Source organism: Indicator indicator, chromosome 22 (assembly GCF_027791375.1).
Source record: "Indicator indicator isolate 239-I01 chromosome 22, UM_Iind_1.1, whole genome shotgun sequence".
NCBI lineage: Eukaryota > Metazoa > Chordata > Aves > Piciformes > Indicatoridae > Indicator > Indicator indicator.
In genome coordinates, this window is record NC_072031.1 from 18197959 (window position 1) to 18474027 (window position 276069).

Consider the following 276069-nt stretch of genomic DNA (forward strand, 5'->3'; position numbering starts at 1 on the left):
CTCACGCCCCGGCGGCTGGCTGCGAGCCTGGGGGGGGTGGTCGGTTGGGGGGAGGGGTACCCAGGGCGGGCGGCTGGCACGGCGCCTCCCCGCCGCTCCCCGCGGGAGGTTGCGTTGCACGGAGCAGATGTTCCACATCACTTCGCGTCCCGCCGCCCGCCGCGATGCGCCGCGCCACGGCACGACGGCAGCCGCCGGGCCCCACCGGGGTGGGCACGGCCGTCCAGGGGGGTGGATGGATGGATGGATGGATGGATGGATGGATGGATGATGGATGGATGGATGGATGGATGGATGGACGGACGGATGGCACCGAGATGGCTCTGGCTGCTGCGCCCCCCAGGCGGGAAAGGTGCTGCGGAAGGTGGAAGAGGAGCGGGTAGGTGTCTGCTCCCCGCAGCAGCTGCTGTGCAGGTCCAACGTGCTGGTCCCAGCCTGCCTGCTGACCCTCATCCCTGCCCTGCACAACTGCCTCCCTCCTCTGCCTCTTCGGGAGCTGCTCTAACTCCTGCAGAAAGGAGCTGGGAGATGATTTTCCTTTCAGTGCAGTCCCTGAGCAGGACTAAGCTGGTGTGATGGGCTGGGTGCAGGTCCCAGAGCCCATGGGGAGCTGCAGAGGAGCAAGAACATGAAGTGCAGGCTGCTTCCCCATGGCCACGCTCACCTCTCCTGGCCTTCTGTGGGCACCAGAATCTCCTCTCCCTGGTACTTGCAGGAGCTCCACAGCCTCAGCACCCAGCTGCTGTGTGGGTCCAACACTCTCGTCCCAGACTGCCTTCTGACCCTCATCCCTGCTGTGAAAAACTCTGCCTCCTTCCTCTTCTTCCTCCACCTCCACAGCTGCCCCAAGCTCGCTGCACTTTGTCTTTGCTATTCTTGGCTCCTGCAGCCTACAGCCAATTGTGGCCTGCAGCATCTTGCTGCTGAAGGAGGAGGGTGTCCAATGCTCCTCTGCTTTGCACCCAAGCAGACTCCTTTCCTGGCCAGCCCTCCTCTGCAGGGAGCAGGTACTTTGCAGAGCCAGCACTGGGCTCACCCTCAACACGATGACCCCTCAAGAGGGCTCAGACATGAGCCTGCTCTCAGGAGCTGCTCTGTCACCTGGAGAAAGGAGCTGGGAGATGATTTTCCTTTCAATGCAGTCCCTGAGCAGGACTAAGCTGGTGGGATGGAGTGGGTGCAGGTCCCACAGCCCAAGGGGAGATGCACAGGAGCAAGGACATGAAGTGTAGGTTGCTTCCCTATGTCCATGCTCACCCCTCCTGACCTTCTGTGGGCAGCAGAACCTCCCATGCCTGGTGCCTGTAGGAGCTCTGCAGCCTCACCAGGCAGCTCATCCATTTTTAAAGAGCACTCCTGATGAATACTTTGTGAAGCACATTCCAGCCGACGTGCTGCTCTGATTGGGCTTTTTCTTCCCCTACCTGCTTGGAAGGGTTGCTGGCTCTCCCAGCTCTCTCTGCTCTGCAGCTCTTGCTCCATACCTTCTACAGGCTTGCTACTTTGAAGTTCCCAGAGCTCTGCCTTCAGCACTCCAGGTGAGCTGTGTGGTGCTGCATGCTGTCCCCCAAGGAGGGGCACAGGGAAGGGTGGCAGCTCTCCCTGTCACAGAGTCATGGAATCATCAACTGGGTTGGGTTGGAAGGGACCTGAAAGATCATCCAGTTCCACCCCCTGCCATGGGCAGGGACACCTCCCACCAGCACAGGCTGCTCAGGGCCTCATCCAGCCTGGCCTTCAACACCTCCAGGGAGGGCACAGCCACAGCCTCCCTGGGCAACCTGTGCCAGTCTCTCCCCACCTTCACTCCAAACAATTTCTTCCTCCTCTCCACTCTCACTCTCCCCTCTCCCAGCTCAAAGCCATTGTCCCTCATCCTGCCACTCCCAGCCCTTCTCCAAAGTCCCTTCCCAGCTCTCCTGGAGCTGCTTCAGGTACTAGAAGGTTGCTCTGAGGTCTCCCTGCAGCCTTCCCTTCTCCAGGCTGAACAGCCCCAACTCTCCCACTCCCTGTCCCAGCCTGTCTGATCATCTTGGTGGCCTCTTCTGGCCCCTCTCCAGCAGCTCCAGGTCCTTCTTGTGCTGGGGGCTCCAGACCTTGACTCCAGTTGAGGTCTCACCAGAGCAGAGCAGGGGGACATAATCACCTCACTCATACTGCTGGTCACTCCCAGCACATTTCCCAGCACCCTGCAGGCACCATCAGGGCCTCCACCATCCACATGGAGCACTGAGAGCAGCACAGGTGAGGGGTTGTGAGCTCCTGTAGACTCCTCACCTTTCTGTTCCCATGGGTCCTCCTTGCCTGCTGTCCTTCTTGCAGTGCTAGGAGGGCAGGACTTGCCTTCTTCCCTCACCACTGCTCCCACATCTTCACATTTCCCTCCAACTTTGCCATTTCTCAGTTGATTTCCATCTTCACCTTAAAAAGCAGGTAAGTGACGGAGGAGGAGAAGATGACAACCCAGACACAACCTGCCAGAGCTGACTCCCTGCTTGGGAGACCTTCTCCAGTCAAGGTCTGGCTTGTCCAACGTGCAGCAGGTGATCCTCAGCTTTCCCTCTTCTCTGAAGCAATATCTTGCACACTACTAGAACAGGCACTTCCAAAGCAGCTTCCCACAGAGCTATTCCTCATCTCCAAAGGGGTGGCAGATGGGCTGGAGGAAGCCTCTTCTCCTCAGATCATGTCCATTGACAGGGACTGTCCTCTAATTCCCTGTTCCATGGCTCCAGCAACCCTTGACTTCCCCAGGTGCTGATGTCTGATGTGCAACCAGGCAGCTCCTGACAGTTCATCTCCATTCCCAGTTCCTGCTGGTCCCTCTTCCAGTTTAAATGTAGTTTTAATGTGGTTTTGTCTTGCTGCCAGAAAGGAGCAAGGCTCATGGGGTCAGGCTGGCCTTCAGCTCCCCAAGTGCTTGGTTTTGGTTCAACTAAATCAGACAAAATAGTTCAAAAATCTCAAAGTGGCAAGAAGCTCTCTGAAGCTTCTTAGAATCACAGAACTGTTAGGGCTGGAAGGGACCTCAAGGCTCAGCCAGCTCCAACCCCCCTGCCATGGCCAGGGACACCTCACACCACAGCAGGTTGCTCACAGCCACATCCAGCCTGGCTGCAAAACCCTCCAGGGATGAGGCTTCCACCACCTCCCTGGGCAACCTGTGCCAGTCTCTCACCACCCTCATGGGGAACAACTTCCTAACATCCAATCTCAATCTCCCCACTTCTAGTTATGCTCCATTCCCCCAGTCCTTTCACTCCCTGACACCCTCAAAAGTCCCTCCCCAGCTTTCTTGTAGCCCCCTGCAGATCCTGGAAGGCCACAAGAAGGTCTTCTTGGACCCAGGTGCAGGACCTTGGCTTTCTCCAAGAGAAAGACCCAAGGTGGTGCCCCATATTTGCCAAGAGGTCCTGCCCTGTGAAGCCACCACTGTCCTCTGCATGCAGATACGCTTGTGAGGGATGTGGTTCAGCAGTGATCTGGCAGAGCTGGGTCAAAAGTTGGACTTGATGATCTTAAAAGCCTCTTCCAAATATAACTATTTTAATTGTAGGCATCCTACTTTGTGCAATGCCAGCCAAGCAGCACCAGTGCCCCAGGATGCTGCCTCATAGAACCATGGAATTGTTTGGGATGCAAAACCCTCCCAGAGCATCCAGTCCAACACCAACCCAACCCCACCATGGACACCAAACCCTGGCCCCAAGGGCCATGGCCACAGGGTTCTGGAACACCTCCAGGGATGGGGACTCCACCACCTCCCTGGGCAGCCTCTTCCAATCCCTGACCACTCTTGCAGCAAAGTCATTTTTCCTCCTCTCCAACCTAACCTCCCCTGGCACAATTTCAGGCCATTGCCTCTCCTTCTATCCCCTGAGCCTAGGGAGCAGAGCCCAAGCCCCAGCTGGCTCCAGCCTCCTCTCAGGGAGCTGCAGAGAGCAATGAGGTCTCCCTCAGCCTCCTCTTCTCCAGGCTCAACACCCCCAGCTCCCTCAGCTGCTCCTCCCCAGCACTCTTCTCCAGACCCTTCCCCAGCTCTGTTGCTCTCGTAGCAGAGGATATAGCAGTGACCAGGGATGGGGAAAGTCCTGATGAGAGCTGAGGATGGTGACATGAATGAGGCTGGAGGACAACAATGTGTGCTGGGGGAGAGAGGCAAAGGTAAGGTGGGAAGAGAATGGGAAGTGAAGCCACAGCATGGCATTTTCTCTCCTTTGTAGCCACTTTCAGTGGCCTCTGAGCCTGGTTTCTTTTTCTCCTTCTTCTCACCTGGGTGATGAAACCATCCCAGACAGGCTGTGGGGGTTACTGCCACATTTCTGTGTCTGGTGAAGAGGAGGCTGAGGAGGGTCTTGTGAATGCTTACAAATATCGAAGAGGTGGGTGTCAGGAGACTGGGACTAGACTCATCTCAGTGATGCCCAGGGACAGGACAAGAGGCAGTGAGCACAAACTCAAGCAGAGGAAGTTCCATCTAAACATGAGGAGCAACTTCTGCACTGTGAGGGTGGCAGAGCCCTGGAGCAGGCTTCCCAGAGAGGTTGTGGAGTCTCCTCCTATGGAGGCTTCCAAGCCCACCTGGCTGTGTTCCTGTATGCCCTGCCCTGGGTGCCCTGCTCTGGCAGGGGGGTTGGGCTGGCTGCCCTCCAGGGCTCCCTTCCAACCCCTACCACTCACTGATTTGTTTTTTTTTTGGTGGGGGTTGTTCTTATTTCTCATCTGTTGGACTCTCACTTGTGTGTAACTGCCAGGGAGGACTTTCCCAGGGCTGAAAGGGGCAGGCTCAGAGCCTTCAGCAGTGGCTTTCTGCCTGCCTGGGTGTTAATGGCTGCTGAAGGCAGCCCAGGTCCGTCAGGCGGCGCAGGGGGAGCTGCGCATCGAGCGGACACCGCGGCCCCGGGGCCGCTGCTGCTGTCACTGCCGTGCACGCAGGGCTCTGTCCTGCTCACCCAGCCTGCCCCTGGCAGCAGGGACCCTGGGGAGGATGGGGGCTGAGCTGGGGGCACAGGACTTCAGCTTCGTTGCTGCCTTGCTGTTGGCCACCCTCCTGGACTGGTGTGACCAGGGATTGTCCTCCTGTGCTGGGCAGGGTGAGGCTTCACCTCGAGGGCTGGGGTCAGTTTTGGGTCATTCACTCCAAGAAGGGCATTGAGGAACTGGGGCAGGTCCAGAGAAGGGTAACCAAGCTGGGGAAGGGTCTGGAGAAGAGGGCTGGGGAGGAGCAGCTGAGGGAGCTGGGGGTGTTGAGCCTGGAGAAGAGGAGACTGAGGGAGACCTCATTGCTCTCTGCAGCTCCCTGAGAGGAGGCTGGAGCCAGCTGGGGGTCATCTCTTCTCACATGCAACAAGTGACAGGACAAGGAAATGGCCCCAGGGGAGGTTCAGATGGGAGAGGAGGAAAAAATTTCTTAGCTGCAAGAGTGGTCAGGGACTGGAAGAGGCTGCCCAGGGAGGTGGTGGAGTCCCCATCCCTGGAGGTGTTCCAGAACCCTGTGGCCATGGCACTTGGGCCCATGGTTTGGTGCCCATGGTGGGGTTGGGTTGAGTTGGACTGGATGGGCTTGGAGGTCTCTCCCAACCCAGACTCTTCTGTGGTCCCATGATCTGCTGTGCCTTTGATTGATTTTTGGGTGGAGATGCTGCCTCAGATGAGCTGGACAACCCCAGAGAACTGGACAGGAGCAAGGGGCACACACTTGAAGCTGCAGCTGAGAGGAGATGTTGCAGAGCTTCCTCACTAGGCTGAGAGGAAGAGGCTCTGGAAGGGGATGCAGAAGTGCAAGCCCTCATTCTGCTCCTCTTGTGGCTTTGGGGTCGACAAGAAGGGGCTGAAAATGAGCTCATGCAGCAGGTCCCTGCAGCTTTAGGATCCTGCCAGGGATCTCCTTAAGGAAGGACATCTCCTTGCAAGGCAGGGAGGTGAGAGCTCAGCTTAGTCCCCTGTCAGAAAACCAAGATGTGTGAGATCCGTGCTCTGGGAGGGGGAGGGCAGGGTGCAGGAGGCTGTGTCCATGCTGTTTAGAAAGGCATCTGAGTATTCCTGGGCTACTGCAAAACACCTTCCCAAAGAGCAGGGCTGGCAAGATGCAGAGGACAGGGTGCTGCTGCCAAGCTTCAAGGGGAGTGGTTGGCACCATCCCAGCAGGCAGAGTCCTGTAAACTGCTGGCTCCATCTCTCCCAGTTGCCAACAATAACAACAACAAATGCCCAGGCCACCAAACACAGCCCAAGGCTCAGTGCCAGGAGAGCTTTGAGGAGAAAGGAAGAGCAAGCAGTTAACAGAGCTGCCAAGAGGAGGCTTATTGGTATGCAAGTCACAGGGCCCCAGGAAACTGCCAACCAGAGACCTGTGGCAAGCAGGACATCTGTGAAATGAAACAGGACATCAGATGGGCAAAAATGCTTCAGATCTCTCTGTCTCCACCTCATCCTTCTGAAGGCATGGGACAGGTGATGATGCAAGCAGGTGAGCTGAACTGGAAAGGAGCAGACTGGAGCTTGTGCAGAGCCTCTCACAGCTCCTGTGCTCCTGGAGGGGTTTGAAGAGACCAAGTCCTGAACAGAAAAGCAAAGCCAACTGCTCATCTCAACACATCACTGAGCACATCTGCACCTCTGCTGTTCATGCACTCTCTGGGCAAGGCTGTGCTCTCTGCTGGCCTTGAGTGCCCAGGTTTCATCACGAACCATCTCTGGAGGCATTTGATTCAAGGACAGAATGGGGCAGTTTCATGCAAGGCTTTGGACACCATCCCCCACAGAGGCCAGCTCAGGCAGTGTGGGGCAGATCAGTGGCCTCTGGGGTGGGTTGGGAACCAGCTGAAGGACAGAGCTCAGAGGGTTGTGGTCAGTGGGGCAGAGTCTAGTTGTGGGCCCATAACAAGTGGTGTTCCCCAAGGGTCAGCACTGGGTCCAGTCTTCTTCAACATCTTCATCAATGACCTGGATGAAGGCCCAGAGGAGAACCTCAGGCAGTGTGCTGATGGCACAGCACTGGGAGGGGTGGCTGACACCCCCTCAGTGAGACCTGGACAGGCTGAGAGTTGGGCAGAGGGAACATCATGAAGCTCAACAAGGGCAGGTTTAGGGTCCTGCACCTGGGGAGGAACAACCTCCTGCAGCAGCACAGGTGAGGGGGGACCTGCTGGGAAGCAGCTCTGTAGAGAAGGAGCTGGGAATGCTGGGGGACCACAGGATGACCATAAGCCAGAAATGAGTCCCTGTGGCCCCCCCAGTGGTGTTCTGGGGGGCATCAAGAAGAGTGTGGCCAGCAGGGCAAGGGAAGTTCTTCTTCCCCTCTACTCTGCCCTACTGAGGCCATATCTGAAGTCCTGGGTGCAGTTCTGGGCTCCCCAGTTCAAGAGGGACTGGGAACTGCTGGAGAGGGTCCAGCAAAGGGCTATGAAGATGCTGAGGGGAGGGGAACAGCTCTGATATGGGGAAAGGCTGAGGGGCTTGAGGCTGTTGAACCTTGAGAAGAGCAGCCTGAGGGGGGATCTGCTCAAAGCCTATCAAAGCTTCAAGGTATCAGGAGGCTTCAAGGTGTCAGGAGGCTTCAAGGTGTCAGGAGGCTTCAAGGTGTCAGGAGGCTGGGCCCAGGCTCTTTTCAGTGGTGCCCAGGGACAGGACAAGAGGCAATGAGCACAGACTTGACCATAGGAAGTTCCATCTGAACATGAGGAGGAACTTCTCTGCTGTGAGGGTGGCAGAGCCCTGGTGGATTCCAGACCCTCCTGGATGCTGTCCTGTGCAACCTGTTGTAGGTGCCCCTGCTTTAGCAGGGGGGGTGGATTGGATGATCTCCAGTGGTCTTTTCCAACCCCTGCTGGAATTCTGTGATTTTGTGAGTCTCAGAGTCACAGAATGCACCCTCTGTGAATCCCAGAATCCCAGCAGGGTGGGGTTGGAAGGAACCTCTGGAGCTCCCCCTCCCCCAGTCCAAGCCCTGCTCCAGCAGGACACCCACAGCAGCTTGCCCAGGAGCACAATGCCCAGGGGGGGTTGGAAGCTCTCCACACAAGGACACTCCACAACCTCTCTGGCCAGCCTGCTCCAGCCCTCCAACACCCTTACACCAAACAACTTTCTCCTCCTTCAACCTCCTGGGTGCCAGCTACTTTCCATCAGGCCAGCCCCTATCCCCTACTGCTGCAAGGAAGACCTCAGCTTTCAGTTTCTCCCTGCTCAGATGTTCAGCTGTTGCCACCTCTGCTCAGTTTGGAGTCTCAGACAGCCCTGATTAGTTTAATAAAGTAAGAAGTTCTCTAATGGTGTCCTTCCTGCTTGAATGCTCCTACACTGTCCTCATCCTTCCCTGGAGAGCTTCCAGCCCCAGCTGAGCATTGTGCTCCTGGGAAGGCTGCTGTGGGTGCCCTGCTTTAGCAAGGAGAGGTTGGACTGGATGGTCTCCAGAGGTTCCTTCCAACCCCTACTAATGCTCTTCCAATCCCCAAATCAAGACACCAGTGGCTGCTGTTTGGGAAGTCCCCCAAAGGTCTGCAGTTCTGTTCTTTGCACCACCTTTGAGGAGCAAACACCTTCAGAGAGTCACTGAGTGTTAGGGGTTGGAAGGGACCTCTGGAGCTCATCCAGTCCAACCCCCTGCCAGAGCAGGAGCACCCAGGGCAGGTCACACAGGAACACATCCAGGAGGGTCTTGAATGTCTCCAGTCAAGGAAACTCCACAACCTCTCTCAGGAGCCTGCTCCAGGGCTCTGCCACCCTCACAGTGACAAAGTTTCCCCTTCTGTTCCCCTGGCACCTCCTCTGCCCCAGCTTGCCCCCAGTGCCCCTTGGCCTGTCCCTGGACATCCTTGGTCAATGAAATATTCTATAAGCAGCTGGAGGCTGTCTCAGGATCATCAGACCTTGTCCTTGTGGGGGCTTTGACCTGCCAGACATCTGCTGGGAACTTACCTCAGCAGAGAGGAGGCAGTGCAGAAGGTTCTTGGAGTGTGTGGAGGACAGCTTCTTGACACAGCTGTTATGTGATCCTGCCAGGGGTGAGGCCCTGCTTGATCTGCTGTTCTCAGAGAAGGGCTGGTGGGAGATGTGATGGTAGGAGGCTGTCTAGGGTGCAGTGACCGTGAGGCAGTGGAGTTCTCAATACGCAGGGAAGTAAGGAGGTGCAATAACAGAATTCTTATGTTGGACTTCTGGAGGGCAAACTCCACCTTATTTGAGCAACTAATTCAGAGAGTACCTTGGGGAGCAGCCCTTAAGAACAAAGGGTCCAGGACTGTTGGATATGCTTCAAAGAGGAACTCTTGAAGGCACAGGAAGAGGCTGTGCCCAGTGCTGAAAGATGAGCCCAAGGGGGAGGCAACCAGTCTGGATGGGCAAGAATCCTCTGAAGGAATTAAGGAAAAAAAGAGAGGGGATATCACCTCTGGAAATGGGGGGAGGTATCTCCAGATATGGTTAAGGATGTTGTTAGATCATCTAGGAGAAAAATTGGAGAGGCAAAAGCCCAGTGAGAACTCAAAGTGACCACTGCTGTGAAAGAGAATAAAAAGCATTTTTATAAATATAAGAATGCTAAAAAGAGGGGCAAGAAGAACCTCCACTCTTGATTGGACTTGGAAGGGAATGTTGTAACCAAAGATGAGGAAAAGGCTGAGGTCCTAAATAGCTTTTTTGCCTCCATTTTCAACAGCAAGGCAGGAGGCCTTCAGGATAACTGGCCTCCTGAACTGGTTGATGGGGTCAGGGAGCAGTACAGTCCCCCTGAAATCCGGGAGGAAGTAGTTAGGGATTTGCTGAGCCACTTGGATCCTCACAAGTCCATAGGACCGGATGGGATCCATCCAATGGTGCTGAGAGAGCTGGCAGAGGAGCTGGCAGATGAGCTGGCCAAGCCTCTCTCCATCATTTTCCACCAGTCCTGGCTCACCAGAGAGGTCCCAGATGACTGGAAACTGACCAAGGTGATGCCCATCCACAAGAAGGGCCAGATGGAAGATCTTGGAAACTCCAGGCCTGTCAGCCTGACCTCAGTGCCCTGCAAGGTTATGGAGCAGATCATCTTGGGGGCAATTACAGCACACCTGCAGGATGCCAAGGGATCAGGCCCAGCCAACAGGGATTTAGGAAGGGCAGGTCCTGCCTCACCAACCTGATCTCCTTCTATGATCAGATGACTACCTGGTGGATGTGGATGAAGTCTGTCTGGACTTCAGCAAAGCCTTTGACACCATCCCCCACAGCAAACTCCTGGCCAAGCTGGCAGCCTGTGGCTTGGACAGGAGCACTCTGTGCTGGGTTAGCAACTGGCTGGAGGGCAGAGCCCAGAGAGTGGTGGTGAATGCTGCCCAGAGAGTGGTGGTGAATGCTGCCCAGAGAGTGGTGGTGAATGGTGCCACTGCCAGCTGGAGGCCAGGCACTAGTGGTGTCCCCCAGGGTCAGTGCTGGGCCCCATCCTGTTCAATATCTTTATTGATGATCTGGATGAGGGGATTGAGTCCATCATCAGTAAATTTGCAGACAACACCAAGGTGGGAGCAGGTGTTGATCTGTTAGAGGGTAGAAGGGCTCTGCAGGGGGACCTTGACAGGCTGGACAGATGGGCAGAGTCCAACAGGATGGCATTCAACAAGTCCAAATGCTGGGTGCTGCACTTTGGCCACAACAACCCCATGCAGAGCTACAGGCTGGGGTCGGAGTGTCTGGAGAGCTGCCAGGCAGAGAGGGACCTGGGGGAACTGGTGGACAGCAGCTGAACAGGAGCCAGCAGTGTGCCCAGGTGGCCAAGAAGGCCAAGGGCATCCTGACCTGGATCAGGAACAGTGTGGCCAGCAGGAGCAGGGAACTCATCCTGCCCTGTGCTCAGCACTGGTGAGGCCACAGCTTGAGTGCTGTGTCCAGTTCTGGGCTCCTCAGTTGAAGAAGGACATTGAGAGACTTGAACATGTCCAGAGAAGGGCAATGAGGCTGGGGAGGGGTCTGGAGCACAGCACTGTGAGGAGAGGCTGAGGGAGCTGGGGGTGTTCAGCCTGGAGAAGAGGAGGCTCAGGGCAGACCTCATTGCTGTCTACAACTACCTGCAGGGAGGTTGTAGCCAGGTGGGGGTTGGGCTCTTCTGCCAGGCAAGCAGCACCAGAACAAGAGGACACAGTCTCAAGCTGTGCAGGGGGAAGTTTAGGCTGGAGGTGAGGAGAAAGTTCTTCATGGAAAGAGTAATTGGCCATGGAATGTGCTGCTCAGGGAGGTGGTGGAGTCACCATCCCTGGAGGTTTTCAGAAAAGAATTGGATGTGTCCCTTGGAGCCATGGTTCAGTTAGTCATGAGGTGCTGAGTGAGAGGTTGGACTTGATGATCTCTGAGGCCTTTTCCAACCTGGTTGGTTCTATGATTCTATGATCCCTGAGCACAGCCTGGCTCCAGCCCTGCACATCTTTATCCCCAGCACTGAGGGCAGCCCTCAGGCTCCTCTGCTCCCAGCTCCCTCAGCCTGGCCTCCCAGGAGATGTTCCACTGCCTGCAGCAGCTCTGTGCCTCTGGGATGGACTCTCTCAAGCAGTTCCCTGAGGTCCTTCTTGGCCTGAGGGGCCCAGAACTGGACACAATATTCCAGAGGTGTCCTCAGCAGTGCAGAGTGGAGTGGGAGGTGAACCTCTCTGACCTACTCACCACAGCCCTTCTGATGTTCTGGTGCACTGCAGGAGTCTTGCCACTGATCCCACCCAGCCTGGCTCTCCTCTGGTTTGTCCCCAAAACAATCAGTGCTCCACATGAGAGCAGAGTGTGGTCTGGATGGCAATCAGAGGCAATCAGAATGAGGCAATCAGAGAAGCTGCAGCTTTAATGACAAGGAAGAAGTTCCTTGTTTAGAGTCTGATCCATGATGCCCTATTACCTCTGACAGCTGATGCTGGGACTAGATTTGCTTCTGCTCTCACCCTCCCATCTCTCCTTGCACAATTGGTGTTCCACAGCTTGCTTTAAGTCACTTGCCCTGATTTCCAGCTGCCCTGTGTTTGCTGAGAAGTGCAGGATTAACCCTTTGGCTTTTTCACAGAGTCACAGAGCTGCCCACATTGGAAAAGACCTTTAAGGTCATGGAGTCCAATCATTCACCCCACACTGCCAAGTCCTCACCTAAGCCACGTTCCTCAACACCACTTCTACACAACTCTTAAACACCTCCAGGAGTGGGGACTCCACCACCTCCCTGGGCAGCCTGGGACAGTCCTGAGAACCCTTTCAGTGAAAAAAACATCTTCCTAATGTCCAACCTGAAGTTCCCTTGGCACAACTTGAGGCCACGTCCTCTTGTCCTGTCACTTGTTACTTGAGACACTGGCACAGGTTGCCCAGGGAGGCTGTGGATGTCCCCTCCATGGAGGTGTTCAGGGCCAGGCTGGATGAGGCCTTGAGCAAACTGGGCTGGTGGGAGGTGTCCCTGCCCATGGCAGGGGGTTGGGACTGGATGATCTTGAAGGCTGGGGAAGGCAAACCTGCCCCTGCATGACAGCTCTGAAGGTGCTGAGAACCAGCCAAGCCTCCAGCTCTCTGATCTGCACAGTCCTGGAGGACAGCAGCAAGGGTGTTTGTTACAGGGACCTCACTGGGGGGGGTACTGGGAGGCTGAAAGAGTCACTGCTGTGTTTTGGGGGGAACTGCAGGTTTGGATAGAGCAGAGCTCCATCTGGTTTTGTATGGACCTCTTGCCCTGTCACTTGTTACTGGAAACACTGGCACAGGCTGCCCAGGGAGGCTGTGGCTGCTTTCTCCCTGGGGGTGTCCAAGGCCAGGCTGGATGAGGCCTTGAGCTGTCTGGGCTGGTGGGAGGTGTTCCTGCCTATGGTTGGAACTGGATGATCTTGAAGGTCTCTTCCAACCAAAGCATGAATCCATGTTTGAACAGACCAACCTCCACCTCTCTCCATCCTCCTTCCCATGCTCTTGTCCCTTCCATTCTTCAGTGGAGCCTCAGCTGTGCCAGTCAGATGTGAGTTTTGGGAGCTCATCCCCGAACTTACTGAGTTATAGAATTCTAGAAGGAAGGGACCTTAAAGATCATCCAGTTCCAACCTCCCCACCATGTGCAGGGACACCTCCCACTAGCAGGTTGTAAGAGAGAGGCAGGAGCTGCAATGCACTGAAGCAGCAAACCATCATCCCTGCAACCATCCCAACCCAGGAGCAGGAGCCTGCTATAGGATCATGCTCTCGGTTGGGTTATCCTCATCTGCAACCCTCCCTCCAACCACCCCTGGGAGCTGGAAACCACCTGATTGTCCTGCCAGGATTTCCCCATGGGAACAGCTCCCACCAGCTTTGCCTTCTGGCAGCTTCTCCCCTCCTAGGCAGGTGGCTGGAGCTATGCTCAGGGGGTGGCTTGGTGTCAGGCAAACACTGCTGGAGGGGTTTGTGCTCAGCCCCAGCCAGAGGAGGGGCAGGCTGCTTGTTCTGGCATTTAAGCTGAACCATGAGGAGCTGCAATTAGCCTCTAATTGCCTTCAGATTGCAGCAGCTTCTGTGACTTCACATCCAGCCTTGGGATCATTGCTTTTCACCCTGCTGCTGCCTTTTCCCAGCTGCTGGGCTCCTGTCCCTGGGCAGCCCAACACCCTCCTCCCTGCCACCAGCACTCCCAGCCCACTGCACAGGGCTGCCAACATGCAAATGTCACTGCCTGTGCTGTGGGGGCTCCCTGGCCAGTGCCAGAGCGTGGGGGAGATGTCCAGCTCAGCCTGCCTGGTGCCAGGCAGTCCACGCCTCTTCTGCTGGAAACTTTGCCTTGAAACTCCACTGAATGCAGGGGAAAAGGCAGCTTAGGGGGGATGCAAGGCCCAGCTTGTGAGGATGACCCTCTGAAAGGGCTGCAGGTGGAAGAGATGGGCACTGCTGGGCCTTCCCAACAGAGCTGAGCTCTTCTTTTCTTTTCCCCTCCAGGCCTCCAGCACCCTCACACCAAACAACTTTCTCCTCCTGCTCACATCCAACCTCCTGCCTGCCACTTTGTGCCCCTTGCCCCTTGTGCTGGCCCTGGGCACCACTGAGCAGAGTCTTGCCCCCCACAGCTCCTTTAGCTCTTGCTGAGCATTGCTCAGCTGCCCTCTGGGGCTGCTCTTCTGCAGGCTCTCAGCCTCAGGGCTCTCAGCCTTTTCTGCTCACAGTGCTGCTCCAGGCCTCTCAGCATCTTCAGAGCTTAAATATTTCCTTGAGTCTCTTTAACCCAGAACTGGACAAAGTTGATGTCCTCTGCACCCATCTTCAAATGCTTCCTCCTACCTTCATCATAAAGACAGAATTCTTCTGTCCCCCTCCACCCAGTCCTGAAGCTGCCCAAGATTTGTCCCAGATGAAGTCAAAGCTGCACTTAAGGCTGAACTGGTGGTAACACAAATGTCTCTGCCAGGGTAGCTCAGGCTGGTGGCCTGGGGTTTCCAATTCCCTGACTGCTGGGATTAGAAAGGGAATACTCTAAGGAGCTTTCCATTAGGAAGACTCTGGTTCATGCATAACTTAGTAGACAGCTCCTCAAAGTTGGGTTGTTTCGTGCCCATGGTCAGTTTGCAAGGGAGTTTCTCACAAGGCATGGTTGGGAAAGCACCAAAAGTTCTGCCAAGTGAGGGCAGCTGATGTTCTTGGTATCATCTAGAGGATGACGAAGTGGTCTGCAAGCAGCAGGCTTCTTCCAGCCCAGGAAATCACTCCTGCAAGCACAAAGCATACAATCAGAGAATGCTTGGGTTGGAAAAGCCCTCCCAGAGCATCCAGTCCAACTCTACCCAACCCCACCATGGGCACCAAACCATGGGCCCAAGTGCCATGGCCACAGGGTTCTGGAACACCTCCAGGGATGGGGACTCCACCACCTCCCTGGGCAGCCTGGGCCAGTCCCTGACCACTCTTGCAGCAAAGGAATTGTTCCTCATCTCTATCAATGTCAGAGGGGGGGGGTGTCAGATGAAGGTGCCAGGCTCTTCTCAGTGGTGCCCAGTGATAGGAGAAGGAACAATGGGTGCAAGACAGACACAGGCAGCTCCACCTCAACATGAGGAGACTCTTCTGTGCCACGAGGGTGCTGGAGCCCTGGAGCAGGCTGCCAGAGAAGTTGTGGAGTCTCCTTCTCTGGAGAGCTTCCAAGGTCAGCTGGGTATTGTGATCCAACAGCAAGCTGCCGTGGGTGCCCTGCAACTGACCAGGGAAAATGATCCTGGGTGGGAGCACAGGAACAATTTAATTGCCAACCTCGTGTTTTCCAGCATTCCATGGACACCAACACCAGGCCATGGGTTGTGTAATGACAAACACAGCAGGGTCCTACCCCAGGCCCAAAATCTGGGCCAGACATCTGGGGGATTTCCTTGCTCGGAGCCCTGTCCCAATGACTACAAAGCACCTTATCTCCTTCCCTGGAGACTTTCAACCCTGCTTGGATGTGTTCCTGCATGACCTGCCCTGGGTGATCCTGCTTTGGCAGTGGGGTTGGACTGGATGATCTCTGGAGGTCCCTTCCTACCCCTACCAATCTGTGATGCTGTGAGTCCAACCCCTGCCAGAGCAGGACCACAGAACCCAGCGAGGGGCACAGAGGTCTTACCCCTGTTGCTGCTTCTTTGCCACCACCCCCCCCCAACACAGACACACTCCCCCTTGCTGTCTGCTGCTGCTCTGGCAGCTCCGTGGCAGTTTCCTGGGGAGTGCTCAGCTAGCTGACACATTTGCCACAGCTGGATGGCGCGCAGGGAGACAGCTGTCACTCCCGATTTGCGGCGGGCTGCCTGACAGCAGGACTGATGCCTTCTGAAAGGCCGCCTCGCACAGCACATGCACTCTGACATTCTTGGAGATGAGCCCTACAGACACCTCTCAGTGGACCTCGGGAGAAGCTGGTGAGCCAAGCCCGCCCCCCCGCCCCCTCCCCGCGACAGCCTGCGGGCTGGCAGAACGCAGCCAGGCTGCAGCGCAGGGATGCGGCCGCCCGGCGAGTTCCGTGCCGCTGCCGCTCTGCACCGGTCCCAGCCCGGCTGTTGGCTCCTGATGCTGGTGTCTGAAGTGAGCAGGGTTGAGATTTGCAGGAGGGAAAGGTCGCCAGAGGAGCTGCACTTTCCCCCCTCCTCCTTCCTAATTGCAGCAGGGAGGGAGGTGGGCAGGGGCTGCACTCTGTCAGAGCAGCTGTCTGCTGAGTTCCTGGGCCACAGCAGGAGCTGGGAGGCTTTGCAGCTACAGCCCTGGCAGGCTTCTGTCTTCTCCATGACTTAGAGAATCATGGAATTGTTTGGGTTGGAAGAGCCCTCTAAGGCCATCCAAGCAAACCAGCAACCCAACCCCACCATGGACACCAAACCCTGGCCCCAAGTGCCATGGCCACAGGGTCCTGGAACACCTCCAGGGATGGGGACTCCACCACCTCCCTGGGCAGCCTCTTCCAGGCCCTGACCACTCTTACACCAAAGAAACTTTTCCCAATCTCCAACCTAACCCTCCCCTGGCACAATTTCAGGCCATTGCCTCTCCTTCTAGCACCTAAGAGTCCAACCCCCACCTCCCTCAGCCTCCTCTTCTCCATGCTGAACACCCCCAGGTCCCCCAGTGAGCTGCTCCTCCCCAGCCCTGTTTTCCAGACCCTTCCCCACCTTTGTTGCCCTTCTCTGGACCTGCCCCAGCCCTCAATGTCTGTCTTGGATCGAGGGGCACAAAACTGAAGTCAGCACTCAAGCTGTGGTCTCCCCAGTGCCCAGTACCAGGGGGCAATCATTTCCCTACTCCTGCCGTGGCCTCTGTCACTGCTGATGGTTTCCATCATCTGACTTCCAGCAGTATGGAAATTCCTCCTCTTGGCACAGGGGTTCCCCAGCCACTCTTACCCACCCAGCACACCCTGCAGTGGGGGCAGGCTGCTCTAACAGGACTTTGCCAGGCCCTAGGGAGGTTCCAGTCACCAGCTTGTCACCAGCTGCAAAGGTAAGGTGGAGTGTGGCAAGGCTGGCTCCTTAGAGGGCAAAACCCTCTGGTCTTATCCAGGCTGAGGCTCCTCACTTCAGGTCCTAACTACCCACATCTGCCCCACACACATCTGTGAGTGTCTGCAACTCAGCTCTGAGGCCTTCAACAAAACCCTTCTGGTGGGACTTCCAATTGGACACACAAAGAAAAACAGAGGACAGAGTCTTAGGCATCAGCATTTTCCACATGCTGGAACCCAAGGGAATGGGAACTGGTTCTGCCTTTGGTCCTCAGAGAAAAAACTTCTTTCCAAGAACTGGATAATGCACAGCTATTGATTGTCCACCTGGTTTCTGGAAGGCTGTGGTCAAAGGAATAATTCTTGCCAAAAGAGAAAAAGAAATGCTGAAGCAGATCTAGAGGACAGTATCTGGATCCCTCTGGAGCTCAGCTGAGCCTCCCATGTCTTGTTCAGTGTCTGAGCCTTACTCCAGGGCTCAGCACTAGGTCCAGGTCTCTTTGATGTCTGCAGCAATGCTCTGGGTGGGGGCATGGAGGCAGCCTCAGGCAGGTTGCAGATGGCACCAAATTGGGTGGCAGAGTTGATCTGCTGCAGGGCAGGAGGCTCTGCAGAGGGCCCTGACCAGGCTGGATCCATGGCTGAGGGCAATGGGATGAGGTTCAACAAGGCCAAGGGCTGGGTCCTGCCCTGGGGTCACAACAACCCCAGGAAGGCTCCAGGCTGGGGGCAGAGTGGCTGCAAAGTGCCCAGCAGAGAAGGGCCTGGGGGTGCTGGGTTTTGGGTCATTCACTCCAAGAAGGGCATTGAGGAACTGGGGCAGGTCCAGAGAAGGGTAACCAAGCTGGGGAAGGGTCTGGAGAAGAGGGCTGGGGAGGAGCAGCTGAGGGAGCTGGAGGTGTTGAGCCTGGAGAAGAGGAGGCTGAGGGAGACCTCATTGCTCTCTGCAGCTCCCTGAGAGGAGGCTGGAGCCAGCTGGGGCTTGGGCTCTGCTCCCTAGGCTCAGGTGATAGGAGAGGCAATGGCCTGAAATTGTGTCAAGGGAGGGCTAGGTTGGAGATTTGGAAAAGTTTCTTTGCTGCAAGAGTGGTCAGGGACTGGAAGAGGCTGCCCAGGGAGGTGGTGGAGTCCCCATCCCTGGAGGTGTTGCAGAACCCTGTGGCCATGGCCCTTGGGGCCAGGGTTTGATGTACATGGTGGGGTTGGGTTGCTAATTGGTCTGGATGACCTTGGAGGCCTTTTCCAGTCCAACCAATTCTCTGATTCTCTGTTACACAAGAACCTGGTGGCTGCACAAAGTCATGACTAAAGTCCTTCTGTTAAGGTCTCTGGGTGGTGGCCACCAGAGTCTGCCCAGAGGAGAGGCCAAAAGCAGAGCAAACCTACATGAGGCTTCTCTTGGATACTCTCCAAGTTTTCCAGCAGTCTGATGAGCCAGCCATGATTCCTTGGTGTTCAGACACACCTGGTGCAATTCCCACCACAGCAGTGCTAGCTCTGCTCACCCACCTCCTTCCAAAGCCCTACACCAGGAAGGTTATGGAAGATTTCTTCCATGAACCAGGAGCATTTGCAAGACCTCAGGGACATTCCTTAACCCACATGCTCCCAACCCCTTGGAGCAGGCTGAGTCTCGTGGGTAGGAGCCTGCTGAACAAGACAGAGAGGAAGGTTGAGTTTGCACCAGGACTCAGCTTTCCTGGGTCCTTCAAAGCAAAACTGCTGTCCCCCATCAAGCCAGGCATGAAGGCTGTGTGGAGGTTGAAGGTGGTCAGCAGGTGACAGGCACAGAGCAGTCATGCTGCAGGTGTGCTGCCTTTCAGCTTGAAGGCTGCCTGCAGCTCTGGTGCCTGGGCAAGGACAACTCCAAGCTGTCATCAGCATGAGGTGGAGGTTTGTGCTCAGATGGGATGGTCCTGAGAGAGACAAAGGGGCACTTACCCAATGGGAAAGGTGGCAAAGCATCTCCATCCTCTGGGCTCCCCAGGCCAAGAGGATCAGGGAACTGATGCAGGGGTTCAGGAAAGGGCTACAAACCTGCTGAGGGTCCTGGAGCAGCTCTGGGAGGAGCCAAGGCTGAGAGCCCTGGGGCTGAGAGCCTGCAGAAGAGCAGCCCCAGAGGGCAGCTGAGCAATGCTCAGCAAGAGCTAAAGGAGCTGTGGGTAGGGGGCAAGAGGCTGGGGCCAGACTCTGCTCAGTGGTGCCCAGGGCCAGCACAAGGGGCAAGGGGCACAAAGTGGCAGGCAGGAGGTTGGATGTGAGCAGGAGGAGAAAGTTGTTTGGTGTGAGGGTGCTGGAGGGCTGGAGCAGGCTGGCCAGAGAGGTTGTGGAGTGTCCTTGTGTGGAGAGCTTCCAACCCCCCCTGGGCATTGTGCTCCTGGGCATTGTGCTGTGGGTGCTCTGCTGGGGCAGGGCTTGGGCTGGGGGAGCTCCAGAGGTCCCTTCTGATTCCCACCCTGCTTGGACTCTGGGATGTGTGCCCAAACTTTAAGAAAGGGATAGATCCTGCAGCAAACTCCATCATCAGAACTGCACATTCAGGATTGCTGGAAGAGTCACTGAAAGGCTTTAGAAGAGGCTGAAGAGGACCCAAGGGCAGTTGTAACCAAGGAGGAAGGATCAGTGCCATTTCCCTTTGTAGGAGAACTCCCCAGGTGAAGTTATGGCAGCTCCATCCCTGGAAGTGTTCAAGGCCAGGGTGGGTGAGGATTTGAGCAACCTGATCTAGTGGGAGGTGTCCCTGCTCATGGCAGGGGGTTGGAACTGGATGATCTTGAAGGTCCCTTCCAACCCAAACCAATCTGGGATTCTGTGAAAGGCAAAGGTTTCCTCTGCCTCTGGGATGATTCACCTGTGCCTTTCCACCAAGCCATCTCCAACAACCCCTGTTGTTGGAGATCACAGACTCACAGAATTACTGAGGCTGCAACAGACCTCTGAGATCATCAAGCCCAGCCTATGACCTCACACCACCACAACAACCAGCCCATGGCACTGAGTGCCACATCCAGGCTTGCCTTAAACACCTCCAGGGACAGCGACTCCACCACTTTCCTGGGCAGCCCATTCCTGTCTCTGATTCCCCGCTCCAGCAGGAAGTGCTTCCTAACATCCAACCTAGAGCTCCCCTGGCACAGCTTCAGGCCATGCCCTCTCCTGGGCCATAAGCAGTGGCCAGGAGAGAGGCTCCTGAGAGGGCTTGGTGCTCCTTTGCTGCAGAGAAGGAACTATAGGCTCTGACAGGATCCCAGGAGGTGCTGGTCTCTGCTGGTACCTCCAGCCATGTCTGCCACACAGCAGCCTGGTGGTCCAGGGTCACAAGCTTTAGTCCAGCAGAGCTATTTGAAATGAGCTTGGGAAGATCAGGTGGGTTGGTGTCCCCAGGGCCCCTCTGCAGTGGCACTGCAAGGCTGCAGAACACGCAGGGACTTGAGAAGCAATCACAGAGTGAGCAGGAGGCTCTCTGGGGAAGTCAAGGTCCACCTGCATGAAGCATGAGAGCAGCCAAGGCCTCTCCAGGGCAGAAAGATGGCAACTGCTGAGGCTGGACTGCAGGGGAACCCTAGAGTGGCTTAGTTTCGAAGGAACCTCAGAGGTCATCCACTCCAACTCCTCCAAATTTTCCCTTGGTGCCACTGCCACCATCCCACCAGCTCCCCATGGCACCAGTCCTGCTTCTCTGCTCACTTTCTGAGCATCACAGCTGTGATCCAAGGGGAGCACATCTGGTTTGGGTAGAGTATTCCCAGCTGGAGCAGGAGCTTGCATGGACAAGGAGCTTCCAGCACAGCATGCCCCAAGTGATGTCCATGGGTCACTGAGCTGAGGATGTGCTTCCCAAACTCAGAGTCTTCCTGGAAGACCTTCCAACTGCCATGGGCAGGGACACCTCCCACCAGCCCAAGCTGCTCAAGGCCTCATCCAACCTGGGCTTGAACACCTCCAGGGAGAAGGCAGCCACAGCCTCCCTGGGCAGCCTGTGCCAGACTCTCACCACCCTCACACTCAACAACTTCTTCCTCAGCTCCACTCTAACCCTGCTCTGCCTCAGCTCCAAACCATTCCCCCTTGGCCTGGCTCCAGACCCCCTCAGCAAAAGTCTCTCTGCAGCCTTCCTGCAGGATCCCTTCAGGTCCTGGCAGGCAGCTCTGAGGTGCCCCTGGAGCCTTCTCCTCTGCAGGCTGCACACCCCCCAGCTCCCTCAGCCTGTGCTCACAGCAGAGCTGCTCCAGCCCTTGCAGCATCTTTGTGGCCTCCTCTGGCCTCACTCCACAGCTCTGAGTCCTTCTCCTGCTGGGGACAGCAGAGCTGGAGGCAGGATTGGAGGTGAGCTGTGAGCAGAGCAGAGCCAAGGGGCAGAATCCCCTCTCTTGACCACACTCCTCTTGATGCAGCACAGGATATGGGGTGGATGGGTGAGCTCCAAGACACGAGACCTCTACTCAGTCCATCTCTGATGAGCTGAAGGCAGCAGACACAACCCCTGCTAGATGCCCTCTGCCCTGGGAAAGACCTGCCCTAAGGAAAGACCTCACTGCGCAGGCACATTCCCAACCTGCCCCTAGGCCCTTCAGCTCCTAAGATTAGGTTATAAGGAAGTCTTTGCTCCTGACTTCAGGAGGCTCAGTTCCAGACAGTGTCATAAGATGGTCCTGTCAGGTGCCACCTCCAAGTCCTGTTCCCCATGCTGTGCCAGCTGGAGCTGGAGGGTCCCTGTCCCACACTGAGCTGTGAGCATATCCAAGGTTCTAGAATGGGGTTTGATAGCACAACAAGAGTTTTTCTCTTCCCAAATACTTCTGGAGGAGGTGGAAATGGAGGTCAGAAGATAAAAGTTTGCAAGCAGTGTCTTGTACATTGCCCAACTGATTCAGGTTGAGCTGTTTTAGGGAGGGATCAAACCAAGTTTAACCCCAAATTCCTGAGTTTTTGAACGTTAACAAAATAGAAATGAAAATATTGGGGGGAAAGAAAGAAAGGGAAAGGGAAAGGGAAAGGGAAAGGGAAAGGGAAAGGGAAAGGGAAAGGGAAAGGGAAAGGGAAGGGGAAGGGGAAAGGGAAAGGGAAAGGGAAAGGGAAAGGGAAAGGGAAAGGGAAAGGGAAAGGGAAAGGGAAAGGGAAAGGGAAAGGGAAGGGGAAAGGGAAAGGGAAAGGGAAGGGGAAGGGAAAGGGAAAGGGAAAGGGAAAGGGAAAGGGAAGGGGAAAGGGAAAGGGAAAGGGAAAGGGAAAGGGAAAGGGAAAGGGAAAGGGAAAGGGAAAGGGAAAGGGAAAAGGAAAGGAAAGGAAAGGAAAGGAAAGGAAAGGAAAGGAAAGGAAAGGAAAGGAAAGGAAAGGAAAGGAAAGGAAAGGAAAGGAAAGGAAAGGAAAGGAAAGGAAAGGAAAGGAAAGGAAAGGAAAGGAAAGGAAAGGAAAGGAAAGGAAAGGAAAGGAAAGGAAAGGAAAGAGAAAAGAAAAAAGAGAAAAGAAAAAAGAGAAAAGAAAAAAGAAAAAGAAAAAGAAAAAAGAAGAACAGAAAAGAAAAGAAAAGAAAAGAAAAGAAAAGAAAAGAAAAGAAAAGAATAGAAAAGAAAAGAAAATAAACGAAAAGAAAAGAAAAGAAAAGAAAAGAAAAGAAAAGAAAAGAAAAGAGAAAAGAAAAGCAAAGCAAAGAAAAGCAAAGCAAAGCAAAGCAAAGAAAAGCAAAGAAAAGAAAAGCAAAGAAAAGAAAAGAAAAGAAAAGAAAAGAAAAGCAAAGAAAAGAAAAGAAGAAAAGAAAAGAAAAGAAAAGAAAAGAAAAGAAAAGAAAAGAAAAGAAAAGAAAAGAAAAGAAAAGAAAAGAAAAGAAAAGAAAAGAAAAGAAAAGAAAAGAAAAGAAAAGAAAAGAAAAGAAAAGAAAAGAAAAAAGAAAAGAAAAGAAAAAAGGGAAAACCATGAACCCATTCTTGTGGAGAGAGAAACAATTCACCTGTGCTCTGCAGGACCAGGCCCACCATAAGACTCTGGCACAGGTTGCCCAGGGAGGCTGTGGCTGCCTTCTCCCTGGAGGTGTTCAAGCCCAGGTTGGATGAGGCCTTGAGCAGCTTGGGCTGGTGGGAGGTGTCCCTGCCCATGGCAGTTGGAAGGTCTTCCAGGAAGACTCTGAGTTTGGGAAGCACATCCTCAGCTCAGTGCCCCCTTTCTGAGGACAGACTTGCTGGGCATGGAGGCCAAGTCACCCCCATGGCTGCTGGGAGCACCAAGCCATGGTGCAGGGGTGACAGTCCCTCTGCTGACCCATGGACATCACTTGGGGCATGCTGTGCTGGAAGCTCCTTGTCCATGCAAGCTCCTGCTCCAGCTGGGAATACTCTACCCAAACCAGATGTGCTCCCCTTGGATCACAGCTGTGATGCTCAGAAGGTGAGCAGAGAAGCAGGACTGGTGCCATGGGGAGCTGGTGGGATGGTGGCAGTGGCACCAAGGGCTGAGAAGCCACCAGGGAAAATTTGGAAGAGAAATGAGGCTGAAATGAGGATTTCTGCCCCAAATCTGCAGCTCCTGTTCCCCACAACCACGTGGACACATGGGGAGTCTTTAGATGGAGAAAAGGGAGGAAACCTCTCTGGTCCTGCTGGAGAAATGTCCTCAAACCACTGGGGACATCCTTGGAGGTGTCTAAGGCCAGGCTGGATGAGGCTTTGGGCAACCTGAGCTGGTGGGAGGTGTCCCTGCCCATGGCAGGGGTGTGGAACTGGATGATCTTGAAGGTCCCTTCCAACCCAAACCAGTCTGTGGTTCTATTAAATCTGGCAGGTCATGAGGAGCATCACCCTCCTGCTTGTGCTTATTGTCCTCAGGTGTCTTTATTGTGTCAGCCTCCTGCCTGTCCTTATTGTCCCCACCATGGTGGTGGCACACACCTGACTATGTGCCAGCAGCACCCCACCAACACCCACCCCCCCCCCGGATGGGTGAAAGGGCTTCCCCAGCACCAAGCACCACACAGAGCTCCTCCTGGCCCTCACCCCCACTCCAGGAGCTGCCCTCTCAGCAGCTTTGCACCAGCTTGGTGGCCCTGATGCCCCAGCATCAAGGGCTTTGGGCATGTCCAGGGAAGGATGGTGGAAATCCCTGGGAGGTCTCCATCCCTGCCCACTCCTGGGGAGGGATAAATGTTGTGCAGCAGGAGAGCTGCAGCTGGCTGGGGGCTTTTGGGAACCCTTCACCTGCTCAGCGGTGAGGCAGGAGTGGGATCAAGGCAAAGGAGCCTTCACATCTCACTTGGCCTTGAACAGCAGATGAAAGGGGGCCAGTGGGAGGCAGGGATAACAAAAGGAGAGCAGGGAAAGTTGAGGGGCAGGCAGGGATTTCTGGCTGGTGGGTTTTCCACTGAGAAATTCTCTGGCTGCCTCTTTCATGAGGATGAAAACCTTTTTAATTTTTCTTCTTTTTTTCTTTTTGTTTCTTTTCTGTTGTTGTTGTTGCTTCCCCCTTTCTCCTCTCCTTCTTCTTTTTCCCCCTTCCACCAGGCTGATCGCTGGGAGCCGTGGAGCATGTGATGCATCTTCCATATAGGGGCAGGAGCAAAGCAAGACCAACTGATGGACGCCCTAGGGCCAGACTTGCAGACAATATATAACCTACTGCAGGATCTCAAACGCTTCCCACTTCCCACACAGCAAACATCAGGCAGAGCCGAGCCGCCAGGAGGCCAGAGGAGTCCTGCCTGCAGGTAAGTCCTGGGCATCTCCTGCCCAGGAGGCTGTCCTGGGGAGGGGGAAGGCATTGAGGGAGCTGGCGAGCAGCACTGCCTGGATCTTGTGGGGCAGTTGTTAGAGGTGTTGGTGGGGATTTTTTTAGCCCTTTTTTTTGGTGCCTGTGTGGGTTGGGGTTGCAGGTGGGTGTGGGGGAGATTGGGTCAGGCAGAGCCCAGCCTCAGCCCCGTTCCTTGTGGACACTGACGGTATGAGCTGGAGAGCATCCCAAACCCAGCCGCGCATTCCTCTGCTCCTGTTTCTTGCTCTCGACGGCTGCCTGTGCTGTGCACGGCTGCTCCGAGACCGGGGATCTATCCCATCCCAGCTCACCTCGAAGCTCCTCTCCCCTTTCACAAGGGAGCACGAACAATTCCCCAACAACTTTCAAAGGCACGTTGGCTGCCGCTTGCCGCTGCCCTGTGCTGCCGGCACCTGCCTGTGCCGGAATCTGCCTCGCAGCGGAGCTGCTCCCAGCCGGGCTGAGCAGGGACAGGCTTGGGGACATCGCGGCGGCGACGTGCGACACAAAGCCCGTGGGGTGACTCTGTCCGTGTGTGTGTGTGTCAGGGGGTGTCTGGGGGGGAGTCTGGAGGTGGTCTGTACAGTCCACCCTGTGCCATGGAGCCGTGGGGGCGGTCGGGGCAGGGGCTTGGTGCCCCTGGACAGTTTGTGTCCTGCTGCACGGAAAAGAATCCCAGCGATAGCCCCGTGGTCTCCGCGGAGTTTGGGGGGGGGGGGGGGGAGGGAGGTTGGGGGAGGTTGTTTTGTGTTTTTTTCGTTGGGGTAGCGACTGTGCCTGATGGGGAGGTGGGGACTGAGGAGCCCCAGCTGTGCGTTGGGGTTGGGAATCGCTGGGAATTGCCAGACTTGAGCAAGCCTCCCCCTCCCCCCCCAGCCTGACTGCTGTAGTTGTGAGCGTAACGAACCTGTGCCTGGGAATGGGTTAAAGAGGGAGAAAAATCGGGAAAAAGAATCTTTGGGGGCACTTCTACTTGTACCCCCGCAGCTGCTAACGCTGCTGTGTGTGTGCCAGGGGGAGCCCAGGCTTGTTCCCTTCTCCAGCGCCTCAGTTTCCTCTTCTGTGTCCTTCCCCCTTCCCTGCCCCGGCAGCCCCAAGCAGTGGCAGCGGTCGCTGCTGTCCCAACCCAGCCCCGTCGCAGGGTCAGCCCAGGGGAGCAGCTTTTCATGGGGGCAGCAGAATCCAGCCACAGATCGTAATTAAGATTGTAATTAGATGAGGGAGAACCTGCAACGCTCAGTCCGAGGCACCTCTGCCAGCAGAGCCAGTTCTGCAGGGTGCTGCAGGGGGCACAGGGACACACCCGACTGGGACAGACCCTGGCAGCACCCTTCCCCCTGCCCAGGGGTGCCAGGGGGTCCAGGCACGGCTGCAGCTGCCCATTCTGAAGGCAATTCCTTGTGACCAAGTTGGGTTCCAGCCCGCAAGGTCTGGACATGCAGGGTCAGAGATGTGCCCAGGGGTGGGGTTGGCAGCGGTGGGCAGGGTGCCAGGGGTCTGTGCTGGGTGTCCTGCCATGCAGTCAGTGATTTGGGCCAAAGTGTCTCTCTGCTGCCATGAGCTTTTCCCGGGTGGGGGACTGCTCCCAACAGCTCAGTGTCAGTGCAGGAAGAGCTGGCAGGGGCTCAGGGGGTCCTCTGACCATGGCTTGGACCACAGCCCTGGGAGAGGAGAGAGGAGGACAGCAGCCAGCAGGTGCTGGTGGCTGTGTCCCTTCAGTTCTGGGACAGGGACAGCTGATGGACCTTGGCAAACCTTTGCTGGTGGCAAATGGTCTGAGCTTTGCCCTAGTGAAATGAGGGCATTGCAAACCCCCCCCATGCCCCCTTCCCCCAGCCAGCTTTTTGGAGGCCTCTTCCCCACCATGATGGTTGTGCTCAGCCTCCCACTGCAAAATCCCAACCAGGAGCAGTAAGCTATGCCCCCAGGCCTGGGGTGGGGGTTGGGAGGGGGTGGACGTGTCTCAGGAGCACAGCAAAATCAAGGTGGCAAAGCAGGTACAGCAGGGTGCCCCCATCCCAGTGCCCACTGGTGAAGCTGGAGGTGTCCAGCCAGAGCAAGCAGCACAAAACAAACATCAGGGATTTTTTTTTCCCCCTCATGAGACCAGACCCTCCCCAGCTCCCACTGCTGCTCTCCTCACTGCTTCTCTCCTCTCCTTCTCTTCCCACATTTCAAATTTGGGGCAAATTTCAGGGCATTTTCAGCCAAGATGAAGCTTAGAGCCAGCCCTGCCCTTCTGCCAGGCTGGTTTCAGCTGGCAGTGTTGGTTTGGATGGTGGAGACCCCAACAGCACAAAGCTTCCACTCCAGCACCATCCCTTGCTGTTCCCACTTTTGATGAGCACCATCTGGAGAAGCTTTTGCCCCTGCAATGCTTTGCCCAGCTCCAGGAATCATACCCAGGGTTTCCTGGTGGCACTCAGCTCTTCAGGGACCACAGCTGGGAATTGGGACCTGTGTCCTTGGTATCCTGCCAGCACCAGCACTCGCTGGACCCAGAGGTGCCCTCAGCTTGCTCTTCTCGTGCTGGGATGTGGGTCTGGTTGCCCACCTTGGTGCCTGGGCTGGTGTCTGTGTTTGCCTCGGGCTTGGGCTCATTATTATTAGCAATTGGCAGCAGCATTTCTGACCTGCAGAGCAGAGCAGCGCAGAGGTGTGGGGCTGGCAGGTGGGTTGATGGGCACAGAGGGCATGAGGACCTTTGCTCTGTAGGTCCTCACCATGGTCCTGCAGAGCCTGGGAGAAGCATCCCTTCAGATCTGGGGTGAGGAGGGATCGTCCCCATTCCCGACGTGCCGTGTGGCACGGAGCCGGCTGCCAGCCTGGCCTGAGGGAGCCGCAGGCAGGGCAGGGCTTCATCAGAGAATCATGGAATCAAGGAGCCAGGGAATCACAGAACCACACAGTCATGGAATCATGGAATTGTAGAATCATGGAATCAGGGGGCCAGGGAATCACAGAACCACAGAGTCATAAAAGCAAGGAATCACAGAATCATGGAATCAGGGAGCCAGGGAATCACAGAACCACAGAATCATAAAAGCAAGGAATCACAGAATCATGGAATAACAGAATCATGTAATTATAGACTCATGGAGTCATAGAAGTCATAGAATCGTGGGACTGTAGAATCATGGAATTAGAGAATCATGGAGTCAGAGAATTATGGAATTATAGAACCATGGAATCATAGAATCATGAAATTATAGAAGCATGGGATTATAGAAGCATAGAATCATAGAATTATGGAGTCATAGAATCATGGAATTAATAGAATCATGGAATTAGAGAAGCATGGAATCATAGAATCATGGAATTATAGAAGCATGGAATTGTAGAAGCATGGAATCATAGAATGGAATTATAGAAGCATGGAATTATAGAAGCATGGAATCAGAGAAGCATGGAATCAGAGAAGCGTGGAATCATAGAATTATGGAGTCATAGAATCATGGAGTCAGAATCATGGAATCATAGAATCATGGAATTAATAGAAGCATGGAGTTATAGAATCACAGAGACATAGAATTATGGAATTATGGAATTAGGAATCATGGACTCATGCAGTCACAGGATGATGGAATGGCAGGATGGTAGGGGTTGGAAGGGACCCCTGCCAGAGCAGGATCACTTAGAGCAGCTCACACAGGACCGCATCCAGATGGCTCTTGAAAGTCTCCAGCCTCGATGAGCTTCAGAGTCTTTTCCAGCCAACCCCATCCTGTGATTCCATGGATCACAGAGGCATCTGATCATTCCTCCTCTCCAGGATGCTCTGCAGTTTCCTGCAGGCACAGAGGCTCAGCCACCCCAGCCCAAAACCTGAGTGGGCACCGAGCCTGGCACTGGGGGCGCTGGGACAGGCTGGCAGAGGCGGGGAGGGGGGGGGGAGCTGGCACAGCTGTGTGGCTTTGAGAGATGCTTGATCGATAGCTTCTTCCTCCCACTCCCCCACTCCCCCATTCCCCCAATCCCCACATGCATTTTTCATGCTCACCCCTCCTGGGCAAAGGCTGTCTGTGCAGGAAGAGAAAAAGGGGAAGGGGAAGGGGGGGAGCAGGGAAACAACCAACAACCAAACACAACAAACCACAACCCAAACCTACTTCTGTTTCTCTGCTTCCCCAGAGGTTGTTTTAGTTTAAGGCCAATCTATAGATCCAGGGCTGGGAATATCTTTGCTCAGCAAACAAAAGAGGCATGAAAAAAAAGCTCCCCGGGGCTTTTCTGAAGCCTCTTCAGGTTGGCCCAGAGCTGGAAGAGGCTGGGCTCCGCACAGAGAGGATGGGGCTGATGCTACAGCACTGGTTGAGTGAGCTGGGAAGGCTGGAGATGGGAGCTAGGCTCCTCTGCGGCTCTTCTGGGGTTCACAACCCTCCCAAGATGTGCTGGGGGGGGGGGGGGGGAGGTGGCAATGGGGGTCCCCAGCTGCCGTCCCCGGGGTTTGAAGGATCTCTGGGGCTCCTCCTATGGTCACAAGTTGATCTCTGTGAGCAGAGCTGAGTCCTGGGTGAGCCCAGGGTGCTGCAGATCCCTGGGCTGATCCCTCCTGCCCCCCAGGAGGACAGAGCTCAGGTGAAGGTTTGGATATTGCTCAGAATTAGGAACAAAGCTGCAGGGGTTGGGCAAAGGGCAAGTTTCAGGATGAGTCTCCTTTTTCTGTCTCCTGTGGTCTGGGGGGGTGGGGGGAGTCTCTTTTTGTTCCCTGGCTTTGTAAGGGAGGAGTAAGTAAGACCCAGGAGCATCCCCGAGCCTGTGCTTCAGCAGTGGTCCCACCACTGCCTCAACACCAGTTTTAGCCCAGCCTGTGCTAGGATGCTGGCAGCCCCTGGCAGCTGCCTGCCAGTGTGTGTGTGCCAAAGCACTGATCCCCTGGGTGAGGGCTCAGCACTTCCCTCCAGACCCATGCTCCCCACTGCACCCCTGGCACCCATGACCAGCATGGCACCAGCTGCCTCAGTCCCATTATCCTGGCATCACATCTGTGCCAGTGACACCTCGAGTCAGACCCCCCCACCCATGGGGGTCCCAGCCAGGAGACTCCAGCAGTGAGGAGACTCCACTGAGGAGAATCCAGCAGTGAGGAGACTCCAGCAGGGAGGAGACTCCAGCAGCAAGGAGACTCCAGCAGCAAGGAGACTCCAGTGAGGAGAATCCAGCAGGGAGGAGACTCCAGCATCAAGGAGACTCCAGGAGCGAGGAGACTCCAGTGAGGAGACTCCAACAGCAAGAAGACTCCAGCAGTGAGAAGACTCCAGCAGTGAGCAGACTCCAGCAGCAAGGAGACTCCAGCAGTGAGGAGACTCCAGCAGTGAGGAGACTCCAGCAGTGAGGAGACTCCAGTGAGGAGACTCCAGCAGCACCACTTGCCTTGCCTGCATCCCAAAATTCCCATCCTTTCCCCGTGCCAGGCTGGAGCTGACAGCAGCTCTGATGGCCCCACGGCAGCTGTCCTGGTCCCTGCCGAGCCCGGGTGGTGTGGGCAGGATGAGCAGAACTTCCTCCCCATGCCCCTGCCACATGTGTCCAGGGCTGTGGTGGCAGGGTGGTCGTGGTGGCAGGGCTGTGGTGGCAGGGCCGTGGGGGCAGGGCCGTGGGGGCACGGAGATGGCATGTCCGGGGTCCAGCGGCTGGAAGTGCTTCCCCGCTGCGACGGAGAAAGGGCATGGGCCAGAAATAGCAGGAGGAGGAGGAGGACACTGTGACCTTTCCAGCAGCTGGTGACAAATAAAACTTTCCAGCTACCTGTAGGAAGGCACAGGGCCAGGCTCTGTCATTGCCTCATCAAAGGACAATGTCCCCATGAGCAGGACAGCCACAGCCACGGCGCCCAGAGGGCTTCCTGCAGGAGCCTGCTGGTGCCCGGCTCCGGATGTTCCACACAGTGGGATCTGGCCACAGCTGAGGGGGCTTCAGGATTGCCTCCTCCCTGGAGGTGTTCAAGGCCAGGCTGGATAAGGCCTTGAGCAACCTGGGCTGGTGGGAGGTGTCCCTGCTCTTGGCAGGGGGTTGGAACTGGGTGACCTTTAAGGTCCCTTCCAAACCATTCCAGGATTCCATGAGCAGGGAGGGAGGAGGAGATGGCCACCAACAGAAGCAGGAGGGCAGATCAGAGCCACCTCCAGCTCAGTTTGGGCTGCGCCCCTCAGGACATCACTGGGGTGCTCAGCCCTGGAGCTGGATTTCTGCATCCTAGAGGCCCCCAAAGTCACAACTCATCAAAAGAGGATGGAGACCCCCATGCTCAGCCATGTGCACAGTACTGGGGGGGGGGGGGGAGGGGGGCGTGTGTCTGGATGCAAGAGACCCCAAAAACACAGCTTGTCTTGGACCCATCACTGCTCCTGTGCACAAGGAACATGCAGGGGCAGCAAGAGAGGATGGGACCCCCTCCATGGGGCCCCTGCCATAATGCACAGTGTTGGGGGTTCCAGATCCAAGATACCCCCAAAGACACACTTTGGGTGGGGCTCATCTGTGCTCCTGTGCACAAAGGGACAACCAGGGACAGCTGGAGGGGGTGAGAGCCCTCCCTCCCCATCCTGTGCTCAGCTATGTGCAAAGCCAAGGGGGGTCTGAATCTGAGACCCCCAAAGACACACCACGGCTCCCATGCACAAGGGAACATCCAGGGGCAGTGGGGAGCAGGGCACTGCAGCCATCTGGGGGGACCTTGGTGCAACCTGTCCCCACCTGGGCACAGAAGCCCCCCAGCTCCCTGCCAGGACGAACTCGAGTGGGGGCTGTCGCCATCCCCTCCCCTTCCTCCTGGCGGGCGCGGGTGGCAGTGCCAACACCCTGGGATGGAACGAGTCAGCCGTGCCCCCCCGCGGCCGTCCCCCTGCTCGCTGACCCGGGCTAGGGGGGGGGAGACAGCAGGCGGCTCCCCCTGGCCTCCCCCACGCAGATGGCACAGGCAGCCAGCACAGGTGGCCCTGCGCCACGGCAGATTGGGGCCGGCTGCCTGCAACGTGCCCGAGAAGGGCTGCGCGGCCCTGGCACCGCTCGGGGACAGGAGCCAAGGCACTGCCCCCCCACCATGGCGCGGGGGAAGGGGAGGGGACAGGTAGGGAGGGGACATACACCAGAGATGGGTCTTGGGGTCTCTGTGCTGTTGTGCCCAGTGCTGGAGCTGGGGCTCTGGCCCTGGCACCAGAGCCCTGTATCAGTATCTTGGCTCTTCAGTGTCTTGCTAAAGCCAGGGTGCGACCAGGGGACACTGGTGGGGGGTCGAGGGTGAGGGGACACACAGGATGCCCTTGCCTGGTCCCCAGAGAGAGGAGCCAGGCCGTCAGGCAGTCTGGGGAGGGTCCCATTTTAAGGAACGACATCAAACAATGCACCATGGGATCAGCCTGGGCCGGATCCAGCATCTTCCTGCAAGGAGCTTCTCAGGCTAGAGCTGTCCCTGGTCCTTCCAGCCAGAGCCCACACCTGGGAGGGTGGATACCAGCCACCGAAACTGGGTGGCCTGAGGGTCGCTGTTGCAGGAGAAAGGGATCTGCAGGAGGACAAAGGGGCACCCAAGGTCTGAATCACCCCCGAGGAGGCTCTTGTCTCTCCATGGGTGATGATGCTCTGCCCCACACAGGGATTCCACAGCACGAGCTCTGGGGTGAGGATGATGGCATGAGCTCCAGGGTGGGCACAGGGTGAGGATGATGGCATAAAATCGAGGGTGGGCAGGTGTGAGGATGATGGCATGAGCTCTGGGGTGGGCACAGGGTGAGGATGATGGCATGAAATCCAGGGTGGGCACAGAGTGAGGATGATGGCATGAGCTCTAAAGTGGGCACAGGGTGAGGATGATGGCATAAGCTCTGGGGTGGGCACAGGGTGAGGATGATGGCATGAAATCCAGAGTGGGCACAGAGTGAGGATGATGGCATGAGCTCCTGGGTGGGCACAGGGTGAGGATGATGGCATGAAATCCAGGGTGGGCACAGGGTGAGGATAATGGCATGAGCTCCTGGGTGGGCACAGGGTGAGGATGATGGCATGAAATCCAGAGTGGGCACAGAGTGAGGATGATGGCATGAGCTCCTGGGTGGGCACAGGGTGAGGATGATGGCATGAAATCCAGGGTGGGCACAGAGTGAGGATAATGGCATGAGCTCTGGGGTGGGCACGATGGCATGAAATCCAGGGTGGGCATGGGGTGATGATGATGGCATGAGCTCTGGGCAGGGCATAGGGTGAGGATGATGGCATGAAATCCAGGGTGGGCATAGGGTGAGGATGATGGCATGAGCTCTGTGGTGGACATGGGGCGAGGATGGTGGCAATGAGCTCCTGGGTGGGCATGGGGTGAGGATGGTGGCACGAGCTCCAGGATGGCATGAACTCCAGGATGGTGGTGTGGCTGTGCCAGCTCAAGAGGAGCCATCAAGTCATACGAATAGGGACACCTTGCACTGGAGGTGTGATGCAGAAGCTGTCAGGGCAAGGGTGGTGACTGAAGCAGGTAAATGATTAATGCTGGAGAAAACCAGGCTGGCGCCGTGCCCATCACTCACCAACAGGACGAGTTGGTGCTGGGAGGAGAATTTTCACGTCTAACCTTCCCCTCCTGCCTCTGCCTCCCCCCGCGGCGGCAGGGGGCTGGAGCAAGGAGCCAGCCCCGAGCCAGGCACGCAGCACCCAGCCCCAGAGCAGCCTGGCGCCGAGCACGTTCTCCTCCAGCCCAGCTGGTTTTGCTCCCAGCCTGCTCCGTCTGTGCACATTAAAGCCTTTGCTGGGTCTGAACCGCTTTTGGCAAGCCAGGCTCCTGTTGGCCTATCCCTCTCCCCACCACCCTCCCCATGGCTGGCTCCCCCCGATCCGCTCCCCGCCTGGCTCCCGCTCCCCCTCCCCGGTCGAAGCCCTGCCAGGGACACGGCAAATCAGCGAGAAGCCTGCGGGGCAGATCGGTACAAATGAGACCAACCAAGAGGGTGGGGAGGGACAGCGAGGCGGGGGGGTGGGGGAGAACGACTCCTGGGTTGGTGCTTCTGTTCCGAGTTTGATGTTTCCTGCAAACAACCCTGCAAATGCTCAGGAGCAGCTCTGGAAGTCACCTGCCCTCTGCCTCGGCGAGGTTTGGGTGCCAGCTGGGGGGGACAGCCCTTGCCCCCCTCCCCCAGGCTCCCTGCAGGGACAGGAAAGGGACCGAGCTGTAAGTTCTGACATTTCAATCTGCTTGGGGGCTGGATGGGGTGGGTAAGGGGTGGGTGGTGCTGGGGGCGGCCGAGGGTCTCTCTGCAGCTCCAGGCTGAGGAACAAAAAGCCTCCAAGGGAACCTTCCCCCTGCTAAATGCTGCCTTCTCCTGGCACTTCTGCACTCTCCCCCACAAAAAAGTCCTCTTGTGCCTGGTGCTGTGCCACAGGCAGGTGCTCAGCTGGGGGACAGCAGCTGGGACCCAGGCAGGGGATGTGCAAACTGGGGGAAGTGGCAGCAAAGCTGCTGGGTGCAGGCTTGTGGAATGATTTGGGTTGGAAAAGCCCCTCCAGGATCATCCAGTCCCACCAGCAACCCAACCCCACCATGGCCACTAAACCATGGGCCCAGGTGCCATGGCCACAGCTTTCTGCAACAGCTCCAAGGGTGGGAACTCCACCACCTCCCTGGGCAGCCTATTTAGAATCATAGAATGGTCAGGGCTGGAAGGGACCTCAAGGCTCAGCCAGTTCCAACCCCCCTGCCATGGGCAGGGACACCTCACACTAGTGCAGGTTGCTCACAGCCACACCCAGCCTGGCTGCAAAAACCTTCAGGGATAGGGAAAGGAAAAATGGAAGCATTAAGGCAACATTATCCATATGAGGTTTTTTTTCTTTCCTCCCCTCTAAATCCTTCTTCATGGAAGTATAAACCCAGCTGAGCTGCTGGATTGTTGGATGAGGTTATTTACTTAATGGCCTTGATGAGGAACAGAGGATGTGTGTCCCAGGAATTTGGGCAAATCATTCAAGAGGTGATGGGACAAGGAACTGTTCAGAGCAGGCAGAGCTGCCTTCAAATCAAAGGGCAAGGAGAGCTGGTCAGCAAGACCCAGATGTCTCTCATGGTGCTGGCAAATCCTGGGACTGGGATGGGAGAGGTTTGCAGCACAGGTCAGGTGCTGCATGGGGTGGTCTCACTCTCATCCCATCCTCACCATACTCCTCAGAGAGGATTTGGGTTCCCCTCTGTGGAAATCCAGGATGGGAGGTTGTGGATATTTGTCCTCCTATCCCTTTGGGTCTCCTCACCCTTCCCTGGACCACCCCTAGACATTTCAGAGCCCTGCCTGACCCTGAGGCGGTTTAGGAAGGACCCAGGTTTGATGTGGGGGAGGCAGAAAGTGACCCCCTTCACTGTGCAAGCAGCTGAGGGACTTCCACAGTAGCCTGGAAGCCTCAGGTGGTGCCAGTGCCAGGCAGCCCAGGGCCAGCAGCAGGGTGGCTGTGCAGTCATTTGGCCTGGCCCATGGCACAGCAGGGGTTAAGGAGCTGCATTCCTGCTGCACCAGCTCATAACATCTCCCTGTGGGGAGTCCCCAGTGGCTTTGCCTCAGGCCCTTATTCCTCCTCCTGGTCATTCCTTGGCCAGTAGAGCCCTCCCTGGCTGATCTGCTGGCCCAGTGCTACCTGCCCACTCTGCATCTCACCTCTGCCTTCAGGCACCAGCTCCTGTCCCTCTGCTGCACAGAAGCAGAGAATCACCTGGTTGGAAAAGACCTTAAGATGCTCCCTCCCTGGAGGTGTCCAAGGCCAGGCTGGATGAGGCCTTGAGCAAGCTGTGCTGGTGGGAGGTGTCCCTGCCCATGGCAGGGGGTTGGCACTGGATGGTTGAAGCTTGAAGGTGCCTTCCAACCCAATCCATTCTATGATTCTATCATTCTATGATCAAGTCCAACCATAACCTAACATCTCCCTGTCCCTGGCAGCCCACATGCTGCCCACAGAGTGGGGCCAGGGCCTGAGCTGCTCTGCCTTTGGTTTTGGGGGAGAAGGAGCTGCAAAGACAGAGTGAGACCACCAGGGAGCATCAGCCTGGGAGCTGCTTTGATCTCCATCAAACCCCAAGCAAACAAACCTTACCCAGGAGCAGTTAGGATGCAGCCAGGTGAGTCCAGAGCCTCACAATGCTCCTGCCCACAACTAATTAGGAGAGGAAATGGCCTCAAGTTGCACCAGAAGAGGTTTAGGTAGGACATTAGGAAAGATTTCTTCCTTGGAAGGGTCATCAGGCACTGGAACAGGCTGCCCAGGGAAGTGGTGGAGTCACCATCCCGGGAGGTGGATGAGGTGCTGAGGGATGTGGTCTAACAGCTGTGTACAGGGAGATCATAGAACCATGGAATTGTTTGGGGTGCAAAAACCCTCCCAGAGCATCCAGTCCAACACCAACCCAACCCCACCATGGGCACCAAACCCTGGCCCCAAGTGCCATGGCCACAGGGTTCTGGAACACCTCCAGGGGTGGTGACTCCACCACCTCCCTGGGCAGCCTCTTCCAGTCCCTGACCACTCTTGCAGCAAAGACATTTTTCCTCCTCTCCAACCTAACCCTCCCCTGGCACAATTTCAGGCCATTGCCTCTTGTCCTGTCCCTTGTTCCCTGGAGCAGAGCCCAAGCCCCAGCTGGCTCCAGCCTCCTCTCAGGGAGCTGCAGAGAGCAATGAGGTCTCCCTCAGCCTCCTCTTCTCCAGGCTCAACACCCCCAGCTCCCTCAGCTGCTCCTCCCCAGCCCTCTTCTGCAGACCCTTCCCCAGCTCTCTTGCCGTTCTCTGGCCCTGCTGCATCTCCTCAGTGTCTCTTGGTAGGTTGTGGTTGCACTCAATGTTCTTTTGGTCTTTTCCATCAGGCAGTTCTAAATACACTTGGGGGAGGAGTGAAGTCTGCCTGCAGAGCAGCTGCAAAGAGCAGTGCTGGAGGTCCCTGTCCCCAGTCTCCTCCCAGGGCCTTGCCCCTCCTGCTTCCCTTCTCTTTGCTGGGATTATTATCCCCCTGGAAAAATCAGTTTCCCCCTGCAGACTCTGTGGGTCTTGCTGCCTGCTGGCCTCAAGTCAGGATGGTTTCTGCTTCAGCTCCTGCCCCTGATGGATCCCAGCCTTCACTCCCACTCTGCAGTGTCCTCACTGCTCCCAGCCTCTGCCAACCAGCAGCAAACCAGCTCCCAGTTTGTTATTTGTTCAGCAGCTGAACAAAACCTGAGACTAAATCTGTGTCCTGGGGTGGGGTTGGGGGAATCTGCCTGCAAAGTGGCTGCAAAGAGGAGTGCTTGGGATCCCCAGCAGCCTGCCTCCTCCTGGGGCAGTGCTGGAGCTCACCTAAGGGATGGTCTCAGCCTTAAGAGATGGTCTTAGCCTTAAGAGATCCCTCAGGGAATCCTCCTCCCAGGTAGTGCTCACTGAAGGGGAAGGAGAAGCAGGGGAGATTGCTAAGAGATCCCTCAGGAGAGGTTCTTAAGAGATCTCCTGGGCATCTAAGATGGTCTCATCCTTAAGAGATTATTTTATGCTTAAGAGATCCCTTAGGAGAGGTTCCTAGGAGATCCCTTTGGGACTAAGATGATCTCATCCTTAAGAGATGATCCCATCCTTAAGAGATCCCTTAGCAGAGGCTCCTAAGAGATCTCTTAGGGATGTAAGATTATCCAGTCTTTAAGAGATCCCCAAGAGATCCCTCAGGGAGGCCTCCTCCCAGGGGGTTGCCTGTGCTCACCTAAGAACATGCAGGGAGAAGCAGGGGAGATTCCTGGCTCTCTGGGACATGCTTTGGTGGCCATGGTGGTGCTGGGTTGATGCCTGGACCCAGCAGTCTTAGAGGTCTCCATGACTCTAACTGGGGCCATGTTGAAGTGGGTTTTATGAAGGGCCATGGTCACCAAAGTGCTGCCCACCCCACTGCTGGATCTCCCTGCCAAGCCCCATGCCAGCTCAGTTTGACCTTAACTATAGCCAGTGCCATGCAGGTGGCAGTTCCTTGGTGGCTGCTTAGACCTCATCATGATTTAAACATCTCCCTCATGGCTGCATCCTGGTTGCCAGCACTGGGAGCTGGCAGGTGGCAGCAGGGAGGTGCCCACCTTCTCCTGGCTGTGGGCACAGGGGGGTTGGAATCACTGCCCCATCTTGGCCAGCTTTGGGCTACAAAGAGCCCTGTGCTCTAAGCTAGGGCAGGGGGAGCTTTGGGGGGCTTGCCCTGGCAGATCCAAGATCCCAGAGAAGATGCAGGAAGGCTGTACCCTGTCTGTGCCAAGGGGTCCCCTCTCCTGCCTTCCCCTGCCCACCTGGGGAGGCAGGAAGGTGCAGCAGGAGGGAGGGAGTGGGTGGTTGTGTTTGATCACAGGTCCATGTCCCAAGGAGGCACTGAGGAAGGCTCTTTGGCTGCCTGGGGTGATCCCAGATGAGGGAGGAGTGGCTGCCACCCACAGGGCTCTGCCTGGGAATCCCCCAGGAACGCTGACCCACCTCAGAAATGTCCCAAGGGGGTCAGCTGTGGGACAGGCAAGCAACCCCCTGGGCACTACTCACTGCATCCCATGCTCTGCTAAGAAGAGCAGAGGTCCCTCTGGGGATGTGGTGGCCCCTGGCTCGAGGTGCTGTGTGTCTCAGAGCCAGCAGGGAGCACCCAGGCTGAAGCAAGTCCTCCTTAAGGTCCTATCCAGCCTCCTGAACGGCAAGAAGGTGCCAAGGTAAATTTTCCAAGGGCAAATTGTGCCCCTGGGTAAGGGGACAGAAGGGGATGTTTTTTATGTGAGCCTAGCAGGGCCCTTGACATGGTCTCCTGCAGTATCTTCATGGCCAAACTGGAAACACAAGGACAAGGTGGGTCAGAACCTGGCTGGAGCGCCAAGCTTGAGGGGTTGTGCTCCTCAGGGAAAGAGCAGCTCCTGGCTGCAGAAATGGGGTGGCAGAGACCTGATGGCACTCAGGGGGGGGAAGTCCTGTGCCTGGGATGGAGTAACCCTTGAAGCAGGACATGTCAGGAGCCAACTGGCAAAAGGGCAGCTGTGCAGGAAAGGAGTCACATCCACCACAGTAGCAGAGCCAGAAGGCTGTCTGCCAGGAGCTGGAGCAAGGATGGGAAAGACCCTGAGGAAGGCAGAAAGCACTGAGTGGGGACATGCAGTCCCCACTGGGGTGATGGGGAAGGTTGAGACAAGTGCTTGCGGTGTCCATCTGTGGGGATCCTCTCCTGTAGCAAAGGTAAGTGAGGATATAGCAATGGACACATAAAATCTTGGAGTTATTTGGGTGGGAAAAGGCCTCCAGGATCACCCAGTCCCACCAGCAACCCAACCCCACCATGGCCACTAGGTGCCATGGCCACAGGGTTCTGGAACACCTCCAGGCATGGGGACTCCCCCACCTCCCTGGGCAGCCTCTTCCAACCCCTGACCACTCCTGCAGCAAAGACATTTTGCCTCCTCTCCAACCTAACCTCCCCTGCTCCTGCAGAGTTGGGCTGCAAGGGTGGTGTGGGCAGGCAGAGGAGCAGTGCAGGCTCTGTGCTCCTGTCTCCAAAGGGAACTGGGGTGGATTTGCCTTGGAATAAGGGAGATTTTCTGCCTGCAAGATGGAGATCAATTTGGTGGAGCAGGACACCTGCAGAGGTGGTACAAGCAGAGCAGGCACATTGTGCACAGAGCTCAGCATGTGGGAAAGGTTGCATCCAGACAGGGACCTTGGGTCAGCTTTGGTGTCTCAGGAGACGTGACAAGAGCTGGGCTCTAGGCCAGCAAAAACAAAGCAGAGATCCATCCTTCCTTCCTTCCTTCCTTCCTTCCCTCCTTCCTTCCTCCTTCCTTCCTCCTTCCTTCCTTCCTTCCTTCCTTCCTCCTTCCTTCCTTCCTCCTTCCTTCCTTCCTTCCTTCCTTCCTCCTTCCTTCCTCCTTCCTTCCTTCCTTCCGTCCCTCCTTCCTTCCTTCCTTCCTTCCTTCCTTCCTTCCTTCCCTCCCTCCTTCCTTCCTTCCTTCCTTCCTTCCTTCCTTCCTTCCTTCCGTCCCTCCTTCCTTCCTTCCCTCCTTCCCTCCTTCCCTCCTTCCTTCCCTCCTTCCTTCCTTCCCTCCTTCCCTCCTTCCCTCCTTCCCTCCTTCCCTCCTTCCCTCCTTCCCTCCTTCCCTCCTTCCCTCCTTCCCTCCTTCCCTCCTTCCTTCCTTCCTTCCTTCCTTCCTTCCTTCCTTCCTTCCTTCCTTCCTTCCTTCCTTCCTCCTTCCTTCCTTCCTCCCTCCTTTCCTCCCTCCCTCCTTTCCTCCCTCCCTCCCTCCCTTCCTCCCTCCCTTCCTTCCTCCCTCCCTCCCTCCCTTCTTCTCTCCTTCCCTCCCTTCTTCCCTCCTTCCTTTCTTTCCTTCTCTCTGTCCAAGGATAAATGGAAAGTGGAAAGAATGGGAATGTTCCTAAGTGTTGGGACTGAGGAACTTGCCTGCAGAGGCTTGGGAAGGTCACAGAGCCTTCTGATGGGCCAAGGGGTAACCAAATGCTCTTGGTGTGTGACAGAGCAGGGCAGGTGGCAGGATATGTTGTGTCCATAGCCAGCCTGGGCACCTGTGCTCGTGCTGGGGCAGCAGAGGTGACCTGATGTCTGTGTCCACAGCAAGGACTTTCACAGAATCACAGAATCAACCAGGTTGGAAGAGACCTCCAAGATCAAAGCCTTTCACAAGGCTTGTTCTGTGGTGGTAGGAAGAGGTGGATTTGGGGAACCATCACAGAGCTGAGCCCCACACTGCCCTGCTGCCTAGGTGCTGCAGCACATCGGAGGGGACAGGCCCAGGTGAGCAGGAGCAAGAGGCTCCTGAGGGTCAGAGGATCACAGAATGGTTGGGGTTGGAAAGGACCTCTGGAGATCATCATCCAAACCCCCCTGCCAAAGCAGGGTCACCTAGGGCAGCTCACACAGTAACACATCCAGGCAGGTTTTGAAATGCTCCAGAGGAGACTCCACAACCTCTCTGGGCAGCCTGCTCCAGGCCTCCCAAGTTTCTCCTCCTGTTGAGGTGGAACCTCCTGGGTTCCAGTTTGTGTCCATTGCCCCTTGTCCTATCACAGGGCACCATTGGAAGGAGATTATCACCATCCCCAGAGGTCTGCCAGGCTGAGAGGGCATCTCCCAGGGCAGTGGTCACAGGCAGTGAAATGCCATCCAAGAAGAAGAGAAAGTTTTAAGTGGGGAAAGAAACCTCAGGGGTGACAGGAGCTGGGAGAAGTTCTGGACACGTCCCCTGTGCAGCATTTCATGTCCAGCACAAGGGTAGCTGCCTCAAGCACCCTTCCAGCTCCTGGCCAAAGGAAAGAGAAGACTGTGGACCTCCAGGAGTCCTGCACACCACAGGTGTGACACAGAGCACGGAGGAGAGCTGGGCCATGCCTCCCCATTCCAGCTGCATGCACTTCTTAAGCCCCTCCCCAGTTCTCTCCAGATGTTCACCCCCTTCCCCTGCTCACCATGCCAGCCTTGGACACCTGTCTCCAGACACCTCTGAGTGCCAGCCATGCTGCTGACCCTCCTGGCTTGCACACAGCCACTTTCTCCTGTAGCCAGCTGCCCGTTCTCACTCGGAGACTGACATTGTCTTCACAGATTTGGAGCTCTGTTTGTCATTGAGCCACCGACTCCACAGCTGGCAGCCTCTAGTCTCCCGGGGCTCCATTAGCAGGTTTCTACCACTTCTGTGGAGGTGGAGGAAGACAGAGGAATCTCCTGTGGTGGGACCTGGGCACAAGCTTGTGCAGGTGGTTGATATAATGTGGAGAGACAGACTTACATCTCCTGCCCAGGACCTGCCTCTTCCCCTGCAGGGCTTGCAGCAGGAAAGGCTGTGGGAGGAAAGCCTTTTGCGGTGGAGGACCTTCACGTCTCTGCAGAGTAGCCTGGAGGCTGTGGTGGCCTGATCTCATCTCTCAAGGAGCCTGTGAGCTGTGCTGTGTGTGTCAGAGGCAGAAGACAACGACTCCAACCCATTGCCACTCGGTTGAACGCTCGCCACCCTGCGTGTTTTTCATAGGATGCTGAGGCTTGCCCTGGGGAGGCTTCAGGCTAACCAAGATTCAGGGGCAGACAGCTGCTGCTTGGGGTGGAGGCTGGAGGCAGGGGAGCTCAGGAGAGGTGAGAGACACAGAAACACCTCTTGAACAAGTGCAGGAGGGAGGGCATTTTGAGCCCAAATTAGTGGTGAGCTGTATGTGTGAAGGTGGTGTGGCTGCAGCACAGCAGGCAGCACATTCACTGGCTGGCCTGAAGGACACTCCAAGGCTGGGCCGGAGGTCCCTGGCAGCCTGCACTCTGAACTGTGGGAGCAGAGCCAGCTCATCTCTGCTGTTTGGGAAGAGCTACAGACTGGCTTCTGCAGGTGACCTTCCCCAAATGCTGCCTGAGAAGGCAGTGGGAGTTTTCCCAGTCAGGAACTCCAGAGCCCTCCAAAGGCTGGAAAGACAAAAATTAAGAATTCAGATGCTCTCAGATTTGGCTGGACCATGACTCTGATTTTGGTTTCCCCCCAAGATGTGAAGCACAGAGTTTGGTGACCTCATGTGTGGAGATGTGCAACCAAGTGATGAAGAACCCTCTGAGCATCAGAGCCACGCTGAGCTACAGGATGTGGGTCACAGCCTCTGGGCCTCATACACAAAGCTGTGGTGGGTGGGCAGACATGGAAGGATTGGCAGTTTGGGGCAGATGGGAAACCCCAGGCCTTTCTGAAGACATTCTCTGGCTCTGGGGAGAGATTTTGGTGGAACAATTGAGACCAAGCCAGAAGAAAGAACAGCTTGAGTTGGGAACAGTTTCAAAGCCACAGAGTCCAATTCTGGGCTCCCAGCTCAAGAAGGACAAAGAAGTGCTGGGGAAAGTCCAGCACAGGGCCACTGAGATACTGAGGGCACTGCAACAGCTCTGAGGAGAGGCTGAGGGAGCTGGGGCTGGGCAGCCTGGAGAAGAGGAGGCTGAGGAGGGTCTTGTGAATGCTTACAAATATCTAAGGAGTGTCAGGAGATTGGGGCCAGACTCTTTTCAGTGCTCCCCAGGGACAGGACAAGACGCAATGAGCACAAACCTGCCCATAGGAAGTTCCATCTAAACATGAGGAACTTCTGTTCTGTGAGGGTGGCAGAGCCCTGGAGCAGGCTGCTCAGAGAGGTTGTGGAGTCTCCTTCTCTGGAGACTTTCAAGGCTCACCTGTGTGACCTGCTTTAGGTGCCCCTGCTCTGGCAGGGGCTTGGACTCAGTGACCTCCAGAGGTACTTCCAAGCTCTACCATTCTGTGCTCACAGAATCACAGGATGCTTCGGGTTGGAAGGGAGCCTCCAAGCTCATCTTGTCCAAGTCTTCTGCAGTCAGCAGGGACACCTCCAACCAGAGCAGGCTGCTCAGGACCACACCGAGTTTGACCTTGAATGTCTGCAGGGATGGAGCCTCAGCCACACCTCTGGGCAACCTGATGTAGGTACTCCCAAAGGCGAAGGGGCAGGATGGCTTCAAAGCCCCTCTGCAGGAGCAGCTCAGCCTGCAGCCGCCGTGTGGGGTGAGGCTCAGGAGGTGCAGAGCTGCCGGTGCCCACCAGTCAGGCTCCCCTCCCCCCGCCGTGTGCCTGCTGCTTTGCCATGGCCAATTGCCTTCGCCCGGCCTCCGATAAACGCTTTTAAAGCTCAAACCGCACAACCCCGGGCTACGAAAACGCGAAGGGCTCCGATCTCCGCTAATAGCCACCGGCCCCTGCGGCAGAGCACGCACGGAGGGCAGCGGCTTGCATCGATCGGTGGCTCCCCGCTGCCAGCCGCTCCCTCCCCTGCGCCAGCCCCGGCCGCGCATAAAACCCGACGGGAAGTACCGGAATGGGAGAGTAAGGATGACGGCAGGGAGGGGATGGTTTGTGTGAGACCCCACGGCAAAGCCATCCTCTGTCTGCTCCCCACTGCACCATTCCGGCCAGCAGGGTCCCTGGGGTTTACAGATTGCATTGAGTTGGAAGGGAGCCTCCAAGGGCATCTTGTCCAACCCCCCTGCAGGCAGCAGGGACATCTCCAACCAGAGCAGGGACTGCCCAGGGACACATCCAGTCTGACCTTGAATGTCTCCAGGGATGGAGCCTCAACCACCTCCCAGGGCAGCCTGTCCCAGTGTCTCCTCACACTCACTGTGCAGAACTTCCTCCAGATGTCCAACCTAACTCTGCCCTGCTCCAGTTTCAATCCATTGCCTCTATCACCACAGGCCCTTCTGAAGAGCCTCTCCCCAGCCTTCCTGTAGGTCCTCTTCAGGTGGCAACTTCTGCCAACAAGCATTAATGCTGGGACCGCTAGTGTGGTCTGCTGGGACCAGACTGGTGTGATGCCAAGCCCCAGGAGTGAGAGTGACCTGGGCAGCCCAGCAGGAAGCATCTGGGTGGATGTGGGTGCAGGGAAGGGTTGTCCCTGCAGTTGGTGCTGGGTGTGCACAGGACCACAAATGAATTCTCATGCATGCAGGGTAGGACCAGCTCATAAGAGACCACAGGAGCCTGCAGCTGCAGGGTGAGGTGTGAGGCAGGAGGCTCAAACTAGCATCACTGAGTAGAGAACTTCAACACCTTTCTTGCCTCTTCCTCCATGCCACCTGGCAACAGCTGAGCTGGGAGCAGCCAATTTCCATGGAAGCAGCTCCCTAGCAGCCTACACAGAGTGTTGGAGAACTCAAAGAGTGGCAAGGAAGAGAGGGCATCAGTTTGGGAGATGGGGTCTTTGTTCCAGGTGGAAAAGCTCTTGGCGTTCAGCAAAAGGAGACAGGACAAGGTCACAGGGGCACAGCTTCTCCTGTGGGGACACTGCAGCAGAACTGTCTCTGAACCAAGCTGCTGCACTGGAGCAGTTGTTTTGTTTCTCCTCTCCGTGCATGGTGGGTGAGGATATGCTGACACATGGCTGGAGAGGGCTGCACTACTGGTCTGGACTGGTGCAGGAAATGCACCAGAGCCAGCCTTTTCCTCTCTGGAGATAGTCAAAACCTGCCTGGATGTGTTCCTATGTGACCTGCTCTAGGTGACCCTGCTCTGGCAGGGGGGTTGGACTCGATGAGTTTTTGAGTTCCCTTCCAGCCCCTAACATTCTGTGATTCTGTGAAACAGTTATCACAGACCAGGAGGAGACTCTGGGAAGGGGAGGAGGTCTGGAAGGGTTTGGTCCAGCTTCAGCCTTGGGAAGGAGACAGTGAAGCAGTGGTGTGATGGTGGACAGGGACCATGGTTGCTGCTTCCTCCAGCCAAAGAATTTGGAGCATCAGATGAAACTTGTGGGGATCAACAAAGTTGGGAAGCTGAAGGGTGAAACTGTGCATGGTGTTCTGGGAACTCCTTGATGTGGGATGCTTCCAGAACTTCAGATTGCCAGTGGGGAGGATCACTACTCTGTGCTGCAGGCAGTGGCACCCAGGCTGCTGCAGGGATGTGCTGTGGTGGCTAAGGGGTGGGCAAATGGGAGTGACACCAGAGATGTTCACCACACATTCTGGGCATCTGTTTTTGGCTGTTAATGGAGACTGGAGCTAGATGGAGTTTTGAGGTCACAGAATGATAGAGCCATAGAACTGTTGTGGTTGGAAGAGACCTTGGAGCTCATCCGGTCCAAGCACTCACCCAGAGCTCACAAACCCAGCACTGCTGCTGAGCCACTGCCACCAACCCACCTCCCCCAGCACCACAGCCAGGAGGCTTTAAACACCTCCAAGGATGGAGACTCCACCACCTCCCTGGGCAGCGTGGGACAGGGCCTGAGAACCCTTGCTGGGAAGAAATAGTTCCTCAGGTCCAACCTTAGCCTCCCCTGGCACAACTTGAGATGCTGCAGCTCAGCTGCCCTGATGGCTGCACTCAATTCCCTGCATCCCTGTGTCCAGAGCTCAGGCTGGAGCTGGGATATTCAGCAGAGCACCAGGGACCGCAGATCTCCTTCCTGGGCATCTCTCCTTCCTTCCTTCCCTTTGTCTCTCCCTCTTCTCTCCTTGCTGCTTGGCTCCCTCCGTCTGAGCGGTGCCCTCCCTGCGGCGCTGCCGGCGAGGGGAGCAGGGATGCTGCAATTCCCAGGCACAGGTGCTGGGTCCCCACCGCGCACTGCCCCCAGGCACGGCCTCCACCGCCGCAGCTGACAGCCCACTGGAAATAATGAGTTGTGGCAGGGAGAGGCTCAGCAGACCACAAAGATCTGCTGGTGCGGGAACTGCTCAGCAACCAGGAGCCCAGCGCCTGGCTCCCGGCTCCGCGGGGCCCCAGCCGGCTCTGGGGACGCCTCCGCTCCGCTCCGCCCGAGCTGGCCTGCTCCACAGCCAGGCACTGCTCCACAGCCAGGCACTGCTCCACCTTCTCACTGAATCACAGACCTGTATGGGGTGGAAAAGCTCTCCCAGAGCATCCAACCCAACCACCAACCCAATCTCACCATGGACACTAAACCATGGCCCCAAGGGCCATGGCCACAGGGTTCTGGAACACCTCCAGGCATGGGCACTCCACCACCTCCCTGGGCAGCCTCTTCCAGTCCCTGACCACTCTTGCAGCAAAGACATTTTTCTTCCTTTCCAACTTAACCCTCCCATGGCACAATTTCAGGCCGTTGCCTCTCCTTCTGTCACCTTAGACTTAGCAAAGCCCAAGCCCCAGCTGGCTCCAGCCTCCTCTCAGGGAGCTGCAGAGAGCAATGAGGTCTCCCTCAGCCTCCTCTTCTCCAGGCTCAACACCCCCAGCTCCCTCAGCTGCTCCTCCCCAGCCCTCTTCTCCAGACCCTTCCCCAGCTCTCTTGCCCTTCTCTGGACCTGCTCCAGCCTCTCAATGTCCCTCTTGGAGTGAGAGGCCCAGAACTGAACCCAGCACTCAAGCTGTGGCCTCCCCAGTGCCCATCCCATGGGCACAATCCCTGCCCTGCTCCTGCTGCCCACCCCATTGCTGCTCCAGGCCAGGCTGCTGGTGGCCTTTGTGGCCATCTGAGCACACCACAGGCTCATCTTCAGAGAGCTGTCTACCAGCACCCCCAGGTCTTTTTCTGCTGGGCAGCTTCTCCCCTTCTTCTTCCTTACTCTTGCCTCTTCTCCTCCCTTGCAGCACTAAGGAGGTGGCAGCAGCCAAGCTGCCTGTCCTCATGTGGGATGTCTTCCTGCTGTCCTCTGCACTACTGGGCACAGGAGGGGAACGAAGGGCCTTGGTTGGAGGAGGAGGATCAGGTGTGCAGGAGTGGAACAACCAGTTCTAGTCTCCCAGCAAAGATTTAATCTGCCTCTGGCATATAAACAGCAAATGTTTGTTCAGCTGACCTGGGAGTGCATCACAGCGGGGCTGAAGCGCCTGGCTCCCTGCTCCTGCATTCTTGCCCTCTGGCAGGATGGGTGCAGGGGGAGATGGGGCAGGACCAGGTCACAGCCACATCCAGGATGCTGAGGGCAGGCCAGGCTTGGTGTCTGGAGCCAGGGAGTGCTGCTTGGAGGGATCCCATCCTGCAGAGCTGCTGCTGGAGCCAGGCAGTGCTGCTTGGAGGGATCCCATCCTGCAGAGCTGCTGCTGGAGCCAGGCAGTGCTGCTTGGAGGGATCCCATCCTGCAGAGAGGCTGCTGGAGCCAAGGAGCAATGCATGGAGGGATCCCATCCTGCAGAGCTGCTGCTGGAGCCAGGGAGCAATGCATGGATGGATCCCATCCTGCAGAGCTGCTGCTGGAGCCAGGCAGTGCTGCTTGGAGGGATCCCATCCTGCAGAGAGGCTGCTGGAGCCAAGGAGCAATGCATGGAGGGATCCCATCCTGCAGAGCTGCTGCTGGAGCCAGGGAGCAATGCATGGATGGATCCCATCCTGCAGAGCTGCTGCTGGAGCCAGGGAGCAATGCTTGGAGGGATCCCATCCTGCAGAGCTGCTGCTGGAGCCAAGGAGCAATGCTTGGAGGGATCCCATCCTGCAGAGCTGCTGCTGGAGCCAGGGAGCAATGCATGGATGGATCCCATCCTGCAGAGCTGCTGCTGGAGCCAAGGAGCAATGCTTGGAGGGATCCCATCCTGCAGAGCTGCTGCTGGAGCCAGGGAGCAATGCATGGATGGATCCCATCCTGCAGAGCTGCTGCTGGAGCCAAGGAGCAATGCATGGATGGATCTCATCCTGCAGAGCTGCTGCAGCTGCATCCCTTGTGCTGCCCGCAGCACCATGGTGGGTGGCAGAGCTCCGGCATTCATGATGCAGTCAGAGGGCTCAAGGACAAGGGCAGGTGTCCCTCTGGGCAGGTGGTCAGGCTGCTGCTTGCTGTGGTGAGCCTGCATGCAGGAGGCTCCAGGCTCTGCCTAAGCATCCCTCCCTCTGTTGGGAGAAATCTACCTTGGCTGCTGGAGGTCAGGTCTGCACCCCTGGAGCTCTTCTCAGACCCTTGGGGGACATGGCCTCCTTAGACTCATAGAATCATAGAAGGGGAGGGGTTGGCAGTGACCTCTGGAGATCATCATCCAAACCCCCCTGCCAGAGCAGGGTCACCCAGGGCAGGTCACCCAGGAACACAATCAAGTCTCCACAGGTGGAGACTCCACAGCCTCTCTGGGCAGCCTGCTCCAGGCCTCCAGCCCCCTCACACCAAACAACTTGCTCCTCCCATGCAGATGGAACCTCCTGAGTTCCACTTTGTGCCCCTTGCTCCTTGTCCTATCACAGGGCACCACTGAAAGGAGTCTGACCCCTTCTTGACACAAGGGACTCTCCTGTTTGATGACAAGTTTCAGGAAGAAAGTGGAAAGGGTCCTAGGCAGAGCATGGAGCACCCTCCAGCCTGACACAGCCACCACCTGTGCAGGGGGCTGGTGGGGCTGTCCCCAGGGCCAGCACACCTGCAGGGCACATGGCATTGCAGAGCAGTGACTTGCACCTGTAGCAGGATGCTCAGGGAAGGGAGCAGGGGGCAGTGGTGCTGTTGGGGGAGCCACATGGGCTCACTGAGGGGACCTCTCTGCAGCCCAGGAAGGAGAGGAGCATCATGAGGCCACATGGTGACACCTTCCTGGCTCCTAGGTGAGCCTCTTCCTTCCCTGCCCATCCCAGCCTGATCCCAGCTCTTTGGCCTTGCTGTGCCTGTCCATACTGGAAGCTGCAGCTCTCACCCCTAGCCCCAAGGAGAAGCTCCCTCAGGCCGTGTGCAAAAGGCTGTGGGCTGTGGCTGTGGGCTGGGCTGGACAGGCACTGGTCCCAGTGCAGGAGCTGTCAGCTCCTTGAAGCCACCACCTGGACCTGCCTCTGGGCAGCTCCTGGTGCTGGCTGCCCAAGCCCCTGTGGACAGGGACATGCTCTTTCCCTTCCCATCCTGCACAGCTCATCTCCTGCTCCCCAAAAGCCAGGGAGCAGATTGTTTCCCTGAGTGGCTCCAGCTGCCACATAGGTGACAATCTGGAGATGCTGCTGTCCCCTTCTCCAGGCTGAGCATCCCCACACCAGCCCAGCTGCAGGGGCTGCCTGGGGGCAAGAATTTGCTCCTGACAAATGATCCCCAGCTTTACAGATGAGCCCTCCAGTCTGCTGCCCTCCCAGGGCACACAGGGTTTGTTCTGATGGGGAAGAAGCCAAGAAGAGCCTTCTGGGACCAGTGGTGTCCAGAGGAGTGACACAGGTGTGAGTGCTGGGTGCCCTGCACTGCAGCAGTCACTGCTTGGCCACCTGTGAAGGACACCAGTCTGGAGAGCATGGAGACTGCATGGATCCAGCTCCTCTAGGAGGTGAGGAGTCAAGCTGCTGTGCCCCCCTTGCCTGCTCTCTGGGCCCAACAGGGTGACAGGCTGCTGTCCCCAGGCAAGCTGTGGTGGGAAACACCCAAGACCAGTGTCAGGAGGCTGAAGGGACATTTAGATCTTGGGAAAGACACCTAGAAGTGGAGAGATGTAGTTTAGCCCAAACTGGGTTTCCTGGCTGGATTATCCCCTGGCTATCACAGGACAGGGTCAGCCCCATGCCACCAGGGAGGCAGGACCCCTCCAGTAGCATTGCCAGGGTAAGGGCAGCCAGCCCCCAGCCTCTGCCCACCCAGCCTGGCCACAGGTTCCTAGAACAGTTTGGGTTGGAAGGACCTTCAAGATCATCCAGTGCCAACCCCCTGCCATGGGCAGGGACACCTCCCACCAGCCCAGGCTGCTCAAAACCTCATCCAGCCTGGCCTTCAACACCTCCATCCACAGCCTCCCTGGGCAACCTGTGCCAGTGTCTCCCCTCCCTCACTGCAAACAATTTCTTCCTCCTCTCCACTCTCACTCTCCCCTCTCCCAGCTCAAAGCCATTGTCCCTCAGCCTGGCACTCCCAGCCCTTCTCCAAAGTCCCTCCCCAGCTCTCCTGGAGCCCCTTCAGGTACTGGAAGGCTGCTCTGAAGTCTCCCTGCAGCCTTCTCTTCTCCAGGCTGCACAGCCCCAACTCTCCCAGCTTGGCCCCACAGGGGAGCTTCTCCAGCCTCTGATCATCTTGGTGGCCTCCTTGCACCATGAGCAGGGCTGCAGGTGCCTGCCTTCAGCCCAGCTCTGCATCAGCTCTGGTGCACAAGCTTTGGAACATCTTGGTTGGCTCCAGCACTGTGGCACCCCAGGAGATGACAGCAAAGCTCACAGCTCCATGCCCAGCACAGCACTGGGGGGCTGCTGACAGGTTTTGCTTTGCTTCCCTGCCCTCAGCAGGGAAATCATCCCCAGGCTGGGGCTGGGGCTGGGGCTGGGGCTGGGGCTGCTCCAGAGAGGTTCTGGTTGCTTGAACACTTCCATGTCAGCTTGAAGTGGTTTAGTATCCAATGTATTTCAGTGTGCTCATTTTCCTCTGGGATCTGACAGAAGAGGGTTAGTACTGGGACCAGCCTGTATGGGCACACCAGAAGGGTTTGGGCAAAAATTCCATCCCTGGTCTTGGTTTAAATCTCAAACACAGGAGCTCCAGATCAAGGTCCCAGCAATCCTGCTCCCTGGGGCCAGGAGGTGCTCACAGGTAGAGTCATGTGCAGTGACAGTGGTGTCCCTCAGGGGTCTGTGCTGGGACCTGTGCTGGGTAATATTTGCATCAATGACACAGACAGTGAGATTGAGGCACCAGCAGCAGGGTGCAGATGGCACCAAGCTGGGTGGTGCTGTGGACACACCAGAGGGACAGGATGGCACCCAGAGGGACCTGGACAGGCTGAGAGGTGGTGCCCAGGTGAAGCTCAGGAGGTTCCACAAGAGCAAGGGCAGGTCCTGCCCCTGGGCTGGAACAATCCTCACTGTCAATACAGACTGGGGGAGGAGGGGATGGAAACAGCCCTGGGGAAAAGGACTTGGGGGTGCTGGTGGGGGAGAAGCTGGACAGGAGCAGGCAGGGGGAGCTTGCAGCACTGAAGGCCAAGGGCAGCCTGGGCTGCATCCACAGCAGCACTGCCAGGGATCCAGAGAGGTGATTCTGACACTTTGCTCTGCTGAGACCTCACCTGCAGTGCTGTGAGCAGCGCTGCAGCCCTCAACACAGGAAGGACATGGACCTGATGGAGAGGGTCCAGAGGAGGCCATGGAAATGCTCAGGGGGTTGGAGCAGCTCTGCTCTGAGGAGAGGCTGAGGGAGCTGGGGGTGTTCAGCCTGGAGAAGAGGAGGCTCTGGGGAGACCTAATAGCAGCCTGCCAGGACCTGAAGGGGGCCTAAGGAAGGATGGAGAGAGACTTTGCAAAGGCCTGCAGGGACAGGCCCAGGGGCAATGGCTTCAAACTAGAGCAGAGCAGATTGAGATTGGATGTGAGGAACAAGTTCTGCACCAGGAGGCTGCTGGAACACTGGAACAGGTTGCCCATGGAGGTGGTTGAGGCTCCATCCCTGGAGATATTCAAGGCTAGCCTTGATAAGGCCCCAGGCAACCTGATCTAGCTGGGGGATGTCCCTGCTGACTGCAGGGGGGTTGGACTGGATGAGCTTTGGAGGTCCCTTCCAGCCTGGACCATTCTATGATTCTCTATATCCCCAGGGAGCTGCAGGCACAGCTCACCAGCTCCATGTTGTCCTTCTTCCAGGGCAAACAGTGGCTCCTGGAGGAGGGTGGGAAGATCACCGTGCCGTGCCCCTCTGTTCCCACAAGGAGCCCCCTCCAGGCCCCCACCACCATGTCCAAGGAGGATGTGGGCTGCAAGCTGGCCTCTGTCTACAAGCACAAGGAGAGGAAGCCGAAAAAGCCTCACTACATCCCGAGGCCGTGGGGCAAGCCGTACAACTACAAATGCTTCCAGTGCCCCTTCACCTGCATGGAGAAGTCTCACCTCTACAACCACATGAAGTACAGCCTCTGCAAGAACTCCCTCTCCCTCCTGATCGAGTCAGACTGGCCCTACAAGAAGGGGAACCTGCTGCCCCCAGAGCTGCGGCTGCTGCAGGCCAGTGAGGGCGCGCGGCTGCGCGGGAGGCGCGACCAGCACGACGCCTGTGACTCCAGCAATGCCCTGGCAGGCCTGGGGAGGGCCAAGCAGCCCCCCAGCAGGGACAGCCAGGAGGAGAAGGCCGGGTCAGGGGGGGAGATCCTGCCTGCCGAAGGGGCTGGAGAAGAAGCTGCCCCGTTCCAAGAAGAGGAGGAGGATGTCGCTGGCTTGTTGAGGGAGATGGACACAGGGGAGAAGAAAGAGAAGAGCGAAGAGGCAGGGTGCCAAGGTGACCCTGCTGAAGCAGAGCTGAACACTCTGGTCTTTGGCTTCAAGAACAAGAGGGACAAGCCTTGCAAGGAAGTGGAGCCCGACTTCATCATCACGGATGTCTTCTCCCTCAAGAACCACATCATGAAAAGCAGGGAAACGGCCTCCTCGGATCTGGATGCCAAGACAAAGCATTGCAAAGTGCCAAAGAAATGCCTGGCCAGCAGCGGGATCCTGATGGAGCAGTGGAAGCTGGTGGCAAACGGGCAAAGAAGGAACACACCTGAGGTCTCCCCTCCCTGCACCGACGGCAACATCATCCCGTGCTACCCTCCTCCAGCCTACAGCGACTACCATGAACCTCAGGGCCTCAACCTCTCACTCCTGGGTATTAACTACCCATTGAACCCCAGCCTCTTCTCCTACCTGAGCCCCAGCATAGCCAACAGCACCACCACACACCCACACCTGTCTCAGCTGCCCTTCCTGGCCTCCACGGCCCAGCTGATGCACCCCCATGCCCCCCACTTCCAGCCTCTGCAGAGCCCTGAGCACTCAGCCTTCCTTCCCCGCTTCTACTACCCCTTGCTCTTCGAGCACACCTTCAGCTCCACTGAGAGCAAGATGTCCTCCAGCAAGTCAGAAGCCCAGCAGCTGTTGGGCTCTGTCATGCCCACTCTGCCCCAAGCCAAACCTCCCAGTGAGCCCAGCAAGCCAGGGCTGCTGAAGGTCCCAGTGCTGAAGACAGGATTTCCTTGGTCCAAAGGCGTCAGAGAGGAGCCAACCTCCGAGCTCAGCCACCCTGCCATGGTGGGGCAAGAGGAAGAGGAGAAGTGGCTGTCCCAGGAGAAGGACAGCAACCCAGCTTTGGGCCTCAACAGCCTACGCAAAAAGCCAGCCAGTGACATCTACCAGCCCATGGTGGGGATGAAGGATGGAGCTTTTGCCCCTGGCAGCGTCCGGAAGGCAGAGCTACCGGTGGTCACCTGCCTGGAGAGCAGCAGCCCTCCAGGCAGCTCCCTGAAGAGGAAGCTGACAGCCAATGGGTTGGATTTGATAGGACCAGAAAGGCTGCTGCCTGGAAAACTCAGCTACCAGGGCAGGTAAGGTGCCTGTCAGCTCTGCCTCCCCTTCACATCTGGTTGACCCTAAACATCATCTTCTTACCCCAAAGTATTACTGATCCCCCCCCCACTCCCAGTGCCTCTAAACTATGAGATGAGTCTCCAAGGGCTGAGCATGCTCCAGCTTGAGGGTCCATGCCAATGCCCACCAGGAATAGAGTACCTGAATAGCCTTCAGGTGCATCTAAACACCTGGGCTATGCCACCACTTGCTGTCCCCTGTTTTATACAGAGGCAGAAGTGATGTGGGGTGGCCCTGCACTCTCCAGGCACCAGGAGATCTCCTGGTGGGTCCCCAGCCACCCCAGGGCTGCTGGAACAATCAGTGCCTATTTTTAAACAGACACATTTGCATTCCTTGGATTTGCCTTCTGGTTCCAAAGCCCAGAGGGAGGGTCACGTTGCCAAACATTTCCTTTTACCTGGGGCTAGAAATGTGCACAGCTCCTTGGAAGGAAATTTCAGTTCCTCCCCTGCTCCTGCAAGTCCAGCTGTGGCTGCAGGAAAAAATGTCACTGTAAATCCCACTGCTTTTTGGCACCTGAAGGAGCTATCTCAGGAGAAGCTCTCCATGGTTTGCTGTTTCCACCTGCCTCTTCCCTGCTTTCAGGCTGGCTGGAGAGGTCCTCTCTAACTGAGCCTTCAGGGCTGTGGGATTCATAGAATCATCAAAAGGGTTGGGAGGGACCTTAAAGATCATCCAGTCCTAACCCCCCTGCCATGAGCAGTGACACCTCCCACCAGCCCAGGTTGCTCAAGGCCTCAGCCAACCTGACCTTGAACACTTCCAAGGAGGGGGCATCCATGACCTCATTGGACAACCTGGATGGTCATTCAGCACTGGTCAGGCCACACCTTGAGTACTGTGTACAGTTCTGGGCCCCTCAATTCAAGAGAGATGTTGAGGTACTGGAACATGTCCAGAGAAGGGCAACGAAGCTGGGGAGGGGTCTGGAGCACAGCCCTGTGAGGAGAGGCTGAGGGAGCTGGGGGTGTTCAGCCTGGAGCAGAGGAGGCTCAGGGGAGACCTCATTGCTGTCTACCACTACCTGAAGGGAGGTTGTAGCCAGGTGGGGGTTGGTCTCTTCTCCCAGGCAACCAGCAGCAGAACAAAGCAGATTACAGACTCAAGCTGTGCCAGAGGAGCTATAGGCTGGGGGTTAGGAGGAAGTTCTTCACAGAGAGAGAGATTTGCCCATTGGAATGTGCTGCCCAGGGAGGTGGTGGAGTCACTGTCCCTGGAGATGTTCAAGAGAAGCTTGGATGAGGCACTTGGTGCCATGGTCTGGTTGATTGGATAGGGCTGGGTGATAGGTTGGACTGGATGGTCTTGGAGGTCTCTTCCAACCTGGTTGATTCATTGATTCTGTGATTCGATGATCAATGTTCTCCTGTGCTTCAATGAGAAGAAGGAGAACCCAGGTTTGGCTAGCTGAGGTGGGGTCACTCCTCAGCACCATCTTCCCAGCCTGGTCTCTCTCTTTGTTGGTAGGTGTCAGGAAATAGCCTGTGCCAGGCTCCATCCACCTCCTGGGAGATCGGTGCCAGGAGCAGGTCCAGCCAGGGCTCTGCGTGCCCAGACCAAGGCCCTTCCTGGAAAGGTCTGCCATTGGCAGCTGCCAGTGGAGGAACCCTGGCTGAATCTAGACATGCATCCAAGGATTTTCTCTTTTCTTACTGAGGGTATCCTACTGATTGTATCCACTTCTCTGCAGTGGCTCAAGGACCAACCCTGGCCACACCCCCAAGGCCCTGGACCACTGGCACACAGAGGTCCTCCCAGGCCAGCCCGAGGAACCCGAGAGGGGCAGTGACACCGACGCCCGTGCCTCTGTGGGTGCTGGCCTGGACTACGGCCTCTGCAAGCAGAGCAAAGCCCAAGAGACTTCTGCCACCACGGCAGACCCCGAGGCCACCACCCTGCTTATTGGGGACCTGTCCAAAACCTTGGAGGAGTATCAGGAGGTGGAGAAGAAACTGTCTGATCTGGCAAAGGATGACACCCCCGGGCAAAAGGAGCTGAGGGACCAGCTGGTCAAAATCCGAAGGGAGCTCTACCACATCCACCAGGCGCTGGAGAAAGCCAGCAAAGCCCACGAGGGGCCCCTGGACCTCTCGGTCAAGAGATCCTCCGAAGGGGCGGAGAAGGTCCAGCAGGCCAAGAAGGAGCCCTGCGGCGTCAGCCTGGGAAGCCAAAAGCTGCACAGCAAAGACCAAGGGGCCGCCAGCAAATGCGGGGCGGCCGCGGCAGGGGAGGCCGGGGCCGGCGAGGGGCTGCCCAGCTGCCTGCTGGAGGCCGAGCACAAGAGCTTCGACCTGCTGATGCAGATGAGCCGCTCCGAGAGCCTGCGGCCGGAGAGCCTGCGGCCGGCCTCCTGCCAGGCACAGCTGGGCGCGGCGCTCCTCAAGGCCGAGGGGCTGCCGCTCGCCGTGCCCCCGGAGCTGCGGCACGCCATGGAGCCCTACTACAGCCGCACCACCAAGTGCGAGGCGGACTCCAGCGTCCTGCTCTGCTCCGACGGCCGCTCCAGCGCCGGCCAGGCCCCGCCGCTGCCGCTGGGCGCCGAGGAGGGGCCGCGGGGCTGCCGCTCTCTGCAGCGCTCCCTGCCCTGCGGCCCGCCCGGAGACGCGGACGGCGCCGGCGCCCACAGCCCCCTGCATGCAGACCCCTAAGCCTGAGCCCTCCTCGCCCCAGAGCTCCTGGCTCTCACCGCTCTCACCTCATGTCTCCCCCTCCTCGCGTCCCCCACTGCTCCTCTCCCGCAATTCCCCCACGGATGGAAGCTTAGCCACTGCCTGCCCGGGGACCACGTCGCGGGGGGTCCCGGTCGGCTCTCCCGGCTGGCTGCACAAGGTGTGAACAACCAGACCCTGCCCTGCCCCCGTCCTTGCGGGGTGCTCCTGGGCTCTGCGTGCTCCACAGCCTCAGCTCCCTGCTCCCGCAGCTGCCTTCCGAAGGGAAGCACAAAGCTGAAGGCAGCAAGCTGCCAGCAGAAGGCTCACCCAGCCCTCTCCTCGGAGACACTCAGGGACTTCTGCCACCCGGCTCCCACCAGCTGTGCACAGGAGAGGGACCACTTACAGGGTATCTGCAAGGTCAAGCCTCAGCCCAGCTGTGGTGGTGCTCAAACAGGCTGTGGCTGTTACCTCGTATAGAGCAAAGACACAGTGGCTTCTCCCCACGGTGGCCTGAGGGTTGCAGCAGGGAACTGGACTGACCCAGAGGCCAAGTGCTTGCTGCTCTGGAGACGAGCATCCTCCCAGCCACAGTGACAAGATGACACAGGAGCTCACCTTGCCACATCTTCACACCTGGATCCTGAGCTCTCCTGCCACGTGTGGGAACTGCTGGGCTGTGCTGACTCGTTCCTGCCCCAACAGTCCTCCAAGTTCCTGGCTCCTTTACACTAAAAGGACTTCTGCCCCTCTGCCCTGATGGCCTCTCCCCATGCAGATGTGATGCACATTCCTCACCAAGGCCACAGTCCTGCAGAGTACAGCTCCCACGAGCTGCTGCCCACTAGTTCTAGCCCCCAAAATGAGGACACATGGGACAACAAAACAGTGAGAGGATGCTGTCACCAACCCCACTGCTCAAGGGGCAAAGACCCTCAAAACAGCTGTGAAGGGACAAAGTTAGCTGGAACAACACTGGGTGGCCACTCCTCAACCAGAGCACTGGAAACCCAACCACTCAAGTCTGCTTCTTGTGCCCACAAGGCCACCTTCTCCCCATGCTCTTGCCTCTGCTGGGCAGGCTGGCATCCACCACAGGGCAGTCACAGCTCCCTGTCCTCTGCCACCCTGCTTAGCATCATCTGCTGTGGCTCAGGATGTCCCCATGCCTGGGCCAGGATTTCTGGGACTCCCTGCTGCTGTGGCAGGTACAATGTGCTCTGCTCAGCCTGGAAAAGCCAGGCAAGCTTTCCTCTCCCATCCACCCTCCCTGCTCAGGAGGTGCTGGGGTCTCCTCTTAGCACTCAGGGCTGCCACTGATCTGACCTGAGAGGAGCTGGGAAGGGGGACAGGAAGGCAGGACAAAGACAACAATGAGCAAAGCTACTAACAGGGGACCTAGACAGCACAGCAAGGGAGCTTTAGATGCTGGCACTTCCCTGGGCACAACGTGGACATTCCCGCTGTGGGACCTGGGATTCCCAAGGACTTTGCTGGACACAGACAAGAGGAAGAGTTGACTCTTCTCAGGTGATTGCTCTCTGAACAAAGCTCCCACCTCAAGAGAGAGGTTTATTTCTCACTCCAGGCACACAGGCCTGTGGAGTCATTGGTCTCTTCTGTGTGGAGAAAGGTGTGGAATGGGGTGGGGAGGGGCATTCAGGAGAGAAGCTTAAGCTAACCACCGTTGCCCTTTTGAGCCAGCTCCAGACCTTCCTGATGGGCCAACTCCTGCTGCTTCCCAGCATGGCCTTGGCCCCATGAGGTCAAATTGAAGGTCTTGAGACTCCCATCAGAACAGACACCAGAGCCTGGGTGCAGGATCCTCAGTCCCAGAGCCCAGGAGAAGTGGTGCTGGGCTGCTCCAGCTGGGTTTGGATAGAGCTGTCACCTTTGGATGTCATAGCGCCAGAGATGTTGCCATAACCCCACCTCAGCAGCTCTGTCCACACCGAGCACTTTGCTCACATCACCCACTCCCCACAGCCCACCAGTCTCTCTCCAGCTTCTCCTGGCACCCTGTGTCCTCTTGCACCCACCCCTTCCCAGCTCCCTGTCTCACACAGCCCTGGCAACCACTGCTCCCCACACCAGCAGCTCCTCACTCCCATTTCTCAGGGCTCCCTACAGCAGCTTCTCTGTGCACCTTTCATGGCAGGACCCTCCCCTGGCACACAGCAGAACACCCACAGGCACAGCCAAGAACCTGGAGCTCCTTTTCCCTGTGACATCCATCCCTGCCCACCCAGCCTTTGCCTCCTCTGAGGAGCAAGATGTGTAGATCCTTCCACCCACCCACCTCCACCTCCACCCAGCCCTAAGCTGCTTTGCTTAGCAGAACTTGGCCACCTGGGAGGACCAAGACAGCAGCTGGGTAGCTGAGCTCTGTGACCTGGGCTTCAGCAGGAGATCCATGCCCAGCCCAGCAGGCAGTGCTGCCTTCCAACCCTTCCCAGCTGAGCCATTGCCTGCACACAAGTCACCTCTCCCTCCCCAGCCCCCCACTCCATCCGGCCACCCCCAGCTGGGCTGCTGCCCTGCCCTGGGGTGCTCCCTGCGTGGAGCTGGTGCCACCAGCCACCCTCAGCACGTTGCCCACGGTGCCCCTCCCCTCTGCAGACAGCCATGGGGGGAGGCAGGAGGTGGGGACCCATCACAGTGTTTATTGTTCACAGTTCGACGAATGTACAAAACAAAAACCAAACCATTAAAGGGGAAACCTCAGAGTGGGAGTTGCTGATGTCCACTTTGTTCTCCTCCCCTTGGAGCCCTGCCTGCTCTGGCTGAATCCTGCAGCAGCTCCATGCCTTGGCTCTCCATCACAGAGCTCCACACACCCAGGTGTTGGAGGCTCAGGGTTAGCCCGCAGCAGGGTGTGAGCAGATGTGGATGCTGGCTGCATGTGGTCAATTTGTCAGGGTGGGGTCTGGAATCATAGAATCACAGAATGAGTTATGATGGAAAAGACCTTCAAGGTCATACAGGCCAACCATTCCCCAACTCTGCCCAGGCTGGGGTTCAGCCATGGCCCTCAGCACCACAGCTCTGCCTCTTGGAAACACCTCCAGGGGTGGGGATTCAGTCACCTCCCTGGGCAGCCTGGGACAGGCTTTGAGAACCCTTTCAGGGAAGAAGTTTCTTCTCATGTCCAACCTAAACCTCCCCTGGAGCAGCTTGAGGCCATTGCCCCTTGTCCTGTTCTTTGTTCCTAGGGAGCAGAGCCCAAGCCCCAGCTGGCTCCAGCCTCCTCTCAGGGAGCTGCAGAGAGCAATGAGGTCTCCCTCAGCCTCCTCTTCTCCAGGCTCAACACCCCCAGCTCCCTCAGCTGCTCCTCCCCAACACTGTTCCCCAGACCCTTCCCCATCTTGGTTGCCCTCCTCTGGCCCTGCTCCATCACCTCAGTAGTCCCCTGCCTGCGAGCCACCTGGGTGGGACCTTCAGGAGGTGACTGAGCTGCTGGTCCCATGTTGAAAAGATGCAAGCATTTCCTTTTGCACTGCAAGAAGGGATGGGAGTTGACCTCCCAGGGGTGGCTTATCCAGTCTGCAATCTGCACCCCCAGGGCCCCCAGCCCACTCCAGCACTGGGCCCATTACACAGCTATTTGGTCACCCTAAAGGCATCTGATAGGGAGCCATTACCTGCCCTTTGCAGCAGGCCCACCTGATAGCCATCTTGCTTGGTCATGGTTGACCAAAGTCCCCCTTCTTGCATGTCCCCTCCACTTCTCTGCCAAGACAAACCCAACCCCAATCAGCAGCTGGAGGACACAGCCAAAGGCCTCCCCTGCCCTTCTCCCAAAGCTGGGGGATGGGGGGTGGGGGACATGGGGTCACAGCAGGTCCCCAGAACAGAGCCCAGCAGCTCTCCTGGTCAATGGAGCCTGCACAGCTTTTATGGGTTTCTAACCCCAGGTGGGAACAGCTGCTCCTGCTCAAGTATTCCTTCTCCTGTGGGTTCAAGGGCCCAGGGATGGGGAGGAGGGGGAAGTTTCCTACTAACCAAAGCCTCGGGGGAGGCTTATCTCAGGCAAGGCAGTGGCAGGAACCAGAGTTCAATGTGCCTTGGAAAAGAGAAGGCTGCTGCTCTCCCCTTCCCATCTGCACAAGGACGTGGCCCCAGGGAAGCTGAGAGCAGAGGACACCCAGGGTGAGTTTGCTGCATCCCCAAGCAGTTTTCCAGCCCTGCTGGCAGGGCTGTGAACTCCAGCTCCAAGCACTGAGGAGGTCAACAGCAATGGGAGACAGCACAGGGGCAACCCAGGTACCCCAGGACATAGGGATGGGGCCACAGGGTGTGGGAATGGGTGCTCCTTGACGTGGGAACATCCCACAGATCATGGGAGGATGCCATGGCCCCTGATTTCCCTTGCCTGGTGGCAAAGTTGGGGGAAGGATCCTGTGCTGGAATAGGACAGTCACTGCAGAGCCATGCTCCATGGGCATGGAGGGTGGCAGGGGCTGTGCTGGGCATCACCTCCTGAGGCTGGCAAGAGAAACCATGGTCCCAGGCACGGAGGGAGCTGCAAACACACTTGGGTTTGCATAGCCATCTTTCCTGGTCATGCTTGACCAAAGTCACCCTACTGCCACCTGCTCCCCACTTTCCTGCCTAGCCAAGCCCAGCCCCAATCTGGAGGCCCAGCCTGATCCAGGGTGTCTGCAGTAAAAGATGAGGTAGACCCAACTCCATGGTCAGGAGAAGAAGGTGCTGCCATTCACTGGCAAGGTGCTTGCTGTGGCACCAAGATCATAGAATCATAGAACCATAGAATTATTTGGGCTAGAAAAGGCCTCCAAGGTCATCCAGACCAACCATCAACCCAACCCCACCATGGACACCAAACCATGGCCCAAGGGCCACGGCCACAGGGTTCTGGAACACCTCCAGGGATGGGGACTCCACCACCTCCCTGGTCAGCCTCTTCCAGTCCCTGACCACTCTTGCAGCAAAGAAACTTTTCCAAATCTCCAACCTAACCCTCCCCTGGCACACTTTCAGGCCATTGCCTCTCCTTCTATCCCCTGAGCCTAGGGAGCAGAGCCCAAGCCCCAGCTGGCTCCAGCCTCCTCTCAGGGAGCTGCAGAGAGCAATGAGGTCTCCCTCAGCCTCCTCTTCTCCAGGCTCCACACCCCCAGCCCTGTTCTCCAGACCCTTCCCCAGCTTTGTTGCCCTTCTCTGACCTGCTCCAGCCCCCAGGGTCCAGAACTGACCCCAGTAGTGAAGGTGTGACCTCCCCAGAGCTCAGTACAGGGACACAAGCACTTCCCTGGTCCTGCTGACCACATTCTTACAGACTCACAGACTGCTGGGGGTTGGAAGGGACACCCCCAGCTCCCTGGGAACATCAGGGAGAGTTAACCCTTTACACACAGCATTGGCAGCTGGCTGGGGGATATCCAAGTGAGCTGGGACCAGGGAATCTGGAGGCTGAAACAGGAGGGGGGTGGCAGGTGGTGGAGGTGCCCTGCCTGCTGTGCCTTACCTGTGCCAGGCCAGTGCACCCCAGAGCCCAGCTGGGACAGGGCTGGGGAGCTGGGCACTCACTCGTGACAGTGGGCTCCCAGGTGGAACCAGCTGGGGACGAGAAGTGGTTCCTGCCCAGCACAACCAGTTCTCTCTTACCCCAGCATGGGCAGGCCAGAGCTGGAAGCAGTGGAAAGTTACCAAACGTGGACTTAAAGAAGGGCCAAGGTCAGCCAGGAGATTCCTGAGCAGACCTGTGAGGTGGCAAAGACAACCTGGAGCAAGATCTCCCTGTGTCAGGAAGGAGGGAGGGAAGGAACTGGCACAGCAGCAGCACTGAGGGCAGTGCTCTGGAACTGGGAGCCAAGGGCAGGTGGAGATGCCAGGCTGGGAGGACTCTGGAGATTCATAGCTTCAGAGAATGCTTTGGGTTAGAAGGGACCTCAAAGCTCATCCAGTTCCAACCCTCTGCTGTGGGCAGAGATACCTCCCACCAGCCCAGGCTGCTGAAGGCTTCATCCAGCCTGGAAGAAAAATGGCAAATTGGCCCCAAAGGCTTCCCATCATCCCAGGGAGCCTGCCCAGCCCCCCTTGCTCTCCCCACCCAGGGAAAGGCATCCAAGGTTTTCTCTCTGCCAGGTGACGGCATGCTGTGGGGAGTTTCAGGGAGGTGGTGGAGTCCCCATCCCTGGAGGTGTTCCAGAAATGTGTGGCCATGGCACCTGGGGCCATGGTTTGATGGCCATGGTGGTGTTTCTGGTTGGACTGGATGCTCTGGGAGGGGTTTTCCAGGCAAATCAATTCTGTCATTCTGTGACCTGAAGTAAGGAGTGATGGAGTCCTCAGAAGCAAAGTGTCCTAGAAGCTACAAGTGGTGCCAGGAGCAACACTGTTCTCTTGCTCTCTTCCTCAGTCCTGTTCTCAGCCTTGTCCCTCCCTTTGTTTGGAATCATCAGCATACTGGGAGCAATCAGGGGGGATGCTGAAGCCCCCATGAGGCAGAGCTGTCACCCCCCAGAGCTGGTGACACACCAGGGAACAGCACAGATGTGCTGCCCCCCGGCAGGGGACTGATCTGCAGGGGCACTGCAGCTGTGTGGAAGGACAGCCCAGGCTGGGACACCACCTGCTGGCACCCAGACTGCAGCTTCTCTGCAGGACCCACGTGTCCTCCTCAGCCTCCTGGGATCCTCTCTGTGGGAGGCAGAGAAGCAGAGCTCAGGCAGCCCAGAAGGCATCTCCCCACATGTCATAGAAGCATGGAATGGTAGGGGCTGGAAGGGACCTCTGGAGACCATCCAGTCCAACCCCCTGCCAGAGCAGGAGCACCCAGGGCAGGTCACAGAGGATCTTCTGCTCCTAGGTGTCTGTGGCAGCGCCACTGCTGCTCCACATTGCTTTCACCATCACAACCAGCTGGTGGCATCACCACCTCCCAGCCCTGGTGACTGTCCCGTGATCTGCCAGCACACTGCTGCAGTGTTTTCAGTCCCCCACCCACACTTGAAGCCACAGCATCCATGAACCCTGCTGGTCCTGGGGGAGCAGTTAATGCTTGGACTTGATGGTCCTAGAGGTCCCTTCCAACCAAAACGATTTTGTGATGCCATGATTCTGGGACTGCAGCTCCAGAGTTGCAGTCCATGGTGGCATCTCCACCCCCCTCCCTGCCATGGTGTGCAGCAAGCATGGAGCTGCAGATATCTCATGTCCTGCAGCATGGAGCAGCAGCTTTCCCATCCCATCTCCTCAGCATGGAGCAACATCTCTCCCATCCCATGTGCTCTACATGGAGCAGCATCTCTCCCATTCCATCTCCTCTGCATGGAGCAGCAGCTCTCCCATTCCATCTCCTCTGCATGGAGCAGCATCTCTCCCATCCCATCTCCTCTGCATGGAGCAGCAGCTCTCCCATTCCATCTCCTCTGCATGGAGCAGCAGCTCTCCCATCCCATCTCCTCTGCATGGAGCAGCAGCTCTCCCATCCCATCTCCTCAGCATGGAGCAGCAGCTCTCCCAGCCAAGCCCAGCCTGTCAGCTCAGCATGGAGCAGTAGCTCTGTCATCCCATCTGTTCAGCATGGAGCTGCAGCTATCCCATCCCCATCTCCTTTAGCATGGAGCAGCAGCTATCCCATCCCATCCCATCCCATCCCATCCCATCCCATCCCATCCCATCCCATCCCATCCCATCCCATCCCATCCCATCCCATCCCATCCCATCCATCTCCTCAACACGGAGCAGCAGCTCTCCCATCCCCTCTCCTCAGTTCTAAAGAGGAAAGGGAGAGCCAGCAGCCCCCGAACCTCTCCGCTGTGCTCCCCCCCTGCCGGTCTCCTCCTGCAATCGGAGGTTTCCGTTTCCGCTGCCGGATGCCTCCGCAGGGATCCGCTCCCTGAGTGTTTGCCCACGGCAGATCTGCTCTGGCTTTGGAGGTGGATCAAAGGCCCACCGAGGGAAGCACTCAGGGTTTAAGTGCTTTAGAAGAGCTGGGGCAGGGAGAGCAGAGCTCTGGCTCGCAGCAGAGCTGATGCTCCCTGAAGGCAGCCGAGTGGAGCAGGGAGAGGGCTTCCCTCAGGCACTGAAGGCTCAGGCTGGGTGAGATCCTGGCTGCTGATGTTTGATCCACTCCTGCCTTCCCTGCCTGCTCTCCTGCCTGCAGGGTCCATGCAAGAGGGGTCACGATTGCAGGGACTGAGACAGTGATGGAGATTTTGAGTAGTGCTGAGGCATCAGAGCTGGATGCTCCCCACTGCTGTGCTCTTGGGGAGTGGGGGAAGATCATAGAATCATAGAACTGTTTGGGTTGGAAGGGGCCTCTAAGATCATCAGCTCCAACCATCAACCCAACCCCACCATGGACACCAGACCATGGCCCCAGGTGCCATGGTCACATAGTTCTTGAACACCTCCAGGGATGGGGACTCCCTGGGCAGCCTCTTCCAGTCCCTGACCACTCTTGCAGAAAAGGAATTCTTCCTCCTCTCCAACCTAACCCTCCCCTGGCATAATTTCAGGCCATTGCCTCTCCTTCTGTCACCTGCTGCTAGGGACCAACACCACTTTCTGTCTACATCCTAAAACTGGGGAGGAGATAGCAGTGGCTGGGCAGGTTTTGGCCTCCTACAGCCCCCATCCAGGAAGATGATGTAGGGGTTTTGGCTTTGCAGTGACCTCTGCCTGGGCAGGGGGAGCCAGGGCTACCCAGGCACCACACCTGGCAAGGAAGGTTCTCCTGGGGCTTTAGGCACCTTCTACCTTGCAAGAAGCTTTCCACCTTCCCTCTCAACCCTTCAACACTGGAAACAGAAGGAGAGGCCACCCATGTCCTCCTAACCCTCTGCCCACCCATGGAGGTGTGCTCTGGACTGGGGAATGTTCTCAAGGGATAGGTCTGGGTTGTTTTTTTTCCACAAGCCTGTCACTAGGTAGCAATGACATCAGCATGTCCCATGGGATCTCCTTCTACTTCCCCACACTCACCCACAGGGCCAGGCAGGTGCTCTGCCTTTCTCCCTGGGCACAGGCACTGGCACAGATTGGCACGTTCCTTGTGGACCCTCAAGCAAGAGCTGCTGCCCTTGGGCCAGGGGAGGAAAAGCTGCCAGGGGAGGAAAAGCTGCCAGGGGAGAAGTTCACCACTGATGCCCGCAAGTGAAGTGCTCCAAGAAAGCCTAAACTGGCCCAAACTCTCTTGCCCTTGGTCCAGCAGCAGCACCAGCAGCCTGACCATGCCCTTGCCCTTGACCCCTGCAGCTCCTGGCAGCGGCGTGGGCATGGGCTGTCCTGCCCTGACACAGCCAGCTCCTGGGGTCCGGGGGTGGCTTTCAAACAGGTTGTGACAGAGGCACGGTCCTGGAAAGGTGAACGGGAGCCCCAGGGCCAGGCTGTGTTTGTTTATCCTGGTGATGGAGCACACAAGAGCGAAACAAAAGGTCAGCTCCTGTTGCCCTGGGAGATGGTTTTTGAAGCTGCCTCCCGCCCTGCTGGGCGCGGTGCGGTGGCCCTGCCGCTTGTCACGTCAAGTTATTGTGGTCATTCGGGCCGGTGGTAGGGCTGAAGAAGCCCTCCACATGCATCCACTTCTGGAGCCTCTGTTGCAGGAAGGATCTGGAGGTGCTGGAAGGTGTCCAGAGAAGGGCCACAAGGATGAGCAGAGGGCTGGAGCTGCTCTGCTGTGAGGACAGACTGAGAGAGTTGGGGTTGTGCAGTCTGGAGAGGAGAAGGCTCTGAGGAGACCTTCTTGTGGCCTTCCAGGATCTGCAGGGGGCTACAAGAAAGCTGGGGAGGGACTTTTTAGGGTGTGAGGGAGTGATAGGACTGGGGGGAATGGAGCAAAAGTAGAAGTGGGGAGATTCAGATTGGATGTTAGGAAGAAGTTGTTCCCCAGGAGGGTGGTGAGAGACTGCAACAGGTTGCCCAGGGAGGTGGTGGAAGCCTCATCCCTGGAGGCTTTTGCAGCCAGGCTGGATGTGTCTGTGAGCAACCTGCTGTGGTGTGAGGTGTCCCTGGCCATGGCAGGGGGGTTGGAGCTGGCTGAGCCTTGAGGTCCCTTCCAACCCTGACAGTTCTGTGATTCTTTGTTGTGAGCTTCAGAGTTACAGTGACACAGGACCAGAAGGGCCCTAAACACAACCAACAGCATCCAGTCCTGGGGCTTCAGGGGTAGAGCTTCATCCTGCACCTCCTGCAGCCAGCCAGACCCCAACGCACTGCCCTGGTGCAAAGGGCCAGGCAGACACAGTCCTGCCACACAGCCCAGGGCTGGGGGGAGCCTGAGCCAAGCTTTACTTCTCATTTCTTAGTTTTCATTTCCATTTTCACTTTTATTTTTCATTCTGGTGCCCCCAGCACAAAAAGGACATGGAACTGTTGGAGAGGGGCCAGAGGAAGCCACAAAGATGATCAGAGGCTGGAGAAGCTCCCCTGTGGGAACAGGCTGGGAGAGTTGGGGCTGTGCAGCCTGGAGAAGAGAAGGCTCCAGGCAGACCTTAGAGCAGCCTTCCAGTACCTGAAGGGGCTCCAGGAGAGCTGGGGAGGGACTTGGGACAAGGGCTGGGAGTGCCAGGATGAGGGACAATGGCTTTGAGCTGGGAGAGGGGAGAGTGAGAGTGGAGAGGAGGAAGAAATTGTTTGGAGTGAGGGTGGGGAGACACTGGCACAGGTTGCCCAGGGAGGCTGTGGCTGTGCCCTCCCTGGAGGTGTTGAAGGCCAGGCTGCATGAGGCCTTGAGCAGCCTGTGCTGGTGGGAGGTGTCCCTGCCCATGGCAGGGGGTTAGCACTGGATGGTCTTGAATCATAGAATCAGAGAATTGTTAGGGTTGGAAGGACCTCAAGGCTCATCCAGTTCCAACCCCCCTGCCATGGCCAGGGACACCTCACACTACAGCAGGTTGCTCATAGCCACATCCAGCCTGGTCTTAAAATCCTCCAGGGATGAGGTTTCTACCATCTCCCCAGGCAACCCCTTCCAGTGTCTCACCACTCTTATGGTGAAAAACTTCTTCCTAACATCCAATCTGATTCTTCCCATTTCTAGTTTTGCTCCACCCCCCCCAGTCCTATCACTGCCTGACACCCTAAAAAGTCCCTCCCCAGCTTTCTTGTAGCCCCCTTCAGATCCTGGAAGGCCACAAGAAGGTCTCCTCAGAGCCTTCTCTTTTCCAGACTGCACAACCCCAACTCTCTCAGTCTGTCCTCCCAGGAGAGGTGTTCCAGCCCTCTGCTCATCCTCATCCCTTCCAACCTTAAGCATTCCAGGATTCTATGATTCATTTACCTTTGGCCCATCTGAGTAATGAACTGACACAAACTTCATACCTTGGCCAGGTTGAGCTCACTGAGGGCAAGGGTGGACTGAGCACTGCCAGCACCACCAGGCAGGGAAGGCAGGCACCAACCAGCCCCTTGCTGCCTGCTCCCAGCTCACTCTGCTTTTACCCCTGACCCTCATGCAGCTGAACTGATAAATGTCCCTGTCAACTCCAAACATGTCCTGCTCAGCTGAGGACTGAGCAGCATGGAGATAGAGAGAGGGACTGAGACCAGGAGCCACAGAATCACAGAATGCCAGGGTGGAAGGGACCCCAAGGACCTCCTGCTCCAAGCTCTCTAGGTCCCAGTGCAGCTGAAATGAGCAGGGCCAGCACCCTGCCAAGCTGAGCCTTCAAAGTGCCCACTGCAGGGCACTCCCCTGCTGCCCTTGGGAGATGATTCCAGTGTCTGACTGTGCCCGTGGGGAAAGATTTCCTTCTGGAGCCCAATGGGAATCTCCCCAGCAGTAACCTGAACCCATCAGCCCTTGGCTTTGCCATGGGACTCCTTGGACAAAGGCAGGCTCCATCCTCCTGGGAGTCACCCTTGATGTCCTGGTCCATGGTAATAAGATCCCCCTGAGCCTCCTCCAGTCTGAGCAACCCCAGCTCTCCCAGCCTCTCCTTAACTGGCAGGGATGCCAGCCCTCTGAGCATTTTCCTGGACCTTCTCTGGACACTTTCCAGCCTGAGAGTGTCCAGACTGATCTGCCTCTTCCTAGACCTTCTCCATGGCTGGATCTCAAAGCCTGACATGGCAAAAATCCTCAGGCTGCTTTTTGCAAGTGGGGAGCCTGAGGCACACAACCACCCAGGCTGGGGGCAGTGAAGAAGCAGTGAGACAAGGCAGGAGCCCTGACCCATGTTGTCAAAGTGTCCCTGTCCCACACCAGCAGCTGCATCTCACTCTAAGGGTGAGGCACTGCAGATCAGCCCTTTGCCTCTACATGAAAGCTCCAAATTGTCCCTGCAGCTGGGCAGCTCAGGAGATACAGACTAGAGGTTAGGAAGAGAGTTGGGGCTGTTCAGCCTGGAGAAGAGAAGGCTGCAGGGAGACCTTAAAACAGCGTTCCAGTAGCTGAAGGGGCTGCAGGAGAGCTGGGGAGGGACTTTGGACAAGGGCTGGGAGTGGCAGGATGAGGGACAATGGCTTTGAGCTGGGAGAGGGGAGAGTGAGAGTGGAGAGGAGGAAGAAATTGTTTGCAGTGAGGGTGGGGAGACACTGGCACAGGTTGCCCAGGGAGGCTGTGGCTGTGCCCTCCCTGGAGGTGTTGCAGGCCAGGCTGGATGTGGCTCTGGGCACCCTGCTCTGGTGTGAGGTGTCTCTGCCCATGGCAGGGGGTTGGCACTGGATGAGCCTTGAGGTCCCTTCCAAGCCTGGCAGTTCTGTAGTTCTGTGCTGAGAGCCCAGACAACCTGCCTGCATCTGCTCCCTCCAGAGCAGAGGCAGTGAGCACTGCAGCCAGGGCCCACACAGCTCTGGGTCTGCCAGAACTGAAATCAGTCAAACCAAGGAGGTTCTGCCTTCTGTGAGGTTGGCTTGGCAGTGGCAGCATCAGCCAGGTCAGTAAGGTTAAAATAAGGGCAAGGTGGCACTCCCTGACTCCTCTGTGATTCTCCTTCCTCCAGCAGGAGCAGGTAGTGGGACACAGAGAGATCCTGGAGCAAAGGCACCTTCTGTGTGGGCAGGAGGGCAGCAGGGAGTGCAAACGGCACCTGTCAGCCCTCGGCTCGCTGCTTCTGGTTGTCAGCAGCAGGAGGCTTGGTGTTGCCCTGCCCCCGAGGACAGCCGCCCGTCACTAACAACACAGCCTGCCCTGCACCCACCCGTGGAGCAGGACGGCGCCGGCGGGAGGGCAGAGCTGCCAGGGCAGCACAGGCAGCCCCCAGGACCTCAGGACACAGGTACAAGATCTGTTTGCTGAGCTGGACTCGTGGTCACACGTGGGGCTTGGCTGGGGACAGCACCAGGACACTCTTGCTGGGTTAGAGCCATGAGCAGTTCAGGGTTGGCTCAGGACACATCACCAAGGGGCTGATGGCAGCTCTGGGTGCCCAGCGCCGGGAAAGGGAAGGGGCACTGCTGGTACTGGGGATGTGAGGGGTATAGAATCAGAGAGTCATAGAATCATAGAGACATAGAATCACAGAATCATGGAGTCATAGAGTCATAGAATCATAGAGACATAGAATCACAGACTCATAGAATCATAGAGACATAGAATCACAGAATCATAGAATCATAGAGACATAGAATCACAGAATCATGGAGTCATAGAGATATAGAATCATAGAATCATAGAGACGTAGAATCACAGAATCATAGAATCATAGAGTCATAGAATCACAGAATCATAGAGTCATAGAGACATAGAATCACAGAATCATAGAGTCATAGAGTCATAGAGACATAGAATCACAGAATCATAGAGTCATAGAATCACAGAGACATAGAATCACAGAATCATAGAGTCATAGAGTCATAGAATCATAGAGACATAGAATCACAGAATCATAGAATCACAGAGTCATAGAATCATAGAGACGTAGAATCACAGAATCATAGAATCATAGAGTCATAGAATCATAGAGACATAGAATCACAGAATCATAGAATCACAGAGTCATAGAATCATAGAGACATAGAATCACAGAATCATAGAATCACAGAGTCATAGAATCATAGAGACATAGAATCACAGAATCATAGAATCACAGAGTCATAGAATCATAGAGACATAGAATCACAGAATCATAGAATCATAGAGTCATAGAATCATAGAGACATAGAATCACAGAATCATAGAATCACAGAGTCATAGAATCATAGAGACGTAGAATCACAGAATCATAGAATCATAGAGTCATAGAATCATAGAGACATGGAATCACAGAATCATAGAATCATAGAGTCATAGAATCACAGAATCATAGAATCATAGAGACATAGAATCACAGAATCATAGAATCACAGAGTCATAGAATCATAGAGACGTAGAATCACAGAATCATAGAATCACAGAGTCTTAGAATCATAGAGACATAGAATCACAGAATCATAGAATCATAGAGTCATAGAATCATAGAGACATAGAATCACAGAATCATAGAATCACAGAGTCATAGAATCATAGAGACATAGAATCACAGAATCATAGAATCACAGTCATAGAATCATAGAGACATAGAATCACAGAATCATAGAATCACAGAGTCATAGAATCATAGAGACATAGAATCACAGAATCATAGAATCACAGAGTCATAGAATCATAGAGACATAGAATCACAGAATCATAGAGTCATAGAGTCATAGAATCATAGAGACATAGAATCACAGAATCATAGAATCACAGAGTCATAGAATCATAGAGGCATAGAATCACAGAATCATAGAATCATAGAGTCATAGAATCATAGAGACATGGAATCACAGAATCATAGAATCACAGAGTCATAGAATCATAGAATCATAGCGATAGAATCACAGAATCAGAGTCATAGAATCATAGAATTATAGAATTACAGAATCATAGAATGACAGAACCAGACTCACAGAATTATAGAATCATAGGTTCACAGAATTATAGAATCAGAGAATCACAGAATTATAGAATCACAGAATCACATAATTAAAGAATCACAGAATCGTAGAATCGGAATCACAGAATCATAGAATCACAGAGTCATAGAATCATAGAGTCATGGAGATAGAATCACAGAATCAGAGTCATAGAGTCATAGGATCAGAGTCATAGAATCATAGAATTATAGAATCACAGAATCATAGAATGATAGAACCAGACTAACAGAATTATAGAATCATAGCTTCATAGAATTATAGAATCAGAGAATCATAGAATTAAAGAATCACAGAATCATAGAATCAGAATCACAGAATTATAGAATCACAGAATCATAGAATCACAGAATCATAGAATCAGAATCACAGAATCATAGAATCACAGAATTATAGAATCACAGAATCACAGGATCATAGACTGGTTTGGGCTGGAGGGGACCTTCAAGATCATCACCATGGGCAGGGACACCTCCCACTAGCCCAGGTTGCTTAAGGTCCCATCTAGTCTGGCCTTGAACAACTCCAGGCTTGAAGCCTCCACAATTTCTCTGGGCAACCTGTTCCAGGGCCTCACCACTCTCACAGGGAGGATGTCTAATGAGCATCTCATCTAATCCAGCTTCTTCCAGTTTGAAGCCATCACCCATCATCCTGTTACTCCCTTCCCTTTGTCCAAAGTCCCTCCCCAGCTCTCCTGGAGCCCCTTCAGGTACTGGAAGGTTGCTCTAAGGTCTCCCTGGAGCCTTCTCTTCTCCAGGCTGAACAGCCCCAACTCTCCCAGCCTGTCCCCACAGCAGAGGTGCTCCAGGCCTCTGATCATCTTCATTAGGAGGAGTCACAGAACAGAGCCCCTCTGGCCTAGCCATGTGTGTAGCTCCCTGGTGGTGACAATTTCCCTGATTGTTTCCCCACTTGTTCTTGGATTTTGAACTCTGTCCAGCTCTGAAGGAGGATCCCAAAAAGTAGTCATGGGTGGTGGGCATGGAGGACTTACTTCCCTTGAGCAGGATCTCTGCTGCTGCAGACACAAAGCACTTTGGGGAAGGAAGCAAAGCTGTCCCCAGGCCCCAAACCGAGCAGAAATTGGACTCCCTGGGTGTCCAGACTCATCCCTACCTCACGTGATTGTGTTTGAGAGCTCTGCAAGCATTCAGGGGATGGCTTTGGGCAGTGGTGACATTGGCACAGGAGATGGATGTCCCAGATGCCTTCAGCTCTGCTTGGGGGAAGCATCACAAGAGCAGGTAGCATGGAGCACCAGATCCCAGGCAGCAATGGGACGATAAAGGTGGAGCAGTGGCTTGCAGACAGCTCAGAGCAGCCAGGTGTGTCCATTGCAGTGTTGGTTACAAACAATTACAGTTCCCTTCTGCCTCTCCAGGAAGCTTCAATGAGCTCACACTTCAGTATCCACAGAGAAGGACCTGGGAGCCAGCAGTGTGCTGCTGTGGTAAAGAAGGCCAATGGTTTCCTGGGGGGCATGAAGACTGTGGTCAGCAGGGCAAGAGAGGTTCTCCTCCTGCTCTACTATACCCTAGGGGGGTCATATCTGGAGTCCTGGGTCCAGTTCTGGGCTCCCTAGTTCAGGAGAGACAGAGAAATGCTGGAGACAGTCCAGGGCAGGCTGCAGAGCTGCTGAGGGGCTTGGAGCAGCTCTGTGAGGAGCAAAGGCTGAGAGCCCTGGGGCTGAGAGCCTGCAGAAGAGCAGCCCCAGAGGGCAGCTGAGCAATGCTCAGCAAGAGCTAAAGGAGCTGTGGGGGGCAAGAGGCTGGGGCCAGATTCTGCTCAGTGGTGCCCAGGGCCAGCACAAGGGGCAAGGGGCACAAAGTGGCAGGCAGGAGGTTGGATGTGAGCAGGAGGAGAAAGTTGTTTGGTGTGAGGGTGCTGGAGGGCTGGAGCAGGCTGGCCAGAGAGGTTGTGGAGTGTCCTTGTGTGGAGAGCTTCCAACCCCCCCTGGGCATTGTGCTCCTGGGCATTGTGCTGTGGGTGCCCTGCTGGAGCAGGGGTTGGACTGGGTGAGCTCCAGAGGTCCCTTCCCACCCCACCCTTGGAGTCTGTAATCCTGTGATTTAACATTCCTATCCCCCTCTCCTGCTCCAGCCAGTTCCTGGAGAGCACAGAGCAGAGCTGGGCTGACACTGCTGCCTTTTGGGGTCTCCTACCTTTACGTTTTGAAAGTGGAAGAACAGTGGCAAAAGAGAAGCTGTGGTTTTAATAGAATCACAGAATTGTCAGGGTCGGAAGGGACCTCAAGGCTCATCCAGTTCCAACCCCACTGCCATGGGCAGGGACACCTCACACTACAGCAGGTTGCTCACAGCCACATCCAGCCTGGCTGCAAAAACCTCCAGGGATGAGGCTTCCACCACCTCCCTGGGCAACCTGTGCCAGTCTCTCACCACCCTCCTGGGGAACAACTTCTTCCTGACATCCAATCTGAATCTCCCCACTTCTACTTTTGCTCCATTCCCCCAGTCCTATCCCTACCCCACACCCTAAAAAGTCCCTCCCCAGCTTTCTTGTAGCCCCCTGCAGATATTGCAAGGCCTCAAGAAGGTCTCCCTGCAGCCTTCTCCTCTCCAGACTGCACAACCCCAACTCTCTCAGTCTGTCTCCATAGCAGAGCAGCTCCAGCCTTCTGCTCATCCTCATGGCCCTTCTCTGGACACCTTCCAGCACGTCCATGGTGGCTCTCACATGTGAAATACCTTTGCAGGTTGAGAGTGTCCTTCAGAGCAGCACCTCCCCTCCACTTCCAGACTGGTTGTTGGCTGTTTCAGGAAGAATTCCTTTATTTGGGTGGGGAAGGAGCTGTCCTTACCAAAGGCATGTGCTGGCCAAGTGTCACATCTGACCCACCACAGAGTGGAGAAACTGTCAGGCTCAGTGTCTCAGGTGTTTGCATGGACTGAGCACAGCTTGGAGAGAAGAGGCTTAAGGAAAACAGGGTTAAGAAGTGTAAAAATCCTGAGAGAAGCCTCTAACCTCGTGGACTGGAGGGCTGAAAATCCCATTCCATGTGCTCACACATGAGATCGCATAATGTTAAGGGTTGGGAGGGACCTCTGAAGATCACCCAGTCCAACCCCTCTGCCAGTACAGGATTACCTGAAGCAGCTCACACAGGAACACATCCAGGTAGGCCTTGAAAGTCTCCAGAGATGGAGACTCCAAAGATTTGAAGGTCTTCAGAGGCAGGGGTCTGCTTTACACAGAAAGCTTCAGGCAAGGTGTGGTGGAAGCTGCTTCCTCCAGCCTGCTTGCTGTCACTCATTTTTGTGTCATGGTCCCTGTTTGTCTTTACCTCCTGTGCATGTAATTAGCTGGCAGGGCTGTGAGCTGGTCCCTGTCACACCAGAGCCAATCCAGATTAGCACCAACACCGTGACCCTGGGTAGAAACAATCAGCTGAGCTCAGAGCATGTCCCCAGAGATGGCAGCAGGCAGGGACAGTAACGCTCTTCCTGGTTCCCCCTAACAGGGACAAGAGGTTAGTCATGGACTACACTCTGGAGAGCAGCCAGCAAAAGGAGAAGCTCCTGAAGACCATCTACACCCTCCAGCTGAAGTCAACGGCCACGCTCCAGACAGCCAGCCCACTGCTGAGCAGCCAGCATGGCATGGGCATGGTGACACAGCACCACGTCCACCAGCTGGCAGACAAGGCCAGAAGTTTGTGTGGAGATCTGGATAACATTCAGAACCTCCTCCACTACTGCCAGGACAACCTGGTGCAGCAGATCCCCAACCCCACTGGCAGCCGCTACGGAGGGGTGAGTGGCATCCACTGCTCCCTGGATGGCTCCCTCTGCGTGACAGCTGAGAGTGCTCCCTGGGTCCATGTCCTCAGCAGCACGGGGAAAGCGCTGCGGGCACTGCCCTGCCAGCCAGCCGGGAGGCCAAGTGCCACCTTCTTACCAGAAGATGTGACTGTGACTCGGGCAGGGCTGGTGGCTGTAGCTGACATGATGCACGGAGCCATCTGGGTCTTCAAGCCTCACACCAGCCTGCCCAAGGGGGAATGGATACAGATCAAAAGGGTTGGCTCCCCCAGGGGAATCGCAGCAGACTCCATGGGCAAGATCTTGGTGGCAGACTATGCACGGGGCCAGGTCCACAGCTTTGCTCTGGACCACACCTTGAAGACACTCAACATCCACTCAGTCCCCAACCTGCAGGGACCTCGCTATGTGGGCTCAGCACCCCAGGGGGGCTTTGTGGTGAGCGAGGAGTGTGGAGATGTCAAGGTCTTCACGAGCAGCCGTCAGGTCCTCTGCTCCCTCAGCAGCAGGCACGGACACCGCTTTGGCAACCCAGCTGGGGTCTGCGTGGACGTGGACGGCAGCATCCTGGTGGCAGACGAGCAGCTCCGCACGGTCCACTTGTTCCCAGAGCGAGGGGCTCCTGTCTGCTTGGTGTCCTCAGGGCTGCAGAGGCCTGCTGGCCTGGCCTGCTCCTCCTTTGGGCAGCTCTTCGTGGCAGATGCAGGGGACAACTGTGTCAAAGTCTTTAAGTACTGCGTGAGGTCCCCCTTCAGCCCTGCCAAGCCTAGAGCACCAGGTGGTGACCCCAGCCTAGCACTCAAGTGGGGAGCAGGGTTACTTCCACAGCAACCCCACTGAGCTTTGGATCTGCTGGTGGGCTGTGAGCCCCCCTGCTCCCTTATCACAGAATCATAGAATCAGCCAGGTTAGAAGAGACCTCCAAGATCATCAAGCCCAACCAATCACCCAACCCTAACTCATCAACCAGACCATGGCACTGAGTGCCTCATCCAGGCTCTTCTTAAATACCTCCAGGGACACTGACCCCACCCCCTCCCTGGGCAGCACATCCCAAGGCCAATCTCTCTTTCTGGGAAGAACTTCTCTCTAAACTCAAGCCTAAACTTCCCCCTGCACAACTTGAGACCGTGTCCTCTTGTTCTGCTGCTGGTTGCCTGGGAGAAGAGACCAACCCCCACCTGGCTACAACCTCCCTTCAGGGAGTTGTAAACAGCAATGAGGTCTGCCCTGAGCCTCCTCTGCTCCAGGCTAAACACCCCCAGCTCCCTCAGCCTCTCCTCACAGGGCTGTGCGCCAGACCCCTCCTCAGCTTAGCTGGTCAGTGTCCCCATGCTTGACTGCCTTATTGCCTTCCAACTTCTCCAGAGGGCAGAAGCAAGGCTTAGAGCAGCTCTGACTTTCTTGGACTCCCCAGAGGAGCTAAAGGAGGACCCAGCTACTCAGCACTGGCCACGCATTGCTGGCACCTTGACAAACTTAGCACCAGCCCTGAATTCTTTCTGTGTTTTTGCCAAGATTATATAAATATTTCTCTTCCCCATTCACCCTTTTTTATGTGGTCATGGTTCCACCTCCCTGACTCCAGAGTAGGACTGGAGGGGTAAGGCCAGGATGGAGCTGGCAGCCAAGGTCAGGGTTTGCAGCAGAGCTCAGAACAGCAGAAGGAAGGTGACTCAATTCTGTGCTGCATTCCTGACCTCTGCAGGGAAACAACCAATATTGCATGGAGAACCTTGGATGGGGGCTTTTGGAATTCACCACCCAGCTCACACCAACCCAGGTCCTGCGGGCTGAGCCTGCTGAGCCTGCCCTTCTGTCCTGTTCACCCCATGGAGAGGACTCAGATCTGTTCTTCCCATGGAGAGGAGGACTGAGATCCATTCTCCCCATGGAGAGGACTCAGATCTCTTCTTCCCATGGAGAGGAGGACTGAAATCTGTTCTCCCCATGGAGAGGACTCAGGCCTGCTCTCATCACAGAGAGGAGGACTCAGACATGTTCTCCATCTGGAGAGCAGGACTCAGTTGGGGCTTTATCAGCAGAGGCCAGGGGAAGCTGGGCCGGGTGTGGTGGCAGAGGCAAGGGCGTTCTCCTCTCCCCACACCAGACATCAGTGCTACACAACAGCTGAGATCCTCATCAGCCCAGTCACCACCTCTCACCCCAAACAAACCCCAGAGAGGATCCTCTCTCCATCCTGGCCCCAGAGCAAGGGCTCAAGATGATGGACACCCTGTGGTGCCCTTCCAGAGCCCCTCTCCCCAGAGAGCAAGGCCACCTTGGGAGCAAGTCCAACAGCAGGGAGGGACTCTGTTGTTTGCAGAACAGGGACAAACCTTTCCCATCCCCTCCTGTCATGGTTGGACTTGATGATCTTAGAGGTCCTCTCCAACCTTAATGATTCCATGATTCTACTCATGTGAACACCCAAACCCCAACCTTCCCTCACCTCATTCCCAAGTTGGTGGCACTCAGCAATAAAACCTAAACCTTTCTCTACCTCACCCCCATGGGACCTGTGTCCCCCAGCTCCCTGTCCATGCAGGATACCTCAATTTGCTCACCATCTTCCTGAGCTTCTGACACCCTCCTGTCCGCAGCCCACTGCTGGGTCACAAGAGGGAAGATCCTGAGCACCAACATCTGCACCCATGGACCCCTGCCAGGCCAGGGGGCTGAGGTGGCAGGGATGGGGGATAATGGAGTTCCAGGAAGAAAGGCACATTCCTGGCCTTTGGGGATGGGGGTAAATGGGGTCCTATGAGGATATGGTAGCCCCTGGCCTTTGGGGAAATGAGGTCCATGAGGAGCATCAAGCCACTGGTGTTTGGGGATGGAGACAACAGGGTCCTGTGAGACAAGGCAAGCCCCTGGCCTTAGGGGATGGGGGACAACAGTGTCCATGAGGAAAGAGGAACCTCTGGCCTTAGGGGATGGGGAACAACAGTGTCCACGAGGAAAGAGGAACCTCTGGCCTTTGGGGATGGGGACAGTGGGGTCCTGTGAGACAAGCTGAGTTCCTGGACGTTGGGCATGGGGGTAACTGGGGTCCCAGGAGGAAGTAGGAGTCCCTGGCTTTTGGGGATGGGGGCAAGGGGGTCTGTGAGGAACAGCAAGCCTTTGGACTTTGAGGATGGGGGAGAAGGGGGTCTGTGAGGAACAGCAAGCCTCTGGCCTTTGGGGATGGGGGACAAGGGGTCCCTGAGGAAGGCACGCTCCTGGCTTTGTCCACGCCCGGGCAGGTCTGAGGGCTGGGCGAGCTGTGGCTCTTATCACCCTGCTCAGCAGGGCGCCGCCGCTCCCCTCGCCCCGCGCAAGCCGTTGTGTCGAGCCTGCGGCGAGCAGCGCTGCCGGTAAGCTGGGGCAGAGCCCCCCGCGGCGGTTCCGGGCCACCTCCAGCCCCCCGCGGCGTTCAAAACCGAGGTGAAAGCGGAGCGCGGAGGGCGGGAGAGCGGCGCCGGCGGCCCCGCAGCGCGGGCGGAACGCGGGAGCGCAGTTACCGGCGCCGGCCGGTTCCGCCGCGGTGCACAGCCCGGCGGCAGCGGCGGCTCGCGGCAGCGGCGCCCGGAAGCGGTGGCGGCGGCGGAGCGGGCGGTAGGCGGTAGCGGGTCGGGCCGGAGCGGAGCGGGGCGGCGGTAGTGGGAGCGGGGCGTGCAGGCCTGCCCGGCCCCGCAGCTGCTGCTCGGCCCCGGGAGGGCTTCCGCGCCGCGGCCTGGCCGGGATAGGCTGGGCACGGGCGGCAGCGCAGGGTCCCGCTGGGCAGCCCGAGGCCCGCGGGGGGTGGTTGAATGTGCCCCGAGCTTGAGCCGCGGTGTTGGGGGCAGGCACTGCACTGCTGGTATCGCCCAGCCCGCCCCTGCCCACGGATCCCACTGGAAAAGCACAGAAACCCTGAAAGAGACATGGCCGGAAAAACTGTTTTGAGTCCAACCCTGCTCTAACTCCACCAGGGCTGGGGCTCAGCCATGGCCCTCAGCACCACAGCTCTGCCTCTCGGAAACACCTCCAGGGATGGGGATTCAGCCACCCCCTTGGGCAGCGTGGGACAGTCCTTTCAGGGAAAAAGTTTCTTCTCGTGTCCAACCTAAACCTGCCCTGCTGCAACTTGAGGGCATCTCTTCTCATCCTGTCACTTGTTGCTCGGGAGAGGAGATCAGCCCAGCACTACATCTTCACAGCTCTGAAACCCCTCCAGGGCTGGGGACTCCATCACCTCCCTGGGCAGCCTGGGCCAGGCCCTGACCCCTCTTGCAGCAAAGAAATTTTGACTTATCTCCAACCTAACCCTCCCCTGGTACAATTTCAGGCCATTGCCTCTCCTTCTAGCACCTGAGCCTAGGCAGCAGAGCCCAAGCCCCAGCTGGCTCCAGCCTCCTCTCAGGGAGCTGCAGAGAGCAATGAGGTCTCCCTCAGCCTCCTCTCATCCAGGCTCAACACCCCCAGCTCCCTCAGCTGCTCCTCCCCAGCCCTCTTCTCCAGACCCTTCCCTGGCTTGCTTGCCCTTCTCTGGGCATGGTTTAGGTTGGAAGGGACCCTAAAGATCATCCACTTCCAACCCCCTGCAGTGGCCATGGACATCTTGCATTAGACCAGGTTGCTCAAAGCCTTATCCAGCCTGGTCTTAAATGCTTCCAGGGATCACCTGTCCACAACTTTTTTGGGCAACCCTGAATTTCACTTAAGGTTCCTGATACACAGAAGAAAGACTCTTAGATTGGATCTGTGTCTTCTGATGTCTTCATGGTATCCCAGAAAAAAACAAAACAAAACACAACCAAAAACCCCACTAGAAGTGAAAAATCATCCTGACTCCTTGTTTTTTTGGTCCAGTTGAGTCTACTAGTCATTGACTTTTATGAAAGTGAAATCTGGAGTCCCGGGTCCGGTTCTGGGCTCCCCAGTTCAGGGGATACAGAGAACTGCTGGAGAGAGTCCAGGGGAGGCTGCAAAGCTGCTGAGGAGCCTGGAGCAGCTCTGTGAGGAGCAAAGGCTGAGAGCCTGCAGAAGAGCAGCCCCAGAGGGCAGCTGAGCAATGCTCAGCAAGAGCTAAAGGAGCTGTGGGTAGGGGGCAAGAGGCTGGGGCCAGACTCTGCTCAGTGGTGCCCAGGGACAGCACAAGGGGCAAGGGGCACAAAGTGTCAGGCAGGAGGTTGGATGTGAGCAGGAGGAGAAAGTTGTTTGGTGTGAGGGTGCTGGAGGGCTGGAGCAGGCTGGCCAGAGAGGTTGTGGAGTGTCCTTGTGTGGAGAGCTTCCAACCCCCCCTGGGCATTGTGCTCCTGGGCATTGTGCTGTGGGTGCCCTGCTGGAGCAGGGGCTTAGACTGGGTGATCTGCAGAGGTCCCTTCCAACCCCTACCCTGCTGGGGTTCTGTGGTTCTGTGACATTTTTCAGTTGTACTGCATGTCTGTGGTCTTCCCCATACCTGCTGTCCTGCTCCGTCACAGCCTCAGGCTGTCACAGCTCCTATTTTTCTCCCCTTCTTTTGACACATCTTTCCCCTTCCCCTTCTGCTGGAGCTTTGCAAGCCTTTGGACAAACACACACTGTTTGAGTTTCTCTGAGGTCCTGCTTCCTCACAGACTCCATGTCTCCAAAGTTACCCTCTGCTCAAGGAGGGAGAGGTAGAGCCACTCTATGGCCTCCCCATCTTGCTGTGGGCTGCAAGGTCCATGGGGCAGCAAAGGATGCTGCTCGATGCCCTCCAGCAGCACACTGAGAACAAAGCCCTCAGGAGCCTCTTTGAGGGGGAAGTCTTGGGGTCTGCTTTGTGGTTTTGTAGTCAAAGGGAGAATGAATTCCCAGCAAACAAAAAGCCTTTACTCCTTGCAAAGACAGCAGCTGGGATGTTTTTCCCATTGGAGGAGAAGGGAGACTTCACCTCGCTGCCTCGAGGGGCTGCCACTCATCCATGAGCTGCCATGTCCTGCCGGTGGCCTTGGCAGGGCTGTGGGGCTGGGAGCTGAGCTGCCATGTCCTGCCGGTGGCCTTGGCAGGGCTGTGGGGCTGGGAGGAGGTCCCTCCCTCGCCCTGGCTCCGTCCCCAGCTCCTCCTCCTTGCCGTGAGCCACCAGGTGCTGAGATGCGCTCCAGCAATCGTCCTGCCTTACACAGAAGAGGAGCAAAGCCACCGGGGACCTCTCGCCACGTTTCAGAGCAGCTCCCTGCTCCTCTTTCCGACTGACTGGGTCCTCGCAGAGGAGGCAGCCTCGGGGGCCTGCCGAGTTTCACATCCCTGACAAAGCTCTGAAGGACAGGAAAGGACAAGGGGCGCCGGGTGCCGACTGTTCTGCGCCAGCGCCCTCCTTACTGCAATTACAGCCCTGTTAAGAGCCTCCACCTTATTTAAAGAGACATTGTCACCTGCCTCACAGCTCCTGCGGCTAATGTCCTGCAATGCCACTCGGAGGGCTTCTTAGTGGCACGCAGAAAAACCTTGGCAATAAAGAGCACTGATGAAGCAGAGGTGCTGCTTTTATTTAGGGGCTTGTAGCTAACGAAGGCAAGGTGCTGAGGGGCCTGAGGCTGCTCTCTTGTCATGGAAACAGAATTGGTTGGGTTGGAAGAGACCTTCAAGGTCACTGAGTCCAACCTTCAATTTAGGAGAAAGGCACTCAATACAAAATGGTTCTGAGGGATGGATCCTGGGGTGCAGCAAGAAGAGTCGAGGCCAGGAGGTTGAGGGAGGTTCTTCACCGTCTCTGCTCTGCCTTGGTGAGGTCACATAGGGAATACTGTGTCCAAATACTGTATGCAGTTCTGGGGTTCCCAGCTCAAGAAGGGCAGGGACTTGCTGGAGAGGGTCCAGCAAAGGACTATGAAGACAATTTGGGGACTGGAATATCTCTGATGGGGAGAGGCTGAGAGCATTGGGGCTGTTTAGCCTAGAGAGGAAGAGCAGCCTGAGAGGGGATCTCATCAATGCTGATCAACACTTCAAGGGTGGGTGTCAGAAGGAAGGCACCAGACTTTTGTCAGTGGTGCCCAGTGACAGGACAAGGGGTAAAGGGCACAAACTTGAACATAGGAAGTTCCATGAAACATGAGGAGGAGCTGCTTCAATTGAATGGTGCTGGACCCTGAAGCAGGTTGCCAAAAGTGTTGTCTCTGTTTACCATGAGAGGAAGGAGGCAAGAGGAGAGGAGTGAGCTGACCAAGGTTGTGCAGTGAGTTTGTTGCAGGACACAGTTGGGGGTTGGTGGCTGATAAAGGAGGCTCTGAAATGATCTGGCTGTGTAGCATAAAGCACTGTTTGATGGTTGGTAATGGGAGCAAATTTTGCCTAGAGGCATCACAGTGTGCTACGAGGCACTCCCTTCTCTAGCAAGTGCTCAAACACATCCACTGTCAGATCCAAGAGCTGAGGCTGGATGGATCCTTCAGCTTGGCCAGTGCCTCTCCTGAAACACTGCCCCAGGACTGGGAGAAGGGCTTGGCTGAGGAACTACAGGCTCAGCATCCCTCTTTACTTGGAGGCTGCTGGAACACTGGAACAGGTTGCCCAGGGAGGTGATTGAGGCACCATCCCTGGAGGTATTCAAGGTGAGGCTCAACAGGGCTCTGGGCAACCTAATCTAGTGGAGGTCCCTGCTGACTGCAGGGAGGTTGGACTGGATGAGCTTTGGAGGTCCCTTCCAACCCAAGCCATTCTATGATTCAAAGGCTGCAGATTGTCAGGAGCCTCTTTGAAGTATTTCTACTATTTCTAAATCATATTTAGAAGTGTTTAGATACTTCTCTGATGGGTGTCTGTCTGTTGGCCATCACCAAGGTCATTGTGCAACTGGTTGGACTTAGTGTTTTAGACTTGACTGGGGGCTTTGCTGAGCTCAGGTTCTCCTTGCATCTCTTCTCCATCCTCAGGTTCCATCTCTGTTTCTTGGCAGGTGCCCTGCTCCTCCAGGATCGCTGCCATGGTGCTGAAGGTCTTCTTCCCATCGTGCTGCTCTTCAGCAGACAGTGGCATTTTGATTGGCCACTGGATCTCCCAGCAGAGCTCTGCTGTTGTCCTGGCTGTGCTCCACTTCCCTTTTATCCCTGTCCAGGTGAGGAAGTACCTCAGTGAAGTCCAACGAGCAACTCAGGTCAGCGTTTCTGTGCTCGGCTCATGGACCAACAGCAAACAGGAGAAGGAGGAGAGCCTCAGTCAGTTCCTAGAAGACCTTGGGACGTTATTCTCCCACGAGCTGTGGATCCAGATAAGCAAAGAGGGAGACAGCAAATTCTGGAGCTGTTCTGCCCTTCAGAAACACTGCAGCCAGCCTAAGGAGGAGGAAATCATCTTGGTATACTACGAGCAGCGCCAAGTGATGCTGTGCCACCTGCATCCCCCTCTGCACACAGCTGCCTCTGCTGAGCAAGGGACAGCTGATGCCTCAAAGCTGGCTGCTATCTTTGACACAGTTGCAAAGAGCAAGGTGCTGTTCATGACAGACAGGTATGATGAGGGCCCCATCAAGCTGACCCACTGGCAGTCGGATGGGGTGGAAGCCAGCATCATCGTGGAGCTGCTGAAGCAGGCCTCTGTGCCTGCCTGCATGCTGCTCACCTTCCTGCTCTCCCTTGTCTCCTGGATCTGCAGGAGCAGGTAGGTTGCTGCAGCATCAGCCAGCTTGTGTGTTTTGGGTGCAGATCTACCTCTTGCAAGGTTCCTGCTCAGCCCCAGGGAGAAATGCACTCAGTACAAAATGGTTCTGGTGGATATATCAAGAAGAGTGTGGCCAGCAGGTCGAGGGAGGTTCTCCACCCTCTCTGCTCTGCCCTTGTGAGAACACATATGGAACACTGTGTCCAAATACTCTATTCAGTTCTGGGCTCCCCAGCTCAAGAAGGGCAGGGACTTGCTGGAGAGGGTAGAGAAAAGGGCTATGAAGATGCTGAGGGGACTGGAACTGCTCTGGTGAGACCTCACCTGGAGTGCTGTTTCTAGCACTCCCAACACAAGAGACACCTGGACCTGCTGGAGCAAGTCCAGAGGAGGCCATGAAGATGATCAGAGGGCTGTAGCACCTCCCCTATGGAGACAGTCTTAGAGCATTTCAGTATCTGAAGGGGATCTACAGGAGAGCTGGGGAGGGACTGTTTAGAAGGGCCTGTGGGGATAGGATGAGAGGCAATGGTTTGAAACTGGAGCAGGTGAGATTTAGGTTGGACATCACGAGGATGTCCACAATGAGGGTGGTGAGGCATTGGGATGGGTTTATGAGACATTCAAGGGGAAACTTGATGGGGTCCTGAGCAACCTGCTCTAGGTACTGAATCACAGAATGTTAGGGGTTGGAAGGGACCTCTGGAGATCATCCAGTCCAACGCCCCTGCCAGAGCAGGGGCACCTATAGCAGATCACCCGGGAACACATCCAGGTGAGTTTTGAATATCCCCGGAGAAGGAGACTCCACAACCCCCCTGGGCAAGCCTGCTCCAGGGCTCCAGCACCGTCCCAGTGAAAAACTTCCTCATGTTTCCATGGAACTTCCTATGCCTCAAGTTACACCCACTGCCCTTTGTCTTTCTGGGGTTTTTGTGGTCTCATACAATTATGGACTGTTTTGGGTTGGAAGCCAACCAACCTCCCAGCACTGAGCAGGGACATGTGCTACCAGAGCAGGCTGTTCACAGCCCCAACCAACCTGCCCTGCACTGCTGCCAGCCATGGGGCAGCTCCCACCTCTCTGGGCAGCCTGGGCCAGGCTCTCCCCACCCTCACTGCCAAACATTTCTCCCTTCTCTCCACTCTCAATCTCCCTCTTTCACTTCCAACCATCCCCCCTTGGCCTGTCCCAACAGGCCCTGAGAAAAACTCTGTCCCCAGCTTTCTTCTGTCCCCTTGAAGCACTGCAAGGCCACCAGAAGGTCTCCCTGGAGCCTTCTCTCCAGGCTGCACAACCCCAACTCTCCCAGCCTGGCCTCCCAGCAGAGGGCTTTCACCCTGCCAGCACTGCTGTGGCCTCCTCTGGCCCTGCTCCCACAGGTCCCTGTCTGTACTGAGGACTCCAGAGCTGCCCCAGCACTGCAGGGGGAGTCTCGGCAGGCACAGCAGAGGGGCAGAATCCCCTCCCTGCCCCTGCTGCCCACACTGCTGGAGATGAGCCCAGGACAGGCTGGGGCTGGGTTTGATGTTTAGGGACAGTCAGCTATGAAAAGCTAAAGGAAGAGCCGAGTGGTGTCCCGTGAGAGCTGCGTGGGAGCTGTGTGTGAGCGCCGCGGACGCAGCCCAGCAGCGGTAGGGACCGCGGGCAGTGAGCGCAGAGCTGCAGCCAAGCTCCGCCTGGCGCTCAGGTCCTGACCGTCTCGGCTCCAGGGCGTTCTGCAGCGCCACCTTGTGGTACAGCTCCGCCACTGCAGGGCGCTCTCCGTAGGGACTTGGCCGCAGCGTTTCCCTTTGCGCCGAAGGACCATGGGGGGCTGCTGGAGACATCAGGATGGTTTAATTGTGAGCTCCCATTAATAATGGTCTGTTTGCAAGAACCGTGGTCCCTGAGGATGATGAAGGGACCTTGACAGGCTGCAGAGCTGGGCACAAGCCAGCCTCAGGAGGGTTCAACAAGACCAAGGGCAAGGTCGTGCAGCTGGGTCAGGGCAATCCCAAGCACTGATACAGGTTGGGCAGGGACTGGCTGGAGAGGAGCCCTGAAGAAAGGGACTTGGGGGTGCTGGTGGAGGAGAAGCTCCCCAGGAGCCAGCAGTGAGCACTTGAAGCCCAGAGAGCCAAGCAGAGCCTGGGCTGCAGCAGAAGTGTGGCCAGCAGGGCCAGGGAGGGGATTCTGCCCCTCTGCTCCACTCTGCTGAGACCACACCTGGAGTACTGCATCCAGTCTGGAGCCTCTATTACAAGAGGGCTATGGACATGCTGGAAGGTGTCCAGAGAAGGGCCACAAGGATGAGCAGAGGGCTGGAACTGCTCTGCTCTGAGGAGAGACTGAGAGAGTTGGGGCTGTTCAGTCTGGAGAGGAGAAGGCTCTGAGGTGACCTTGTTGTGGCCTTTAAGTATCTGCAGGGCACTACAAGAAAGCTGTTTAAGGCCAGGCTGGATGAGGCTCTGGCCAGCCTGATCCAGTGTGAGGTGTCCCTGCCCATGGCAGGGGAGTTGGAACTGGATGATCCTTGTGGTCCCTTCCAACCCTGACTGATTCTATAATTCTAACATCTCTCCTGTAAAGAAAGGCTGAGAGACCTGGGGCTGTTTAGGCTGGAGGAAAGAAGGCTGAGAGGTAACTTATCAACATCTCTAAATATCTGAGGGGTGGGGGGCAAGAAGAAGGGGCCAGGCCCTTCTTTGTGGTGCCCAGTAATAGGACAAGGAACAACGAGTATGAGCTGGGCACCACGAGGTCTCACCTCAACAGGAGGAGAAAGTTGTTTGTTGTGAGGGTGCTGGAGGGCTGGAGCAGGCTGCCCAGAGTGGTTGTGGAGTGTCCTTGTGTGGAGAGCTTCCAAACCCCCTGGGATGTGTTCCTGTGTGACCTGCCCCGGGTGCCCTGCTTTAGCAGGGACCCTGGACTGGATGATATGCAGAGGTCCCTTCCAACCCCTCCCATTCTGTGATTCCCTTGCTGGGTGAGGATGGGGAGATCAGCAGCACAGTAAGTGTTGAGCACAGGGCTCCAGAAGCCAACAGTTCTTCTCCTCAGTTCTGCTTGAACTGAGGTGTTCTGGCAGCTGCTGCTTCCACCAGGAATTTGTCACCTTCAGCCATCTGCACAGAAGGACACAGGTGGAGCCTATCTCCACCCTCCCCCCTCTGCCTTTCAAGTGCAATTCTCTGCTCTAGCACAAGGTTGCCACAATATAACTCTGTAAGCACTGGGCTGGGCTGTAATTGGAAGAGAAAAGTCATCTGCACTTGTGCCTGGGTGAAGCTGGGGAACCAGGACAGCTCTGCCATGGGGACCCAGCCTGGCCACCCCCATGCCCCCCTCCCCTGCACACAGCTCTTCCCTCTGCCACTTTGGATCTCACCTGCTGACAAGTCAGCTGAGGAACAGGCTGTGCATTGGTCTCCAAGGTGGGAGGCTGTAACCAAGAGCTGAGTGACTAACTGGGAGGCCTGCAGTGAAGGATGATTCACAGAGCACTGCCTGGGCTTCAAACCCAGTGGCAGTGGGGAGGGGACGATGCCAGCACCCTGGATTTAACCAGACAAAGCTGGCATCAGGGGTGGTTGAGAGGGCTGAGGAGGGTGGGGGAAGGATGGGCACAGCAACCACACAGAGAAGGACTTGGAACAAGCATTCCTTAGAGGGCTGGAGACAGGCTGGGACAGGCTGAGGTTGTTCAGCCTGGAGAAGAGAAGGCTCCAGGGAGACCTTAGAGCAGCCTTCCAGTACCTGAAGGGGCTCCAGGAGAGCTGGGGAGGGACTTTGGAGAAGGGCTGGGAGTGGCAGGATGAGGGACAATGGCTTGGAGCTGGGAGAGGGGAGAGGGAGAGTGGAGAGGAGGAAGAAATTGCTTGGAGTGAGGGTGGGCAGAGACTGGCACAGGTTGCCCAGGGAGGCTGTGGCTGTGCCCTCCCTGGAGGTGTTGCAGGCCAGGCTGGATGAGGCCCTGAGCAGCCTGGGCTGGTGGGAGGTGTCCCTGCCCATGGAAGGGCTTGGAACTGGATGAGCTTTCAGGTACCTCACACACAACCCATTCTGGGCTCTCTGAGAGGATGCCCACAGCAGGATTTGTTGCCCACAGCAGCAGTGCTGCTTGGTGTTGCTGTGCATTCTCTGAGCAGCCTGCGTCCCTCTGTGTCCCTTGAGACCACAGCAGTCACTGCTGTGCCTTTCTTTGGAGCTGGGGTGGTGATGCAAGTAAGTCCCCAGAATAACTGAGCATCATTTAGTACTTTTCCTCTGAGTCACAGAGAACAAACTGTGTGAATATTTCCTCCCCTACAAGCCTAATGTGACTTTGGAGAGCTGGTTAACTGCTGAGTGTGCCCCAGGTGATGCTGAGCACCCTTGGCAGGGCAGAAGGTAGTGGTGAAGACCTTGAGAAAGGAATTTGGAAGTAATAAAGAGTCATGGAATTGTTTGGGTTGGCAAAACCCTCCCAGAGCATCCAGTCCAACATCAACCCAACCCCACCATGGCCACCAAACCCTGGCCCCAAGGGCCATGGCCACAGGGTTCTGGAACACCTCCAGGCATGGGGACTCCACCACCTCCCTGGGCAGCCTCTTCCAGTCCCTGACCACTCTTTCAGCAAAAACATTTTTCCTCCTCTCCAACCTAACCCTCCCCTGGCACACTTTCAGGCCATTGCCTCTCTTTCTGTCCCCTGAGCCTAGGGAGCAGAGCCCAAGCCCCAGCTGGCTCCAGCCTCCTCTCAGGGAGCTGCAGAGAGCAATGAGGTCTCCCTCAGCCTTCTCTTAAGAAAGAGGGAGAACAGGGACAGGAACTGCAGGAAGATGTCTCTCACAAACTCCCAGTAGATTCTAGTCTCCAACTGGTGGTACTGGGACCTGTGAACACAGCTGTGTTGCTGTGCTGAGCACACTGGTGTCTTGAGTCCAGTCTCCTGGAGACTCAGCACAGGATGCAATCCCAAAGCTTTGGGTGCAGTCAGGACCAGTTGGAATCAGGACCAGCTGGAATCAGGACCAGGAGAAATCAGGACCAGGAGGAATCATGACCAGCTGGAATCAGGACCAGGTGGAATAAAGACCAGTTGGAATCAGGACCAGGTGGAATAAAGACCAGTTGGAATCAGGACCAGGTGGAATTAAGACCAGGTGGAATCAGGACCAGGAGGAAACAGGACTAGGAGGAATCAGGACCAGCTGGAATCAGGATTGCCTTCTACCTCCCTTGGAAAATCAAGGCTGGTGGTTGTGTGGAATGCAAATGGGAGGTTGGGTTGTCTGCTTTGGATGGCTTGGTCTGAAAGGCTGTCTTAGATCTGCTCACCTGTGAGGGAGGTCTTTGGTGGTCCCATCTCAACACCATCTCTGCTTGCACAGCCTTGACTGTACACAGGATGCTCTGCATGCATGGCAGAAGGAGAAAGGGACATAGCCATGCTGCTGCCCATGGAGAAGGACTTGGGGGTGCTGGGGATGTGCAAAGCTGAACATTCCCCAGCACTGAGCACTGCCAGTCCAGCCCCAGCCTGTCCTGGGCTGAGCCCCAGCAGTGTGGGCAGCAGGGGCAGGGAGGGGATTCTGCCCCTCTGCTGTGCCTGCTGAGACCTCCCCTGCAGTGCTGGGGCAGCTCTGGAGTCCTCAGCACAGACAGGGAGCTGTGGGAGCAGGGCCAGAGGAGGCCACAGCAGTGCTGGCAGGGTGGAAGCCCTCTGCTGGGAGGCCAGGCTGGGAGAGTTGGGGTTGTTCAGCCTGGAGAGGAGAAGGCTCCAGGGAGACCTTCTGGTGGCCTTGCAGTGCTTCAAGGGGACAGAAGGAAGCTGGGGACAGACTTCGGAGCAGGGTTTGTTGTGACAGGCCAAGGGGGGATGGCTGGAAGTGAAAGAGGGAGATTGAGAGTGGAGAGAAGGAGAAATGTTTGGCAGTGAGGGTGGGGAGAGCCTGGCCCAGGCTGCCCAGAGAGGTGGGAGCTGCCCCATGGCTGGCAGCAGTGCAGGGCAGGTTGGTTGGGGCTGGGAGCAACCTGCTCTGGCTGCAGCTGTCCCTGCTCAGTGCAGGAGGCTCGACCTGGATGAGGTTCAGAGGTCCTTTCTGACCCAAAGCCTTCTCTGATTCTGTGCTTTCTGCAGGGTGCTGAAGTTTTGGCCTTTGTGTTTCTTCTGGAGCAAGCTCTCAACCTGTGAGCAGCTGGGACATCGCCTGCAGCACCTCCAGGTCATCAGCAGCAACAAGAAGGCTCAAAACCAGCCTCAGCTAATGAGGTATGAAGTGCAGACAGGGTCACACACAGCTTTACTCCTGCCCTGTCTCCTCTGAGCAACCCAAACCATGGTATGAGGACAGGCTGAGAGCATTTGGGCTCTTTAGCCTGGAGAAGAGACCCAGGGGGATCTCATTAATGCTGATCTATACTCCAAGGGTGGGTGACAGGAGGAGGGGACCAGGCTTTGTTCAGTGGTGCCCAGTGGCAGGACAAAGGGTAATGGGCACAGCCTTGGAACATAGGAGGTTCCATCTGAACATAAGGAGGAACTTCTGTAACTGAAGGTTGATGGAGCCCTGGAGCAGGCTGCCCAGAGAGGTGGTGGAGTCTCCATCTCTGGAGGCCTTCAAAACCTGCCTGGACACATTCCTGTGTACCTTCTCTAGGTGAAGCTGCCTTGGCAGAGGGGTTGGACTGGATGACCTCCAGAGGTCCCTTCCAACCCCTGCCATTCTGTGGTTCTGTGCTCCTGTGTCTGCACAGCACCACAGGCTCCTCCACAGCCCCATGCCCTCTTGTCTTCCTTGCTCTGCTGCCTGCTTGTTTGCAGATCTTTGCACTCTTCATATTCTTACATTCACAAAATAGTGTGGGTTGGAAGGGACCATCAAGACCACCCAGTTCCAGCCCCAGTAGCACTTCACCCTGCTTCACGGGTGACTTGAAGGGCTGTCCTGAGGCTGGGCCTTGCCAGGTCATTCATAGATTCATAGGATGGTTTGAGTTGGAAGGGACCTGCAAGATCATCCAATTCCAGCCCCAGCAGGACTTCACCCTGCTCCACAGGTGACTTGGGAAGTGCTGTCTTGAGGCTGGGCCTTGCCAGGTCATTCATAGATTCAAAGGATGGTTTGAGTTGGAAGGGACCCTCAAGATCATCCAGCTCCAACCCCCTGCCATGGGCAGGGACACCTCCCACCAGCCCAGGCTGCCCAAGGCCTCATCCAGCCTGGCCTTCAACACCTCCAGGGAGAGGCAAACACCACAAGTATCCTGGGGGAAGGCTGTTACAGAACTGCCCAACTGGGATGAAGAAACAAAATATTCTATAGACACCTGAGAGAGGTCTCAGGTTTGATGGCCCTTGTTGTTATGTGTGACTTCAGTGGCCTTGGTGTGTGCTGGAAATGCAACACAGGAGAAAGGGAGCAGTCCTGGAGGTTCCTAAGGTGTGTGGTTCCCATGGTGTGGGATGCCTGTGTGGCACAGCTGGTGAAGGAGCCAACTAGGGAAGAAGCCCTGTTGTTTGTGAACAGAGAAGGACTTGTGGGTGATGTAAGGCTTGGGGGTCATCTTGGGCACAATGATCAGGGAATTCCAGAATGCTTGATTGTTGGAGAAGTGCAAAGGGAGGTCAGCAGAACTGCTGCTTTCAACTTCCAGTGGGCAGTCTTCAACCTGTTTCAGAGACTGATTGAGAGGATCCTCTGAGATGTGGAATCATAGAACCATAGAATCAGTCAGGGTTGGAAGGGACCACAAGGAACATCCAGTTCCAACCCCCCTGCCATGGGCAGGGACACCTCACACTACAGCAGGCTGGCCACAGCCTCACCCAGCCTGGCCTTAAACACCTCCAGGGATGGGACCTCAACCACCTCCCTGGGCAACCCATTCCAGGCTCTCACCACTCTCATGGGGAAGAACTTCTTCCTCATGTCCAGTCTGAATCTCCCCACTTCCAGCTTTGTTCTATTCCCCCTAGAACTATCACCACCTGACACCCAAAAAGTCCCTCCCCAGCTTTCTTGTGAGCCAAGGAGTTCCTGAAGGCTGGACACTGTTCAAGAAGGAAGCCCTAAAGGTGCAGGAACAGGTAGTCCCTATGTGCTGAAAGAAGAATTGGTGGGGAAGAAGTCCAGCCTGGATGAAACCCCCAGGTTTGGGTTCAACTCAGGTTAAACAGAGTTTATGATACTTGAAAGAAGGGGCAGGGCACTCAGGACTGTAAAGTTGTGAGGCTGTGCAGGGAGAAAATCAGAAGGACCAAAGGCCATCTAGAAATTAATCTGGCTTCAGTTGTTAAAGACAATAGAAAAAATGCTTCTACAAATACTTTAGCAACAAAAGGAAGACTCAGGAGAGTCTCCATCTTTCATTGGATGCAGGGGGGAACATAGTGGTCAACAATGAGGAGAAGGCTGAGGTACTCAATACTTTCTTTTCCTCAGTCTTTAGTAGTAGAACTATTTGTTCACGGGATACCCAGCCCTCTAAGCTGGAAGGTGGAGGTGGGGGAACAGCCTCCCTGGGCAACCTGTGCCAGTGTCTCAGCATTATAATGCCTCTTTCCATAGCCTGGCAAGGGTGAGAGGAATATCCCCTGGGGCTTGGAACTGGATGGTCTTTAAGGTCCCTTCCAACCCAACCCATCCTGTGATTCTTCATTGCCCCCAGAAAGGTTGTGCTGCAGCCATGGCTGCCTTGCTTTGCTCTCACTGCTCCCTCAAGCTCATTGCTTTCGTGTCTGCTGCTGTTAACCAGAAGCTGCCATCAGTGCTCAGTGGCACTCTCACACAATCCCAGGATCCCAGCATGGGAGGGGTGGGAAGGGACCTCCAGACATCACCCAGTCCAACCCCCCTGCTAAAGCAGGGCACCCAGGGCAGGACACATCCAGGTGGGGTTGGAAGGTCTCCAGAGAAGGAGACTCCACAACCTCTCTGGGCAGCCTGCTCCAGGGCTCTGCCACCCTCACAGCACAGAAGTTCCTCCTCATGTTTAGATGGAACTTCCTAGGGTCAGGTTTGTACTCACTGCCTCCTGTCCTGTCCCTGGGGAGCACTGAGAAGAGTCTGGCCCCAGCCTGCTGACACCCCTGAGATATTTGTAAGCATTGATCAGACCCTCCTCAGCCTCCTCTTCTCCAGGCTGCCCAGCCCCAGCTCCCTCAGCCTCTCCTCAGATGAGAGACTGGTGTGGAATTTTTGATGAATTTAACCTTTTAATCAGAACTTAAATGGGATAAAATGTTGGGAGGCCTCCAGCACCCTCACACCAAAGACGTCTCTCCTCCTGTTGAGGTGGAGCCTCCTGGGTGCCAGTTTGTGCCCATAGCTACCAGTCTTATCAGAGGGTACCACTGGAAAGAGAAGGGAACAAAGCAGAAGGAAACAAAGCCAGGCTTGAGGGGGTTCTAGAGGTGGTGCTTGGGTGCTGTTCAAGAGAAGTGTGCAAGAACTTGGAGGACGTTCTCCTGATGAAATAAAAGTAGACCTGGAGAGTCTCAGAAGCCTTTTCCTCCCACTTCCATGCAAGGCAGAGTCACCTGGAGAGAGACAAACTGAACTCTGGGGCAGGTTTCTCCTGTTTCCTCTCAGGGAATTTTTATAGAATGGGGGTGGAAAGGGAGATCTGAAGGTCCAGGCCAGGTTAGATCAGGCCTTGAGCAATCTGGGCTGGTGAGAGATGTCCCATCCCATGGCAGGGGGTTGGCACTGGATGAACTTTAAGGTCCCTTCCAACCTAAACCATTCTAGGCTCCTGGGATCATCTAGCCCAACCCCCTGCTAGAGCAGTATCACCTAGGACCTTCCAGCAGAGCAGAAGGGTTTAGATGTTCTCCTCTTTCACCCACTCTTCTCTCCTGCAGTACCAGACACTCCAGCAGCAGTCCCAAAGGCAGTGTAGGAGGAAAAGCAAACCTGCAGAACAGGGAGAAGAAGAGATCTGAGACAGATACTGAATGCCCGACAGCCACTGCACCAGCAGGCCTGGGCTCTGGGGTTCTCTGATCAGGAGCAGTCTGTCAGGAACACTTCAAACAGGAGCAGATCTGAAGGCCTAAAGTCCCTGTGGCTCTTTAATCTCATTTCCCACACAACTCACCTCATAGAGTTTCATTCATGAACTCTGGCAGCAAGGGGGAACTTCATCAGGCTTCTGGGTGGAGAATCACAGAATGGTTTGGGTTGGCAAAGCCCTCCCAGAGCATCCAGCCCAGCCACCAACCCAACCCCACCACTGCCACCAAGGGCCATGGCCACAGGGTTCTGGAACACCTCCAGGCATGGGGACTCCACCACCTCCCTGGGCAGCCTCTTCCAGTCCCTGACCACTCTTGCAGCAAAGACATTTTGCCTCCTCTCCAACCTAACCCTCCCCTGGCACACTTTCAGGCCATTGCCTCTCCTTCTATCCCCTGAGCCTAGGGAGCAGAGCCCAAGCCCCAGCTGGCTCCAGCCTCCTCTCAGGGAGCTGCAGAGAGCAATGAGGTCTCCCTCAGCCTCCTCTTCTCCAGGCTCAACACCCCCAGCTCCCTCAGCTGCTCCTCCCCAGCCCTCTTCTCCAGACCCTTCCCCAGCTCTCTTGCCCTTCTCTGGACCTGCTCCAGCCCTCAATGTCCTTCTTGGAGTGAGGGGCCCAGGACTGACCCCAGAATTCAAGGTGTGGCCTCCCCAGTGCTGACTACAGGAGGACAACCCCTGCCCTGCTCCTGCTGCCACCCCATTGCTGCTCCAGGCCAGGCTGCTGCTGCCCTTCTTGCCCACCTGGGCACTCCCTGGCTTCTGTTCTCTCTGTGTGTGTGTGCAGCCAGACTGACTGCTGGCTTTACCTAATGTCCATGAAGCATCTCTCTCTCTTGGAAAGCCTTTTTCTGATCTCCATGTAGGTACTCTGAGTGCTGGTGGCTTTGGCAAATTCTCCCCTGTGTCCATACAGACTTGCCTGCCATTCCTCTTTGGAGCTTCAATCCCAGTCTTGGCTCCTTTACTGAAAAAAGCTTTTGTGGTGTGGGAGGCTCAGAGTGGCTCCAGGTCTGGCCACAGGAGGAGCAGCACACCAGGGGCAGTCACAAGATCTGCACACCCTGAGCCCTGCAGCAGTGTCCTGGTGTCCCTGGGATGTGGTGTGAGACCCCCACCTGCAGCACTGCCTCCAGCTCTGGGTCCCCCAGCACAAGAAGGACCTGGAGCTGCTGGAGAGGGACAGAGGAGGTCATGAAGATGATCAGAGGCTGGAGAAGCTCCCCTGTGGGGACAGGCTGGGAGAGTTGGGGCTGTGCAGCCTGGAGAAGAGAAGGCTGCAGGGAGACCTCAGAGCAACCTTCCAGTACCTGAAGAGGCTCCAGGAGAGCTGGGGAGGGACTTTGGAGAAGGGCTGGGAGTGGCAGGATGAGGGACAATGGCTTTGAGCTGGGAGAGGGGAGAGGGAGAGTGGAGAGGAGGAAGAAATTGCTTGGAGTGAGGGTGGGGAGAGACTGGCACAGGTTGCCCAGGGAGGCTGTGGCTGTGCCCTCCCTGGAGGTGTTGAAGGCCAGGCTGGATGAGGCCCTGAGCAGCCTGGGCTGGTGGGAGGTGTCCCTGCCCATGGCAGGGGTTGGCACTGGATGATCCAACCCAAACCATTCTCTCTCATGCCAGTGAAGCTGATGGTGGTCACTGAGGCCCTGTCACTGCCCTTCCTTGTCCTCTAACCCTACTTCTCTTTGTGCTGCATGCAGGAAAGCCAACATCTTTGTGTCCCTGCTGCTGGATGTGGCTCTGGGGCTGCTGCTGATGTCCTGGCTCTACAGAAAGAACAGAATTGGGCACCTTGCTGACACCCTCATCCCTATGGCTGATGTAAGTCTGCTCCAGGCTGCTCCCCTTCCACCTGCTGTGGCTGCTGAGCAGCCCTTGGTGTGGGGGTAGCTGTAAGGAGGCAATGCCTTCCACACAGTGGGTTCAGGGGGAGTCCTGTCTGCAGATGAGGTCTGCTCAAGAACAGGCAAATCTTCCAAGCAAGCCTGCAGGGGCTGCTCAAGAGGAGCAGAGCTCTGCTTTGCAGGTGCAGTGAATAGCAGTTAGATGTTTACCAGAGGGCTGCTTCAGCTCCTGAGTTTACAGTTATGGCTTGGCCAGGGCTCTGCAGAGGCAGGTGGAGTGGTCACCAAGCCAGAATACTTCTATTCTGGAGTGAATTCTTCCCCTCACTCCAAGAAGGACATTGAGGGCTGGAGCAGGTCCAGAGAAGGGCAAGAGAGCTGGGGAAGGGTCTGGAGAAGAGGGCTGGGGAGGAGCAGCTGAGGGAGCTGGGGGTGTTGAGCCTGGAGAAGAGGAGGCTGAGGGAGACCTCATTGCTCTCTGCAGCTCCCTGAGAGGAGGCTGGAGCCAGCTGGGGCTTGGGCTCTGCTCCCAAGGAGCAAACAACAGGACAAGTGGAAACAGCCTCGAGTTGCCCCCAGGGGAGGTTCAGGTTGGGCATGAGGAAAAATTTCTTCCCCAAAATGGTTGTCAAGGCCTGGCCCAGGCTGCCCAGGGAGGTGGTGGAGTCCCCATCCCTGGGGGGGTTTCAGAGCTGTGTAGCCATGGCTCAGTTGTGCCCTGGTAATGCTGGGGTAAGGGCTGGACTCAATGACCTTCAAGGCTTTTCCAGCCTTAAATGATTCCATGATTCTCTGAGAGGAAGTGTCCTCAAATTGCTGCTGTGTGGGATGTGGGAGACAGGAAAAAAAACCATCTGTCAGCTGGGTTGGATCTGATCAAGAGCTGCCAAGTCAAAGAGTCTGATAAGGTGCTGCACAGTCCAGTGTGATAAGCAGAACAGCTGTGCTTGTGAAAAAGCCTTTGAGGGGGGAAAAACAAGGGTGGCAGGACACAAAGCCCTGAAAGCCTGCCTCAGAGCTCTGCTGTGCAGGAAAATTATGCTGTGCCCGGTGGTTTGCTCCAGCAGAGCTCCCCTGGCTCACTCAGATCCCTCCCCATCAGCACACATGCAGTAAGAACCAGGCTGGCTCACTTCACCCTGCTTCTTGGGTGGTTCCTTTGAGGTGCACTGCTCCCCACTGGTGTCTGTTTGGTGCTGGAAAGGAGGTCAGAGGCTGCAGAGCAGGCACTGACCTGAAGTCAGCTCTGTTTTGGGAGTGCTGAGTGCTGGCCTGCAGCTGCACAGCCTCATCCTTTCTCTGCCCACTTGCCTTTCATTGCTGGGACAGGAGCTGGATCTTTCCTTGAGTTCCTTCCCCTTTGCTCTTCCTCCAGCTTCTTGGGTGGGAGGGGGTTTTATTCTGATCAGAGAATTCCATCAGCAGTTTTAGTTTTCCAGCTTCTGCTGTCTGGCTTGGCAAGAGCTCACATTTCCCTTGCTCTGTCTCTAATCATAGGACCATGGGATCATGGAATTGTTTCAGCTGGAAAACACATCCAAGATCATCTCTGCTATGAGGACAGGCTGAGGGAGCTGGGGGTGTTCAGCCTGGAGAAGGGAAGGCTCCAGGGAGACCTTAGAGCAGCCTTCCAGTATCTGAGGGGGGCTAAAAGAAGGTTGCAGAGGGACTGTTCCCAAAGGCCTGCAGGGACAGGATGAGAGGCAATAGTTTGGAATGAGAGCAGAGCAGATTTGGGTTGGATGTGAGGAACAAGTTCTGCACCAGGAGGCTGCTGGAACACTGCAACAGGTTGCCCAGGGGAGATAGTTGAGGCCCCATCCCTTGTGCCCCATCAAGGTGAGGCTCACCAAGGTTCTGAGCAACCTGATCTAGGGGAGGATGTCCCTGCTGACTGCAGGTGGTTGGACTGGATGACCTTTGGAGGTCCCTTCCAAACATTTCTATGATCATTGAGTCCAAGCATCAACCTGAGACCACCATAACAGAGTGCAGTTGTGGGCAGGAGGAAGAGCAGGATGGTGAACAGCAAGGTGCCAATAAATAACTGGGGGAAGAGAAACACAAAAGAATCCTCCTGGTTAGCAGAGCAATGGCAGAGCAAAATCACAGCAAAAGGAAAGAGCAAACTGGGACAAACCCAAACTTTCCAAGGCTCCATCCTGTGGTTTTTTGCTCCTGGTGCTGCCACCTCCAATGTTTTGAGTCTTTCTTCCCTCCCTGGGCCTTTAGCAGGCTCCCTGTGGCAGGAGTGTGTCTGGAAGGAGAACTGACTGGCACCTGACAGCATTTTTCCTCTGCAGGCAATCCTCAAAGTTTCCTCCTCCAGACCAGAGTGCTCTGGAAGCAGCTCACAGCTGCTGCTGCTGCTGCTTGTGCACTCCCTGCCCAGCTAAGGCTCAGAGCCATGGCTCATATTTTGCCAGCAAAGCACAGGATCAGAGAATGGTTTGGGCTGGAAGAGACTTCCAATGTCATTGAGTCCAACATTAACCCAACCCCACCATGGCCACCAAACCCTGGCCCCAAGTGCCATGGCCACAGGGTTCTGGAACACCTCCAGGGATGGGGACTCCACCACCTCCCTGGGCAGCCTCTTCCAGTCCCTGACCACTCTTGCAGCACAGAAATTTTTCCTCCTCTCCAACCTAACCCTCCCCATTTCAGGCCATTACCTCTCCTTCTGTCCCCTGAGCCAACCCATTCTGTGAATCCCTGAGTCCCTTCAGCCAGGTGCATTCCCCAGCTGTGTGCTGCAGGCTGCCACTCTCAGCCACCTCAGCTCACAGCCTGCTCCATGGACTTGGTGGCTGGTTCCAGTTTGGGTGAGCAGCTCCCATCTGAACTACCAAGCAGCAAAGCCTGCACTCCACCCTCTGCCCTGAGACTGCAAGGGACACCTCTGGCAGAGGAGTGCAGAGAGAAAAGCAGTAAGTAACATCAGCCTGGGATGGAATCAGAGGGTCAGAGAATGGCCTGAGGTGGAAGGCACCACCACCTCCCTGGGCAGCCTGTGCCCATGCTTGAGAACCCTTTCACTGAAGAAGTTTCTTCTCATGTCCAACCTAAACCTGCCCTGGGGCAACCTGAGGCCATTTCCTCTTCTTCTGTCCCTTTGTCCTTGGGAGCAGAGCCCAAGCCCCAGCTGGCTCCAGCCTCCTCTCAGGGAGCTGCAGAGAGCAATGAGGTCTCCCTCAGCCTCCTCTTCTCCAGGCTCAACACCCCCAGCTCCCTCAGCTGCTCCTCCCCAGCCCTCTTCTCCAGACCCTTCCCCAGCTTTGTTGCCCTTCTCTGGACCAGCTCTAGCCCTCAATGTCCTTCTTACCCTGTGGTGCCCAAAACTGACCCCAGGATTTGAGCTCTGGCCTTCCCAGTGCCCATTCCAGGGGCACAATCCCTGCCCTGCTCCTGCTGCACCATTGTTGCTCCAGGCCAGGCTGCTGGTGCCCTTCTTGCCCACCTGGGCATCCCCTGGCTGCTCTTCTCTGTGTGTGGGTATCTGTGCACCCAGAAACACTCTTGATTTACACTGACTGCTGGCTTCACCTAATGTCCATGAAGCATCTCTTGGAAAGCCTTCTTCTGACCCCCATGTAGGTACTCACTGCAACCTCTACTCCACCACCTCCCTGGGCAGCCTATTCCAATCCCTGGGCACTCTTGCAGGACAAGAAATGATCTTTACCTTGTTCCAAGCCCCAGGTCTGTGATCATTCTGTCCCTGCTGTGCTTTCAGAAGGTGTCATGCAGTGTCCAGCATGGCTCTGGATCGTGGTCATTGCCATTTTTGTTCTCTTTCCCTGTGTCAGGGTTGCAGGTTTTGAGGCTTGCTGCAGGCAGCACTCAGGAGAAGGCAGCAGCAGTCCTTGCCACAGCCTTGCTCTTGTCTGTGAGCCATGCACCCCAAGCACTTCCCTGTCTTAGTTCTGAGCCTTTTTCCTTCAGAGGTACTTCAGCTGGAGGAGCTGCAGCTCTCCAGTGCCCTCCCTGTGGCACTGTTCTAAGTGTCCAGCTCTCAGCACTCTGATTTCTTAACGAGTCTGCAGGGAAGTGGCTTTTGGCTGAGTTGCTGTTTGCACAGGTGGCTCTGGGAGGGCTTCCATCTGCCCAGTGTCTTTGGCAGATGGACACTCTCTGTGCTCAAGGTGTGGCTGAGCCTTGTCAGAGTCCCTTCCTCCTTCAGCAGCTCAGCTCAGCCCCTCTCTCTCTCACTCAGCTCACACATGCTGGGGGCAGGTCTTTGCAGCATGTCCCCTCACCTGCTGGCTTCCTGACCCTGCTCTCTCCAGGAGCTGCTGGCTGGCTTTCCTGGAAGTGCTCAGTGACGTGGGTGGCCTGGAGCTCAGGCAGTACCTGGGGCTCTGCCTCTCCAAGCTTATCAGTTCAGGCCACCAGCAGCCTACAGAGTCCTAGAATCCTGGAATCATGGAGGTTGGAAATGGCCTCCAAGCACATCCAGTCCAGCCACCAACCCAACCCCACCATGTCCCCGAGTGCCATGGCCACACATATCTTGAACACTTCCAGGGATAGGGACTCCACCTCCTCCCTGGGCAGCCTCTTCCAACCCCTGACCACTCTTGCAGCACTTTTGCCTCATCTCCAACCTAACCCTCCCCTGCACAGCTTGAGGGCATTACCTCTTGTCCTGTTGTTAGTTATTTGGGAGGAGAGCCCAGCACCAGCCTCACTCCAACCTCCTTCCAGGTCGCTGTAGGGAGCAATGAGGTCTCCCCTCAGCCTCCTCTTCTTCAGGCTAAAGAACCTCAGGTCCCTCAGCCTCTCACAGAATCACGGTAGGGGCTGGAAGGGACCTCTGGAGGTGCCAGGGCAGGGGCACCCAGGGCAGGTCACACAGAAACACATCCAGGGGGATTTGGAAAGTCTCCACAGGAGACTCCACAACCTCTCTGGGCAGCCTGCTCCAGGCCTCCAGCACCCTCACAGGGACAAAGTTTTCCCTTCTGTTTCCCTGGCACCTCCTCTGCTCCAGCTTACCCCCAGTGTCCCTTGGCCTGTCCCTGGACATCCCTGAGCAGAGCCTGGCTCCAGCCCTGCACATCTTTATCCCCAGCACTGAGGGCAGCCCTCAGGCTCCTCTGCTCCCAGCTCCCTCAGCCTGGCCTCCCAGGAGATGTTCCACTGCCTGCAGCAGCTCTGTGCCTCTGGGATGGACTCTCTCAAGCAGTTCCCTGAGGTCCTTCTTGACCTGAGGGGCCCAGAACTGGACACAATATTCCAGAGGTGTCCTCAGCAGTACAGAGTGGAGTGGGAGGTGAACCTCTTTGACCTACTCACCACAGCCCTTCTCATCCACCCCAGGTTGCCCTTGGCCTTCTTGGCCACCAGGGCACACTGCTGGCTCAAGGGCACCCTTCTGGCCACCAGGACCCCAGGTTCCTCTCTTCTGTGCTGCTCTCCAAACCCCTCCCCAGCTTCACTGCCCTGCAACTTCCCAGCCTTACTTTTCTCTTTCAAGCCTATTCAGTTGTGGCTATAAAACCTTTGGGAGGCCTTTGGCTGCCTTCAGTGGCTGTTGGTTTCTGTGCAGGCCTTAAAGCCCTACAGATCTAAGTGATCCCAAAAATCCCCCAGTGATGAGCTCAGCATGTGGCCTGGAAGCCAGCCCCACTTCTGCTGCAGGATGACAGCAAAATCTCCCTGCAGCCATTCAGCAGGAGGGTTCCTGCTGGCTGCTGAGTGTCCATCTGGTACACATTGTTCCCACCACTTGGGCTCTCTTCCATGCTGGGGAGCTGCCAAGCTAACCAGAGCAAACTTTCCCATGTGCAGGATGAGTGACTTTGCCTTCCCTGGTGCTGAAGTAGATCTAGAGGACAGCATCTGGACCCCTCTGGAGCTGAGCTGAGCCTCTCATATCTTGTTCAGTGTCTGAGCCTTACCCCAGGGCTCAGTGCTGGGGCCAGGTCTCTTTGATGTCTGCAGCAATGCTCTGGGTGGGGGCATGGAGGCAGCCTCAGGCAGGTTGCAGATGGCACTAAATTGGGTGGCAGAGTTGATCTGCTGCAGGGCAGGAGGCTCTGCAGAGGGCCCTGACCAGGCTGGATCCATGGCTGAGGCCAATGGGATGAGGTTCAACAAGGCCAAGGGCTGGGTCCTGCCCTGGGGTCACAACAACCCCAGGAAGGCTCCAGGCTGGGGGCAGAGTGGCTGCAAAGTGCCCAGCAGAGAAGGGCCTGGGGGTGCTGGGTGCCAGCAGCTGAAGAGGAGCCAGGGAGTGCCACCTTGCCCTTATTTTAACCTTACTGACCTGGCTGATGCTGCCACTGCCAAGCCAACCTCACAGAAGGCAGAACCTCCTTGGTTTGACTGATTTCAGTTCTGGCAGACCCAGAGCTGTGTGGGCCCTGGCTGCAGTGCTCACTGCCTCTGCTCTGGAGGGAGCAGATGCAGGCAGGTTGTCTGGGCTCTCAGCACAGAACTACAGAACTGCCAGGCTTGGAAGGGACCTCAAGGCTCATCCAGTGCCAACCCCCTGCCATGGGCAGAGACACCTCACACCAGAGCAGGGTGCTCACAGCCACATCCAGCCTGGCCTTAAAAACTTACAGGGATGAGGCTTCCACCACCTCCCTGGGCAACCTGTGCCAGTGTCTCACCACCCTCATGGGGAACAACTTCTTCCTGATGTCTACTCTAAATCTGCCCTCCTCTAGCTTGGATCCATTCCCCCCAGTCCTATCCCTACCCCACACCCTCAAAAGTCCCTCCCCAGCTTTCTTGTAGCCCCCTGCAGATACTGGAAGGCCACAAGAAGGTCTCCTGGGAGCCTTCTCCTCTCCAGACTGCACAACCCCAACTCTATCAGCCCCCAGGGTCAGCAGCTCAGCTCCTGAGCTCCCTGTGCTCCTGAGCCTTCATTCTTCATCCCCTGGCAGAATGGCTCTGAAATGAGCACTTAGCTGGCAGTCCTTGGTGATCCCCAAGACATCAGCTCCCACCCTCCCAGCTCCATGGGCTGGCCCCCACAGCACATTGCTTGTGTCACTCAGTGAGGCAGATGTGATTCAGAGGCACCTGGGGAGGGAGTGCTGAGCTGTGGGCTGTGTGCAGCAGGGGGTTTTGGGGCAGGCTTTCAGATCCAAGAATGGAAAAGGTGAATAATCTTCTCTCTGTGGGTGCCCTCACAACCCTCCTCCTTCCTCTGGCTCCCACCAGGCTTCCCAATGGTGGTCCTTGGGTTTGCCTTCTGTCAAAAATAGCTGCTTCAAAGGGCTGCAGTTACCTGTTTCAAAGAGCACAGCTGGTTCTAAACTACCTTCTCTTTCTGAGCCCTCAGCTCTGCCAGCCTTGCTGATGGCTCTCTCTCTTCAGCTCTAATCTCTTGGAAACAGTTAAATATTTCTCTCAGATCTTGCCTGCAAAGTGTTCCTGGGACTGAGAGATACTGGGATGGAAGTTCCTCTGGAGTTGTGTTCTCCTAGGCCAGGAACCCAACAAGGAGAGAGGAGGCTCTGGAAATATCCTGAGATGTTGGTTTGAGAAAGAAGGTAACTGAGAGCCCAGCATCTGCAGCAGCCCTGGGGCAGCTGAGCCTGCAGAAGAGCAGCCCCAGAGTGCAGCTGAACAAGAGCTAAAGGAGCTGTGGGGGGCAAGAGGCTGGGGCCAGACTCTGCTCAGTGGTGCCCAGGGCCAGCACAAGGGGCAAGGGGCACAAAGTGGCAGGCAGGAGGTTGGATGTGAGCAGGAGGAGAAAGTTGTTTGGTGTGAGGGTGCTGGAGGGCTGGAGCAGGCTGGCCAGAGAGGTTGTGGAGTGTCCTTGTGTGGAGAGCTTCCAACCCCCCCTGGGCATTGTGCTCCTGGGCATTGTGCTGTGGGTGCCCTGCTGGGGCAGGGCTTGGGCTGGGGGAGCTCCAGAGGTCCCTTCCCACCCCACCCTGCTGGGGTTCTGGGATTCTGTGTCTGGCAGGGAATGCTTAGGCTCTGCCTGCTCTGACTTGTACTAGATGCTTCCCAGTGCCCACCTGCAGGGTGCTTGCTGTGTGTCCTGTGCCACTGATGTCACCTCACTGTCAGCCCCTCAGCACATGGTGACTGGAGGGAAGAGCAGGACCATAAAGAAAATATTTCCCTAGTGCTCACCTGAACTGCAGCCTTTCAGCACTTACAGGGAGAGGCTGAGCAGCAAGCTGGGGACAGGCTTTTGAGCAGGGCCTTTTGGGACAGGCTAAGGGGGGATGGTTTGAACTGAAAGAAGTAGATTCAGAGTAGAGAAAAGGGAGAAATGTTTGGCAGTGAGGGTGGGGAGAGCCTGGCCCAGGCTGCCCAGAGAGGTGGGAGCTGCCCCATGGCTGGCAGCAGTGCAGGGCAGGTTGGTTGGGGCTGGGAGCAACCTGCTCTGGCTGCAGCTGTCCCTGCTGGCTGCAGGGGATTGGACTGGATGAGCTTGAAAGGTCCTTTCCAGCCCAGCCCAGTCCATGATTTTATGATTCCATGATCTCATCTAAGCCATGTTTGACTGAGTCTCCAGCTTGGTCCCTTCCCCCGTTATGAAACCCTCCCAGCTCCCAGTGTCTCATCTACTCACTCAGCCCACACTCAGGCTTCCTGACTGCAGCAGGAGAGCTGCACACAGCCACCTTTTCTGGGTCTGCTTTTGCTTTTGAGCAGCCCTAAAAACATCTGCCTGGGAAACAACTTGAAAGCTTCTGCCTTTGGACTGTGTTTGCCCAGCTAAATAACAGCAAGAGAGGAGGGCACCTGCCAGAGCTGCCTGCCCCTGCCAGAACCCAGCAGCACCTCTGGGACTGGCAGCCTCCTCAAGTGCTGCCCTGCTGAAGAACTGCTTGCAAGCATTTCAATATTTTATTCCAACCTCCAAATCACCAATCCAGCACTTTAAATATTAACCACAGGCTATTTATAACCTGGCTGCTGCTGCTGCTGCTGCTCAGCCCAGGCTTCAAATCAGTCCTGGCTTGCAGGGAGACAGAGGAGAAATGAGTGAAATCAAAAGGCAAAGCCTTTGTTTGGATGAGTTGAAGCTGGAGCCCTTGATTTTGCCATGACACTAGGAGTCAAGTGGTTCCACACTCACTTGACAAGGATCCTGTTGGTTCCTAGGTAAGATGGAATCATTCCTTGGAAGTCAGTTTGCAGATGGCACCAAATTGGGTGGCAGAGTTGATCTGCTGCAGGGCAGGAGGCTCTGCAGAGGGCCCTGGCCAGGCTGGATCCATGGCTGAGGCCAATGGGATGAGGTTCAACAAGGCCAAGGGCTGGGTCCTGCCCTGGGGTCACAACAACCCCAGGAAGGCTCCAGGCTGGGGGCAGAGTGGCTGCAAAGTGCCCAGCAGAGAAGGCCCTGGGGGTGCTGGGTGCCAGCAGCTGAAGAGGAGCCAGGGAGTGCCCAGGTGGGCAAGAAGGGCAGCAGCAGCCTGGCCTGGAGCAGCAATGGGGTGGCAGCAGGAGCAGGGCAGGGATTGTGCCTCTGGGCTGGGCACTGGGGAGGCCACACTTGGAAGATTTGGTACAGTTTTGGCCCCCCAGGGAAATTATCCCTGTAAATGACAGAGAGAGAAGGGTACAGTGCACAAGCCTGAGGTGGAGTGTCCGGAATCTTCTCCAGGTGCTGCATTTGCAGAGCTCTTCTCTTGCATGGGCTGGCCTGGACGTGAGGCTGTCGCTGCCTCTCTGTGGCACAGTGTCAGAGGTCTTCCCAGTGAGGGTGGGGAGACACTGGCACAGGTTGCCCAGGGAGGCTGTGGCTGCCTCCTGCCTGGAGGTGTTGCAGGCCAGGCTGGATGAGGCCTTGAGCAAGCTGTGCTGGTGGGAGGTGTCCCTTCCCGTGGCAGGGGTTGGCACTGGATGATCCTGAAGGTCCCTTCCAACCCAACCCATTCTGTGAATCCCTGAGTCCCTTCAGCCAGGTGCATTCCCCAGCTGTGTGCTGCAGGCTGCCACTCTCAGCCACCTCAGCTCACAGCCTGCTCCATGGACTTGGTGGCTGGTTCCAGTTTGGGTGAGCAGCTCCCATCTGAACTACCAAGCAGCAAAGCCTGCACTCCACCCTCTGCCCTGAGACTGCAAGGGACACCTCTGGCAGAGGAGTGCAGAGAGAAAAGCAGTAAGTAACATCAGCCTGGGATGGAATCAGAGGGTCAGAGAATGGCCTGAGGTGGAAGGGACCCTAAAGATCATCCAGTCCCAACCCCTGCCATGGGCTTGGACACCTCCCACCAGCCCAGGCTGCTCAAGGCCTCATCCAGCCTGGCCTTCAACACCTCCAGGGAGGAGGCAGCCACAGCCTCCCTGGGCAACCTGTGCCAGTGTCTCTGGGTAGCCTGGGTCGGGGCTTGAGAACCCTTTCAGAAAAGAAGTTTCTTCTAATGTCCAACCTGCCCTGGGGCAACTTGAGGCCATTTCCTCTCATCCTATCACTTTTTTCCTTGGGAGCAGAGCCCAAGCTCCAGCTGGCTCCAGCCTCCTCTCAGGGAGCTGCAGAGAGCAATGAGGTCTCCCTCAGCCTCCTCTTCTCCAGGCTCAACACCCCCAGCTCCCTCAGCTGCTCCTCCCCAGCCCTCTTCTCCAGACCCTTCCCCAGCTCTCTTGCCCTTCTCTGGACCTGCTCCAGCCTCTCAATGTCCTTCTTGGAGTGAGGGCTCCAAACTTGCCCCCAGTACTCAAGGTGTGGCCTCCCCAGTGCCCAGTTGAGCGGGACAATCCCTTCCCTGGCCCCCTCCAGAGTTGGATCTCTTGCTGACTTTTCAGGTGACCAATTTACTCTTTACACCAAGAAGCCTCTCTGGGCAGCTCTTGGGTAGCCATTCACAAACCCTGAGTTCACCTTCCCAGCCCTGAGACCTTTTTTTAACAGCTGAACTTCCTCTGTGCTGCTGTGTTTGGCTTCAGCAGAGTCAACAAAGGTGGATTTCTGATTTCACTGCCTGGCCACAAGGCAGTCCCTGGGGTTTCTTCTCCCTTGGTGGGAAGGGTGTGGTGAGAGCTCTTGGTTGGGGGCAATTTGGACCACGAGATGGATAAAGAACTGGCATGATGGCCATACCCAAAGAGTGGCTGTCAATGGCTCCATGTCCCAGTGGAGGCCAGGGACAAGTGGAGTCCCTCAGGGCTCAGTCCTGGGACCAGGCTTGTTCAGTATCTTTGTTGGTGCCATGGACAGAGGCATTGAGTGCACCCTCAGCAAGTTTGCTGATGGCACCAAGCTGTGTGGTGCAGCAGACAGGCTGGAGGGAAGGGATCCATCCAGAGGGACCTGGACAGGCTGCAGAGGTGGCCACAAGACAACCTCATGTGGTTCAACAAGACCAAGGGCAAGGTCCTGCAGCTGGGTCAGGGCAATCCCAAGCACTGATACAGGCTGGGCAGGGACTGGCTGGAGAGCAGCCCTGAGGAGAGGAACTTGGGGGTGCTGGGGGATGAGAAGCTCCCCAGGAGCCAGCAGTGAGCACTTGCAGCCCAGAGAGCCAAGCAGAGCCTGGGCTGCAGCAGGAGAACTGTGGCCAGCAGGGCCAGGGAGGGGATTCTCCCCCTCTGCTCCACTCTGCTGAGACCACAGCTGGAGCTCTGGGTCCAGTTCTGGAGCCTCTGTTACAAGAGGGCTATGGACATGCTGGAAGGTGTCCAGAGAAGGACCACGAGGATGAGCAGAGGGCTGGAGCTGCTCTGCTGTGAGGACAGACTGAGAGAGTTGGGGTTGTGCAGTCTGGGGAGGAGAAGGCTCCCAGGAGACCTTCTTGTGGCCTTCCAGGATCTGCAGGGGGCTACAAGAAAGCTGGGGAGGGACTTTTTAGGATCTCAGGGAGTGACAGGACTGGGGGGTGATGGAACAAAGCTGAAGTGGGGAGATTCAGGCTGGATGTGAGGAAGAAGTTCTTCCCCATGAGAGTGGTGAGAGCCTGGAACGGGTTGTGCAGGGAGGTGGTTGAGGCCCCATCCCTGGAGGTGTTTAAGGCCAGGCTGGATAAGGCTCTGGCCAGCCTGCTGTAGTGTGAGGTGTCCCTGCCCATGGCAGGGGGGTTGGAACTGGGTGATCCTTGTGGTCCCTTCCAACCCTGACTGATTCTATGGTTCTGTGATTCTAACGTGTGCACTGGAGCTGATCCTTGCTTCTTGTGCTTGCAGCACGTAGCTGAAGAGCTGCAGGAGCTGCTGCAGTGGCTGATGGGGGCCCCAGCTGGACTCAAAATGAACCGAGCCTTGGATCAGGTGCTGGGACGCTTCTTCCTCTACCACATCCACCTCTGGATCAGTAAGTGCTGCTGACAGACTGCCCAGCCTCCCCTGGCACCTCTTGGTGCTTGCCTTCAGGCAGGTGATGAATCAGAGAGCACTGCTGCAAGTGCAGGCTGGTCTGAGAGCCTTCCTGCTGTGGGAACTCGAGCCAGAGCTGCATTCCCACACGAGGACATCAAACAAAGTGCTGATGGGGATGCTCCTGAGGAGTGCACAGCACTGCAGAGCTTCCTCACTCCTGCCAGTGGTGCTGAGAGGCCAAGGGAAGGCTTTAGGTCTTTGCCATATGAGGCAGCTGGTAAAATGTTAGAAGGGCTGTGGTGAGTAGGTCAGAGAGGTTCACCTCCCACTCCACTCTGCACTGCTGAGGACACCTCTGGAATATTGTGTCCAGTTCTGGGCCCCTCAGGTCAAGAAGGACCTCAGGGAACTGCTTGAGAGAGTCCATCCCAGAGGCACAGAGCTGCTGCAGGCAGTGGAACATCTCCTGGGAGGCCAGGCTGAGGGAGCTGGGAGCAGAGGAGCCTGAGGGCTGCCCTCAGTGCTGGGGATAAAGATGTGCAGGGCTGGAGCCAGGCTCTGCTCAGGGATGGCCAAGGGGCACTGGGGACAGAGTGGGAACAGAAGGCAAAACTTTGTCCCTGTGAGGGTGCTGGAGGCCTGGAGCAGGCTGCCCAGAGAGGTTGTGGAGTCTCCTGTGGAGACTTTCCAAATCCCCCTGGATGTGTTTCTGTGTGACCTGCCCTGGGTGCCCCTGCCCTGGCAGGGAGGTTGGACTCCATGATCTGGAACTGTTTGACTTCCATGTTCTCATGGCTATGATTTCTGGAGCAATGTTCTGGGGCAGGGGGGAAGTCTTTTGAGAATGTCTCAGTCAAATCTTGACCCTCTGCAATGTCGTGTAGGCTACATCCACCTGCTGTCCCCCTTCATTGAGATGATCCTGTGGTACGTGGCTCTGTCAGCCTGCCTGGGCCTGACTGTAGCTCTCTGCATCCTCTCCGACATCATCGCCCTCCTCACCTTCCACATCTACTGCTTCTATGTCTATGGAGCCAGGTAAGTTGGTGGCTCTGGGCTGTGTCTTGGCTGTCATACACTCAGAGACTTATAAAATGGGTTGGGTTGGAAGGGACCTTCAAGATTATCCAGTTCCAACCCCCTGCCATGGTCAGGGACACCTCCCACCAGCCCAGGCTGCTCAGGGCCTCATCCAGCCTGGCCTTCAACACCTCCAGGGAGGGCACAGCCACAGCCTCCCTGGGCAACCTGTGCCAGTCTCTCCCCACCCTCACTGCAAACAATTTCTTCCTCCTCTCCACTCTCACTCTCCCCTCTCCCAGCTCCAAGCCATTGTCCCTCATCCTGCCACTCCCAGCCCTTGTAGAAAGTCCTTCTCCAGCTCTCCTGGAGCCTTTCAGGTACTGCAAGGCTGCTCTGAGGTCTGCCTGCAGCCTTCTCTTCTCCAGGCTGAGCAGCTCCAACTCTCTCAGCCTGTGCCCACAGGGGAGGTTCTCCAGCCCTCTGATCGTGGTGGCCTCCTCTGGACAGCAAGTTTGGGGTTACAACATAGCTGTGACATCATCCTGGTATAATTTTCTGGCTTCCTGGAGGACCCCATGGCCTGGGAGCTGGGCAGAGTCTCTGAGGGGGTGAGGGAGTGCAGGGAGCTCTGAGGCATGGCTGGGGCATGTCAGGGTTACCATGCAAGTGATGCCCACCAGTGTGGTCTGGTGCTGCCCTCCCTTAACACATCCTGCTGCCCACACAGGCCTCTGGAGAAGAGCTGCCCTTGCTGAGGAGGTGAGGGACACTGTCCCAAGTAAAGGCTTAGGAAGTACAGAGTGGGCATGGTGCCTCCCCAGGCTGGGAGCAGAGGGCTCTACACTGCAGATGACAGAAGAATTAGCAGTTTAGGGAATGGCTGGGAAGTCTGACACGTGAGAAGGAATCAGGTGTGGGCTGAGCTCACCCCCAGCAGCAGACAGGGGCAGCCTCTACCCAGGACCTCTCGTGACTGGAGCTCCTGTCCTGATCTTGCTCCTCCTCATTGTGAAGGGAGTGGAAAGAGGAATAATATCTCCTCAGCTTGTTGCTTCTCCCTGGAGAGCTGCAGGGAGCCAGTCCACCCACCTGTGGGGCAGAGGGAGCTACACCTGACCTACACTGGCACCAAACTGCCCCTGTTGTGCCAGGTGCAGAGTCAGGAGGGGGCATCAGGAGACGTGTGGCCAGCAGGGCCAGGGAGGGGATTCTCTCCCTCTGTTCCACTCTGCTGAGACCCCACCTGGAGTACTGCATCCAGTTCTGGGGCCTCTGTTACAAGGCTATGGACATGCTGGAAGGTGTCCAGAGAAGGGCCACCAGGATGAGCAGAGGGCTGGAGCTGCTCTACTGTTGAGGAGAGACTGAGAGAGTTGGGGTTGTGCAGTCTGGAGAAGAGAAGGCTCCCAGGTGACCTTCTTGTGGCCTTTCAGAATCTGCAGGGGGCTACAAGAAAGCTGGGGAGGGACTTTTTAGGATATCAGGGAGTGATAGGACTGAGGGGAATGGAACAAAGCTGGAAGTGGGGAGATTCAGACTGGATGCGAGGAAGAAGTTCTTCACCACAAGAGTGGTGAGAGCCTGGAATGGGTTGTCCAGGGAGGTGTTTGAGGCTCCATCCCTGGAGGTGTTTAAGGCCAGGCTGGATGAGGCTCTGGCCAGCCTGATCCAGTGTGAGGTGTCCCTTCCCATGGCAGGGGGGTTGGAACTGGGTGATCCTTGTGGTCCCTTCCAACCCTGACTGATTCTATGACTCTATGACAGCAGACACCCAACAGCAGCACAGCTACCATCACCCCTTGTGTTCCTGCAGCTGGCAGGAGACTTGCTGGCTGAGGTGCTAGAGAAGCCTGAGATCCCCTTCTGCAACAAGGGAACAAGAATGGACATGTGTGTGCAGGCAGGCAGGGGAGGTGGGGCAGGTGCTGCAGCTTGGTGCCACCCAGGGGGTGTGGGCCTTAGCCAGAGCCACAGGGCAGGTGTGTCCCAGCAACCTCCAGCAGTTTTTCTGGGCAGGATTAGTGCACTGAGCTGAGCCTGCCAGTCTGGTGGCACCCTGCCAGTTCCTGGAAGCAGTTGGTGTTCCTCAGAGCAGACTCCTCTCCTTGCCTCTGCTCTCACAACGCTGCCTTGGAACCTGAGCAGCCTCCATACCTTCCCTAGCCTGGCCTTTAGCTCATGCTTCCTCAGGCTGGGTCTCCTCCCTCTACATCCCTCTGTGTTGGATGTTGCTTCCCAGGGCTCTTTGTGCCTCCTCCCCATCTCTTTCTTCCTCAGTGCCATTCTGTAGGGCTGTTTCCCAGCCCTGACCATCCCAAGCTTCCCTCACTGTTGCTGAGCTTCCAAGAGGGAAGCTTGAGGAGGAGAAGCTGAGACTGGAGATGAGGAAGAAATTGTTTGCAGTGAGGGTGGGGAGGCACTGGCACAGGTTGCCCAGGGAGGCTGTGGATGACTCCTCCCTGGAGGTGTTGAAGGCCAGGCTGGATGAGGCCTTGAGCAACCTGGGCTGGTGGGAGGTGTCCAGTTGGAACTGGATGAACCAACCCAAACCATTCTCTGATTCTATAAAGCATCTTCAAATGTGGCAGAACCAAGTGATGAAAGCCAAATGCAAGGGTGTGGGAGGGGCCAGCAGCCATCCAGCTGAACATTCCAGCTGTCCAGGGTGTTAGAAGCTGTGGCTGATGCAGGAGGTGCAGGGGCTCCACTCCCTTGCCTCTCTGTGCTGCCAAGGCAAAACTGATTTGCACTGACTCAAGTGTGAGGGGTAAGACCTTGGCCAGGGCTCCATGGAAGGGGTGTCAAGGAAGGGGAGCAGGGCAGATGTGAACTGGTGAGGCAGCAGTGAGCTCAGGGGAACAAACCTGCTGCTGGTGCAGGGCAGGTGGTGGCATGGGGCTGGCCCTTGCTGCTGTGCCTAGGGGCCACCCCCCAGCAGCGCTTGGCACTTCCCAGACCCCAGCCTCTGCCTCAGCAGGGACAGAAAGCAGGAGCCTGGACAGAGCCCTGGGGTATGGCATGGCCTTTGCCCTCCAGAGGCCCAGAGCTGGCTGCAGCAGGCTGTGCTGCCCATGCCAGGGGCTGGCCCTGCTCTGGTTCGATCTGCGTCGCTCTGTCTGCTGGCGTCCCCTGGGTTTCCTTGGGTTCTGTGGCGGTGCTGAGGGAGAGGGCACAGAGCTGTGGTGCTGGCAGCTGGTCTGTGGTGCAGCTGAGGAGCTCTGATGCTCAGCCTCTTCTCTTTGCCCAGGCTCTACTGCCTGAAGATCTATGGCCTGGCGTCTCTGTGGCGCCTGTTCCGCGGCAAGAAGTGGAACGTGCTGCGGCAGCGCGTCGACTCCTGCTCCTACGACCTGGACCAGGTACTGCTGAGCTGCCAGGGGCTCAGGCACTGCTCTTCTCCCCCAGGTTTGGGGGCCATTGGGTGATGAATGAAGGCATGATCCCTGTTGGCATATAGCAATGAGATTCCAGAATTGCAGAGAGCAGAGAGTCGGAGACTCATCGAATAGTCAGGGCTGGAAGGGAGCTCAAGGCTCAGCCAGTTCCAACCCCCCTGCCATGGGCAGGGACACCTCACACCACAGCAGGTTGCTCACAGCCACCTCCAGCCTGGCTGCAAAAACCTCCAGGGGTGAGGCTTCCACCACCTCCCTGGGCAACCTGTGCCAGTCTCTCACCACCCTCCTGGGGAACAACTTCTTCCTAACATCCAATCTGAATCTCCCCACTTCTAATTTTGCTCCATTCCCCCCAGTCCTATCACTCCCTGACACCCAAAATAGTCCCTCCCCAGCTTTCTTGTAGCCCTCTGCAGATCCTGGAAGGCCACAAGAAGGTCTCCTGGGAGCCTTCTCCTCTCCAGACTGCACAACCCCTACTCTCTCAGTCTCTCCTCAGAGCAGAGCAGCTCCAGCCCTCTGCTCATCCTCGTGGCCCTTCTCTGGACACCTTCCAGCACCTCCAGATCCTTCCTGGAACAGAGGCTCCAGAACTGGACCCAGAGCTCCAGGTGTGGTCTCAGCAGAGTGGAGCAGAGGGGGAGAATCCCCTCCCTGGCCCTGCTGGCCACACTTCTCTTGCTGCAGCCCAGGCTCTGCTTGGCTCTCTGGGCTGCAAGTGCTCACTGCTGGCTCCTGGGGAGCTTCTCATCCACCAGTACCCCTAAGGATCCACCTCAGAAGTCCTCCCAGATGTCCTTTATTGCTGTGTTGTAGAATCCCCAGCATTACAGATTCTCAGAATTCCACTTACAGCAGAAGTCCTGGAAGCTCTTAACAGAGGAAGCAGCTGGCAGAAGTCCTGAGCACATCCCTAGCAGCATCGCTACACTGAAGCCCTAGTCAGAAGTAGCTAAGTAACAGAAGCAGAAGTCCCTAGCAGCCCTAATCCCCCCAAACTGTTCCTAACCTAATTCCCTAACCACAGTGACTATTGCTTAGTGTGGCTGTGTTTTATACTTTTTGTTATCCATCCCCTAACCAATCAAACTCAGAGAAGCTAACATCTGTTCCCAGTGAGAGGTGCCAGCATGCCAAGGAGGTAGCCTCTGCAGCATGGTCCAATCCAAGGGTGCCAAGGTGAGGATGTTGCTCTTGGAATGTGATTGCTTTGCTCTGGGCAGTGTGATAAGGAGTTGGTCAGCTAAGGAATCCTGCACTCTGCATGCATCCAGCAGCTGCCCTCACAACAGTGGCTGCAATGCTGCAGGATGCTGCCTGTGATCCCATCCTGCTTCAGCTAATCATGGAATCATGGAGTCATAGAATGGGAGAGGCTGGAAGGCACCTCCAGAGATCATCCAGTCCAACCCCCCTGCCAGAGCAGGGTCACCCAGGGCAGGTCACACAGAAACACATCCAGGAGGGGCTTGCAAGTCTCCACACAAGGAGACTCCACAACCTCTCTGGGCAGCCTGCTCCAGGGCTCTGCCACCCTCTCACCAAAGTTTCTCCTCATGCTGAGGTGGAAATTCCTGGGCTTCAGTTTGTGCCCATTGCCTCTTGTCCTGTCCCAGGGCACCACTGACAAGAGCCTGGCTCCTGCTTCTTGCTCCCCACCCCTCAGATATTGATAGACATTGCTCAGATCCCCTCTCAGCCTTCTCCTCTCCAGCCTAACCAGCCCCAGGGCTCTCCGCCTCCCCTCCTCACACAGATGTTGCTGTCCCTTCAGCACCCTCACAGCCTTCATTATACACTTTCTAGAACCTCCCTGCCCCTCTTAAACTGAGGAGGCCCAGAACTGGACCCAGGACTCCGGATGTGCTCTCACCAGGGCAGAGTAGATAGGCAAGAGAACCTCCCTTGACCTGCTGGCCACACTGTTCCTGATGCTCCCCAGAGTATTGAGACAGAAGCCACAGGATGCTTCCTAGAATCCCAGAGTGGTCTGGGTTGGAAGAAACCTTTAAAGTTCATCCAGTCCAAGCTCCCTGCAGTCAGCAGGAACATCCTCCACTAGGTGAGGTTGCTGAGAGCCCCAAACAACCTGACCTCGACCATTTCCACTTTCCTTGCTAGAAGTCCTCATGATTTCACCACAATGTTCTCCTCCTCTGAGCACTTGGAGCTGGATGCACTTTGCTCTTGGCAGTGCATCATGATCCACAGTGCTCCTAGCTCAGCAGTGCCAGCAGCCCTTCCCTCCTCCTGCCCACACAGCTGAGGCTGCAGTACTCTCTGGGGCACGGATTGAGCACACAGCAACATAAGAGCCACTGTGAAGAAATCAAACTCCATCCCAGCCAGACCCAGCACATCTTCATAGGGTCATGGAGATGGTTGGGCTGGAAAAGCCCTCCCAGAGCATCCAGTCCAACCAGCAACCCAACCCCACCATGGCCACCAGTTCTGGAACACCTCCAGGGATGGGGACTCCACCACCTCCCTGGGCAACTTCTTCCAATGCCTTCATAAACATCTCCCCAATTCCTCATGAGTTTCTAATTCCTCATGAGTTTCTGTTGCACATCGACTTCCAGTTCCTTTTTGATGCCTTTGTGTGCACTGGCACTCTGCATCTATGGCTCTTCAACCAAATCCTTTGGTTGCAATCAGAACTGCAGCAAGAGAACAGCAACTGTGCTGCCCTGCAGCACCCCTGCGTGTAATGCTAGAATGGTTTGGGTTGGAAGGGACCTTCAAGATCATCCAGCTCCAGCCCCCTGCCATGGGATACCTCCCACCAGCCCAGGCTGCTCAAGGCCTCATCCAGCCTGGCCTTCAACACCTCCAGGCAGGAGGCAGCCACAGCCTCCCTGGGCAACCTGTGCCAGTGTCTCCCCTCCCTCACTGCAAACAATTTCTTCCTCCTCTCCACTCTCACTCTCCCCTCTCCCAGCTCCAAGCCATTGTCCCTCATCCTGCCACTCCCAGCCCTTCTCCAAAGTCCCTCCCCAGCTCTCCTGGAGCCCCTTCAGCTACTGGAAGGCTGCTCTGAGGTCTCCCTGCAGCCTTCTCTTCTCCAGACACTACATGTTCTTCTAGGCCTAATTCTGGCTGGTGCTGAGTGCCTGCAAAGCCCCCTGGGTGAGCTGTAGTGGGTGCTGCAGATGCTGGCAGTTCTTGGAGCATAGGAGAAGGTCTGGGGGAGGGAGGTGGGCTGGGAAGTGATGCCCAGCAGTGTTGCCACAGTAACAGCCCTGCTGGAGCTGCTATTAAAAGGCTCTGCTTCATTCCCACTGTGCTGGAGCCTGGCCCACTCCTTCTCCTCCAGAAGCAGAGACAGCTTTTTGTCAAACCCTTTGAGTTCTCCTTGAGTTCCTGAAATGCCATGGAAAAGGTCCACAGAGCCTGAGCTGCTCCACCAGCGCCTTCCAGGGCCCAGAGCCTCTCCCTCCAGTGCAGCTCCTGCCCCACAGCCCAGCAGCTGTTTGCCTTCCTCACTGCTGACTGAAAGCCTCTGTGCCAGGGAGACAGTTGGCATCAGGGCTCCCTCCCTGTGTGCTTGGAGGAGAATTGGTTTGGCACTTCAGGCCTCATCCTGCTGCTCTGGAGATCGGTGGGAATTATGTCATTGGCCTGGGGGGGAGGAGACTTCCAAAGCAGACCTTAAAAGACTTCTGGAGATGTGATAGAAGCATAGAATCAGTCATTGTCTGAGCTCCTTCAGTCCAACCCTGCTCTAACTCCACCAAGGCTGGGGCTGAACCATGGCCCTCAGCACCACCTCTCTGCCTCCTTGAAACCCCTCCAGGGATGGGGATTCAACCACCTCCCTGGGCAGCCTGGGCCAGGCTTTCAGAACCCTTCCAGTGAAGAAGTTTCTTCTAATACCCAACCCAAACCTCCCCTGGTGCAACTTGAGGTCATTTCTTCTTAGCCTGTCACTTGTTCCCTCGGAGAAGAGCCCAACCCCCACCTGGCTCCAACCTCCTTTCAGCAATGAGGTCTCCCTTCAGCCTCCTCTTCTCCAGGCTCAACACCCCCGGGTCCCTCAGCTGCTCTTCCCCAGCCCTCTTCTCCAGACCCTTCTCTGGAGCTGCTCCAGAGCAGGGGAGAAGCAGCTGCTGTGGGGAGAAGAGGTTGGGTTGTGATCTGCTTCTGGCCGTGCTGTGGAGCTGGGCTGTTGATCCTCTGCTGTGGCTGCTGGGTTGTTCTCTGTCATAACAGAGCCCAGCTGGGACCTCTCTGTGCAGAAATGGCAGTGCCCTGTGGCCTCTGCCTTCTGGAAGTGGTGACTGAAAACTGAAGAGTCAGACCTCTATGTGCCAGAAATCTGCATCCTCCCAGCTGGAATTAGTTAGACTGGAGGCAACTGGGCTGGCCCCAGAAGCAGAATCCCTTTGCCTGTGAGCAGAGGAGCTGATGACTCCGGCTTTCCTATGGATGTTTCTCCAACATCCCTTCAGTGTTGCTTCCCCCACCCCAGTACCTCCTGCTTCCTTCTGCCTCCCACTTCCCCACGGAGCAAGAGGCAGAAGTCCTGTGGCTGGACTGCCCAGCCAGCTGCTGCTGCTGGGACTGTTCCTCAACCAGACTTTGTCAGCTTCTCCCCACCTGCCCCTTCTGCTGGAACAGGGGGGAGCAAAACCACTTTCCAGCTCTCTACAAAATCCCCTCCCAAATTTCCACATCTTGGTGCCCTTCCACCTTCTGCTGCAGTGTGTCTGGAGAAGGGCAAGAGAGCTGGGGAAGGGTCTGGAGAAGAGGGCTGGGGAGGAGCAGCTGAGGGAGCTGGGGGTGTTGAGCCTGGAGAAGAGGAGGCTGAGGGAGACCTCATTGCTCTCTGCAGCTCCCTGAGAGGAGGCTGGAGCCAGCTGGGGCTTGGGCTCTGCTCCCAAGGACAAAGGGACAGAAGAAGAGGAAATGGCCTCAGGTTGCCCCAGGGCAGGTTTAGGTTGGACATGAGAAGAAACTTCTTCAGTGAAAGGGTTCTCAAGCATGGGCACAGGCTGCCCAGGGAGGTGGTGGTGCCTTCCACCTCAGGCCATTCTCTGACCCTCTGATTCCATCCCAGGCTGATGTTACTTACTGCTTTTCTCTCTGCACTCCTCTGCCAGAGGTGTCCCTTGCAGTCTCAGGGCAGAGGGTGGAGTGCAGGCTTTGCTGCTTGGTAGTTCAGATGGGAGCTGCTCACCCAAACTGGAACCAGCCACCAAGTCCATGGAGCAGGCTGTGAGCTGAGGTGGCTGAGAGTGGCAGCCTGCAGCACACAGCTGGGGAATGCACCTGGCTGAAGGGACTCAGGGATTCACAGAATGGGTTGGCTCAGGGGACAGAAGGAGAGGTAATGGCCTGAAATGGGGAGGGTTAGGTTGGAGAGGAGGAAAAATTTCTGTGCTGCAAGAGTGGTCAGGGACTGGAAGAGGCTGCCCAGGGAGGTGGTGGAGTCCCCATCCCTGGAGGTGTTCCAGAACCCTGTGGCCATGGCACTTGGGGCCAGGGTTTGGTGTCCATGGTGGGGTTGGGTTAATGTTGGACTCAATGACATTGGAAGTCTCTTCCAGCCCAAACCATTCTCTGATCCTGTGCTTTGCTGGCAAAATCTGAGCCATGGCTCTGAGCCTTAGCTGGGCAGGGAGTGCACAAGCAGCAGCAGCAGCAGCTGTGAGCTGCTTCCAGAGCACTCTGGTCTGGAGGAGGAAACTTTGAGGATTGCCTGCAGAGGAAAAATGCTGTCAGGTGCCAGTCAGTTCTCCTTCCAGACACACTCCTGCCACAGGGAGCCTGCTAAAGGCCCAGGGAGGGAAGAAAGACTCAAAACATTGGAGGTGGCAGCACCAGGAGCAAAAAACCACAGGATGGAGCCTTGGAAAGTTTGGGTTTGTCCCAGTTTGCTCTTTCCTTTTGCTGTGATTTTGCTCTGCCATTGCTCTGCTAACCAGGAGGATTCTTTTGTGTTTCTCTTCCCCCAGTTATTTATTGGCACCTTGCTGTTCACCATCCTGCTCTTCCTCCTGCCCACAACTGCACTCTATTACTTGGTGTTCACCCTGGTAAGTTATATAACCCCTGAAGGTGGTCATGTGCTGGCTTCTGAGACATTCAGTGGAGGTGTCCTGGTCCTTTCCTGCCATCCACAAAGGAAACAGCTCTTTGGGTGTCCCAGGAAAGGTCTCACACAGCCTATGTAGGCCAGGCAGGAAGAGTTCAAGTGATTCATTCATAGACTCATAGACTGGGTTGGGTTGGAAGGGACCTGAAAGGTCATCCAGCCCCAGCCCCCTGCCATGTGCAGGGACACCTCCCACCAGCCCAGGCTGCTCAGGGCCTCATCCAGCCTGGCCTTCAGCACCTCCAGGGAGGGCACAGCCACAGCCTCCCTGGGCAACCTGTGCCAGTGTCTCCCCTCCCTCACTCCAAACAATTTCTTCCTCCTCTCCACTCTCACTCTCCCCTCTCCCAGCTCAAAGCCATTGTCCCTCATCCTGGCACTCCCAGCCCTTGTCCAAAGTCCCTCCCCAGCTCTCCTGGAGCCCCTTCAGCTACTGTAAGGTTGCTCTGAGGTCTCCCTGCAGCCTTCTCTTCTCCAGGCTGCACAGCCCCAACTCTCCCAGCCTGTCCCCACAAGGGAGCTTCTCCAGCCTCTGATCATCTTCATGGCCTCCTCTGTCCCTCTCCAGCAGCTCCAGGTCCTTCCTGTGCTGGGGGCCCCAGAGCTGGAGGCAGTGCTGCAGGAGGGGTCTGAGCAGAGCAGAGCAGAGGGGCAGAATCCCCTCCCTGTGCTGCTGCTCTCCTGCTCTGGCTGCAGCTCAGCACACAGCTGGCTCTGGGCTGCCAGGGACCATTGCTGGCTCCTGGGGACTTTGTCACCAACTGACACCCTCGAGGCCTTCTCCTCAGGGCTGCTCTCAGCCACTCCTCACCCAGCCTGGATCTGTGCTTGGGATTGCCCTGACCCAGCTGCAGGACCTTGCCCTTGGCCTTGTTGTACTTCATGAGGCTGCCTTGTGCCCAGCTCTGCAGCCTGTCCAGGTCCCCATGGATGGATCCCTTCCCTCCAGCTGCCAGCTGAGCCACACAGCTTGGTGCCATCTGCAGACCTGCTGAGGGTGCCCCAATCCCAGTGCCCATGTGGCTGACAAAGATGTTGAAGAGCACTGGTCCCAGTACTGACCCCTGAGGGACTCCTATGTACAGCAGAGTGAGGGAGGGAGCCTGGATTTGTGCTTGGGATTGCCCTGAGCCAGCTGCTGGACCTTGCCCTTGGCTTTGTTGTACTTGATGAGGTTGGCTTGGGCCCCCTCCTCCTGCCTGTCCAGCTCCCTCTGGATGGATTCATTCTCTCCAGCTGCCAGCAGGGTCACACAGCTTGGTGATGGAAACCACTGGGAATGGAAAGCTGAATCCTCCCTCCCAGACTGTGACTGCTGAAAGCAGAGGATCTCTGGTGGCCTCCCTTGCAGGGCACAGCTTCTGCCACCACAGAGGCTTCATTTCATCCACAGCCTCAAGCTGCTGTTGTCCCAGAAAGTCAGGCAGGCTCTGGACTCCCAAGCACTTGGTAGACATCCACCCAGCTTGGGGGAGGCTTTAGCCTGGGAGATGAGCTGAGGCCTTTGCTGTGCTGTTTGTGCCCTGCTGTGTGTCTGCAGCTGCGTTTGCTGGTGGTGATTGTGCAAGGCCTGCTGCACCTGCTGGTGGATCTGATCAACTCCCTGCCCCTCTACTCACTCCTCCTTCGGCTCTGCAGGTCCTACAGGCTCGCAGGTAGGTCCTTCAGCACTGCCCCTCCACAACTCCCAAGCTTCTCTTTCTCTTCTGTGAAGAAAAGGCTGAGAGCCCTGGGGGTGGTTAGGCTGGAGAGGAGAAGGCTGAGAGGGGATCTAAGCAATGCCTATCAATATCTGAGGGGTGGGGGGCAGGATGAAGGGGCCAGGCTGATGGCTGTGGTGTCCTGTGATAGGAAAAGGAAGAAGCTGGAACCCAGGAGGTTCCACCTCAGCATGAGGAGAAACTCCTTTGGTGTGGGGGTGGCAGAGCCCTGGAGCAGGCTGCCCGGAGAGGTTGTGGAGTCTCCTGCTCTGGAGACTTACAAAACCCACATGGATGTGTTCCTGTGTGACCTGCCCTGGGCTTGGATTGCATGACCTCCAGAGGTCCCTTCCAACCCAACCCATTCTGTGACCACAGGATCACAGAACAGCTTAGATTGGAAGGGACCTCAGAGATCATCTGCTCCAACCTCCTGCCATGGGCAGGGACACCTCCCACCAGCACAGGCTGCCCAAGGCCTCATCCAGCCTGGCCTTCAACACCTCCAGGCAGGAGGCAGCCACAGCCTCCCTGGGCAGCCTGTGCCAGACTCTCACCTCCCTCACACTCAACAACTTCTTCCTCAGCTCCACTCTAACCCTGCTCTGCCTCAGCTCCAAACCATTCCCCCTTGGCCTGGCTCCAGACCCCCTCAGCAAAAGTCTCTCTGCAGCCTTCCTGCAGGATCCCTTCAGGTCCTGGCAGGCAGCTCTGAGGTGCCCCTGGAGCCTTCTCCTCTGCAGGCTGCACACCCCCAGCTCCCTCAGCCTGTGCTCCCAGCCCTTGGAGCAACTTTGTGGCCTCCTTTGGCCTTGCTCCAGCAGTTCCATGTCTTGCTGGACACCAGAATGCTTTTGCATTATGCATTTGATATTGATGCAGTGGGGAGACAGGAAAGGAACTACAGCCTGAGCTGTTAACTGATTCCTGCAAGGAAAGAAATCTGATGCTGAAGCAACCCCAAGAACACCTCTAGAAGGCCTGTGGAAACTAATAGTGCCACCCAAAGCAGCAGCACAGAAATGAATTCAGCTTTTGATTGTGGCTGAGGAGCACTGGCTCAGGTGAAACTGCTGATGGTTAAGCAAGTTGTTAGCCTTGGGGGTGAGCTCTGATCCAAGGCAGCCTACAAAGGAAGGTGGAAAAATCTGCAGCCTCCAAGAGCAGGATCTGCACTGGCTGTGGGTTGATGACACTGCTTCAGCTCTGGGCTGAGCTGGCTGAACGAGGTCCTCAGCTGAGGTGTTTTAGCCTGCAGAAGAGCAGCCCCAGAGGGCAGCTGAGCAATGCTCAGCAAGAGCTAAAGGAGCTGTGGGTAGGGGGCAAGAGGCTGGGGCCAGACTCTGCTCAGTGGTGCCCAGGGCCAGCACAAGGGGCAAGGGGCACAAAGTGGCAGGCAGGAGGTTGGATGTGAGCAGGAGGAGAAAGTTGTTTGGTGTGAGGGTGCTGGAGGGCTGGAGCAGGCTGGCCAGAGAGGTTGTGGAGTGTCCTTGTGTGGAGAGCTTCCAACCCCCCCTGGGCATTGTGCTCCTGGGCATTGTGCTGTGGGTGCCCTGCTGGAGCAGGGCTTGGGCTGGGGGAGCTCCAGAGGTCCCTTCCAACCCCACCCTGCTGGGGCTCTGTGAGTTTGTTTCCTGACTTTGTCTCTTTGTTGGTTGTTTGCTTGCTCCTCTTCAACCTTTTAAGACAGAGAACAGGGCAGTGCCCTGCTGCCTGCCCAGGGAAGAGGCACCTTGAGGAGGTTCTGCAGCCTGTTGTGTTCCTGCCCCAGCACAAATCATGGCCCTGCTGTGGTGACAGATGGAGCACTTGAATCAAAGTCAAACGACTTGGATTGGAAGGGACCTCAAAGATCATCCAGCTCCAAGCCCTGCCATGGGCAGGGACACCTCCCACCAGCCCAGGCTGCTCAAGGCCTCATCCAGCCTGGCCCTGAACACCTCCAGGGAGGGCACAGCCACAGCCTCCCTGGGCAACCTATGCCAGTCTCTCCCCACCCTCACTGCAAAGAATTTCTTCCTCCTCTCCACTCTCACTCTCCCCTCTCCCAGCTCAAAGCCATTGTCCCTCATCCTGCCACTCCCAGCCCTTGTCCAAAGTCCCTCCCCAGCTCTCAGAGCAGCCTCTTCAGGTGCTTCACCCCAGCTCTCTTCCCACGGGGCAAGCCCAGGTTTCAATATAGCTCAGCAAAATGCAGAGAAATCCTTCCCAGCCCCTCCAGAAAAGGCTTCCTGAGTGGGGAGAGAGTTGAAAGTAGAGCTCTCTGCTAGACCACAGCTTTCTCTCCCAGGAGCAAACTCTGTGATTTAAATTAATTCACAGCTTGAGGAAAAGAGAAAACGGTTTGGTTTTTAAACCTGCAAGAGTCCTAACAAGTGATAGAAGGAGAGGAAATGGCCTCAAGTTGCTCCAGGTGAGGTTTAGGTTGTACATGAGAAGAAACTTCTTCACTGGAAGGGTTCTCAAGCCCTGGCCCAGGCTGCCCAGGGAGGTGACTGAATCCCCACCCCTGGAGGTGTTTTAAAGGGGCTGAGTTGTGGTGCTGAGGGCCATGGCTCAGCCCCAGCCTGGGCAGAGTTAGAGAAGGGTTGGACTGGAGGAGCTGGAAGGGCTTTCAGCCAAAGTGTTTCTGTGGTTCTAGGAGTCACACAGATCCTCTAGCCATGGTGCTGGCACCAAGGCAGAGCTTTATTTCTGTTTGTCCTCCCGAGTCACTGTTTGATCTGTGGCAGGTCCCTTCTTTACTTTTGCTTCATCTGCTTATGGAATCATAAAATTGTTTGGGTTGGAAAAGACCTCTAAGATCATCCAGTCCAACATCAACCCAGCCCCACCATGGACACCAAACCCTGGCCCCAAAGGCCATGGCCACACGGTTCTGGAACACCTCCAGGGATGGGGACTCCACCACCTCCCTGGGCAACCTGTTCCAGTCCCTGACCACACTTGTAGCAAAGACATTTTTCATCTCCAGTCTAACCCTCCCCTGGTCCAATTTCAGGCCATTGCCTCTCCAGAGAAGGAGACTCCACAACCTCTCTGAGCAGCCTGCTCCAGGGCTCTGCCACCCTCACAGCACAGAAGTTCCTCCTCATGTTTAGATGGAACTTCCTAGGGTCAGGTTTGTGCTCACTGCCTCCTGTCCTGTCCCTGGGGAGCACTGAGAAGAGTCTGGCCCCAGCCTGCTGACACCCCTGAGATATTTGTAAGCATTGATCAGACCCTCCTCAGCCTCCTCTTCCCAGGCTGCCCAGCCCCAGCTCCCTTCAGCCTCTCCCCAGAGCTGTTGCAGTGCCCTCAGCATCTCAGTGACCCTGTGCTGGACTCTCCCCAGTAGTTCTTTGTCCTTCTTGAGCTGGGAGCCCAGAACTGGGCACAATTCTCCAGGTGAGGCATGGAGAGGGGGAGGAAGAACCTCCCTTGACCTCCCGGACCTGCTGGAGCTAAAAGAAACAAATCACTTCTCACTACACTTAAAACCTGCTGAAAAGGTAGAAGGGTTCACAAGTGAAGAAAGGTTGCAGGCTCCACCTCCAGGCCTTCAGAGCTGAGCAGCACATCCTGGGCTTTTCTCCATGCATGGATTTAGTTCCTTTGGTTTGTTCCTTTTCAGCTGGTGTGAAGTTCAGAGTCCTGGAGCAGCAGGATGGAAAACCTCTCCGACTGCTCATGCAGGTAAGCCACTTGTGCCCCCATGGCATAGAACAGAACCATAGAGTGGTCCAGGCTGGAAGGCAGCTCCAAAGCTCCTCCATTCCAAGCCCCTGCACTCAGCAGGGACATCCTCCACCAGATCAGCTTGCCCAGAGCCCTGTCCAGCCTCACCTTGAATATCTCCAGGGATGGAGCCTCAACCACCTCCCTGGGCAACCTGTTCCAGTGTTCCAGCAGCCTCCTGGTGCAGAACTTGTTCCTCACATCCAATCTCAATCTGCTCTGCTCTGGTTTGAAGCCATTGCCCCTGGGCCTGTCCCTGCAGGCCTTTGCAAACAGTCTCTCTCCATCCTTCCTTAGGCCCCCTTCAGGTCCTGGCAGGCTGCTATTAGGTCTCCCCAGAGCCTCCTCTTCTCCAGGCTGAACACCCCCAGCTCCCTCAGCCTCTCCTCAGAGCAGAGCTGCTCCAACCCCCTGAGCATTTCCATGGCCTCCTCTGGACCCTCTCCATCAGGTCCATGTCCTTCCTGTGTTGAGGGCTCCAGAGCTGCTCACAGCACTGCAGGTGAGGTCTCAGCAGAGCAAAGTGTCAGAATCACCTCTCTGGATCCCTGGCAGTGCTGCTGTGGATGCAGCCCAGGCTGCCCTTGGCCTTCAGTGCTGCAAGCTCCCCCTGCCTGCTCCTGTCCAGCTTCTCCCCCACCAGCACCCCCAAGTCCTTTTCCCCAGGGCTGTTTCCATCCCCTCCTCCCCCAGTCTGTATTGACAGTGAGGATTGTTCCAGCCCAGGGGCAGGACCTGCCCTTGCTCTTGTGGAACCTCCTGAGCTTCACCTGGGCACCACCTCTCAGCCTGTCCAGGTCCCTCTGGGTGCCATCCTGTCCCTCTGGTGTGTCCACAGCACCACTCAGCGTGGTGCCATCTGCACCCTGCTGCTGGTGGACTAGATTCTATTGCCTATAGCACTGATAGAAATATTACCCAGCACAGGTCCCAGCCCAGACTCCTGAGGGACACCTCTTGTTCTGCTGCAGGCTTCCCCTCTGCCTGGCCCCAAGCTCTCTGTCTCAGCTGCAGCTGTTCTGAAACTGGTCCCACTGACAGGCTCCACTTGAAAACTGGCAGCTGTCAGATGCTGAAACAGGGCAAATCCATTTCACATCAGCATCACGGAGCTGTGAAATCATTAAGGCTGGAAAAGGCCTCCAGGGTCATCAAGACCAACTGCCAGCCCAGCACTGCTAGGTCACCACTACACCATGCTGCTCAGCACCACATCCCCATGGATTTGAACACCTCCAGCCATGGGGACTCCATCACCTCCCTGGGAAGCCTCTTCCAATCCCTGACCACTCTTGCAGCAAAGACATTTTTCCTCCTCTCCAACCTAACCCTCCCCTGGCACAATTTCAGGCCATTGCCTCTCCTAGGGAGCAGAGCCTCACCTCCATCTGGCTCCTGCCTCCTCTCAGGGAGCTGGAGAGAGCAATGAGGTCTCCCCTCAGTATTTTCTGCCAGGGAAGGAGGTGATGGCAGCAGGGAAATCCTGCTCACACTTGCAGGAGGGAAACTGAAATCATTCCCTGCCTTTGCAGCAGCACTGCCACATCCCTGAGTTGCTTTTGTGCTCTTTGCATCCTAGGAAGAAAGTCTGCAAGTAGCCTTTAGAGCTTCCAAAGGACACCTGGGCTCAGGGGGCTGTGTGGGAAGGGATTCAGGGCAGCTCCTCAGGGCTTTTGATGTCTCCATCCCCAGTCCAGCCCTGCTTCAGCAGAGGTCAGGTTAACACAGAACTAGCACAGGAGCCAGCAGCAATCCAGAGGGAATGCCTTCAACAGATGTGTTCTGGAGCAAAGCTGCACTGCCTGAGCACAGCCTGCTCTGGCCAGCAGGGTCAGGGGAGTGGTGCTGAGGCCACACCTCGAATACTGGGATCTGGTTTGGGCTCCTCACTCCCAGAAGGACATTGAGGGGTTGGAGCGGGTCCAGAGAAGGGCAACAAAGCTGGGGAAGGGTCTGGAGAAGAGGGCTGGGGAGGAGCAGCTGAGGGAGCTGGGGGTGTTGAGCCTGGAGAAGAGGAGGCTGAGGGAGACCTCATTGCTCTCTGCAGCTCCCTGAGAGGAGGCTGGAGCCAGCTGGGGCTTGGGCTCTGCTCCCACGGAACAAGGGACAGGATGAGAGGAAATGGCCTCAAGTTGCCTCAGGGGAGGTTCAGGTTGGCCATGAGGAACAATTTCTTCCCCTTGAGGGTTGTCAAGGCCTGGCCCAGGCTGCCCAGGGTAGTGGTGGAGTCCCCATCCCTGGAGGGGTTTCAGAGCTGTGGAGATGTGGTGCTGAGGGCCATGGCTCAGTGGTGCCCTGGCAGTGCTGGTTAATGGCTCTTGCCCTCCCCAGCTTCCTGTGGTTCTTCCTACAACACATCTTGCTGCTGTCACAGCTCACAAGATGTCAGGGGTTGGAAGGGACCTCTGGAGATCTTCCAGTCCAACCCCCTGCCAGAGCAGGAGCATGGAATCCAGCACAGGTCACACAGGAACACATCCAGACAGGGCTGGGAAGGCTCCAGAGAAGGAGACTCCACAACCTCTCTGGGCAGCCTGCTCCAGGGCTCTGGGACCCTCCCTGTGCAGAAGTTCCTCCTCATGTTGAGCTGGAACCTCCTGTGCTGTGGTTTCCATCCATTGCCCCTTGGCCTATCCCAGGGCACAGTGAGCAGAGCCTGGCCCTGTCCCTTCCTTCCTGACCCCCAGCCCTCAGCTATTGACAGACATTGATCAGATCCCTCTCAGCCTTCTCCTCTCCAGACTGAACACTCCCAGGGCTCTCAGCCTCTCCTCCCCAGGCAGTGCTCCAGGCCCTTCAGCATCCTTGCAGCCCTCCCTTGGACTCTCTCCAGCAGATCCCTGTCCCTCCTGACCTGGGCAGCCCACAACTGGATGCAATATTCCAGGGGAGGTCTCAGCAGGGCAGAGCAGAGGGGGAGGAGAACCTCCCTGGCTCTGCTGGCCACACTCTGCTGAATGCCCCCCAGGACCCCCTTGGCCTTCTTGCCCCCCAGGGCACATTGCTGTCCCCTGCAGAACTTGCTGCCCACCAGCACCCCCAGCTCCTTCTCCTTGGTGCTGCCCTCCCAACCTGTCCCTCTGTGTCCTCACAGATCAATCCTCTGTCATATGGCAGCGTGGTACAGACCTACAGGCTGCCAACCTACAGCTGCTACCCTAAGGACTCCTGGGCATCCCTCTGCAAGAAGCTGTTCCTTGGGGAGCTGATCTACCCTTGGAAGCACAAAGGAGAGAAGCAGGACTGAAGGCAGCAGTGAAGCTTGGTCAGCAAACCATGTTGGATCCTCCTGCCTTTGGACCAAAGCCTCACCTGAGCCCTGATGCCTGCCCTTAGGGGCTGGGCAGGAGGTGGGGCAGTTTTTTGAGGCAAGTGTTTTTCAATATGATTTTCCAACTCTCCTCTTCCCCTCACACTCTGTCTGTGGACTATGCTGGGAAGGCTTCTTGAAGCCAAAGCTGAAACCCTTCAGTGCCTCCTGAGAGCAGCGTTTGGTGTGGGTGAGGAAGTACCTCCTGAATGGATGGATGATGATGATGGTGATGGTGATGATGATCTCCTTCCATGTGAGCACCCAGGGCTGTGTTAAATCAGCCCTTAGGGAGCTGCAAAGCCACAACACTGAGGTGCCAAAGGGTATCTTGGACCTTTTCTGCTTCAGCCTTCAAGCTGGATGATGAAAGCCAGGCTGGAGGCTCAGCTGGTTGAGTCCTGCACTGGGTTGTCTGTCCTCAGGGGGGGGGTTTATGCTTCTCTTCGTGGCTGAGATGGGGTTCAGCCCCACAGCACACCCCAGCAGTGGGGCTGGAGGCCCAGAACTCAGCCTGCTCTACCTTGGTGCACTTGGGGGGGTCAGCTACCTGTGCTGGAAAGCAGAGTCCTTTGTGGGGGCTGAGCCCTGAGCTGACACCAGAACTGATGTGCTGAGCATAGGGCTCAGCCCCCAGGCTGCTCAGCTCTGCAGCCAGAGCTCTGCCAGGGCTCTGGGCTCCTTCCCTTGGTGCCAGTGCCAGGCAAACAGGGCCAGCCCTGGCTGGAGGGGCTTGGCTCTGCCAGAGGAGAGCAGCAGCTCAGCTCTTGGACAGCTTCCCCAGCCCAGGGAGTGTGTGCTGTGTCATCACAGTGCCACTGCACCCTCCTCTTGCTCAGGGCCCAGCTGAGAGCCTGCCCATGTGGTGCCTCAGCTTTTGCACCTTGTGACAGTGGAGGGGTCTGGAAGTCATCTCAGAGGTGGGGCATTGAAAGCCACTGCAGCTGCAGCCAGGTTTTCCTTGGCAGAGAATTCCTGCTTGGGATGCTACCCCCTCCATGGGGTTTGGTGTCCTGCACTCACTGTGCTCTCACTTTGGTGTGAGTCTTCCATCCCCTGTCTTGGGGAGGATGCTTCTGAGCACAGCACTGTGATGTCCCACTGGGTACTTTGTGGTGTGACACAAGAAGGACCTGGAGCTGCTGGAGAGGGGCCAGAGGAGACCATGAAGATGATCAGAGGGCTGGAGAAGCTCCCCTGTGGGGACAGGCTGGGAGAGTTGGGGCTGTGCAGCCTGGAGAAGAGAAGGCTCCAGGCAGACCTCAGAGCAGCCTTCCAGGACCTGAAAGGCTCCAGGAGAGCTGGGGAGGGACTTGGGACAAGGACTGGGAGTGGCAGGATGAGGGACAATGGCTTTGAGCTGGGAGAGGGGAGAGTGAGAGTGGAGAGGAGGAAGAAATTCTTTGCAGTGAGGGTGGGGAGACACTGGCACAGGTTGCCCAGGGAGGCTGTGGCTGTGCCCTCCCTGGAGGTGTTGAAGGCCAGGCTGGATGAGGCCTTGAGCAGCCTGGGCTGGTGGGAGGTGTCCCTGCCCATGACAGAGGGTTGGAGCTGGATGATCTTGAAGGTCCCTTCAAACCAACCCATTCTGGGATTCTAAGTGTTTCTCTCCACTCCAGGCATGAACAACTCCAGGTTGTGACAGCCTGAAAGGTGTTTTCCACTGCAGCTTTATTCAGAATCCTGGGGACCCATCCTGAGTGACACTCAGCAGAGCAGATCCACACCTCCTGTCCCTCTCATGTTTCCAGTGCAGCTACTAAATGACATCAGTCTGCTGCTTCCTCCCACGCCTGCACCCTTTGCTTTGCTGCCTGCTGCCAGAACCTGGATTATTTTTGGTCTTGTGAAAATAATGCTCCTAATATCCTGGCTCTGAGATCTTACTGGGAGCCCAGACAGACAGCACGCCAGGGTCCTAACTGTGGCTGTCCTTTAGGATCAAGTGACCCAAAAGCCCCAGGGACAGCACAGAGCCATGCAAACCAGCAAGCCTGCTCTGCCTGTTGGGAACCTGCCAGGCATATTGGGTGCTCCAGTGCTGGGTCCCTGTGTGAGAGGCTGATACTGCCTGGGGGATGGTAAAATCACAGCATGGCAGGGGATGGAAGGGACCTCTGGAGAGCATCCAGTCCAACCCCCCTGCCAGGCAGGGCACCCAGGGCAGGGCACACAGGAACACATCCAGGTGGAGTTGGAAGCCTCCACAGAAGGAGACTCCACAACCTCTCTGAGCAGCCTGCTCCAGGGCTCTGCCACCCTCACAGTGCAGAAATTCTTCCTCATGTTTAGATGGAACTTCCTAGGGTCAGGTTTGTGCTCATTGCTTGAGCTCTTGTCCTGTCCCTGGGGAGCACTGAGAAGAGTCTGGCCCCAGCCTGCTGACACCCCTGAGATATTTGTAAGCATTCACCAGACCCCCCCTGAGCCTCCTCTTCTCCAGCTCCCTCACCTGTCCTCACATGAGAGCTGTTGCAGTGCCCTCAGCAGCTCAGTTGATTCCAGCCCTGCTTTGGACTTCTCCTCACACTGCCACCAGCTCAGCCTGGATGTTCTGCACCAGAGCACTGGAGCTGGGACCTGACAGCCCAGCTGGGAAGTGACCAACCCTTGTGGGTACAGTTCTGTGCCATGCAGAGCTGCTGCCTGAGCTCTCTTGCTGTTCCTCACCCTCAGCATTCTCCTTCCCACCTTGGTGTCTGAGCCTAGGAGTCTGTCCTGCTGGCTGCCTGCCATGGCTCTCCTCTTCCTCTCCAGTCTCTGCTGAGCAAGACTCTGCCCCCACCCTTTTCCGACTGCACAGGGACAGGACAACAACTGAGCAGACATCCTGAGCTGGGGGCTTGGACCTGAGCTCACCTCTCTCATTAGGAGCTGGGGTCAGCAGCATCTTCACAGCAGCACAGACTGGCCCAGTGCTGCCATTTCCTCAGGGAAGAAGCTGCAGGGGGGGTCAGGGTCTCATTTATTTACTGGGGTCAGTTCTGGGCTCCTCACTCCCAGAAGGACATTGAGGAGCTGGAGCAGGTCCAGAGAAGGGGAACAGAGCTAGGGAAGGGTCTGGAGAAGAGGGCTGGGGAGGAGCAGCTGAGGGAGCTGGGGGTGTTGAGCCTGGAGAAGAGGAGGCTGAGGGAGACCTCATTGCTCTCTGCAGCTCCCTGAGAGGAGGCTGGAGCCAGCTGGGGCTTGGGCTCTGCTCCCTAGGCTCAGGGGATAGAAGAATAAGAAATGGCCTGAAAGTGTGCCAGGGGAGGTTAGGTTGGAGAGGAGGAGAAATGTCTTTGCTGCAAGAGTGGTCAGGGACTGGAAGAGGCTGCCCAGGGAGGTGGTGGAGTCCCCATCCCTGGAGGTGTTCCAGAACCCTGTGGCCATGGCACTTGGGGCCAGGGTTTGGTGTCCATGGTGGGGTTGGGCTGATGTTGATGAGCTTGGAGAGCTTTTCCAACCCAAACTATGCTGTGATGCTATCCTCAGGTCCAGATTATCAGTCCTTGGATGAGAAGTAGTTAAAGATTTCAGGTCTTCTGGCTCCCAGCACATATCCCTCCCAGCAGCCCAAGCAGTCTTTGCCAACCATCATCCAAAGGCTGTAATTGTGCAGATTTCTTGTGGTACTTCATTTCCTTATGATTATTTCTTCCACTTTGTGTTTCCCAGTGCTGGCCCCAGGCTCTTGCCCCCCACAGCTCCTTTAGCTCTTGCTGAGCATTGCTCAGTCCCCTCTGGGGCTGCTCTTCTGCAGGCTCTCAGCCCCAGGGCTCTCAGCCTTTGCTCCTCACAGAGCTGCTCCAGGCCCCTCAGCAGCTCTGCAGTCTCCCCTGGACTCTCTCCAGCAGTTCTCTGTCTCTCCTGAACTGGGGAGCCCAGAACTGGGCCCAGGACTCCAGATGTGGTCTTGCTAGGGCAGAGTAGAGGTGGAGGACAACTTCCCTTGCCCTGCTGACCACACTCTTCTGAATGCACCCCAGGACCTGGTTGTACACCACAACAGAATCACAAACAGGTGGAGCCTGGAAGGAGCCTCTCAAGATCATCTGGTCCAATCCCCTTACTCCAGCAGGGCCACCCAAAGCCTGCTGCCTAGGATCATGCCCAGTGGCTTTTGGCTGTCTCCAAGGGTGGAGATTCCAGCACCTCCCTGGACAAGCTGTGCCAGTGCTTGGTCACCCTGACAGGAAAGAGGTGTAGAGGTGTTCCCTGCTGCTCAGACAGGGTTTGGGGTGTCTCAGTTCCTGCCCCTTGCCTCTGGTCCTGTCCTGGTGTTACACTGAGCTAGGAGTCCCCACAGCTCACAGCTCTGCGTCAAGGTGGAGATCTGCAGCCCAGTGTTGTCCCTCTCCTGAGCAGCCCCACTCAGGGACTTTGCTGCCTCTTTGCCTTTTGGGGGGTATCTAAGCCCCAGATAGGGTGGGGGGTGGTATCATGGACTCAGGTACCTGACCTCCTACCCAAACCTTGGATCTGAATTGGATGAGGCTGTGAGCAATCTGCTGTGGTTGCAGCTGTCCCTGCTGACTGCAGGGGGGTTGGACTGGATGAGCTTGGAAGGTTCTTTCCCACCCAATCCAGTCTGGGATTCTTGTGTGGTCTCCTGATCTGCCTTCCTGCTTCAGAAGTGTGCTCTGCATCTGGGTCACCAAGGGGAACAGTTTGCTGCTTCCAAGGGTCTGTCCCCTTTGCCTGGGCAGCCTCACCTCCTGTCCTCATCCACCTCTGGGCCTGGACCTCAACCCAGAAACACTCCAACTCCTCCTGCACTGTGTCAGTAAGCTACAGGAGGAGGTTACAGGACATGGTGAATGCTGCAAGAGACAGAACCTAACCTCTTCAGTTCCACTTGGGGGATGGAGCCCAGGAGCAGGTGGAAGGGCTGGTGGCTGCTTGGTGGGGAAGCATCACAGAATTATTGAGGCTGGAATAGAGCTCTGAGATCATCAAGTACAGCTTATCACCTACCACCACCAGGGCAAGCAGACCAGGGCACTAATGGTCTGTGTTGGAAGGGACCTCCAAAGCTCCTCCAGCCCAACCTCCTGCACTCAGCAGGGACATCCTCCACTAGATTAGGTTGCCCAGAGCCCTGTCCAGCCTCACCCTGGAATACCTCCAGGGATGGGGCCTCAACCACCTCCCTGGACAACCTGTTCCAGTGTTCCAGCAGCCTCCTGGTGCAGAACTTGTTCCAGAGCCAGGTCCTGCTGTACACTCACTGTGCATGGAGGGGCCCTGTGTGTGTCTCCCCTCCTGAGTGTGCTTTGAGCATCTGGCTCAGGGGAAATCACAGAATCCCAGCAGGGTGAGGTTGGAAGGGAGCTCTGGAGCTCCCCCAGCCCAAGCCCTGCTCCAGCAGGGCACCCACAGCAGCTTGCCCAGGAGCACAATGCCCAGGGGGGGTTGGAAGCTCTCCACACAAGGACACTCCACAACCTCTCTGGCCAGCCTGCTCCAGCCCTCCAGCACCCTCACACCAAACAACTTTCTCCTCCTGCTCACATCCAACCTCCTGCCTGCCACTTTGTGCCCCTTGCCCCTTGTGCTGGCCCTGGGCACCACTGAGCAGAGTCTGGCCCCAGCCTCTTGCCCCTCCAGCTCACAACTGTTGCAGCTGATCCTTCTCCTGAGAGTGTTTCCTGGTTTTAAATAAAGGATTTTGCAAGAAACATTGCGAGCTGAGTTGCAGGTCTGTGTGTGTGCAGCTGGCAGTGCTGGGGCTCAAGCAGCTCATTTTCTCTTTGCCTTCACATGAACTACCAAGTGCTGAGCAGCACCAAGGCCCTGTTAGGTTTCAAATGTGCCCATCTGAAGGTGACTCCCCTCCCAGCACAGCACTCCAGCTTCCAAAGTCCAGGAACAAGCTCTGGCCCTGTCACCAGCTCTGTGCTCACCATGGCACCATTTCTGTAGCCAGAAGGACTGGGCAGAGCTGTTCTGGGTGCCAGCAGGGCTGTGCCAGCAGGTCCACACAGCTGGGACCAGAAAGAGTCTGCATGTACTGGTTGGAAGTGCTTGTGTGAGGGAGCTTTGGGATGGAGAACCTCTGAAGATTGAGTCCAACCCCGCTGCCAGAGCAGGGCACATCCAGGTGGGGTTGGAAGGTCTCCACAGAAGGAGACTCCACAACCTCTCTGGGCAGCCTGCTCCAGGGCTCTGCCACCCTCACAGCACAGAAGTTCCTCCTCATGTTTAGATGGAACTTCCTATGGTCAGGTTTGTGCTCATTGCCTCTTGTCCTGTCCCTGGGGAGCACTGAGAAGAGTCTGGCCCCAGCCTGCTGACACCCCTGAGATATTTGTAAGCATTCATAAAGCCTCCCCTCAGCCTCCTCTTCTCCAGACTGCCCAGCCCCAGCTCCCTTCAGCCTCTCCTCAGATGAGAGACTGGTGTGGAATTTTTGATGAATTCAACCTTTTAATCAGGACTTAAATGAAATAAAATGTTGGGAGGCAAATGCAGCTCTTCTAGAGTCACCACCCAGCACCCTTGTGGCTGCCTCAGCAGTGTTAGCTGTCAAAGTCCTGACTAGAGGCTCGGCTGGTCCAAGCAGGCTCAGCCACAGTCCTGAGGCCTTGGGGGGATAGTTAGCAGATCTCTGCTGTCCACACACAGAAGGTGAAGAGTGCTGGAGCATGATGGGCCTGTACCCCCATCACTGCTTTCACCCTGCACTGGCCCATGGGCATGGAGCTGAGCAGGTCACTGGCATCTGTGAGGTCCCTGCACCCCCTGACCATGTCCTTGCTTGTCCACTGTCACCAAAACTGGGGTGGACCCAGCACCCCACGGCAAGACACAGCCCTTTCCAGCCCTCCCAGGACCTCCTATGCTCCAGTGGAGATGTTTTCAGGGTGGTTTGGCAGTGATGGGCAGTGAGGTTAACAGGAAAAGGATCTCACCCTGCACCCATCCCTCTAACTGGACCATAGAATCATAAGAATCATTCATTAATTTGGGCTGGGAAGGATCTTTCCAGCTCATCCAGCCCAACCCCTGCAGCCAGCAGGGACAGCTGCAGCCAGAGCAGGCTGCTCCCAGCCCCACCCAACCTGCCCTGCACTGCTGCCAACCATGGGGCAGCTCCCACCTCTCTGGGCAGCCTGGGCCAGGCTCTCCCCACCCTCACTGCCAAACATTTCTCCCTTCTCTCCACTCTCAGTCTCCCTCTTTCACTTCCAACCATCCCCCCTTGGCCTGTCCCAACAGGCCCTGAGAAAAACTCTGTCCCCAGCTTCCTTCTGGCTTCTTGAAGCACTGCAAGGCCACCAGAAGGTCTCCCTGGAGCCTTCTCCTCTCCAGGCTGAACAACCCCAACTCTCCCAGCCTGGCCTCCCAGCAGAGGGCTTCCACCCTGCCAGCACTGCTGTGGCCTCCTCTGGCCCTGCTTCCACAGCTCCCTGTCTGTGCTGAGGACTCCAGAGCTGCCCCAGCACTGCAGGGGAGGCCTCAGCAGGCACAGCAGAGGGGCAGAATCCCCTCCCTGCTGCCCACACTGCTGGGGACCAGCCCAGGTCCCTCTGGCTGGATCCCATCGCTCAGGTGTTTCACCTGCAAACTGCTGCGGGTGCCTCAATCCCACTGCGCAGGTCATTGATGAAGACACAGGAGACAGCTGGTCCCAGTAGGGACCCAAGGGACACCACTGGTTTCGACCTCCACCCGGCAGTGTTCAGAGGGCAGAGGGATCTATGGCCGTGCCGCAGCCCTCCGAGGCCGCAGCGCTGTCCTGCCGCCGGTGTCCCGAAGCACGGCTCCCGCCACGGCCTCGCTCTCCCATCCTGCTCCGCGCCGCAGGGCACGCCGCGACCCACGCTCCGCCCGCTCCGGCCGCACCGGGCGTGGCCACCTTTGATCGACGTCTATCGGAGCCTATGGAAACAACTCAGCCGTGCTGGGGCGTGGCCAGCTTTGACAGACGCAACTCTGAGCCTATGGAAGGGGCTCAGCTGCGCCGGGGCGTGGCCAGATTTGACAGACGAGACTCTGAACCAATGAGAGCTGCGGCAGCCGGGCGGGGGGTTGGTCTCTGCCACCGCCTCTCCTCGGCCCCTGCGGGCGCTGCGCGAAGGCTGCGGCCCTGGAGGGGCTACGCGGCGCGGCCCGGCCCGGCCCCGGTGGTCCCGGCCCTCAGGTGGGTGAGCGGGCGCGGGCGGTGCTGAGCTCTGGCTCGACGGGTTCGGGCCGCGGGGCTTTGGTGGGGCGGCGGCGCTTTGTGGGGGCGGGCGCGGGGGCTTTGTCAGCGGCGGGGGGCGCTGAGGAGCCGGTGGGGCCAGGCACCTTCTCCTCCCCTCCTCCTCCGCCCCATCTCCTCCTCCTCCCGCCGCAGGTCCCCAGCGCGTCCCTGGGCGGAAGATGCGAGGCGAGGCGGAGGGCCGGCTGTGAGCTGCGGCGGGGGCAGAGGCCCGGCGGTGTCCCCAGAGCGGGGCCGGAGCCCGCGCTCAGGCCGGCGGCCGGAGGATGCGGATCGAGCCTCCCCGCCGATGAGAGGGAGGATGGGAACCCAGGGCAGCCCGGTGAAGAGCTACGATTACCTCCTCAAGTTCCTGCTGGTGGGGGACAGCGACGTGGGCAAGGGGGAGATCCTGGAGAGCCTGCAGGACGGGGCCTCCGAGTCCCCCTACGCCTACAGCAACGGTAAGGGAGCTGGGGGGCAGGATCCCACCCACCCGCGGCCTCACGGGGGGCCCCGGGCCGGAGCGGAGCTGCAGCACCGGTGACTGGCAGCAACAGGGACCCGTGCGACGGGTTAGTGCCCGCGGGGGGGTGCAGCGGTGGGGCGGGAGGGCTTGTTTTGCTTTTTTCTTTGTTTATTTTCGCTCCCTGGGAGCGCAGCGTGGTTTCCCAGGGGCTGTGCCATGGGGAAGGCCGTGGCTGTGCTTTAAAATCGTCAACCTTTGCAGGAGGATTTGGCCGGTGAGGCAGCGGTGGGGTCGTGCCCGGTGTAATCGCTGGGATGCCCGCATCCCGCAGGGCAGCCGGACCCTTCCCGGGCAGAGCTGTGCCCAGACGCCCTGCTGCCAGCCCCGCGCTGTGCCGGAGGAAGCGAGGTCTGTAAAACAAAAGAACTGAAGCCTGCTGTCCAGGCCTGAGCGGCTCTCGCTCGGTAGCTGCCTATCGCGGTCCGCCTCCCGCAAACATCGAGGTTTCTAATGGAGCCCATGACAGACCATTAACTACGGTGTCACAAGACCGTAATTAAGAGCCAAGGAGTGGCGCTGTGCTATTTCCTGCGTCCCCTCGCCGCGGCTAAAGCATGACATAGCCTGGCAGGGTGCAGGTCCTGGGCTGGTTTTCAATCTGTCATCCTTCCTGCCCCCCCCCAGCCTCCATGCGAAATAAGGTCCCCAAGGGCCTCGACAGAGGCCATCCCGTTCAGCCCCTGCATCATCGCTGGAGCAGGTGGTGCTTAGCGTTGCCTGTAAGCAGGAGGCTGAGCCACATGGGCTGCTTGTCAGTGCTCTGCCTGGGAGCTGGCTGGATTCAGAGCGTGGCTTGGTTCCTCACCCTGTGCTCACTCCTCACAGCTACTCCCAGCTCTGGAGGAGCTGATGCAAGCAGGCACCTGCTCTGCAGAGATTTACAGGGAGGTGGTGACTCAGAAGCCAGGCTGCTTGTGAAATGAGAGCAGCAAATCTGGGAATGAGGAGGTTGTGGCAGCACTCATCCCCTTGGGTGTCTGGCTGGGCCGGTGTGGTTTGCCTTCGAGGAGGTGCTTGGCGCTTCTGAGCTTCCCTGAAGAGAGCTGGGGACTCCGCTGCCTCATCTGGGAGCTGTGGAGCTGCTTTTTGGGGTTCAGGTTGGCTAAGCAGAGAGGGGTGAACAGTGTGGTGGATGGAAGTGAGGTGTTAAAGCTGGAGCTGGCTGCTGGTGGCAGTGGCTGTGAGCGCTGTGCTGAAGTGGCTGATGCAGGAGTGAGCGATGAGTGCGACTGCAGAGGGAGTTGGTGGTGGCCTCTTGAATACCTTCATAAAGCTTTGTCTCTGTACCAGCTGTTCTATAACACTATACCCTCAGCTTTCCTCTGGAGATGGAAGTCTCAGTGAACTCATTTTCAGAAGCTTCTGTGGGCAGCTGAACCCATTGCTGACCAGAGGAGGAGGTCACAGCCTGTTCCCAGTAGTGCATGCCCTGGCGGTCTCTGATTCTGGTGTTCCTGCAAAGCCTTTGGGATAAGCAGAGGGAGTGGCTATGAGATCTGACTGCATTTGACACTGCTGATGGTCCTGGCAGCCTTGGCAAGCAAACTCCCTCCATCCCTGGCACAGCTGGGATGTGTGCAGTGATAGGGCACAGGTCTCTGCCAGCCTGCTTTCAGCCAGCCTGGGCAGGGACCATCCCCTGATGGGAAGGACACTTAGATGTTGTCAGCAGCCTGTGTCTGGCTTCCTTTTTGACACATGCCTGAAGCTGTCCCAAAACTGCCATGAGGGAATGTTACCCAGAGCCTCTTTTACTGCTTGTGGCAAGGGGGGCAGTGGTCTCCTGGGTTGCATTAAGAAGAGTCTGGCCAGCAGGTCAAAGAGGGCTCTCCTCCCCCTCTACTCTGCCCTGGAGAGACCACATCTGGAGTATTGTGTCCAGTTTTGGGTTCCCCAATTCAAGAGGGGCAGGGAACTGCTGGAGAGAGTCCAGTGGAGGCTACAAGAATGATGAAGGGACTGCAACATCTGTGTGAGGAGGAAAGGCTGAGAGCCCCAGGGCTGGTTAGGCTGATAAAGAGCAGCCTGAGAGGGGATCTGATTAATGTCTATCAGTATCTGAGGGGTGGGAGACAAAAGGAAGGGGCCAGGCTCTTTTTAATGGTGCCCTGTGACTGGACAAGGAGCAGTGGATACAAACTGGCACCCAGGAGGTTCCACCTCAACACGAGGAGAAAATTCTTTGGTGTGATGGTGCTGGAGGCCTGGAGCAGGCTGCCCAGAGAGGTTGTGGAGTCTCCTTGTCTGGAGAGATTCAAGCTCCATCTGGATGTGTTCTGGGTGACCCTGCTCTGGCAGAAGGGTTGGGATCAATCTTCAGAGGTCCCTCCCAACCCCTACCATTCTATAACTCTTAAGTGTATCCTCATCCCCTCCCAGACCTCACATCCCAGAGTGAAATAACTTTTCTATCATCATCTACTACATGTTTGATCTGTCCACCTTGTTCTAGCTTGATCCTGTGGTTGGGACAGCACTTGTCAAGCAGAGATCCCTGCTGGGGAGGGGTGAAGCTGTTGTTCCCTCCCTGTCTCCTTGGGGTCTGCTGCTGTGACTGTGGCCAGTTCCAGCTGTTGTCACACAGGGCTTTGAAGTGACATCTGACAAGGGTTGTCCTTCCAGCTCTCTAAGAGTGATGCTCTGTAAATGAAGCTCTGCAGTTTTGCTGCTGGACGCTTGGCCTCTAGAAAAGAGTTTGAGGTCTCCTCTCTGTGGGCATCTGGGTGCTGGAGCAGTGGGCACAGAGGATGAGGCAGCCCTTGTCCTGCCAGCACTGCTTCTGCCAGCTGTCAGCAGGCAGCCTCTGCTTGCTTGAGTCCAGGACAGAATCAGTCAGGGTTGGAAGGGACCACAAGGATCATCTAGTTCCAACCCCACTGCCATGGGCAGGGACACCTGGATCTGAAAGCTTTGGGTACAGCAGGAGCTGTTTCACTCTGCAAGCCTCATAGATGCTTCTGTCCAACCTTTTTCAAGATCCCTGAGCAGAAGCACCCAGCCCAGCCCAGCGCCTCCTGCTAAATCAGGCACCTCTCAAATTAGACACCCTGGTTCCTGCTGGCTGCAGCAGGACCTCAGCAATGTCCTTTATTTAAATCAGTGTTAGAAATTCAGCTGCTCCAGAGGAGCAGTTGCTTGTGTGGCCAAGAAGGGCAATGGTGTCCTGGGGTGCATGAAAAGGAGTGTGGCCAACAGGTCAAGGGAGGTTCTCCCTATCTGCTCTGCCCTAGGGAGGCCACAGCTGGAGCACTGGGTCTAGTTTTAGGCTCCCCAGTTCAGGAGAGACAGAGAACTGCTGGAGAGAGTCCAGGGGAGGCTGCAGAGCTGCTGAGGGGCCTGGAGCAGCTCTGTGAGCAGCAAAGGCTGAGAGCCCTGGGGCTGAGAGCCTGCAGAAGAGCAGCCCCAGAGGGCAGCTGAGCAATGCTCAGCAAGAGCTAAAGGAGCTGTGGGGGGCAAGAGGCTGGGGCCAGACTCTGCTCAGTGGTGCCCAGGGCCAGCACAAGGGGCGAGGGGCACAAAGTGGCAGGCAGGAGGTTGGATGTGAGCAGGAGGAGAAAGTTGTTTGGTGTGAGGGTGCTGGAGGGCTGGAGCAGGCTGGCCAGAGAGGTTGTGGAGTGTCCTTGTGTGGAGAGCTTCCAACCCCCCCTGGGCATTGTGCTCCTGGGCAAGCTGCTGTGGGTGCCCTGCTGGAGCAGGGCTTGGGCTGGGGGAGCTCCAGAGGTCCCTTCCAGCCCCACCCTGCTGGGGTTCTGGGGTATGAGTCAAGGTTGCTGTTGGCCTTTGCAGTACAGGGCATGAGTGATGTCCCTGCCCATCGCTGAGGCTGAGCTGCAAATCCCTGGGTGCCAACCTTCTGCTGACATGGGAACAGCATTTTGAGGAGGCAGTTGAGGTCCAGCTGTCACCTTTGTGGTTTTTACTAGGCTCATGCTGAAGTTTCTGAGGAGCATGAGGCCTGCAGAGAGCTTATGCCCTGTGCCTGGATGTTGTCACCTCCCAGCCAGGAGGGTTTGTGACTGAGCTGTGCTTACTTTTTTGCTTTCCCTTAGCAATCCACAAAGGCCCTGAATTAAGCCTTAGTGGTGGTGTGGTAGACGTGGGCTTTTGGGAGAACATCCATGTTCTGGGTTCCCGCTGGTGTTCCCCTGCCCAGCTTTCAGTTCCCTGGCATTCCACATGCACAGTGGTGGCTGCAGGCTGCCACCCGTGGAGCCCCACAGCTGCTCTGAACCCCTCGAGGACCTCATCTGGGAGCTGCAGGTCCTGCCTGTGCCCCCAATGCCCTCTTCTCTCAGCACACACTCCTGCTCCTGGGGTGCAGGGGGGGCTGCCCTGGCCCCTCTGCTGTGAGCTGTGGTGTCAGGGCTGACTCAGGGCACAGGTGCTTGCCCTCCCCATGGCTGTGAGTCAGAACACTGAGCACTTGTCACTTCCATGCTTAAACTGCTACCTGGACTCTGTCCTTACCCATCCCCAAGTGCTAAAGCAGGACAGAAACATAGAATCAGAGAATGGTTTGGGTTGGAAGGGACCTTAAAGATCCCATGGGCAGGGACACCTCCCACCAGCCCAGCTTGCTCAAGGTCTCATCCAGCCTGGCTGCAAACACCTCCAGGGATGAGGCTTCCACCACCTCCCTGGGCAACCTGTGCCAGTCTCTCACCACCCTCACTGCAAAGAATTCCTTCCTCTTCTCCACTCTTAATCTCCCCTCTCCCAGCATAAATCTGTCTCTGGTTGCAGGGAGGTTTTGGACAGGGAGGTGTGGTGGAGCTGTGTGTGAGAGCAGGGAGGTGTCCATGCCCTGCAGGAGGAGGATGAAGCTGTCCCTCACCTGAAGGCCCTGTGGCTTTGTCACTGCTGTGTCTCACATCCCCAGTCCTTCATGTGCCTGTGCTGAAATGATCCTGCCCAGCTGGTTTGTTGGCTTGGCTGAGAGCTGCATGCAGAGGGGGTGAGTCAGGAGAGGACTCCCTCATGGGAAGCAGGCAGGAGTGCCAGCACTGCTCCAGCAGGCAGTGCCCAGAAATAGGGCCAAGGGCTGCTGCCACCACACAGTGGTGAGGGTGCTGGGCTCCAGCCTCACGTGATGGGAGCCTTCCCCCTCACCTGCTGCTGCTCCCACAGGAGAGGAGCAGTGTGTGCCAGGGGGAGAGGAGAGCATGGGTCTGAGCAGATGGCTTGGACTGGAAGGGGGATGGGATTTTCCCCCCCCTCCCTCCCTCAGCTTATACTGAGAAAGTGATGAGGACCAAGCCTTATGGCCCCACTCTGATCTCCTGAAGATAAAGCCAAAAGGAAAGCCTTGCCCTGCCCTGCTGCTGAGAGCCCCAGTGCCTTCTCTCCACCCCATCCCTTAGCAGGGCTTAGTGCCTTTGTCACAGAATCACAGAACATGAGGGGCTGGAAGGGACCTCTGGAGCTCATCCAGTCCAACCCCCTGCCAGAGCAGGGGACCCAGGGCAGGGCACATAGGGACACAGCCAGGAGAGTCTTGAATGTCTCCACACAAGGAGACTCCACAACCTCTCTCGGCAGCCTGCTCCAGGCCTCCAGCACCCTCACAAGGACAAAGTTTTCCCTTCTGTTCCCAGCTTGCCCCCAGTGTCCCTTGGCCTGTCCCTTGACATCCCTGAGCAGAGCCTGGCTCCAGCCCTGCACATCTTTATCCCCAGCACTGAGGGCAGCCCTCAGGCTCCTCTGCTCCCAGCTCCCTCAGCCTGGCCTCCCAGGAGATGTTCCACTGCCTGCAGCAGCTCTGTGCCTCTGGGATGGACTCTCTTGAGCAGTTCCCTGAGGTCCTTCTTGGCCTGAGGGACCCAGAACTGGACACAATATTCCAGAGGTGTCCTCAGCAGGGCAGAGCAGAGGGGCAGGAGAACCTCTCTGACCTACTCAGCACACATTTATTCAGGCACCATCCTTAGAGCCTCTGCTACCCCACTGCTATCCACATCCCAAGGAAACGTTGGGCTGAAGGCTGTGGAAGTGTTTGGTTGCAGATAGCTGCCAGCAGGTCTTGTAGCTCAGATCAACACTGGATCTTTCCCATGAGCTCTGTGCCCACAGCAGCAGTGAAAGGAGTTCTGCTTTTGGGTGCTGAGCCCTATGTGTGCAGGGAGCAAGGGCTGGGGCAGGGCAGCTTCCTGCCCTCTCCCTGGCCAGGAGAGCAGGGGCAGAGAGTGTTAATGAAGGGCAGCTCAGTCCTTGGAGCTGGTCAGGACCCTCCTCACCACTGCTGTTTCATCACCAGTTTGTCTGTTTCAGTGACCCACATCCTTGGATGTCTTTTCCCTGGGGTTGTTTTTGTGCAGCTGTCTAAATCTGGAGCTCCCTCAGCTGTCCCTTTAGAGGTTTCTTTGCTATCACTCTCTCCTTACCTCCTGTGACCCCCACCACAGTCACCAGGGTGCAGCCAGAAACATCACCTGGAGGGCTGCTCTGCTCTGCTCTGCTCTGCTCTGTGGCAGTCTTCAGGTTAGTTATTTGCCAGCCAGGAGATCATCTGTGCCACAGCCAGCAGGGGAGGAGGAGAGGGGTGGCCTGGTCTTGTCTCCTTGGTGCCACAGAGAGATGAGTGCACCCTCAGCAGGTTTGCTGATGGCACCAAGCTGTGTGGGGCAGCAGACAGGCTGGAGGGAAGGGATCCATCCAGAGGGACTTGGACAGGCTGCAGAGGTGGCCACAAGACAACCTCATGAGGTTCAACAAGACCAAGGGCAAGGTCCTGCAGCTGGGTCAGGGCAATCCCAAGCACTGATACAGGCTGGGCAGGGACTGGCTGGAGAGCAGCCCTGAGGAGAGGGACTTGGGGGTGCTGGGGGATGAGAAGCTCCCCAGGAGCCAGCAGTGAGCACTTGCAGCCCAGAGAGCCAAGCAGAGCCTGGGCTGCAGCAAGAGAAGTGTGGCCAGCAGGGCCAGGGAGGGGATTCTGCCCCTCTGCTCCACTCTGCTGAGACCACACCTGGAGCTCTGTGTCCAGTTCTGGAGCCTCTGTTCCAGGAAGGATCTGGAGGTGCTGGAAGGTGTCCAGAGAAGGGCCACGAGGATGAGCAGAGGGCTGGAGCTGCTCTGCTGTGAGGAGAGGCTGAGAGAGTTGGGGTTGTGCAGTCTGGAGAGGAGAAGGCTCTGAGGAGACCTTCTTGTGGCCTTCCAGGATCTGCAGGGGGCTACAGGAAAGCTGGGGAGGGACTCTTTAGGGTGTGGGGTAGGGATAGGACTGGGGGGAATGGAGCAAAAGTAGAAGTGGGGAGATTCAGATTGGATGTTAGGAAGAAGTTGTTCCCCATGAGGGTGGTGAGAGACTGGCACAGGTTGCCCAGGGAGGTGGTGGAAGCCTCATCCCTGGAGGTTTTTGCAGCCAGGCTGGATGTGGCTGTGAGCAACCTGCTGTGGTGTGAGGTGTCCCTGGCCATGGCAGGGGGGTTGGAACTGGCTGAGCCTTGAGGTCCCTTCCAGCCCTGCCAGATCTATGATTCTGTGTGGGGAGGTGCTGCTTCTGCTCCCTGCCTGCCCAGCTTCCTGGAATGACCAAGGAGATGGGCTCCTGCTTCTCACCCACAGCCTCTGTGTTTGCACAGTGGAGGTCCTGCCACACTGCTGCAGAGTTTCCAGCACTGATCTGATTTTCCTTACTGCCCTGGAATACTGCATCCAGTTCTGGGCTCTCCATGAGGGCCAGGGATCTACTGGAGAGAGTCCAGTGGAGGCTATGGACATGAAGAGAGTGGAACATCTGATGAGGAAAGGCTGAGAGCCTTGGGGCTGGTTAGTCTGGAGAAGAGAAGGCTGGGAGGGGACTTATCAATGTCTATAAATATCTGAGGGGTGGGGAGCAGGATGAAGGTGCCAGGCTCTTGTCAGTGGTGCCCAGTGATAGGATAAGGAACAAGGTGGAACCCAGGAGGTTCTTCCTAAACATGAGGAGAAAGTTGTTTGGTGTGAGGGTGCTGGAGGCCTGGAGCAGGCTGCCCAGAGAGGTTGTGGAGGCTCCTTGGGAGAGATTCAAGCCCCATCTGGATGTGTTCCTGTGTGACCTGCCCTGGGTGACTCTCCTTGGCAGGGGGCTTGGACTGGATAAGCTCCAGAGGTCTCTTCCAACCCCTGCCATGCTGTGATTCTCCCAAGCCCTAATGAAGGGTGGGCTGAGCAATTCTACTGTAACCTCCTGCAGCTCCTCTAAGGACAGGACCTTCCTCAGTTCCTGACAGCATCCAACCTTCCTTTCTTGAGCATGCAAGGAGCCATTGCTGGGTGGAGCTGAGTGCTCTGAAACCTCAGGTGGGGCCAGCACTGGTGTGGTGTGGTGTGGTGGCACCTTCTGGGCATGGGCAAGAGAGCTGCAGATGTTGAACATGAGCTTGAGATGGCAGCTGAGTGCTCATCCCAGCACTCCTGCAGTGTGGCAGGGCTCTCTGTGGCTTCAGTGGGGAGGGGAAGCTGATCTTGGAAGTGGGGGGAAGCATCAGTCCTGGTGTTGCTTTGCTGCCTCCTCCTCCTCCTTCCCTGGCCACTTGCCCCCAGGGTGTTTCAGGCAGAGTTCCACCTGTGTTGTCTGCCAGAGCAGTGCTGTCCCTGTCAGTGCAGACAGGAGCTGGGCCTGTCCTGCTGTTTCAGATGCTGCAGGCCACTGGAGAGTGCTGCTTGTTTCCTGGCATGTCTGGATGGCTTGGAAGCAGCTTGTAGTTGGAGCTTTTTAGCTCTCTGATGCAAGGAGAACTGAGGCCAAAACCTCCTTGAGGTTGCCACCAGGTCCCTGCAGTGCCATGGAATGGATCTGTGGGGAATGCCTCAGCTGGACCACACTGGTGGTGCTGCTGGAAATCTCTGCCAGTGGCTCAGGGAGTGCAGAGTGGCTGTTGCAGCAATTCCCTGCCTCTGCCAGCACTTCCATCAGTGTCCTTCAGGGATCTTTGGTTCCAGTTGTCAGCAGGGATGCAGAGCTGAGCTCAGCAGCACAGACTTTGGCTCAGCAGCACCTCAGCATCTCTTCTTTCTCCATTGTTTACTACTTGGGCTGTGCCTGAAAAGTCTTTCCAAACCCACAGCACTCAGCCTCCTCCTCTGCTTGATGTGGGACTGAATTAAAATGAGACAAACCCCAAAGCAAACAACCAACCAAACAAAAACTCCATCAAACCAAACCCCAGCCCCCAAAGTGGGTGCCTGGCAGGTCTGGATGTCTTCTGCTCTCTCTCAAAGCAGGATTAGGGATGCACAGCGCTGGAGGCTGTTGGGCTTGCAGCATTCCTCAGGAGGGTAAAGCCATCCAGAGGGATCTTGACAGGCTGGAGAAGTTGGCCAGTGCCAGCTGTGTGAGGTGCAACAAGTCCCAGTGCAAGGTCCTGCAGCTGGGTCAGGCCAACCCCAGGCACAAATCCAGGCTGGGTGCAGAGTAGGTTGAGAGCAGCCCTGAAGAAAGAGCCTTGGGGGTGCTGGGTGCTGAGCAGCTCCCCAGGAGCCAGCAGTGCCCTCCTGCAGCCCAGCAGGCAGCTGTGTGCTGGGCTGCAGCCAGAGGAGTGTGGGCAGAGGGCAGGAGAGGGGATTCTGCCCCTTGGCTCTGCTCTGCCCACACCTCACCTCCAATCCTGCCTCCAGCTCTGCTGTCCCCAGCAGCAGAAGGACACAGAGCTGTGGAGTGAGGCCAGAGGAGGCCACAAAGATGCTGCAAGGGCTGGAGCAGCTCTGCTGTGAGCACAGGCTGAGGGAGCTGGGGGTGTGCAGCCTGCAGAGGAGAAGGCTCCAGGGGCACCTCAGAGCTGCCTGCCAGGACCTGAAGGGATCCTGCAGGAAGGCTGCAGAGAGACTTTTGCTGAGGGGGTCTGGAGCCAGGCCAAGGGGAATGGTTTGGAGCTGAGGCAGAGCAGGGTTAGAGTGGAGCTGAGGAAGAAGTTGTTGAGTGTGAGGGAGGTGAGAGCCTGGCACAGGCTGCCCAGGGAGGCTGTGGCTGCCTCCTGCCTGGGGGTGTTGAAGGCCAGGCTGGATGAGGCCTTGAGCAACCTGGGCTGGTGGGAGGTGTCCCTGCCCAGGGCTGGGGTTTGAAGTAGATGCTCTCTGAGGTTCCTTCCAACCTGAGCCATTTGATGGTTTTGTGGTGGTTTTCTCAAGCTGGGGACCTGTTCTCCAGAGTTCTGGAGTGCCCTGGGTGGTTCTCACCACCTCTAATGCCCTGTGTGCAAGCTCTGCATGTGCAGGGCTGGGAATGTGTTGGTGATCCCCAGAGGTGATGTGAGCTGAGCAGGCTTGGGCTGGAATGGGTGGAAGGATCTGCTGTGAACTGGGTTTGGAAGTTTTGCTGTGGTTTTGATTTTCACAAAGCAAGAAGGCTTTGCTCTCTCCACACCCCACCATGGTACTGTCCACTCCTCTTCATGTGGGAAGTGTCTTGCTTGGTTGGTAGCTCTAAGCCACATAGGAAAACCCATGGAAAAGGTCTCCTCCACCTCCAATTTGTCTCCTTCAGTTTTTGTTTCCAGCTGTTCTTGGTGTTTTTTCCTATGGTGGCCTCCATCTCTTCAGTCACAGAGTGGTAGGGCCTGGAAGGAAGCTCTGGAGGTCATCTAACCCCCCCACACTGCTCCAGCAGGACACCCACAGCAGCTTGCCCAGGAGCACAATGCCCGGGGGGGTTGGAAGCTCTCCACACAAGGACACTCCACAACCTCTCTGGCCAGCCTGCTCCAGCCCTCCAGCACCCTCACACCAAACAACTTTCTCCTCCTGCTCACATCCAACCTCAATTTGGGCTGAGATTGGAGGGTTTGCAAACCTGATTTCAGGCTGCTGGGCTTCTGTGAGGTGTGTGGAGGGCTGTTTGCTCTGCCAGGTGGTCCTCTGAGGGCAGGGAGGGACTGCTGGGTGCATGGAGCAGTGTCTTGTAGGTCTCTGAGACTACAAGAAACACCACACCAAAATGTGAGATCATTGGCAGCAGCTGCCCTGCTGCTTCCAGCATGGAGCAGTCCCTTTCTGTCATAGAAACAGGGAATGGGTTGGGTTGGAAGGGACCTTAGAAGTCATCAACTCCAACTGGAGCTGGAGTTTGGAGTATATGATTGTGTCGGTGTGAGCTGAAATTCCCCCCCCACTGACAATAACCAGGCTAGCCCAGTCTGGAAGCAAATGAAAAGCTGTATTTACAAGCAGATGAAATGCAATGAATATGTACAAATATACAAAATTCACAACATTTACAAATATATACAATCAACAGAAAAAGCACAACCAATCTCCCTTTGCTTCCCCCCAAGGGGACCCTCCCAAAGGGGCCTCTCTCTCTCCCAGGAGCTTCCCCCCAGACCCCCCTGGACAGAGAAGCAGAGTTAGTTAAGCAGAAAGTTGTTAACTTAGCTGCCAAGGTCAGTGTGTTATCTTCAGCCAGAAGAGAAGAAGAAACAGCAGCCAGACAGCCCAGCAACTGCCCCCACTGCTGAACACAGAATGAGCAGAGTGCCTACTTTGTTTTGGGTAATAGTTCTTAAACATTTCTATCTATCCAATGGAAGTGTTTAGAACAATCAGTATTTTGCTTTCTTACACCCAATAGTGACTTATTTACATTCTTTCACTTTCTCTGTTCTGAACTTTGCAAGGAAAAATTAAAAAGACAGTTTCAAACCATCACAATGATCTCTTAGGTCCCTTGAGATCAGGGGCAGGGACACCTCCCACCAGCCCAGGCTGCTCCAGGCCTTCAACACCTCCAGGGAGGGAACATCCAACCCTCCCTGGGCACCCTGTGCCAGTCTCTCCCCACCCTCATAACGGAAAACTTCTTCCTGGCACTCATGGCTGGTGCAGAGAGACCACAACATTCAAATCCATGGTGGGTGCTCTCCATAGCTGCTCCAGGAGCTCCTCAGGTGCCCCCACATGGTCCTTAACCCACCTCTGCCCAGCTGAGATGCTGGAGCCTTCCTCCTGGCTGTGCAGCCTCTAGCCTGGAGGTGGCTGCATCACTTCTGGCTGCCTCTGGTGCCTCTGTGTTGCAGTGTGACAAACCCTGGAGGTGCCAACCAGTGCTGGGCAGGGGGGTGTGGATGCAGGAGGGGCTGTGGGTGTGTGTCCCACTGCTTGGCACCTGCAGCCTGCTCTGTCTGGATCCCTGTGCAGGAGCCAGGAGCAGGAGTGCAGCCCAACTTCTCAGCATAGAACCATGGAACTGTTTGGGTGGGAAAAGCCCTCCCAGAGCACCCAGTCCAACACCAACCCAACCCCACCCCACCATGGGCACCAAACCACAGCCCCAAGGGCCATGGCCACAGGGTTCTGGAACACCTCCAGGGATGGGGGGGACTCTACCACCTCCCTGGGCAGCCTCTTCCAGTCCCTGACCACTCTTACAGCAAAGACATTTTGCCTCCTCTCCAACCTAACCCTCCCCTGGCACACTTTCAGGCCATTGCCTCTTCTTCTGTCCCTTTGTCCTTGGGAGCAGAGCCCAAGCCCCAGCTGGCTCCAGCCTCCTCTCAGGGAGCTGCAGAGAGCAATGAGGTCTCCCTCAGCCTCCTCTTCTCCAGGCTCAACACCCCCAGCTCCCTCAGCTGCTCCTCCCCAGCCCTCTTCTCCAGACCCTTCCCCAACTCTCTTGCCCTTCTCTGGACCTGCTCCAGCCCTCAATGTCCTTCTTGGGGTGTGGGACACATCAGGCTGGTGGTGTTGCCAGAGGCCTGGTGCTGTGGAGCAGCTTTTCTGCCTTGATGGCACTGAGTGGTGTAAGGGTGGAAGGTGAAGCTCTTCCATACCCTGCTGCTGAAGGTACTTTGGAGAGGGATTTTTGGAGTGTTGTGGGTTGGGGTTTTTTTTGTCCCCAAGCCTGTCTGGGTGTTTGCATGGTGGAGCCAGCCACAGGGCAGATTGTTATGGTGGCCTCTGCTTCTCCTCACAGGCTTCTCTTTGTTGCTGCCTGCAGCTGTATGGTTTTGATGGAGCTCTGGGCTGCAGAGCATGAAGCAAACCCTTTGTTGGGTGTCACTTCTGTGCATCAAATCATTCTTGATTCTCTCCACAAGCACCATCCCCACTCAGCAGCCCCACAGCTCTTGGCTGTGGCCCTGGCCTCCCGGGTGGCCACTGAGATGCTCCCAGGGTTAGGAACAGATTTGCTGCTGGCTCCAAATGCCATTCTCAGCTGCAGCTGTCATCCTTAACTGAGTCCAGAACAGAGTTCCTCTGTGCAAGGACCACCTAGCTGCTGAAAATGCTGGAATGTGGAGCAGGCAAGGTGGAAGTGAAGCCTTCTGCAATTCTGGGCTTCCTAGAGGTCTCCAAATGGTGGTGTTCCTGTTGGCTGCTTGCAAAGCCAAACAAGCAATTACCTGTCCATCACCCTCCCCTGCAGTCCCTGAGCTCTAGATGAAAGTCATAGAAACATTAGAGTGGTTGGGACTGGAAAGGGACCTTAAAGGTCATCCAGTGCCAACCCCCTGCCATGGGCAGGGACACCTCCCACCAGCCCAGGCTGATCAATGCCTCATCCAGCCTGGCCTTCAACACCTCCAGGGAGGGCACAGCCACAGCCTCCCTGGGCAACCTGTGCCAGTGTCTCCCCACTCTCACTGCAAACAATTTCTTCCTCCTCTCCACTCTCACTCTCCCCTCTCCCAGCTCAAAGCCATTGTCCCTCATCCTGGCACTCCCAGCCCTTCTCCAAAGTCCCTCCCCAGCTCTCCTGGAGCCCCTTCAGGTACTGGAAGGCTGCTCTGAGGTCTCCCTGCAGCCTTCTCTTCTCCAGGCTGCACAGCCCCAACTCTCCCAGCCTGTCCCCACAGGGGAGCTTCTCCAGCCTCTGATCATCTTCATGGCCACCTCTGGCCCCTCTCCAGCAGCTCCAGGTCCTTCCTGTGCTGGGGAGCCCAGAGCTGGAGGCAGTGCTGCAGGAGGGGTCTGAGCAGAGCAGAGCAGAGGGGCAGAATCCCCTCCCTGTGCTGCTGCTCTCCTGCTCTGGCTGCAGCTCAGCACACAGCTGGCTCTGGGCTGCCAGGGACCATTGCTGGCTCCTGGGGACTTTGTCACCAACTGACACCCCCAAGGCCTTCTCAGGGCTGCTCTCAGCCACTCCTCACCCAGCCTGGATCTGTGCTTGGGATTGCCCTGACCCAGCTGCAGGACCTTGCCCTTGGCCTTGTTGTACTTCATGAGGCTGCCTTGTGCCCAGCTCTGCAGCCTGTCCAGGTCCCCATGGATGGATCCCTTCCCTCCAGCTGCCAGCAGGGCCACACAGCTTGATTTCAGGTGCCTGGGAACAAAATGTTGTGAGCAGCCTTTTTGTGAAAGGCTTCCAGTCCACATCAAAGCAATCCCAGTTGAGGTGAGGCAGATGGGAGTGGAAGGTGGAGCATATTTTTCAGGAGCATCTACAAACTGGGGTACCTTCAGCAAGTGGAAGGTGTTTTCCTGCTCAGGATTCTGGAAGAGGCTTTGCAGGTTGTTGGCTGCATCCTACAGAGCTGCCAGGCAGCTCTCTGCAGCTCTCAGGAGCTCTGGGATGTGCTGAGCATCACTTGAGGATGTGGACTCCTGGCTGTGTGCATGGGGCTGAACTCCTCAGCCCAGAGCTGGGTTGAAGTACCTGAAGGGGCTCCAGGAGAGCTGGGGAGGGACTTTGGAGAAGAGCTGGGAGTGGCAGGATGAGGGACAATGGCTTTGAGCTGGGAGAGGGGAGAGGGAGAGTGGAGAGGAGGAAGAAATTGTTTGGAGTGAGGCTGGGGAGAGACTGGCACAGGTTGCCCAGGGAGGCTGTGGCTGTGCCCTCCCTGGAGGTGTTCAAGGCCAGGCTGGATGAGGCCTTGAGCAAGCTGTGCTGGTGGGAGGTGTCCCATGGCAGGGGGTTGGCACTAGATGATTTTGGAGGTCCTTTCCAACCCCTGCCCATCCATGGTTCTGTGACAGCTGGTTCTGACTCCTGCCCTGCACAGCTGCTGGCAGCTCCTCATAGCCTCCAGTCGAGTTGTGCAGCAAGAGCAGGAGAGGACCAAGGCTGCAGCAGATGGCTTCTGTCTAGCCCTGTCCCTCTGCCAGCCCTGGGTATGGCCAGCACTGGTCTCCTGCATTCCTGCTAAGAACTGAGACCTCTTGATGCTGTTCCCAAGGTGGTGCTGAGCTGCAGTGCAGAACAAGAAGCTTTTGCTTTCTGCCCTTCAGCCCCAGCTCTGCAGGTGGACCCTGGGGGCTGCTTTGCAGCGATGCTGCTGAGGACGTTTCTCACCCTGCTTCAAACAAAGAATTGATGCAGCTGAGGGGAACATTGACACCAGAAGTCAGAGACCTGGGATGAATCCACCTGTGGTTTAAAGCATCTCCTTTGGTGGAGGGATTGTGTACTTTGGCTCTGTGAGGAGGAGGTAATTGAATGCCTGAGTCAAGCTGCTGAGCTGCTGTGGTGTTTGGCAGGGAGCTGTTCCTGTGGCTCCCAGCTCAGAGCTGAGAAGCTGAACTGCTGCTGTTGATGTGCTGCTGTGCACACTTTTTAAGGTCAGATGACTTCATCAGTTGTTTGTTGAGTGGCTTGGACACACTTTTTTTTTTCTCAGCAGCTGCTGTGGATGTGCTCTTACCAGAGGCTTTTCTGAATGATTTAATGTCACTGACAGAGGATGGAGGAATCACTGCTACTGTGGGGGCAGAGCTGAAGCTGCACTGCAAGGCTGGGCACTGGGGCTGTCTTCTACCTACAGAGAGAACCACAGCACTGGTTGGGTTGGGAAAGCCCTCCCAGAGCATCCAGTCCAACATCAACCCAACCCCACCATGGACACCAAACCCTGTCCCCAAGGGCCATGGCCACAGGGTTCTGGAACACCTCCAGGGATGGAGACTCCACCACCTCCCTGGGCAGCCTCTTCCAGTCCCTGACCACTCTTGCAGCAAAGTCATTTTTCCTCCTCTCCAACCTAACCCTCCCCTGGCACACTTTCAGGCCATTGCCTCTCCTTCTATCCCCTGAGCCTAGGGAGCAGAGCCCAAGCCCCAGCTGGCTCCAGCCTCCTCTCAGGGAGCTGCAGAGAGCAATGAGGTCTCCCTCAGCCTCCTCTTCTCCAGGCTCAACACCCCCAGCTCCCTCAGCTGCTCCTCCCCAGCCCTCTTCTCCAGACCCTTCCCCAGCTCTCTTGCCCTTCATTGGACACCCTCCAGCCCCTCAGTGTCTTGCTGCTGCCTGTGCTCTCACTTGCATCCAAAGAGCTTGATACCTGCATAATTTGGTGCAGGTCTTACTTGGGTACTGGCCCCAGCAGCTGCCTCCTGCCTAGGAGTGGGTTTGGTGTTGGACTGACAGATTCAGCTCTTGTTCCCTGCCTGCAAAACCTGTTTGCTTTGAGTATGCATTCAACAGCTGCCAGCTCCTGCCTGGCTGTGGCTTCTCTGCCCATCTGCCTTGATTAACCAGAACTGAAAGGACAGAGCTTTGTGTTTCAGCTTTTACCCACAAATGAACACAGGACCCCAGCAGGGTGGGGTTGGAAGGGAGCTCTGGAGCTCCCCCAGTCCAAGCCCTGCTCCAGCAGGGCACCCACAGCACAATGCCCAGGAGCACAATGCCCAGGGGGGGTTGGAAGCTCTCCACACAAGGACACTCCACAACCACTCTGGCCAGCCTGCTCCAGCCCTCCAGCACCCTCACACCAAACAACTTTCTCCTCCTGCTCAGGTGGAACTTCTCTGTTTAAGTTTGTGCTCATTGCCTCACTGAGGATCACTGAGGACAGTCTGACCTCATCTTCCTGGCTCCCACCCCTTAGATACTGAGTTTATGGTGAGATAGTCATTAAATGTTGTAGAGAGCAAGGAGGTCTCCCCTCAGCCTCCTCTTTCCAGACTGAACAACCATGAGGAAGAGTGTGGCCAGCAGGTCAAGGGAGGTACTTCTTCTCCTGCTCCTCTACTCTGCCACATCTGAAGTCCTGGGTCCAGTTCTGGGCTCCCCAGTTCCAGAGGGACAGAACTGCTGGAGAGAGTCCAGGGGAGGCTGCAGAGCTGCTGAGGGGCCTGGAGCAGCTCTGTGAGCAGCAAAGGCTGAGAGCCCTGGGGCTGAGAGCCTGCAGAAGAGCAGCCCCAGAGGGCAGCTGAGCAATGCTCAGCAAGAGCTAAAGGAGCTGTGGGTAGGGGGCAAGAGGCTGGGGCCAGACTCTGCTCAGTGGTGCCCAGGGCCAGCACAAGGGGCAAGGGGCACAAAGTGTCAGGCAGGAGGTTGGATGTGAGCAGGAGGAGAAAGTTGTTTGGTGTGAGGGTGCTGGAGGGCTGGAGCAGGCTGGCCAGAGAGGTTGTGGAGTGTCCTTGTGTGGAGAGCTTCCAACCCCCCCTGGGCATTGTGCTCCTGGGCAAGCTGCTGTGGGTGCCCTGCTGGAGCAAGGCTTGGACTGGGGGAGCTCCAGAGGTCCCTTCTGATCCCCACTCTGCTGGGATTCCTTCTCTGAAGGACAGTGATGCTGGGTTAAAACTCTCTCAATGTTCCACTTGGAGTGCATTGGGGTTTTCTAAATTTTCTTTTCTTTTGGGAAGAGCTTTCTGAGTCTCACCTGGAGTGCCTCTTGCCCCAGATTTGTGCAGAAGTTCATCTTAAGGACACTGCAGATGCAAAGTGGAGCCACTGCTGCCAGCCTGCTGCAGCCCAACCTTCGAGGAAGGTGGCAGGAAAACCTGCTGATGGCTTGCTGTGATCTGGGACAAGTCCTGGTTGTACCTTTGTGGTATTTCTGTAGGTGCAGTGAGGGAGCTCTTGGCTGGGGCTTGGATCGTTGGAGAGTCTCTGGAGGGAGGGACACCTGGGCTGGAGCAGTAACTAACCTGCAGGATTGGCTCTAGCATCACACTGAGAGCAGGAATCACTTCCTCCAGCACTGAGTGAGAAGCACCTTGGGAAGCTGAAGGAGGAAAAAAAGATTCCTGCTGCTCTTCCTGCTGGGAGGTTTTGCTGGGATCTGCCTTTTTAAGGGAGAAACAACCTTTCTGCTGCTCTGCTCTGGGTTGGAGCAGAGTCTGTGTGAGAGTTCATAGAATCACAGCATGGCAGGGGTTGGAAGGGACCTCTGCAGATCATCCAGTCCAAGCCCCCTGCCAGAGCAGGGGCACCCAGGGCAGGGCACACAGGAACACAGCCAGGTGGGGCTTGAATCTCTCCTGAGAAGGAGACTCCACAACCTCTCTGGGCAGCCTGCTCCAGGCCTCCAGCACCCTCACACCAAACAACTTTTTCCTCATGTTGAGGTGGAACCTCCTGGGTTCCAGCCTGTGCCCATTGCCCCTTGTGCTATCACTGGGCACCACCAAACAGAGCCTGGCCCCTTCTTGCCCCCCACCCCCTCAGCTATTGATAGACATTGATCAGATCCCTCTCAGCCTTCTCTCCAGACTAACCAGCCCCAGGGCTCTCAGTCTCTCTTCACAGGAGTGATGTTCCAGTCCCTTCATCATCCTCATAGCCTCCATTGGACTCGCTCCAGCAGATCCCTGTCCCTCTTGAACTGGAGACCCCAGAACTGGACAAAATGTTCCAGCTGTGGTCTCCCCAGGGCAGTGTAGAGAGGCAGGAGAACCTCCCTTGCCCTGCTGGCCACACTTTTCTCATTGCACCCCAGGATCCCATTGACCCTCGTGGCCACAGGGGCACATTGGTGTCCCATGCAGAACTTTGCTGTCCAGGACTTCAAGGAAGGTCTTTCTCCATGGAGCAGTTGTCTGCTTTTCCCTAACCCAAAGGATCTGCTGTGCTGGCAGCAGTCCATGTTTCTGGAGCCTCCTTCCCTGCTGGAGCTGCTGAAAGCAGTTGTCCAGAGAGATGAATCTGTTTCATGGAGAGCCCAGGAGCAGCGTGGAACACAAACATCCCTTCTGCTTCTGCCTTCTCCCTCTGCCTCTGCTTGCCTGCTGCCTCCTCCTCCTCCATCACATCTTTGCTGTGCTGTTCCTCATGCAGATGTGCTTCTTCCCCAAGAGGAGTCATGGAATGGTAGGGGTTGGAAGGGATCTCTTCAGCCTGTTTTCTGTCTCCAGAACTTGGCTCATTCTGCTGTCCCTTTGCTGGCAAGGAAAAGGTTGTGTGATGCCAATAGGGAACACAGCACAGAATCTGAGAATGCCAGGCTGGAAGGGACCCTAAGGATCATCTGATCCAACCGTGGAGGCATAGAAAGGGACCTCCAAAGGTCATCCCCCCTGCAGTCAGCAGGGACATCCTCAGAGCAGGTTGCTCAGGGCCTTGGTGAGCCTGACCTGGAATATCTCCAGGGTTGGAGCCTCAACCACCTCCCTGGGCAACCTGTTGCAGTGTTTCAGCAGCCTCCTGGTGCAGAACTTGTTCCTCACATCCAATCTCAATCTCTTCTGCTCTCATTTCAAACCACTGCCCCTGGTCCTGTCCCTGCAGTCCCTCTGCAGCCTTCCTGTAGTCTCTTCAGGGACTGGAAGGCTGCTCTGAGGTCTCACTGGAGCCTTCCCCAGGTTGAACAGCCCCAGCTCCCTCTCAGCCTGTCCTGCAGGATTGGGATCTCATGACCAGGATTACAGAATCAAAACAGAATCCTGGCATGGTAGAAGTTGGAAGGGACCTCTGGAGATCATCCAACCCCCCTGCCAGAGCAGGGTCACCCAGGGCAGGTCACACAGGAACACATCCAGGTGGGGCTTGAAAGTCTGCAGAGAAGGAGACTCCAGCAGCTCTCTGGGCAGCCTGCTACAAAGAGCTGGAAGATAATTGCTTTTAGCCTTGCAGGTGTTTTCCTGTCCCCATTCACACCAGGTGTAATTGTGTGGTGAAGCTGCAAGTCAGCTGAGGTTGCTGTGGGGTTCTGCAGCTCATCTGAATGCAAAGTGGTTTGGAAGAGGTCAGAGTTTCCTAGAACACATCCTGTGCATTCCCATGAGAAAGTGGCTTGCTTTCTGAGGGTTTCCTTTTACCAACTGGCAAAAGACACAAAGGTTTGGAATTCCCTGGAGGCTTGCCTGGGAGTGTGAATCCCAGCCCTGCAGAGGGGAGGTGAGTGGCTGACAGCAGAGGGCTTTGCAGAGCTCCCTGTGCCAGCTCAGCTCTGAGCTCCAGAGGAGGGATTCAGCTGGTGGCAGTGTGAGGAGGAGCCCAAAGCAGGGCTGGAATCAACTGAGGTGCTGAGGACACTGCAACAGCCCTGAGGAGAGGCTGAGGGAGCTGGAGCTGGGCAGCCTGGAGAAGAGGAGGCTGAGGAGGGTCTGATCAATGCTTACAAATATCTCAGGGGTGTCAGCAGGCTGGGGCCAGACTCTTCTCAGTGCTCCCCAGGGACAGGACAGGAGACAATGAGCACAAACCTGACCCTAGGAAGTTCCATCTAAACATGAGGAGGAACTTCTGTGCTGTGAGGGTGGCAGAGCCCTGGAGCAGGCTGCCCAGAGAGGTTGTGGAGTCTCCTTCTCTGGAGACCTTCCAACCCCACCTGGATGTGCTCCTGTGTGCCCTGCCCTGGGTGCCCCTGCCCTGGCAGGGGGGTTGGACTGGATGCTCTCCAGAGGTCCCTTCCATCCCCTGCCACTCTGTGCCTCTGCTGGCAGAGGAGTTGGCCTGAATGCTGAAGCAGAGGGAACAGCCCAGACTTGTTTCCCAGGCATCACTCATTTCATTGCTTCATGCTGGATGTTGGTCCAGAAGGAGATGGGTTGATACCAGACAAGCTTCCAACCAGACTGGTTTCTTTGCCCCCATGCCCCCAGGGCCAGGCAGGGTTGTGGAGGCAGCTGCTGGTGCTGACTGGGCTGGTGTGGGGCTGGTGGGCTGGGTTGGGGCTGGGTTGCTGGGGCTGGTTTTGGGGCTGATTTGGCAGTGGTTTTCTGGAGCTGTTTAGGGGCTGGTTTGCTGGGACTGGGTTGGGGCTGGTTTGCTGGAGCTGGGTTGGGGCTGGTTTGCTAGAGCTGGGACTGATGTGGGACTGGTTTGCTGGAGCTGGGACTGGTTTGGCACTGGTTTGGGGCTGGTTTGGTGGAGCTGGGGCTGGTTTGGGGCAGGTTTGCTGGAGCTGGGACTTGTTTGGGGCTGGGTTGGGGCTGGGTTGTTGGAGCTGGGACTGGTTTGGGGCTGGGTTGGGGCTGGGCTGCTGGAGCTGGGGCTGGTTTGGCATTGGTTTGGGGCTGGTTTGCTGGAGCTGGGACAGTTTGGGCTGAGTTGCTGGAGCTGGGACAGGTTTGGGGCTAATTTACTGGAGCTGGTACTGTTTTGGGGCTGGTGTGCTGGAGCTGGGACTGGTTTAGTTCTGGTTTGCTGAAGCTGGGGCTGGTTTGGGGCTGCTTTATGGCTGTGTTGTTGGGGCTGCATGTGCCAATGCAACGTCCAATGGCATGGGGTTTGTAGCAGCACATCCCTGGCAGGGGATCCAAGCACGTTCTGGCAGAGAGTAAATGTCAGTCTGGAAATGAGCTGTACTTGGCTGCAAGCAGAGATGATGCTCAGGTGGGGGAAACCCTGACAGCTACAGAAATTAGAGTCTAAAAACTTCCCTTGGCTTGTGGGTGCTGCCTGAAATGAGAAGGCAGAGGAGCAGCCCGGGCCACAAGCTCTGCCAGGGGCTGTCACGCTGCCAGCAGCCTCTGTGCACTGCTGGCATCTAGTGGCTGCTGTGGCTCTGTGTCCCCCAGGCCCCTGGGACAAGGGGGGAGCCAAGGCTGAGCTGGAGCTGTGGGGTGGGCACAGGAAAGCAGGCTGGGCTGCTCAGCTTCCCCATCAGCTGGAACTGGGGGAGCAGGTACTGGGCCACAGCTCAGGAAGCTGGTGAGGGTTACTGGGACCTGACCTGGCCAGCACTGGTGATGGCCACTGTGGTGAGGTCCTTGGCTTTAAGGACATCTATGGCTGATGGCAGTTTTCTAGCAGCAGTGAGCCATGAGCATCCTGCACAGCTACAGTACCACAGAGCCACAGAACTGGCAGGGCTGGAAGGGACCTCAAGGCTCAGCCAGTTCCAACCCCCTGCCATGGCCAGGGACACCTCACACCACAGCAGGTTGCTCACAGCCACATCCAGCCTGGCTGCAAAAACCTCCAGGGATGAGGCTTCCACCACCTCCCTGGGCAACCTGTGCCAGTCTCTCACCACCCTCATGGGGAAGAACTTCTTCCTAACATCCAATCTCAATCTCCCCACTTCCAGTTTTGCTCCATCTCCCCCAGTCCTATCCCTAACCCACACCCTCAAAAGTTCCTCCCCAGCTTTTTTGCAGCCCCCTGCAGATCCTGGAAGGCCACAAGAAGGTCTCCTCAGAGCCTTCTCCTCTCCAGACTGCACAACCCCAACTCTCTCAGGCTGTTTCCATAGGAGGGGAGCTCCAGCTCCAGTGGGGCTGCACTTGAGAGCTGTGTCCTGATTTGAGTGCTGAACAGCTGAAGCAAAGCAGACCAGAGACACCCAAACCCTGAGGCTCACCAAGGCCAAGGGCTGGGTGCTGCACCCCATGAATGCTCCAGGCTTGAGGCAGAGTGGCTGGAGAGCTGGTTGATGGAGAAGGACCTGGGGGTGTTGATTGATGGCCAGCTGGAGAGGAGCCAGGGAGTGCCCAGGTGGGCAAGAAAGGCAGCAGCAGCCTGGCCTGGAGCAGCAGTGGTGTGGGCAGCAGGAGCAGGGCAGGGATTGTGCCCCTGGAATGGGCACTGGGGAGGACACAGCTTGAGTGCTGGGGTCAGGTCTGGGCTCCTCATTCCAAGAAGGACATTGAGGGCTGGAGCAGGGCCACGGAAGGGCAAAAAAGCTGGGGAAGGGTCTGGAGAAGAGGGCTGGGGAGGAGCAGCTGAGGAAGCTGGGGGTGTTGAGCCTGGAGAAGAGGAGGCTGAGGGGAGACCTCATTGCTCTCTGCAGCTCCCTGAAGGGAGGTTGGAGTGGGGAGGGGACAGCCTCTGCTCCTTGGTGACAAGCAGCAGGACCAGAGGCAATGGCCTCAAGCTGTACCAGGGGAGGTTCAGGCTGGATCTCAGGAAATGTTTCTGCACTGGAAGGGTTCTCAGACCTTGGAATGGTCTGCCCAGGGCAGTGCTGGAGTCCCATCCCTGGGGGTGTTCCAGCAGCTGTGGAGCTGTGCTTAGGGACATGGCTCAGTGGTGACCCTGCAGTGCTGGGGGGAGGGTTGGGCTGGATGAGCTTGGAGGCCTCTCCCAACTGGATGGATTCTGTGTTCTGGGAGTGGATGAGCTTAGAGGGATTCTGTGATCATAACTGCTCCATCCACGTTCCTGGGTACTGGCATGGGGGCTGCTGGTACAGAGGGTGCTGAGCACTCACCCTGGGCTGCTGACATGGAGAGTGCTGAGGACTCTCCCTGGGCTGCTGGCAGGGAGGGTGCTGAGGACTCTCCCTGGGCTGCTGGCATGGAGGGTGCTGAGCACTCTACCTGGGCTGCTGGCAGGGAGGGTGCTGAGGACTCTCCCTGGGCTGCTGGCAGGGAGAGTGCTGAGGACTCTCCCTGGGCTGCTGGCAGGGAGGGTGCTGAGCACTCTCCCTGGGCTGCTGGCAGGGAGGGTGCTGAGGACTCTCCCTGGGCTGCTGGCAGGGAGAGTGCTGAGGACTCTCCCTGGGCTGCTGGCAGGGAGGGTGCTGAGCACTCTCCCTGGGCTGCTGGCAGGGAGGGTGCTGAGGGCTCACCCTGGGCTGCTGGCAGGGAGGGTGCTGAGCACTCACTGCTTGCAGGGAGCTCTTGTGCTCAGGGAGAAATGCAGCAGCTATGTGTGGAGCAGAGTCTGTGGGAATTTGGCATCTGAAAGAGGGCACTGGGGTTAAGTATCCTCTGCCCTTAGAGCCCTCCAGCCTGTGCCAAGGGAGGAGCCTGGATCAGGAGCTGGGGAGGCAGATGCCTAGATGCTACCTCCCAGTTGCAGAGCAGCTTTGCTCCTGCTGCTGCTCTCCATCTCTGGGGATGAGGGAGATTCATCTCTGCCTACAAATAAATACAGCTCATTCCCTTGTCTCTGGGGGAAGATGAAGATGCCAAGTGCCTGTGTCTGTGATGAAGCCCTGGAAATAGTTGGGATTTCAGCTAATTATCTTTATTGCTTTTTATGGCACCCCAGGAAGGCTGAAATCTAATTTGTTTGGCTTGGTGGTTGCTTTTTTTCTTTTCCCCCACTACCAGGCAGCTCCTGCTGATGACTCAGAAAAACACATTTGCTTTATTGACAAACTTGGCTGCTGGGGGCTGGGGGCAGGCTCCTGCTACAGGAGGAGGGAAGTGCAGGGTGGAACACAACTGGGTGGCCTTAGCAGAGTGTGCTGGTTTGAGGCCAGCCAGAACACCTCTTGCCCCGAAAGGGACAAAAGAATGACACACACAAACGGATTGGAGAGTGGTGGAAAGTTTAAATGGAAAAGCAATTGGTGAAGCTACAGAAAACTACACAGCATAGTGGCAGAGAACATCCCAAAGCATACAGAGTCCCTTTACATAGTACCCAGAGGTTTCCCAATCCTTCCCTCCTCCCACCTGATGGTCTACCCAATCCCTCAGGGCTCTTCCTTCCCCCCCCCCCCTCCCACTGCTAGGCAAGTCTCAGGCTGGCCAGGTCTGAGACTGCCCCCCCCCCTCCCCTCCATTCTCCTGCTGGCATTAGGCCTAGTCAGGCCTAAGAGGCCTGAGATACCCCCCGCCCCGGCATTACCCAATAAGAGAGGACATCTCCCATGGGAGCAGAGAGGGAAGAAAGAGGAAGAGAATGACTCTGCAGATGGCTTTATAGGGCACAGGACTTATGGGTAGAAATATTGGGCGGGTACCCAGGACACCAGAGGTGTATCTCATGCAGCAGTGGCAGGGGGCACCCAGCCCAAACTGCCACACAGAGATTCAAAGCTTCATATCCATTGGCAAGAGGGGAGAGTGAAGTTGAGCTGATGGGAGTGGAGTGACAAGTCCAAGTTCTGCAGTTTGAGGCTGGGGAGACTCTGGTACAGGTTGCCCAGAGAGACTGGATGAGGCATGAATCACTAGATGATTTTGGAGGTCCTTTCCAACCCCTGCCCATCCATGGTTCTGTGACAGCTGGTTCTGACTCCTGCCCTGCACAGCTGCTGGCAGCTCCTCATAGCCTCCAGTCGAGTTGTGCAGCAAGAGCAGGAGAGGACCAAGGCTGCAGCAGATGGCTTCTGTCTAACCCTGTCCCTCTGCCAGCCCTGGGTATGGCCAGCACTGGTCTCCTGCATTCCTGCTAAGAACTGAGACCTCTTGATGCTGTTCCCAAGGTGGTGCTGAGCTGCAGTGCAGAACAAGAAGCTTTTGCTTTCTGCCCTTCAGCCCCAGCTCTGCAGGTGGACCTGCATGTCTCCTGCCTGGAGGTGTTGAAGGCCAGGCTGGATGAGGCCTTGAGCAGCCTGGGCTGGTGGGAGGGGTCCCTGCCATGTCTGAGTAGATGATCTGTGAGGTCCATCCAGCCTGGGCCATTCTGTGACTAAAGGCAACTGGAAATCAGTTTGTGCTGCAGTGGGAGTGCAGGGATGGGCCAGGAGCTTTCTTTACAGCTTTACAGATTGCATCAGGTTGGAAGGGAGCCTCCAAGGTCATCCTGTCCAACCCCCTGCAGGCAGCAGGGACACCTCCAGCCAGAGCAGGCTGCCCAGGGACACAGCAAGGCTGAGCTTGAATGTCTCCAGGGATGGAGCCTCCACCACCTCCCTGGGCAGCCTGTCCCAGTGTCTCCTCACCCTCACTGTGCAGAACTCCCTCCTGATGTCCAACCTAACTCTGCCCTGCTCCAGCTTCAAACCACTGTGCCTCATCCTATCCCCACAGCCCCTTCTGAACAGTCCCTCCCCAGCCTGCCTGTGGGTCCCTTTCAGGTACTGAAGTGCCTCTGAAGGGTTTGGGTCTCTGGCTGACCCAAAGGCAGTCATTTAAGGCTGTCACTTGGGAAGCTGCTGCAGCCTATTGCCTCTCCTACAGCTTGGGTCCTGTTGGGTTTTCTCCAACACTGGAGAAGGAAGAAGCAATGCAGGAAATAACTTGATTTTGGGGGAGGAAGGAGAGAGCTCCACAAGAGCAATCTTTGCCTTGAGGCAAAGGTCTGTTGCTGTCAAGTCTCTGTAGCCCTTCTCAAGCATGCAATAGAACAGGGGAGCAAATCCACAAACTGGAGTAACTTCAGCAAGAGGAAGGTGTTTTCCTGTCCAGGGCTCTGGAAGAGGCTTTGCAGATTGTTGTCTACATCCAGGAGCAGCTCTCAGGAGCTCTGGGATGTGCTGAGCATCACTTGAGGATGTGGGCTCCTGGCTGTGTGCATGGGGCTGAACTCCTCAGCCCAGAGCTGGGTTGAAGTACCTGAAGGGGCTCCAGGAGAGCTGGGGAGGGACTTTGGAGAAGAGCTGGGAGTGCCAGGATGAGGGACAATGGCTTTGAGCTGGGAGAGGGGAGAGTGAGAGTGGAGAGGAGGAAGAAATTCTGTGCAGTGAGGCTGGGGAGAGACTGGCACAGGTTGCCCAGGGAGGCTGTGGCTGTGCCCTCCCTGGAGGTGCTGAAGGCCAGGCTGGATGAGGCCCTGAGCAAGTTGTGCTGGTGGGAGGTGTCCCTGCCCATGGCAGGGGGTTGGCCCTGGATGATCTTTGAGATCCCTTCCAACCAAACCCGTTGTGTGACTTTCTGCAAACACAGGATGCTGGCTGTGGGTGGGCAGAGCTGCTTTGGTGTCCATCTCTGAAGTCCTGCTCAGGGCGTGCTAAGCTTCTGCCTCTTTTCCTTTCAGGAATTGACTACAAGACCACTACTATCTTGTTGGATGGCAGGAGGGTCAAGCTGGAGCTCTGGTGAGTGTTTGGGGGAGGCTTTGGCTGTCAGTGCAGGGCTGGTGAGTGCTGGTGGGAGGTTGTGCTGAGCTGTGGAGGGCACAGAGCATCCCCAGGCATGCAGTGAGGCTTGCTGGGGGAGCCTGCAGTGAGTGCCTCTGGCAGACCAGACCTGCCATCCATCTGAGCATCAGGAGGGACTCCTTGCATCTGAGGGTGCTGGAGGCCTGCAGCAGGCTGCCCAGAGAGGTGGTGGAGTCTCCTTCTCTGGAGACATTCCAAACCCACCTGGCTGTGTGTCTGTGTGACCTGCCCTGGGTGAATCTGCCTTGACAGGGGGGTTGGACTGGATGCTCTCCAGAGGTCCCTTCCAAGCCCCAACCACTCTGTGCCTGTGAAACCAGATCCCTTCCTGCTGCTGGGGGAGCACAGACAGCAGGCTGCTCTTCCCTGGAATAGGGTCATGGACTGGGCTGGGTTGGAAAGGACCTTTCCAGCTCATCCAGTCCAAGCCCTGCAGCCAGCAGGGACAGCTGCAGCCAGAGCAGGCTGCTCCCAGCCCCAACCAACCTGCCCTGCACTGCTGCCAGCCATGGGGCAGCTCCCACCTCTCTGGGCAGCCTGGGCCAGGCTCTCCCCACCCTCACTGCCAAACATTTCTCCCTTCTCTCTACTCTCAATCTCCCTCTTTCACTTCCAACCATCCCCCCTTGGCCTGTCCCAACAGGCCCTGAGAAAAACTCTGTCCCCAGCTTCCTTCTGTCCCCTTGAAGCACTGCAAGGCCACCAGAAGGTCTCCCTGGAGCCTTCTCCTCTCCAGGCTGAACAACCCCAACTGTCCCAGCCTGGCCTCCCAGCAGAGGGCTTCCACCCTGCCAGCACTGCTGTGGCCTCCTCTGGCCCTGCTCCAGCAGGTCCCTGTCTGTGCTGTGCTAAGGGCTCCAGAGCTGGCCCCAGTTTCAGTCTTTCTCTGCCATTCCTGACCATGCTCCCATGCAACTCTCAGTCACTGAGGGAAGCAATTCTGGATTTTCCTGAAGTCCTGGGATGAGAAATACAGACAAGAGGATAGGAAAGCAGGAGGGAAAAAGCCAGATGACAGCCCTAGGCCCTACAGGTGGATATTTCTCAATGGCTTGAGTAGAACATTAAAAGAAGAGTCATGAATAGACCTTGTGGTTAGTGTCAGGACCTACTGGAGTGACCTGACACTGACATGGGGATGGGAGGGGTGACACCTGCTTTGTCTGTCAGCATCAGGGGGACATCTGGAGTCCTCCTGATCAAGCTTTGTCTGAAGTTTAACCTGCTGAGGAGCTGACACAGCAATCTTGTAGCTGAGTTGGGAGCAGATGATCTCTGAGGTCTCTTCCATCCTAAGCCATTCTGTGGTTCTGCAGAGCTCTGCAGTCTCACTCTGACTGGAAAATGGACTGTAGAGAGCTAGAGAGAAAATCTCTTGCCCAGGGGAGCCAGATGAGGTCCATCCTCAGCCACCATAAAGCAGTGCTGAAGCTGAGTGGCTTTGGCTTGCACCTTCTCCATGGGAAGCACAATGCCAGGGAGGACCTCTGGAGTCTGTCTGTAAGCAGAAGTGGTGAGCAAGGCTTCCCCAAACCACCCTGCAGAGTACTCTGGGTCCCACACTGGTTGTAAAGATCTTTCAAGATCTGCCTTTATGTGGATGACCCTTTTGGAGCTCCGGCAGGAGGTGTGCAGCAGGGGATTCAATTCTCCACATTTCACAGCTGTCACTTTTCCTCCTTGCAGGGACACATCAGGGCAAGGAAGGTTTTGCACCATTTTCAGATCCTACTCCAGAGGAGCCCAGGTGAGTGCTGCTCTCAGTGCCTTGTTGGGGCTTTGCCTTTCAGCTGGAAAATCCTTCCAGGGAATAGTCAAAAGCTCTGGAAAGGAGCACCAGGAGCACCTCAAGCATCAGAAGGAAGGGATCTCTGTAAATGCCAGGAGGCTCTGGGTGTCACCAGTATGGAATGAGGGGAGGGAAGGGGCTGAGGTGGGTTGAGAACTGGCTGAAGGACAGAGCTCAGAGGGTTGTGATCAGTGGGGCAGAGTCTAGCTGGAGGCCTGGAGCTGTTCCCCAGGGCTCAGCACTGGGTCCAGTCTTCATCAGTGACCTGGGTGAAGGCACAGAGGGGAGCCTCAGCCAGTGTGCTGATGGCACAGCTCTGGAAGAGTGGCTCAGGCTCTGCTGCCATTCAGCATGACCTGGTGAGCCTGAGAGTTGGGCAGAGGGAAACCTCATGAAGTTCAAGCAGGGCAAGTGCAGAGTCCTGCACCTGGGGAGGAACAACCTCCTGCAGCAGAACAGGTCGGGGGGGACCTGCTGGGAAGCAGCTCCATGGACAAGGACTTGGGAGTGCTGGGGGAATTCCCCATGAGCCAGCAATGTGCCCCTGTGGCCAAGAAGGCCAATGGTGATCTGGGGTGCATGGAGAAGAGTGTGGCCAGCAGGGCAAGGGAGGTTCCTCTCTTCCTCTGCTCTGCCCTAGCAAGGCCACATCTGGAGTCCTGGGTCCAGTTCTGGGCTCCCCAGTTCAGGAGAGACAGAGAAGTGCTGGAGAGAGTCCAGGGGAGGCTGCAGAGCTGCTGAGGGGCCTGGAGCAGCTCTGGGAGGAGCAAAGGCTGAGAGCCCTGGGGCTGAGAGCCTGCAGAAGAGCAGCCCCAGAGGGCAGCTGAGCAATGCTCAGCAAGAGCTAAAGGAGCTGTGGGTAGGGGGCAAGAGGCTGGGGCCAGACTCTGCTCAGTGGTGCCCAGGGCCAGCACAAGGGGCAAGGGGCACAAAGTGTCAGGCAGGAGGTTGGATGTGAGCAGGAGGAGAAAGTTGTTTGGTGTGAGGGTGCTGGAGGGCTGGAGCAGGCTGGCCAGAGAGGTTGTGGAGTGTCCTTGTGTGGAGAGCTTCCAACCCCCCCTGGGCATTGTGCTCCTGGGCATTGTGCTGTGGGTGCCCTGCTGGGGCTGGGCTTGGACTGGGGGAGCTCCAGAGCAACCTTCCCACCCTCCCATGCTGGGGCTCTGTGAGTGAGTGACAGACTTTCCCAGACTGCTGCAGACAAGGCCTCCTTGGGGCTATGTTCAGGGTTAGTTTCTGGAGCAGGGCTCAGAAGCTGGGGGTATGGAGGACAAGGCCTGGACCTGCCTGAACTTTCCTGTCTGAGCTTTTGGAATTCTCTCAGGTTTGTTTAATTATGGCAGTGGCTTTCCCAGTGGAGTTTTCCCAGTTTGTGTTGCCTTCATCAGTTCCAAAAATAGGATGTCTGCTACTTGCATGTTTGATGCAAACTTCTAACTGGAGCAGCTCCATTGGATCCTGAAGAATGTTCCAGAAAACATCAGACAGGGATTTGCATTTGGAGCTTCTCCTTTGGGCCCTGCTCCAGAACAGCATCTAGACTCTGAAGAGCAGGAGCAGCTTCTGATCCATGAATTCCTGGGGGTTGAAAGAACTTCCTAACTGTTGTGTTGTCATCCTGGCAGTGACCTGTCAGAGCTCCTCTGGGACAGAGCTTCCCGAAGGAAACCAACTGCTGCATTTTCCTTTGTGGGCAAGCACTGCCTCCAGCTCTGGGGCCCCCCCAGCACAAGAAGGACCTGGAGCTACTGGAGAGAGGCCAGAGGAGGCCATGAAGATGATCAGAGGCTGGAGAAGCTCCCCTGTGGGGACAGGCTGGGAGAGTTGGGGCTGTGCAGCCTGGAGAAGAGAAGGCTCCAGGGAGACCTCAGAGCAGCCTTGCAGTACCTGAAGGGCTCCAGGAGAGCTGGGGAGGGACTTTGGACAAGGGCTGGGAGTGGCAGGATGAGGGACAATGGCTTTGAGCTGGGAGAGGGGAGAGTGAGAGTGGAGAGGAGGAAGAAATTGTTTGGAGTGAGGGTGGGGAGAGACTGGCACAGGTTGCCCAGGGAGGCTGTGGCTGTGCCCTCCCTGGAGGTGTTGAAGGCCAGGCTGGATGAGGCCCTGAGCAGCCTGGGCTGGTGGGAGGTGTGTTGGAAGTAGATGATCTTGGAGGTCCCTTCCCCCCCAAACCAGTCTAGCATTCTGTGGTCTAGGTTGGACCAGGCTGCCAGCTGAGGCTCTCCTTTGCCAGCTGAGGATCTCTTTTTGGCTGCACTGGGGACCTGCCACAGGGCCAGCTGTTCCTGGAGGATGCCCTTGGTTCAGAGGGGACTGATTCTGCTGAGCTTGCTGCTGAATGCTCTGTTGCCCTGCAGTCAGCTCAGGCTGGTTTGTCTTGCCCTCAGCCTGCTCTGACTGCCCCTGGGCCACCTCTCAGCTGGTGCTGCCTTCCCCATCAGGCTGCTCCTCCTCCAATGCCAAGTCCTCCATGGTTCTCACTTCAGGGCCAGTTCAGCTGTGCCCTCCCTGGAGGTGTTCCAGGCCAGGCTGGATGAGGCCTTGAGCAGCCTGTGCTGGTGGGAGGTGTCCCTGCCCATGGCAGGAGGTTGGCACTGGGTGATCTTTAATGTCCCTTCTAACCCAATGCATTCTATGACTCCATGAAACTGTCCCTGACACCTTCACACTGAAAATCAGCTGAAGCTTCTCCCTGGGTAGAGGCTGACTCCGAAATGAGCTTCCCAAAAGGAGAACTTGAAGACTGAGTTTCCAAGGAGGCCTTTGGCAGGTTCCCTTTGAGAGCAGGAGGCCAGGTGGCCTCAGCAAGCTGGCAGCTTGGAGGGTGAGCAGGAGTGGGCTCTGAGCAGGCAGTGGGGTGGAAGTGCCTGCAGGTGCCTCACACTTGGCCTTCCCACACAGCCCTGATTGCTTCTCCAGTGCAGTGAGCAGAGTTGGACCTTCTGAAGGAATCCCTGGAGAGGTTGCAGAGTGTCAAACCAGTCTGCAAACAGGGAGCAGAGCCCCTGGGGAGCTTTGCTGTCCTCCCCAGCACAGCTTCAGGCTTTGCCCAGTCTGGACTGCAGGCTTGGCCCTCCCCAGCCAAACAACTCCTGTGGGGTCCTCGATGCCTTCCCCAGCATTGCCTCCATCCCAGCTGCCTGCTCACACAGCCACAGGCTTTTCATGTCCAGCAGGAACTCCTCCCTCTTCAGAACATCTAAAGGAAGGCAGCTGTGCAGTGCTTGAGGAGCTGGTGCAGGGGAGGATCAGTCTCCTTCCATCTCTGCTTGCCTCAGGAGCTGCTGTCAGGAGCCCAGGTCAGCCTGGCTGGCCCTGCCTGCCCTGACAGCTGATCTGAGCTCCTGAGTGATGCAAGGAGCTCCTTGCCACAAGCCTCCACCCTGAGCCACACTGGTGTGCCTGTGAGCCTTCTCCTCTGTTATTATTGCTTCCCTGGCCTTTGAATTTCCCTTCTCCCATCACAGCTGCTTTCCTCATCCCTTCCCTCCTAAGGTCTGCTGGGCCAGCAGGTCCTCACCACATCGCTTTTGAATCCTAGAATCATGGAGTGGTCTGGGTTGGAAAGAACCTCCAAAGCTCCTCCATTCCAAGCCCCTGCACTCAGCAGGGACATCCTCCACCAGATCAGGTTGCCCAGAGGCCTGTCCAGCCTCACCTTGAATGTCTCCAGCGATGGAGCCTCAACCACCTCCCTGGGCAACCTGCTGCAGTGTTCCAGCAGCCTCCTGCTGCAGAACTTGTTCCTCACATCCAATCTCAATCTCTCTGCTCTAGTTTGAAGCCATTGCCCCTGGGCCTGTCCCTGCAGGCCTTTGGAGCAGTCCCTCTGCAGCCTTCTTGTAGCCCCTGCAGAAACTGGACTCACAGAACAGAACCATTCTGGTTGGCAAAGGCCTTTTAGTCTCATCCAGTCCAACCATTCTCTAACTGCCAAGGCTGGTGCCAAACCATGGCCCTCAGCACCACATCTCTGCCTCTTGGAAACCCCTCCAGGATGAGAGGCAATGGTCTGAAACTGGAGCAGGGCAGAGTTAGGTTGGACATCAGGAGGGAGTTCTGCACAGTGAGGGTGAGGAGACACTGGGACAGGCTGCCCTGGGAGGTGGTGGAGGCTCCATCCCTGGAGCCATTCAAGCTCAGCCTTGCTGTGTCCCTGGGCAGCCTGCTCTGCCTGGAGGTGTCCCTGCTGCCTGCAGGGGGGTTGGACAAGATGTCTTTGGAGGGTCCCTTCCAGCCTGGTGCAAGCTGTCAGCGTGGTTGTGCTCAGGCAGGTGATTGAGTAGCTGCTGCTCAGCTCATTCAGGGCTCCTTAGCATGCAGGGACCTGGTGGCTCTTTGGCAGGTTCTGAGCTGTAGGCTCTGTTCTACCTTCTGCCTTTCCTGCTTGCTGCAAATACCTTGCCTGCCTCAGGTCATGTCAGTGGGGTTGTCCAGCTGCTGGAGGAGTCCACCTTGCCTGCCAAGATGCTTATCAAAAGCTCAGTGATGAATAATTCCTCCACCCCCCCAAGTGTGGTGTGCTGGTGGGAAGTGCTTTGGCAGCAGGACACAGCAGCCCAAGAGCCAAGGTCTGAGGTGCCAGCTGGAAACCATCACCACACGTAGCTCCCAAGGAGCAGGCAGGAGAGACAAAGTGTTCTGCTTGCTGTCAGCCCTGCATCTTTTGTTTGTGCTTTACTTCATCCTGTGGACCAGAGAAATCCAGGCTGGTGGGGTCCTCCAGGCTCCTTCAACAACAGCTTTGTTCTATCAGTGGAGAACACTAAGTGACACTTTCCTGGCCACCTCAGCAGCTGCCCAGGCTGAGCTGAGGTCTTTGTGTGAGGCCTTGCTTCTTCCCAGCAGAGACCTGGTGTGCCTGTGCAAGGAGATCCAACTCTGAGAGCACCTGGGGAGCCTGTTGGAGAAGTCTTCTTTGTCCTGATAGGTCTGCATGCTGCTTCTCTCTCACCTTGAGCAGCTTCTTGCTCATAAGCCTGGTCTGAGCCAGCAGACAGCAGACAGAGTGGTTGGAGCAAGTCCAGAGGAGGCCACAAAGATGCTGCAAGGGCTGGAGCAGCTCTGCTGTGAGCACAGGCTGAGGGAGCTGGGGGTGTGCAGCCTGCAGAGGAGAAGGCTCCAGGGGCACCTCAGAGCTGCCTGCCAGGACCTGAAGGGATCCTGCAGGAAGGCTGCAGAGAGACTTTTGCTGAGGGGGTCTGGAGCCAGGCCAAGGGGGAATGGTTTGGAGCTGAGGCAGAGCAGGGTTAGAGTGGAGCTGAGGAAGAAGTTGTTGAGTGTGAGGGTGGTGAGAGTCTGGCACAGGCTGCCCAGGGAGGCTGTGGCTGCCTCCTCCTTGGGGTGTTCAGGGCCAGGCTGGATGAGACCTTGGGCAGCCTGGGCTGGTGGGAGGTGTCCCTGCCCATGGCTGGGGGTTGGAGCAGATGATCTCTGAGGTCCGTTCCAACCCAGACTATCCCTTCCAAAGCAGACTATCAGTGTGTTGAAAGCCATCTAGGCACTCAGGGAACAATTCCTGCCTCTCCTGGCAGGCAGCTCCTTTGTCAGGTTGTGTGAATTCAAATTCTGAGCACTTTGTTCCAAGAAGACTTTTGTGAAGAACCTGAAGAAGAAGACAGCTCTGCCTTGGGAGGCTCTGCAGAGATGGAGCCAGCCCCCTGCCTGCTTGCTGCCTGTGTGCTCTGCTCCCCAGGGCTGCAGATGGGAATGACAGAGTGTTTGGGATGTGTGCTCTGGAAATCTGGGGTCTGGAGCGTGCCAGAGCTGCTGGGAAGAAGCAGGAGGTGATCTGGCAGCACCATGAGCTTCCCAGAGGTTTCTCAGCTGCTTCCTCCATCTTCTGCTGCGTTACAGCAAAGCTGGGCTTCATGCCCATGGTGGGGAGGCTGAGCATAGGAGCTGTGGCTCAGGAGAGACAGGGACCTGCTAGAGTGTGTCCAGAGGTGGCCACCAAGATGATCAGAGGGCTGGAGAACCTCTGCCATGGGGACAGGCTGGGGGAGTTGGGGCTGTTCAGCCTGGAGAAGGCTCCAGGGAGACCTCAGAGCAGCCTTCCAGTGCCTGAAGGGGCTCCAGGAGAGCTGGGGAGGGACTGTTCAGAAGGACCTGTGGGGATAGGATTAGGGAGAATGGTTTGAACCCAGAGCAGGGCAGTTAGGTTGGCCATGAGGAGGGAGCTCTGCACACTGAGGGTGGAGAGACACTGGAACAGGCTGCCCAGGGAGGTGGTGGAGGCCCCATGGAGACATTCAAGGTCAAACTTGCTGGGGCCCTGCTCTGGTGTGAGGTGTCCCTGCTGCCTGCAGGGGGGTTGGACAACATGCCCTTGGAGGGTCCCTTCCAACCCAGTGCACGCTATGAAAGGCATCAGGCATTCTGGCCTTGGTATCTTCTGACCTTTGGGAAGCTTTGCTTGAGAGGTGAACTCCCATCCTGAATGCCTGGAGCTGTGCTGTGACTGGAGGGTGAGCTGGCAGACAGCAGAAATGGTGCTCCTGCCTTTCCATGCTGCTCCTGAGGACTTGGAGCTTCCTTTTTTTGCTGATATTTTATCCTTAAGAACAAGGATAAAGAATCATAGAACCAGAGCATGGCAGGGGTTGGAAGGCACCTGCAGAGATCAGCCAGTCCAACCCCCCTGCCAGAGCAGGGACACCCAGGGCACGGCACACAGGAGCAGGTCCAGGTGGGGATGGAAAGTCTCCACACAAGAACACTCCACAACCTCTCTGGCCAGCCTGCTCCAGCCCTCCAGCAGCCTCACGCCAAACAACTTTCTCCTCCTGTTCAGGTGGAGCCTCCTGGGTTCCAGGTTGGATTCATTGCCTCTTGTTGTGTCACAGGACACCACTGCAAAGAGCCTGGCCCCTGCTTCTTGCCCCACACCCCTCAGCTATTGGCAGACGTTGCTCAGATCCCCTCTCAGCCTTCTCCTCTCCAACCTAACCAGCCCCAGGGCTCTCAGTCTTCATAGCAGAGATGTTGCAGTCCCTTCATCATCCTCATAGCCTCTGTTGGACTCTCTCCAGCAGATCCCTGTCCCTCTTGAACTGGAGAGCCCAGACCTGAACACAATATTCCAGCTGTGGTCTCCCCAGAGCAGAGAGGGAGGAGAACCTCCCTTGCCCTGTTGGCCACACTTTTCTCATTGCACCCCAGAATTCTCTGGGGAAAAAAAAAAAAAAGAAGATCCAGGTGGCAGCTGCCAGCAAGCTGAAAATTTCTGTCCTCCTTGAGCATGTTCCTGGCAGGAGCAGCCTTCACCAAGTGGGTCTTGGCCTGTTTCTCTTGGCTGAAGGGACCTGTCAGTGCAGAAAGAGATGCAGTAGGCTTTACTGCACTTGCTGGCAGTTTGTCTTGGAAGGGACTCACCAAGCTCTCTGCTTTGTTGTTTCCTGGCTCTCCTTCCTTCATATGTAAAGCCTTGGAAGCTGGAAGTGGAGACACACCAAAAGGGAAGAGAAAGCTCAGAGTCTATGGTTTTTATTCAGACTGCATTTGCAGTCTGGTGGATCCTGCTAGAAGAGGCTTCTTGATTGGCTTCTGGAGAAGCAGCTTTGGATTAGTGGAGTTTTGTTAATTATGGAAAACCAGGAGTGGGTTGGGTTGGAAAGGACCTTTCCAGCTCATCCAGTCCAACCCCCTGCAGCCAGCAGGGACAGCTGCAGCCAGAGCAGGCTGCTCCCAGCCCCAACCAACCTGCCCTGCACTGCTGCCAGCCATGGGGCAGCTCCCACCTCTCTGGGCAGCCTGGGCCAGGCTCTCCCCACCCTCACTGCCAAACATTTCTCCCTTCTCTCCACTCTCAATCTCCCTCTTTCACTTTCAGCCATCCCCCCTTGGCCTGTCCCAACAGGCCCTGAGACAAACTCTGTCCCCAGCTTTCTTCTGTCCCCTTGAAGCACTGCAAGGCCACCAGAAGGTCTCCCTGGAGCCTTCTCCTCTCCAGGCTGAACAACCCCAACTCTCCCAGCAGAGGGCTTCCACCCTGCCAGCACTGCTGTGGCCTCCTCTGGCCCTGCTCCCACAGCTCCCTGTCTGTGCTGAGGACTCCAGAGCTGGCCCAGCACTGCAGGGGAGGTCTCAGCAGGCACAGCAGAGGGGCAGAATCCCCTCCCTGCCCCTGCTGCCCACACTGCTGGGGCTCATCCCAGGACAGGCTGGGGCTGGGCTGGCAGCACTCAGTGCCAGCTCCTTGCCAGCTCTGCACCCCCAGCACCCCCAAGGCCTTCTCCACAGAGCTGCCCTCCATCCATTCCCCACCCAGCCTGGATTTGTGCTTGGGAGAGCCCTGCCCTTGTTGAACTTCATGAACTTCAGTGATAGAGATGGTGGTGTCCATATGCCAGAGGGACAGGATGGCATCCAGAGGAACCTGGACAAGCTGGAGCAGTGGGATTACAGGAACCTCATCAAGTTCAACAAGATCAAGTGTAGGCTCCTGCACCTGGATAAGGATCAGGATAATCCTTGATATCAATCCAAGCTGGGGGTGATGAGGTTGAGAGCAGCCCTGCAGAGAAGGCCTTGAAGGTGCTGGGGGGGAGAAGCTGGCCAGGAGCCAGCAATGGGCACTGGCAGCACAGAAGGCCAAGGGCAGCCTGGGCTGCATCCAAAGCAGTGTGGCCAGAGCTGGAGAGAGAGGATCCTGCCCCTCTGCTCTGCTCTGGGGAGACCTCACCTGCAGGGCTGGGGCCAGATATGGGACCCCAGCACAAGAAGGACCTGGAGATGATGGAGAGGGTCCAGCAGGAGGACACAAAGATGCTCAGAGACTGGAGAAGCTCTGCTGTGAGGACAGGCTGGGAGAGTTGGGGCTGTTTAGCCTGGAGAAGAGAAGGCTCCAGGCAGACCTCAGAGCAACCTTCCAGTAGCTGAAGGGGATCCAGGAGAGCTGGGGAGGGACTCTGGAGAAGGGCTGGGAGTGGCAGGCTGAGGGACAATGGCTTTGAGCTGGGAGAGGGGAGAGTGAGAGTGGAGAGGAGGAAGAAATTGTTTGGAGTGAGGGTGGGGAGACACTGGCACAGGTTGCCCAGGGAGGCTGTGGCTGTGCCCTCCCTGGAGGTGCTGAAGGCCAGGGGGGGTGAGGCCTTGAGCAGCCTGGGCTGGTGGGAGGTGTCCCTGCCCATGGCAGGGGGTTGGGGCTGGATGATCTTGGAGGTCCCTCCCTGCATTCTATTCTTCCAGTTCAACTCCAGACGTGACTGTGGTGAGGTTTGAAGTGGTTCTGTGGCTCACATGTCCTGGCCCTCCTCATTCCCACGTGCTCCGGATGTCACACTGATGATGATTTTTCCATGCACTGGGGGAATGTCACGTTCATGGCTCCTGCACAGGCTTCCCCCCATTCCTCACAGGCTTTGGCAGCAGCAGATCCTCAGAGCTCTGTTCCAGGAGCTCTGGGGAGTTTATTTCTCCTGTCTCTGTAGTGGATTTTCCATTTCAGGGACTAAAGGAGCAGGTCTGCTGGGGCTTGCTGGGCTCTGACTGGTGCCAGGACACATGCTAGGCTCTGTCAGCTCCCTCCCTCACTCTGCTGTACATAGGAGTCCCTCAGGGGTCAGTACTGGGACCAGTGCTGTTCAACATCTTTGTCAGCCACATGGGCACTGGGATTGGGGCACCCTCAGCAGGTCTGCAGATGGCACCAAGCTGTGTGGCTCAGCTGGCAGCTGGAGGGAAGGGATCCATCCATGGGGACCTGGACAGGCTGCAGAGCTGGGCACAAGGCAGCCTCATGAAGTACAACAAGGCCAAGGGCAAGGTCCTGCAGCTGGGTCAGGGCAATCCCAAGCACAGATCCAGGCTGGGTGAGGAGTGGCTGAGAGCAGCCCTGAGGAGAAGGCCTCGAGGGTGTCAGTTGGTGACAAAGTCCCCAGGAGCCAGCAATGGTCCCTGGCAGCCCAGAGCCAGCTGAGTGCTGAGCTGCAGCCAGAGCAGGAGAGCAGCAGCACAGGGAGGGGATTCTGCCCCTCTGCCCTGCTCTGCTCAGACCCCACCTGCAGCACTGCCTCCAGCTCTGGGGCCCCCAGCACAGGAAGGACCTGGAGCTGCTGGAGAGAGGCCAGAGGAGGCCATGAAGATGATCAGAGGCTGGAGAAGCTCCCCTGTGGGGACAGGCTGGGAGAGTTGGGGCTGTGCAGCCTGGAGAAGAGAAGGCTCCAGGGAGACCTCAGAGCAGCCTTCCAGTACCTGAAGGGCTCCAGGAGAGCTGGGGAGGGACTTTGGAGAAGGGCTGGGAGTGCCAGGATGGCTTGGAGCTGGGAGAGGGGAGAGTGAGAGTGGAGAGGAGGAAGAAATTGTTTGGAGTGAGGGTGGGGAGAGACTGGCACAGGTTGCCCAGGGAGGCTGTGGCTGTGCCCTCCCTGGAGGTGTTGAAGGCCAGGCTGGATGAGGCCCTGAGCAGCCTGGGCTGGTGGGAGGTGTGTTGGAAGTAGATGATCTTGGAGGTCCCTTCCCACCCAAACCAGTCTAGCATTCTGTGGTCTAGGTTGGACCAGGCTGCCAGCTGAGGCTCTCCTTTGCCAGCTGAGGATCTCTTTTTGGCTGCACTGGGGACCTGCCACAGGGCCAGCTGTTCCTGGAGGATGCCCTTGGTTCAGAGGGGACTGATTCTGCTGAGCTTGCTGCTGAATGCTCTGTTGCCCTGCAGTCAGCTCAGGCTGGTTTGTCTTGCCCTCAGCCTGCTCTGACTGCCCCTGGGCCACCTCTCAGCTGGTGCTGCCTTCCCCATCAGGCTGCTCCTCCTCCAATGCCAAGTCCTCCATGGTTCTCACTTCAGGGCCAGCTCAGCTGCCCTTCTGCAAAGTAACCTTGGAGTGGCTGCTGTCACTTGAAATGTCCTTGCCTGCAAAGAAGAGAGTGACAAGAAGTCAGGAAGATGAGGGGAGAGCTGCAGCCAGGCTACACCTCCAGACCCCTCTCCAAATGCTGGCTGTGCCCAGCTGGCAGCGAGCGGCTGTGCTCAGCCTTGCTCTCCTGCTGTCCTGCTGCCTGGCTGGCCTCAGAAATGCTGTGACTCAAGGAAAACCCCCTTAGCAGGAGCTGCTGTGCACCCCAGTGGTGGCCAGCAGTCTGTGTGTGGTCCTGAGCCTGGGTGTAGGGTGAGGATGGAGGCTCTCCAAGGTGCTGCTCCATGGCTGCTCCCTTGAGCTGTGCCTGTCTTGGTGCTGCAGCTCAAGGGGTGATTGGGAAGTGAGTGTGGATGGGGGGAAGGATGTGGGCCTGGGGGTAGGGGGGGAAGGTCCTAGACTGAGACCTCTCAGGAACCCTCTGGAGTTTGCCACCATTTTTGTGTTTTGTTCATTGTCTGCTGGTGCAGTGGTGACATAAAGCCACAGAGTGCCTTCAGCAGAGCCCAGCCTGCAGGGGCAGGGACCTGCTGGAGAGAGTCAATGGAGGCTGCAGGGCAAGGGAGGTTCCCCTCCTCATCTACTCTGCCTTAGCAAGACCACATCTGCACTCCTGGTTCCAGTTCTGAGCTCCCCAGTTCAAGGGAGACAGAGAAGTGCTGGAGAGAGTCCAGGGGAGGCTGCAGAGCTGCTGAGGGGCCTGGAGCAGCTCTGTGAGCAGCAAAGGCTGAGAGCCCTGGGGCTGAGAGCCTGCAGAAGAGCAGCCCCAGAGGGCAGCTGAGCAATGCTCAGCAAGAGCTAAAGGAGCTGTGGGTAGGGGGCAAGAGGCTGGGGCCAGACTCTGCTCAGTGGTGCCCAGGGCCAGCACAAGGGGCAAGGGGCAGAAAGTGGCAGGCAGGAGGTTGGATGTGAGCAGGAGGAGAAAGTTGTTTGGTGTGAGGGTGCTGGAGGGCTGGAGCAGGCTGGCCAGAGAGGTTGTGGAGTGTCCTTGTGTGGAGAGCTTCCAACCCCCCCTGGGCATTGTGCTCCTGGGCATTGTGCTGTGGGTGCCCTGCTGGAGCAGGGGTTGGGGTGGGTGATTTCCAGAGCTCCCTTCCAGCCCCTACCATTCCATGATTCTATGAGTGCAGCTCTTCTGCATAAGGGGAAAAGCAAAGGACTGTTTCTGCCTTAGTGAGTTTGTATCAGATTTGTGACAGGAGACTCTTTTGCCCCTCCAGATCCATAGTCACCAAATTCCTCTGCTCCTCCTTTGCAGGGACTGCTGCTTTGGAAATGGTTTGAGAGATGTTCAAGCCCAAACCAAGGAGTAAAATCTCCTCTCATGGTCTGGGACTGAGTTAGCCCAGATCTGGTGTCTCCATTTCTGCCCCAGCAAGCACACAAACAGTGCAGCTGGAGCCACCCTCTGCCCTTCAGCCTTTTGGTTTCGTGGAGGTTGGCTTTCAGCTGTGGCCACCCTGGCAGCTTGCCCACGGAGCCACTTTGCTGATCTGCTCCTGGTGTTCTTCCCCCAGGGGATTCTCTTGGTGTATGACATCACCAACCGCTGGTCCTTCGATGGCATCGACCGCTGGATCAAGGAGATCGATGAGGTGAGAGGGGAGGGGGAGCAGCTCCACTGCCCCACAGCAGCCACCTGGGCAGGCTCCCCTGAGCTGCCACCTCTGCTAGGGGACAGGAGCAGTAGCAGTCCACTAATTATCCCTATGGGCTGGGCACTGGGGAGGCCACAGCTCCAATCCTGGGGTCAGTTCTGGGGCCCTCACTTCAAGAAGGACATTGAGGAGCTGGAGCAGGTCCAGAGAAGAGCAACAGAGCTAGGGAAGGGTCTGGAGAAGAGGGCTGGGGAGGAGCAGCTGAGGGAGTTGGGGGTGTTGAGCCTGGAGAAGAGGAGGCTGAGGGAGACCTCATTGCTCTCTGCAGCTCCTGAGAGGAGGCTGGAGCCAGCTGGGGCTTGGGCTCTGCTCCCTAGGAACAAGGGACAGGACAAGAGGAGCAGCCTCGAGGGAGCTTTAGGTTGGCCATTAGAAGGAACTTCTTCACTGAAAGAGTGGTTGAGCCCTGGCCCAGGCTGCCCAGGGCAGTGGTGGAGTCCTCATCCCTGGAGGGGTTTCAGTGCCATGGAGATGTGGTGCTGAGGGCTGTGGTTTGGTGGTGCCCTGGCAGTGCTGGGTTCAGGGCTGGGCTCAATGATCTGAAAGGTCCTTTCCAACTCCAACACTCCTCAGGGGTTAAGTGTCTGCCCTCTACCTCTGGATAAGTCCAGAGTAGTAGGAAAGGGCTTGGGAATGGTCAGAAGAGTTAGGAAGCCTCCCTGTGAACCTGGCTGTGGAGAGGATGTTCCTCTTACCATGCAGCAGGACAGCCTGGCAGTGCCCTCTGGCACACAGCACTTTGCCCTTCACTGCAGGCTGGCCAGAGAGGTTGTGGAGTGTCCTTGTGTGGAGAGCTTCCAACCCCAGCTGGGCATTGTGCTCCTGGGCAAGCTGCTGTGGGTGCCCTGCTGGAGCAGGGGTGGGGAGGTGGACTGGGTGAGCTCCAGAGCTCTCTTCCAGCCCTACCCTGCTGGCACTCTGTGGCTGCTGGCACTCTGTGGCTGCTGGCACTGAGGCCTGACTCTGGTTTCTCCCCTCCTGCTCTGTTTTGCAGCATGCCCCCGGGGTGCCTCGGATCCTGGTGGGGAACAGGCTTCACCTGGCCTTCAAGAGGCAGGTGCCCACAGAGCAGGCCAGGGCCTATGCAGAGAAGAACTGCATGACCTTCTTTGAGGTCAGTCCCCTCTGCAACTTCAACGTCATCGAGTCCTTCACGGAGCTGTCCCGCATCGTTCTCATGCGCCACGGCATGGAGAAGATCTGGAGACCCAACAGAGGTCAGTGGGGAGGGGGAAGCCCAGGCTGGGCAAGGTGTGAGGCCTGGCTGGACTGCAAGGCAGCAGCAGGAGTGAGGGCCTCCGTGGGAGGTGTGTTTGTGAGTCACTGTGGGATCTGGAAGCACCTGAGATGGAGAAGTGCCTGGGGTGAGAGGAGCTGGAGCTGAGCCAGGAGCTGCCTGCGCTAGTGCAGGAACCTGGCAGGCAGCTCTGGAGGGCAGCTCAGCATGTCTGGGACCTGAATTGCTCTGGGGAATCCTCCCCCTCTCCTCTTCCTCTGGATGAGGCAGAAGGCAATTGAGTTCACAGTTTGAAAGCACTTGAAGCCAGTTCTGTGTGGGCCGAAGCCCAGTATCAGCAGCTCTGTCCTTACCCCTGCCCCAGCCTGTGCCTCCTCTTTTGGAGGGTCACGGAGGCAGAAGCAGCTCAAGGAGCTGGGAGGGACTACACTGCAGCCCTTTACTGTGTGTGCAGCAGAGGGCTGGGCTGCTGCATGCAGCCAGGCACATGAGCTGCAGTGTGGCCACCAGCAGCTTCCATGGGAAGTCTCAGCCTCCTGGATTTGAAGCAAAATAGTCTTAACTCCATGCAGCAGGACAGGTGAGGGGGGACCTGCTGGGAAGCAGCTCCAAGGGGAAGGACCTGGGAGTGCTGAGGACAGCAAATTAACCATAAGCCAGCAACATGCCCTTGTGGCAAAGCAGGCCAGTGGTGATCTGGAGTGCATGGAGAAGAGTGTGGCCAGCAGGGCCAGGGAGGTTGCCGTCTTCCTCTACTCTGCCCCAGCAAGACCACATCTGCAGTCCTGGGTCCAGTTCTGGGCTCCCCAGTTCAAGAGGGGTAGAGAACTGCTGGAGAGAGTCCAGGGGAGGCTGCAGAGCTGCTGAGGGGCCTGGAGCAGCTCTGTGAGGAGCAAAGGCTGAGAGCCCTGGGGCTGAGAGCCTGCAGAAGAGCAGCCCCAGAGGGGAGCTGAGCAATGCTCAGCAAGAGCTAAAGGAGCTGTGGGGGGCAAGAGGCTGGGGCCAGACTCTGCTCAGTGGTGCCCAGGGCCAGCACAAGGGGCAAGGGGCACAAAGTGTCAGGCAGGAGGTTGGATGTGAGCAGGAGGAGAAAGTTGTTTGGTGTGAGGGTGCTGGAGGGCTGGAGCAGGCTGGCCAGAGAGGTTGTGGAGTGTCCTTGTGTGGAGAGCTTCCAACCCCCCCTGGGCATTGTGCTCCTGGGCAAGCTGCTATGGGTGCCCTGCTGGAGCAAGGGGTTGGGGTGGATGATCTCCAGAGCTCCCTTCCAACCCCACCCTGCTGGGGTTCTGTGACACCCCCCATTCCTGCCTGGAGGTCACAGTGTGCCCCACTGGCAGCCTGGGCAGCAGCAGCTTTGCCATGGTTGATGGAGAGGCCTTCACATGGATCCTGCTCTCCAGTTACCAAACTGTCTGCCACTGGCCTGGCTGCCAGACTGCTTTCTCCAGCTCCTGCAGGAGCGGTGAGCAGGATCTGTGCTGCACTCGGACACCTCTCCTACAGCTCCTCCCGAGGCAGGGCTGTGACCTGGGGCTGCCCCCGGGGCTGCGGCGCTGCTGCCGGGGGGCACCAGCGTGGCTCTGGTGGCAGGCCGGGGGTGAGCGGCGCCCTCGTGTGGCCACCTGCGGGGAAATCCCCTCCGAGCAGACTTCCCACGGTGTGCAGGCAGCTCAGCGACGCTGGTAAGCCTGAAAAAGGGCAGGGTCTTCTTCTGCCTTGGTGGGATCTCTGTTCCTAGAGGTGCTCTGCAGAAAGCAGACCCTTTGAGGGCTGCTCCCCAAAGCAGGTCCCAGGTGAGACTGTCCTGCTTCAGGGTTTGCTGACCTTGCTGCCTTCTTCCTTGGATGTCTCCTAGTAGCCAGAGGATGGCCTGGAGAAGTCAAATCTCTTGCAGGAATGTGAGCTGACTGCCTCAGGCACTGTGCACAGAGGGAGGGTGGCAGGATCTGAGCCCTGCATGGACACCAAAGCTGGTGTCTCTCAAAGCACTAAGCTGTGACAGCAGAGCTTGCCTGGGCTGTCCCCAGCTTTTGTCCCACCTAAGCTGCTCCCTGTCCAAGGCTCCTCACAGTTGCTGTTAGCATCTCTCCCTGAACGAGCAGGAATTGCACAGCACAAGGAATAGCTGTGGGGCAAGGCAGCCCTGGAAATCACAGAGTGGTAGGGGTTGGAAGGGACCTTCAGAGATCATTGAGTCCAACCCCCCTGCCAGAGCAGGGCCATAGAATCCAGCACAGGTCACACAGGAACACATCCAGATGGGGTTTGAAAGTCTCCAGGACAGGAGACTCCACAACCTCTCTGGGCAGCCTGTTCCAGTGCTCTGTGACTCTCACAGTGCAGAAGTTCCTCCTCATGTTGAGCTGGAACCTCCTGTGCTGTGGTTTCCATCCATTGCCCCTTGGCCTATCCCAGGGCACAGTGAGCAGAGCCTGTCCCTGTCCCTTCCTTCCTGACCCCCAGCCCTCAGCTATTGACAGACATTGATCAGATCCCTCTCAGCCTTCTCCTCTCCAGACTGAACACTCCCAGGGCTCTCAGCCTCTCCTCTCCAGGCAGTGCTCCAGGCTCTTCAGCATCCTTGCAGCCCTCCCTTGGACTCTCTCCAGCAGATCCCTGTCCCTCCTGAACTGGGCAGCCCACAACTGCCGAGGAGGATCACCCAGGGCAGATCACACAGGAACTCATCCAGATGAGTCTTGAAAGTCTGCAGACAAGGAGACTCCACAGCCTCTCTGGGCAGCCTGCTCCAGGCCTCCAGCACCCTCACACCCAACAGCTTTCTCCTGGTGTTCAGGTGGAACCTTTGGGTTCCAGCTGCTGCTCCTCACCCCTGGCCCTGCCGCTGACTGTCCCGCTCTGCTTCTCCCACCAGTGTTCAGCTTGCAGGACCTGTGCTGCCGAGCCATCGTCTCCTGCACCCCCGTGCACCTCATCGACAAGCTGCCCTTGCCTGTCACCATCAAGAGCCACCTGAAGTCCTTCTCCATGGCCAACGGGATGAACGCGGTGATGATGCACGGCCGCTCCTACTCCCTGGCCAGCAGCGGCGGCGGCGGCGGCAGCAAAGGCAACAGCCTGAAGAGATCCAAATCCATCCGGCCGCCCCAGAGCCCCCCACAGAACTGCTCACGCAGCAACTGCAAGATCTCCTAGCAGGACACGCAGGGTGGGCTGGGAGCCCACCCGTGGACAGCTGTTGGCACACTCAGCCCTCTGCCCCCCCACCTTGCCCTCCGGGTGCCCTGGAGCCTGCTCACCTTTTGGCTCGGCGCTGGCAGGGGCAGCATCCTGCCAAGTGACCCTCCAAGAATGCTTTGGGCTTTGCCTCTCGGCCTGGGGTGGAAAATTCAGCAGCTGCCAGGTTGGGCAGGGAGGGAGGCAATGGGGTTTGGGGTTGGAGTTGGGGGGAAGCTGTCCAGGGGTGGGGTGGGGGTGGGGGGGCAGGAAACTCATCTGGTCTGAATGGAGAAATGGATTTAATGGAAGCTTGAGAGGCTTAAGGGAGTAGGCAAGGAAGGGTCTGTGCTGCACTGTTAACTCTTGGCCTCCTGAACAGATTGCTGGTGCACTAGAGAGATCCTTGGGTGGAGGAGAAGACAAAAGAGCCAGGGGACTAAGGACAGTTCTCACCAGGGTGTGAACCTGCTGTTGCCAAAAAAAAAGAGAAAAGAAAAAAAAAAAGAAACCCAAGAAAACAAACAAAGCAACCAAGAAAAGAAGGCAAGAGTTGGCCAAGCAGAATGGGGAAAGGAAGCAGGCTGCTTGCCTTCTGCCTTTAGCTGTGTAAATATTCTCTCTATATATATGTATGTATGTATACAGCACTTGTTTTGTAAGGGGTTTTTTAAGAAGCAGTCAGGGAAAATTTTATGCAGCCATGTAAATACCAGTGCTGGGTTTTACCTCTGCCAGTGCCAGCAGCAGGGAGGAGCAGAAGATTTCCCCATCAGGACACACCCAGTGCTTTCAGAGACTTTGAAATCCCCACCTGGGCGCCTGCTGGGCTTAGAAAGAGCAGTTCCTGTCCCATCCCCCAAGCTGCTTTGTTCCCATCCTTCCCTACCACTGAAGGCAGGCTGGAGGTAAGGGGCTTGAAGGGCCAGGATGAAGGAGCAGCTGCATGCCCAGACCAATGCCTTGCTCACTTTGCATCCCCTGATGGGGGGCTGAGGGTGGAAGCATCACACCTGAAGCTAGAGGGAATTGCTGAATCTGGTCCCTCATTGCTGCAAAGCCTCAGCTGTCATCTCCAGAGCTCTCCAGCCACTTCACCACCCTGTGCCACAGCCCCCAGCTCCTGGCTACTGCTTGCTTTGCTTGTCCAAAGACCTCCTGCCTGAGCTGGCGTCGCTGCAGCTCCTCCTGCATGAAAGTGAGGAAAGCCCAGGAGCAGCTTTTCCCACTGGAGCGAGAAGGAGCCAGGCACTGGGAAGTTGGAAGAGGTTTGTGTGGGGAAAGAGCAGACCCAGTAGGTCCCATCGTGGGAAACACACTTCAGCTCTCCTGGCACTGCCAGGAAGTTGGGAAGCAAACTGCTTGGCTCTGTAGGGCTGCTCCTGGAGCTGAGAGTAGCTCAGCATGAAGGGCTTGAGCTGTGCATGTGGAGTGGGGGATCTCATGTCAAGCAAGACCATGTGTCCCACGACTGATCTCTGCTGGAAACTTGCCTGGAGGCTTAGGAACAGCACCCAGCCCTTCTCACCCCGCTAGGGGGAGGGTGGTGGTGAGACTGAGCTGTGCAGGTGGATTCTCACAGGTGACCAGGATGTGTAGGTTGTGAGTAGCGTGGTAGAAAGGGAACTCCTGCTCCTCCTCAGCAAGGAGAGCAGCCAGTGCAGTGCTGCCATCTTCCTCCTGTTGTCAGCAGCTCCTCCAGGCCTGGGGCACGCTCCTCTGCCCCCGCCCTTCCCCAGGGGGGAATGCTTGTGGCATTGCATGGGCAGAATGAAGCCGCGGCAGCTGCAGCGCGGCCGACGGACCCTGCTTTGTGCAGGCACATCCCTCCCTCCCTCTGCTCCTCAGCCAACCTGGGAGCTGTCGGAGCTGTCCCTCTCCCCTCCCCGCAGGACACAGGGCGGTTCAGGGCTAGGTGCTTTGTGCAGGCAGCCTGCAGGGCACATCCCTCCCGCTGCTCCTCAGCCAACCTGGGAGCTGCAGGAGCTGTCTCCCTCCCCTCCCCGCAGGACACAGGGCGGTTCAGGGGCAGGTCTCTTGGCTCATCCCCTGCGTGCTTTATTTAAAGCCCAGCTCAAATGAGCGAGGAGAGAATGCAACCCCAGGCAGATGGAGGGCAGGGAGAAGAATCCTTTGTAGTGGTGGCTTGGCTCGAGAGCAAAGGCGCAGCCCAGCTCAGCGCCAAGGCCGGGGGGATTTGGAGGACCTGTCTGGGAGGGCTGGCACCTGTTCCCCATCACTTAACACACAGCAGAAGACAATCGCTGGCTCAGCAGCCCCGGGGATATACTGCCAACAGGTGATGGGCACCGTGCAAGGCAGAGACTTCTCCTGGCAGGCACCGGCTGGGCACCGCGGGGCCCCTCCGCCAGGCTGCCTGGGCTGGGGAGGCTTGGAGGTCTCCTTGGCCGAGCCCAGGGAGCTGCTGCATGGCTGGAGAAACTCCTCATACCTCTGCTTGGGTTGGCTTGGCCACCTGGGACACCTCCCTTTTGCCCTTCTCCCTGTGCTCGGGGCTGGGTTTGGGGTCTCAGTGGTCTGTAGCCAGGATGGAAAATTGAACCTGGAGCAAAAAAAAAAAAAAAAACCACCAACAACACACTCACAATAAAAAAAACACCTTTTTTATTTTATATTATTTAAAAAGAAAAAATTCTTGCATCTAATGTCAACACTACTCCCTAGCTGCTTTCCAACACTTGGACCATTCCTCAGTTGGGTTTTGGGTTTGTTTTTTGGATTTGATTTGGTTTGGTTTGGACTCTCCTTTGATTTTTTTAAATTTTTTTAATTATTATTATTATTCCTTTGTACAGTCAATGTTGTTCAGCTGATTCCCCCTGGGTTTGTTTTGTATAAATTAAAGCCTTTTTTTTGTTGTTGTTGTCATTTTGAACTGCCACTGGAAAGGTGCAGAAGCTGTCTCCGTTTGCATTTGGGCTGGGGAGATTGGGAGGTTTGCCCCAAACTGTCTCTAGTGCTCCAGGCACAAATCCAGGCTGGGTGCAGAGTGGGTTGAGAGCAGCCCTGAAGAAAGAGCCTTGGGGGTGCTGGGTGCTGAGCAGCTCCCCAGGAGCCAGCAGTGCCCTCCTGCAGCCCAGCAGGCAGCTGTGTGCTGGGCTGCAGCCAGAGGAGTGTGGGCAGAGGGCAGGAGAGGGGATTCTGCCCCTTGGCTCTGCTCTGCCCACACCTCACCTCCAATCCTGCCTCCAGCTCTGCTGTCCCCAGCAGCAGAAGGACTCAGAGCTGTGGAGTGAGGCCAGAGGAGGCCACAAAGATGCTGCAAGGGCTGGAGCAGCTCTGCTGTGAGCACAGGCTGAGGGAGCTGGGGGTGTGCAGCCTGCAGAGGAGAAGGCTCCAGGGGGACCTCAGAGCTGCCTGCCAGGACCTGAAGGGATCCTGCAGGAAGGCTGCAGAGAGACTTTTGCTGAGGGGGTCTGGAGCCAGGCCAAGGGGGAATGGTTTGGAGCTGAGGCAGAGCAGGGTTAGAGTGGAGCTGAGGAAGAAGTTGTTGAGTGTGAGGGTGGTGAGAGTCTGGCACAGGCTGCCCAGGGAGGCTGTGGCTGCCTCCTCCCTGGAGGTGTTGAAGGCCAGGCTGGATGAGGCCTTGGGCAACCTGGGCTGGTGGGAGGTGTCCCTGCCCATGGCAGGGGGTTGGAGTGGATGCCTTGAACTCCTTCTTTGGGTCTGGGTGGTCCTTGGGGAGTGAGGAGCAAGAGCTGCAGCAGTGTTCACCCAGCCTGGAACAAGCTGAAAGGCAGCCTGAGATAAATGTGACTGACAGAGAACATCACAGAATGCCAGTGGGGGAAGGGACCCCAAGGACCTCCTGCTCCAACCTCTCTGGGTCCCAGTGCAGCTGAAATGAGCAGGGCCAGCACCCTGCCAAGCTGAGCCTGCAAAGTGCCCACTGCAGGGCACTCCCCTGCTGCCCTTGGGAGATGATTCCAGTGTCTGACTGTGCCCGTGGGGAAAGATTTCCTTCTGGAGCCCAATGGGAATCTCCCCAGCAGTAACCTGAACCCATCAGCCCTTGGCTTTGCCATGGGACTCCTTGGACAAAGGCAGGCTCCATCCTCCTGGGAGTCACCCTTGATGTCCTGGTCCATGGTGATAAGGTCTGCCTTGAGCCTTCTCCAGGCTGAACAGCCCCAGCTCTCCCAGCCTCTCCTCACATGGGCTGCAGGGAGCATGCCTGTCACACCAGCCTGTCACTGGGTTAGCATTTGGAGACATTGACTGGGGCTGAGAGCTCCAAACAATGGGAGATGGTTCCTGGGGTGGAGGAGAACTTCTTGCCTGATCTTTTCTCTCTCGCTCCCAGCCCACCTCCCCATGACCTCCCTTTTCCCCTGCCTGCTGGCTTCCCTGGGATCAGATTTTCCACTTCGTACCAGACTGGCCACGCTTGTTTTAACAGCTTAAGGAGTAATTGGCAGGGTTGGGAGGGGGCAGGGGGGAAATGAGATAGTGTCTGCAGCCGGGAAAACTCTGGAGCTAAGGTGAAAGCTTGAGCAGGGAAGAGTCACGGAGCCTTTTTTTTTTTTCCTTTTCCCTTTTCAGGGGGGTTCTGGAAGTGTCTGGCCAGCAGAGCTAAAACAAAGGCTGTGTGTGGTTTCAGGTGGGGTAGGGGCCAGCCAGAGCCCATCCTGCTGGAGCAGCCTGGCCTGCAGCTGTCTGCTCCCAGCAGCAGGGCAGGAGAACACCCGGAGCGCCAGGGAGAGGCTGGGGGAGCTTGAGGGATTCCTGTTCCCTGGAGAAAGCAGGGGGAGCAGGTTGTCCTGGGCTGCTTTGTGTATTTTGCTGAACCCCTGTGGGGCAGCTGTGAAGAAATGGTGACCTTCATCTGGCTGGTGGCACCTGAGGTGCTTGAAAATGAGGACACAGCCCCCCATGGGTGCACTGAGGAGGCAGGAGCCTTGCCTGGGTGCAGGGTGGTAGCAGGGAGGGGGCCACATGCTGCTGTGCCTGGTCCTCAAGGAGGGGGTGCTGAGCTGCTTCCTGCTCTCCCTTGGCTCAAGGGGAGAAGCCATAAACTCACACCCATGTCTGGAGCTTCAAAGGTGACCCCAAAAGCTCCCTGTTTGGGGGTGTGGAGGGTTGCTGGGGTAGGTGGAGGTGAACAGTTTGGGGAGATGAAGTTGTGGCTGCTTGAGCCTTTCAGGTGGTGAAAGGTAATTGTGGCCTTGGTCCCTTGGAGGGGAAGTCACTTTTTTCTTTCATTTGCTGATGAAGAAACTCTAGAAGAGGCTGGACAGCAGTCCCCAGGCGTGAGTGAGGGTCTCCAGTTCTCAGGAGCTGCATTTCCAACCATGCAACATCCTTCCAGACTCACATCACAGAGGTTCCTGGTCCGTGCTTGTCCTGGCCTCAGTGCTTTTGATCTCAGTGACATGGGGATGAGACATCTCAGGCTCTGGTGTGAAACATGGACACCCCTCAGGGGCTGCTCCCCAGCTCCAGTGTGAGAAATGGGCCACCCCCAGGTCCCCAGTTCCAGTGTGAGAAATGGGCCACCCCCAGGTCCCCAGCTCCAGTGTAAGAAAAGGGCCACCCCTCAGGGGCTGCTCCATCAGCTCTGTAGAGGGGCTACAGGGCAGGAGCCTACCCAAAGCCCAGTACCAGCATCTTGGCATCTTCTGAGGCTGTGCTGCTGTGACCACACAGAGCCTGGTGTGGGATGGGAAGAGCTGAGCTCCAGGTTTTCTCTTCCCCCTCTTGCCTTCCCTCCTGCACCAGCGCTCTCAGAAGGCTCCTAGGGCACCCCAAAGTGGCTCTGTGCCCCAAGGCTGCATCCTTATGGAGCGAGGTGCCACAGCAGCCCAGCACACTGCCTCCCAGCGGGGTGGGTTTGGGGATTTCCGTGTACAATGCTGCTGCTGGCCGCTGCTGTCTGGAATGGGCTGGCTGGGTCTAGGAGGCTTGGAGCTGCCAGGGCAGGCAGGGTAGAGCCCCTGGCATCTCCTGGGCTGGGTTGTCCTGATGCAATTCCCTGTTTGCAAAACACCTCAGCAGCCTCCCCACCGGAGTCCCGGAACAGCTTAACCTCTGCTCTGCATCCAGGGCTGCCCGGACACTTGGGCGGTTGCTTAGCTGTGAAATGGGCACCGCGGGCACAGCCGCGGGCCACGCTCTGTCCCTCCAAGGCGACCTGATGTGAGTCTGACCGTGCCATGGGGGTTCACAGGCACGGATCTCGTCTGCCAGCCCCAGCGCACGCCCGGGCAGGGCAGCGCCGGCGGCCGGGAGTTGCGGCGCTGTGTGAGTAGCACCGGCGGGAGCTCAGCGTGCCGGGGCACGGCGGCTATGCCCTGCTCATACCGCCTTGGAGGGTGTCGAGGAACCCCGCCGTGGAACGCCTGGCCTGCTGAGGTGGGGGAGCTGCAGGCTGGGGGAACACCAAACCATTGTTTCCAAACCACCTCTGGGGTGCACGTGCCTTGGTTACCCCCAAAAAGGCTCCCCCCATTTTTTGCGACCCCCTCTCCAACCCCCACCCCTTTTTGTTGCCCTGCAGAGGGGAGGCTGGAGGTGCTGAGCTGCTCCCCTCCCGGACAAAACCCCCTCGGGTGGGCTGGCCAGGAGCTGAGGCGGTGGGCGAGGGCTCTGACCAGTGCCGGAAGGGTTAATGCTCCCGCAGTGCCATGAAATGCTCCTGCTGCAGGTCAGTCTCCAGCGGGGATTAGGCAAATCTGGCCGGGGAGTCCGGGCCGGCTCCTGCCAGTTTAGGGCCGGCTGCGGGACGTGCTCGGGAAGGCAGTGGCTGCAGTGAAGTCCTGGCACAGTGTGCCCAAGCGGTGCCACCGGGGGCTGGCACGGCCAGGAGCTGTCCTCCAGCCCAGGGAAAGCCAGCCTGGCCCTACACCAGCGGGGATGGAGGGCTGGGAGCTGCCAGAGGCTGGGTGAGCCCCTCTGGGGTGGCTGGGTGGGCATCCAGCCTTTCAGGCGATCTAGGGGCCGGTGCTGGGCAGTGGCATGTGGCACTGGTGGGTTGCTGGCTGGAGAGCGGGATGAGCAGGAGGGACACAGACTCCTGGGCTGCTGGAGTGCTGGTGGGTGCCCAGAGGTGAGGTGCGGGGTGAGGGGCTCCCAGGCCAGCCCACTGCCCACACCCCCGCAGAGAGGGCTCCGCAGATCTCCCCGCCGGTGGCCCTGTCCGAGTGGGTCACAGGCTCTGGCTGTTTTCTCATCCTGCTGGAATTCGTCTCCATGGGCCGGGCGGGTTCTTTTGTGTCCCCCCCACCCCTCCTTTCACTCTCCCTCTTTGGAGACTTTCCGCATTCTGCCTTTGATCTCCCCCCGTGTTTGCCCAGCCGATCGCCGGGCTGGCCGGGGTTAGAGGCTGAGGTCAGCGCCTTTCCCATTCCAAACACCCAGAAACATCACTGGGAAGGGAGGGGATTCAGATTACAACCTTCCCGTCCACCCCTTCCACCCCACTACCGGAGCAGCGGGGAGCCGGGGATGGACTGAGCCCCCCTCACCGAGGGGACATCACGGCCACCGTGTCCCAGCCACCCCGGCAGCCGAGCGCCGACGATGGATGGAGGTGGCGGACGGCATCGCCGGTGGTCCAGCAGGCGCTGGGCGTGTTGAAGGGCAGAGGTTTGGTCCTCTCCTCCTCCTCCTCCTCTTTGTCCCCCTGCCCGCCCGCCTTCTCCCTCATCCCCTCCATCCTGGATGTGATTTATCCCGAGCGAGCCAGGCTGGCGGCGCGGGGTGGCCAGATGCCTCCTCGTGGGGATTGCGGCCAGCCGGGCCGGGGCCGGCGAGCGAGTGGGTGGCAGCGAGTCCCCGTGGGCATCGCGCTCCTCCTGCTCCTGCTGGCAGCAGCGGCGGCCGGGCTCAGCCTGCAGCCGGGCAGGATGAGGCACCTGGGGGTCTGCCCCAACCAGCTGAACCCCAACCTGTGGGTGGATGCGCAGAGCACCTGCGAGCGGGAGTGCCAGGCTGACCAGGTGAGAGGGATGTGAAGGCTGGGGAGACCAGGATGGGGTTGGGGGGGCATCCCCAGATCCTCCATGGAGAGGCTTTGGGGTGCAGGTCCTGAGCTCAGGGTCGCAGCTGGCTCAGCTCTTTCGGCACAAAGGGCTCAGCCAGACGGTTTTTGTACCCCCTGATGTCAGCTGGCATCAGGGGTGCCCAGGGGCTGCTCCTTGTCCTCCCCCAGCAGGCAAAGAAAGCGCTTGCTGCTCCTACAAGGTCCCCCCTCAGGGCATACACATCCCCTCATAGCATCTCCAGGATGCTCCCACACGGTGGAGGGGCTGGGATCAGGGGAATGTGTGCTCTGGGACAGGGAACTGCCATGGAACATGCACAGACACCCCCTGTCCCCCCCTCTCTCCCCCCCCCCGTATTTATTCCCTGAGGGCAGAAGCCCACCCATGAACCATCTGCCCATCCTGGAGAGCCCCAGCTCCGGGTTCCACAGTGGTGAGCTGGGGCACTGGCAGCTCCCTGGGGTCAGTTAGGGTGGACCCAGGTGGAGACTCCTCTACAATTCTTCCGTGTCACGAGGTCTGCTGCTCCTCAGCCAGCGAAGGCTGAGAGGGGTGAGATGCTGTCTGCCGGGGGCAGGGGAGTGTCTCTTATCACTGCAGCGCACTCCTGAGCTTCCCTGGGGGACATGGGGTCTCTGAGGGTGGGCTGTAGCCACCCTGGCAGGTCTGGCTCTTACCTGGAGCCCAGCAATGCCAAGGGTGCACAGGGCTGGGCGGGGGGACACCTGCCCACCCAAAACCCCACAGGGCGGTGGGGGGCGGAGCGGGCAGCACCCACAGCCATTTCACCTCCGTGTCATCCATTCCCTCCTCTCCAATCTCCTCTCCCCCACCGCGGGCAGGACTGCGAAGGCTTTGAGAAATGCTGCACCAACGTGTGCGGGCTGCGGAGCTGCGTGGCCGCTCGCTTCGCCGACGGCAGCGCCCCGGCGCCAGCGCTGGCCGCGGCGGCGTCCTGCGAGAGCTTCGTGTGCGCGCAGCAGGGCTCCGACTGCGATATCTGGGACGGGCAGCCAGTCTGCAAGTGCAAGGACCGCTGCGAGAAGGAGCCCAACTTCACCTGCGCCTCCGACGGCCTCACCTACTACAACAAGTGCTACATGGACGCCGAGGCTTGCCTGCGCGGCACCCGCCTCACCACCGTGCCCTGCAAGCACATCTTCACCTGGCCCGACACCAGCCCCGTGCCGCAGGAGACCACGGCTCAGCCCACGCCGGGGGCAGGCCCCGAGGTGCCGGTGCCCCCCGCCCTCTACAGCAACCCCTTCCACCAGTCGGTGCGGGCCGGCGGCACCGTCAGCTTCCGCTGCGACGTGAGCGGCCGCCCGCGGCCGGACATCACCTGGGAGAAGCAGAGCGAGCGGGAGGAGAACTTCATCATGCGGCCCGACCAGATGTACGGCAACGTGGTGGTCACCAACATCGGGCAGCTGGTCATCTACAACGCCCGCCACGAGGACGCCGGCATCTACACCTGCACGGCCCGGAACGCCGCCGGGCTGCTCCGCGCCGACTTCCCCCTATCGGTGGTCAGGCGGGAGCCCGGCGGCACCCTGCGGGCCGGCAGCTCGCAGCCCTTCCCCAGCGCCGAGTGCCTGAAGGAGCCCGACCGGCGGCGCTGCGAGGCGCTGGAGGTACGCTGGCACTTCGACGCCAAGCAGGCTGCCTGCCTCACCTTCCGCTACGGCGGCTGCGGGGCCAACAGGAACCACTTCGAGACCTACGAGGAGTGCCGGGCAGCCTGCCTGGGCAGCGCCCGCCCCACCTGCCTGCTGCCCATGGTGCAGGGCCCCTGCCAGAACTGGGAGCCCCGCTGGGCGTACAACCACCTGCTGAAGCAGTGCCACTCCTTCGTCTACGGTGGCTGCGAGGGCAACACCAACAACTTTGAGAGCAAGGAGACCTGCGAGGACGTCTGCCCCTTCCCCAAGAGCCTGCAGTGCAAGGCCTGCCGCCTGAAGAGCAAGATGGTGCTGAGCCTCTGCCGCAGCGACTTCGCCATCGTGGGCCGGCTGATGGAGATCGTGGAGGATCAGGACTCTGGCATCGCCCGCTTCGCCCTGGAGGACGTCCTCAAGGACGAGAAGATGGGCCTCAAGTTCTTCAACATCAAGTACCTGGAGGTGACCTTGACTGACATGGACTGGAGCTGCCCCTGCCCCAACATGACGGCGGAGGAGGGGCCGCTGATCATCATGGGTGAGGTGCACGACGGCATGGCCACGCTGGACCCCAGCAGCTACGTGCGGGCGGCCAACGACAAGAGGGTGAAGAAGATCTATGAGCTGATGGAGAAGAAAACCTGTGACCTCCTGAACCGCTTCCAGGACTAGGGGGGAGCTGGGACACGCTGGAGGGAGGGGGCAGGGAGGGGATGCAGACTCGGCACGGGGTGGGGTGGCCCCCACGCCACTGCCTGTATCTAGGAGATAACCACTCTTGGGTAGCTCTCTCCAACCCTGTGGTGAGCCCCAGCCCAGCTCTCACCTTCCTTGTAATTTATCTGCTGTGTGTCCCCCACCTTGTACCACCCCCAGCCTGGCCAGCAGCAATAAAGAACTGGGCTGGGTTCTAGGGGAGTGGGAGGACTGCCCCCCACCCACCCATAAAAGCCTTCCCACTACCCCGAAGCCTCTGGGCCCAGTGTAGCACCCCGCATGTGCTCCCACTGCAGGGCCTGACCCCTCATTGGCACTGCTGGTGGGGGGGGCTGGGGATGTCCCCCCACAGCGTCAGTGCTGAAAGCATCAGTGAGCTACTGGGAGTTGGGGGCAAAGGCTTGGAGTTTATTGGGGGGAGGAGCAGCACAGTGCTGGGGAAGGGCAACAGGTCCCCCAACCATCAGCACAGTGCTGTCCAGAGAAACTGGCACCAAGCAAGAAGTCTCCCCCATGCCTGGGAATGCTGTGCCCCTCCCCTGTCCCCCAAACCCATCCCCTGCCATGGCAGCTGTGGTGGCTTCCCTGTGCCAGGCTGGGGCACCCCATTGCAAAGGCAGCCCTGAAGAGGTAGGGGGAGATGGAACTGCCCCCAGGTCACCAGCCAAGCCCAGCCCAGGTTGGAGTGAGTGGGCCACCATCCTGTCCCCAGTGCCCTGTCTGGGGCTGGCATGGGGACAGTGTGACCCTTCGAGGAGGCACCAGTGGAGCTGGGGCAGCCGTGCTGGGAAGATGCTGGGAGGCTGGAGGAGGAGCTGTGGGGGCAGGTCACAGCTTGCGAAAGATGAGGCTCTTGTTGTTGGCTGGCATGTCCACCTGCAAGCAGAGAGCTGAGGGGCAGAGCTGCCCCCGTTGGGCTGAGGACTGTCCTCCCCACTGCAGAGCCCAGCACCTACCATCCTCTCCAGGCACAGCCCGTTGGCATGTGCCAGCTGCCGCAGCAGCACTGTGTCCCGGAGGCCCCACGCAGGATTCCTGCCGGGGAGGGAGGCGTGGGTCAGATACAGGACATCCCCCCACAGCTGCCTCCACATCTCCTGGGGTCCAGGGGCTCCCTGGCTGCTGCTTTACATCTTGCAGTGGAGGACCACACTGTGAGGGGGCTCCTGTGGCTGCAGGATGGGGTCACCAGCAGCCCTGTGCCTCTGCGCCCCTGCTGTCCCCCAACCTACCTCTGCCTCAGGCTGTGGTCGAAATCCACATTGCTCTGGGGGCTGATGTGGCCCTCCACGGAGTAGGGCTGTGGGACACAAGAGCCAGAGCTGCAGCTATGAGCCCCCTGTGTGACCCTTCCCAACCCACAGGCTGCTGTGCCCACCACATGGAGAAAGAATGCAAGAAGAGAAGAGACACAGGCACCCCCAGACCCTGCCCTAGATGGGGTGAAGGAGGACAGGACTCCTCCTATCATAGAATTGTCAGGGTTGGAAGGGACCTCAAGGCTCAGCCAGTTCCACCCCCCCTGCCATGGGCAGGGACACCTCACACTACAGCAGGTTGCTCACAGCCACATCCAACCTGGCTGCAAAAACCTCCAGGGATGAGGCTTCCACCACCTCCCTGAGCAACCTCTGCCAGTGTCTCACCACCTTCATGGGGAAGAACTTCTTCCTAACATCCAATCTGAATCTGCCCTCCTCTAGCTTGGATCCCTTGCCCCCAGTCCTATCCCTACCCAACACCATAAACAGTCCCTCCCCAGCTTTCTTGTAGCCCCCTTCAGATCCTGGAAGGCCACAATAAGGTCTCCTTGGAGCCTTCTCCTCAGAGCCTTCTCCTCTCCTGACTGAACAACCCCAACTCTCTCAGTCTGTCCTTGGAGTGAGCAGCCAAATCCACCCAATCCAGGGCTCAGCATGTCCCAAAAGGCTGAGATACCCTCCAATCCATGTCCCTTCCTTTCCCCCTGCTATCCACCCCCCTGCTATCCACCAAGCCATGCCCTGGAGCTGGCCTATCCTTCTTTGCCCCCCCAGCATCCCCAGAGACACCCCTAGCACCTACCCCATAGGTGAAAAGCACGCCTCCGGGCTTCAGCAGCACCCCAGCACCCTTGAACAGGCCCTGGAAAGAAAAAGAGGAAGGGGCACAGTCAGAGGGCTGGGGACACCCCCACCAGGAGCCCCCTTCTCAGTCCTGGGAGCCCTGGAGCAGGGGACGTGGCTGTGGCCCCAGCCCTGCCCCGCTCACCTCGGTGCAGCCCAGCTCGGTGATGTGCATCATGTTGATGCTGACCAGCAGGTCCAGGGTGCCAGGCTGGGCACCTCCCCAGGTCTCCCAACCCTGTGCCACATCCAGCAGGATGGGGGGCAGCAAGTTGGGTATCCGCAAGGCTTCCACATAGGCAGAGATGCTGTGGGCACCAAATCCCACGTCAGTCCTGGCTGGGGCACTGCCAGCCCTCTGCCAGCCCACACTGTGGGCAGACCCCAAACCCGCCCCAGCAGCGTGGCCCCCAGTGGAGTCTCCCGTGTCTAGTAACAAGGTTGTGCTTGTGACACACCCTGGGGGGGGTCTGCAGAGGGCCAGGGCTCTGCTGCTGCTAGGCTCTTTGCTCGGCAACAGGCAGCTGGAGAAGCAGCAGCAAGCAACCAACCAATGGACCAAGAGGGCACTAAAACTATGCCAGCTCACCAGTGCCTCCCAGCAGGGCAGCTGGAGCACACTGCCCTCCCAGCTGCCTGTACGCAGCTGCCTGTACCCAGCTGCCTGCTCAACCTGCCTGCAGCACCGTCAGTGCCTGTGTGCCTGGGCTGCCCACACAGTGCCCACATTCGCACACCCACCCTGCCTGTAGCTCTGTCCTCATGCTGCCTGCATCCATGTGCCTGCACACTGCCCAGGAGCATCCACACACCCACCCTGCCTGCACCCACACAGACACCCTGCCCACACCCATGGGCCTGGACACTGCCCAGGGGCATCCACATACCCACCCTGCCTGCAGCACTGCCAGTGCCCATGGGCCCAGGCTGCCTGCACCCACATGCCTACCCTTCCTGTGGCACTGACAGCACTCAAGGGCCCAGGCTGCCTGCATGCTGCCTGCACCCACATGCCAATCCTGCCTGCACCCACATGCCAATCCTGCCTGCATCCACATGCCAACCCTGCCTGTAGGCTGCCTGCACCTGTGTGCCCACCCTGCCTGCAGCACTGCCTACATCCATGGGCCCAGGCTGCCTGCATGCTGCCCACACCCATACACTCACGTTGCCTGCCCCCACGCTCCCGGGCTGCCTGCCCCCATACACTCATCCTGCCTGCAGCACTGCCTGCACCCATAGGCCGAGGCTGCCTGCATGCTGCCTGCCCCCACACACTCACCCTGCCTGCAGTACTGCCTGCACCATGGACCCAGGCTGCTTGCATGCTGCCTGCACCCACACACTCACCCTGCCTGCAGTACTGCCTGCACCCATGGACCCAGGCTGCTTGCATGCTGCCTGCACCCACATGCCTACTCTGCCTGCACCCATGAGTTCAGGCTGCCTGCACTGTACCCAGGGGCCTGCGCTGCCCACATGCTGTGTTCATTCACAAGTCTGAACCTGCACCCCTGCTGCCCACTCACCCCCAGCACTGCTGCACTGTGTGGTTTTGGGGTGATTTCTATCCTTTCTGGCCCATTCCCCTGCCACCTCTTGGTGAAACAACCTCCCAGCACCAGGGCAGTGTGTGCTGGGTGCCACCACTGGGGACGTTACAGGTGGGCAGGGCAGTGGCTGCCACCCCCCTGGCTGGGCACTGATTTTGGCCTCTTCCCAGCAGGTTTGGTTCGCTTCTGAGGGACATTCCTCCCTGTGCTGCAGGCTGGGTTCATTTTTGATTCCTGAGTGGAAGCTGAGCCTGCTGAGCCGGGCACTGCCATGCCTGGAATGGGCATCTGGCCACGACTGGAGCCATTGTTGGGGCATTGGCAACATTGTACAATGTAGGTGGGGAAGCAGGTGTAAACAATGTGACTATGCTAACCAATCGGCTTCCTGGAAAGGACGCATGCGCACGGCGTGAGGGTGGAGCGGAGAAGTTTGGCCTATATAAGCAACTACCGATGGTTCAGTAAAGTGGGATTTGAACTTGCATCACATTGATGTGTCGTTCTCCCCGCTCGCCTGTATGGCCCGCGGCATTTGGTGACCCCGACGTGATACTGATTGGGGACGGAGACATCAGAGCTGCGGAGCGGTGAGGATCCTGCTGCCAGCGGAGAGGAAAGCTGGGCGCCCGAAGAAAGGCGGATTCGTGCACGGCTGACCGGTGAGTCAGGAGAAAAAAGAGCAGGATGGGGTCGACTGTATCAGTCGTAGAAGAAACCGTAGTAGATAGAAAACAGGACGGGGTCGACTGTATCAGTCGTAGAAGAAGCCGTAGTAGATAGCCTGTTAAGGCTGGCTGAAGAAAGGGAAACTAATTTGCCTAAGCCCGCGTTAATGGAACTGCTTACTTGGGCACGAAGAAGGGGTTATTTGAACTCTACAAGAGATGCTTATAGTCAGGAAGTTTGGCAGAAGATAGGACGGGAGCTCTGGGAGAGCGTGCAGACAGAATCTAAGGAGGCAAAACACTTGGCTAAAACATATCGAACAGTGCGTTTGTTACTTGACAAAGTTCATGGGGAGGCGACCGCTGCGGCCGCTTGGAAACAGACAAAGGGAACAAAATCAGAATTGCCTGACAATTGGCTGCCTATCGATAGTTCTATAGACTGTCAAGACTCTCCCGTTGCTTGCCCTGTAACAACATCACATATGACCAGGGCAGAGAAGATTGCCTGGGGTCTGGACGGGGATGATTTGCCCCCCTATAACCCCGATTGTGACGCAGATGAATCTTTACCACCTTACGCAGCCGGTCCGAATCAAAGTGATTCTGTTGTGATTAACATGACGGCACAGGGCGCTGCAAATACTGAGGCGACTGCCCCTTTTTCCGGAGAAAGTGGAAGCATGGAAATAGATTCCACTGCTTTTTGGGATCAATTGCAGACTGTTTTTTCCTCTTCAGCGACCTCGGGGAGGGGTCACTGTAGTGCCGCAGCTGCAAACAATCCATATCAAGAACTAAGAAAAGAACTGCGACAGCAGAGAGAGGCTATGACAGAACTTTTGGAGCAAATGAGGAGACTTGATCGTGATTCGAAAAAACGGGACATCAAAGATGCTTATAAGGCAGCACATAGTTCTATAGTTACTGGGTTGAGAAATATAGAAAAGCAATTGGAAGAAATAGATAAAAAGGCCAGAAATTTTGAGAAAGCAAATATGCACGGTGGGGGAAATGTTGATACTGATATACCAATGGTTTCATTGCCTAAAGATCCTTCATTTAATGCGGATAAAAGGTACAGGGGTCTTGCTCAGAATTGTATCTTGCAAGGAGATTTTAGTTTTGAACCTATTGCTGCGCCCGTAGTACGGCGTGGTGGGGACTGACTTGGGAGCCCTTGGACTGGAAGCTTGTTCAATCTATACAAAAGACAATAATGCAATTTGGGTATCAAAACAAGCTGGTTAAAAATCAGATCACGGCTCTCATAAAATATCAAGATCTAGTTCCTGCTGATCTCAGGGCAGTGATGGAGCTCGTTTTAACCCCCACAGCTTTCATGTTATGGGTAACCAAATGGCAAGACTTGTTAGAGATAAAACAGGTAGAGAATTTGAATCTCCCCGGTACTGATCCTTTGCGTACGGCTACTCTGGATCAGTTAATGGGTAGCGGTCAGTTTAAGGACCCCTCAGTGCAAGCGGGAGTGCATCCGCGTATATTGAGCCAGTCAAAGAATGCTGGTCTGCAAGCCTTTTTGTCTCTACCTCAAATTGGTACTCCTTCTTTACCGTACACAAAAATCACTCAAGGACCTAATGAATCATTCTTTGGGTATGTAGATCGTATAAGGAAAGCCTTAGAAAATGCCCCCAATGTCGAACCTGAACTAAAGGGACTTCTCACCAAAGAAATTGCGGTGCAAAATGCGAACGCAGCATGCAAGCAATTAATAGCAACTCTGCCACCAACAGCTTCTATTACTCAAATAATAGAAGTGTGTGCCAGAGCTCCTTTGATTGATGAACAAGAAAAGGCAAAAATACATGCTCATGCATTGGCGGCCGCACTTAAAACGCAACAAAATTTAGGCAAAGGAGACAGGGGACCTTCACGCTGTTATCAATGTGGTCAATGTGGTCATTTTAAGAAGCAGTGTCCCAATCAAAATGGTAGTAGAAATAGTTTAAATGGCAATTGCGCTAGATGTGGTAAATATGGTCACCGGGCAGCAGATTGCCGATCCAAATTCAATAAGAATGGGATGCCATTAACATGGAATCAAAATCAGGGAAACAGAGTCAGCCGCGGGGGGCGGGACGCGGCCAACAAGTATCCCTCCCCTCAGAAAATGGCGATGGCTGTCTCAGCCGAATGCGAGCAGCCACAACAGGAAGTGCTAGGGTCGACTTGGCAGTGGCCGAACCAGCAGACATATTTGATACCCAAATACATGTAGTATCTTCAACTGAGTCAGGGCCATTAGGGTTTGGGTTGTCAGCATTATTAATAGGGAGATCATCGGCGACAAAAAAAGGGATATTTGTGCTTCCAGGAGTTGTTGATGCTGACTATCAGGGTGTAATTTGTATTATGGTTCGATGTTTTGCGCCCCCTGTCCATATTCCAAAAGGAAGCACGATAGCGCAATTGGTACCATTTAAATCACAAGTTTCCAATATAGAAAACAAGGAAAGGGGTATGGGAGGTTTTGGATCTAATGGCGAACCGCAGGTATTGTTCTGTGAAACGCTTGGTTTAGAAAGACCTTTGATGTCTGTAACAATTTCGGGTCCTGGTGGTATTATTTTAGAGGGTTTGCAGATGATGTTGGACACAGGGGCGGATGTATTTGTTTTACCCCTTGATCTCTGGCCTGTAGCGTGGCCTTTGGAGGATCCTGGATCCGATTTAGTGGGAATCGGAGGGAGCAGTTCAACCAAAATTAGTAAGGAATTTGTTTTATTCACCAATGAGGAGGGACAGCAAGCTTGGGCAAAGCCCTATGTCCTACAGACAAATCTTCTCCTCTTGGGCAGAGATATACTGAGTCAATGGGGAGTTAAGATCCAGACAAATTTTTAGTTGCGGCCACTGATAGCAGCTCCCGCCCTACTCTAAAGTTGCAATGGAAAAATGAAGATCCGCTATGGGTGGATCAGTGGCTGTTAACTCAAGAGAGGCTGCAAATTGTTGAAAGTTTAGTTCAGGAACAACTTGAATTGGGGCATATAAAACCATCTGTCAGTCCTTGGAACACACCAATTTTTACTATACAGAAAAAATCGGGGAAGTGGAGACTGTTGCATGATTTAAGAGCTGTTAATAATAGAATGGTAGAAATGGGGGCATTACAACCAGGATTACCATCTCCGGTTATGTTGCCCCAACATTGGAATCTACTTATTTTGGATCTGAAAGGTTGCTTTTTCACAATACCACTGCATGAGGAAGACAGCGATAAATTTGCTTTCACAGTTCCGTCTGTTAATAGATCTGCACCCTCTAAACGGTTTCAATGGGTGGTCCTGCCCCAAGGTATGAAAAATTCGCCAACAATTTGTCAATGGTTTGTAGATCAGGCATTAGCTCAGTGGAGAAAAAATAACCCTGACTTGATTACTTACCATTACATGGATGATTTGTTAATTGCCTCCCCAATGCCACTTCCATTACAAAAAGAGCAAGAAGTGACTCAAGCATTAGCAAAATATGGTTTAGTAATTGCACAAGAGAAAATTCAGCGTCGTGCACCATGGGTGTATTTAGGCATGCAGATTCTAGAAACACGTTTGAGACCTCAAAAATTGAATCTTAATACAAAGATTGAAAATTTAAATGATGGGCAAAGACTGGTCGGTGATTTACAATGGTTAAGAATATATTGTGGGATCACCAATTCTGATTTAAAGCCACTAATTGATCTTTTAAAAGGTGGGAAATCCCCTTCTGACCCTCGACCATTGACCCCCACAGCATACCAAGCTTTACAAGTAATAGGAGAAAAAATACGGAATAATATGGCAGATCGAATTGTACCTGGTGTTCCTTTCACTATTATTTGTTATAATCAAGACAGGGAAGTGGTTGCTTTGATTACTCAGATTTCTAAAAATGATTCAGTGTTAATTCTGGAATGGGTATTCCATAGCAGTACGTTGAAGGCCACTACAACTACAAGGCCAGACACAGTCGGAAATTTACTGTTGAAAGCAAGAAATAGATTAAGGATAATTGCAGCGACAGACCCAGCTCAAATTATTTTGCCATTGAAAAACATTAATCTTGCAGATTCATGGATGGAGCAATCTGATGCTTTTGCGACGGCTGTCCATGGAATTAGACTGGATAATCATTACCCGAAACACCCTTTGTTTAAAACAAATTTGATAATAGAACAGGACTCCTTGCAAGTAGAATCTCCCCTTTCTGAGGGGGTCACTATTTTTACAGATGCCAGTAGTATGACAGGGAAATATGGATATGCTCATCAAATCAACGGGCTATGGAATACCCGAGTAGAAAAGACAAAAGGGTCAGTTCAGATTTTGGAATTAAAAGCAGTTCTTATGGTATTTCAGGATTTCCGGAGGACACCCTTGAATATTATAATCGACTCAAAATATGTGGTTGAAGTAGTAAAGCGTTTAAATAATGCAATCTTAGGCGGTATGACTAATCCAGTCCTTGAGATGTGTATCTTGGAGCTACAGTCTGAAATTATTGCACGTCAACATCCATGGTGGGTCATGCATATCAGAAGCCATTCTAATTTGCCAGGGTTCCTAGCTGAAGGGAATTCATTCATAGACAGCAAAGTAGTAAGCAAAGTATCCACAGAAGATGTTTTGGCACAAGCACTTCAGTCCCATAAATTTTTTCATCAATCGGCACGGTCATTGATGAAGTCCTTTGGGATTTCTAAAACAGATGCTCGTTCAATAATTGCTAGTTGCCCTGATTGTGCCTGATTAACTCCCATTTTGGCTGAAGGGACTAATCCGCGGGGCCTAGAACCTCGCCAGGTCTGGCAAACGGATGTCACCGAATTTCCTCCGTTCGGTGCCTTTAAATACATCCATGTCATGATAGATACATGTTCTAAAGCAATTTGGGCAACTTCACATAAGTCAACCAACAGTTCGGCTTGTATTCAGCATTGGACAACAGCCATTGCAGTGTTAGGGCGACCAGACACTACTAAGACCGACAATGCTCCAGCTTACCTGAGTAACAAAGTTCATGAGTTTTTTCAGAACTGGAAAATTACACACTTGACAGGTATACCCTATAATTCAGGAGGGAAAGCCATTGTTGAACGAGCACACCAGGATCTAAAATGGCTTTTGACAATATATAAAAAAGAGGGGGAGAAAGGAGTCCGTACCTCACTATAGCAAAGGCATGCTATGTGTTAAATTGGTTAAATCCACGGACAGAACAAAATTTAGTTCCTATGTTCTCTCACCTGCTTAATAGAAATGACTTCTCTTAGCATGAGGTATTAGTACAAATCTTTGAACCTTTGGCCCAGCGATGGAATGGACCAGTCTGCTTACTGACTTGGGGAAGGGGTTATGCTTGTGTGTCTATAGGAGAGTCAACAAGGTGGATTCCAGCCAAGTGGGTTCGACCGTGGATACGGCCCGCATCTGATCCAAGTCAAACAGACTCGGACGATAATACGAAAGATTGAAAATAAAGTCCTTGCTTTTGGCCCAAGGACATGGTCGTCAAGAAATTGAGGGAATGCGTTGTTTTAATCTTTCAGCCCACAGCGTATCTAGTCAAAAAGATATTTGGATGTCAAAAAAAAAAAAAAAAGGGGTTCGTTAGACAATTGGTTTAATAGTTTGTTTTCAAATTGGGGTCTACCAGGCTGTGTTGCTGGTGTCCTTGAAATGCTGATGCTTACAATTTTTTGTTTTGCTAATTACATGCTTGTTGTTGTCATATTTGGTTCAATGCATGCTAAGTGGTATAACTAAGAGTTTGAATTTGTTGTTTGAGAAAAAGGGGGGAGATGTTGGGGCATTGGCAACATTGTGCGATGTAGGTGGGGAAGCAGGTGTAAACAATGTGACTATGCTAACCAATCGGCTTCCTGGAAAGGACGCATGCGCACGGCGTGAGGGTGGAGTGGAGAAGTTTGGCCTATATAAGCAACTACCGATGGTTCAGTAAAGTGGGATTTGAACTTGCATCACATTGATGTGTCGTTCTCCCCGCTCGCCTGTATGGCCCGCGGCAAGGCATGCATGCCAACACAGAGCAAACAAACACAGCCCAGTTGGGATCACTGGGGTGGCACAGTGCCAGGGGCATAGTGTGAGCAACCCACTGCTGGCATCCTGGTGAGCTGGGCATCAAGCCTGGCATCACCGTGGATAAAGGGAGGGCAATGAATGGCTGAGTGCTTTGCAGGCAGGACCTGCTCTGCAGCAGGCATGCAGGTAGGGAGCTGGCTGGATGTTGGGGAGAAGTAAAGGACTGAGCAGGGGAGCCTGGGCTGCTTGGGAGGGGAATTTTGGGGATTTTTATGGAAAAAAAATAGCAAGTATGGACTTGGGGAGCCAGGGCTGTCTGGGAGGTGAATCTTGTGGGTTTCCTGGATTGAAAAAAAAACCCAAAAGGATCCAGCTGGGGAGGTTGGGTCAGCTGAGGGTGGGAGATTGGGGTCTTCCTGGGCACAAAGAAAGCAGTGAGCTAGGGAGCCTGGGCTGAGAGTTGAATCTTGGGGTGTTCCTGGGTAAAAACAAGCATGAAACTGGGGAGCCCAGGCTGGCTGAGAGATGGATCCTGGGGCTTCTCAGCTGGGGAGCCCAGCCAGGCCAGTCACTGCTCTGTTGGCCAGGGAGAGAGGTACAGGCTGTGGAAAGGGGCTCAGGCCGTGGAGAGGGGTGCAGGCTATGGGAGGGGAGGGGGCTCAAACCGTGGGAGGGGGCTTAGGCTGTGGAGAGGGGTGCAAGCTATGGGAGGGGACTCAGGCCGTGGGAGGGGTGGGGGCCTAGGCTGTCGGAGGCGAAGGGGTGCAGTCTGTGGGAAGGGGCTCAAGCTATGGGAGGGGGCAGAGACCGTGGGAAGGTGCTCAGTCCGTGGGAGGGGAGGGAGCTCAGGCCGCGGGAGGGAGCTCAGACCAGGGAGGGGAGGGAGTACAGTCTGTAGGAGGGGAGGGGGCTCAGGCCGTGCCCCAGCACGCCCCCGCTACCTGCTCACCTGCGGAGTGCCCGCGGGTCGATGTCCGAGGGCTGCCAGCGGGTCTGCGGCAGGGCCCGGGCGAAGTGCGCGGCGTGGAGCCCCGCGCCCGCCCCCACCTCCAGCACCTGCAGGCTGCCGGGCCCCGCCTGGGCTCCGCACGCCGCGTACTGCCGCAGCACCTCCAGGATCGGGCCCTTGTTGCGCTCCGCAGCCCCCGGCACTTGCATGGCTGGAGCGGGCCAGGAAGGGGACTACAGCTCCCAGCTGGCTCCGCAGGAAGGGAGCCGCCTCCCGCGACGCGAGTGGGGCCGCCGAGGGGGCGGGGAAACAAAACCAACAGCAACAAAATACCCCAACCAACTAAAAAAATCCCCAAACCAACCAACCAACCAACAAGCCCCAAACCAAACAACTCTCCCTGAAAAAAAAAAAAACAAAATCGGCAAAAAACCAACACCACCCCCAAAAAAACCCCAACCCAAAACACAGTAAGAACCCTAAACAAGCCAAACAAAACGCATCGAACAAGCAAAAACAAAATCAAAGGGGAAAAAAAAATCGCAAAACAAATGAAAAAACAACGCAAAAATAACCTTAAACCAATCACAAATAATAAAAAAAAACAAAACCAAAAACCCCCAAACCCAACCAAACCAAACCAAATAAAAATAAAACAAACAAACAAAACCCCCCAAAACCTCACAGCATCCAAAAACACTAAAAAAAACCCACAAACCCCAAATAAACCCAAACCAGACAAATCCAAACAAAATGAAGCCAAAACCAAAAAGAAACCACCCCCACAACCACCAACGAAAAAGCCCCAAAACAACAAAACAACAACAAGAATAATTTGAAAAAATAATTTTAAAAAGAAGAAGAAGCCACAAAACAAGCACACCCAAATTGAAATAAATACATCCCTCACACAGACAAAAAACACACACACACATTCCGTTGTGCGCCGCCCGGGAATCGAACCCGGGTCGCAAGAATGGGAATCTTGCATGATACCACTACACCAGCGGCGCCTCTGTATGGTGTGCTGCCCTGGCGGCCCTCGCCTTCGCCTCTACGTCCACGGGGTCCGCCCTGCGCCGGTTGTTGCTGCTTTGCCGTCCAGAGGCTCACAGATCCCGTTGACACACACACACACCCACACACACACACACCCCCCCCCCCCACACACACACACCCACACCCACACACACCCCGCCCCCCCCGCTGCCCCACAAGGGTGCTGCAGGCCCCGTGAGTGATGCTGTTACCACCACCCACCCTGTCCCCAGCACGCCAAGCAGGAGTGGGTTAAGGGTCTGCGGACACACCCGAGGGCAGTGCATGCCCTGACTGCAGGGAGCAGGCAGCAGGGTCACCCCGTGATGTGACTCCGGCCCGTGGGGCTGGCAGTGATCCCACCTAGCTGCCCCCAGACCCTCGTTCAGGGTGGAGACATGGAAGGCTCCAGATAGAGCCTGAAAACCTGGGGCTCAGAGTTTCCCAGGGGTTGTACCCACCAGTGCCCCAAAAACCCTGGGCAGGCTTTGGGTGGGGAAACTGAGGCACAGCCCCCCAGGGGACAGCTGTGTGAGAAGGCAGTGGCAGGTACCCATGGGTCACAGCTGTGTTTAAAGGCAGTAACAAGGGCCACATTCTGCAGGGCTGGGGGCGGACAGTGGGGCTGATAGCTGCAGGTGCCCATTCTGAGGTGCCCAGCACCCCACAGGACCAGGCCCTGTTTTGCAGGATGCTAACTCGGAGGGGCAGGCACCCCACGCAGAGCTGTGCCACCATGGCCACATGGCACGCTCACACTGCATGGCCAAGGTCACCCATGTGGTGTGGCTTTGGTGCCCCCAGAGCAAGCCCGAAGTGCCCTCAAAGCCCCCTCTGAGTTTGTCCCATGGCCTGTCCTCCAAACCCTGGGTGGAGCCCAGCTGTGGGTGACGCTGCGGGGTGCCTGGAGGGTGTCTCAGGGTCATCTCCCGGGGTGGCAGGTCCCACCACGTGGGGACATGTGTCGGTGCGGTGTGAGCTGAAATTCCCCCCCCCCCCCGACAATAACCAGGCTAGCCCAGTCTGGAAGCAAATGAAGGCTGTATTTACAAGCAGATGAAATGCAATGAATATGTACAAATATACAAAATTCACAACACTTACAAATATATACAATCAACAGAAAAACACAACCGATCTCCCTTTGCTTCCCCCCAAGGGGACCCTCCCAAAGGGGCCTCCCTCTCCCAGGAGCTTCCCTCCCAGACCCCCCTGGACAGAGAAGCAGAGTTTAGTTAGAGCAGAAAGTTGTTAACTGCCAAGGTCAGTGTGTTATCTTCAGCCAGAAGAGAAGAAGAAACAGCAACCAGACAGCCCAGCAACTGCCCCCACTGCTGAACGCAGAATGTGCAGAGTGCCTACTTTGTTTTGGGTAATAGTTCTTAAACATTTCTATCTATCCAATGGAAGTGTTTAGAACAATCAGTATTTTGCTTTCTTACACCCAATAGTGACTTATTTACATTCTTTCACTTTCTCTGTTCTGAACTTTGCAAGGAAAAATTAAAAAGACAGTTTCAAACCATCACAGGACACCTCGGTGCACCTTCCCTGCTCCAAAGGTCACTACGGTAGCTGGGACGTGGCCGCCCGCCCCAGCTCCCTGCACTGCGCGGAGGTTCGCGGCTCACGGACAGGGCTCAGGGGGCTTGTCCCAGCGTTGACCCCACGGCGGTGCCACCTGAGCGCCTCCTCACAGCTCCCTGCATGTCGCCTGCCTGAGTCCTGCGTGTCCCAGGAGCGACTCCTATGTGTCCCATGGCTGCAGTATCCCCTGTGTCCTGATTGTCGCCGTGTATGTCGCCTGACTGGGTCCCGTGTCCCCTGCGTGCATGTACCACCTTCTGTCGCATGACTCCTGTGCCCTGTATCCTATTTGCCCTCTGTGTGTCCCCGTGTCCCTTTCACCTCTATGTGTCCCATGGGTGTCCTGAGCCCACAGCATGTACCCCCTCCCTGTGTGCCCCTATGTGTTCTCCTATGTGTCCCCTGTGTCCCCTCATGTACACCCTCCATCCTATGCGTGCCCCTAATGTGTTGCACATGTGTCCCCATGTCCCCTGTGTCCCTGCGTGTTTCCTGTGTGCCCCATGGCTCTCCTGGTGCTCCCTCACATCTCCCACATGTCCTTGTGTGCCTGTGCCCTGTGTCTCCTGCATGTCCTGTGTCTACTTTCTGTGTCCCATGTGTGTCCCCTGTGTGTTTCCACTGCCCACGTGTGCCCCCAATGTGTCCCCATGTCCCGTGTGTCCCCTGTGTGCCCCATGCATGTCTCCTTGTGTGCCTCCCCAACCCTGTATACCCCCAGGTGTCCTGCATCCCATGGGTCTCCACTTCCCACATGCCCCAAACAAGCCAACAATGTCCTGCTTGTGTCCCATGTGTGTCCCCACACCCTGTGTACACCCCCCTCCTGTGTCCCCATGTTTCCTCTATGTCCCCCCAATGCACTCTGCATGTCCCGTGTCTGCCACATATCCCCTCTACGTGTCCTGCATGTGTCCCCATGTCCCCTGCAGGCACTGCTGTGTCCCTGTGTTCCTCCTATGTGCCCCCATGTCCTCTGTGTGTCCCCATGCTCTATGTGTGTCCCTTATGTGCCCTACATGTGCCCCCTCCACTTCCCACCTGTGTCCCCAATGGGTCCCACCTGTGCCCCCAGTGGGTCCCACCTGTGTCCACGGTGTGTCCCCACATCCCATGTACACTTCCCCTCTGTGTGTCCCCATGTCCCATGCACTCCCCTATGTGTCCCGTGTCATGTCCCATGTGTTTCCTTGTGTTTCCCTGTGTCCCCTGTGTGTCCCTGTGTGTCCCCTGTGTGTCCCCATATCCCATGTGTTTCCCTGTGTGTCCCCCGTGTGTCCCTATGTCCCATGCATTCCCCTATGTGTCCCGTGTGTCCCCATGTCCCACGTGTTCCTGTGTCTTGCGTGTCCCATGTGTTTTCCTACTTGTCTTGTGTGTCCCGTGTGTCCTCTGCGTGTCCCATGCGCCCCACTCTGTCCTGTGCGTGTCCATGTGTCCCCATGCCCCATGTGTTTCCTTGTGCCCCATGTGCACCCGTGTTCCTCTGTGTCCCCATGTCCCCTATGCTCCCCTATGTCCCATGCGTTCCTGTGTCTTGAGTGTGTCCCACGTGTCTCCCTGCGTGTCCCATGTGCCCCACTCTGTGTCCTGTGTATGTCCCCATGCCCCATGTGCCCCACGTGTACTCCCGTGTTGCTCTACGTGTCCCCATGTCCTCTGTGCTCCCCCCTGTGTCCCGCGTGTGTCCCCACGTCCCATGCGTTCCCCCCTGTGTCCCGCCTCGGCCCCGCGGCGTGACCCCGCGCGTTCCCGCAGCTGCGTCCCGTCTCCCGCAGCCCCCACACGTGCTCGGTGCCGCGGCCGGGCGCGGTCCCTTTAAGACCGGGGGCGTGTCGCGGGCCCGGCCCGGCCCGGCCCGTTAAAGGCCCGACGAGGGGCGCGCGCCGCACTCGGGCAGGGGCGGCGGCGCCGGTGCCGGTGGTGGGCCCGGGGCCGGTCCCGCAGGGATGTACACGCTGACGCGGGGCCCCAGCAAGCTGGCCACGCAGCGCCGCACAGGTACCGGGCACCGGGAGGGGTGCGGGCTGGGCACAGGACGGGAGATGGTTGTCAGGGGGAACTGGGACAGCCGGCACCGGCCCGTTCCGCTCCCGCCGCCTCCCGGGGCCGTCCTGACGCCGCTCCCCCCACCCCCCGCAGGTCCGACGCAGCAGGCGGTGGAGAGCAGCAAACTGGGCGAGCTGCGGGGCCGGCTGCAGCCCGGTGCCTGGCCCCCCGCCAGGTGAGCCCCGCGCCGCCCGCCGTGACCTTGGGGAAAGGTTACCGGGGCGGCCGGGCCGCGCCGCCGGGGGAGGGGCCCGCGGGGGCAGCAGGGAACTGACCGGGAACCGCCACTCGGTGCCCGCAGGCCGGGCAGTGTCGGGGGGGTGCAGCCCTCCTGGTGCCCGCCCGCGTCCCACTGGGACCGTGCCCCCGTGCTTGCAGGGCGGACGGCAGGACGCACCGGAGCGGCTGTGTCCCACCCCCAGAGGGGCGGTTCGGGCAGAGGTTGCCTCGTAACAGCGCCGGGGAACGGGAGCTGGGAGCGGGGGAGCGGGCAAGGTGCAGGGGGCTGCCTGCCCCACTCGGGAGGCATTCTCCGCTGCCCTGGGGGTTCCCACTGGCAGAGGCCCTCCTGGTACCGGGCCAGACGGAGCCAGGTCAGGGTCCCCGCTGTCCCGGGGGTCCCTGCTGCCCGAGGCGCCGCTGGTGCAAGCAGAATCGATACGAGGCCAAGGGCTCCGTTCTCCCGAAGGGTCCAGCACCCCTGGGGTTCCGCAGCCGGTGCCGGGGAGAGCCTGGACCAGGCCGAGCAGGGATTGTGCAATGTCCCTTATCCCGCTCCGGGGGAGGCACCGATTGCACAAACCCGTTATAGAACCGGCGCCGGGCCCCTGGTGTGCGACCGGGCAGGGCCCGGCTGCAGCCCCGGACCCCCCGAGGTGACCCGCGACGGGGGGGTGGGGGTTGTCCCTTGTCCCTAAAGCTGGGGCAGTAGCATTTGGGTGCAACTCCCCGATTCCAGCAGAGCTAAGAGGGGCTGCTGGGCAGCCGTGGGAAGGGACTCCGGGGGCTGCAGGGGTGATGGTAGCCTCTCTCGGGGAGGTGCTATTTCAGCTGGAGAGTTGGAGGCAAACTCAGCCTGGCAGCTTCCCTCCCGTGGGGTGCCTGCAGCTCTGCCCATCCCCTTCATCTTTCAGCGATGGGTGAGAAAAGCCTCCCCCCTCCAGCTCCCCTCCTTCCTGGGATCTCTCTCATTAACTGCTGTGGCTGCCACCACGTTGCCCACCTTCAGGGCCTGCTCCTGGCTGCCCCCCCCAGTTTGGGATGTGCTCTCCTGCCCCAGGCCCTGCCTGCAGAACGGGCAGGGAGGTGCAGGCAGGGGCTGCCTCTTCAGTCCTGCCTGCTCTCTAAACCATTACCCATCTGTGTTCCTGGGGCCCCTTAGACTTTGTCCCCGAGAACCGTGGCTGTGACAGATGTGTCCTGCCCTGAAGCTGGGCAGAAAAGCCAAAATGCTGAAGTTTTGCATTCAATGTGCCCCAGGTCTCAGAGCCTTTCCCTTTTCTCTGCCTGCTTTTGCTGCTCCCAAGCTGAGGCTGGCTTCAAGTGCCCTGCTCTCAGGAGGGGATCCCTGCTCTCAGGAGGGGATCCCTGCTCTCAGGAGGGGATCCCAGCTCTGAGGAAGCCTGGTGTGCTCCCAGATGTAGAGTTTTGTCCCAGACCAGGGACACCTTGGAGGTGTGCTGGGGGGTCAGGACTGCTCCAGCAAGCCTGGGTGCTTGGCCTGCAGAGGATGCCAGCGTGGTGCATTCCCCTGCCCAGCACCCAGCTGGATTTCCCTCCTTTCCTTGACGTGTCAGCAGCTTCAGGGACAGACTTCATTGTAAGGACTCTGTTTGGGGCTGAAGGAGGGCTGGGAGCTGGGCAGCTCCTGCTTTTCCCTGGGGAGTATGTACCCCTCCCCGTGCAGAAACCCCTTTTCTTGGGTGACTTGGGTGCTTTGTGGTCCCCTCCCTTGGGGACAGTGCTGAGCAGGAGCTCTGTCCCTGGCCTGGCTGGGGCTGTGGGTGGGTGTGCATGCTGTGGGGCAAGCTGGAGCAGCAGGACAGCTCTTGTGCTTGCTCCAGGCTGTGGTGAGGAGAGCCAGCTGGCCCCTCCCTCACCCCCACGTTGCTTCCCTGGCCAGCCCAGCCCAGAAGCTCGTCTTCAACAGAGTGAATGGCAAGAGGTCGCAGGTGCTGCTGCCCCAGATCTCTGCCCCTGAGGAGTGCTACACCCTGGCCCACGAGGAGAACGTCCGCTTCGTCTATGAGGGTGAGGGCAGGGGACCCCTGGGGGCAGGAACCTGCTTGTTGCCATGTCTTGGGGGGGAGCTTGGAACATGTGGGGCCCCCCTCTGAGTCAGCTGCATCATGCTGGGGACCTTGGTGGCAGGGGTGGGGTACCCAGGCTGGATGGTGCCCTCCTTTGCACTGCCTCCTGCTCCTCTCCTGCAGCCTTCCTGGGCTGGGGAGGTGTCCTCCCAAACCCACCCACTGCTTGTTTCTGCCCCCTCCCCAGCCTGGCAGCAGGTAGAGCAGCAGCTGGACGGCAGCCAGAGTGGGGAGAGCACCTGTGGGCCTGTGCAGTACGTAGAGAAAAACCCCAACCCTGGACTGAAAAGTAAGTGGGGAGCAGTCAGGGCACTCAGGGCTGCAATGAGTTGGTGTGGACCCAGCTGGGCACCTGAGCAGGGCTGCAGTGGGAGGAGGAGGAGGAGGAGCAGCAGTATTCCAGTGCTGGATGGGCCAAAAGGGTTGGGCTGTGTCTGAGGCTGCTCAAGGGGTGCTGGATGGGCCAAAAGGGTTGGGCTGTGTCTGAGGCTGCTCAGGGGGTGCTGGATGGGCAGCTGGTTCCTGGCACTGTGGTGGGGATGGAGCTGTTGAAGGAGGCCAAGCAAGCAGGACAGCTTGTTGATGGCATTTCTGAAAGTGATGCTTTCTGCAGCCACCAAGGAGGTGTCAACATCCTGCTCTTCCCAGGTGCTGCCACACCTGGGCCAAGCAGGTCTCCAGGCCAAGCAGGCTCAAGCTGGAGTGCAGCAGGGATGGGGACAAGAAACTTCTCAGCAGCTGGAGCAAGGGCTGTGAACACAGCCTGGGGGCTCCTGCAGCAGCTGAGATGGTCCCCAAGAGCCAGGCCTCTGTAAACCCTTCTGGGGACAGGGTTTGGGTTAGGGGACACTGCTAGAATGGGCAAGAAGTGTGGCATGGTGCCTTGGAGACACTGCTGGGATCAGAGGGATGGGTGAGAGGTGTCAGAGGGTACCAGAGGGGTGCTGCCAGGCTCAGGGGGATGGCTGAGAGGTGGGGGAAACTTTGGGGGGAGGAGGGTGTCTTTTTTTTTTTTTTTTTTCTTCCACTGGTGACCAGTGGTGTGATCAAGGGGAGCTCTTGCTTGTTCTCCAGCTGCTCTGTGAGGTTCTCCTCTATCCCTGCCCTCTCTTTCAGACTTTGTTCCCATTGACCTGGAGGAATGGTGGGCACAGCAATTTCTGGCCAAAATCCAAAACTGCTCCTAAAAGGGAAGGAAGGCGTTTGGTTGAAGGGAAGAAGCAAGGCTGTGATGTTGAGAGCAAATCTGGTCAGAGCCCAGACTGGGTGGTGGCATTTGAGAGCCTGTTGATGAAAAGGTGACTGAAATCAAGTGACCCTGCGCTGCCAGCCCGGCCGGGCCAGCGGGCACTGCACCACAGCCGTGCCTGCCAGGGAGGAGCAGTGGCCGGCCCCAGCCAGGATTCCTTAAGTGCCAGTTCTCGGACTGCTGCAGCTCCTGCAGCCTCTCCACCTCCCAGGGACACTGCGGTGCCGTGCTGGGGACGAGGGAGCGGATCACCTCCTGCCCTGCGGCTGTGGCCGTGGGGAGAGGGCCCTGGGGGGCTGTAGCAGGACCCCCAGACAATAAAGAGCTGAAACTGCCTGTGGAGAGACAGCTGCGGGAGGGGCAAGAGGGCTGCAGGAGGAGCAGCATCGAGCCCTGGGGTGCTCTGGAGGGGGTGATGCTCATGGCAGAGCGGGTGCCATGCTCCAGGGGGCAAAGGGGCTTGCAACACCTCTCCCTATTTCCTTGGAGCGGAATCCTTGCCCTAGTGCTGCCCCAGCACTGTGGGTGCCATGTTCTGGGGGCAAAGGGCTTGGAACATCTCTCCCTGTCTTCCTTGGAGCTTCATCCTTGCCTCATCTCTGTGGGCTCAGCAAGGGCTGATGATGCCTTGGGGGTGTGTTTGTGACTGGGGTAGGGACTGCCTCCTGGCAGTGTTTCAGAGCCAGGCTATGCAGTATATGTTGGAGTGGCAGAACAGCAGGAATGAGGGTGCCAGGGCCAGCCCCAGCACCTTGGCATTTCTCTGAATCTCTTGTCAGGCATTTCTCTTTGAGCCTTAAGGTCTTCTCCTTGTCTATAGCTTTTGGGGTACAGCGGGGAGAGGATGGCTGTGGCTGCTTGTGGTGGATGGGATGAGGATCTCCACTTCTGCTCTTGGAGCCACCTGGCACAGCAGAATTCCTCAGCCCCTGGGCTCCTTGTGGCTGGGCTGAGCCTTTCCATGTCAGGTTTTAGAGGACAAACTCTTTTCCTCCATCTCCTCCCTGCACAAGGCAGAGAGCAGGAGGCCTGAGCAGCCCAGACCCAGCAGGGCTGGAGCTGTTCTCTGACTCCAAAGGAAGCCAGGAAAACACCCACTGGGAAAAAAAAAAGTCTCTTTATTATCCCTCTGATGGAAATAACTGGAGGGGAGCAGCAGCTGCCTGGCACCCATTGGTGCTTCTACCACACGTGGGCACTGCAGTGTGGGAGGCCAGAGGGTTGCCAACAGCCATGACCTTGCCAGCACCAAAACCTGGCTGAGCTGGAGCAGCAGTGCCCAACCTGTGAGCAATCCTGGTCCTGGTGTGACTGGGCACTGGAGGAGCAGAAAGGGAGGCAGCAGCACCCTGCCCAGCTGGCAGCTCCTGCCTCTGGCAGGGCAGGGTTGCTGCAGCACCCTCTGACCAAGAGGTTGTTTCACTAAGGCTTTGCTTTGCCCAGGATGGGGCTGGTGGGATGGTGCCAGGAGATGCCAACCTTGCCAATGCCTCTTCTGCCACAGAATGCTGTGGTGGGTTGCACTGTCTCTGTGCCACCTGCTCCAGGACCAAGCTCTGCAGGAGGTCACAGCAGCCCAGTGTGGAATGGTCTGGGATGAGCCAAGCTTTGCAGGAGGGCACAGCAGCCTAGAGTGGAATGGCCTGGGATGGACCAAGCTTGGGATGTGGTGGGTGTGTACATCTCAGCTGTGCTGCCAGCCCACAGCAATTTGGTATCTTGCCCTCCCTCAAGCCCTCCTGCACCTTTCCACTGCTCCCCATCCCAGGCAAAGCTTTACAATTTCTGCTGCATCCTGCCAGATCTTCCCTTCCAAAGCAAACCCCAGTGACTGGGAGTCCCAGCAGGTTCCTGGTGGCTCTAGGGCCTCTCCCATCAGAAAGCATCTCCCTTTTTCCCAGCACTGGCTCTGCCATTGGAAAGGTTGCTTGTGCTGGGGGTTTCCCACCCCATAGTACCCACTCTATGCCAGCAGGTCCAGAGGGCTCTGAGGTGCTCCTGGGGATGCTCCTGAGGAGCAAACCCTCCATGCCAGCAGCTCCAGAGGGCTGTGAGGTGCTCCTGGGGAGCTGTTCCCCTGCTGGCTGCTGACTAATAAAAAACACACAGCATTAAGATCCAGGGAAATTCTTAGTTAGGTGATGCACCATCCTTCTGAACAACAACATTAGGCAAAGGAGGGGAAAACAAAACAAACCCAAACCCCCAGAAGTGGAAGAGGCAAGGATGAGTCAGTCACACAGGAACAAACCAAACCAAAAACCCCAACCCAAAAATACCACCCAACCCCTGCCAATGCAATCACTGGGAGGGCCCCAGCAGCCCTCCCCATAAATAGTCATTAATTGTATGTGCAATTATGTGTTTCACTATAGTGCAAATCGCTCTGCATTGATCACAGGGCAGCCAGCCCCAGGGGGACTGCCCCCAGGTGACACAGGGACAAGTTCAGGACAGACAAGAATCCACATGGACTTGGAAACAGGTGAACAAAAAAAGAAGACATTTCCCACCCCACCCCGCCCCCCCCTTAAAAAAAAACAAAACCAACCACCCAACCACTGGGAAGCACCAAAATAAAAGAATCCCAGTTGGTGCCTGCAGCGGGGCATGGGCACTGCTGGTCCCTAACATGCTGTGCCCAGCAGCATCGCCAATGGCTGGGCAAGGGCAAGACCCTGCCTTGGCTCCTGCCTGCTGCTGGAGCAGCCCAGTGTGGTGTGGAGGGGATGGGGACAAGGATTGGTGTGGGGGAAACACACATGAGGTGGGTGTGCTCTGGACAGAGCAGTGTGGGGGGTGAGGGGAAGAGTACAGCAGGACATGGGCACAGGGAGAGCACCTCTGGCCTTCACAGCTGGTCCTGCTGCTGGCACAGCTGGCTGAGGGGCAGGGCACCTCTGGCTTTCAGAGCTGGTCCTGCTGCTGGCATAGCTGGCTGAGGGGGAGAGCTGCTGGGGAAACCTTTCATGGACCTAATGGTGAGGCTAGCAGTGTCCCCAGGCTCCCTGTGACACCTCTCAGCCATCCCACCAGTGGTCCCAAGCACCCTGCAGCACCTCTCAGCCATCCCACCAGTGGTCCCAAGAACCCTGCAACACCTCCCACCCCTCCCACTGTGCCTGTCAGTGGTCTCAAGCCCCCTCTGATGCCTCTCACTCATCCCATCAGTGGTCCCAAGCACCCTGCAGGACCTCTCAGCCATCCCACTGAGCCTGGCAGTACCCCCCAGGCACCCTGTGACACCTCTCATCCATGCCTCTGATCCCAGCAGTGTCCCCAAGCCCCCTGCCACACTTGCCCATCTCAGCAGTGTCACCAGGCCCCCTGCCCCACTTCTTGCCCATGCCAGCAGTGTCCCCAGGACCCTGTGCCACCTCCCCCCCACTCCACTGCCTCCAGCCACAGGAGCAGTGGCTGTGCCACCATGCCCATCACGTGCTGCACCACGGGGCTGAGCTCTGGGCACCTCTCCATGAACATGTCCTTCCTCTCAGCCAGTGCCAGCTCCCTCTGCCCTGCTGGGGCCGGTGCCAGCTCCGCAGGCGGGCAGGCAGAGGGAGCAAAGTTTTGTGAGAGGTTAAACGAGCCGGAGCCTCCTCTGTGCCATGCTGGGGACAGGAGGGAGGCTTCCTTGGCCCCTCCAGCTAGACACAACCACCAGCAAAGGCTCTGGAGCTAAGCCAACTGAGAGCCTCCTGCTGAACCACAAGGAGCCAGCTAACACAGCCACACAGGGGTGAAGACCACGCAGCAGTGTCCCTAAAGGTGCAGGGATGAGGGGCACGGTGCCATCTGGGGGACAGCAGCCTGCTCCCCCTCTGCCAGCCCAAGCCCACCACCCATCCAGGATTCTTCCCTTCTTTTTTTGGGGGGCCTCTTTGTTGGGGTGTTTTTGCTGTGTGGATGGGATGAAGGCTGGAGAGCAGAGGTGTCACAGAGGGCCAGGCAGCAGGTGTGCCCCGGCAGCAGCAGGCTGGGGGCCATCCTCTCTCCCCTCCCTGGTGAGTAGTTCCTTACGTTTATACATGACTGAAGACACGCTGATATATAAATTACTGTCCCTATATATACTATGTATAGGTGGCAGGGCCAGTCTGTAGTGAAGGGCCACCAGTTGGGAGCTCCTGCTCACTTCCCCCTGTCCTCTGTGTAGTGCTGGAAGCGAGTGAAGCTCATGAAGACCTGCTCCAGGGAGATCTGGCTCACCGAGTAGTCTTCCAAGTGGTACTTCTCTTTGGCTTTCTCCAGGGCCCCAAAGACCTGCAGGGGATGGGATGGGATAGGGGTGGTGGTTACTGCAGGGGCAACCCCCGGGTGGAGAGCAGAGGGAGCTCCTGGAAGGGCAGAGTTGGGCAGAGGAGGGTGAAGAGAAGCCAGGGGGGTGGACTGGCAGCAGAGAACCTGAGCCCTTTTGTGTGTAGAGAGGCTTTGCAGCTAGATCTAGATGGGATAGAAAGAGGCTTTACAGCTGGATCTAGATAGGATAGAGAGAGGCTTTACATCTAGATAGGATACAGAGAGAGTTTTTTACATTTGGATCTAGATAGGATAGAGAGAGGTTTTACATCTGGATCTAGGTAGGATAGAGAGAAGTTTTACATCTAGATCTAGATAGAATAGAGAGAGAGTTTTTACATTTGGAACTAGGTAGGACAGAGAGGTTTTTACTCTAGATGTAGACAGGGTATATATAGAGGCTTTATATCTAGATCCAGGTATGACAGAGAGAGCTTTTACATCTAGATCCAGATAGGATAGAGAGAGGCTTTACATCTAGATCCAGATAGGATAGAGAAAGGATTTACATCTAGATCCAGATAGGAGAGAGAGGTTTTACATCTAGATAGGACAGAGAGAGGATTTATATTTGGATCTAGTTTGGATATATAGAGAGGTTTTACATTAGATCTAGCTGTGCTACACACCATATATATATGTGTGTGTGTGACATATACATATTTATGCATGCAATATGTGTGTCTGTGCACTTAGAGAGACGTGTAGCTATGTGCTTTATAGAGAGGTATATCCTTAGGCTGGGATTCCAGCCCAAGGTTTGCTCTCAATGCATTAGATACATATTATATACTTAAGTATGTAAAAAAATCCTTACCTAAAGACCTCTATAGTGTATTAGCTATCTGTATTAATCTACAGAGAGTGTTTCTCTATAGTCCTGCAAGAAAGAGACTATTTATATCAGCTGTACACTGTGCCCTCTCCACAGAGCAGAAATACTCTGTACTGTATGCTGTATACACTGTACACTACATACTCTATACAGTGTATACAGCCTAGATACTGTGTAGTGTTTATATAGACACTTTATATACTATAGAGAAAGTACCTACACAGGCTACATACTGTATACCCTGTCTCTACAGACACCTATCTACTATATACAGTCATTACATAGAACCACAGAACCGTCAGGGTTGGAAGGGAGCTCAAGGCTCATCCAGTTCCAACCCCCTGCCATGGGCAGGGACACCTCACACCACAGCAGGTTGCTCACAGCCACATCCAGCCTGGCTGAAAAAACCTCCAGGGATGAGGCTTCCACCACCTCCCTGGGCAACCTGTGCCATCCTCATGGGGAACAACTTCTTCCTAATATCCAATCTGAATCTCCCCACTTCTACTTTTGCTCCATTCCCCCCAGTCCTATCCCTACCCCACAACCTAAGAAGTCCCTCCCCAGCTTGCTTGTAGCCCGCTGCAGATACTGGAAGGCCACAAGAAGGTCTCTTCAGAGCTTTCTCCTTCTCCTGATTGCACAACCCCAACTCTCTCAGTCTGTCCTCATGGCAGAACCCTCTGCTCATCCTCGTGGCCCTTCTCTGGACAACTTCCAGCATCTCCAGATCCTTCCTGGAACAGAGGCTCCAGAACTGGACACAGAGCTCCAGGTGTGGTCTCAGCAGAGTGGAGCAGATGGGCAGAATCCCCTCCCTGGCCCTGCTGGCCACACTTCTCTTGCTGCAGCCCAGGCTCTGCTTGGCTCTCTGGGCTGCAAGTGCTCACTGCTGGCTCCTGGGGAGCTTCTCATCCCCCAGCACCCCCAAGGCCTTTTCTTCAGGGCTGCTCTCCAGTCAATCCCTGCCCAGCCTGTGTCTGTGCTTGGGATTGCCTTGATCCAGCTGCAGGACCTTGCCCTTGGTCTTGTTGAACCTCCTGAGGTTGGCTTGGGCTCTATATGCCATAAATAGACAATTTGCTATGTACAGTCTATATAAACATCTACATGCTATATACAGTGTCTACATAGACTCTCTACAGTCATATAGATACTTACAATTTATATACACTGTCTATATAAACACCTACACACCATTTAGTGTCTACATAGACTCTATATACTACATACAGTCTATAGATATAGACACCTGCATGCTATATACGGTATCTACAGAGACTGTAGACTATATGCACTGTCTGTACAGACACTCTAAATAATATATAGTGTCCACATGGATTCTATGTGCTGCTTCCAGTCTATATGGACAGACTCCACAGAGTGTCTACAAAGACCCTGTATACTATATGCAATGCCTATATGGACTCTGTGTGCTATATACAGTCTATAGAGACACTTTATATACACTATGTAGTGCCTACAGAGAATATGTATTATATACAGGTTACACAGACACTTCTATACTATGTACAGTGTCTACAGAGCCTGTATGGTATATACAGTTTATATAGACACCAAGATACTATAGGCATTGTCTACAGAGCCCATATGGTATATACAGTCTCTATAGACACCCACATACTATAGACAGTGTCTACAGAGTCTATATGGTATATACAGTGTCTACACTCTGTATGGTATATACAGTCTATACAGACATCTATATACTACGTACAGTGTCTACAGAGTCTATATGGTATAGACAGCCTATATAGACACCTATATACTATATACAGTGTCTGCAGAGTCTATATGGTATAGACAGTTTCTATAGACACCTACATACTATAGACAGTGTCTACAGAGCCTATATGGTATATACAGTGTCTACAGTCTATATGGTATATACAGTCTATATAGACATCTACATACTATGTACAGTGTCTGCAGAGTCTATATGGTATATACAGTCTCCATAGATACCTATATACTTGTGATGGTTTGAAACTGTCTTTTTAATTTTTCCTTGCAAAGTTCAAAACAGAAAAAGTGAAAGAATGTAAATAAGTCACTATTGGGTGTAAGAAAGCAAAATACTGATTGTTCTAAACACTTCCATTGGATAGATAGAAATGTTTAAGAACTATTACCCAAAACAAAGTAGGCACTCTGCACATTCTGTGTTCGGCAGTGGGGGCAGTTGCTGGGCTGTCTGGCTGCTGTTTCTTCTTCTCTTCTGGCTGAAGATAACACGTACTGACCTTGGCAGCTAAGTTAACAACTTTCTGCTCTAACTAAGCTCTGCTTCTCTGTCCAGGGGGGTTCGGGGGGGAAGCTCCTGGGAGAGAGAGGCCCCTTTGGGAGGGTCCCCTTGGGGGGAAGCAAAGGGAGATTGGTTGTGTTTTTCTGTTGATTGTATATATTTGTAAATGTTGTGAATTTTGTATATTTGTACATATTCATTGCATTTCATCTGCTTGTAAATACAGCTTTTCATTTGCTTCCAGACTGAGCTAGCCTGGTTATTGTCGGTGGGGGGGGAATTTCAGCTCACACCGATACAATACTATAGACAGTGTCTACAGAGTCTCTATGGTATATACAGTTTATACAGACACCTACATACTATAGACAGTGTCTACAGAGCCTGTATGGTATATACAGGCTCTACATTCTATATGGTATATACACTCTCCATAAACACCTATAAACTATATACAGTCTCTACAGGGCCTATATGATATATACACCCTATATAAACACCTATATACTATATACAGTGTCCAGAGAGTCTATATGGTACAGACAGCCTATATAGACACCTATATACTATATAAAATATCTACAGAGTCTATATGGTATCTACAGTCTCTACAGACACCTATATACTATATACACTATCTATGGAGCCCATATGGTATATACAGTCTCTATAGACACCTATATACTATGTACAGTCTCCTCCGAGTTTATATGGTATATACAGTCCATATAGACACCTATATACTATGTACAGTCTCTATAGAGTCTATATGGTATACATAGGCCATATAGACACTTATATACTACATACAGTGTGTATGGAGCCTATATGGTATACACAGTCTCTATAGACACATATATACTATAGGCAGTGTCTACAGAGTCTATATACTATATACAGTCTCTACAGACACCTATATACTATATACAGTCTCTATAGACATCTCTGTATTATATACAGTGTCTACAGAGTCTATGTGGTATATACAGTCTATACAACACCTATATACTACATATAGTCTATACAGACACCCTATATACTATATACAGTGTCTACACTGTAAAGACTCTTGACCAACCCAAGCAATTCTATGATTCTAATCATCTGGATTTTGGTCAGAGAGTGGCTCTAGAAGAAGAGGAAGATGAGGATGAAAGCAAAGCATCCAGAGCTGGTGAAGGGGTAGGAATGGGGCTGCCCTGCCAACCTCTGCCCACGCAGGGGTGGGACATGCTCCAGCACCCCCTTACCTGTGCCCAGCTGAGGTTCTTGTTGGTCAAGTGATAATGCACCATGCCCTGGTGCTCGTGTTTCAGGACACTGCCTGGGAGAGACCAGCAAGGAGAGGATCTCAGTTAGGAAACTGGGTGAATCTCACAACCAGCATCCTGCCCTCCCTACCCTGCTCCAACAGCTCAGGCATGGTACCTGGGAAAGTCTTCTCCACAAAAGCCTTGAAAGCCTGCAGCTCGCCCTCCTCCTCAATCCGTGTCTTGGCCAGCAAGGTGTAGCCACTACCAAACTTGCTTTTGAGGTGCTGGGGGCTGCCCAGGCACTTGAACTGCCCATTCACCATGATGGCCAACCGTGTGCACAGGGCCTCGCACTCCTCCATGCTGCAGGACAGGAGGGGACTTGGTTAGCAGGGCAGGAGCACCAAGGCACAACAGTAGGAGCTGCTGGGAAAGGGTTGGAGGTGGACTCCCTCCTCTCTGTGGCTTTTGGGAGAGGGATATTTGGGTCAAGCCAGCTGCTGTGGGCTGCAGGACACTTGGAGAGGACTTGGTTAGCAGGGCAGGAGCACCAAGGCACAACAGCAGGAGCTCCTGGGAAAGGGTTGGAAGTGGATTCCCTCCTCTCTGTGGCTTTTGGGAGAGGGATATTTGGGTTGAGCCAGCTGCAGAACACTCGGAGAGGACTTGGTTAGCAGGGCAGGAGCACCAAGGCACAACAGTAGGAGCTCCTGGGAAAGGGTTGGAGGTGGATTCCCTCCTCTCTGTGGCTTTTGGGAGAGGGATATTTGGGTCAAGCCAGCTGCTGTGGGCTGCAGGAGTGCCCACTCAGTGCTTTCTGGAGGTGGGTCCTACCCATGGGACACCAACACCCTTCTACCCACCCCCCAGGCATCACCTGTGGGAGGTGAAGATGATGGATTTGCCGCACTCCCGCGTCCGCGTCACCGCGTCCCAGAGCAAGCGCCGGGCCACAGGGTCCATGCCCGTGGAGGGCTCATCCAGGAAGATCACAGGGGGACCACCAATGAGGGCAATGCCAGCGCTCAGCTTCCGCTTGTTCCCTCCGCTGCGGAAGGAGACAGGAATGCAGGCAGAGACCCAGCGTAAGAAGATATAAAGACAGAAGATATAAGAAGGACATAGAACGGCTGGAGCGGGTCCAGAGGAGATGATCAGAGGCTGGAGAATCTCCCCTGTGGGGACAGGCTGTGAGAGTTGGGGCTGTGCAGCCTGGAGAAGAAAAGGCTCCAGGAAGGCCTTAGAGCAACCTTCCAGTGCATGAAGGGGCTCCAGGAGAGCTGGGGAGGGCTGGGACAAGGGGTGGGAGTGTCGGGATGAGGGACAATGGCTTTGAGCTGAGAGAGGAGAGATTGGAGTGGAGAGGAGGAAGAAATTCACAGGATCGCAGGATGTTAGGGGTTGGAAGGGACCGCTGGAGGTTGAGCCCATCCCCACTTCCAGAGCACGACCATAGAAGGTAGTGCAAGTCACACAGGAACACATCCAGAAAGTCTCCAGAGAAGGAGACTCCACAACCCTTCTGGGGAGCCTGCTCCAGTACTCTGTGACCCTCACAGTGAAGAAGTTCCTCCTCATGCTGAGGTGGAATCTCCTGTGCTGTAGTTTCTATCCATTGCCCCTTGCTCTAGGGATACCTGAGGGCGCTCCAGGAGAGCAGGGAGGGACTTTGGAGAAGAGCTGGGAGTACCAGGACGAGGGACAATGGCTTTGAGCTGGGAGAGGGGAGACTGAGAGTGGAGGGGAGGAAGAAATCCTTTGCAGTGAAGGTGGGGAGACACTGGCACAGGTTGCCCAGGGAGGCTGTGGCTGTGCCCTCCCTGGAGGTGTTGAAGGCCAGGCTGGATGAGGCCTTGAGCAGCCTGGGCTGGTGGGAGGTGTCCCTGCCCATGGCAGGGGGTTGGAGCTGGATGATCTCTGGGGTCCCTTCCAACCCAACCCAACTCATTCCACAAGGATGAGCCCTGGGCAGGAGGAGCTGAGGGGGTGAGGTGCCTGCAGCTCTGCTGTCTCACCTGTAGGTCCTGACCAGCTTGTCTGCGTGGGGCTCCAGCAGCAGCCCCCTCAGCATGTTCTCCACGCAGCTGCCGCTGTAGCGCTCGGGGATGCCGCGCAGCCGCGCGTACATGGCCAGGGTCTCGCGGCCAGTCATGTGCTCCAGCAGGGCATCGAACTGCGGGCAGTACCCGATCCGCTGCTGCACCTGCGGGCCACACCGTCCCGCCGCATCAGACACACACGGGCATCAATCACCCATGGGCATCAGACAGCTATGGGCATCAGACACCCACAGGCATCAATCACCCACGGGCATCAGAAACCCAAAGGCATCAGACACCCACAGGCATCAATCACCCACGGGCATCAGAAACCCACAGGCATCAGAAACCCACGGGCATCAGAAACCCACAGGCATCAGAAACCCACAGGCATCAATCACCCACAGGCATCAATCACCCATGGGCATCAATCACCCACAGGCATCAATCACCCACGGGCATCAATCACGCACAGGCATTAATCACCCATGGGCATCAGACACCCATGGGCATCAGACACACACAGGCAATGTGGCAGTTTAGGCTGGGTGCCCCCTGCCACTGCTACGATCGCCCATGGGCATCAGACAATTAGGGGCATCAGACACCCCATGGGCATCAGACACCCACGTGCATCAGACACTCCATGGGCACCAATCAGATTCCCCAGGGACAGCAGACACCCCATGGGCATCAGACACTCCACGGGCATCAATCAGACACCCCATGGGCATCAGCTACTCCATGGACATCAACAACCCCAAGGACATCAGCTGCCCCATGCTCATCAGCCAGCCCACAGGCATCCGAAACCCCATGAACATTGGCAACCCCATGGATGACACCAGCCCCATGGGCATCAGCAGCACCATGGGCATCAGCAGCACCACAGGCATCAGCAGCCCCACAGGCATCAGCTACCCAAGAGCATCAGCAACTCCTAGGCCATCAGCAACCCCACAGGCATCAGCTGCCCCACAGGCATCAGACCGCAGGCAGCGCTCTGCACGCCTGGCCAGGCCAGCAGCTGCTTTGCAGCCCGCGGGGGTTTGGCTGCACCTCCGCAGGGCTGGATCACAGAACGGTCAGGGTTGGAAGGGACCTCAAGGAGCATCCAGTTCCAAGCCCCCTGCCATGGCCAGGGACACCTCACACTACAGCAGGTTGCTCACAGCCACATCCAGCCTGGCTGCAAAAACCTCCAGGGATGAGGCTTCCACCACCTCCCTGGGCAACTTCTGCCAGTCTCTCACCACCCTCATGGGGAACAACTTCTTTCTGATGTCTACTCTAAATCTGCCCTCCTCTAGCTTGGATCCATTCCCCCCAGTCCTATCCCTACCCCACACCCTAAAAAGTCCCTCCTCAGCTTTCTTGTAGCCCCCTGCAGATACTGGAAGGCCACAAGAAGGTCTCCTGGGAGCCTTCTCCTCCCCAGACTGAACAATCCCAACTCACTGACTCAGCTTTCATGTTTCCAGCTATGGAGCTAAGCCCTTGGATGAAGACTTTGCCACCCTCTCAAGGGTTGGCTTCCATCTCTTTCACATCTCTCATCCCACTGGAGAGGGGACCGCTTCCATGTATCCAGAGAGCTGTGCCACCCAAGGACCAAACATCCCTGAAATACCACCTCCAGCCCTGGCAACTGCAACTATGTCCTCCTCAGAGGCACTTTCAGGGTGCCCCAGGCCAGCTGGACACAGAGGTATTTGTACCAGCACCTTCTGCCCCTGCAGCCCTTGGTACCTTCTTGATGTTGGCCAGAATGCTGTGGCCGTCCACAAAGGCATCCCCCGAGGTGATGCTCTCGTCACCAGTCAGCATCTTGAAGGTGGTGGTCTTGCCTGCTCCATTGAAGCCAAGAAGGCCAAAGCATTCCCCTTTGCTCACTGCCAAGGAGATCCTGTCCACTGCCAGCAGGGACTCCCTGCTGTCGTACACCTGGTGCAGACCAACACACAAACCACGCTGGTCACCACCCAAAGGCACCAGGCGGCTTTGCAGCCCCATGGGGACCACAGCTGAGCTGGCAGCAGGATGCTCAGGATGGGCCATGCCCTCCTCACCTTGGTGAGCTCCTTGATGACCAGAGGGCTGCTGAGAGATGACAGGAGCTCTGGTGGGGACTCCAAAACCTTCTTCCTCTCGTCTGCCACGTCCCGGTCCTCTGGCAGCACAGACACCCTGTTCAGCAGTGCCACCTAAACACAGGGCACAAACAGCACTCTGCCACCTCGCTGCTGTGGCACAGATGACTTCCTCCAGTGCTCCCAGCCTGGGCAGGATCCATCCCTTTGATCAGCCACCTCTGGGGACAAGCCTTTGCCGCTCCATATGCTCAACTGCAGCCCTGTCTGGAGCGCAGATGGCATGGAGCTGATGTGGGTGCACTGAACCAGGACTGGGACCTATGCCCTTCTCTTATCTCCTTGCTAGCAAAACTCACTCCCCCATGCTGTGCATGGGCAGGACTAGCTCTTACCAGAGCCTCTGATGCTGATGAAAGGCCACCTTGCCAAATTTGCCAGCAAAACATTTCACAGGATCACAGGTCACAGGATGCTAGGGGTTGGAAGGGACCCCCAAAGATCATCGAGTCCAACCCCCCTCTGCCTGAGCAGGACAATAGAATCTAGAGCAGGGCCATCCAAAAACTGCACACAAGACCTTTTAGCTGCCAAAGAGTCAAACTTCTCTGGAATCTGAATCATGTGCAAAGTATCCAAATTTGGTTGTAAATCCTGCTGGAAGCTTCAAAGCATTATTGGAGGCAGCAGTAGTAACATCAACAGGGTTGGGGTCTCCCAGGCTACCTGCTCCAGGTAGCTGCCTCCCTCCTTCCTGAGGAGCTGAGGGCCTGTCTGCAGCCCACAGGGCCTCCCAGGTTTGCAGGGCACCTTACTCTCTCTCCCACATGCTTCAGCTCACCCATTTCCGCCGCCTGCAGATGCCACAGACCAAAGTTCTCAGCCTCCAGAGGAGGTTTGTCTCGATGAGGAAAAGGAGAAAGAGGAAGGAGAAACCCTGGATGCTCAGGGAGGTCAGGTAGCGTCCGATGCCAGGCGTCTCCCAGGAGAAGTAATTCATCTGGTAACTGATATCTGAGCAGGGAGGGGAACACATCAAGGCTTGGATGGATCCACACTTTGAGCTCCAGAGGAAGCTCCAGAGGAAGCTGTGAGCCCAAAGCTTTGCCAGGCTCATCTCCAGCCCACACTGGCTCCCTGCCAGCTTTGCCAGGCTCATCTCCAGCCCACATTGGCTCCCTGCCAGCTTTGCCAGGCTCACCTCCAGCCCACACTGACTCCCTGCCAGCTTTGCCAGGCTCATCTCCAGCTCATGCTGACTCCCTGCCAGCTTTGCCAGGCTCACCTCCAGCCCACACTGGCTCCCTGCCAGCTTTGCCAGGCTCATCTCCAGCCCACACTGGCTCCCTGCCAGCTTTGCCAGGCTCATCTCCAGCCCACACTGACTCCCTGCCAGCTTTGCCAGGCTCACCTCCAGCCCACACTGGCTCCCTGCCAGCTTTGCCAGGCTCATCTCCAGCCCACACTGACTCCCTGCCAGCTTTGCCAGACTCATCTCCAGCTCATGCTGACTCCCTGCCAGCTTTGCCAGGCTCACCTCCAGCCCACACTGGCTCCCTGCCAGCTTTGCCAGGCTCATCTCCAGCCCACATTGGCTCCCTGCCAGCTTTGCCAGGCTCATCTCCAGCTCATGCTGACTCCCTGCCAGCTTTGCCAGGCTCACCTCCAGCCCACACTGGCTCCCTGCCAGCTTGCCAGGCTCTCCAGCCCACTGCTCCTGCCTTGCCAGGCCTCCCCACACTGGCTCCCTGCCAGCTTTGCCAGGCTCACTCCAGCCCCATGCTCCTGCCAGCTTTGCCAGCTCATCTCCAGCTCATGCTGACTCCCTGCCAGCTTTGCCAGGCTCACTCCGCCACACTGCCCTGCACTTGCCAGTCATCCAGCCCACAGGCTCCCTGCCACTTGCCAGGCTCATCTCCAGCTCAGCTACTCCCTGCCAGCTTGCCAGGCTCACCTCCAGCCCACTGCTCCCTGCCAGCTTTGCCAGGCTCATCTCCAGCCCACACTGGCTCCCTGCCAGCTTTGCCAGGCTCATCTCCAGCTCATGCTGACTCCCTGCCAGCTTTGCCAGGCTCATCTCCAGCCCACTTTGGCTCCCTGCCAGCTTTGCCAGGCTCATCTCCAGCCCACACTGGCTTCCTGCCAGCTTTGCCAGGCTCATCTCCAGCCCACATTGGCTCCCTGCCAGCTTTGCCAGGCTCATCTCCAGCCCACACTGGCTCCCTGCCAGCTTTGCCAGGCTCATCTCCAGCCCACATTGGCTCCCTGCCAGCTTTGCCAGGCTCATCTCCAGCCCACAATGGCTCCCTGCCCACAAGCTCTTGCCAACACTTCCCACTGGAGGATTCAGCTCTGGAAGAGATCTGGCAGAAGATGCCAAGTGGAGATGGTATCCCTGTTGCCACTGGGATTTCTTAACTTGTCTATGAAACCCTGGCCCACATCTTCCTCCAGGTCATCCAGATCCTCATTCCTCCACATCCTCCAGTCAGGAAAAGACTCCTTAACTGTATCACTCAGCAGTGTCAAACACAGCATAATTTTGCTTTAAAATGGTACCAGGAGCTACTGCTCAGGCTGGGAAAAAGGCCTCAGGATACTGCCCAGTTCCACCACCCACCCCAGAGGGACTACCCAGTGTGGCTGTGGTGGGATGGGCAGGATGAGTAGGTGAGGACCAGCACAGGGACTCACTGAATGCCTTGCAGATGAAGATGGCTTCAACGGAGGAAGTACAGAACTGAATGAATTCATAGTTCTGGTAGAAGTCACTGATGCATTGGCCCAGGCAGTAATTGGGTAAGACAAGAAAGACTTTATCCAAGGTTTTGGAGAGGTCCACCAAGCCCAGCTCTGAAAGAGGAGAGGAGGATTAGCAGATTGGATTTAGCTGTGTTTAGAGCAAGACCCTGACACTTCCAGCTTCAGGAGGAAACCCAACAAAGCTGCCATGTTTGATCATGGAATCACAGAATTGTTAGAGCTGGAAGGGACCTTAAGGAGCATCCAGTGCCAACCCCCCTGCCATGGGCAGGGACACCTCACACCACAGCAGGTTGCTCACAGACACATCCAGCCTGGCTACAAAAACCTCCAGGGATGAGGCTTCCACCACCTCCCTGGGCAACCTGTGCCAGTCTCTCACCACCCTCCTGGGGAAAAACTTCTTCCTGACAGCCAATCTGAATCTCCCCACTTCTCGTTTTGCTCCATTCCCCCCAGTCCTATCCCTACCCCACAACCTAAAAAGTCCCTCCCCAGCTTTTTTGGAGCCCCCTGCAGATCCTGGAAGGCCACAAGAAGGTCTCCTCAGAGCCTTCTCCTCCCCAGACTGCACAACCCCAACTCTCTCAGTCTGTCTCCAGAGCAGAGCAGCTCCAGCCCTCTGCTCATCCTCGTGGCCCTTCTCTGGACACCTTCCAGCACCTCCAGATCCTCCTGGAACAGAAGCTCCAGAACTGGACCCAGAGCTCCAGGTGTGGTCTCAGCAGAGTGGAGCAGAGGGGCAGAATCCCCTCCCTGGCCCTGCTGGCCACACTTCTCCTGCTGCAGCCCAGGCTCTGCTTGGCTCTCTGGGCTGCAGGTGCTCACTGCTGGCTCCTGGGGAGCTTCTCCTCCCCCAGCACCCCCAAGGCCTTTTCTTCAGGGCTGCTCTCCACAATTAGGCCACAATTAGGTCTCCTCAGAGCTTTGTCCTCTCTAGACTGAACAACCCCAACTCTCTGTCCTCATAGCAGAGCAGCTCCAGCCCTCTGCTCATCCTCATAAGATGTTGGGTAAGAGAGGATGGCATCAACTTTGTCAGTGTAGGGACAGCCCTGGGGTGAAAGAGTCCCCTTGGGGGTTGGATCTTGCTGGTGCTGGCAGAGTGCAGTGCTGGGCAGGCACAGAGGGCAGTGACCCACCTGGGATGCTCATGATGGTGACGGCGAGGAAGGTGGCAGTGCCTGAGAGGATGTTGAAGATGGTCAGGCGAGTGTAGGCTGTGGCTGCCACGGAGAAGAAGAAGCTGAGAAGGTACATGAGGGGGATGATGGCCCAGCCATAGAGGAGGAAGATCAGCATCACATCAACGAGGTGGCTGTCTTGGGTGAAGGCTTGGACGTCAAAGGCTTGGAATATCACCTGGGGCACAGCAGTGTGAGGAGAACACAGGATTGCCTTGACCAAAAGCTATGGCTCAGAGAGGTTGTAGAGTCCCCAGAGAGGTTGTGGAGTCTCTGGAGACGTTCCAGCCCTGTCTGGATGTGTTCCTATGTGACATGTGCTGGATTCTATGGTCATGCTCTGGTAGGGGGTCGGACTGGATGATCACCTGAGGTTCCTTTCAACCCCTAACATCCTGTGAAGCTGTGGCTGCTTGTCCCCATGGCCCAGCACAGCACTCTCCCAACTAACCCCTCACAGATGGCTCCTACCAGCAGCCCAGGACCGTCCCTAAGAGATCCCTTCCTACAAACTGGGATGCAAAAAGGCAGATTTGGGGAACTCCTCTCCACCCTCCCATGGTTTTGAGACTTTCTAGTGCCCACCCAAGTGTTCAGGTGCCAGAGGCTGCAGTCAGCTGCCACGGCCCAGCTCCCAGCATGACCAAGGGACAGCTCTCCTGCTGGTCCTTTCTGAGGCAGTGCCAGCAGCCTCACCACGTTCCCTGCAGCCACACAGAGCAGCAGCACCCGCAGCTCCCACCCGAAGGAGGGTATCAGGGTGGCAGGGGTGACTCACCAGCATGAGAGCACAAGGGATGAGGAAGTTGATGATGTCCCAGAGCAGGGCAGAGAGCCAGAAGTTGACCACGTAGACCCCACTGACGAACTGGACGTGCTTGGCTTTGATGGCTCTCTCGCTGACCAGCAGCAGGGCAAAGGTGCTGGCCAGTGAGGCCATGCCATAGAGCAGGTTGATGGCAATGGCAAAGCCAGTTTGGCTTCTGTGGGGACAGCACAGGGACAGCTCAGCACAGGGACAGCTCACCAAAACAACCCTCAGGCTAGGTGGGGACAGCACACCCACACCACGCTTCACCCAGCAAGCCAGCAGGCAGAAGCAACTCTGTACCGTGGGTTTTTCCCACACACCCCACACCCAGCACCCCTCAGACCTCCTCCTTGCCTTTGGCACTGGAGATGGGGAAGTAATACTTTCCTCAACATGAGGAGAAACTTCTTTACAGTGGGTGATGGAGCACTGGAACAGGGTCCCCAGGGGGGTTGTGGAGTCTCCTTCTCTGGAGACTTTCCCTACCCACCTGGATGCATTCCTGTGCAGACTACCCTAAGTGATCCTGCTCTGGCAGGGGGTTGGACCTGATGATCTCTGGAGGTCCCTTCCAACCTCTGATATACTGTGAGGGTGGGGAGGCACTGGAACAGGTTATGGATGCCCCCTCCCTGGAAGTGTTCAAGGACAAGCTGGATGAGGCTTTGAGCTACCTGGGCTGGTTGAATTTTAGGCTGGGGAATGCACCCAGACAGCAAAGCTGGAGCATTTTAGAGACCTTAGGGCAGCCTTCCAGGACCTGAAGGGGCTCCAGGAGAGCTGGGGAGGGACTTTGAGAAAGCGCTGGGAGTGCCAGGATGAGGGACAATGGCTTTGAGCTGGGAGAGGGGAGACTGAGAGTGGAGAGGAGGAAGAAAATGTTTGGAGTGAGGGTGGGGAGACACTGGTACAGGTTGCCCAGGGAGGCTGTGGATGTTTCCTCCCTGGAGGTGTTGAAGGCCAGGCTGGATGAAGCCTTGAGCAGCCTGGGCTGGTGGGAGGTGTCCCTGCCCATGGCAGGGGGCTAGAGCTGGATGATGTTTAAGGTCCCTTCCAAGCTTTAAGGTCCCTTCCAAGCTTTAAGGTCCCTTCCCACCTTTTTAGGTCCCTTCCAACCTTTTAAGGTCCCTTCCAATCTTTAAGGTCCCTTCCAATCTTTAAAGGTCCCTTCCAACCTTTTAAGGTCCCTTCTAACCTTTAAGGTCCCTTCCAAGCTTTAAGGACCCTTCCAAGCTTTAAGGTCCCTTCCAAGCTTTAAGGTCTCTTCCAACCTTTTAAGGTCCCTTCTAACCTTTAAGGTCCCTTCCAACCTTTTAAGGTCCCTTCTAACCTTTAAGGTCCCTTCCAAGCTTTAAGGTCCCTTCCAAGCTTTAAGGTCCCTTCTAACCTTTAAGGTCCCTTCCAAGCTTTAAGGACCCTTCCAACTTTTAAGGTCCCTTCCAAGCTTTAAGGTCCCTTCCAACTTTTAAGGTCCCTTCCAAGCTTTAAGGTCCCTTCCAACTTTTAAGGTCCCTTCTAACCTTTAAGGTCCCTTCCAAGCTTTAAGGTCCCTTCCAAGCTTTAAGGTCCCTTCTAACCTTTAAGGTCCCTTCCAAGCTTTAAGGACCCTTCCAAGCTTTAAGGTCCCTTCTAACCTTTAAGGTCTCTTCCAATCTTTAAGGTCCCTTCTGGCCCAAGCCATTCCATGATTCGATGACTGTTTCTCTGACTGTTTCCCTTCTGCTCTGAGCTCCTGTAGAAAACCAACCCCAACTAGCATCCTGAGGGGAACACACAACCACTGAGACATGGGCATGGGGGCTGCCAGGCTGGGGCAGGAAAGCCTTCTGCACATCTTTGCTCTCCTGATCTTATGAGCACAATCACAGCCAAATTTGGAACTGAGAAGCTGCAGCCTGGCTTCTCACACCAGTGACAGCACCAAGCCCATCTGCAGCCAGGGCAGGCAGGCAGGAAGGCAGGAGGACAGGCAGGCAGGAGGGCAGGCAGGAAGGCAGGAGGACAGACAGGCAGGCAGGAGGGCAGGTGGGCAGGAGGGCAGGCAGGCAGGAGGACAGGAGGACAGGCAGGACAGGCAGGAGGACAGGCAGGAGGACAGGAAGGCAGGAGGTCAGGCAGGAGGGCAGGCAGGCAGGAGGGCAGGCAGGAAGACAGGCTGGAGGACAGACAGGCAGGAGGACAGACAGGCAGGAGGACAGGAGGGTGAGCGCGGCACCGCCAGACCTACTCCATCAGCTGGTCCTTGGCCTTCTCGGTGATGTTGCGAGGCTGGGGGTAGTTGGTGACTGTGATGGAGGCGTTGGGGCCCACCAGTGCCCTGAGGAGAGCGTTGTCAGCCAGCATGAGGGCCGTGGCAGGGGAGTGGTAGGCCTGGTTGTTGAAGAGGGCAGTGACCAGGGTGCGGTTGGCGTCGCCCCGGAAGGCGGCGGCGGCGATGCAGTGCTCGTTGAAGGCTCCTCCTTCCTCGGACGCTCTGGAGATGAGGAACTCCTCCAGCCCACCTGCCAAACACCACTGCTGCTGGCAGCAGGTCCCAGCACACCACACCCACACAGCCACCCAACTGCAAAGGACTCCCAGTGGCCCCCAGCCCTGCTGGCTCCAGCCAGCCCCCACCATGGTTATGGAGAACTCAGCTCTGCTTGGAGACTCTCTGTTCTCTCCTGCCAACTGGGATAGGACAAGGGGCACAGGAAACTCCAGCACAGGAGGTTCCACCTCAACATGAGGAGGAACTTCTGCACTGTGAGGGTCACAGAGCCCTGGGGCAGGCTGCCCAGAGAGGTTGTGGAGTCTCCTTCTCTGGAGCCTTCCCAGCCCTGTCTGGTTGTGTTCCTGTGTCCTGTGCTGGAGTCTGTGGTCCTGCTCTGGCAGGGGGGTTGGACTTGGTGATCTCTGGAGGTCAGCAGCTGGGTTGGATCCCACAGCAGAGTCCCTCCCTTGCATCTCTGCAGACTCAGTGTTGCTTACAGCACCTCCTGCCTGGCCCCACAGCCACTGGCACAGCAGTGCCAGGGCCTGGATCACCACAGATCACCATGCTGGGCCAGGATGCCACAAGGAGCACCTGAGGTCCCCTCCAACCCCTAACATCCTGTGAGCCTGTGAAGGAGGGAGCAGGAGCATCCCCACAAAGGGGGACAGCTCTGAGGGCCATGCTGTGATCCTGGGAACTGCGGGAGCCTCCTGTGCAGGAGGGCACACAAAGGGGCGTGTCGGGTACACTGCAGCTGGCACCTGAGCCACCCACAGCAAGGGCCCCGGCAAAAGCAGCCCTTGGCTCCTGCAAAGCCCAGCAGGCATGGCCTGCTGCCCAGGTGCTCCTGTGAAGCCTCACCCAGCACCTCCAGCGGCGACTGGCGCTGGGCACCCAGCAGCTCCTCGTACTGCTCCGCCAGCCTCTGCGCCAGCCCCGAGGAGGCCGAGATGGAGAAAGGCACAACGGTCTGCCCGTAGGGCTCCAGGCTCAGCCTCAGCTGGCAGGAGTCCCTGGGCCCTGGGAAGGTCTTGGCCACAATGAGGGCAAAGGCAGTGAAGATCAGAGGCACGAAGAACTGAGCTGCCACCATCTTCCAATTGCGCCAGCTGTACATGGCTCTCTTCATGAACATGGCGTAGAACTGCTGGCAGCACAGGTAGAACTGGCAGGGGAGAAGTCAGGTCAGTGCCAGCCATGCCAGCTGCAGGCAGCCCCACCAGCCACACCACCCCACGCAGCTGGTGGGGAGCAACAGCCCCCAAACCACCTCCCTGTGCTGTGTGCAGCAGCAAACCCACAGCAGAGCCTGCGAGGGGATGAGCAGGGCAGCAGCTCCAGGGCAGCAGGTCAGGGAATCCCACACTGGGCTGGGCTGGAAAGGACCTTCAAAACTCATCCAGTCCAACCTCCTGCAGCCAGCAGGGACATCCCCAACCAGAGCAGGCTGCTCACAGCCCCAGCCAACCTGACCTGCACTGCTGCCAGCCATGGGGCAGCTCCCACCTCTCTGGGCAGCCTGGGCCAGGCTCTCCCCACCCTCACTGCCAAACACTTCTCCTTTCTCTCCACTCTCAATCTCTTTCAGTTCAAACTATCCCCCCTTGGCCTCTCTCAACAGGCCCTGAGAAAAAGTCTGTCCCCAGCTTTCTGCTCAGCTCCTTGAAGCACTGAAAGGCCACCAGAAAGCCAGCCCAGCAAAATGACCCATCTCCACTCCACAGCTTCCCAATGGGGTGCAGTCACTGTGGGATCTCAGGTGTTAAAAGCAGCTTCAGCCATGACCTTTACCTTCCTCCAGCTCCCAGCATTTGAGGTTCACAAAGAGGATTGCTGCAGCTGGGCTGCCTGCCAGCATCAGGGGGTGAGACACCCAGCAGCTCCCAGCAGCCCCCAGCCCGGCTCTGCAAGCACCTGCTTGTCTTTTGGAGCCCAGAACCAACCTTCCCTCCTCCTGCCTTGGTGCCATGTCCTTGGGAAGCAGAGGAAATGCATCCCAGGGGTGCAGGCAGCAGGCCATGAAGGGCTGCCAGGGCTGTGGAAGGAAGGTGACTTTGCTCATCTCCCTGCTGGAAATCCCAAGCGAAGCACCATGAGCTGCAAACCCCTTTAGATCATCTGGGACACCTTCCAGAGCACCTCTGTAGACCTCAAGGTCTAACATGAAGAGGGTGGCAATGACCAACCCTAAAAACAACCAGCCCTGAAGATGTGGCTTCCAATGTGACCTTCCAAATCAACAGGAGCCACCATAGGGGAGACTCCAGCTGCTAGCCCTGCCCCGAAAGGCTCCTGCAGAGGTCCTCTCCCTGCTCCCACTGCAGCCATGCCCTCCCCCAGCACCAACCCCAGTGTTGAGCTTGATGCTGGAGCAGTCCTCTGTGATGAGAGCCCCACTGTCATCTGTCAGGTCTGTCATGCCACTCAGGCTGCTGGAGTCGTCCATGGCCCAGTCGTTGGAGCGTCTCTCGTGCTGGTACTGCAGGGCAGGCAGCTGGATGGCCTGGATGTCCATGCTGGAGTCCACCAGCTTCCCAACCCTGCAGCAGGGGGGAAAGGAGGTGATGAAACACAGGAATCTGGGTCAGGCCAACCCCAGGCAAGAATCCAGGCTGGGTGCAGAGTGGGTTGAGAGCAGCCCTGAAGAAAGAGCCTTGGGGGTGCTGGGTGCTGAGCAGCTCCCCAGGAGCCAGCAGTGCCCTCCTGCAGCCCAGCAGGCAGCTGTGTGCTGGGCTGCAGCCAGAGGAGTGTGGGCAGAGGGCAGGAGAGGGGATTCTGCCCCTTGGCTCTGCTCTGCTCACACCTCACCTCCAATCCTGCCTCCAGCTCTGCTGTCCCCAGCAGCAGAAGGACACAGAGCTGTGGAGTGAGGCCAGAGGAGGCCACAAAGATGCTGCAAGGGCTGGAGCAGCTCTGCTGTGAGCACAGGCTGAGGGAGCTGGGGGTGTGCAGCCTGCAGAGGAGAAGGCTCCAGGGGGACCTGAGAGCTGCCTGCCAGGACCTGAAGGGATCCTGCAGGAAGGCTGCAGAGAGACTTTTGCTGAGGGGGTCTGGAGCCAGGCCAAGGGGGAATGGTTTGGAGCTGAGGCAGAGCAGGGTTAGAGTGGAGCTGAGGAAGAAGTTCTTCAGTACTAGGGTGGGGAGATACTGGAAGGGGCTGCCCAGGGAGGCTGTGGCTGCCTTCTCCCTGGAGGTGTTGAAGGCCAGGCTGGATGAGGCCTTGAGCAGCCTGGGCTGGTGGGAGGTGTCCCTGCCTATGGCAGGGGGGTTGGAGAAGATGAACTCTGATGTCTCTTCCAACCTAAGCCATTCCAGGACTGAATTCTATGATTGAAATGCAGCCCCCGACAGGATCAAGCTGTTCTGAGTTGGAGAAGACAAACTCTAGAGCCAAAACCCAAACCCAAAAGATAAAACCCAACCCCTATAACCAAAACTCAAACCTGAGAGCCAAAACCCAAACCCAAAAGCCAGAAACCCAACCCCAAGTGCCAAAAACCCAACCCCAAGAGCCAAAACTAAACCCCAAGAGCCAAACTCAACCCGAAGAGCTAAAACCCAACCCTAAGAACCAAAACCCAACCCTAAGAACCAAAACCCAACCCTAAGAACCAAAACCCAACCCCAAGAACCAAAACCCAACCCCTAGAGCCAAAACTCAACCCCAAGAGCCAAAACCCAACCCCAAGAGCCAAAACCCAACCCCTAGAGACAAAACCCAACCCGTGCCCCAAGAGCTGTGCAGGACACCACTGTCACAGCACGGGACTGGGTGTCCCCAGATGCAGGGCCAGCCTCCCTCCTGCCCACCTGAGGAAGACCTCCTCCATGGTGGTGACGGAGGCCCCGTAGCTGGCGATGCCCAGCTCCTCGCGCCTCTGCTCCAGCTCTGTGAACAGGGCCTCGAATCTGCAGGGGAAAGCTTGGCATGAGGCACTGCCCCCCATGAGATGGGCACTCACGGCTGGAGGCATTGCCCCTGCACCTGCTTTGAGCCCTGGCAGCCAGCTCTGAGGCTGCCTGCAGCGCTCAGCACCCCAGCAGCAGCTTTTGCCTTCCACCTTCTCCACGCCACAGCTGTCAGCAGCTTCTGGTGGCCTTTCAGGACTTAAAAGGGTTGATCAGAAAGCTGGGGACAGACTTTGGAGCAGGGCCTTGTTGGGACAAGGGAGGACGGTTTGAAATCAAAGAGGGAGATTGAAAGTGGAGAGAAGGGAGAAATGTTTGGCAGTGAGGATGGGGAGAGCCTGGCCCAGGCTGCCCAGAGAGGTGGGAGCTGCCCCATGGCTGGCAGCAGTGCAGGGCAGGTTGGTTGGGGCTGGGAGCAACCTGCTCTGGTTGGGGATGTCCCTGCTGGCTGCAGGAGGTTGGACTGGATGAGCTTGGAAGGTCCCTTCCAACCCAAACCATTCTGTGATCAGATAAATAGGAGACTAAAGGCCACCCTAGCTTGGAAAGTGCCTTCTGATCAATTCAGTCTTGGGATTCTCTGATCAATAAATGCTGTCCCATGCAGCTGCTACACAGGTGGTGACATGGTGGGCATGGGGACATGGGATTAATGTGCCAGCAGGCACAGGGGGAGGACAGCAGTGAGTGGAAGAACCAAATCCAATTTGCCAAGGCCAGCACTGACCCAGAGAGCAGCTTCACTTCCACACAAGCCCAGGAGGACAGCACATGAGAGGACCCACCTGGGGTCCCAAGGAGGGCCAGCAGGGGAGAAGGCTGTTACCTGTGAGTGCTCTCCTTGGGCAGGATGAAGGACAGCTCTGCCCCAGCGTTGCTCTCCATGGTGGCATTGGGCACGTAGTGACAGATGAGGCGAGAGATCTCCCCCAGGTTACAGTAGGGCTCCTTCACCATCACCATGTGATACCCTGCCCCTGGGCACAGCACAACAGAAGGGACAGCAGGGTCAGGGGCAGCCCAGGCTGGGCAACCCTGGGGTGCTGGAGCAGAGGGATGGACACTGAGGCACCACAGGAGGGTCAGGGGCAGCCCAGGCTGGGCAACCCTGGGGTGCTGGAGCAGAGGGATGGACACTGAGGCACCACAGGAGGGTCAGGGGCAGCCCAGGCTGGGCAACCCTGGGGTGCTGGAGCAGAGGGATGGACACTGAGGCACCACAGGAGGGTCAGGGGCAGCCCAGACTGGGCAACGCTGGGGGCCTGGAGCAGGGGGATGGACACTGAGGCACCACAGGGGGTTCAGGGGCAGCCCAGACTGGGCAACTCTGGGGTGCTGGAGCAGGGGGATGGACACTGAGGCACCACAGGGGGTTCAGGGGCAGCCCAGACTGGGCAACTCTGGGGTGCTGGAGCAGGGGGATGGACACTGAGGCACCACAGGGGGTTCAGGGGCAGCCCAGACTGGGCAACTCTGGGGTGCTGGAGCAGGGGGATGGACACTGAGGCACCGCAGAGCATCCACAGCTTTGCCTGGGCTACGGACATGACCCAGGACCAAGACAAGCAGCAAGGGGTCCCCTTCCCTTCCCTGCACCCCCCTGGTGCTGCCCCCAGGGCAGAAGGAGGCAGGGGGGTGCCCAGCCGGCCGCTGCCTTACCGTACTTGCGCTTGAGGAAGAGTGCGGAGCCGCAGCACTGCAGCTCGCCCTTGGCCATGATGGCGATGCGGTCCCCCAGCAGGTCTGCCTCGTCCATGAAGTGCGTGGTCAGCAGGATGGTTCGCTGGCTCCGCTGCTGCTGCAGCAGGTCCCAGGTGGCCCTGCGGGAGGCTGGGTCCATTCCCGAGGTTGGCTCGTCCAGCATCACCACCTGCGGGCCGCAGGGGGGCGCTGCTCAAACCGTGCCGGGAGGGGGACAGAGGAGGACACGGCCCAGGGGCCAGGAGCAGCCTGGGCCACACAGCGTGCAGGGGATCCTCTTGCCTAGGGGGAGCTGCTTCCAGGAAGCTGCTTCCAGGAAGCCCCACAGCACTGCAGCCCCACAGCACTGCAGCCCCACAGCACTGCAGCCTCACAGCACTCGAGCCCCACAGCACTGCAGTCTCACAGCACTGCACACTCCCAGCACTGCCCTCAGAGCTGTCCCCTTCTGTTGGGGGGCTCCTGGCCTCTCCTTCACAGGGCCACAGGATGCTAGAGGTTGGAAGGGATCTCTGGAGATCTTCTAGTCCAACCCGCCTGCCAGAGCAGGACCACAGAATCCAGCACAGGTCACACAGGAACACATCCAGACAGGGCTGGAAAGGCTCCAGAGGAGACTCCACAACCTTTCTGGGCAGCCTGCTCCAGGGCTCTGCCACCCTCACAGTGCAGAAGTTCCTCCTCATGTTGAGCTGGAACCTCCTGTGCTGTGGTTGCCATCCATTGCCCCTCGGCCCATCCCAGCGCACAATTGATGCTGTGCCCCTGCATCTCCCACTGGTTCACCACTGGTGAGGAAGGGCCTCAGGGGCACTAGAAGGACCTGTGCTGGCCCCAGGGAGGACGGTTGGAGGTGAAGCCCCTCAGGCACTTGCCTTGGAGTCACCTATGAGGGCGATGCCAATGGAGAGCTTCCGCTTCATGCCACCCGAGAGGGCCTTGCTCTGGGCACAGCGCTTGTCCTCCAGGTTCAGGATCCTCAGGATGTGGTTGATCTCCTCGGGGCACTTGCAGGGTGGGTACCCCTTCAGCTGCCAGCCAGGGAAAGGGGAGGGTTAAAACCTGCCTGCAAGGTCTGCCAAAGATCCTTCCCAACAGCAGCCACTGCCTGCTGAACCTCAAACACGCTCCCTCCTCCCAACCCGGGTAGCAAAGTTGGGGAGCACAGAGATGGGCTCCTGCCCAGCCCTGAAGGAGCTGCCACAGCTGGGGGAGAGCTTTCCACAAAGCCCTGCTGCATGTGACACCTCCACTCCTCCATCAGCCAAGCAGGGAGCTCCTGCTGCCCAGGAGGTGGAATTCCACCTCCTGGTCAGCAGGTCAGGGAATCCCACACTGGGCTGGGCTGGAAAAGACCTTCAAAGCTCATCCACTCCAACCCCCTGCAGCCAGCAGGGACATCCCCAACCAGAGCAGGTTGCTCCCAGCCCCTGCCCTGCACTGCTGCCATCCATGGGGCAGCTCCCAGCTCTCTGGGCAGCCTGGGCCAGGCTCTCCCCACCCTCACTGCCAAACATTTCTCCCTTCTCTCCACTTTCAATCTCCCTCTTTGTGTTCAAACCACCCCCCCTTGGCCTGTCCCAACAGGCCCTGACGAAGAGTCCCCCTGCAGCTTACTGACTGTGCTCTTGAATCACTGAAAGGTCTCCTTGGAGCCTTCTCCTATCCAGGCTGAACAACCCCAACTCTCCCAGCCTGCCCTCACTGCAGAGGGCTTCCACCCTGCCAGCACTGCTGTGGCCTCCTCTAGCTGGACCTCACCACCCCTTTCCAGAGAGGTGACCTCAGGGTGCCTCCCCTCCCCCTGCTCACCCCTGCATAGAAGTGGAGATGCTCTTCCACCGTCATGTTGTCGAAGAGGACGTCGTGCTGGGGGCAGAGCCCCAGGCTGCGGCGGATCAGGACCATGTCCCGCGAGATCTCGTAGCCATTGATGTAGGCCTGGCCGCTGCTGGGCGAGTGCAGACCTGCCGGCAGCCATGGGCAGCCACCTCAGCCTGGGGGTCACCCAGCAGGGCCCCCGGGGGGCAGACAGCTGCTGCCAAGCCGGGGGAGGGGCTGCTGAGCATCCCCACCGCACCCCAGCTCCTGGCCAAGAGCTGGAGCTGGGGCACAGCAGCTGTGGCCTTGGGCGTCCCTAAGGGGACATGGACCTGGCAATGCTGATGGGATGGGCAGGACAGGAGAGGATCTCAGCCTGGCTCTAGCATTGCTCTCACCTTGGCTCTAGCCTGGCTCTAGCCTTGCTCTCACCTTGGCTCTAGCCTGGCTCTAGCCTTGCTCTCACCTTGGCTCTAGCCTGGCTCTAGCCTTGCTCTCACCTTGGCTCTAGCCTGGCTCTCAGCCTGGCTCTAGCCTTGCTCTCACCTTGGCTCTAGCCTGGCTCTCACCTTAGCTTTAGCCTGGCTCTCACCTTGGCTCTAGCCTTGCTCTCACCTTGGCTCTAGCCTGGCTCTCAGCCTGGCTCTAGCCTTGCTCTCACCTTGGCTCTAGCCTTGCTCTCACCTTGGCTCTAGCCTGGCTCTCACCTTAGCTTTAGCCTGGCTCTCACCTTGGCTCTAGCCTGGCTCTCAGCCTGGCTCTCAGTCTGGTTCTAGCCTTGCTCTCAACTTGGTTCTAGCCTGGCTCTCACCTTGGCTCTAGCCTGGCTCTAGCCTTGCTCTCACCTTAGCTTTAGCCTGGCTCTCACCTTGGCTCTAGCCTTGCTCTCAGCCTGGTTCTAGCCTGGCTCTCATTTTAGCTCTAGCCTGGTTCTCACCCTGGTGCTAGCCTTGCTCTCACCTTGGGTGTAGCCTGCCTTTAGCCTGGCTATCAGCCTGGCTCTCACCTTGGCTCTAGCCTGGCTCTCAGCCTGGCTCTACCCTGGCTCTCACCTTGGCTCTAGCCTGGCTCTCAGCCTTGCTCTCACCTTGGCTCTAGCCTGGCTCTCAGCCTGGCTCTAGCCTTGCTCTCACCTTAGCTTTAGCCTGGCTCTCAGCCTGGCTCTCACCTTGGTTCTAGCCTGGCTCTCACCTTGGCTCTAGCCTGGCTCTCAGTCTAGCAGAGGTCCCAGAGAGGCCTGGGCAGACTTGCAGGGAAGGTCCCATGAGCACCCTGAGCTGGCAGGAGCAGAACAGTGGCAAAGAGGGAAGAAAGAAGCAGCAAAGGTCCCCCTGCCCTCCAGGCAGAGCAGGCTGCCTGCAGCTCAGCAGCTCAGCAGCTCAGGAATGAAGGCCACTCCTTGGCACAGGCCACTCCTTGGTGCAAGCCCTCTCTGACTCGTGACAAAGCCCACACAGAGTCATCCTCTGTGGGGCTCTTTCTCTTCTGAGGGCTCTCCAGCTCACACACTGCTGTCACTTGTCCCACCAGCTGATCCTCTTGCACAGGGCCAAGAAGGGACCTCCACCCTCCCTCCATCTCCCCAGGCAGTGATGTGCCTCTCATTCCCCCGGCACCCCTGGCCAACAGCTCAGTGAACCCAAAGTGCTGCAGGCAGGAACCGAACCCCTTCCCCAAGCTCAGAGGTGGGGTTCAGCTCCTCTTTGCAGGCCAAGCCATCAGCCCTTGCCCACCACATGCCAGCCCCACAGCAGGATGTGGCCTCTACCTGTAAGCATGGACAGGGTGGTGGTCTTCCCAGCACCATTGTGTCCCAGCAGAACAGTGATCTGCCCTTCATACATGTTCACTGTCAGGTCCTTGACTGCCTCTTTTGTCTTGTTGCCCACTTTGAAGACCTGTGGAGATGCCATGAATGAGCTGATGCTGCACCCAAGCCACTGTCCCCTCCACTTCACCTGGCAGTCGAATCCCGTGGGGATCAAGTGGTGCTGGGGTTTAATTCAGGTTCAGCTTCCATCTCAACAGGTTCAATACAGATGTGACCACAGCTGTAAGTACCCAAAGCTTCAGCCCACCACAAAATGCATCCAGCTCTGGAGAAGAGCCTCAGGCGTCCCACCCAGCCCAGGGCACAGAGGGCAGGGAGATGCTAAGGAAAGTGCCTGCAAGGCAGGTCCCCAAAAAGCATTCTGATGTGTTTGTGCTGTGCTGGGCTGTTTGTACCTTGGAAAGGTGCTTGATTTTGATCCCTGACACCAGGTCTGCAGGTTCCTCCTCAATGTATTGGCTCTTCAGAGCTTTCTCAGGGTCCTCCTCCTCCTCCTTCTCTTTCCCCACAACAGTCCTGGGGCGCCCGCACCAGTACGAGGGCTGAGGGGAGCAGGCAGAAAGAGAGCATCTCAGACTCAGCACCAGGCCACCTCTTCTCCCCAGCCTTGTCCACTCTCCTCCCACTGAAATGCCTCCCAGGGATCTCCAAGATCACTCTTCATGGCATGGGAATTGCCAGCCAGCATTCAGGCAGGTAGGTCAGACAGGATGAAACTGCTCCTCCTGCCCCGCTGCCTTCCTCAGCCTCTCCCTCAGAGCAGGATTGGCTCCTGCAGTTTTCATAGAACCACAAAACTGGCAGGGTTGGAAGGGAGCTCAAGACTCAGCCAGTTCCAACCCCCTGCCATGGGCAGGGACACCTCACACCACAGCAGGTTGCTCACAGCCACATCCAGCCTGGCTGCAAAAACCTCCAGGGGTGAGGCTTCCACCACCTCCCTGGGCAACCTGTGCCAGTCTCTCACCACCCTCCTGGGGAACAACTTCTTCCTAACATCCAATCTGAATCTCCCCACTCCTAATTTTGCTCCATTCCCCCAGTCCTATCCCTACCCCACAACCTAAAAAGTCCCTCCCCAGCTTGCTTGTAGCCCCCTGCAGATCCTGGAAGGCCACAAGAAGGTCTCCTCAGAGCCTTCTCCTCCCCAGACTGCACAACCCCAACTCTCTCAGTCTGTCCTCACAGCAGAGCAGCTCCAGCCCTCTGCTCATTCTCGTGGCCCTTCTCTGGACACCTTCCAGCACCTCCAGATCCTTCCTGGAACAGAGGCTCCAGCACTGGACCCAGAGCTCCAGGTGTGGTCTCAGCAGAGTGGAGCAGAGGGGGAGAATCCCCTCCCTGGCCCTGCTGGCCACACTTTTCCTGCTGCAGCCCAGGCTCTGCTTGGCTCTCTGGGCTGCAAGTGCTCACTGCTGGCTCCTGGGGAGCTTCTCCTCCCCCAGCACCCCCAAGGCCTTTTCTTCAGGGCTGCTCTCCAGCCAGTCCCTGCCCAGCCTATATCAGTGCTTGGGATTGCCCTGACCCAGCTGCAGGACCTTGCCCTTGGTCTTGTTGAACCTCCTGAGGTTGGTTTGGGCCCAGCCCTGCAGCCTGTCCAGGTCCCCATCTCCATTCCCATGGAAAACCTCAGGACTTCCATGAGAAGTGAAAGAGCCTCAGTTCCACCTTCTGCAACAACCTGGCTCTCTGGGAATTACAGAATCATAGCTTGTGTTGGAAGGGACCTTCAAGATCATTCAGTTCCATCCCCCTGCCATGGGCAGGGACACCTCCCACAAGCCCAGCTTGCTCAAGGCCTCATCCAGCCTGGACTTCAACACCTCCAGGGAAAGGGCATCCACAGCCTCCCTGGGTAGCCTGTTCCAGTGAGCACTCCTGTGTAGGAGCATCCCTCCCAACATGATACCCAGGGCAGGATGAAAATAGGAGTTTGGGACCTCAAATCCTGGTGGAAACAACAATTCAGCAACTCCTGGACACAAACCCAGGGTCCTGCTGCAGCTTTTGGCTTTCAGCTGGACTTCCATTTCCACCACTGTGGCATAGCTGCAAGAGGGAACCAGGCTGGGAGAAGGATTTTAGAGGGGGAGAGGACAGAAGCTCCTGATGAAATAATGAGGCACACATCAACCCCATGGCTAAACAAACCCTCAGCAGCCAACTGAGCTGCAGGGACCAGCTGCTGAAGATGCTGCCAAGCATTTGATCTGGCAGAGCAAGGGCAGCTCAGCTGAGAGGGTGACAGTTGTCACCCAGCTCCTGGCAGGAGCACTTGGGGGGTGCAGATCCCCCAGGTCCAGCCCTGGGCAGGCAGCACTCAGAGAATTTCAAGTGACTGGATCTGGTTGCTCACACCTGGGGCTTCTCTCCAATGCCTTCATGTGGGTATTGAGACACCTAACAAGAAGGTTTGGCACAAAGATGCCAAACCCAGATGACCTTCATGCTCCATTCACAACTGCAGCTGCAGCAGACACACCTCAGAGCCCTTCAGTTTGGAGGCCAGATCCACAGATTCATAGAAGGGTTTGGGTTGGAAGGGACTCTAAAGATCATCCTGTGCCAACCCCCTGCCATAGGCAGGGGCACCTCCCACCAGCCCAGGTTGCGCAAGGCCTCATTCAGCCTGGCCTGGAACACCTCCAGGGAGGGTGCAGCCACAGCCTCCCTGTTCTAGGGAGTCTCCAAAGTTACACCAGGCCATGTGCTGCTGGACTCATCTCCAGGAGCAATACCCAGCATGGTCCCAGTGGGTTGGTGGTTGAAGGAACCAAGGTCTGGAGAAAAATCAGGTCCAGCAAAAGTTAATGTCCCAAATTCACAGATTCAGAACCACATTGGGTTGGAAGGGAGCCTCCAAGGCATCTTGTCCAACCTCCCTGCACTCAGCAGGGACACCTCCAACCAGAGCAGGCTGTCCAGGGACACATCCAGTCTGACCTTGAATGTCTCCAGGGATGGAGCCTCAACCACCTCCCAGGGCAGCCTGTCCCAGTGTCACCCCCCCCCTTATTCTGCTCTTTCCATTGGGCTCTGCTGCTGTCTGGGGGTGGCCAGCAAAAACACACAGCAATGCCACCCTGCTTGCTGGTGCTGCCCTTCCCCTGGGGCTACAGACACCTGAAAATATTCCTAATGAATGCACCACAGAGGGGAGGTAACCCGGGGAGGGCTGAAGGCACAGCCTTGTGGTTCAAAGAACAAAAAAGCACAACAGAGCACATCTCCTTCAGCCCAGGAGGATGCTGCCAGCCTTGTACATTGGGGACAGAGGTGCACAGGTAGCACACAAGTGAGACCACCCCCAAAGCAATCACAGAACCACAGAATGTCAGGGGTTGGAAGGGACCTCAAGAGATCATCCAGTCCAAGCCCCCTGCCAGAGCAGGAGCACCCAGGGCAGGGCACACAGGAACACATCCAGGTGGGCTTGGAATATCTCCAGAGAAGGAGACTCCACAACCCCCCTGGGCAGCCTGTTCCAGGGCTCTGTCATCCTCACAGGGAAATAATTCTTCCTCCTGTTTCCATGGAACTTCCTCTGCCTCAGCTTCCACCACTGCTCCTTGCGCTGGCATTGGGCATCACCCAGCAGAGCCTGGCTCCAGCCTCTGGGCACTCAACCTGCACATCTTGATCACCAGCAATGAGGGCAGCCCTCAGGCTCCTCCAGAAGAGCTACAGAGCCCTCAGCTCCCTCAGGCTCTCCTCCTGAGGAAGATCTTCCACTCCCTTCAGCATCTTTGTGGCCCTGTGCTGGACTCTCTCAAGCAGTTCCCTGAGGTTCTTCCTGACCTGAAGGGCCCAGAACTGGACACTATTCCAGATGTGGCCTCAGCAGGGCAGAGCAGAGGGGCAGGAGAACCTCTCTGACCTACTCACCACAGCCCTTCTCATCCACCCCAGGCTGCCTTTGGCCTTCCTGGCCACCAGAGCACATTGCTGGCTCACAGACATCCTCCCATCCACCAGGACCCCCAGGTCCTTTTCCCCTTCACTGCTCTTCAACAGGTCAGTCCCCAACCTCTGCTGGGCTTGTTCCCCAGGTGCCCCAGGGCCCCTGGCAGGGGCTGGCAGCAGTGCTCACCGTCAGGAAGAAGTAGCAGGGCTGAGGCACTCCGTACTCCCCGGGGAACACAGCCTCCACGTACCACGTCACCAGCCCGTACAGCACCGAGTCCAGCAGCAGCATCCCCAGCACCTGGGCCAGGGTGAAGTTGTCATCCACACTGATAGGCTTCATCAGGTCCCTCCACTGGATGCCAGTCCCTGCAACACACAGAGGGCAGGTCAGGGGCTGCCCTGCTGGAAAGCAGCTCCATGGAGAAAGAACTTGGAGTGCTGGTGGGCAGCAAGTCCTGCATGGGACAGCAAAGAGCCCTGGTGGCCAAGGGCAAAGGGATCCCAGCAGGGCCAGGGAGGTTCTTCTCCCCCTCTGCTCTGCCCTGCTGAGACCACACCTGGAACACTGTGTCCAGTTTTGAGCTCCCCAGTTCCAGAGAGACAGAGACCTGCTGGAGAGAGTCCAAGGGAGGGCCATGAGGATGATTTGGGGACTTGAGCATCTCCCCTGAGACTGAGAGCCCTGGGGCTGTTTAGTCTGGAGAAGAGAAGGCTGAGAGGGATCTGATCAATGTCTATCAAGAGCTGAGGGGTGGGGGACAAGGGGAGGGGGGCCAGGCTCTTTTGGGTGGTGCACAGCAATCAGACAAGGAACACTGGAGACAAACCTGAACATAAGGAGAAACTTCTTTGGTGTGAGGGTGACAGAGCCCTGGAGCAGGCTGCTCAGAGAGGTTGTGGAGTCTCCTTCTCTGCAGACTTTCAAGCCCCACCTGGCTGTGTTCCTGCGTGAGCTGCCCTGGGTGCTCCTGCTCTGGCAGGGGGGTTGGACTGGATGACCTTCAGAGGTCCCTTCCAACCTCTACCATGCTGTGATCTGTGATCCCCAAGGGTGTTAGATGGCATCCCCCCATCCACTGCTTGGTGATGAGGAGCACACAGAATCACATAATTCCAGGTTGGAAGGACCTCCAGGATCATCTGGACCAACCTTTGCTGGCCAAAGCATGGTCTAGACAAGCTGGCCCAGCACCTGTCCAGCTGCAGCTGAGCAGTGTCCCATAATGGGGACTCCACCACTGCCCTGACATTATTCCAGTGGCTGATTGGTCTCAGGGTGGAAAATTGTCCTCTTGTGTCTAACCAGAATCCCCCCAGCAGTGCCTTGTTGCCACCACCCCTCATCCTTCCCTTGTCAAAAGGGAGTCTCCATCTTCTCTGTAGCCACACTTTGAACACTGGATCATGGGAAGAGGATCTGCCCTGAGCCTTCTCTTATCCAGGCTGACCAAACCCAGCTCTCAGCCTTTCCTCACAGGGCAGCTGCCCAGTCCTTGGATCATCTTTGTTGCCCTTCTCTGGACTTTCTCCAGCCTGACCATGTCTTTTATTTGTCCAGCAGGGACCAAAGCTGAACACAGTATTCCAGAGATGGCCTGAGCAGTGCTGAGCAGAGTGGGATAAGGACTCTTCATCTCTGCTGGGCACCCCTCAGACCAGAGCTGGCTTGACAGCTACACTGGTGAAGTCATTTTGCACAAGGTTGAAGGAGCAGAGCCCTGGTGCTGCTAGGAGCTGCATGAGCCACCATCAACCAGCCTCTTGCTCTCATCAGGAGCAGGGAAGGGCTTCTCCCTGACTTCTTTCCACCCTTCCCACCAGGCACACACAAGGCAGTCCCAAACCACCAGCAATGAAGCTGCCTTCCTCTCCTGAGGGACAGGAGGTGCTTGCTCACCTTTGCCTTCAAACATTCCTATCAGCTGTGCCCCCATGGCCATGGCCACATTGGAGATGAGGCAGGAGGCCAGCTTCTGGCTGTGGGACATCAGGTCGTAGCGTGGAGAGATGAAGAAGTAAGGGATGTAGGAGAAAAAGTAGAGGAAGCCACCAGCAGCTGCTGCCACATTTGCTGCCAGCACAGAGAGAAACAGGAGGGCAAACATCAGCAACACAGGGATGCCACCAGCCATGTCCCACCAGAATGCCACCCAGCTTGGAAGGGATCCCAAAGGTCATCCAGCTCCAACCCCCTGCCATGGGCAGGGACACCTCCCACCAGCACAGCTTCCTCAGGGCCTCATCCAGCCTGGCCTTCAACACCTCCAGGGAGGAGGCAGCCACAGCCTCCCTGGGCAACCTGTGCCAGTCTCTCCCCTCCCTCACTGCCACTCCCAAACCCTGACATCCTGTGATCCTGTGAATTTCTTCCTCCTCTCCACTCTCACTCTCCCTTCTCCCAGCTCAAAGCCATTGTCCCTCATCCTGGCACTCCCAACCCTTGTCCAAAGTCCCTCCCCAGCTCTCCTGGAGCCCCTTCAGGTCTGCCTGGAGCCTTCTCTCCTCCAGGCCTTCTGCACAAAGCATCGACACAGGGGAGCAGGACAAGACCATGCCCATGTGCCAAGGCAAGGCAGGAGGAGTGCTGGTCCTAGAGACCCATGGTGGGCAGCTGCAGGACCCTACCCAGCCCATCCCACCCTGAGGCCAAGACAGCCAAGGCCCCAGTGCAGGAGCTTGTCTGCTTTGGGAAGTGCTGCACACATGTCCCTTCCCATGCAGCCAAACCAGGGAAGAAAGCCTCCAGCCCACTCTGCATGGTGAAGCAACTTCTCCAACCCAGAGCCCTGGGCAACCTCTGGAGCTGGCCCTGCTTTGAGCAGGATGAGATCAAGGACCTCCAGACCTGCCTCTCAACCAACACTCACCAAAGGTTTCACAGCACCTAAGCCTTAACACCCTCCTCCATCCCCCAGGGGTCAGCAAGGCAGGGAGGGACTCACCTCTGGAGAAGAAGGTGCTGACCATGAAGTTGAAGGAGATGGAGGAGATGGAGAAGATGGCAAGGAAGGTGAAGACCAGCGTGGGGTCGCTGTTGGTGAGCACCGCTCCCTGCTCGCTCACCTGCCAAGAGAACCTCCTTACACCCAGGCCTGGCAGCTGCCCATGGCTGCAGGAACTTCACCTGACCTCCACCTGACCACATGGCTTGGAGTCAAGCTGAGAGATGAGTGGCAATGCCCAGACCTTCCTAGACCACTCTAGAGGTTGCCCATGCGTGGCCACAGTGTTGGAGAGGCAGGAGACACCCTGCTCAGCACCCAGGAGGCCATCTCTTGCTTCTCCAGGTGTGGGGACAAGGGGAGAGCAGAGCATGAGGCCCCGGCTGAGGGAGCAGGGTGGCCCTGCTGTGCATGGAGTGTCTGGGGCTTCCCAGCACTGCTCATGGGGCTCCCACCCCCACCCTCTTCCTGGGGAGGGGATCCTGGCCCTGAGGGGCAGCTGAGGGCAGCAGCGTGGCCCACTCAGCTCTGCAAAAGGCCAGCTGCAGCCTCTGTTACACAGCTGGAGGAGGCAGGAGGCACCAGGAGAGCCCAGCCCATGGCAGAAGGGCCTTGTGACTGCTGTGCCTTGCCAGCTGAGAGCTGCTGGCCTGCAGAACGCTGCTCACCTTGACACAGAAGAGCAGGGTGACGAAAAACACAGACACCAGGAGGAGGAGGAAGAACATCAGGAACCAGGCACTCCAGTGCAGCCAGTTGCTGAGGCCCATCATGTGCATGTACTCCTGTGAGGAGGTCACTCTGTCACCACCCTTCCCAAGCATGGCCAGGGCTGAGGGGAAGGCCCTGGTCAGGGGTAAGGGTGGAGGTGGCTTTGCCCTGAAGCAGTGGTGAGGGAGGGCAGCAAGCCCAGGTCCCACCAAAGCAGCCCTGTGCTGGAGAACATCTCACAGGAGAACATCTCCCCAGTGAGCTGAACCCCAAACCACAGCAGCTGAGGGCAGCAGGGCCACCAGGGCCACCCAGCAGCAGGGCAATCATAGAATCACAGAACTGCCAGGGTTGGAAGGGACCTCAAGGCTCAGCCAGTGCCAACCCCCCTGTCATGGGCAGGGACACCTCACACCACAGCAGGTTGCTCACAGCCACATCCAGCCTGGCTGCAAAAACCTCCAGGGATGAGGCTTCCACCACCTCCCTGGGTAACCTCTGCCAGTCTCTCACCACCCTCATGGGGAACAACTTCTTCCTAACATCCAATCTGAATCTCCCCACTTCTACTTTTGCTCCATTCCCCCCGGTCCTATCATTACCTGACACCCTAAAAAGTCCTTCCCCAGCTTTCTTGTAGCCCCCTGCAGATACTGGAAGGCCACAAGAAGGTCTCCTTATGGGACAATGAGGTCTCTTTATAAGGACAAGCCAAGACCCAAGCCCTGCACACTCAGCCCTGCTGCTGCCACCAGGGCGTGAGCAGAGCTCTACCTGCCCCCAGGCCACAGCTCAGACCCTCAGCTTCCCACAGGCAGATGACAAACATCCTGCTCCCCATCTGATGAACTTCTGAACCCACAAACCTCCTGAACCCACACTGCTGCCCTCTTTCCCACCACCTGCCAGCCCAGGAGGAGCACCAGCCCTTGGGTGCAGCAGCCTGGGCTCAGCCTCACCCTTGGGGCAGGATCAGCGACATTCCCACCTGGGGTTTGCTGCCATCCCCACCTCCTGCTGCCTGGCTCCACACCCCAGGGAGGGTGGGATTTGCTTCCCAATCTAAAGGCAACATCCCTTGGGAAAGGCCTCAGAGGGCAGGGAGCACTCTGCTGTCCCACCCCTGAGCTCACCTTCAGCTTCTTCTCCTTCTCGTGCACGACGGCGCGGACGATGTTGAGGGAGGTGTAGGTGAAGCTGAGCATGAGCAGGAGGGGCAGCTGGTTCTGGATGGCCAGCAGGAAGAGGTCATTGACATAGGCAGGGTAGGGGAAGCGCTGCACCAGCAGGGTGACAGTGTCCAGCAGCCTCCTGGAGCTGCCATTGGTGTGGTACTGCATGATGGCTCTGTCCACAGCCTGCTGCACCGCCAGGAAGCCCTCCCGGATGTAGCCTGAGTGCCAAGGAAGGAGACAGGGCAGGGGAATCACAGCACTGGCAGGGCTGGAAGGGAGCTCAAGGCTCAGCCAACTCCACCCCCCTGCCATGGGCAGGGACACCTCACACCACAGCAGGTTGCTCACAGCCACATCCAGCCTGGCTGCAAAAACCTCCAGGGATGAGGCTTCCACCACCTCCCTGGGCAACCTCTGCCAGTCTCTCACTACCCTCATGGGGAAGAACTTCTTCCTCACATCCAATCTGAATCTCCCCACTTCTACTTTTGCTCCATTCCCCCCAGTCCTATCCCTACCCCTCACCCTAAAAAGTCCCTCCCCAGCTTGCTTGTAGCCCCCTGCAGATACTGGAAGGCCACAAGAAGGTCTCCTCAGAGCCTTCTCCTCTCCAGACTGCACAACCCCAACTCTCTCAGTCTGTCCTCACAGCAGAGCAGCTCCAGCCCTCTGCTCATCCTCGTGGCCCTTCTCTGGACACCTTCCAGCACCCCCAGATCCTTCCTGGAACAGAGGCTCCAGAACTGGACCCAGAGCTCCAGGTGTGGTCTCAGCAGAGTGGAGCAGAGGGGGAGAATCCCCTCCCTGGCCCTGCTGGCCACACTTCTCTTGCTGCAGCCCAGGCTCTGCTTGGCTCTCTGGGATGCAAGTGCTCACTGCTGGCTCCTGGGGAGCTTCTCATCCCCCAGCACCCCCAAGGTCTTTTCTTCAGAGCTGCTCTCCAGCCAGTCCCTGCCCAGCCTATATCAGTGCTTGGGATTGCTCTGACCCAGAAGCGGGGCTGGGCTGTGGGGAGAGGTCACCATCCCTGGAACTGTTCAAGCAAGGAGTGGATGTGGCACTCAGGGAGCAGAGCAGCAGAAGTTGTTAGGGGAAGAATGAGGTTGTGCCCATGGGTTGGGCACTGCTGAGGTTACACCTTGAGTACTGGGTTCAGCTTGGGGTCCCTGACTCCAAGAAGGACATTGAGGAGCTGGAACAGGTCCAGAGAAGGACAACAGAGCTGGGGAAGGGTCTGGAGAATAAGACTGGGGAGGAGCAGCTGAGGGAGCTGGGGGTGTTGAGCCTGGAGGAGGCTGAGGGAGACCTCATTGCTCTCTCCAGCTCCCTCAAAGGAGGCTGGAGCCAGCTGGGGCTTGGGCTCTGCTCCCTAGGCTCAGGGGATAGAAGGAGAGGCAATGGCCTGAAATTGTGCCAGGGGAGAGTTAGGTTGGAGAGGAGGAAAAATTTTCTTGCTGCAAGAGTGGTCAGGGACTGGAAGAGGCTGCCCAGGGAGGTGGTGGAGTCCCCATGCCTGGAGGTGTTGCAGAACCCTGTGGCCATGGCACTTGGGGCCAGGGTTTGGTGCCCATGGTGGTGGCCATTGGAGTGAGGAGCCCAATTCTGACCCCAGGACTCGATGTGTGGCCTCCCAAGTGCCCAGTCCATGCCCCACCTGTGTATTTCTGTGTGGGATTTCTGCCACCTGTCACTGCAATGTCCACTCCAACCCTGCCTGCAAAGCCCCACAGGAGCATTTTGAAAGTTTGCTGCTCCAAGCGGCCTTGAGAGGGAAGGAAGAAGTCAGATCCTGAGCTCATGAGCCCTGGTTTATATTAACTAATCTGCTAAACAAACATGGTGCTGAGGGAACTGACCCCAGCTCCTGGTCAGCCTGCCCTGCACAGCTTCTGGACCAGCAGACACCATCCCCTTGGGCACAGATCTACTTACACTGCCTGAGCTAAACCTGATCACCTGCTTCCTTGGCCCCCCAGGCCTTGGCATTGCTGTCGAGTCACAGAAACACAGAGCTGCTCAGGTTGGAAGAGACCTTGGAGCTCATCCAGTCCAACCTCTCACCCAGAGCTCACAGCCCCAGCACTGCTGCTCAGCCACTGCCACCAAACCACCTCCCCCAGCACCACCTCCCTCAGCAGGAGGCTTTTAAACACCTCCAGGCATGGGGACTCCACCACCTCCCTGGGCAGCCTCTTCCAGTCCCTGACCACTCCTGCAGCAAAGAAAATTTTCTTCCTCTCCAACCTAACCCTCCCCTGGCACAATTTCAGGCCATTGCCTCTGAGCCTAGGGAGAAGAGCCCAAGCCCCAGCTGGCTCCAGCCTCCTCTCAGAGAGCAATGAGCAATGAGGTCTCCTTCAGCCTCCTCTTCTCCAGGCTGAACACCCCCAGCTCATAGAATCATAGAATGGTCTGGGCCAGAAGGGACCTCCAAAGGTCATCTAGTCCCAGCTCCCTCAGCTGCTCCTCCCCAGCCCTCTTCTCCAGACCCTTCCCCAGCTTTGTTGCCCTTCTCTGGACCTGCTCCAGGCTCTCAATGTCCTTCTTGGAGTGAGGAGCCCAAAACTGAACCCAAGACTCAAGGTGTGCCCCTCCCCAGTGCTGGGCACAAAAGGACAACCCCTGCCCTGCTCCTGCTGCCACCCCATTGCTGTGCCAGGCCAGGCTGCTGCTGGCTCCTGAGCACACTGCTGGTCATCAATCAACACCTTATGGAGTGGCAGAAGGAGAAACCCAACCCCTGAGGGGATTATCCCTTTGCAGCCACAGAGGAAGCTCCCAAAAAGCAGCTCCTGGGGCAGTGCCAGCCCTGTGCCCACTGCCTCTGGCTGGCTGGCTGGGTTGGCATCTCCTGACAAACCACAGAGTGGCTCTGGTTAGCCTTCCAGCTTCCCAGCAGCACCACAAACACTGAGCACTTCCAGCCCTCAGAGAGTTTTTCCATTAAAACCTAAAAAAAAAAAAAAAAAAAAAGGGGGGGGGCAAAAAATTAATTGAGGTCTTAAAACCTTGAGGGAAGGAAAATTGATTCTCCTCCAAACCTGCTCAGAGGAGCTACCCAGAGGCCAGTGGATGCCAGGAAGTTCACAGGGTGAAAAATGGATTGAAATAGGATAAATAATAAATATATAGCAAAAAGGGAAAAAAACCACCCTGCACTCAATGGATTAATTAATTAAAAAAAATCAACAACATTCCTTTAAAAGAATTCATTTAATTACTTCAAATTAAACTAATTCTTTGAAAGCTCAGTGAATCCCTTTTGGCCTGCATCAGCAGGAGCAGGGCAGGGATTGTTCCCCTGTGCTTGGCACTGGTGAAGCAACACCTTGAATCCTGGGGTCAGCTTTGGGCTCCTCACTCCCAGAAGGACATTGAGGAACTGGAACAGGTCCAGAGAAGGGCAACAAAGCTGGGGAAGGGTCTGGAGAAGAGGGCTGGGGAGGAGCAGCTGAGGGAGCTGGGGGTGTTGAGCCTGGAGGAGAGGAGGCTGAGGGAGACCTCATTGCTCTCTGCAGCTCCCTCAAAGGAGGCTGGAGCCAGCTGGGGCTTGGGCTCTGCTCCCTAGGCTCAGGGGATAGAAGGAGAGGCAGTGGCCTGAAATTGTGCCAGGGGAGGTTAGGTTGGAGAGGAGGAAAAATGTCTTTGCTGCAGGAGTGGTCAGGGATTGGAAGAGGCTGCCCAGGGAGGTGGTGGAGTCCCCATGCCTGGAGGGGTTCAAGAAGCCTGTGGCCATGGCACTTGGGGCCAGGGTTTGGTGTCCATGGTGGGGTTGGGTTGATGATGAGCCAGATGGGGGTTGGGCTCTTCTCCCAAGGAACAAGTGACAAGACAAGAGGGAACAGCCTCAGGTTGTGTCAGGGGAGGTTTAGGTTGGACATGAAGAACAATTCCTTCCCTAGAAGTGTTGTCCAAGCCTGGCCCAGGCTGCCCAGGGCAGTGGTGGAGTCCCCATCCATGGAAGGGTTTCAAAGCCATGGAGATGTGGTGCTGAGGGTATGGTTTGGTGGTGACCTGGCAGTGCTGGGTTGATGCTTGGACTCCCTCATCCGAAAGGTCTCTCCCAACCAAACCCATCCTTGGTGACTCTGCCACCAAGCCACCCTGCAGCAGAGGCCATCACCTCCCATCTTTGGCCTTTCAGCAGCACCCAGCAGAGGACAGGTGGCCTCACCTGGTGTCCCCCCATCAGCATACTTGGCCTCCCGGGGCCCAGGCAGCTGGAAGAGGGGGAAGAGGTAGCTGGTGTGCCAGTCCCGGTCCAGGTTGGGGTTCAGCCCTGTCTGCTCGCTCCGCGGCGCGTTCCTGGGGCTGGACTTGAAGCGCAGCTCATACTCCACCTGCAAGGAGAAGCCACAGCCTCTGAGGGGCTGGGGGGGCCAGGATGCCCAGGGAAGGAGTGGGGGCTCCATCCCTGCAGTCATTCAAGGTCAGACTTGATGTGGTGCTGGGCAGCCTGCAGCCCAGAGAGCCAAGCAGAGCCTGGGCTGCAGCAGGAGAAGTGTGGCCAGCAGGGCCAGGGAGGGGATTCTGCCCCTCTGCTCCACTCTGCTGAGACCACACCTGGAGCTCTGGGTCCAGTTCTGGAGCCTCTGTTACAAGAGGGCTATGGACATGCTGGAAGGTGTCCAGAGAAGGGCCACGAGGATGAGCAGAGGGCTGGAGCTGCTCTCCTATGAGGAGAGACTGAGAGTTGGGGTTGTTCAGTCTGGAGAGGAGAAGACTCCCAGGAGACCTTCTTGTGGCCTTCCAGGATCTGCAGGGGGCTACAAGAAAGCTGGGGAGGGACTTTTTAGGATCTCAGGGAGTGACAGGACTGGGGGGAATGGAACAAAGATGGAAGTGGGGAGATTCAGACTGGACATGAGGAAGAAGTTCTTCCCCAGGAGAGTGGTGAGAGCCTGGAATGGGTTGTCCAGGGAGGTGGCTGAGGTCCCATCCCTGGAGGTGTTTAAGGCCAGGCTGGATGAGGCTCTGGCCAGCCTGATCCAGTGTGAGGTGTCCCTGCCCAGGGCAGGGGGGTTGGAACTGGGTGATCCTTGTGGTCCCTTCCAACCTTAGTCGACTGATTCTATGATTCTATGTTCACACAGATCTCCAGGTTCACACCACATGGTCTGGGGTGGTTCAGCCTGGAGATGAGAAGGCTCCAAGGAGACCTTCTTGTGGCCTTCCACTATCTGAAAGCTGGGGAGGGACTTTTAAAGGTGTGGGGTAGGGATAGGACTGGGGGAATGGATCAAAGCTAGAGGAGGGGAGAGGTAGATTAGAGGTTAGGAAGAAGTTGTTCCCCTTGAGGGTGGTGAGAGACTGGCACAGGTTGCCCAGGGAGGTGGTGGAAGCCTCATCCCTGGAGGTTTTTGTAGCCAGGCTGGATGTGGCTGTGAGCAACCTGCTGTGGTGTGAGGTGTCCCTGGCCATGGCAGGGGGGTTGGAACTGGCTGAGCCTTGAGGTCCCTTCCAACCCTGACCATTCTGTGGTTCTGTAGGTTGGAAGAGACCTCCAAAGCTCCTCCAGTCCAACCCCCTGCACTCAGCAGGGACATCCTCCACCAGATCAGGTTGCCCAGAGCCCTGTCCAGCCTCACCTTGAATATCTCCAGGGATGGGGCTGCAAACACCTCCTTGGGCAACCTGTTCCAGCGTTCCACTACCCTCCTGGTGCAGAACTTGCTCCTCACATCCAACCTGAATCTGCTCCTCTCTTCCTGCTGCCTGCAGGGCTGTTGGGCAGGATGACCTCGGGGGGTCCCTTACAACTGACACAACCTGCGAGCCTGTGGTGTGCGGGGCAGGGGGCTGCTGCCTCTCCCATCCCGATGTCCCCAGCCCCCCTGTGCCTCTGTGCCCCCTGTCCTGCTCACCTGGAGGGGCAGAGGGGCTGTGCTGTGGGGGAAGTGGTGCCTGAAGACGATGGCAGCCAGCACGCTGCCTGAGAGGTTGTCAGTCCTGACGTAGTCCTCAAAGTCCTGCTGCGAGGCGAAGCCCTGAGCTGCAGAGAGGGGAAGGAAGGCAGACGTGGGCACACAGCTTGGCAGCTCATCATGGGCTCCAACCACCTCCAAAAACAGCAGGGCAAGGGAGGTTCTCCTCCCCCTCTCCTCCGCCATAGCCAGGCCACAGCTGGACTTATTTGGTCCAGTTCTGGGCTCCCCAGTTCAGGAGAGACAGAGAACTGCTGGAGAGAGTCCAGGGGAGGCTGCAGAGCTGCTGAGGGGCCTGGAGCAGCTCTGTGAGGAGCAAAGGCTGAGAGCCCTGGGGCTGAGAGCCTGCAGAAGAGCAGCCCCAGAGGGCAGCTGAGCAATGCTCAGCAAGAGCTAAAGGAGCTGTGGGGGGCAAGAGGCTGGGGCTAGACTCAGGTGTGGCCTCCTCAGTGCCCAGTCCATGTCCCAAATGTTTATTTCTGTGTGGGATTTCTGTCACCTGTCACTGCAATGACCACTCCAACTCTGCCTGCAAAGCCCCACAGGAGCATTTTGAAAGTTTGCTGCTCCAAGTTTGAAAGTTTGCCTTGAGAGAGAAGGAAAAAGTCAGAACCTGGAGATGAGGAAAAACTTCTTTGCTGCAAGAGCGGTCAGGGGTTGGAAGAGGCTGCCCAGGGAGGTGGTGGAGTCCCCATCCCTGGAGGTGTTCCAGAACCCTGTGGCTATGGCACTTGGGGCAATGGTTTGGTGTCCATGGTGGGGTTGGATTGATGTTCCAGTGTGAGGTGTCCCTGCCCACGGCAGGGGGGTTGGAACTGGATGATCCTTGTGGTCCCTTCCAACCCTGACTGATTCTATGTCGGACTGGACTCTCTGGGAGGGCTTTCCCAACCCAACCAACTCCATGGTTCCATGACTCTGTAAGAGCTGGAACTGGCTCCTGTGGAGCCCTGGCCCCTGCTCACCTCGGATGCTGATGGGCAAAGCCCTCTCCACCGCCTGGGCGATGCTCCTGACGGCGCTGCTGTTGGAGGGGACGTAAGCCAGCTGCCAGGGGTTGCTGGGGGGGCGGCGGTAGAGGAAGGCTGGGAGGTCATCCACGGGCTGGGGGGGGTACAGGGTGCTGTTGGGGTGGCTGATGGAGTGCACTCGGTGCCGCAGAGCGATCAGGATGGCAGCGAAGAGCAGCGGCAGGCAAACCTCGATCAGCGTCACCAGGATCTGACGCTTCTGCAGGGGGCGGGAGAAAGGGAGGAAGGGTGAGATGGGAACACTGCAGGGGGAGCAGAGCCAGCCCCAGGGGCTGCAGGCACCACCCAGCAGAGGCTTTGCTGCATTTCAGAAGGTTTCACAACCTGAGTTTTTCTGGAGCCCGGGGACGGCGATGCTTCCCCCTCTGCTCTGCCCTAGGGAGGCCACATCTGGAGCACTGGGTCCAGTTCTGGGCTCCCCAGTTCCAGAGGGACAGAGAACTGCTGGGGAGAGTCCAGGGGAGGCTGCAGAGCTGCTGAGGGGCCTGGAGCAGCTCTGTGAGCAGCAAAGGCTGAGAGCCCTGGGGCTGAGAGCCTGCAGAAGAGCAGCCCCAGAGGGCAGCTGAGCAATGCTCAGCAAGAGCTAAAGGAGCTGTGGGTAGGGGGCAAGAGGCTGGGGCCAGATTCTGCTCAGTGGTGCCCAGGGCCAGCACAAGGGGCAAGGGGCACAAAGTGGCAGGCAGGAGGTTGGATGTGAGCAGGAGGAGAAAGTTGTTTGGTGTGAGGGTGCTGGAGGGCTGGAGCAGGCTGGCCAGAGAGGTTGTGGAGTGTCCTTGTGTGGAGAGCTTCCAACCCCCCCTGGGCATTGTGCTCCTGGGCAAGCTGCTGTGGGTGCCCTGCTGGAGCAGGGCTTGGGCTGGGGGAGCTCCAGAGGTCCCTTCCAGCCCCATCCTGCTGGGGACTGTGGAATGCTCTGCTGCTTCCTGCATCCTGCAGGATTTTCCAGCCCTTGTCACTGTTCCTTCAGAGCCTTCCCCACGCAGTGCTGGGTTTGACAGAGCCCAGCTGGTCACTGTCCCCTTCCCAGTGCCCTGTCTGGGAGCAGGCATGGAGGTAGGGCCAGGCAGGACCATGTGTGGGGACAGCCACCACAAGAACAGCCCTCACCACAGCAGAGCAACCTTGCCCAGGGCCCACAGGGCTGGGACCTGAAAACATTGTCCCTGAAGGACCAGGTGGGATGGGCACACAGCAGGGACACAAAGCAGGCACCAGCAAAGCCACTGCAGCTGGGGAAGTGCTTGCTGCTGGAGGTAGAGCAGGATATGTGCTCCACATCCCAGCCTGGGATGGGACCTGGCAGCCTCCAGCTGCTCACACTGCTGCCCCTGCACAGCACTGAGAACACAGCCACAGCCCAGCCTCCACCCCAGCCCTGCCTGCTCACTGGCTTTTTAAATTGAGGTTCAAGCAACTGGGCAAGGAATTTGAGGCTGGGGAATGCACCCAGACAGCAAAGTTGGAGCATTTTAGAGACCTTAGAGCAGCCTTCCAGGACCTGAAGGGGCTCCAGGATTGCTGGGGAGGGACTTTGGAGAAGGGCTGGGAGTGCCCCTGGGACAACGGTTTGGAGCTGGGAGAGGGCAGAGTGAGAGTGGAGAGGAGGAAGAAATTCTTTGGAGTGAGGGTGAGGAGACACTGGCACAGGTTGCCCAGGGAGGCTGTGGCTGTGCCCTCCCTGGAGGTGTTGAAGGCCAGGCAGGATGAGGCCTTGAACTGCTGGGAGCTGTCCCTGCCCATGGCAGGGGCTTGGAGCTAGATGATCTTTAGGGTCCCTTCCAACCCAAACCATTCCAGGTGTCTATGATTGTACTCAGGAACAGCTCTGGGTGCAGGCATTCAGGATGCCAGACCTCCATCCCTGCAGTGACAGCTCCTGAGGTGTCCCAGCAGCAGGGAGCAGCTCTGGGTGCAGGGCTTCAGGGCTGCTCTCTCAGACCATGTTCCCAGCAGCATTAACCTCTCATGAGGGCTCTGGCTAAGAAGGGCATTACAAGGCAGGGGGTTTGCCACCCTGCCTTCTGCCAGGCTGGAAAGAAGAAGAAGAGCAGGCAGGAGGAGCACCAGGAGGTTTATTCTCACCATTTTGCCAGCTCAGCAGCTGGGTTGGATCCCACAGCAGAGTCCCTCCCTGGCACCTCTGCAGACTCAGAGTTGCTCACAGCACCTCCTGCACCTCCTGCCCAGCCCCACAGCCACTGGCAGAGCAGTGCCAGGGCCTGGATCCCCACAGATCACCATGCTGGGCCAGGATGCCACAAGGAGCACTTCTGCAGATGTCAGGCACCCATGCCAGGTGAGCATGCTGCAGGCAGGGCACGGCCTGGGGCTGTACCCCCCAGGGCTCCTCACTGCTCTGCTCTCCTGCCTGCCCCAGCCAAGCACTGCAGGCAGCAGCCCAGCTGCCACCAAAGCCTCTGCAGCTCTCAACTGCCAGGTGTGGAGCTGTGCTGAGCATGGAGCCACACTTCTCATGCCTCTGCAGAGTGGAATCATAGAATCCCAGATTGGTTTGGGTGGGAAGGGACCTTTAAAACTCCTCTACTCCCAACAACCAGAGCAGGCTGCTCCCAGCCCCAACCAACCTGCCCTGCACTGCTGCCAGCCATGGGGCAGCTCCCACCTCTCTGGGCAGCCTGGGCCAGGCTCTCCCCCCCCCCTCACTGCCAAACATTTCTCCCTTCTCTCCACTCTCAATTTCCATCTTTGAGTCCAAACCATCCCCCCTTGGCCTGTCCCCACTGCTCCAAAGTCCTTCCCCATCAGGTTTTGCTCTTTAGAAGGCAGGGAAGCAGCAAGTGAGGCCAGAGCAAGGTGGGCAGAGCCTCAGTGGGGCAGGAGCAGAGCAGCTCAGCCCTCAGGCAGGGGCTCTGTCAGGAGGGGGCACAGGGGGTGTGCACCACTCCCCACATCAGCCCAGCTCTCAGCACCAAAGCTAAAGGCCCTTCTGTGGGCTTGCCTGAGAGGAGCTGCCCACTCTGGGCCTGGCACCAGCCCTGGCAGCACGGCCAGGAGGTGGCAGCTGCAGGCAGACAGGGCAAGGAGAAGCCTTTCCAAAGGCCACCCTCAGCAGAGCTAAGGCTGCAGATGTCTGATGGGTTTTTAACTGCAGCTCTGGAGGACCAGCTGCCTGCTGCTGATTTACTACCCAGTTACTCTCTCCCAGCCTCCTGGGCTGCCTCCAGAGCAGCTGCCTGGCTCCCTGAAGGCTCAGGCTGACAGCTGCTGCAGAAGCCATTTAAGCTGCCCTGCTGCAGAGGTGACAAGGGACACTCATCCATAATCACCTCCTGGCCAGGGCTGCCCCAGCCTTGAGCCAGCCACACGCCCCACATCCACCTCCACAGCAGGCTGAGCATGGCCTGGGAGCTCTGCATCCTCAGCAGGAGCCTGGCTTTGGGTGGAGGTTGGGAGCAGGGGAGGTTGTGTGCCAGGGCCGGGAGATGGGAGCCAGCTTGGGTCCTTGGAGAACACAATGATAGGTGTCCCTGGCCCCAGAGCATGACCAGAAAGTGCTGCTGTGCCCCCTGCAGAGGAGACGTGGGATCAAGGGATCACAGAGGGGGCAGGGGTTGGGAGGGAGCTCTGCAGATCATCCAGCCCAACCCCCCTGCCAGGGCAGGGCCAGGGCAGGTCACACAGGAACACATCCAGATCATCCTACATGTGTCTGGGGTGCAGAAGGAGATGTACAGGGACCCACCACACCCACAGAGCACACTGCTGGCTGCAGATCAGCCCTGCTGCAGGTCCTTCTGCTCACAGAGTGCTGCTGAAAGGCCACCAAGGCAGCAGGAGGCACAGGGAGCAGCCAGCAGCCAGCACAGCCCAGGCCAGCACAGCTCAGGCAGCACAGCACAGCTCAGGCACCACAGCACAGCTCAGGCAGCAGCCAGCACAGCTCAGGCAGCAGCCAGCACAGCTCAGGCAGCAGCCAGCACAGCTCAGGCACCAGCCAGCACAGCTCAGGCACCAGCCAGCACAGCTCAGGCACCAGCCAGCACAGCTCAGGCACCAGCCAGCACAGCTCAGGCACCACAGCACAGCTCAGGCAGCACAGCACAGCTCAGGCAGCACAGCACAGCTCAGGCAGCAGCCAGCACAGCTCAGGCACCACAGCACAGCTCAGGCACCACAGCACAGCTCAGGCACCACAGCACAGCTCAGGCACCAGCCAGCACAGCTCAGGCACCAGCCAGCACAGCTCAGGCACCAGCCAGCACAGCTCAGGCAGCACAGCACAGCTCAGGCAGCAGCCAGCACAGCTCAGGCAGCAGCCAGCACAGCTCAGGCAGCAGCCAGCACAGCTCAGGCAGCAGCCAGCACAGCTCAGGCAGCAGCCAGCACAGCTCAGGCAGCACAGCACAGCTCAGGCAGCAGCCAACAGACAGCACAGCAAAGCACAGGCAGCAGCCAGCACAGGCCTCTTCCTTTTGTTTATTTTTAAAGCAAAGACCTGCAGCAGGGTAACTGCCAGTGCCAAGCCAGGCTGTGGTGAGCTCTGCTCCCTCCTCTTCCTCCAGCCTGTGCCAAGGCTCTGGGTCCCAGTGGAGCTGCACTGGCTGCCCAGAGGTGTAAAAGCCTCATCCAGCAGCAGGCAAGGAGCCCCTTGAGGACATCATTAGGCAGCTGCCCTACAGGGCTGGCAGAGATGCCAGGATGAGGCTGGATTCATTTTTTAAGCCCCCCCCAAAAAGATGCTTTTGTGGGAGGACAGAAAACCTGGGCCCTGGGGGGTCTGGGGGTACTGTGCAGAGAATCATCCAATGGCTTGGGCTGGAAAGGACCTTCAAGGTCATCCAGTTCCAAGCCTTGTTCCAAGCTGGGCAGGGACACTTCTACCAGCCCAGGTCCCCACCCAACCTGACTTTGGGGGGCAGCAATCAGCACCTCCAGAGGAGCTGAAGAACTCCCCCGTGAGGCAAGAGGCTGCCTGGGTTTAATCCTGCCCCATGAGAAGGGGGAGTTGAGCTCATCACAGCTGGGTTGCAAAAGGAGGCAACGGCACAAGGTGTGCCAGAGGGCACAGGGCCAGCCGAGCACAGAGCCTCGCCCCTGGCACGAGAGCAGGATGACACCACAGGCACAGGCCTCCAGGAGATGCCCTGGGCCCTGGTGGGAAAGGCTTGCTGGAGAATCAGGCTCTGCTGTGCCCAGGCTGCCCCCCCAGCAGCTGGGTGCCAGCCTACCTGCAGGATGTAGTTCTTCCAGAGCAGCAGCCCAAACTGCCTGAGCACAACCATCCTCCCATCAGAGGGGCACCACTGCCGACCCTCAGCACCCTGCAAGAGAGGAGAGGGGTGAATGCCAGGCCCTCAGGGGAGGGCAGCACCCCCCTCCCAACCCTCAGCACCCCCCTCCCAACCTCCAGCACCCCACCTCCCACTCCCCAGCAACTCGTGGGCAGCCCTCTGCCTCCAGCCTGGTGTTGCACCAGCTGGCTCAGGCCCGAAGCCAACACAAACTGCTGTGATCCCTCTCCAAGGGTCACTGCTGACCTGCAGGGGCCTGAGCTTGTGCTCCCTGCTGCAAAGCCATCAGAGTGACCCCAGCTGCTCCTCAGAGCCTCACAGAGCTCAGGGAGCCCTCCCCAGCAGCAGGCAGGCAACAGCTTTCCTTAAGCAGTGGGAGCAAAGAGCAGACAGCAGCCTGGAGAAGCCACCAAAGCCCTTCCAGCCCAGGGTTTTGGGCCTGCTGAAGATTCCAAGCTGTGCCTCCTCCTCCTGCAGCACACAAGAGTGGGGGTTTGCAATGCTCACAGCACTTTGCCAGCAGAACCCCTCCTTGGCTGAGGGAAGGGCAGGGAAGGCTGGTGCTGGAGGCTCCTGTCCTCCCCCTCTTAGGAAGCATCTGCCAGCCCTCCAAGCTGTCTTTTTGTCTCCCTTTGCAGCAGTCTCCTGACAAAACACTGCTGTCCCACCAGCAGACAGGGCTGTGACTGCACACTCACAGTGAGTCACCCCCAGAGACAGGGCAGCCCTGGCACAAGCAGAGCCACCTGCCCACACCGCCCCAGCCCAGCAGCCCCCCAGGGCAGCCCCTCTCTGGGGCCCACCTGGCTCACAGCACCACCCATCAGCCTAGCTGCACCCTCCCTGAGTGGGCAGCTGCCAGGCTCATCCTGCAAGCCTCTGCTCCAAAGCCTGGCAGCACCAAAAGGAGTTGGAATGGATCTCAAAAGGTCTCTTCCAGCCTGAATGATTCCATGGTTCTACGAAAGCTGCTGCAGAGGCAAGGGTGGAGCAGCACCACCCCAGGAGCTGCTTCACAGCACCTTTTGCAGCCCCAGTCAGGATGGTTATCAGCTCCTTAGACCCAGACAGCTCCCAGGGAGCTGAGGGTGCCACAGTGAGAGGAGAATCATAGGATCAGAGGATGTTAGGGGTTGGAAGGGACCTCCAAAGATCATCCAGTCCAACCCCCCTGCCAGAGCAGGAGCATGGAATCCAGCACAGGTCACACAGGAACACATCCAGACATGGCTGGAAAGTCTCCAGAGAAGGAGACTCCACAACCTCTCCGGGCAGCCTGCTCCAGGGCTCTGGGACCCTCCCAGTGCAGAAGTTCCTCCTCATGTTGAGCTGGAACCTCCTGTGCTGGAGTTTATATACATTGCCCCTTGGCCCATCCCAGGGTGCAACTGAGCAGAGCCTGTCCCCTCCCTCTTGACCCCCAGAAGGGGTGAGAAGGGAGGCTGGCAGCCCAGCCTGCCCCAGCCTGGCTCCCTGCAACCGTGGGCAGAGCACTGACAGCTGGCAGCCAGCGAGCTGCAGCAAGAGCAAGCTACCAGCCATGAAGGGCTGCAGGCAAAGCAGCCAGCATCCATCTACCCCTCCTGCCCTGTGCCACCAGCCCCTCAAGCCCTCCAGAAGCCTTCTTCTGGCTTGGTGAGCACCTTCTCATTCCCAAACCAAATCCCAGACCAAAAAAAAAAACCCAACCACCTTCTGTTTGCCACTCCATGCAGAGGAGGCAGATTCCCTCAGCAGCTAGGGATGGAGGATCCTTCTCTGGGCAGCAAGCAGCAGGACAGGTCCACTCCTGCAGCCCAGGTCAATTCCTGCAGCCCAAGTCAATTCCTGCAGCCCAGGTCCACCCCTGCAGCCCAGAAGTGCCTGTCAGGCACCCAAGAAGCAGCAAGCAGGGAAGGGACAGCCAAGGAGGCCTTGCAGAGGCAGCTGCTGCTAGATTCCAGCTTAAACACCTTCAAGCTCACCACAAAGGGCCATGCCCCCAGCTAGCTCACCCATGCCCTGGCAGAAATGCCACTGGCACCCCTGCAGCAGGTCCCCCAGCCCCACACCCCCACATACCACACCCAGCAGGATCTGGCACACCTCCAGATGAAGCCCCCCCAGGGGCAGAAACCTTCCTCCTGTGCTTGCTGGAAAGGAATCCACAGCAATTCAAGGGAATTAAGAGTGTTCTGCTCATGCAAAGGGGACAGTTCTGGCTGGCAAAGGCTGCTGGGCTCACAGAGGTGCCACCTCCTGCCCCTAGGTCTCTCCTGGCTGCTTGCCCTACCACACCCTCAAACATGAAGCTGACCTCCCCCTCCTCAAATGCCTGCCCAGGTTTTTGGGGCCAGAACGTCACTGAGAAAATGTCAAGCAGCTCTTGGCTAACACAAACACTCCACAGACACTGCTCAAACACTACACAAACACTACCACAGGGGCAGAGAACTCCATGAATGCCAGGAAACTGCCTGCAAGCTTTGAAGTGTTCCAAGAAAACCTGGACTGCACCTTTCACTGGGAGAGAAGGAAGCAGCTCACTTGCAAGAGGGCTCCTCTGGCCAGATGTGGAGAGTGAAAATAGTTTTGCAGGCTCTGGGCAGCCACAGGAAATTTTTCTTTTTCCAACTCAACAGGGAAACCCCCTTTTTTTTTTTTTTTTCTTTTTCTGGAAGGTGCTGTCTGGATCAGCCCTGAGATGCTTGTGACCACCCCCTCAGCCTGCATCCAGGATCACTGCCTGGCAGGAAGGGAGAGCTGGCACAGACGGTGCCAGATGGCCTCAGAGGCACTGGTTGTGCCTGGCAGGATAGCTCATGATGAGCAGCAGGTCAGGTTGTGCCCTCTGGAGATGGTCTGCTGCCTGACCTCACCACTATGTGCTGCAGGATAGGAGGGCAAGCAGAACAAGCCCCTGCCCTCTGCTCCTTGCGGGGCATACCCTGCTCTCCAGGCCAGGCCAGGGCAAGAGGCAGACTCTCAGAGATTCAGAGAGCCACAGAATGATTCAGGTTGGAAGGAACCTTAAAGATCCTCTAGTTCCAGCCCCCCAGCCATGGGCAGGGACAGCCTCCTGAATAGGCAAGGGTGGACTTGCCCCGGCTGTGCCCAGGGAGGTCAGGGAGGAAGGAGACCCTCCTGGGCTGTCTGCCCACAGCCTGGACAGGTGGAAGCCAGACAGGTCCTGGCTGCCCGGCCTGCACCACCCCACAGCACCGAGCCACGCTGTGCCAGCTGCCAGCCTGCTGCCCAAGGGATGGGGATGAGGATGGGCAGGGATGAAGGCCACAGCACCCCAGTCCCATCTCCTGCCCCACTTCCAGGCGTGGCTGTGTCTGAGGGGCAGGGGCCGGGCGAGGCGAGCACAGGCCACGTGCTGCCGGCAGCTATTTTAGAGCCCTCGCTGCAGTTCTGCTCTCCTGGTGTCCTGTTCCCATAGAAACCAGGCCTGCAAATGGCAGACACTGCTCTTTTTGCCTCTTTTGATCTAAAATCAGCATTTTCTCCTTGCCCACTGGCAGAGGCACTGTGTCAGCCCTGCAGACCTTGCTGGGTGCCTCCTCCAGCCCCATGGTCATGAGGAGGACCAAGCGGTGCCTGTGATGGTAGCATCCAGTTGAGGTTAGGAGGGGATCTGCTGGAGAGCAGCCTCAAGGAGAAGGAGCTGGGGGTGCTGGTGGGCAGCAAGTTCTGCAGGGGACAGCAATGTGCCCTGGGGGGCAAGAAGGCCAAGGGGGTCCTGGGGGGCATTCAGCAGAGTGTGGCCAGCAGAGCCAGGGAGGTTCTCCTCCCCCTCTGCTCTGCCCTGCTGAGACCTCCCCTGGAATATTGCATCCAGTTGTGGGCTGCCCAGGTCAGGAGGGACAGGGATCTGCTGGAGAGAGTCCAAGGGAGGGCTGCAAGGATGCTGAAGGGCCTGGAGCACTGCCTGGGGAGGAGAGGCTGAGAGCCCTGGGGTGTTCAGTCTGGAGAGGAGAAGGCTGAGAGGGATCTGATCAATGTCTGTCAATAGCTGAGGGCTGGGGGTCAGGAAGGAAGGGACAGGGACAGGCTCTGCTCACTGTGCCCTGGGATAGGCCAAGGGGCAATGGATGGCAACCACAGCACAGGAGGTTCCAGCTCAACATGAGGAGGAACTTCTGCACAGGGAGGGTCCCAGAGCCCTGGAGCAGGCTGCCCTGAGAGGTTGTGGAGTCTCCTTCTCTGGAGCCTTTCCAGCCCTGTCTGGATGTGTTCCTGTGTGACCTGCACTGGATGCTATGGTCCTGCTCTGGCAGGAGGCTTGTACTGGAAGATCTCCAGAGGTCCCTTCCAACCCCTGACATCCTGTGGTCTATAGCTGGTACCTGAGTTCTCTGCACACTGCAGCCAGAGCAGGAAACTGCTCCCTGCAGGACCCATTCTGGCCACTGGAAGCCCCTGTGGCAGGAGAAAGGCCTTGGCTTGGCCAGCACTCAGGGGAAGAGGGATTTCCGATGCCTGCACACCCTGGAAGTCCCCTCTCCTCCAGCCAGCTCCTGCAAAATGCCACCACGGCTGCTGGCCACTGGACCAGCCACAGGTGTGCAGTGACACACAGCTCTCCCTGTTGGTATTTCCTTCCCTCTTGCTGCTGATGGAGGCAGGAGAGTCACAACACGGACTATAAAAACCACCTCCCACAACGCGGGAGGTTGTGCCAACAGCAATAAAACTTTCCGGGCACCACCGAGCTGGGTGGGGTGAGAGGGGCTGCTGGCACCCCCCTGCCAAGCCAGCACTCCACAGGTGCCCACTGGGGCTGTTTGCTCCCCAGAGAGGAACTTCAGGCCTCCAAACAGAGAAGCAAACACAAACAGCACAGAGGCTGGGTCCTCTTTCCTGAACTGGGCAGGGCAGGGGTGAGTTTGGGGGTTTTGGTTGCTGCCCCAGACCAAGGTGAGGAGGGGGCTGGTGGGCTTGGGGAGCTTGGCAGGCTCCTGGGTTACGTGCCCCCAGGCTCGGGCAGCAGCAGGAGAGGAGGGAAGAAGCTGCTGCATCAGAGCTGGTCATAGCCTGTGCTTTGTGACCACCATCACTGGTGAGGCCAGGGACAGGTGAAGAGCCAAGCCGGTAGCTCCCGGATCTGGCAAAGGAACGAGGTCTGAAGCCCAGGGGGAATTTCTTGCCAGCCCCGGTGCAAGCCACCCCCAGCTCGGTGCCACCCAAGGACATGCTGCGAGCACACGGCAAACCCACCCGGGCAAGCTGCCTGTGCCTGGACCGTGTTTGCCGGGGGCTAAGCAGAGCAGAAACAGCTCTCTGGAGCCGGGGCTCGGAGCCCCGAGCCGCGAGTGCGGCTGGGCTGTACCTGGGGGAGGAGCCGGCGGTGCGGCGGCTGCCAGAGGCTGCGCTCGGTCACCGGCAGCCCCACGGAGAGGCAGGGAGGGGTGGCACGGACAGGGGCGGGTGGCAGCCAGGTCACCGCCAGCCCGCGGCTCTTCTCTCCCGGCTGGCAGCGGCCGTGCAGGCCGTGCGGGCATCCCGGGGGAGGGCTGGCAGGGGCCGTGCGGGCATCCCCGGCGCGGGCTGGCAGAAGCTAGCAGGGGCCGTGCAGGCCGGGCGGGCATCCCCGGTAGGGGCTGGCAGGGGCGGTGCGGGGGTGCGGCCGCCTCCTGCTCCCGCTCCATCTCGCCCGGGCCCAGCATCCCCGGCCCGGGCCGCTCCTCCGGCGCCGGGCAACACGCACTGGGCCCGGGCCGGAGAGCGGCGCCTGCAGCGGGCGGAGCCGGCAAAGGACCCCGGCAGCTGCCGCAGCTCTGGGCGGGGCGGCCCCGAACCGTCCGCCGAAGGGCCGCTGCCCTACCCGCGAAGGGCCCCGGCGATACTCACCCTCCGGTCCCGCTCCTCGATCAGCCGCTGACCGGGCCGGGAGGCTCCGGCTGCGGTCCCGCTCGCGGCTCCGGCCCCGGCTCGGTCCCGCGGCCCCGCCCGCCCCGCAGCGGGACCCGCCCCGCACGCGCAGGCGCCGCGCGCCGGGAGGGGCCGGGGGGAGGAAGGGGGGGGGGCGTGCGTCACCGGCTGGGAGTGACAGCGCCAGGGTCAGGGACAGGGTGAGTGACAGTGACGGTGTGAGTGACAGTGACAGAGTGAGTGACAGTGACGGTGTGAGTGACAGGGACAGGGTGAGTGACAGTGACAGAGTGAGTGACAGGGACAGGGTGAGTGACAGGGACAGGGTGAGTGACAGTGACAGAGTGAGTGACAGGGACAGGGTGAGTGACAGTGACGGTGTGAGTGACAGTGACAGGGTGAGTGACAGTGACAGAGTGAGTGACAGTGACAGGGTGAGTGACAGGGACAGAGTGAGTGACAGTGACAGGGTGAGTGACAGTGACAGAGTGAGTGACAGGGACAGAGTGAGTGACAGTGACAGAGTGAGTGACAGTGACAGAGTGAGTGACAGTGACAGTGTGAGTGACAGTGACAGAGTGAGTGACAGTGACAGAGTGAGTGACAGTGACAGTGTGAGTGACAGTGACAGAGTGAGTGACAGGGACAGAGTGAGTGACAGTGACAGTGTGAGTGACAGTGACAGAGTGAGTGACAGGGACAGAGTGAGTGACAGTGACAGAGTGAGTGACAGTGACAGAGTGAGTGACAGTGACGGAGTGAGTGACAGTGACAGGGTGAGTGACAGTGACAGTGTGAGTGACAGGGACAGAGTGAGTGACAGGGACAGAGTGAGTGACAGTGACAGGGTGAGTGACAGTGACAGAGTGAGTGACAGTGACAGAGTGAGTGACAGTGACAGGGTGAGTGACAGTGACAGTGTGAGTGACAGTGACAGAGTGAGTGACAGTGACAGGGTGAGTGACAGGGACAGGGTGAGTGACAGTGACAGTGTGAGTGACAGTGACAGAGTGAGTGACAGTGACAGGGTGAGTGACAGGGACAGGGTGAGTGACAGGGACAGGGTGAGTGACAGTGACAGAGTGAGTGACAGTGACAGGGTGAGTGACAGTGACAGAGTGAGTGACAGTGACAGGGTGAGTGACAGTGACAGGGTGAGTGACAGTGACAGAGTGAGTGACAGTGACAGTGTGAGTGACAGTGACAGGGTGAGTGACAGTGACAGAGTGAGTGACAGTGACAGGGTGAGTGACAGTGACAGTGTGAGTGACAGTGACAGGGTGAGTGACAGTGACAGAGTGAGTGACAGTGACAGGGTGAGTGACAGTGACAGTGTGAGTGACAGTGACAGAGTGAGTGACAGTGACGGTGTGAGTGACAGTGACGGTGTGAGTGACAGTGACAGGGTGAGTGACAGTGACAGAGTGAGTGACAGTGACAGAGTGAGTGACAGTGACAGGGTGAGTGACAGTGACAGGGTGAGTGACAGGGACAGGGTGAGTGACAGTGACAGAGTGAGTGACAGGGACAGGGTGAGTGACAGGGACACGGTGAGTGACAGTGACGGAGTGAGTGACAGTGACAGAGTGAGTGACAGTGACAGAGTGAGTGACAGTGACAGTGTGAGTGACAGTGACAGGGTGAGTGACAGGGACAGGGTGAGTGACAGTGACAGTGTGAGTGACAGGGACAGGGTGAGTGACAGTGACAGAGTGAGTGACAGTGACAGGGTGAGTGACAGGGACAGGGTGAGTGACAGTGACAGGGTGAGTGACAGGGACAGGGTGAGTGACAGGGACAGAGTGAGTGCTAGTGCCAGGGTGAGTGACAGAGTGAGGGTGAGTGGAGAATGCATGTGAGAGTGTGCCAGGGGTCATGTGTGTGCCAGGGGTCATGAGTGTGCCAGGCACCCATCTGTGAGCCAGGGCCGCCTGTGCCCATGCCATGGACTCCCAGCTGTGTTCCAAGTGCTGCTGGGCTGAATGCTGCCCGATGCCTGGTGCAGGGCCTGTGCCAGTGTGTCAGTCTGTCTGTCTGTCCATCCCAGCACTGCACACCATGGCCTGCCCTGGTTTTGGGTGCCCACTCCAGTTCCATGCCCATGCTGGGCAGTGTGTGTGGGAATGCTGCCCTCCCTGCCCGCTCCCTCTGGACAGCCTGTGTGGGAGCCTCACACTTGTGCCCACTCTGCTTGCTGCCGAGTGGCACCTTCCAGATAAGGATGAAAGCACCAGCAGAGGAGCTTGGTGGCCTCCAGCCCTGCCCAGCCCTTCCCAGCCCTGCCCTCTTCTGCTGCCAGCTGCCAAGTTGGCAGGCAGAGGGGCTGGAGGAGCCAGGCTGGCTGCTCCTGCCAGGAACACCAGCATGGGGAAAGTTTGCAGAAGCAGAGGGTGGGGACCAGGACAAGGACAGCCTGGACTTGGCACAGCACTGCTGCATGGCAGGGGGCACAATGTGCCCCTGGGGAGGCTGCTTGGGGTGCCACAGGGACCTTCACCATACCTGGGGGGACAGCAGGCAAAGAGGAAGGGCAGCCTCAAGCCACTGCAGGTCTCCACATGACAAAGAGCAGCAATATTATCGGTGACAGGGGGGTCTCCATCCACTCTAGCTGAATGCTGCAGTGGCCATGGTGGAGGTGGTGTTCTCCTGCCACCTTTTAATCTGGGGGGGTTGTAGTCATCTGCTATGCCCCAGAGAGGAGACAAAGCAAGACCCAGGGCAAGGTCAGGCTGCAAAACTGACTGTGGATGGATGGAGGGGACAGCAATGACTGCACTGCTGGCATCTGGAATCATAGAATCACAGAATGGTTTGGATTGGTAAAACCCTCCCAGAGCATCCAACCATCAACCCAACCCCACCATGGCCACCAAACCCTGGCCCCAAGTGCCATGGCCACAGGGTTCTGGAACACCTCCAGGCATGGGGACTCCACCACCTCCCTGGGCAGCCTCTTCCAGTCCCTGACCACTCTTGCAGCAAAGACATTTTGCCTCCTCTCCAACCTAACCTCCCCTGGCACAATTTCAGGCCATTGCCTCTCCTTCTATCCCCTGAGCCTAGGGAGCAGAGCCCAAGCCCCAGCTGGCTCCAGCCTCCTCTCAGGGAGCTGTAGAGAGCAATGAGGTCTCCCTCAGCCTCCTCTTCTCCAGGCTGAACAGCCCCAGGTGCCACCTCAGTCACTTTTCTCCTGTCGCTGGCATAAACCAAGGTTTGGCTTCCTAGGGCACCCAGAGTGAGCTACAGCCCTGGGTCTGGCCTCACAGCAGTCTCCTGGTGGGCTCCTCCCTGCTGGCTATGCTCTGCTCAGAGGCTGCTTCCACAGACACCAGTGGAGCTGCAGCTGGGCTGCCTGGGACAACTGAGCAAGCACCAGTCCAGAGCAAAGGGCTCCTGCTGGCACACATCTGCTCAGCAGCATCCAGCACAGCACTGCAGGGCTTGGGGCAGGAAGGAGCTGGCCTGGGGACAAGAGCTTGTGCTCTGAAAGGTGACCAAGGCAGCTTGGTTGGGAAGCAGCTCCATGGAGAAGGACCTGGGAGTGCTGGGGAACAAGTTCCACGTGAGCCAGCAATGCACCCTCATAGCCAAGAAGGCCAATGGGGTCCTGGGGGGCATGAGGATGAGTGTGGGCAGAAGAGCAAGGGAGGTTCTCCTCCTGCTCTGCTCTGGCCTGCCCTAGGGAGGCCACACCTGGAGTCCTGGGGCCAGTTCTGGGCTCCCCAGTTCAGGAGAGACAGAGAACTGCTGGAGAGAGTCCAGGGGAGGCTGCAGAGCTGCTGAGGGGCCTGGAGCAGCTCTGTGAGCAGCAAAGGCTGAGAGCCCTGGGGCTGAGAGCCTGCAGAAGAGCAGCCCCAGAGGGCAGCTGAGCAATGCTCAGCAAGAGCTAAAGGAGCTGTGGGTAGGGGGCAAGAGGCTGGGGCCAGACTCTGCTCAGTGGTGCCCAGGGCCAGCACAAGGGGCAAGGGGCACAAAGTGTCAGGCAGGAGGTTGGATGTGAGCAGGAGGAGAAAGTTGTTTGGTGTGAGGGTGCTGGAGGGCTGGAGCAGGCTGGCCAGAGAGGTTGTGGAGTGTCCTTGTGTGGAGAGCTTCCAACCCCCCCTGGGCATTGTGCTCCTGGGCAAGCTGCTGTGGGTGCCCTGCTGGAGCAGGGCTTGGGCTGGGTGAGCTCCAGAGGTCCCTTCCAACCCCACCCTGCTGGGGTTCTGGGATGATGGTCTCCCCCTGGCTCTGCACCCCAGCACTCCCCACAGTGTCTGATCCCTGCAGCCAGCTGCTTTGTGGTCCTGGGGAGGATCTGGGGCAGTCAGTGCCCGCAGGGACAGGCTGGAGTCTCACGCTGGCCTGGGCTGAGCCACTCAGCCACACCTCTGCTGGAGCCTGAGCTTGATCCTCCCCAGTTAGAGCCTCCTCAAGTCTGCCCGGGACCTTCCCTCTTGCCTCACACAGCTCCTCTCTGTGGCCTCCTTTGAAGGCAGCCGAGTGATGAGATCCAAACAAAGCCTTGCCAAGGAAAGCATTTCCATGCTCCCGGTGGCTCCTGCAAGGAGAGGCAGAAGGTGTTGCAAGCAGTGGCACGGCTGTGACTCAGCTCACACCCCAGCCAGGGAGTGTGCTGGGGACATGCATCGGGCAGGAAGGGGCTGTGTGGTGTCAAGCAGCTGGGGAGGGCTTGCCTGGGGGTTGTTGCTGTCTGAGATCTTCCATCAGCATCTGAAAGGAGGAACCAGCCCCTCCCAGCCTGCCCACCTGCTCCTGCTGCCTCCGCTGGCTTGGGAGTCCCTCAGATCCTTGGCTCTACCACCTGCCCACCTCCCTCGAGGTCACTCCCAGGGGACCGCTGCTGGGGTCACCCCTGACCAACACAGCTACACTCATCCTGTTGGTGCAGCCCTCTGCCCGATTCAGAGCCCCCAGCCCTGTTTGAAAGGTGCTGCCTGGTGTCACCCTCTGCCCACTGAGGCCTCCTTCCACCACCCCAAACCACATCCAAAAGCAGGACAGGCTGGCAGGGGCACCATGGGCTGAGTCCCCAGTGCAGCCATGCCAGCTTGGACACATGGCCCAGACCTGGCACAGGGTGTGCTGCCTCCTGGGAAGAGCACCACAGCTTCTTCTCTGGTTCCTCTGCCTCCCCCATGGCCCTGCTGCCCCAGGGCAGGATCTGGGCAAGGACTTTGGTTCAGGGTTCACCACCCCTGTGTGTGCCACACCATCTCTGTGTTGCTGCTCACCCTCCACCCTCACCCTCTACTGCCCTGTTGCTCCCTGCAAGGGCAGGAGGGAGCCTGAGCAGGGCAGACCCCCTTGCAATGCCCAGCAGCACCTTCCTCCAGGGCAGCTGGTGGCTTGGGGACATGCCCCGAAGGCTTCCCTGCCCACCACATCCCATGAGCTGCTGAGAGCATTTCCCATCTTGTCCCAGTTCCTGCCCTGCCCTCTCCTGGACTTTGCTGCAGAGCTGTGTGGTGCAATCCCAGGATTTTTGACTCTCCGGTGCCTCTGCCCAGCAGGCAAACGCCAGGATGGTGCTTCCCATGCAAGAGGGCAGCAGATCCAGCACCTTCTGCTCCACCAGAGGATTTCTGCTCCTATCTGCCAGCACCAGGAGAGCAGCCAGGTGTTATCAGCATCACAGCATCAAGGGTCTGCTGCTGCAGAAGTGGGGGTGCACACAGAGGCTCAGGTCCTCACTGGGCAGAGAGATCCCCACAGCCAGGCACACTGGGAACCCACCAGCTTTGATGGCAGCACTGGCTGCAGAAAAGCAGAAGGAATAGGGGTCCCCTGGGGGTTTATTCCCAAGCAAGACCTTGAGGGCTGATGCAGTTTGGCTTGTCCTCCTTGGCAGCTGCAGAGCTGGGCTGGCGGTGAAGAGGTTCAACTTCTCAGCCTGCCTACAGCAGCACCACAGAGGGCCTGGGGAGGAGACAATCACAGAATTGCTTGGGTTGGAAAAGACCTCTGAGGTCATTGAGTCCAACCATCAACCTCAGGCCACCACGGCCACCAAACCATGTCCCCAGGCTCCGTGTCCACATGTTTCTTGAACCCCTCCAGGTGGTCTGAGAGAAGGAGGGGTATGGGAAAACTCTTCCTCAAATCTGGGGGGAAGGAAATGACCTTGTTTGAAGTGACCAAATGCCCTGGGGGTGGATTCCCTCTTCCCTTGTGCTCCAGGCATTCCAGCTTTGCAGCCTCCCAGCCTTGGCTGCCAGGTTAAAGTCTCCCAGTGTGTCCCCCTGCTCTGGAAGCCATGGGGAGATGTGCAGGGAAGAGGGACTCCCCTTGCAGTGCTCTGACACAGGAAGACTTCCATGGGATGGGAACGCTGCTATGGAATGCAGCTTTCCAGCATCCCTTGCTGTGCTTCCCAATCCCTGCTCTCCTCAAATGCCAATTCCCCTGGCAGTGCTCTGCAGGGAGCTGGTGCATTCCCTGGCCACACCAATGTCCTCAGGGTATCCCTGCTCTGTCCCTGTGTCCCCTGTGGGGTTACAGACCTCAGTGCCCTTGACAGACCCCAGAGCACCACCTGCAGCTACCACTGCTCCTCTGTGCCTGGGTGAGGCTTTCACTGTGGGCAGAGAGGTGGTGGACAGGGCTGGGGAGGCAGCACAGCCTGGGACCTGTGTGGGCAGGTCCCACCTGCACTGCCCACTGCCCCCAGGGCAGGCAGGTTGTCCCTTCAGCCCTGAGAAGCAGCTGGTGTCCCCCAGGGCCACCTCCCATGGGTGTGCAGTCAGCCCTCCTGTGCCAACAGCCAGGACCTCTTAGGGCTGCTGGATTGGAACTGGCAGCTTGGAGCTGAGAAGCCCTCCAGGGCTCTCCAGGGTCTGTAGCAGCCCTGCACAAGTGGCCTCACTCCACTTCAGGATCAAAGGGGTGTGTAAATGCAACTGAATGGCCTCATTGCACCAAGAGCCACTGAAGAACTGGCACTCTGGGCACTCTGCAGGCTCTCTGCCAGCACCTACACTCCATAGGTCATGTGCCCAGGCTGCTGGCAACCCTGCTGGGAAGCCAGGGGTGAGATAAAGGAGGCACAACCCCATGGAGCAGCACAGGTTGGGGACTGACATGTTGGAGAGAAGCTCTGAGGAAAAGGACCTGGCAGTAGACAACAGGATGCTCCTGAGCCAGCAGTGTGCCAAGAAGACCAATGGCATCCTGGGGTGCATGAGGATGAGTGTGGCCAGAAGGTCAAGGAAAGTTCTCCTCCCCCTCTACTCTGTCCTGGTGAGGCCTCACCTGGAGCACTGGCTCCAGTTCTGGGCTTCCCAGATCAAGAAGGACGAAGAACTACTGGAGAGAGTCCAGCACAGGGCCACTGAGGACATTGTAACAGGAGAGGCTGAGGGAGCTGGGGCTGGGCAGCCTGGGAAGAGGAGGCTGAGGAGGGTCTGATCAATGCTTACAAATATCTCAGGGGTGTCAGCAGGCTGGGGCCAGACTCTTCTCAGTGCTCCCCAGGGACAGGACAGGAGGCAGTGAGCACAAACCTGCCCATAGGAAGTTCCATCTAAACATGAGGAGGAACTTCTGTGCTGTGAGGGTGGCAGAGCCCTGGAGCAGGCTGCCCAGAGAGGTTGTGGAGTCTCCTTGTCTGGAGAGTTTCAAGCCCCACCTGGCTGTGTCCCTGTGTGAGCTGCCCTGGGTGCCCCTGCTCTGGCAGGGGGGTTGGACTCAATGACATCTGGAGGTCCCTCCCAACCCCTCCCATGCTGTGATTCTGTGAGAGCCTTGAAGAGTCCTCATGAGTGCTTCACCTGCATGCTGTGGGTTGATAACTCAGGGGAAAAACATCAAGGAGCAACTGCTGGGATGTGTAAGTATGGGCTGCAGGGGACAGAGTCCCAGGAGACCCAAGTGCCCTGGAGGTAGAGGAGCAGCCAAGCAGGGCGATGGAGCAGCTCCCACCAGGGAGAGAATTGGTGCAAGATGCAGCCTGGCAGGGCTACAGGAGGGGATCTGGTCAAGGATCACTGAGAGGGGAAAAAAGGGAAGAGTGCTTTGATCATCCTGTGATGGCCAGCAGCAGGTGGTCTGAGGGACCTGGGGTTCTTCAACCTGAAGAAAAGGAGGCTCAGGGGAGACCCTCTGGGTCTCTACAGCTCCCTGAAAGGAGGCTGGAGCCAGATGGGGGTTGGGCTCTGCTCCCAAAGAACAAATGACAGGACAAGAAGACACAGCCTCAAATTGTGCCCCAGAGGAGGTTTAGGTTGGACCTGAGGAACATTTTCTTCCCCAAAAATGTTGTCAAGCCCTGGCCCAGGCTGCCCAATGCAGTGGTGGAGTCCCCACCCATGGAGGGGTATCAAAGCCATGGAGATGTGGTGCTGAGGGCCATAGTCAGTGGTGCTCTGGCAGGGCTGGGTTCAGGGCTGGCCTGCATTATGTGGAAGGTCTTTAGCAACCAAAGGATTCTATGCCTCTCTCACAAGGGAAGCATTGCCCAAGCTGTGCATTTCCACAGTGTGGGAGGCTGCCTCTGCCCCGGGGATCAGATGTGCCAATGGATTCTCAAGGGATCAGAAGGGTGCAAGAGGGTTGGTCTGCCAGGGCTGCAGCAAGTCCAGGATGCTCCCAAGCCACCCCTGGCTGCTGAGGACAAGGAGAAGATCCCTGTTGCTTGCTCTGCCTCACCTTTTGAATGCTCCCAGGTCTCCCCACCCCAGCCTTACCCCACTACAGCACTTCCCCCAGAGCTCCTGTGGTGGGTTGAAAATTCCACTTTCTGTTCAGGATCTGGGATTTTTTATTTTTTTAAAGGCAGAGCCTAAACCCACCACAGCTCCCCAGTTCCTCATCCCACTCCTGTGTGCCCTGCCAGCCCTTTGGGACACCAGCAGCACCTCCAGGCTGGGGTCTCCCTCACTCATGAGGCTTGAGAGCCTCAAGGTACAAAGCAGCAAAGCTCAACCTCAGAGTCCTGCTCTCCAAAGGCTTTCCAGGAGTTGATCCCTCTCTGCAGCCCCAAATCCAGGCTGGTTTTCAACGTCAAAGGCAGGGAGGAAGGAAGCAAATTGCTGCTGAGCTCAGTCAGGAGGTTCAATGCCCACAGCCACCATCCCCTGCTGCAGGCTGCCAGCTCACCCTGCTGTGCCAATCACCAGTGAGGAAGTGGAGGAAAAGGCTCTTCCTGCTTCCAGCCATTAATTAGGGATCTCTTTTTATTGCTAATTATTCCTTTCAGTCCATCAGTGAAGCAGGGTGGGGACTCTTTTCTGGGTTGCCAGCTCTGGGCAATCTGATTGTGGCTCTTGGAAATAAACCTTCAGGAATTGGGAGTT

General features: G+C 57.1%; 6 protein-coding genes and 1 non-coding gene across 8 annotated transcripts; 4 read left to right on the forward strand and 3 right to left on the reverse strand.

Annotated features, from left to right (window-relative positions):
• The first annotated feature begins 82546 nt into the window (after window positions 1–82546).
• PIGQ (phosphatidylinositol glycan anchor biosynthesis class Q) lies at window positions 82547–126601 on the forward strand. Its single transcript, XM_054391063.1, has 10 exons — window positions 82547–83245; window positions 89353–89484; window positions 94930–95050; window positions 107179–107305; window positions 108195–108348; window positions 111581–111692; window positions 117689–117769; window positions 119369–119483; window positions 123142–123203; window positions 126340–126601. Exons 1-10 carry the CDS (start codon window positions 82572–82574, stop codon window positions 126490–126492), a joined length of 1731 nt encoding a protein of 576 aa, XP_054247038.1. The 5' UTR covers window positions 82547–82571; the 3' UTR covers window positions 126493–126601.
• An 8428-nt stretch (window positions 126602–135029) lies between these two features.
• On the forward strand, window positions 135030–180939 carry RAB40C (RAB40C, member RAS oncogene family). Of its 2 annotated transcripts, none has more exons than XM_054390966.1 (6): window positions 135030–135183; window positions 161920–161980; window positions 163730–163790; window positions 176203–176280; window positions 177338–177560; window positions 180456–180939. In XM_054390966.1, the coding sequence occupies exons 1-6, from the start codon at window positions 135030–135032 to the stop codon at window positions 180734–180736; spliced, it is 858 nt and encodes a 285-aa protein (XP_054246941.1). In that variant the 3' UTR covers window positions 180737–180939. The 2 variants fall into 2 exon arrangements, with proteins under 2 accessions (XP_054246941.1, XP_054246943.1); XM_054390968.1 differs by having other exon boundaries at window positions 135042–135183; window positions 177395–177560.
• Window positions 180940–188484: 7545 nt separating this feature from the next.
• Window positions 188485–191093, forward strand: WFIKKN1 (WAP, follistatin/kazal, immunoglobulin, kunitz and netrin domain containing 1). Its single transcript, XM_054391238.1, has 2 exons — window positions 188485–188715; window positions 189603–191093. The coding sequence occupies exons 1-2, from the start codon at window positions 188485–188487 to the stop codon at window positions 191091–191093; spliced, it is 1722 nt and encodes a 573-aa protein (XP_054247213.1).
• Window positions 191094–191966: 873 nt separating this feature from the next.
• METTL26 (methyltransferase like 26) lies at window positions 191967–202672 on the reverse strand. The gene is made up of 6 exons (XM_054391191.1): window positions 202464–202672; window positions 193389–193551; window positions 193203–193298; window positions 192371–192438; window positions 192095–192173; window positions 191967–192014 (listed from the first exon to the last, which is right to left on the reverse strand). Exons 1-6 carry the CDS (start codon window positions 202670–202672, stop codon window positions 191967–191969), a joined length of 663 nt encoding a protein of 220 aa, XP_054247166.1.
• Window positions 202673–203405: 733 nt separating this feature from the next.
• Window positions 203406–203476, reverse strand: TRNAG-CCC (transfer RNA glycine (anticodon CCC)). Its single transcript has one exon. It is a non-coding gene; the product is annotated as a tRNA-Gly (tRNA).
• Window positions 203477–207037: 3561 nt separating this feature from the next.
• On the forward strand, window positions 207038–211025 carry MCRIP2 (MAPK regulated corepressor interacting protein 2). Its single transcript, XM_054391186.1, has 3 exons — window positions 207038–207089; window positions 209634–209735; window positions 210563–211025. The coding sequence occupies exons 1-3, from the start codon at window positions 207038–207040 to the stop codon at window positions 210631–210633; spliced, it is 225 nt and encodes a 74-aa protein (XP_054247161.1). The 3' UTR covers window positions 210634–211025.
• Window positions 211026–214826: 3801 nt separating this feature from the next.
• Window positions 214827–260938, reverse strand: ABCA3 (ATP binding cassette subfamily A member 3). The gene is made up of 30 exons (XM_054391044.1): window positions 260855–260938; window positions 255600–255864; window positions 254575–254702; window positions 252885–253050; window positions 248669–248928; window positions 247493–247609; window positions 246825–246945; window positions 245780–245953; window positions 244067–244248; window positions 240372–240518; window positions 239914–240043; window positions 238137–238291; window positions 237200–237355; window positions 236283–236493; window positions 235450–235600; window positions 234525–234623; window positions 233062–233254; window positions 231576–231879; window positions 230466–230739; window positions 228206–228410; window positions 227386–227605; window positions 226175–226333; window positions 224322–224494; window positions 223460–223594; window positions 223140–223334; window positions 221367–221554; window positions 220229–220399; window positions 219527–219714; window positions 219349–219422; window positions 214827–214958 (listed from the first exon to the last, which is right to left on the reverse strand). Exons 1-30 carry the CDS (start codon window positions 260906–260908, stop codon window positions 214827–214829), a joined length of 5127 nt encoding a protein of 1708 aa, XP_054247019.1. The 5' UTR covers window positions 260909–260938.
• Window positions 260939–276069: the final 15131 nt, after the last annotated feature.

What these genes read in the sequence shown, in the direction of transcription:
- PIGQ (XM_054391063.1), top strand. Translation starts at nt 82,572, where the DNA reads ATGGTGCTGAAGGTCTTCTTCCCATCGTGCTGCTCTTCAGCAGACAGT. An exon ending in CCACATCCACCTCTGGATCA is followed by an intron (nt 107,306 to 108,194) that starts GTAAGTGCTGCT and finishes AATGTCGTGTAG; the next exon opens with GCTACATCCACCTGCTGTCC. An exon ending in ATTACTTGGTGTTCACCCTG is followed by an intron (nt 117,770 to 119,368) that starts GTAAGTTATATA and finishes GTGTGTCTGCAG; the next exon opens with CTGCGTTTGCTGGTGGTGAT.
- RAB40C (XM_054390966.1), top strand. Translation starts at nt 135,030, where the DNA reads ATGAGAGGGAGGATGGGAACCCAGGGCAGCCCGGTGAAGAGCTACGAT. An exon ending in GGATCAAGGAGATCGATGAG is followed by an intron (nt 176,281 to 177,337) that starts GTGAGAGGGGAG and finishes TCTGTTTTGCAG; the next exon opens with CATGCCCCCGGGGTGCCTCG. An exon ending in GATCTGGAGACCCAACAGAG is followed by an intron (nt 177,561 to 180,455) that starts GTCAGTGGGGAG and finishes TTCTCCCACCAG; the next exon opens with TGTTCAGCTTGCAGGACCTG.
- WFIKKN1 (XM_054391238.1), top strand. Translation starts at nt 188,485, where the DNA reads ATGCCTCCTCGTGGGGATTGCGGCCAGCCGGGCCGGGGCCGGCGAGCG. An exon ending in GGGAGTGCCAGGCTGACCAG is followed by an intron (nt 188,716 to 189,602) that starts GTGAGAGGGATG and finishes CACCGCGGGCAG; the next exon opens with GACTGCGAAGGCTTTGAGAA.
- METTL26 (XM_054391191.1), bottom strand. Translation starts at nt 202,672, where the DNA reads ATGCAAGTGCCGGGGGCTGCGGAGCGCAACAAGGGCCCGATCCTGGAG. An exon ending in GACCCGCGGGCACTCCGCAG is followed by an intron (nt 193,552 to 202,463) that starts GTGAGCAGGTAG and finishes TGGTGCCCACAG; the next exon opens with CATCTCTGCCTATGTGGAAG. An exon ending in GGCTGTGCCTGGAGAGGATG is followed by an intron (nt 192,015 to 192,094) that starts GTAGGTGCTGGG and finishes CTCTGCTTGCAG; the next exon opens with GTGGACATGCCAGCCAACAA.
- MCRIP2 (XM_054391186.1), top strand. Translation starts at nt 207,038, where the DNA reads ATGTACACGCTGACGCGGGGCCCCAGCAAGCTGGCCACGCAGCGCCGC. An exon ending in GGCCACGCAGCGCCGCACAG is followed by an intron (nt 207,090 to 209,633) that starts GTACCGGGCACC and finishes CCCCCTCCCCAG; the next exon opens with CCTGGCAGCAGGTAGAGCAG. An exon ending in CCCCAACCCTGGACTGAAAA is followed by an intron (nt 209,736 to 210,562) that starts GTAAGTGGGGAG and finishes CCTCTCTTTCAG; the next exon opens with ACTTTGTTCCCATTGACCTG.
- ABCA3 (XM_054391044.1), bottom strand. Translation starts at nt 260,908, where the DNA reads ATGGTTGTGCTCAGGCAGTTTGGGCTGCTGCTCTGGAAGAACTACATC. An exon ending in CAGCACCTTCTTCTCCAGAG is followed by an intron (nt 245,954 to 246,824) that starts GTGAGTCCCTCC and finishes CTGTGCTGGCAG; the next exon opens with CAAATGTGGCAGCAGCTGCT. An exon ending in CTTCCTCAAGCGCAAGTACG is followed by an intron (nt 235,601 to 236,282) that starts GTAAGGCAGCGG and finishes TGCTGTGCCCAG; the next exon opens with GGGCAGGGTATCACATGGTG.